Source organism: Lissotriton helveticus, chromosome 1_1, assembly GCF_964261635.1.
Source record: "Lissotriton helveticus chromosome 1_1, aLisHel1.1, whole genome shotgun sequence".
NCBI classification, from domain to species: domain Eukaryota; kingdom Metazoa; phylum Chordata; class Amphibia; order Caudata; family Salamandridae; genus Lissotriton; species Lissotriton helveticus.
The window spans coordinates 872711301-872999658 of record NC_136057.1 but is presented as its reverse complement, the minus strand read 5'-3'; positions in this window follow the sequence as shown (position 1 = coordinate 872999658).

Sequence of the window (288358 nt, the reverse complement as noted above, 5' to 3'; positions counted from 1 at the left end):
AATGCATCGCCATATGACTAGGTGGCATCCTAACAACTACAGTGCTGCACAGTTTCGGAACGACCTAGATAATCTCCCTATTATGGCCAGAAGATCTGTTGTACCGGAAGTAACGGGACCAGAGGGCAGGGAGATGGTGCCAAATATACAAATGAGATTTGGTGAAGTAAAACACATCTGCGTATTTTGCGATGGATTCATTTGCTACGGAGAAAGAAGCATCACTCTGATCAACAGAGCTATTGACATTCATATGCAAGTTTGTACGAAACGCCCAAAATAATAAATACTTTTTTTTTGTTTTGTTGCTCCTGTTGAGCCCTTTACAATGAATCGTTTTCATTGCCCCCTCCAAGAAAAACCCCAAAAAATATAAAACTGTTCAGAAAAATTCAAAAAAAGTAAAAAAATGTTCCGAAAAAAAATAAAAAAAATATAAAACAACAAAAACAATAAAAAAAAAAGTTCTTTTCAGAACTACCTCCCCGTTATTAAAAAATTGGTACAATATTTGGAACTGTGCCAACCTCTATTTCTCTTAGTTCGCTTCCCAGTTCGCTCGCCGGTACGCGAACCGGAAGCGAACCAAAAACAGTAAGTATAAGGGAAGGAAACAGACACTTATGTTAAAAGAAAGACAGCTATAGGGGAGTAAACTAGAGATACTATTAGCCGTAATCCACTGCTGATGATGTCACATATTACATCATTCATGACATGCTCAGTGACATCATCAGCAGAGGATTGCGGGTTTTTTGGCAACGTGCCTTATCCACGGTTTAATAACGCTGCCTTTTGCTTTATATAAGTTTTCAAATTGTATGAAATATATACCAATAGGTCGTTATGAACCTTTAGGTAGTGCTTTTCTTCATGAGGTCTGGTCGCTTCCATACACATACAGATGTTTCAAAGATGATCAAGAAGTTTATCTGAATGGAGAGGAATGCACTGAGACGCCAGATCATTCACTAATGTGTAGGCACATACAGTTACACGGTTCATGCAACAAACACCGACCAAATATGGCTTGCGTGTTGCAAGGCACGCCAGTTCCTGCTATCATCCCCACGTTCAAGTTGTTGGAAAGTGGTAGTTATTTGATGCTCAATAATGAAGATTGTTCTGGGTTAATTAAAAGTATTCCTTTTATCGTAACAGTAAGTGAACGGGTTATTTGCTGCAGAAATGTTCTATTTCCTCCCACACATGAACATAGGGAGTTTTCAATCTCGCCACAAATACCAACCTTGGGAGCAGATTTCAACGGCATGGCAAGAATAAGAGCTCTTTTGTCTCAGAGAGAGGTGGCCTTGAGTTCGGCCCGTGAAACTTTCGTGCTTCACATAGCGAACACCCGTACAGAGGTGCAGACCCTTTTCAATTCAGATTTGCCTTTCCATTTCAGCAAGATGGTTCGGACTATCTTTAACGCATCCTCCACAAAGGCACTGGCGCACTTTTTTAAAGTTGTTACCAGTGGTCTCGTGACTTCATTTGAGAAAATCTTTGGAGTCATCCCTGCTTTCTTTCATTCTATTTTTTCCACTCTGCTTCGTGGATTGCCATTTTTACTTGCATTACCAGCGGACGCTCTTGTGCTTTTTTACATTTTTAAATATGGATGTCCCTCCTATGCAACCTCCCGCCCTGCAGCTGCTGACACTGTTCCGCAATCGCATGCTAGAATATTATGGCACAATGCCGTTGGCGATATTAAGCACGGCATATGGATTATCTTTTCGATTCTCCTACTTCACCTGTGTCCAGCCTGTATTTCACTGCCTGACCTGTGATTTCGATTGGGCCATTGATTTGTGTCTCTGCGGACCGGTTTCTCCTGACGTCGACTTTAATCAGCTGATGACTCCTATCATTACTCACGAGTTGGTTTGTCCTGGCGAAAGGATTATGGCTGTGGCATTGATGCATGGACTAATTGGTCCCTGGAATTTACTGGCGGCAACACAGTCTTTCTTGGAACAGAGCTTTCTTGAAAACCCACCGAGCTGTCCTCTGATGGTGATAGAGGATCCGGTGCTGGGAGAGCACGTATGTTCTTTTCCGCTTTTAAATTGGATGGCTGAACTGTTTTCGGATGAAGACGGTGACTTCCTATTGGAGGCTGTTGCAGCTTATTTTGCATACACAGTTATGTCATAGACCTTTTTCATGTTTGATATGCTGAGTACTAGCATTTCATTGACAATTCATTGACTTATTTGTCAAGTTTTTATTATTTACCTTGCCTATTGGCTTAAGACTCGATAAAGTACTTGGCTGTTTTATTTTTCTTTAGCATTAAATTTTCCTAGTTTTTAATGCTTTACCTTGCGGACCGTCCACATATAAACTTGCAATCTGCTCTCATGAGATGGCACTTCTATTATCTTATTCAGTTCGTTTCCGGATCATGGGGAGGTGTCATCTAGGTCCTGGATATCTTTACACCGTGTTAAGTTAGCATGGGCTCATTACCGGTTTAAACGCCATTTTTCCTTTTTTGCAACTTCTGCACACGACACTTAGTTGTTGCTTTAGCTTTCAACCTAGTAGTTCATCGTGGTTTACATGAGAATAATATGTTATTGCTCTACTATCTGCTTTGCTTGTTAAACTATATCTGTACAGCGAGTGCTAAAGTTTCAAGAACAACACGATACAGAATTGTTATGAGGTCTGATCTCCACGACTTCATACTCATAACATAAGTGCAACTTCTGCCAATTCTGGGCATGAGGCGGGTTTTATATTGCTTTGCCGAACACACATACACAACACTTGATGCGGTTCACATGAAGAGAGAGCTGGTGTATGCTGATGTGATTCCTTCAAATCTAAGACACTAAAGTATGGGCACGCCCTAAACCAACACAAAGAGACCTTCTTAGCAAATAATATAATATGTGTATTAGGGAGGGTGAGATATAAGCAGCCGCGGGCCGTGGAGGGAGTTACGGTGAGGCAGGGAGGCGGGGAGGGGGAGAAGCAGGGTGGAGCCCTCTCCACCCTGCCCCTCCCCCTCCCCGCCTCCCTGCCCCACCGTAACTCCCTCCACGGCCCGCGGCTGCTTATAAGTGTTGCTAACTCTTATTCATTTACAGCATGTTAACATACTGTCACCATTCGCTTTTTATGTACTAGTAACTATGCTGGTAATTTTGCTACTGATAATATGTGTACTTGTATTATCTAAGATACTACGCCTGAGAAGACGGCATTAGTAAATAAACATTTCAAATACACATGTGTTCTTCTTAACTCCATGTTCTGGTTTCTAAGAAATATATAACGACCGACTGTTCATGAGTTCCACGTATCCTGAGGTACTATAAGTTCATATTCTGGATTGTCTAAACATTGAGAGTTTGTTATATCCAATGTGACACTGTACCTAGCTTGCTAAGGGGGTTTTGATTACTAAGGTGAGTTTTGGGACACCCTAATTCGCCGAGGTTCCAATCCTCTGTCCACAGTTCTGTGTGAGAACAGAAACCCTGCGACAGGGGCACCCCCGACCCTTGCTGGAGCTTCATCACACTTGCGATACAACTCCAGCAATGCGCCACCTTTACGACACAGATACATCACGCATCTGTGCTGTTTTTGCCCCATGATGCGCCGCATTGTAAATGCAGCACACCATAGGTGACGGAACAGCGGCACAGAATGACTAACACATCCCTGGTGATGCGCCAGTCATCATAAATCTATCCCTATGCTTCTTATCTTGTTAGAGATGAACCGCCATATGTATCATCAAAGTTTTTTGCATTTCCTACATAGCGAACTTTAAGGAATAAATAGCGATTCTTTACCATTCCTAGTTTGCGATGAGCTATTTGCTAATTACAAATTACCCATTCATTTCCTTCATTTCCATAGGGCGGTTGGACTCACTTTTAGCTCGAACGGCTGAATGGATTTCCACGAAACTTGGCAAAATTGTAGGGACTGGTAGCCCGATGTGCCTTTGCTATGTCTCAAGATATATGCTCCAGTGGTTTTTACGAAAATTAACTTTGAAAAATATATATTGGGCTACATTGGCCTATATATATGTTGGAGCCCAAATGTAGCCCAATGTAGCCCAATGAAGCCCAATGAAGCCCAATGTAGCCCAATGTAGCCCAAAGATGGCCGCCAGAGACGAAAAAAAACAAATGTAGCCCAAATATCAGCCAGATGTAGCCCAACTATAGCCCAGTGACAGAATGACCAATCAGCTTCGCAAACCTCCGTTACGCGAAGCGGAGCGCTGTTACAGATATATATCTTTTTTTGAACGTTAATTTCTCAAAATCCACTGGAGCACATATATTGAGACCTAGCAAAGGCACATCGGGCAACCAGTCCCTAATATTTTACCAAGTTTCGTGCAAATCCATTCAGCCGTTCGATTATTATTATTATTTTTTTTTTTGCCCCGGGGGGCCCTTTTAAAACCTCCACATCAAACCTAGGGGGTCAGCGAGGATCTACTATTCCCCCTTATGGTCATTTGCCCCTTCGCTTTCGCCTCCTCTTGTCTCTCGATCCTACCGAGAGACAAGATGGTGGCCGCTACGGACTGTTTGGAATGTTGACAGACGCCGGAGAACCAATCAGCTTCGCTTCACAAAGCTCCGTTGCGCGAAAAGTACGCGTCCTGGAGCGCTGCCCGGTCCGCTGTTACAGATATATATCTTTTTTTAAACGTTAATTTCTCAAAATCCACTGTAGCACATATATTGAGACCTACAAAAGGCACATCGGGCTACCAGTCCCTACAATTTTGCAAAGTTTCGTGCAAATCCATTCAGCCGTTCGGGCTTAAAGTGAGGCCAACCGCCCTATGGAAAACTCAATGTTAAAAACACGTTTTGGGACCCCCTTTTTTCTCGGCCCCTCCTTGACGAACCCCCCCCAAATTTTCAAGGGCTGCTCAGAAACAAAATGTGCCATTTTCCTGAAAATTTCAGCCAATTCCGTCCACAAACGCCAAAGTTATTAGACATAGAATTTTCAAAAATCCCATAGAGAAAAAATCCTAACTATATATACCTACTGGCGACCGCCAGTAGGTAATATATATATATATATATATATATATATATATATATAAATATATATATATATATATATATATATATATATCTATACTTAAACACAGGACTGCGAGTCACATTCTTCCAGCACAATGAATTAACCTAATGGCACCAGGAGAACAGCCCTGAAGCCCACTGGAGGGCTGTGAACATTTTATCAAATTGGGGAGAAAGTAGATTTTGGGCTAAATGACGGACCCTATAGGAAGGGAAGAATTGGACTTCAATTCCCAGCATGCCACTCACTGGTGAGGCCATGTTACGAAGGGTAAATACAATTGGAGTACTTACAGGACTTTACCAATCTTCCATCCTATTATTAAGGTGCATGCGCATCAAAAAGTGTTAGGGACAGGAACCAGTTGGGTCTGTGTTTGAGGTTCCAGGCAATAAAGATTTGTGAAAATCATTCCTTGCGGAGTAGCGGCTCTATGATCTGGGGCACTTGGTGTAATGGATGTACGCGGCAGGCTCCAAGCCATGGGAGATGCACCACCTGATAAAACACAGGACTGCAAGGCTGTGATTTCTCACAGTCTTTATAACACAGAAAAACGGGGGTCTAAAAAAGAAGCCGACTTAATAGGCTCAAAATGCTGAGACTCTCTACAGAATGAGTCAGGACGCCAGTTCCTCTACAGCCTATAGATCGGAAAACAACAGTGGAATCACAATGGAACTACATTGCGGGAGGACATAATCTGCCTTGATAAATTTATATTGAGTGAAAAACTACAAAAAACTGTGTGAACTATAGAGAACTACAGAAGACATAGACATGACGTCATTCTGTACTTTTTGATAGTTCAAGTATGTTATCAAGGTTGAAATTATGTATAAACTCTACGATTGGACATAGTTACATTCAACAAATCAATAGATCTCTATATATAAAGGATCTGTTGCATCTCATCATGTTGGTGAATTGGCGGGACCACGGATCACAATAGAACCACATTGCGAGAGGACATAATTTGCCTTGATAAAGCTATATTGAGTGAAAAAATACGTAAAACTATGGAAAACTACAGAAGACATAGATATGACGTCACTCTGTAGTTTTTGAGAGTTCAAGTATGCTATTGAGGCTGACATTACGTATAAACTATACGATTGGACATAGTTACATATAACAAATAAGTCACATCCTTTTATGTATAGCCACCCTTTTGGGAATCCTTGTGTGAATATGCAGCAGCGGGCACACGGACTTTAGAGACTACAATTTAGCTTCCACACACGTCATCTAGTGGTCCCTGACGCCCTCGCGAGATTGACAACGCGATCTTACTCGCGAGCAGCGTTTCAATCGGTTATGTGCCGATTAGATGTATCGATCTTTGTAGACAGTAGGATTGTTGATTTGGACATAGTTACATTCAACAAATCTATATATCTCTATATATATAGGCTCTGTTGCATCTCATCATGTTGGTGAAATGGCGGGACCGCGGATCACAATAGAACCACATTGCGAGAGGACATAATTTGCCTTGATAAAGCTATATTGAGTGAATAAATACGTAAAACTATGGAAAACTACAGAAGACCTAGATATGACGTCAGTCCATAGTTTTTTGAGAGTTCAAGTATGCTATTGAGGCTGACATTACGTATAAACTATACGATTGGACATAGTTACATATAACAAATAAGTCACATACTTTTACGTATAGCCACCCTTTTGGAATCCTTGTGTGAATATGCGGCAGCGGGCACACAGACTTTAGAGACTACAATTTAGCTTCCACACACGTCATCTAGTGGTCCCTGACGCCCTCGCGAGATTTACAACGCGATCTTACTCGCGAGCAGCGTTTCAATCGGTAATGTGCCGATTAGATGTATCGATCTTTGCAGACAGTAGGATTGTTGATTTGGTGAGTAGAAACCGTTGATCTAACCTCCTCTATTCCCGTACCAAGAGCTTGTAGTGTTGACTTTGTCGCAGTGAGGGCATGGAATAAAATAACATTCGTGGTCCTGCCCTAAGAATGATTCTTTAAATAACGCCCATCCTGTGCCGGACGTTGCCTCCCCCTTGACTTAGGTACTGCCAGAGGCAACGACGGACAGGTGGGTGAAGATTGGGTTATGATTTGGTGAACTCAGACCATAGTGTTCTTGCCTTTGTATGACCCATTAACATCAGTGACAGCCACTCTTATTTATTATTTAGATATATAAAAACAAGGGTCCTACTAGACTATTAATATGTGCATTCCTTTATGCTATGATGGGTAGGACAACAATGATTATGATTAATTATGACTCAGAAGGCCGAACTGTCGGTAGACAGGATCAGTAGTTATCTGTGAGAGAAGGAAATGCATAGGGGTCACAACAGCATGGATGAAAAGAAGGTGCAACAATGTCTCGCTCCTCATCTTGTGTACTCTACACCTTGCTTTCACATAGCAGGCCTCCTACTTCCTGAGCTTGGTCCAGGAGAGGTGAGGTCAAGTCTCTGGTCAAACTGGGTGAGTTAAAAGAATTTATCAAATTCAAATAAGTTCATATTTGATTGTGAAACACAGTTAAACTTTGACTCAGAATGCATTATGTTTGTTTTATAGATGTGAGACACACCATTTGATGCGGAGGAATATAAACATGGATTTATTTATCTATATCCTTTATTGAAATTGATTTTTTCACTGGTATTCTTTATTTGAACCTTTGTTATCACTTTAAGCAGTAGCAAGAATATTTAGAACAGAGGTCCTGAAGAAAGCCGGGGATCTCTTTCCCAGTCGGCTGAAAGATGTTGGCCCGTCTGCAGTTATTTGTTGAAACTGCTGTTTTGCACTGTTCTTGGTTTTAATTAGGGGAAGAGTCAATACCCAATAAAAATTCCTTTATTTGTCTCCTCACCCTATTTTACTCACCACTTATATTTTGTTGCACTGCACTTGTTCCCATACGATCTCAGTTCTTATGGTCAGAAAGTGATTGTGGGCTTGACCTATTTGTGTATCTATAACATTGGGTATGGAATGAGTCTCAATGATCAAGAGACATACCATCCCATTTTCTGGATGACCAAAGGAGATAATTGATCATTACAACTATTTGATGGGAATCCTTTGACTGGTTTATGAGTCTCACCTACAATCTCTTGTGTCTTTTCCTTTGTACACTGTTGTTTTCCGATCTATAGGCTCTAGAGGAACTGGTGTCCTGACTCATTCTGTAGAGAGTCTCAGCATTTTGAGCCTATTAAGTCGGCTTCTTTTTTAGACCCCCGGTTTTCTGTGTTATAAATATTGAATGTTAGGGAATTTAAACCTGGGCAGGTCTCTAAATAGCCCTTAGACCCCCTTGTCTCTGTGGTGTTTTTTAATTTCTCACAGTCTGCCAGCATGAGGAACGAACCTAATTGCACCAGGAGAACAGCCCTAAAGCCCACTGGAGGAATGTGAACATTTTATGAAATTGGGGAGAAAGAAGATTTTGGCATAAATGACTGATCCTATTGGAGGGGTAGAACTGGACTTCTATTTCCAGCATGCAACTAACTGGTGAGGGCATGTTATGAAGGGTAAATACAATTGGAGTACATACCGTACTTTGCCTATCCCCCACCCTATGACTAAGGTGCATTCGCACCAAAACATCTTATGGACAGGAACCAGTTGGGGCTATGTTTCTGGTTCCGCCATTGGAGTCACGCTATCCTGGCTGAAGACGGCTGATAGCCAGAAACCGGTCCTAGGGTGCTTAATTCCGGTCCAGGGAAGAGATGGCTTGGCAGTTCGGTCTGGACTGTTCCCATGCGGCACAGGGTCAAGACTGATTTGCATATGGCCATGTCTGAACTGGGGTGGCTTGGTGAGCAAAATAACGATGGATTAAACCCAGATCTGTGACTTGGGGTGAATGTTTTGCCATTGTTCAACATTCCATCCATCATCTTGTGTGTTTTGCTGTTCACCCTACGTGGGAAGGGTATGCCCAGACGAGGGTCCCTTGTTCACTACACCACTGGAGTAAAGCTATCCTGGCTGAAGGCGGCTGATAGCCACAAACCGGTCCTAGGATGCTTGATTCCGATCCAGGGAAGACATTGCTTGGCAGTTTGGTCTAGACTGTTCCCATGAGGCACAGGGTCAAGACTGATTTGCATATGGCCATGTCTGAACTGGGGTGGCTTGGTGAGCAAAATAATGGTGGATTAAACCCAGATCTGTGACTGGGGGTGAATGTTTTGCCATTGTGCAACATTCCGTCCATCATCTTGTGTGTTTTGCTGTTCACCCTTTGTGGGAAGGGTATGCCAGATGTGGGTCCCTTGCTCACTACGCCACTAAAGTCAAGCTATCCTGGCTGAAGACAGCGGATAGCCAGAAACCGGTCCTAGGATGCTTGATTCCAGACATGGCTTGGCAGTTCAGTCTGGGCTGTTCCCATGAGGCACAGGGTCAAGACTGATTTGCATATGGTCCTGTCTGAACTGGGGTGGCTTGGTGAGCAAAATAATGATGGATTAAACCCAGATCTGTGACTGGGGGTGAATGTTTTGCCATTGTGCAACATTCCGCCCATCATCTTGTGTGTTTTGCTGTTCACCATATGTGGAAAGGGTATGCCCAGACGTGGGTCCCTTGCCCACTATGCCACTGGAGTCAAGCTATCCTGGCTGAAGACGGCTGATAGCCAGAAACCGGTCTTAGGATGCTTGATTCCGGTCCAGGGAAGACATGGCTTGGCAGTTCGGGCTGGACTGTTCCCATGAGGCACACGGTCAAGACTGATTTGCATATGGCCATGTCTGAACTTAGGTGGCTTGGTGAGCAAAATAATGATGGATTAAACCAAGATGTGTGACTGGGGGTGTATGTTTTGCCATTGTGTAACATTCCACCCATCATCTTGTGTGTTTTGATGTTTGTGGTTCCCAGCAATAAAAATTTGTGAAAATCATTCCTCGTGGAGTATCGTCTCTATGATCTGGGGCACCTGGTGTTATATATATTTATATATGCAGGAAACTAAGACGTGCCAATTCTGCTTCTTTGAAGGAAAGCACTCACAAGGTGTCCGGTGTACAAAGTGATTGATTGATAACAAAGTTTATTTAAACAATAGTCTATAAACCATACATAGAACAATGGATCGCACGTAGTGATAAAATATTTAAAACCATAATTCATTTTACACATTTACAACACTTATAAAACTATAAGCATAAAATATTTAAAACCGCAATTAATTTTACACATTTACAACACTTATAAAACCATAACCTAAAATTGGGATACTCTACAATTTTAAACTCTCCCATTCTCCTTTATTGCCTCCATTACATATTCTCTTGTTGCTTTCAGAAATTTCCCCAACGCAATTATAATATCCGGAAATGACATTTCTGTAAGGAGGTCGATAGCATCAGCACGAGAGGTCACCTCATATTTAAAAAAAACTGGACGTAAAAAAGTTTTCCGGATTGCTAAAATACAAGTACAATCAAGCAGTATATGTAAAATCTCATTTCTTACTCCTAGACCACATTAACAAGTACCGTCCGGATGGATCAGGGCCACTCTTATTTTTCTTTCAATCTTCCATGGATTTAGGCCCACCCGAACCTTCAAGATTTCATGTCTTAGCCATCTACTAGGCAGTAAATCCAGGTATGGGAAACAGACCTCCTTTTCCCATTCATCCTTTACTCAATTCACCGATTTTTTTAGCCTCAGATAGTCCAAGTCTTTTGATCTAGAGTATTCAAGCCCTTGGTCTCCGAGCATTTTTTTAGTGCAGGCTATATTCATCAGTGGTGGGGAGAGGCTCAATTTCAAGTGCGCGGCTACCATCTGGAGGGTTTTCTTCACGTCTCGCGCCCAGCGTAAGCTGCTTACTCGAATTTCCTCTCTACACCAAATTTTACCACTCAGGAAAAGAACCTCTGCTCCATAAAGCACTTGTGGGGGGATCATAACTTCAAAAGCCTTCAAAAGCGGTCTGTGTGACATATCGCCATAATATTTATTACATTTTTTCAGACCACAGACCGAAGAGTAAACCTTTGCCGTTTGTGCCTCCATGTGGGTGATCCACTTTAATGCGCTATTAAACCAGAGGCCTAAGTATTTATATTCACATACTACGTCTAATTTATCCTGTCCTAAAAACCAATTAAAATTATTTACCCTCTTTCCAAAACATAGGATCTTTGTTTTTTCCATATTCACTGTTAAGAGCTTTTTATCACAGTACTTGTTGAACATGTTTAGTTTCCTTTGGAGGCCCATTTCAGTTTGATCCAAGATCACAAGGTCATCGGCGTATAAGAGACATGACACTTTGTTATTATTCATTCGCGAGCTCGCGCTTTTTCAACTTCCAAGGTCGCTGGAAGGTCTGCCAAGAAAATTGAGAAAAGCAAGGGTGCCAAAACGCACCCTTGTCGCAAACCGTTCTTTACTGGAATATTATGGGTTAGTGAGCCCTTTATATCTCTAATGAAGTGAGCCCAATTGCCACTATGTAATTCTTTTAAGATGTTCAATATACCCTGTGACATTCCATAGATTTCCAGTACTTCCCAAAGGCTATTTCGGTCTACTGTGTGAAACGCCGCTCGGAAATCGACGAAACAGCAAAATAGTTTGCCGTTTGGTTCCATCGATTTCCTGGCCAGAGCCCACAGTGCAAAACAATGATCTATCGTGGAGTGGCCTTCTTTGAAGCCCCCTTGTTCAACCGGAATTATAGATCTATGTTCCACCCAAGCTTTTAGCTTACTAAGGATTATTTTAGAGAAATCTTTTTCTCCTATATCCAATAGTTTGATTAGCCTATAATTCTTCAGGGCATGTACATCGCCTTTCTTGTGTAGAGGTCTTATTATGGCTCCCTTCCAGTTTGGGGGCATAGTCCCTTGGTCTAAAATTAAGGCAAACATTTTCGCGTAGAATTCCGCCCACCAAGTCTGGTTTAAATTTAGTATCAGGGCTGGTAGATTATCTGGGCCTGGAGCTCTAGTTAGGTTCAGTGTCTTTATTGTTCTAAGGACATTTGTTGCTAAACATTCTTGTTTTAGATTCTCTACTAGGCCTCGCCAGTCCCAGATGCCTCATTTCCAGTCCCACTCCTCGGGGCGTATAATTGCTGTATATACTCTGCCCACGCCCCCTCTTCCACTACGCAAATCATTGGAGCAACCGCAGGTCCCGTTGCTGACTGGATTAGCTTCCAGAACTGCCGAGTATTCTTGGCTTCGATTGCTTCCAATAATTTGCACCAACACGTTTCTTTATAGGTCCTTTTAGCATTACGGATTAGGGTGATATATTCCCTCTTTATTTTTATTAGGTTTTCTGCCCTGGTTTGCACAAATTTTTTCCGTAGGCTACGTTCTTCTCACCTAACTTCTCTTTTCTTTAGTAGGTATTCCTGATTAAACCAAGTTCCTCGCTTTGCTTGTGACCTTCCATTATTTTTATTGGCGCTCACATCGTTCCTTAATTCTATGCTTATGCTTTTCACTACTTGGGTTATTTTCTCAACATACCAAGGTAAATTTTGCCCGCACAAGTGACCTAGTTGCACTTTTTGTTGCAGACTAGTTAACCTCTCGATATATTTTTCAGTTAACCGAGTGGTTATCCGCTTTGGATAATCCATCTCTTGAGGGATAACTATATCACATGCTAAATGTTGGGCGATTACAAGCTCTAGTTTTAACATTTTATGATCACTACATTCCGCGGGGTCAATCCTAAAATCTTTTATCAACTCAAAATTCCAAGGCAACATAAAAATATAATCTATCGGGCAATTTTGAGTCCCATATTTAAAAGTTTTCTTTGCGGGACAATCCTGAGTTATCCTCCCATTTAGACAAAATAAACTTTTTGTCGCTAAGAAGTTGCCCAGGTTGGCCGCATCAGTCGTTATTTTAGTTTCCAGTAATTCTGCTTTTTCCACTACACAAGCCTCTAGAATTTCAATATACCACTGATCAGACAATTTTGGGTTTAGTTTGTGATTAAAATCTCCCAATAACAACATCAAATTGTACAAAAGGCTTTATTATGCAGACCCCCTCCCACTGACAGACGCGTTTTGCCTTGTGGCTTTGCCAATGTCAGGTTTGCTGTGCAACAATTTGACACTTCAAACCATGACATCTCACACCACAATAGTAAACAAAAATGATGGACTACAGTTTCTCAGATTCATCGCGGCCATCTTTAAACATGTTCAGTCGAATACAATTCATTGACATAAAGCTAAGAAAAGTGCCAGTGCAAATGTGACTTAAAAACATTTGGTTAAGAAAATGGACCAATATTCTTAGATAGGTGTATGTTTATCATTAAGAAGAAACATCTATATATATATATTTTTAAAACCTATATCTAAGATTCATTTCTTAATATTTAACTTGGTAAATCACATCAATATGGTCTCCCCTCCAAAAAAAAAAAAAATATATATATATATATATATATATATGTATATATATATATATATATATATATATATATATATATATATATATATATATATATATAAATGTATATATGTATATTTTTTTTTATATATTATTTATTTATTTATTTAAAGAGTTTTGTATAGCCCGAACAAGACCCGTGGGTATCAGAGCGCTTTACATATCATGTTGCGGAAATCCGCAACATTCTATTTGGAATAACTTTGGCGCAGGTCACCGAATCTTCGCAAAATTCTCCAAGAAAATGGCCTGCTCTGCTCCGCTCCTTCCCTGACAGTTTGGGGGTGATTTGTCAAGCGGGGGCTGAGAAAAAAGGGGGGTCCCAAAACATGTTTTCCCCAAGCAATTTTCCATAGGACCTTTAAGTGAGGCTACAGCCCGAACTGCTGAACGGAATTACACCAAATTTGGCAAAAAGATAGAATTCGGTTTGCAGATTAAGCTTTTTGTTAAATGGTGTAAATCCGTTCAGTAGTTCCTGAGAAAATCAAAAGTAAGATCATAGATATATCTATAGACGAATTTCCGTACGCGTACGGTAAGTGTTCCGTAAAACGTACGTTTACGAGCACGAGCTGCATGCTGATTGGCTGTCAACTGTCTGTTAATTTTTTTTTAAATCGCGGGATTCGCGTATGCTACACGTACGCGGTGAAAAAGAAAAAAAAACGAAGTCCACTTTATTCTTAATTTGCCCCAGGGGGGCCAAATTCGGGGGCAATTTCTTTTGACAATGGTGGGCCCTGAGGGGCTCCCGTGCCCCAGGGACCACCACCCCCTGGGTCTTCTTTTTATTTAAAAAAAAACCTGTGTGGGAGGCTCAAGCCCCCCCACACACCCCGGGTACCGCCACCTACCCGGGGATCTAATATTAAAAATAGGGGGGCCCGGGGACCACCACCCCCGGGGCTTTTGAATGTTGGGGGGGCCACGTGGCCCCCTTCCTTTAGCCTTTGATGGCCCTGGGGACCGCCACCCCCCAGGGCTGGCTCCTGCAGGAAACCTGCTATCTCTTTCAAGTCGGAAAACAGATTGCTTTTCGTCAGAGAGAGCAGCATGTAAGCTGCTCTCTCTGACGAAAAGCAATGCCGCCTCCCGAAGGACGCGGGGAGCCGGCTGGGACCGTGGGGGCATTAGGGCTCCCCCCTCGGTCCCCAGTGTTGTATCTGGGCCCCGGGGGATGTGGTTCCCGGGGATTATAAAGATTAGTGATAGAGGCAATTTTTTTTTTACGGTAGATTTAGCGTAGGCGTTCCATGCACGTGCGTACGACGTACGGTGCAAAGTTTGTAAGTCGTCCCGTAAGTGTACCTAAGCAAGAAAAATAAAAATATTTTTTAGATGTTCATGAAGTGTATGTGTTTACATGTTGGGTGGCTGTAAAAAGAGACCTTGTGTTAATAGGGAGATTTTAGTACCTACACAAGTAAGTACCGATGCAGAGTCTAAAGTTCATGATGAAGACTCTGTTCCCTTCATCTGTAAAATGTACACCATCTCCCCTATAGATGCCTTGCATATTGAAACACAGATTGTTGTTGTAAATGGACCCCATTCTATAGTCCCGGAGAAAAGCAGAAACAGATTTATTCACATGTTTCCTAGGTTTCTCAATTTGTGGACAAAATTGATTGGACCAGATCCGATTCTGCCTTTGGCATTGATTAGAATAGACAAAGGTAGTTTGGGGGGAAAGTGACATCAGTTCAGTAAAGGTGTCCTTCATAAACATTTCCAGACCTACCCCAGTCAAAGTGCCTACGTCATTGCCACCACAGTGCACAATTATGAGGTCAGGGTGTTGGAGATGCAAAAAGGATTTCACCAATGGCATCAATTGTGAGCATGGGCGTAAAATCCCTTTCGTTCACGGAATTTGCAGGTTTTCTGCAATTTTGCGGTCCGCGAATCTCGCGAAATTGCAGAAAAATCCGCCAAGTTTAAGCTAATTTCTTTGTAACCATTTACAAAATGGTTACAAAGAAATTAACTTCAACTTGGGCACCAACTGTAACCTTGTAAGTGCTTCCTGAGCGGCGCCTCCAGAGTTGTTGCCTACTTGCAATTATTCTCTGACCCTGCTCTGACCCTCGAAGCAGGGTCAGAGAGTAGTTACAAGTATGGCACAATGCTCCAGGATGTCAAAAAAATTAAACCACAACAGGAAGCACTTATATATAAGGAAGCAGGTGCCGGACTTGAAGCTCAAATTCAGTAACACATCAACCAGCCCCCGGTTGAGTCTGGGCAGGTGTGCTTTCTCCCCATAATCTACAGTGATGAACCAGAGGGTGCTGTAATGAACCCGAATGTGCAGTTGTGAACCAGAGGGTGCTGTGATGAACCAGAGGGTGGCAGTGGTGAACCAGAGGGTGCTGTGATGAACCAGAGGGTGGCAGTGATGAACCAGAGGGTGGCTGTGATGAACCAGAAGGTGACAGTGATGAACCAGAGGGTGTCAGTGATGAACCAGAAGGTGACAGTGATGAACCAGAGGGTGGCAGTGGTGAACCAGAGGGTGTCAGTGGTGAACCAGAGGGTGGCAGTGGTGAACCAGAGGGTGCTGTGATGAACCAGAGGGTGACAGTGATGAACCAGAGGGTGACAGTGATGAACCAGAGGGTGGCAGTGGTGAACCAGAGGGTGGCACTTTTGAACCAGAGGGTGGCAGTGGTGAACCAGAGGGTGACAGTGATGAACCAGAGGGTGGCAGTGATGAACCAGAGGGTGGCAGTGATGAACCAGAGGGTGGCAGTGATGAACCAGAGGGTGGCAGTGGTGAACCAGAGGGTGGCAGTGATGAACCAGAGGGTGGCAGTGATGAACCAGATGGTGGCAGGAGTAAACCAGAGGGTGGCGGTGGTGAACCAGAGGGTGGCAGTGGTGAACCAGAGGGTGGTAGTGATGAACCAGAGGGTGGCAATGATGAACCAGAGGGTGGCAGTGATGAACCAGAGGGTGGCAGGGGTGAACCAGAGGGTGGCAGTGGTGAACCAGAGGGTGGCAGTGATGAACCAGAGGGTGGCAGTGATGAATCAGAGGGTGACAGTGGTGAACCAGAGGGTGACAGTGGTGAACCAGAGGATGCTGTGATGAACCAGATGGTGGCAGGCGTGAACCAGAGCGTGCCAGTGTTGAACCAGAGGGTGGAAGTGATGAACCAGAGGGTGGCAGTGGTGAACCAGAGGGTGCTGTGATGAACCAGAGGATGGCAGTGATGAACCAGAGGGTGGCAGTGGTGAACCAGAGGGTGCTGTGATGAACCAGAGGATGGCAGTGATCAATCAGAGGGTGGCAGTGGTGAACCAGAGGGTGGCAGTGATGAGCCAGAGGGTGGCAATGATGAACCAGAGGGTGGCAGTGATGAACCAGAGGGTGGCAGGGGTGAACCAGAGGGTGGCAGTGGTGAACCAGAGGGTGGAAGTGATGAACCAGAGGGTGGCAGTGATGAATCAGAGGGTGACAGTGATGAACCAGAGGGTGACAGTGGTGAACCAGAGGGTGCTGTGATGAACCAGATGGTGGCAGGCGTGAATCAGAGTGTGCCAGTGGTGAACCAGAGGGTGCTGTGATGAACCAGAGGGTGGCAGTGATGAACCAGAGGGTGGCAGTGGTGAACCATAGGGAGCTGTGATGAACCAGAGGGTGGCAGTGATGAACTAGAGGGTGGCAGTGGTGAACCAGAGGGTGCTGTGATGAACCAGAGGGTGGCAGTGATGAATCAGAGGGTGACAGTGATGAACCAGAGGGTGACAGTGGTGAACCAGAGGGTGCTGTGATGAACCAGATGGTGGCAGGCTTGAATCAGAGTGTGCCAGTGGTGAACCAGAGGGTGCTGGGATGAACCAGAGGGTGGCAGTGATGAACCAGAGGGTGGCAGTGGTGAACCAGAGGGAGCTGTGATGAACCAGAGGGTGGCAGTGATGAACTAGAGGGTGGCAGTGGTGAACCAGAGGGTGCTGTGATGACCCAGAGGATGGCAGTGATCAATCAGAGGGTGGCAGTGGTGAACAAGAGGGTGGCAGTGATTAACCAGAGGGTGGCAGTGATGAACCAGAGGGTGGCAGGGGTGAACCAGAGGGTGCTGTGATGAACCAGAGGGTGGCAGTGATGAACCAGAGGGTGGCAGTGATGAACCAGAGGGTGACAGTGATGAACCAGAGGGTGGCAGTGGTGAACCAGAGGGTGGCAGTGATGTACCAGAGGGTGACAGTAGTGAACCAGAGGGTGGCAGTGATGAACCAGAGGGTGACAGTGATAAACCCGAGGGTGGCAGTGATGAACCAGAGGGTGGCAGTGGTGAACCAGAGGGTGCTGTGATGAACCAAAGGGTGGAAGCGATGAACCAGAGGGTGACAATGATGAACCAGAGGGTGGCAGTGGTGAACCAGAGGGTGCTGTGATGAACCAGAGGGTGACAGTGATGAACCAGAGGGTGACAGTGATGAACCAAAGGGTGACAGTGGTGAACCAGAGGGTGGCAGTGGTGAACCAGAGGGTGGCAGTGATGAACCAGAGGGTGGCAGTGGTGAACCAGAGGATGGCAGTGATGAACCAGAGGGTGGCAGTGATGAACCAGAGGGTGGCGCTGCTAAACTGCCTAGGAGCCCTGTGGGTGTGAGCCCCTGCGCTGCTGAGCTGCCCAGGGGTTGTGAGCCCATGCGCTACTGAACTGCCCCGGGTCCCAGTGGGTGTGAGGCCACTTGCTGCTGAACTGCCCCGGAGCCCTCTCAGTGTAAAAATCATTTGTGCTCAATTGCCTGGCAGCCCTCTGGGTGTGAGCACCCATTGTGCTAAGTCTCCCCCTGCCCCCAGTACATATATACCCGTACCTCTCAGCACCATTATGCTCTTGCACAATGAAGTCTGGTGCCTGAATGCTCCTGTCCCCCCTGGCACCGGTATGCACATGTACCAGGCATGGAGCACCCGCATGCCACTGCACCCTACTGCCCAGCGCCAGCATATGCCTGTACGGGGCGGTTTAGTATGAGATGGGACATTGTCCTGCAGCAGCAGCTGCATGCGCCTGAACCCACTGAGCAGGATCAGAATGGCTTTGTACCAACACGCGCAGCAGAGCTATCTTGAACATCTGAAGGATTCTGGGGTCCTGTGCCAAACATATTTTTGCATCCATGAGATTCCCGAGCGCCATCCCCGTGTAGCTCCTGTGACCAGGAGGCTGCTTTCTCCTCATCTGCTGCTCTGCTCGGTCTCTGACCCTTTATAAACAAGATGCATGTGAACTCGCATAGAAACCCCGCCCGTTTGGCCCCATCCACCACACACTAGCGGTATGAAACGTCTTCCCACCCGTCCCCACTATAATGGCCAGCTCACTCAAGGGACCTCAGCGCCTTTTGGCGCGCTGGCAAAGTTACAGGCACACGTGGTCACATATTTGTGCAATTGGCACAAAAATCCGCTGGTTCGTGGGAAAATTCGCAAACTCGCTGACTTTTTTTGCAATTTCGCACGAATTCGCGGACCGCAAATTCGCAAATTTCGCCCATACTTAATCAGTTGGTGCCACTTTAACCCTCTCTGTCCAATCCATTTAATGTCTACATTTGGTAAACCTTGGTCTTTGTGAATTCATTTCTGTTCTGCGTACCTTTGACTCCAGAAAATATAGCTGTGTCCCACAATCCACACTCTGAGCATCTTGAAGAGAGGTCCGGATGCACTCAGATGGTCTCTAAAACTGAAAGGGCAGTTCGAAGAATTTTTTTTCTAAAATGGTGGATAAGTGGAATTTTGAAAAAAGCAAAGAAGTGATTGGTTGTTTGAAAACTTTTTAGATAGAAAACTAGGGTGCAATTTTCAGTTTTTTAAAAGCCTGTTATTTATTGGTTAAGAAAAAGTGATAGAAAAGAACATTACTTAATATAAGCTGGTATATTGACAGGTCAAGCACACTTGCTGTTTTGATTTGCAACAATGTATGTTGAACTTTTCACCTGTGTGCTCAGTTAGGTGTTCCCTGAATTGTTTTTATGGTAACTGGCAGAATGTGGAATGGGAGAAGGGTTGAAAGGTTTGTTAGTTGGAAAGGGTACAAAAGTTCAAGCAATAGAAAAGTGTGTTTCGTTTTGATTTATGGTGGGAATAAATGTGATGTGTTATTTATTTGTATATGTGTGTAGATTGAGTGTGTAGATTGACAGGAAAAGTTTGCTATTTGCTATAGGACTTCCTGAACCCCTAGGGCTGTTTAGGGGGTTTTAAAATGATGCCCAAGGTCAAAATCTTTTATTTGTTCATGCTTAGGTACGCTTACTGGACGACTTACACATTTCGCACCATACGTCGTATGTACGTGCATGGTACGCGTATGCTAAATCTACTGTTAAAAAAAAATAGCCTCTATCACAAATTTTTATAATTCCCGGGGACCGCCACCCCAGGGGCCATGAGCTCCCCCGCAGCCCCAGGGACCGCCAACCCCCTGGGCTTCTTTTAAAAAAATATATATATAAAACACCTGTGTGGGGGGGCGTAAGCCCCCCTACATGCCCCAGGGACCGCCACCTCCCCGGGGCTCTAATATAGAAAATAGGGGGGTCCGTGACGAATCCCCAGCCCTGGGGACCATCACCCCCGGGGCTTTTGAATGTTGGGAGGGGGGCCGCGCGGCCCCCCTCCTGGAGCCTTTGATGGCCCTGGGGACAGCCACCCCCCAGGACTGGCTCCTGTAGTGTCCTGGGGTGCCTACCCCCGGGACACTGCTGTTTGCTATGGTAGGGCGGTCCACCCTACCATAGCAAACTGCTTTCCTGTTTGAAAGAGAGAGCAGGAAACCTGTTCTCTCTTTCAAGTAGGAAAGCAGATTGCTTTTCGTCAGAGAGAGCAGCATGTAAGCTGCTCTCTCTGACAAAATGCAATGCCGGCTCCTGAAGGACACGGGGAGCCGGCTGGGACTGTGGGGGCATTGGGGTTTCCACCACGGTCCCAAACGTTGTTTTTCAGCCCCAGGGGATGGGGTCCCCGGGGATTATAAAAAATTAGTAATAAAGGCTATTTTTTTTACGGTACATTTACCGTGCGCATACCATGCATTTCGTTGCATGCACTGCATCCCCAAATGCGATGCAGTGCATGCAACAAAATTATTTTTATTTATTTATATATTTACTTACCTGTAAAGCTCCGTAATCCCTAGATTACTACCCCCCACCCTGCCCCTCCCCCTCCACACGTCACCGCCCTGCAGGTACAACCACTACCGACCATGGCTGCCAACATGTGTGCAATCAATGGCACCAAAAACATTGGGGATATGACCAAGGGCATAAAAATCTCCCCTCACAGCCGCCAATTCCCCCCCTGGGGAAATGGGTATATCTGTCCTTGTAGTCCATCATAGCGGACAGGACATCAAGCAGCACCATGTTGAACATAGACTTTAACATGCCACCTGCGCTGGACACCGTGTGCTGGAGTGATCCAGTGGCAAAAAATGCAGGCCCGCCATCAACTTAGACGTGGGGGTGAAAGCAGTTCGATATGTCATGCGAGGCTTCAGGTGGGGCTCCAAAATAGCACATAGGTTTTGTAGAGTGGCTCTATCCAGACGGAATTTACGGATAACCTCCTCATTCTCCATGTCTGCCAGCACTGTGAAGGGACGATGCAGATTTGGTCTCCTCCTAGTTGAGATAAAAGTGGACACCTGTCAATGCAATACACCATGAGATGTATACAGCATCTTACATTTTGACTAACACAACGCCAACAATGACTGTTATCACATTTGAGTCACAGGTCAGCTTATATGTCGGGACACCTTCAGCTACACAACTCATACACTTGTCCTCTTTCACACAGCAAGTACCTCCGAAACAACATCTGAGTATCAGAATGCACAAAGGGATATGGCCACATCTAGCATAAGCAGGCCTGGGAGTATCTCATTCAACAAATGTGTGAAACTGCTACATCACTGTCTCATATCTAGCTGCTGTACATGCCACACATTCATGCATAAGTTTAACATGGCACAAATCAACAACACAATGACAACAGGCAGTGCATAAACAACAAGTGTGTGCATTAGCCAAGAAAGGTAGACCTTCAAATCTGCAAAATGTTCATTGAGACATACATTACTCAGATTTGTCAAGCACTTTCACACATTGACATGTGTACCCATTGGAGAGTCCATCACAACACTAGTATGTGCACATGCCCATCAATATCACAAGTGACATGTGAGGGAGTACATGTCAATGTCCCAAATCAAATACACAAACATGACATGTGTAGTCAGCCGTGGGGTAAATGTTAAATAGGCAATGTGTGCACAATGATGTGACATTAATCATGTGGCCAATGTGCACTGTTGATAACTGCCCATTGGCCATTGACACATCATGATGTGTCCATAGGTGCTGTCACAGTGCTCCACCACCCAAATCGTGCTCACTCATGTTAATGTATGGCACACAAATCGTGGTAGCTACCGCCTGCCACATGCAGTGTGTCACCACCAATCCCCAAACGCAAGTGCGGGAGTGATAGCCATATACACATGCCCAAACGGCGGTTAGCATGCTCCGCCACCCAAATCGCGGTCACTCATGTTAATGTATGGCACACAAATCACGGTAGCTACCGCCTGGCACCAGCGGTGTGTCACCACCAATCCCCAAAACGCAAGTATGGTAGTGATAGTCATATACACATGCCCAAACGGTGGTTGGCATGCTCCGCCACCCAAATCGTTGTCAGTCATGTTAATGTATGCCACACAAATCGCTGTAGCTACCACCTGGCACCAGCAGTGGAGCATGCCCTTACAGCCAATGGGAACCACAATCGCTATAGACTAATGCAATTTTGACCATCACGGTAGGCGTGTTCCACCACAGCAGAGCTGCTCATTGGATACATTTGAAAAAGGCTGACCTGGATCCCCAATTGCAGCAGCTTAGAACCACTGAAACAACCCCAGGGGTATTCATGTGTGGGAAAGAACCCCACATTTCCACAGCTCACAGTGCCTGCTGCCTGAGACCGCTTACCACCAACTGCAGGTGGTGCTCCTGTCTCCAGGGACTGCTGCATGAGACCCCACACCACCAACTGCAGCTGCTGATCCTGTCTCCAGTTACTGCTGCCTGATACCCCCTCACCACCAACTGCAGCTGCTGCTCCTGTCTCCAGGGACTGCTGCCTGATCCCGTCACCACCAACTGCAGCTGCTGCTCCTGTCTCCAGTGACTTCTGCCCGAGACCCCTCACTGCCAACTGCTGCTGCTACTGTCTCCTGTCCACAGTGATGCCGAGGACGGAGAAGATCCGTGCCAGTCCCTTCACCAGCAAGGAGCTGGAGGACCTAGTGGACGAGGTGCACACAGACTGACTCCTACTTGTACATCAGCTCCAGTACAGCACTATGCTCAGGACTTCCTAACCCAAGGGTAAAACTATTGGTGGGCATTCATCTATGACACAGCAGATTGCTGTACTATTTTGCGCAGCACCCTCCATCCCCACCAGCATGTGCACTGACTGGCATGTGTAGGCACTGTATTCACTCTAAATTTGTCCCTTCATGTGTCATTTCTGATGCCCCATGTTGGACCTCAGTGTGAACTCACCTGGCCTGCACAGTCACCGCCCAATCTGGAAAGGACACATCACTGAATGTACCTAGAGTTACATGTGAGTATTTGTCCCCATCAATGAGCCATCTCAGCCCTTTAGATTGCATACAACAACCCTTGTGAGGAGGGTTTGGGTTTGTAAGATCATGCCCCTCAATGAGACATCCATGACACAGTGAGCCATTCACAGGGATAAGACATTATTGGCTGAGCAGTGTTGGACACAGTGAGTCAACCCCCAACACATATTGACATGTGCTGTATGTCTTGCTCAACTTAGAAACGGACAGTAGATATGGGCAGCCTACACATTGCTATCTGTGCTGGCATCCTACATGTGTATGAGATGGGCAGGTACTCTGCCCACCCTCATACCTGCAGCAAATAGCTCCAAAAGCATCTTCCAGATCCTTGACACCCTTATCCACCCCGACTGTGCTAAGAAAACCATCCCCCCTCACAGGCCCTCTGCGATGATCTCGCACAGTTCTTCACGGACAAAATTGAGACCATCGTTCATAATCTGGCATCTCCCCCACTGCAAAATAACTCAAACCTCCCTGGAGTCGACACTACCAACCTCGACCCGCCGAGCCCAGGACACCTACCCAGGGAAGGTCTACAGGCTCTCCCCCCTATCCCCGAAGCAGATTTCGAGAGACTGGCACACGGAATCACTTCTGGGTCTCCCCTCGACCCACTGCCCCCAAAAACCTGGAAAGCGTGCGGAACCGAACTATTTCATATCCTCCGTAAAATCTGCAACCAATCACTGTGCTGTGGGTTTGTCCCCACCCCCTGGAAGCAAGCACTCATTACCCCGCTGCTGAAAAAACCCTCCTTGAACCCCGAGTGTCTATCCAATTTTCGACCTATATCGCTTCTACCCTTTCCAGCGAAAGTGGTGGAACGCTGGGTCAGCTCTTGTCTATCGACACATCTTGAGCAGAGCCACATTCTGGACGACTTCCAATTCGGATTTCGACCAGCTCATGGCACCGAAACAGCTGTGCTTACAGCCATGGAAGAACTTCGCATGCGTGCAGACAGGGGCCACGCAGTGGCCTTGATCCTATTGGACCTGTCTGCCGCATTCGATACGGTTAACCATGTGACTCTGCTGAAGAGGCTCAGAGAGGCAGGGGTTGACGGCACCGCCCTACTCAGGTTCCATTCATACCTGAGAGACAGAAAACAGGCTGTGTCCCTCTCCCCGTTTCAATCCGCTTTCTCCCCAGTACCTCACGGTGTACCCCAGGGCTCGTCCATTAGCCCGATCCTTTTTAACGTTTATTTAAAACCACTGGTTACCCTAATTAAATCCCACAAACTGAAAACTGTAAACTACGCGGACGACACCCAGCTCATAATCTCATGGGAGGGGGAAGATTCTATCCCCATGGAAGCATTCCATAACTGCTTAAGAGACAGAGCCGGCTGGCTGCACTTGAATTCCCTGCAATTCAACTCCTCTAAAACCGAGATCTTGTGCTGTCCTGGGAGCAGGATTCCTCGCCTACTTCCTGCGGAATTCTGGCCCCCGGAAAACCTAGAAAAACCACAGCCGGTTACCAGTGTCCGCAATCTGGGTGTTATGCTAAACAACAACCTCAGCATGGAAACGCAGGTAGCCAAAACAGTTTCCACCTGCTCAGCCCTCTTGCGTTCATTACGCAAAATCATGCCACTACTCCCTGCTCAGGCTCGAGCACTGATAGTCAGGTGCACTATTCTTAGTCGCCTTGACTATTGTAATGCTCTTTTGCTCGAGTCCCCAGCCATCCTACTGGACAGACTCCGAAGAGTCCAGTTGGCTGCAGCCACACTGGCCCTTGGTTGGACTAGGAGATCCTCGGCCACAGCAGCCTTAGCCGAGCTACACTGGCTCCCTTTGAAGCAACAAATAGCCTTTAAAGCACTCTGCCTGGTCTTTAAGGCACTACACGGAACAGGCCCCAGATCTTTACAAAAAATGTTCTCCTGGTATACCCCCACCAGATCGCTTCGATCCACCACAGCCTGCCTTGAGACGGTACCCAGATTTAACAAGGTAAGAACCGGGGGAAGATCCTTCAGAGTGGCCGCCGCCAAGCTTTGGAACAGTTTGCCGGTCGACATTTGCCAAATTCCACAACTCCTGCCATTCAGGAAGCGAATCAAAACTTGGCTCTTCCCTAACCATGTCGCGTCCAACCCCTAACAGCCTCCCTTCTCTTCCACCTTAGGAGTACGCTCTCAGCGCCAGGATACCTGCCAGGTGACAGTTGCGCTCTACAAGTGTTTTAAATAAATAAATAAATAAATAAATAATTTAAATGTGATTCTCCCATGGTCATGTACTATGTGAGATGCTGTATTGTCTCTGTTGGACATGCCTGTGAATTTGCGATGAGTTAGTATCATGCTCCTGTACAGAGAGATATTATTACATAACACTGTGCCACTGATTTTTCCCACTCTTGTCTCCCATGCCTGCAGCTCAAAGTCCACCAGCTTAAGGCCGTGTGGAGGGCCATTGCATGCAAGGTGTGGTCTCTGGATGTCTCCAGCCGATGTCGCACCCACTGTCACAAAAGGTGGGATAAAGTTTAAAGAGTTTTGTGAGGAGCACTCTGTTTTTAACTGAATATTCAATCTAATCCAATGGTGCTGCAACTAGTCGGGTGTGTCACGCCCGTAGTGAACAAATACTGGTTATGATGAGATAGATCTCATCTAGTTGCGCACAGTTCACCTGGTGTTTTCCTACACCTTAAACATTTAACAATTTCAACACAAAAATAATGCAATCAGTTATTTTAATTTCATATACTGATCTCTTTGTAATCAAGAAATGAAACATTACATACTCAGATGTAAACTCAATCCAATTTGACACATTTTCTTACAATACAGTATTTTCAATAATCAACATTTTGAAAATCATGTTATGGCCACTCATAATTCATATGCTATGCTTGTTATGTGTACTCATGCCCAATGCATTTCGGCACCAGATAGTGCCTTCATCAGGGGATGATCTGCAATAAAAATGAAACAACAGGATCTGTAAGTGTGCTGTTTTAAATATTTTTCATGGGGGTGTGTAATAAAGTGAACTTTCTTTCATACCTCTTGTGGTTGTTAATGTGTTGAGTCAGCTAAAGGATGAAACATAAAAAACCAGTGATAAATCATGCTATAAAAACGTATACTTTAGAGATTTACCACTGATGGCAAAAAAGAGAAAGATACTTAGGTGGCTTACCCTATGTTTTCAGGAACTTGATTACCTTAGTTGTGTGGATTATACCGATCTATAAACATATAATGAGGCGTTAGATGTTGTAGTGAAATTTCAAACGTTACGGTGTTATAACCAATTCCAGAACCACATACCTTAAGAGTGGTTTAATCGTCTCCTAAACTAGAAAGGAACGAAATATTTACTACTGTGAACGGACTCGAAAGAAATGACAGAGTGTCCATTATCATATTACGGGTATCGCTATGTAAAATACCTGATTGAAGCTTCGCCAGTGTTCCAAACAATATACTCCGACCGCGTCCTCCGTGTAAGTGCAAAATAAATGCGCCATTACTTATGTTGGACGTTACCGAAAACGCGTGGTGAACTGTGCGCAACTAGATGAGATCTATCTCATCATAACCAACAAAAGGTGGGATGACATCTGCTGGCTGAGCAAGAATGTGGCTGAGATGACGCTGGGGCTGCTCCCTCAGACTGGCAGGTTGGCGCCGCGGAGCATGACACCACTAATGGCCCACATCCTGGTCGTGACACAGCCTGAGCTAGATGCACGTTTGAAGGAGCATCAGCAGCAAGCTAGGTGTGAGTATTCTTGGAAGGGTGACTTTGGCTGTGTGTTTCTGCATGTGTTCACAGCCTGTGCCAGTTATTGGCAACATGATGTTGCTAGTGTGATGCAGGGTCTTGTAAGTAGCCTTTGTGTTGGGTGCAGCTGTCATACACTACCTGTACTTCCTAATGTTCTTTGAGTAATGGGCATTGACATTGCATTGAGAGTCGTGGGCTTCAGGTCTCGTCAGCATTTGGTCAGGGTGGGAAATCCCATGTAAGGGCACTGCAGTGTGCAAAATCTGAGTGTGCTTTCATCAATGTGTGCATTGCCTGGCTTCAATATGTTGATGTTTAGACATCTGACACCAATGTGCAACAGTAGTTGTGCCCCACAGTACAGCATAGTGTATGGCATACACTCATTGCAAGTGTGGACTTTTATGTTGCCTGTATCTGTGTTGTCTCCTTCTCCTCCACCCAGATATGGCAGTGGCAACATGTGGTGGGGTACATCTGTGCCCATTTCAGGGCCCTAGGTGTGCTCAGACCTATTTGTTTGTCTGGTTGGACGCAGCCATAGAAAGGATAGTGTGCTGTGTGGTCATCACATGGCTGACTTGTGCCCCGTTAGCTTGTTGACAGGCAAAGGATCAAGTCAAAAATTGAGGTTGCACGATGTTTTTGCATAGGGGGGTGTGTGACAGGGAAATTTCATCATCTTTAGTGATGCTTTGTTTGCATATGAATGTTCTGTTGCAGCCAATAAACTGACCCTACATCTCTCTCTCTCATGCAACATCTCCCGTGGGCACAGAAGGCCAAGGGACGGACACCAGCGGTAAGGCATCAAGCACAACTGCTGCACACGAGCACAGTGACACAGATGCGACCAATGCAAAACAACAGTTGATGGACAGAATGCAGAACAATGTCATACATTCACCCCAGTACAGAGATCTAGGCCTAAATCCATATTTTTTTGCCCTCCACACCACCCCAGTTCAGACATGGCCATTTGCAAATCAGCCGTGACCCTGTGCCTCATGGGAACAGTCCAGCCCGAACTGCCAAGCCATGTCTTTCCTGGACCGGAATCAAGCATCCTAGGACCGGTTTCTGGCTATCAGCCGTCTTCAGCCAGGATAGCTTGACTCCAGTGGTGTGGAGAGCATGGGACTCACGTCTGAGCACACCCATCCCACTCGGGGTGACAAATGCAAAACAGTTGATGGACAGAATGCAGAACAATGTCATACATTCGCCCCAGTACGGAGATCTGGGCCTAAATCCATCGTCTTTTTGCACTCCACACCACCCCAGTTCAGACATGGCCATATGCAAATCAGCCTTGACCCTGTGCCTCATGGGAACAGTCCAGCCCGAACTGCTAAGCTATGTCTTTCCTGGACCGGAATCAAGCATCCTAGGACCGGTTTCTGGCTATCAGCCGTCTTCAGCCAGGATAGCTTGACTCCAGTGGTGTGGAGAGCATGGGACTCACGTCTGAGCATACCCATCCCACTCGGGGTGACAAATGCAAAACAACAGTTGATGGACAGAATGCAGAACACTGTAATACATTCACCCTAGTACAGAGATCTGGGCCTAAATCCATCATTTTTTTGCACTCCACACCACCCCATTTGAGACATGGGACATGGCCATATGCAAATCAGCCTTGACCCTGTGCCTCACGGGAACAGTCCAGCCCGAACTGCCAAGCCCTGTCTTTCCTGGACCGGAATCAAGCATCCTAGGACCGGTTTCACCACCAGCTGATCCGCACCACCAAAAGGACAACATTCAAAGAACGGCTGGACAACAACACCCACAACAGCAAGGAACTCTTCAGCATTGTTAAAGAGCTCTCCAACCCCAGCACCTGCAACAACGACATCACACCCTCAAAAGACCTCTGCGACTCACTTGCCTCGTTCTTCCACCGCAAGATCGCCGACATACACAACAGCTTCGGCGTACAGACCACGCACCCAACCACCGAACCAGCGCCCCCCACCACCACCCTCTGCAACTGGACCCCGGTCAGCACCGAAGACACCACCCGCACGATGAACACCATCCACTCCGGCTCCCCAAGCAACCCCTGCCCTCACCACGTCTTCAACAAGGCCGACTCCATCATCGCACCCCAACTCTGGGACATCATCAACATCTCCTTCGCCACCGCCACCTTCCCGGACAGCTTGAAACATGCCGAGCTCCGCTCTCTCCTGAAGAAACCCACCGCGGACCCCACAGATCTCAAGAAATTCCGCCCCATCTCGCTCCTCCCTTTTCCTGCCAAAGTCATCGAGAAGACCGCCAATAAACAACTCGCCGCCTTCCTCGAGACAAACGGATCCCTCGACCCCTCACAGTCCGGTTTCCGAGCTACCGACGACATCAGATCCCTGCTTGACAAAGGGGAAACAGCTGCCCTCATCCTCCTGGATCTCTCAGCAGCATTCGACACAGTATGCCACCGCACACTAATACAGCGCCTCAGCAATACCGGAATCCAAGGGAAGGCACTGGAGTGGATCATCTCGTTCCTCGCCGGAAGAACGCAGAGAGTCCGCCTCCCCCCGTTCCATTCCACGGCCACTGAAGTCATCTGCGGCATACCTCAAAGATCCTCACTCAGCCCCACCCTCTTCAACATCTACATGAGCCCCCTCGCAGCCATTGCATGCCAACACAACCTAAACATCATTTCCTATGCTGACGACACCTAGCTGATCCTCTCCCTCACCAACGACCCCGCCACCACCAGAGCAAGCCTCCAGGTAGGAATGAAGGATGTTGCAGAGTGGATGAAGACCAGCCGCCTGAAGCTGAACTCAGACAAGACGGAGGTCCTCATCCTGAGATTATCCCCCTCTGCCTGGGATGACTTCTGGTGGCCCCCTGCCCTGGGCACCGCCCCCAAGCCAACGGACCACGCACGCAACCTGGGTTTCATCCTGGACTCCTCCCTCACGATGACCAAATAAGTCAACGTCGTCTCGTCATCCTATTTCAACACCCTGCACATGCTCCGAAAGATCTTCCGGTGATCACCACCGAAACCACAAAGACGGTCACCCAGGCCCTCGTCACCAGCCGACTGGACTACGGGAAACCCCTCTACGCTGGAACCACAGCCAAACTACAGAAAAGACTCCAGCGCATACAGAACGCCTCCGCGCGACTCATCCTGGACATCCCCCGCCGCAACCACATCTCTGCCCACCTGAGAGACCTGCACTGGCTCCCCATCAGCAAGAGAATCATGTTCAGACTCCTCACCCACGCACACAAGGCTCTCCACGACAGGGGCCCCGAGTACCTCAACAACCACCTCACATTCTACACACCCACCCGCCAGCTCCGCTCGACCAGCCTCGCCCTCGCCACCGTCCCACGAATTCACAGAGCCACCGTCGGAGGAAGATCATTCTCCTACCTGGCGGCCAAAACATGGAACTCCCTCCCCATCCACCTTCGGCTGACCCAGGACCATCTCTCCTTCAGGAAACAACTCAAGACCTGGCTATTCGAGCAGTAGCTGATCCCTCCCCTCCCAGCGCCTTGAGACCCTAGCGGGTGAGTAGCACGCTATACAAATATGACTGATTGATTGATTGAAGGCAGATTCACCCACAAAGCCCTGTGAAGCAGGGAAAGGAGGGCTCTGTAGGGGCTACACCTGGTAAATAGGGGATGGAGGTCCATAGGCAAGGCCAAGCCAAGCGTCCTGCTGGATCCAGCATGTCCCCAGATGGAGGGGCACTGACTGCACCTGATGCAGCTTTGGTGATATGTGTGCCTGTTGTGTCCACACCACTTTCCATTAATCCCAAGACAGGGAAGTTATTCTGAATCCCAAAACAGTGGAAAGGCACCCCGCTATAATCTCCCACTCACACTGTATCTCTCAGCAGCATGACTCCACCTCTACCTGCCACTATACCACCTGGTCCAAGCAGCCCTCTCGCTTCCCAGGCCACTGATGCCTCAGCCTCAGCTGGGACTATCTCTCCCCGGTACAGTCCTCTGACTTTCCCCGACACACAGCCACCTCCCAGTCAGACTGACAGCCAAGTCTGAGTGGAAGTCCCTCTCACACACCTGTCTCGCCCACTGCGTTGCCTGTACTGCCCATTGTTACCACCCTGACTGTGTTGCTGACCATGGCAGGGTACAGTCACACACATTCCCTGTGCAGGATCTCATGCAACTACTCTGAGCATTAGACTGGCCACTGGCCTTGATGTGTGCCCCTACCTGAGCAGCTTCTCATGGACATACTCTGCACTTTACCTTGGCACTGGCCTTGTTGTTCCCTGCTGTTTGCCACTTGCCTGTGTAGGAACTCATGTACCTCAACTGCACTTTTCCCTGGCTACTGGCCTTGTTGTTCCTTGCTGTTTGCACCTTGCCTTTGCAGAATCTCATATACCTTAACTGCACTGGTCTTGCTCTTGTCTAATTTTGCTGCCTATCTGTCTCATGTGAGAATAAAAAGACGTTACTCCATGTGTCTGCCTTGTTAGTGTCCTTGCCTTGCTAAATAAAATGTTATCTGTGTGGGTGTAGTTTACTATGACACATGCACTGTATGCCACTTCAGCATTTCCTATGGCTTGTTTCCTCTGATCCTGTTTTATCTACTTTGGGGTCCCATACTTGTGCATCTGTGGGTTAGCTGCATGTGTGTTTGCTGAAGGACTGCTTGACTTCCTGGGTATGATGTTGTCTGTGTGCTGTTTTGATTGTTGTTGTGTGTGTTCATGGTGTATCACTCATATCTGGGTGTGAACAGGTATGTTTGTTGTACACACACTGCCTGGTGTGCAAGCAGTGCTGTGAGTGCATGTTGCATTGTCCTTGCCTGGTGTGCATCCCCTGATGTGCTGCCGTGTTTGCTATGTGATTTTGTGGCATGTGCATCTGTTGTGTATCTAATTTGGCTGTGTGCAGTGTTTGTGCTGTGTTGTGTCTTCCAGTTGACAGGTGCTCTGTGTGTGGTGTTGTATTTGCATGCCGGTGTGTGTGTTTTATTAGTGTGTTTCATTCAGATGTGTTTTGCCAGTGTGTTGTGACTTACTTGTGTATCTGTCACATATACTTAGGTCCATTCTAGTTCCTGTGGTTGTGTTTGGTGCATCCTTGGTGTTTCCTCCACTCATATTTGAGCTGTCTCTTGTCATTCTTGTGCATGTGCATGCATGTGGTACACTTTGACACCATGTTGACTTGATGGGTAGTGTGGTATGTATATCTGTGTATTTGTAGGCCCATTGCTCCCACTTTGTATCCATGGTTGTTTTGTGTTGATGCACTTTTTGTCTGAGTTGTGGTATGTTGAATGTGCATTGTTCCTGACTGATGAGGTTTTGCACTCCTGTTGTGTCTGTGCTTCCATTGCCTTTCCACAGTTTTGCTGCACAGGTCATGTCTGGTCTTGTTGTGGTTCTGTGTGTGTTTCTATTGAGTTATGTGTTTGGCTGTTGTTTTTGTGGACACATTGGTTCAGGTTTTCCTGTATGTGTGTGATGTTTGTGAATCCCCCAGGATGTGTGATTGTTTGTCAGTGTATTGACAGGACATTATTGGCACCCTTCTGTGTGTTTGGCGCTGGTGTTGTGTCCTGTAGGTATGAGGGGGGTATGTGTGAAGATTAATACTTGTGTTTGATAGTCATGGTGTGTTGCAATGGGCCCTGTGTGTTGTGCTGCTGACATACTCCTGTCAAGTAGTTGGATACAGATGTGTGGCTGTTCTCTGTTTGACGTCATTCCCTTCCTTTCACCCCTGTGCCTATACATGGGTTGACTTGCTGTCACCCTGAGTTGTTGCACTCATGTGACTGTAGTTTATTTTCACTCTCTGTGCCAGACATGTGCTGAGGTTGTTGTTCCTTCTCTTGCTTGTGATGTACACATGCTAGGTGGTTGGCTCGTTGCCCTCCTTGGCCTTCCATTTGTTTGCACATCACTTTGGCTTTCCTATTTGCTGTCCTCCATTGCTGCTGGCAAGTGGTCTGTGCATGTTATGTTATGTTATGTTATGTTATCCGGATTTATTAAGCGCACAGATGCCCCAGCAAAGGGGCGTCCTGGCGCTAGTACAGAACGAAAGAAAATCGTACAAAGGTGAGAGACAAAACACAACACAGCAAAACTAAGGAGCTAAGGGGAAAAGAAAAGTTTTGACAGCCTTCCTAAAAGCAAGGAGCCCGTCGATGGCACGAATATGGACCGGCAGGGAATTCCATAGTTTGGCGGCAAGGACTCAAAAAGAGCGTCCGCCAATCCTGGATCTCTTAAAGCGAGGCACTATGGTCAGGTGGAGAACAGAGGACCTCAGAGAGCGAGCTGGAACGTAGGGGGAGATAAGATGCTCCAGAATCTGAGGAGATGACAATTTGAGGATTTTAAATGTCAGAGTCAATGATTTAAACATTATTCTCTGTGCCACCGGGAGCCAGTGGAGATTATGAATGGTTTTCCTAGCTGAACAGAATTTGGGTAAGCCAACCAGAGCCCTGGCGGCAGCGTTCTGGACGCGTTGGAGACGGGAGAGTTCAGCCTGATTGACTCCAAGAAAAAGAGAACTAGCATAATCTAATTTAGACAAGATCATGGCTTGCACAATGAGTTGTCGAGTGGGAGCGTCGAAGTATTTGAAAGTGGACCGAAGTTGACGCAAAATCCCAAAACATGCTGCGGCAATCTTTTTAGTATGGGTGGAAAAACTCAGTTGGGAGTCAAACCATACCCCAAGATTTTTAACTTCAGTGACAGGGGTAGGAGTAGGACCGAGCTCGTGCGGCCACCAGTTATCGCCCCACAGATGTGATTGTTTCCCCACAATAAGCACCTCGGTTTTCTTGGCGTTTAATTGCAGAAAATTGTCATTCATCCAGTGGGCCACAGATATAAGTCCCTCACGGAACTTGACTGCCTCAAGATCGGAAGCCCCACTAATAGCAACCGCCAGCTGAGTGTCGTCTGCGTAGGATACGATGGAAAGGTTCCCACGCATGGCGACGGAAGCTAGCGGTTGGACATAAAGATTAAATAAAGTGGGGCTAAGAGCCGATCCCTGAGGAACTCCCTGAGCAATCGCATGTGGTTTGGATTCGAAACGGGAGGTGGTGACCCTGAAGGAGCGATCAGATAAAAAAGATCTGAACCATTCAAGAGCCATAATATCCAACCAGACGTTGGAGTAAAATGTCATGGGAGACAGTGTCAAAGGCGGCACTTAGATCAAGGAGCACCAGTGCCGCCGTGTGACCTGAATCCACCAACATGCGAAGATGTTCAGCCATATACAGGAGCGCAGTCTCGGTGCTGTGACCGGGCCTAAAGCCATTCTGCGAGGGATCTAAAATATTCGCAGAATGGAGATGGTTAGCTAAGATGGTATTAACATGGGCCTCAGTTAATTTAGCAGCCCACGGGAGGAGAGAGATGGGACGATAGTTTTCCGCTTTTTTAGGGTCTAGAGCAGGTTTTTTTAGAATAGGGATTACCTGCGCCTGTTTCCAGGCACAGGGAACAGAACCTGAAGACAGGGACAGATTAATAAGCTTACAGAGCGGGGGAAGGCAAAAAGAGGAAGATTCTCTAGATTGAGAAGGCCGCAAAGGGTCTTTAGGGGAGCCTGACTTCACTCGAAAAACAAGTTTGTTGAACTCCTCCTTAGAAAGCTCCGGAAAATGGGATAGCGTGATGGAAGTTTTCGGAGTGGCTATGTTGCAATGCCGAGACCCTGTGGAGCTGGGGAAAGCTGAGATAAATATGATTCTACTACAACAACTATTAGAGTTCCTTGCACCAGATCCTTGAGAAACTAAATCATGGTTAGCAGGATAATAGAATGCACAAATGAGGAATAATATTTAACAACACAATAGACTCCATTTTTATAGTCTTGAATTTAAAAAGACTTTCTCCTGTCAAGGTCCCATTGTCTACAGATTTTCTAGCTTTAGTAATATATTAAAAAATCTAAAAACCAACCCTTTTAATATCTGTAGACCTCACAATTCCTGCCATGTCATTAACTCTTATCTTTTACTTGAAAGCCCTCCATCTCACTAACAGACCTTCCTTCATTTGGATTTTGATACTTATGTGATAGTAAATTATAGCAGCTTGTGTGTGCAGTTTAAGCTGCCATGTCAACCTGGCAAAATAAAACCATTTCCGAGGGCAAAACCTTACTGTTAAATACATAAAAGCCATCACTAAAGTAGGCCACAATTCTGCAAACAGCACTTTTAGAAATGTGCCATTTTCTTGTCATGGCTATTTGGTGCCTGCTGCCATTGGTTCTGGCTGAAAGCTCTAGTGGTCTTCCCTCTATTGTACCCATATGCTCCTGTGTGAAGTGTCTAAATATTGGTGCTGTTGACCTGTGAACAATGCCTGGCTCTGTCTGTTTAATGTGTCCACAACTATTGGGATATGTTTGTTTGTGTTACTGCTAATTAAACTCTGGGCCTTGTGTGTACTATGATACTTTCCATGATATGAACATCATTGTGCTTCTATGCCCCTTTGCAACCCTGCATTGATGACTATCTTCTGCTTCCAGTCATGTCCCATCACATTGGAATCATCTGGGGACTAAGTTGCTCAGACACCTGTTAGAAATGGGGTTTCTAATTGGCAAGGGAATGCACCTAAGCCAGGCAGAACCCACCACTCTAGTCAGGGTAAGGGAGTTATACACACAAGATAACCCTCTTTGCCCCCTTGGTAGCCTGTCAGAGAAGTCAGGCTTATCCCAGAGGCAATATGTAAAGTGATTGTGTAACACACACGCACACACCAGTAACACACTAGGCACACCACAAAAAGAGACTCCACTGTATTGTATATAAAACATTATAGACCATAATCACATAAATCACTTTGCCAACCAGGTGATTGTCATGACATCACTTATGTCATAAATCACTTTATCATAAGGCAATGGTCATAACTGCATAGGTAGTGCAATCAAGTAAACACTTTATAGATTGCACATGTTACAAAAATACCATCACTGCACATATGGTGAATCGTGAAGTATTGCCTGTTATACCGATAAATGCAAGGCATACACAACATAAAGCATCACATCATGGCATTAGTAAGAAGTAGTAGTTTGGAGGCAGGGCATAACTTACTCAACATTACCAGGCAATTGCAGGGTGCAGCTTCCCTATACTCCTACAACACGTTCTATGGTAATTCCTTTTATGCCCTTGGAGCTTCTGCGCTCCTTCTAGTTGCTTTATAGTAGAAATGGGGTGGTCCAAGTGATTCCCGGCATGAGGCCTTCAAATCATCCCCACCGCAGCAAGCAGTGCAGCAGGCTTGGGTCTGCCGCACAAAGCATAACGATGACAAAAGACCAGCACCCAGCTGCATAGACTGCATTACGGTCTAGTCGTTTGTAATTTGGCAGCGATTAGGTTAGCATAAGCACAAGCCATCCTGCATTTAAAGACTATCTTGTCCATTTTGTGGAATCCATTTTGTATTTCTGTCAGCCATTTTGTTTGCCATTTGCTACCGTGTGGTCGCCTTGTGCTCTGTCCTACCATTCTGTTAACTTCTCTTGAAATCTGCCTAGAGACAAACTATATTTAGCATCATCCACTTTCGCACATGCTCAGTTGAGCTTGCAGCTGTCCATGCAGCTGCTGTTAGTCTGTAACTGTCAGTATGTGTTCACCAGAATTTGAAACTGTTGGCTTCCCTCACTCTGTATGACCTTATATGTACCTAAAACCAGCATTTTGTACTTGTACCGCCTTCATTTGAGCCCTTGTGTGGGTATAAAAGGACCAAGCTCTTTCCATTCAGTGTACTACTTCATACATTACCGAAGGGTGTTGTGTCAATGTAGTTCCACCTCATGAGGTTTAGTAAACTCTGTATTTTCTAGTCCAGTTTCTGTGCCAACTTCTTCCTATTGGTCTGAGGACTCTGTGCAGAGAAAGGCGAATCCCTTGCACTCTTAGGCCTTGCTGAGGCTCACCGCCACAAATTGGCGCTTCCAACGTGGAGCTAATTGGCGACTCGGATGCCGGAAGGAGTGGTCGAGACAAAGGATTGGAATCTCGCTTTGGAAGCGATCGCTGCCTGAGGAGACCCGAGTCTTGGCACCCATGGCATTTTTCCTTTCTTTCTGATCTGACCATCCAAGTGGTGCCGGTCCTCGACTGAGATCTCTTCTGTTGATTCGCTGTGCAGTGACCATTTGGTCGATTTGAGAACTTGGCAGTTGGAACCTGGACACCATTTGATTGGTAAGAGTCATTCTGCGGCACTTACTGTTGGTTTTTGATGCCTTGGATTGGTAAGGTAGTTTAGTAACACTTACTGTGGCTTTTGATTTGAAGGATTGTCCAATATTAGTAATTGTTTGTAAGGTATATATGAATTGTAATTTATATAGGCAGGTAATGAGGAGATTTTTCTCTATTTGAATTTGTTTGAATGGCGCAAAGTACGAAGAGCACCTTAAGCGCTACTTTGATTATAATACTGCATATTTTGCAAAATTTTTGGCATGCATGTTTCCAGCACACTCCGTAGGATGTGTTGCTTTTGTAGAGGTACCAGTTTGAGACTCGATGAAGCACAACCGCCTCCCCCCCCCCCGGAGGGGGCACCTAATAGGGACATGTATATTAAGTATGGTATTTCTTCTATAATGTACAGCACGTTATGGAATAAATATACTCGTACGGATCCTGAGTTGCGTTGGCCTATGCATGGGTCATTTGATTTACGAAAGATTCAGTATGTGGAACAACGAATGTTTAAGCGAAAGGCTTGGCAAGATATGTTTAACTGTGTTCGAATGAGAAGTGCGTGAGCGAATGAAGCGTGAGCCAGCCTTGATTGAAAAAGAACAACGTAAGAGCATTCATACGAAAGCATTGGAAATGAAAAATAGGGAAATGAAAGCAATTAAAGAGAGGGAAGATAGGGAGCGTCATTTACAGGTAAATGGCCAATACGCTGGTCGTAGACCTCTTTATCCTATTCTTAATAAACCCCAAGATGATTCTCTCTTATTAGATCGTTGTCCACTTCCGTATACTCTTCCTTCTGCTCCGTATGAGTCAGATGAGGACTCTCCTACAGACCAGGACAAAGCTCGAAAAACATGCTCAATGTTATCTGCTGGGCGTGCGTCTGACATTAGATCTGCTGCGCGAAAAGCCGTTCGTAGTACTGCCACTGCTTCTGAACTTTTTGATAGTATAAAAGATTGGCAGGAAAGGGAGCAAATATATTTTACCGATACATTTGCCGCAGAGGTTATTGAACGGTTCAGGAAATATTTGGTAGAAATTGAGCCCGATGATGTAGCAAATGATTGTACACAACTACATGAAGGTCTTGTTGTCTTCTCCCAGTTGGCTGCACGATCAAATGCTTGGTTAAACTGCGTGTTGAAGCAGCCCGTTTGCGAGAGGAGAAAAAGGCAGCAGACACAGCTGCACAAACATCCCAGATCAGCATGGCACAAACTTCTTCTCCTGAAACAGATAAGAATGTTGTAATTAATGTGAAACCCATGCGGGAAGCCGCGCCTTTCTATATTCCTGCTAAAGGAATGGGTACAAGTGATGATAAGACTTCTACAGATGCAAAGGGTTATTTTATTTATAATTATGTTTACACTCCTTGGAATAGAGCATATGTCATGGTCCTTAAAACTGCATTACCTGATCCACGAAAGAATCCAGCTGCCTTTTATGAGGAAGTTGAGGGTGCTATTAGCTCTTGTACTATGACTTTGCCTGATATTGGTCTGTTTTTTGGACTAATATTACCATCTGATATGTGGAAAACTGTGCGTAAAGTTGATGATCGTGCGACATTTGGAGCATTATGGAAAGATTTAGAGCAGTTAGATGTAGACAGAGAACCTGCACAGAAACCGTGTCAGTTAATTTTAATTCTTCCGGCAGCTATATTAGTTAAGTTAAAGATGACTATTCCCCCTAAAAAGATAGATTGGACAGTGTTAGCATCTTGCAAGCAAAAAGAGGATGAATCAGTTTCTGACTTCTTTACACGCTTTGAAGAGGCATTCCACGATTTTAGTGGCCAGTCATTGACAGATGACACAGGTAGACATCTGTTTGTTGATAAATATGTCGCAAACCTTTTGCCAGGAATAGCTAGTTGCCTAAACGCCAGTGAAAGTTCATGGACTACCTCTTCTCCGGTTTCTCTTTTGACTATGGCTCAGTATTATGAATACCAGGAATTAGAAGCAAAGGGTAATGAGGATAAAAAGACTAGAGTTGAAAACAAAGGTTATGTTGGCTCAGGCTTATGTCTGCCTTCGAGAGCTAATGATAGAGGTGGATGTGGATCTTATGGTTCGTCCTTTCCTTCCTATACTCCTTCGAATATGTCTGTTGACCAGTGTGCATACTGCAAGAAATTTGGACATTGGCTTTCTGGTTGTCCAGTACTGCGTGCTCAGCAGAGTCCACGTGGTCGGGGACAACTAAGAAATCGTTCTGGATATCCAGGGCCTAGAAGAAGCACGAATGATTGTGCTAGGTTTGATGCTAATACACGTGGACAGGATGAGTTTAACACTTTTGATAGACGGGACCAATATCAAATGTCCGACTGTGCCGTCTGATTTTCAAGATTCTGCTTATGCATAGGATTGCCTAGGATAGGGTAAGGAATCAGTTGAAGTTCCAGTAGATCAGAGGGGTCCCTATGTTACAGCACATGTTTTGGGTTCTACTGATCAGTTTCTTTTTGATACAGGAGCTACTCGTAGCGCCTTGTCTAAACACTTGGTTCCTAGGGCTCCCCTGTCTGGCTTAACTATTACATCTATAGGTTTCGATGGAACACCTTCCCTTAGCCCACTGTCACAACCACATGCATTCCATGTTGATAAGTTTACTGCTCCATGTCCGTTTTTGCTCTCTCCAAACACACCAGATAATATTGTGGGTCTTGATATGCTCAAATATTTCAGGGCTACAACACAATGTTCTCCGGAAGGAGTACGGGTTATTTTGATTGACAACTACCCTGTGATTGAGAGATCCTGTATTGTTAAAGAGGACATTGCATTAGCTTCACTCCCTAGTACTTTGTGGGCTACTTCAGACACCGATGTAGAGCAAATGGTTATTCCGCCAGTGCATATTAGTGTCAAGGAGGGTGCTTCATTGCCAAGACTGCCTCAGTATAAAATTTCTCGAGAAGGAGAAGAAGCACTCACACGCATTGTACATGATTTGATTAACGTGGAGGTTGTGGAAGAAGTTCCTTTCAATGTTTGCAATAGTCCGATTCTTCCCATTTTGAAAAAAGATACTGACACTAGGATTTACAGATTCATCATTGATTTGAGAGAAGTTAACAAGATTGTAATACCGCAGTACCTTGTGGTTTCTGACATAACGACATTGCTTACCATGGTCCCTCCAAGAGCAACTACATTTTCTGTAATTGATTTGAAGAATGCTTTCTTCTCAATTCCTATTCATCCTGGTAGCCGATATTTGTTCGGTTTCACTTTGAATAATCAATCATACAGATTTTGTAGAGTTCCTCAAGGGTACACTGAGAGTCCTTGTATCTATAGCCAAGCACTGAAAAGACAACTTGATTATTTCGTCTTACCTAAAGGGGTGGTTCTCATACAATATGTCAACGACATCTTGTTGGCAGCCGATACGCCTGAGCAGTGTGAAGAATGTACTTTGTCTTTACTTTCTTTTCTTGCTACACACAACCATAAAGTATCACGGAAGAAATTGCAATATTGTAGACCGAAGTTAACCTACTTAGGTCACCTTCTGTCTAAGGAGGGCCGTGCACTGACACCAGATCACATTCAAGCAATTTTAGAGTCACCAGTACCTTCCCCACAGAAAGATGTCCGTGCATTCATTGGTTTGACTTTGTTTTGTAGGCAAGGAATATGTGGTTTTTCACACATTGTTAAACCCCTGCTAGCACTTTTTACTAAAAACACTCCGATCCCCCTTCCATGGACAGATGAATGCCAAAATGCTTTTCGTCAGTTAAGACAAGCTCTTTGCTCTGCACCAGTGTTAGGCACACCAGATTACACGAAGGTTTTTACACTCTATGTACATGAGAAAGATGGGTGTGCATTGTCAGTTTTAGTACAGACACACGGTGATAAGCAGCTCCTCTGTGCATTTTTTTCTGCAGTTCTTGATCCTTTTGCTCGTGCATTGCCTTGGTGCTTCCGTTCAGTTGCAGTGACAGCTGTGTCCATAAGTCAGAGTGAAGGAATAGTTTTGTCACACAAACTGTTGGTGCTAGTACCCCATACAGTAGATGCCCTTTTGAATCAGACTAAGACACAACACTTATCTAGTGCTCGCCCGACAGGATATGTATTGACACAGTTAGCACCACATATTACCTTGAACAGGTGTGCGACACTCAATCCAGCTACTTTTTTGCCATATCCTGTGACTGAATCTCAATCAAAAGAGCCTCATGGTATTATATTCCTTACTGAGGAACAGACAAAGGGTCGCATCGATTTGCAAGATACGTCCCTTTCAGATGTAGATGGGGAACTGTGGGTTGATGGGTCCTGTTTGAAGTTACCAGATGGCACGACCTCAGCTGCATATGCAATCACGACACTTGAGACAGTAGTGGAAACAGCTCGCATACCACAGAAGTTGGCTCAAGCAGCTGAACTAATAGCTTTGACACGAGTGTGTGAACTTAGCACTGACTTGTGTGTGAACATCTACACAGATAGCCGCTATGCTTTTGGAGTGGTTCATGATTTTGGCCTACTCTGGAAGGAAAGAGGCTTTCTTACATCCCACGGGATGCAGAAAATGCACGGAGAATTAGTGCATAATCTCTTGACTGCACTTACATACCCAAAGAGAATTGCTATTATGAAGTGTAGCGCGCACAAGAAAATCAGTGACAAAATTGGACAAGGCAATGCCCTTGCAGACCGCGTAGCCCGTGAGACTGCGATGCAGCGAAGCACTACATCCATGTACGTAGTGAAATCACAAGCTGAGCATTGGCATGATGCTTGAGAGGAAGTATTGGATACAAAGAGATCTGCCTCTGTGAAAGAACTTGAGCAATGGTCTAACGAAGGAATATTGGACGATGAGGGTTGTTGGAGCAACAAAGACATGGATAAATAGAAATTGCCAATCAACAAGAAACAACCTAGGCAATCATAGCTAAAGATACAAAAATGTTAAATGAAGAAGAGCTACCAAAGGATTCACATACTGATATTTATTAACATTTACATTCAAAAGGACATTAATTTCATATACGTAAAAAGATCCTAATCAATTCAATAAATCCCTATACATAAAAACCTAAATACAACACACATTTGTTAACTTAAAAAATAATTCATAAAATAAGAGTGGCACAGTTATTCTCGACGCGCGTTTCGGCGACCAGCGCCTTCTTCTGGAAGAGCCACGTGATTTTTAATAAATTAATTTCTAAAAGAATACAGAAAAAATACAACAAATTACATACAATTGTTAAAAATAATAATAATGTCTTGAAAGGCATCTATAACTACAAGGTAGCTTCACATGAATTTATTATTATCAAAAGATATCTTCAACGATATACATTTTATTTCAATTCCTTGTACATCACTTTGACTGAACCAATGAGGGACCCGGGGGAGGCAGAGGGGAGGAAATATTTTTATGTGGATCTGGGCGAGAAAGGGGTAACCAATTCATAATTCGTAGTGTAGTGACACCCGTCTTGGCCCGTGGAGAAGAAATCAACTGCTGCCTTGGGATAAGAGCTCCAACGATTGTTTTAACGAGTTTGTAGAAAGATCAATTATCACTGTTGCTAAAATGCATAACAAAAGAAACATTTGTGCTGTAGGGTTTGTTGTTGCTCTAGTGGTTATGGCAATAATCACCTGGTTAGTTGAGAAAATGGCTCCTGCTCGACAGCTTTTTGATGCCACTACTACAGCGCCAGTGGAACATCAATACTTCACGCTTCCATACCAAGAGCAGAAGCATCGACAATCCTACTTAAACAACACTCTTTTTCAAATGTTGCATCATACACATAATGCCACGAATACCACCAACTGTTGGGTGTGTGGGATGATACCTGCTCATCAAAAGAAAGGAGGAACGTTTTTTATTCCTCTGCTGTTTTCCCATAATGGTTCATGTCAAGCTTGTATGAACTTTTGTTTGCTTCCGGAAAGCCTTCAGTAGGTGGGATTAACTTCCGTCTGAATAAAGTATGCTATCAAGATACAGATGGTTATCCTCAAGCTAAAGGAACTAAATGGGAATGGGAATAGTATCAACCTGACAATATTTTGACACCATATGTCTTTACGAACATGAGAAATATTAAAAACAATGGACTTTTTGTGATTTCTGTTACTAGAGCTAAAGCAGATTTATGTATTAGTAGTGTTGGAAGAATTCCAGTAGGAAGGAGTGAGTGTATAATAGTTCTGACCATTGAAGGTGCCAATAACAGCAGTTTTACGTCTTCACATAATACTATCAACTACCTGTTGGGTGGTCAGGGATCTGCTATGTGTCCTTTCTATTGCCCCCTGTATTTTTGGCACCTGCGTCAAATCACCTCTACTTCAAATTGTACAATGACATGACATTCCCAAAAACAGAAATAAGAGGACAATAAGTACTGATAAAGTGGATCAAACTGACACTGCTCTACAAGAATATGTTGATTTTAACTAGTGATTGTTCTTCTTTGTGGGTGCTGCATTGAATAGCAGAAAGATAAGGTGATTGACTCGTGTTGTGGAAGCTGTCAGTAATCAAACAGCTATGGGAACATTACAGAGGAGCTGCAAGTTGCGAGGATTGTAGCACTCCAGAATCGCAATGTAGTAGAAGTGATTCTGGCTGATCGAGGTTGTGCATGCCGCATCATTGGCAGCAGCGGTTGTGTCTTCATTCCCGATCACTCGCCTTCAGTATATGATGCAATCTCTAAACTGCATAAGATTGCTGCAGATATTCACCCAGAAACCTGTACATGGACATTCTCGAACTGGATTTGGACACTCTTTATCACTTGGGGCTGGAAGCTACTGACTATCTTATGTATATTATTGATGATACTATTTATATGCCGTGTATGTATACAATGTGGTCCTATGCTTTGCTCCATATGCATCACTGCTTGTACACCTGCCAAAAGAAATATTGCAGAAACAAAAGCACAACAAATGTTAAATAAAGAGATCACTGAGATGATGAGCATCAATGTACAGGATGCATATCTAGATTACCCCAGATGAACGACTTTCTTCAGCTAATGTTAAAAGGGTTGTTTGTTGTAATTTGGCAGCGATTAGGTTAGCATTAGCAGAAGCCATCCTGCATTTAGAGACTATCTTGTCCGTTTTGTGGAATCCATTTTGTATTTCTGTCAGCCATTTTGTTTGCCATGTGCTATCATGTGCTCGCCATGTGCTCTGTCCTACCTTTCTGTTAACTGCTCTTGAAATTTGCCTAGAGATGGACTATATTTAGCATCTTCCACCTTCGCGCATGCTCAGTTGAGCTTGCAGCTGTCCATGCAGCTGCTGTTAGTCTGTAACTGTCAGGATGTGTTCACCAGAATTAGCAACTGTTGGCTCCTCCCACTTGTTGACTGTGCATTTTCTGTATGACCTTATATGTACCTAAAACCAGCATTTTGTACTTGTACCGCCTTCATTTGAGCCCCTGTGTGGGTATAAAAGGACCAAGCTTCTTCCATTCAGTGTGCTACTTCATACATTACCGAAGGGTGTTGTGTGAATGTAGTTCCACCTCATAAGGTTTAATAAACTCTGTATTTTCTATTCCAGTTTCTGTGCCAACTTCTTCCTATTGGTCTGAGGACTCTGTGCAGAGAAGGGTGAATCCCTTGCACTGGTAGGCCTTGCTGAGGCTCACCACCACAACCCAAAAGCCAAAGCAAGGCAGGGGAATCTAGCAGTCCATCTCACCATGGCACCCCCTTGGGACTGGTGTGCACTCGTGAGGTAATTGTCCAGAACCAACACACCCACACTGTTTAGTGTGTGTGAGTTACAGTGGTAGGCTTCCCCGCTATAAAGCCTACCACTGGAGGGCCGCGTGACTGAGGTTCTCTTCCCTGGTGCAGGAATACAGCGGGTTGGAGCCTGCATGGCTCTGACTCATTTTCTGGTAGGAGAGAACTGAATGGAGCCCCTGATGCGCCAGTTCCTTCTGGGTGCTACTGGGTAAGAATTCCTCACTGCTTGTGTGCTCTTTGGGAGTCCGGGCCCACATAGCAGAGCCCCAGCTGCAGATAAACAAGAAAAGATGGGGGAACACAACAGGGAGAGCGCTTCTTCTGCTGGAGCTCTCCCCTCCCATTTCTCAAACACCACAATGGAAGTGCAGTGCTGCCTGCACTGCAGGGCTACCAAAAGCACTTCTGTCTCATTTTATGCCTGTGTGAACCCACGCCTCAGGCACCAGCATTCAAAAGATCTCATCTCATGCTATTTTTGTAGAAGGAATAAAGTTTACACCAGGTACTAGAGTTTGGAGAGCACTGGGGCACACCTGCAAGGTGCAGACAGGCAGGCCAGAACAAGAGGTCCTCAGAGCAGAGCGGCAGTCCTAATCTCAGGGCAGCACATCAGTACTATAGAGTAATCCAGTCCCACAGCAGTTCCTCCTGGCAGTCCAGCAGCCTCCCGGTTACAAGTCCACGCAGTGTCTAAAATCATGGGGCACACCCCTGTACTTATACTCCAAAATGTTTTATTCTGGGGGCACTTCAAACAACTTTTAGAAGTGCACAACACCCTAATGCAATACCCAGCCCTGGCACCAGACACACTACAGGGGGGTGAAGACAGCATTGTGAAAGGCTGCCACAGCCCTATTCAGGTGCAGGTAACAACTCCTCCCACCACTTTTAATGCAGACCAGACCTATTCAAGTCAACTATGAGCCACCTAGGAAAGGCAGAACACACCTCAACCCCCTTTGTGACTTTCTGCAGTGAATGCACATCCCCTGCTCCTGTCAGTCTAAACCAGATGGTGAATACATAACCAGGTGGGGCACAAAGAGTAGTAAGCACACATTAATGCCCAATTCTAAAAGTGGCATTTCTAAAATAGCAATAGCAAATCCGATATCACCAATAAGTTTGATTTATCGCTACTAGTCAAAACATACCAAACATGACCACACTTCCCCTTTCATATCAGAAATGACCACTGAAGCACATATCAGGGAATTCTCAATGCAAACCTATGAGAAGAGCAGCCTCACTTAACTGCGAAACCAGATAGGCTGTTTATAACTACCAGGGCATGCCATACAACAATGGCACATGTCCTACCATTTACCTACACAGCCCCATGCTCATAGGGCTACTTAGGGTCTACCTTAGGAATTACCTATATGTAGTAAAATGGGAGATCCAGACGTGGTAAACCCTTTAAATACCACATCATTGTGGCAGTAAACTACGCATGCAAGCCCTACAGCAGCAGTGTTCAAAGACAGGTTTCAAAGGCTACTTTGTTAGGTGGCGCTAACAGCGCTGCAGGCTCACTAGTAGCATTTAAATTACAGGCCCTGGGTACATAGGATACCACCATACAAGGGACTTAAAGGTAAATTACAATGCCAAACAGGTGTAGACCAATATTACCTTGTCTACAAGAGAGAGCACATGCATTTTAGCACTGATCAGCAGTGGTAAAGTGTCCAGAGTCATAAGACCAAAACAAAACAGGTCAGAACAATATAGGAGGAAGGCAAAATGTTCGGAGATAACCTTGCAAATAGAGCCAGGTCCAACAACTACCAAGTGTGGTGGCTAGGGGCTAAGGTATAAAACAAGCCTGTTTAGCTCTGCATCTGAGTGGTCACACCTGGAGTTCCTGTTTGTCGCGTCAGCTCTTCGAGGGCATGGTCCAAGACAGTAGTCATTTCCGTTAAAAAATAAAGAAAGGGGGAACTTGTTCGTAGCAGACTTTATTTCAGAGCAATAAACAACAACAAAGGAGTGACTAAGTGGAAAACTAAAAAACCAAAAAGGATCAAAACAAATAAGTTGTGATGTCCACCTTACTACTCCATACGAGGCATATGACAGCGTGCTTCAAGATCATACACACCATCACACGTGCCTTTCTGAAGTATTTCCTAATTATCTCCCCGTGAAAACCCCTAGTCCCCCTTAATAGGAGGGCACCTCCTGTGGGAAATATTAACCCAAGAATATCAAAGGGGGGAAAGGGAAAAATCCCTTCTTTTATGAAGGACCCTCACTCACCACTAATTGGTGACATGCTTCATCATTGGGTCCCCGCTGGGGTGGCCGAACGCTCCACCAGCGTGCTACAACGCCTGATTACAGCGGAGCGGGATGTGGTGAGTGTAACAGTGCCCAAATTAGAAAGTGATAATAACTATGTGCAAGGTATTAAAAAATGCAATGGTTGTAACCTTTACAAAAATCTTTAATAATAGCCAACCTGCATCGGATTAAAAACAGAGTGAGCGGACTGGCAAGGTTCTAAGCTACGGAACCTGAGTCCTATTGAATATCAAAAAATGGTCGACATGTTTCTGCTGCTTGGAGTGCAATTTGCTCAGCATTCATCAGGACCTACCAAATAAGTCCTCCGGTGGTGTGCGCGCGCTAAGGCGTACCCTCCCGTGAGGCTCTATGTGTGAAAAATATATAAAATCTGGTATCCGTAGTTATTCACTGCGATTTGCAGGAATAAACAACAAACCTATGGGGAGAAAGAAGACAAACAATAACACATAAGAGGACCTAGAATAAGTCCTACAATGCAATCTATTATTTCTGAATAATTGCCTTACAAAATTCGAAGGATATCGAGAATAATTGGCCTCATCGTGTTGAATTTACAGTGGGAGGCCCTCCAACCAATGAGGAGTGCTTGCCATCATTCATGATTACCCCACCTTGGCCCGAATAATAATATCCGACCTGGGAGGTAAGGAAAGGCATCTAGCGCTAATATTCAGGCTAATCCTGCACAATTCGGCATAATTCAATGCGAGCCTATATATTATAAACTCGTCCTTTAGAGAAGAAACCACATCATGTTTGTAGATTCTCGTCATGCGTGGTGGCATACAGGAGTCAAAACAATGAAGGTAAAAGGGAGACCGCCCCTTAAACACAGGAATAGTGGTTGTAGTGTGGCAAAAGATCATAAAAGACTCACTTAGTGATTGGCGTCGACTCGCCCCTTCGGTGAAGACAGCGCGGGATTACTTCTCGCGGTGTCTCTCTAAAGAGGCAAAAGTTGCAAATAAAAACTCAAAGAGAAAACCACAGATTAAATCAGTGCCCGGGCTATCGATGGCTATTTGTAAAAACCAAACGCTTACTTCAGCACTCGCGGCTCCCCGCGATATACCTGCTCTCTCGGCTGCTGTCTCCCGGAAATGCCGAGAGAGGGGAGGAGTAGGCTTATATTGTGTGTTGTTTCGATTGGCCGAGGCCGGTCACGTGGGTGGCGTGATATCACCCCGCTGCCATCCGGCCTATGACCTTAAAGTGGTAGTACTACAAAAAAGGGGGGCCGGTACGGGGGTTCGAATCCCGGTAATGACATGGTCACAATTTCTTTTACACAGAAAATCAATTATAATAATAGTGAACAATGCGTTCGTATAACACTGCACACGGGGAGGTAGGAAATAAACTCCAGTGGTCAAACAGCGCCATCACCACCAGCCGCAACAAATAAAACGATAATAAAACGGGAATCTGACAAGTCTTTGGGGCAGGTCAGGGGGATAAGAGATGAGCTGTTTGCCGGCTGTTTCAGGCCTGCTAAACACCTCACGTTCAGTATAGCTTTCTCCAGCCCCAGCTGCTTTGTTGGGGCCGAAGAAAGAAGGCACATGCTCCCAGTCTACCTGAGAGCTCAAAGTTGAAGAGCTCAGATCAATCAAGACGCTGCTTTCCTGCAGTGTCATGATTGGTCCAGTACAGTCAAGGAGCCTGTCCCAGAATCAGTAGAAGCTGGACGACGCAGACTGCGGAGGCGGAGATCAGGTAAGTTTATTTCCTTTAATATTATTTTTTGTTGTTCCCCCGAGTCCCGCCCATGCCTTGGCCCCACCCCCAGGTCAATCCTCTAGTCTGCCCCGCCTCTTTGGCAGAAGATAGGCTGCGACTGCTTACAGATACATTGCTCAGTGACCAAATCAGTGAAAGATTATGGTATTTCATTAGGATCAGAACTACTGGCGCTCACCCTGCACCCTAACCTCCTCGCTCACTCCAGAATTCACTGGGATACGACAAGGAAACATAAGGAAGGGAGAAATAAGAGAGTGATCCACATTCTCCTGCATCTCAACTCACAGTCACACTCAAATTCTGTTGTCTCCTGGTGTGGCAGAATTTTAAACCAATGGAAATAAATGATTTGTTAGGAAGGGTTGAATGACACTAGTACATGAAGCTATAATACCACCTTCGCAACAGTCCCCATCACCTCCATCCACATTAAACTAGGGTGACCAACCGTCCGTAAATTTCACGGACCGTCCGTAATTGGGACCTCACGTCCGTTGTCCGTGAGGATCCCTTTTACGGACTCCTTTTGTCCATAATTTTGGCTTCACAGGGAGCAGCACTAATCCCTGTGAGAGGCCTCTTCCCCCTTGATGGGGCGCCTTGCGCTCCTCCTGGAGCACAAGAGCAGCCTCACCCGCCCATTGTCATTCTGTATGCCGGCTGATTGCCACATACAGAATGACAATGTGGCAGTCTGGGGGTGCTAAAGCATGTGGCGGCCTCCTCCTCCCTTAGTGTACAGCAGGGCAATCTGTTAAAAATAAGGTAAAATGCCCATGCTGCAACGTGAGAAAACTGTTTATTTAAAGAAGCCTAAAAAACAAGTTAAAAAGAAGGGGTTATCGTTCTTTTACTGTCCCATCATTTTAGAGTGAGGTATTTTCAATATTATATTCAACAAAGCCCTGGTTACTGCTTTTTTATTATAAGCAACTAACACCCATTGACAAAGCCAATAGTCCTGTCTTCTTGTTGGTGTAATTGTACTTGCTGTATTATACATCTGGATGCAGTGACAGAAACAACATAATACCAGTTGGGCGGAAGACTATGCTAAGCACAGATTTTTTGCCTAGGTGTTTTAAACCACGCCCTTAATTACATCGAACATACTCTTTGAAGAGACCACCACGTTTTTTACACCACTTAAAGCCTTGGAAACAACACCATGTCACAGTCACCTCACATCCTGGCACTGTGCATCATGCATGAGTCATGACTTCCACGTTTTCAGATTGCCAATGTGCAGGGGCATAGTGAACCCTCCCCCACCCCTTGCTTTAGGAACTACAGCAAGGTGAAGTTCTTGATGGGCCTCTTCTGTCTGCGACTCTGCAGACAAAGGCTCAGCTCATAATGTGAAAAGGTGGGAAAGTAAATAAGTAAAGGAATGTGCGAATGGCTGGATGGATTACTGAAAGGATGAATGGATGAATGGATAGATAATGAAAGAAAGGTTGGATGGATGAGTGAATGAGTGGAAGTATGGATGAGAGAAAAGGTAAATATATGGATGTATGGGTGGAAGGGTAGATGATGGGCAAGTGAATGGATGTATGGATGAGTAAGTGAATGGATAGCTGGATGGGTGAAAGGGTAACTGGCTGGATGGGTGAGTGAATAGATGGATGGGTGGAAGAGTGGATGGATGACTGTATGGATGGATGGGGTGAAAGGGTGGGTAGATGAATGATGGAAGAGTGAAAGGGTGGATGAAGGGATGGATGAGTGAAATGATGGATGGAAGGATATATGGTGGATAGGTTTGCAAATGGTTAAATATGTTTGGATGTAGATGGGCACACAGGTGGAAGGACAGAATTAATGGTGAAAGACTGAATGATGGATGAAAGAATGATTACACCTTGCAGCACCCATTATCTTAAGTAACATTTCCTATACAATGTCTTTCACGTTAATATGAGTCATTGTCTCTATATAATGTGTGTGTGATGTAACGTACTCCGACACCCTGCCCTACATACTTGGGATGAGTAACACTATAAAAGAAATTAAATACACATGAGAGGTGTTCTAAGTGAAGATGAGGGGCACGAATAGAGGGTGGTAGCAAGGCTGTACCGGGCATTGGGTGTTTCACTGGGAGGCGGAAAGGGGGGTAGGGCCGTTTTGTTACTGGGGGCTGGCACTGCAAAGCTCCTTGTATATCCAGTAGTTTTCAATCAAAAATAAAAGCGGGCTCACTTATATTCAGGTGTTGTTCACCATTGTCTGGTGACTTAAGTATCTGCTGGAGCGAGATGCAAATGTTGAATCGTCTAAGGTAGCAAGCTGCAGCCATACTAAAAAAATGTGCCCTGCACGGTTGTCTCAACCTAATGTAAACTTCTTTTGACTTGTACTTAGGTGGTTGTCTATTTACTTACTTATATACTATTGCGCTACCACCTCTGACGTGTCTGTAAAACGTAACTTTTGTCCCGAAGTTTTGTCCTGAATTTTGACCCTTTGTCCTGAATTTTTGTCCTGAATTTTGCCCCTTTGTCCTGAATTTTTACACTCACCGTCCTGAATTTGCACCTATGCCAGTTGGTCACCCTACATTAAACGTAGATCAGTAATTGAATCTTTTTACTAGACCTTCTTGTCTACTGGACGCATTCACTACGGCTGAGGTGCAAGCTGTTTTGTGCACTCTGGGTTATTCGCCCCTATTGTCAGATAGCAACTTTCTATTCTTTTCTGTGTTTTCACAGTACCTTTTTTATGTTCTGTCTTGTAAAACCCGTACTTGCACTAACCTTTGCCCTTCTTTATTTTGAGGTGTGCAATATCTCTTTGTAATAACCTACGTCCTTCTCTGTGTATGTCCATATACGTTTACAGAAACAGTACACTTTGCCAGTTCTCGCCAAAAATCTTCAATCTCTAATGTTTCTTCTAGCGCATGTTTTAATAGCGCTATTAAAGCAAAGCACATGGGGGATCTGTCAGGATCAAAGGCACTCACAAATGTACCTTTAGAAGCTTTTATAACTTTTAGAAAATTCATTCTTATGTGTGGTGCCTCTTGTGAATAGATGATGAAAGGGAACATCTTTGGCTTAATGATTAGTCTTTGATTGCATTGCATGCAGTAGAATTTATGACCACCGTGGATCCATTCAATTATGCTCGCTATAAAACTCCCTTGGTGCTTTTTTTAAACAATATTGCAAGTGTTGAAATTTGCATAACCATTTGCCTCGTCATTTTTAATGGGATCTCACGGCCTGCAGACCATGAAAGAATAAACACTGTGAGCCCTTTTAGCCGGCGTTCTGAAGTATTTCGCATTTAACCCCACAACTTATAAAATCTCCGCCACTCTTCAAGAACGTTCCCATAAAGCTGCCTTGGCCCCGTAACAAAATTGTAATTAAGAGAGCAGCCGTGTAAATTTTAGGTAGAGCTTCAACTGATAAATTCCAAAATGAGAGCAGTTGCTTTTAGAGCATTTCATGTACAGATGGATGGAGTTTGTTGAGGAAAGGATACGCCTTATTTTTGGTGTATTGATTTCAATTGGTCGGTACTGTCAAAAAGAGAAAAGAAGTGTTGAACTGGCATATAGGCCAGTCTCACTGTGCCGGATAGGCTGGTATGACAGGTCAGTGTGTGGGCTGTTTTTTGGTCTGCTTGTTGGCATGTTTTATGATGCACTTGGTCGGTTTTTACTGTTCATTTCCCTGACATTGAAATAACAAGCATTGGAAATGCAATGGGTATCTCATTTGTTGGAGTTGGAGCAATTGGCATTGGAAATGCCAATGTTTTTTACCTCCACCATAAGTCCCTGTAGAAAAGATGCATTTCGCTATGAAAGTAGTATGTACAAATATCTAAGGTCAGAAACATACCTATATGCTTACGTGCCAAATGCCAGCAAGGTATTTGGCTATTGTGGAAGATTACTGTGGGACTTTAGCATGGCTATGAAAAAAAATGTAAGAGTCAAATGTTAGTGTGGGGGATGTTGATTAAATAACATAATGTCACTGCCATAGCACAGTTCTGATAGACCCCAGTTTGGAATGGGAGCACAATGTCTCATGACACGTACCTGTGGTGAAGCGGCGTGGCGCACATGGAAAGTGCTAACGTAACTATAACAAGCATTGGCATAGCTAATAGGTCTCTCCTTTGAGACCTTAAAAGTGTTTAGCCATGCAACAATTGATGTTGTTGCACTGAGGATATTGTGCTGGATAACTAAACACTTATAAGGTCCTAAAGGCGAGACCTATTGACCATGCCAATGCTTGTTGAATTGCGCAGTGTTCTTTGTGCTCTCTTCCTGCCCGCCGTAAGCACGGTGCACCATGCACTAGAAACACAACCTTCTCATCAATGTGCAGGATTCCAAAGGATGGGGAAGGCCCAAAGGACTCCTCACTAACCCTGGGCGAAGCACTATGCTACGCTCGCGGAGTTTGCGAAGTTTTCGCAACTTCGCACTACGCGAGCTGCACGTAGCACGGTGCGAACATGCGTAGTGCAGCGTAGCGTAGTGCAGCGGTCATTTTTTGCTTGTTCGCGGTCCTGAACGTCATGTTCGCGACCGCGAGCAAGCAAAATGACATCCCGGCGAGATTCTCAACGCGAGGAGGTCAGGTTTCTCATTCTGAGTGGTTGCCCATGCTCGCGACCGCTCTCAATGAGAAACTACCTGTTCGCGTTGAGAAAGCTGCCGCTCGAGTAATAATCTACTCGAGCAGCAGAAAACTACAGCTCGCACTGTGCAAGATGCCGTTTTCAATGCTTGCACAGTGCTGGATGCTTGTCCGCACTGTGCAATCATTGAAAACGCATCTTGCACAGTGCAAACATGCTACTACGCAGCTCGCGTAGTGCTACGTGAAGTTCGCGTAGTGCGAAGTGCACTTCGCGTAGCTTCACGTAGCTTCGCGTAGCGCTACTTCGCGAACTACGCCCACCCTTACTCCTCACCCAGGAGCTGAGTAAAAATACGGCGTTTCCTGTGAATCACTGCGCACATCCCAAACGCGGGCCCTGCTGCCAAGCTCAGCCCTCCAGCTGCCGGACTGCACAGCCCGGGGGAGGAAGGCGCGGGCACCCTGGGCTGCGGGTATAGAAGGGCGCTCTGGAAGAAAACCTAATAAAGTGTCATTTATGTAACACCCAAAGCCAACACGCAGGCACTACAGCTGCTATTTTCAGTGGAAGCTCCTCTCGAGGAAAGATGGGTGCATCCAGCAGCCCCTCGCTCTAAAACACGGCAATGAAAATAGCTCTACATAGTAACAATGTAATTGTTAACAGGTCTGTGTATTATTAGTAATTTGACAGACAGTGAAGAACGTTGGATACTTAACTACAGTAGAACATAAAATTACGCCCGCACCTACAGTTCAATAGGCTGCCTAGTGAGTGAACGTGCATGCCCTCAGGGAACCCACTCACTCTTCAAATAAGCTTTACATTTATTCATGTTCCACTGAATGGACTCGCTGGAGTAGTGAAGGAAACACGACGACACTTGGGGAAACCTGTGTGCCTCGATTGTAACCACTTAGGGGCAGATTTATGATAACTGGCGCATCCCCAGGGATGCGCCAGTTATTTTGCGCTGCTGCTCCGCCACCCATGGTGCGTCGCATTTACAATGCGGCGCACCATGGGGCAAAAACGGCTCAGATGCGTGAAGCATCTGTGCCGTAAAGGTGGCGCATTGCTGGAGTTGCGTCGCAAGCGTGACGCAGCTCCAGCAAGGCTCGGGGGTGCCCCATCTTTACAGTGCTACGTCAAGACCTACGCCTGCTTCAAGCAGGCGCAGGATTTTGACGCAGCATTGGCCTGAAAGTGACTGAGTGAAATCTTATAGATTTCACTCAGCCACTTTTGCGAGGCGCACCTGCCCCGGAACGCCCACCCTGTGCCGGAACGCCCACAAGTGGCGCAGGGCTTTACAACATGACGCATCTGCCTAGATGCGTCACGTTGTAAATGGTCATAGGGATGCGTCACGTTTACGCCGCAGTTGCGTGACGCAAACGTGGCGCATTCCCAATATAAATCTGCCCCTTAGTGTATGCACTATTTCTGAGGCGAGGAGCTGGTGGGCTGTCAAAGGAATTAGCTGAAACGAGCAGGGGGAAACTTGGTCGAGTGGGAGCCCGTCCTACTCTGGTGAGCATATAAAACGTGGACTGTGGGCGTGGGGAAGAGGTGGTGCTAAGACTAAATGATGACTGTCAACGACTTGCTCGATAACTGGGTGGCTTTCAGAGAAGACCCAAAATGCTAATTTAATTACTGTAATAGCCTGCGCTTGGATTGAGACCTTAAATGTTCGACCGCACACCGGTGAATGCTGCAAGGTAATAGTGTTATTCTGCTCAGGTAATCCTCAGAGTAGAGCATAATGGGTTTGGCTCTGGCAGCCCTGATAAGTAAATCGAGGTGGCGCTATATGAAACAATAACTAAACTAAAACAAGGCAGATGCAGCTGAAAATGAACACACGCTAAGCTACTGACTCACTTACTTTACAAACTATGGGCGCACGATTCAGACTCTCAAGCTAAGCAGTACAGTGGTGTGCTCTGGGCTCAGCGGGTGCTGCAGTCCATAGGGTCTGGTCCTGTTGCGGTGATTGTTCTCATTCTTTTAGTCAAACGTTACTGTGGGGCGAGCAACGAGGGTCCTAAAGGAGATAGGGTGCCACCATGTGGCTAAGAAGGAGAAGCGCACGTTGGAAGTAAATGAGGTCAAACTTAAAATATATTTTAAAACATAGGATGGCAGAGTCTGTGCTAATCGACTTCTGCTTGTCATGTACTTGCCTACAAGGGAGTAGCTAGTCAGAAAAACAAGCATGCGCCTCGCCAACAGGGGAGGGGGCCAGCGTGATTTCCTAGCGGGAGCGTGCAACCATATGGCGTCACCATATGGCCCACACGCTCCCACTAAGAACTCTCCACACATGCACGCATTGCCATTGCAAGTAATGCAACGTGTGCACGTGTTTGCTGGGAAAGCTGTACCAATGGCATTAGGTCTCTCTCTATGCATGCCATGCGCGCTGCATAGAGCGAGACCTAAAGAGGGCATCTACAAGCCTTCATAAGCCTGTACTGAATGGAAACGCAGGGTGAAAAAATGTGTGCATTTAAGTGGGCAGAACAAGGTAATGATAAAACACAGAGCGTGGGCAGTTTATCTTTGGAAGTATAGCCGGTCTTTCCAAGAGCACTGCCGGAATAGAATAAAAAAAGCATTTATAGCAGGCTCGGTATTTGTGTTGTTTCACGTCGTCCAAAGATAAAACGGACTACCAACTGGCAGTGAGCTATGGAAGGGTGAAAGCAGTCTCCTTCTAAATACAGAGGCACTGTAATAGTCAAAATAAGTACATAGATCCATAATTAAATAACTGTCAAATGGTGCATAATTATTGGGGTGTTTGTGCATTGGTGGGCCGTTAGGCATGCCGAGGCAAAGAATGCAGGTCAGAGACGCTGTCCACATAGCATTGGCATATAGGAGTACAGGAGACTGGGCTGCATGTGCAGTGGTGTGCGGACAGGGCATGCACAGCAAATAATTAACACAATGCAATATGGTTGGTTCAACGCATTATGGTCAATAGTGGCATAAGCTATGGTGGGTAACGCTTTACTTGCAATCACTGTTAAGAGCGGTTTTAACGATGGACCTTCCAATTTTTTAGACAATGTGCAGAATGCAAATAGTAAAGCAGCTGCTCTTTGTGTCAAATAGTTTTTCTGCTCTTTTAAGGCAAGCTTGTCATCAATATAATAACCCAGGTATTTATAATAGGATACTCTTTCCAGATGATTTCTTTCAAACATGATATTATATTGTACAGATCGTCGATTAATGAGTAACATTGTTTTCGTTTTTGAAGAATTAAGAGCAAGATTATTTATAGCCAGAAAATGTGAAGTTACTGTTAGCAATCTGGACAATCCAATTTTTGTTAGACTCAGAAGCACAATATCGTCTGCGTATGCCAGGTGTGTAAGTTGTAATTTGCCTAATTTCGGTGAGTGAGCATTACAATTATCTAGTTTGCCGGAGAGATCAGAAATAAATAAGTTGAATAAATGTGGAGCAAGGGCACAACTCTGTTTTAGTCCAATTGTAGTATACACCTTTCTCGATAAACGGGATCCGTTCCCCAGTATTACTTACGTCCATGTGTCCAAGTAAAATAACAACAGGCCCATTAATATGCTCTCAGGTATCCCCCATGCTTTTAGCTTTGCCCACAACAGGTTCCGGTCCACACTGGCAAAGGCCGCTTGCAGGTCTATAAAGCACAGGTGCAGGTCCTGTTTTGTGCGCTGGTATTTTTCGGCTATCATTGTGACAGATAGAATGTTCGAGATTGTTCCGATTCCTTCTCTAAACCCAGTTTGGTTTATAGGGATTAGTTCTCTTTCTCCAGACCAATTTACCAGTTTTTTTAGAACTAGCGATGCGAAGTATTTGACTTCCACATCCTGTAGTGCAATTAAGCGGTAATCGAGTGGATTAGATCTATCCCCCTTTAGATATGGGCATAATTATGGAACCTTGCCAGCTAGCCGGAATTTGGTTGTTAAACTGCACGTCAGCAGACAGTTTCTCAAGGTGAAGACTCCAAAAGTCGGGTGCATATTTATAAGTGGCTTGCGGAATACCATTTGGTCCCTGTGCTCCATTACCTTTGCCCTTTAGAATTATTGCTATTATCTCGCCTGCGGAATAAGTACCATAATTTGCATCAGGTAATGATATGTTGATTGGAACCATTGTTGAAATTTGCCTGCAGCATTCTTCCTCAATTATTCTTTTGTTAGAATTTTTCAAAATGAGCTGTCTCCCTGGAAGTTTTGATGAATTTTCTTTGAATTTTGACGATAGAAAGGTAGCCTATTCTGATTCCTGCACGTTGGAAGTGAGAATATTTCGGGCCCTTGTTAATTGATTTATTATTTTCCAGAATGTTTTTGAATTTGGGTCCTTGCTACTAAAGAGCAGTTTAGACCATAAAACTCTCATTTTTCCTTTTCTTAAATTCCCAGACCTCCTTTTTATATGTTTTTCTTTGTAGTAGAAATAATTCCCATTGATGTCCATCATTATCATGCAACTGCAGCTTCTTTTGGATTTTACGCAAGTCCCTTTTTAAATCTAGCAATCTTTTCGGCAATTTACTATTAGGACCGAATCTCTTGGCCTTTGTGTCTGATAAATTCATTTTAGTCTTTAATTTCTCCAGGAAGAAGGACCATGCTTGTATCTTATTCATAGGAGCGTTCCCCAATTCATCCAACATATTCTCTATTATCGAGAACCACTCGATTTTATTTGAGGTTGACCAATTTATAAGTTTTTTATTAAATGTCCCTAATTGGCCCTCTAGTATGTAGGATGGCTGAAATCTATCCATAAAGAAATTGAATTTAATATGCTGCATCCCGTGATCACTCAAGGTAGTATATTCGATATGAAAACTCACTAGTATGGAGATTAATGGGAGATTCACTATGGTAAAGTCCAATGTTGATTGGGCATGCGGGCCGTATTAAGTTTTTCTAGGTGGTCAATCTTCCTCGGTCCTACCATTGAGCACTCGCATGCCCAAATACTCTAGGTCAGTTACTAATTGAATACCAGTTCGATCCTTGCGAGTCCTCGCCCCTCCTTGGAACTGTTGGGGAACACACCAGTACATGTTGTCTGCTGATAATATTTCATCTTCCTCTGGAGAAAATATCAAATTTAAATTAAAATCTCCAGTTACTATTATGTTCCAAGATGGCTCAGTGCTGCAAAGGTCCGTTATTATTTTGCATTATAAAGCGTTTTTTAACTTTTTAACTCGTTGTTTGGGTTGAGTATAGTAATTAATCAAAATTGTCATCCTGTTATTAATGGCTTTTTGATCTGAGAATTTAATTAGGACACCCCCATGCCACACGGCCCGCCAGCTGTAGGCGCCCCCTCGCTGCTGCTCGCTCTCCCTTCCGCCGCTGCCCCCATCTGTGCCTCACTGTATCTCGTTTGTATTTCCCCCATCTGTGCCTCATTGTTTTTCATTTGTATTTCTCCCATTTGTGCCTCTTTGTATTTCATTTGCATTTCCCCCTTCTGTGCCTTCATTGTTTTTCATTTGTATTTCCCCCATCTGTGCCTTACTGTATTTCACTTGTACCTCCCCCATCTGTGCCTCATTGTGTTTCGTTAGTATTTCTCCCATCTGTGCCTCTTTGTATTTCATTTGCATTTCCCACTTCTGTGCCTTCATTGTACTCCGTTTTTACCTCCCCCTTCTGTGCCTGCATCCCTGTTTCACAGTAGTGTTGGACCCGTAGTGCTCTCTGCGATTCTGCCGGTTTTTTTCTCTCCTGCTGTAACCACCCCTCCGCCCCCGCTTCCCGCCGCTGCTCCCTCACGGCCCCGCCCCCTTTCATCTCTGTGTCCCCGTTGGCCGCCCCGCTCCCGCCTCCCAGCTGCTCCTCCCTCCCACTTGGCCTTATATGGAGCCAGCGCGTACGCGCGCAGCGGGCGCGACGATTGTGCGCCGAAGGCGCGCCAAAGGCAAGCCCGTCTGCGCCCGTCCGCGCCTGGACCCCTGGTCCACATCATCGCCAACCCTCCCGACGGACCTACAACGCCGCCACCCTCCACTCACTCAACGCCGACCGGAACGCCGCCTGCTATCGTGCCACCCCGAAAAGCACCCACGGACCCTTCACCTGCCAAGCCTGCAAGTTCACCTGCCTCAGGACCTGCACCGCAACCGCCAAGCCGAGCACCAGCAACAACCACCTCAAGTGCATCTTGCTAAACACCCGCTCCGTCCACAGGCACGCCGTCGAACTCTGGAACCTGCTCGACACCACATCACCGGACGTCGCCTTCCTCACAGAAACCTGGATGAACGCTTCCTCAGCGCCTGACATCGCCATCGCCATCCAGGACGGGTACAAGATCACCAGGAGGGACCGCGTCAACCAGACCGGAGGAGGCATTGCCATCGTACACAAGAACACCATCCGCATCACGACCAACTCCGACGACACCCTCACCGCCGCCGAACACCTCCACTTCCAGATACGCACCGAACCGAAGACGACCCTCAGAGGCACCCTCATCTACAGTCCCCCGGGACCACGCACACGATTCAGCGAAGACATCGCTGACATCATCAGCCCGCACGCCCTCCCATCTGCTGACTACATCCTCCTAGGAGACTTCAACTTCCACCTGGAGAACAACAACGACAGCAACACTACTACCGTGCTGGCCAACCTCGCCAACCTCGGACTCAAGCAACTGGTGAACACCCCCACCCACTATGCCGGCCACAAGCTTGACCCCGTCTTCTCCTCCAGCAAGCACATCTCCTTCGGCCACTCCACCGGACTTCATTGGACGGACCACAGCTGCATCCACTTCAGCTTCAGAAAAACCACAACCCACCACCACCCGCAACAGACTCCTTGCAGGAACTGGAACAAGATCACCGCCGATCAGCTCACCGCCTCGCTCAGCCAGAACCCTCCCGCCAGCACAACAGACCCCAACGAAGCAGCCAGCAACCTCACACAGTGGATCACCATCTGCGCAGACAACCTCGCACCACTGAAGATCCCTCCCAGCAGACCCGGCAACAAGAAAGCCCCCTGGTTCACAGACGAACTCAAGAACTCTAAGAAGAACTGCCGTACCCTTGAGAAAGCCTGGAGCCACAACCAGACCACAGACAACATGACTGCCCTCAAGCACGCCACCCGCAAACACCACCAGCTTATCCGCACCACCAAGAAGACAGCATTCAAGGAACGACTGGACAACAACGCCCACAACAGCAAGGAACTCTTCAGCATCGTCAAAGAGCTCTCCAACCCCAGCGCTGGAAACAACAACATCACTCCCTCATAAGACCTCTGCGACTCACTCGCCTCGTTCTTTCACAGCAAGATCGCCGACATACACAAAAGCTTCGGCGCACAGACCATGCACCCAACCACCGAGACAACGCCCCCCCACCACCCTCCGCGCCTGGACCCCGGTCAGCACCGAAGACACCACCCGCGTGATGAACACCATCCACTCCGGATCACCAACCGACCCCTGCCCCCACCACGTCTTCAACAAAGCCGACTCCATCATCGCACCCCAACTCCGGGACCTCATCAACACCTCCTTCAACACAGCCACCTTCCCGGAGAGCTGGAAGCACGCTGAGCTCAGCGCCCTCCTGAAGAAACCAACAGCGGACCCCACCGACCTCAAGAACTACCGTCCCATCTCGCTCCTCCCTTTTCCTGCCTAGGTTATCGAGAAGACCGTCAACATACAGCTTGCCGCATTCCTGGAGACTAACGGATCCCTCGACCACTCGCAGTCCGGCTTCCGAGCCAATCACAGCACCGAGACCACCCTCATCGCAGCCACAGACGACATCAGATCCCTGCTCGACAATGGGGAAACAGCCGCCCTCATCCTCCTGGACCTCTCCGCAGCGTTCGACACGGTCTGCCACCGCACCTTAGTGCAACGCCTCAACAACATCGGAATCCAAGAGAAGGCACTGGAGTGGATCATCTCGTTCCTCACCGGAAGAACCCAGAGAGTCCGCCTCCCCCCGTTCAGATCCGAGGCCACTGAAGTCATCTGCGGCGTACCACAAGGATCATCACTCAGCCCCACCCTCTTCAATGTCTACATGAGCCCCCTTGCAGCCATCGCACGCCAACACAACCTCAACATCATCTCCTACGCCGACGACACCCAGCTGATCCTCTCCCTCACAAACGACCCCGCCGCCACCAGAACCACGAAGGGATGAAAGACGTCACCGAGTGGATGAAGAACAGCCGCCTGAAACTGAACTCAGACAAGACGGAAGTCCTCATCCTGGGATCATCGCCCTCCACCTGGGACGACTCCTGGTGGCCCCCTGCCCTGGGCACCGCCCCCAAGCCAACGGACCACGCACATAGCCTGGGCTTCATCCTGGACTCCTCCCTCTCAATGACCAGACAAGTCAACGCCATCTCGTCGTCGTGCTTCAACACCCTGCGTATGCTCCGAAAGATCTTCCGGTGGATCCCCACCGAAACCAGGAAGACGGTCACCCAGGCACTCATCACCAGCCGACTGGACTACGGAAACACCCTCTACGCCAGAACCGCAGCCAAACTTCAGAAAAGACTCCAATGCATCCAGAACGCCTCAGCACGACTCATCCTGGACATCCCCCGACACAGCCACATCTCCGGACACCTGAGAGACCTGCACTGGCTTCCCGTCGGCAAGAGGATCACGTTCAGACTCCTCACCCACGCACACAAGGCTCTCCACGACCGGGGCCCCAGGTACCTCAACAACCGCCTGACCTTCTACACTCCCACCCGCCAGCTACAATCCACCAGCCTCGCCCTCGCCGCAGTTCCACGCATCCGCAGAGCCACCACCGGAGGAAGATCCTTCTCCTACATGGCAGCCAAAACATGGAACTCCCTCCCCATCCACCTCCGGCTGACCCAGGACCATCTATCCTTCAGGAAGCAACTCAAGACCTGGCTCTTCGAGCAGTAGCAGACTCCTCCCCCCCTGCACCTTGAGACCCCTCTGGGTGAGTAGCGCGCTATACAAATGCTATGATTGATTGATTGATTGATTGATTATTTGAATACTTGAATCGGGAGATTTAAGCTGTTCAGAATTGATTTTTAAGGCTGCTGACACATAGACTGAGAGTCCACCTATGGCGCGGCCAAAGGTATTATTTATTTCTGCGGCAACGGTGAAGTGAATGAAGCAATCTAACTGAATGTCTTCCTGCATCCATGTTTCTTGCAGGGCGATTATATCACAATTAGCCCATTCTTCTAAGGCTAATCCGTCCTCTAACAATTTTTTGGCTCCTGCGATGTTCCATGATAAAACGTATAAACGACCATTTGCTGCGTACTCTGCTTTATCTCTAGTTGGTCAGATCTTCCACTTCTCATTTAGGAGGCTGGGCAGCCATTTCCACTGATCCAATGGTGATTGCGACTCTCCAACTCTATTTTGATACACTTCTTCCTGGATGGAGGCGATGTCGCTTCTGCCTTTTGCATTATGTAAAACCGAGTAGACTGACTTTTGAGGAGCAGGTTTGTTCAATTTCCTGGTAAGTGATTGTCTGATAGCTTTTTTTAGAGGAAACGAATAGCGAGGAATACTGGGCAGTGATAGTTGCATGCCCCATGCTAGAAATAGGTCCGATCTCCCTAATATTAGTTGCACTATACCTGGGGATTTCCAAGTTGTCAATGTTTGTTCATTTATTTCTTCCTTGTCTCCTCTTAGAAATTGAACTAATTCTAAATATGTGGTTTTAATATCACTTAAGTCCCCAATTTCAGCCCTAAGTGTCATAATATTGCTCCTGTTCAATATGTCATGACCACCCTGTGTCTTATACTTCGGTGTCCAAATAATTTGGAGATGATCTTCTCCCGACTTTGGAGAGCCTTTCCTTGTTTCGTTACCTTCCGCCCTGTTTGATTGCATAACTTCCTTATTTTTTATGCTAAAACTTAATTTACCCTGGTTCAAATTGGTCTGAGTTCCTAATGTTGACCCTAAAGAGTGACGTTGAGGTTTTTCTACAATATCGTTTGCTCCCGTATCTGTCACTATTTCTAAGGAAGGGACAGTCGATGCCTTTTCCACTGCTTCTCTGCAGTGTACCGAAGATAATTGACTGGTTCCGCAATCTGATACCCTGTCTATACCTACTGAGCTGTTTACAGCTTGCAAAATTTGAGGATTAAAAATAGTTATTTTCTCATTTGATTTTATGATGCCCTCTATGTTATGGCCGGAGGGTTGTCTTGAGATGGAGTGCTCTTCAGGATGATTTTTGGCTGCGTGGTCACTTTAAAACAAGGATCGATCTATTTTCCTGATCGATGGATTTATTAAGAATTTCATCAGGACCTATAGTTGATATATCATCGGCTCTTGCAAGCTCTTCCTGCTGATTTGTCGTCATATTTGAGTGTCATTTCGCGCTTTCAATTACTTGGGAGCTCTTGGGTACCTTTTTGAGCATCGATTCAGCATTGAGGGATTTATCAACTTTTCCTGTTATTTCCAGGCTATTTTCCATTCTGTTGTCCTCTTTTGTTATTCTTCCCAACTTGCCACCGAAAATTAACCTTTCTCCAATATTTACTAAAGCATTGTCTGTCGTAAAGCCAAGCACTGTTTACTCCACACGAGAATGTGGGCCCTGGGCACATGCTTACTTACATATGTGTCTTGATAAGTGGTGGGCGGTAAAATCTACTCCACTGGTGGATTTTGAAGAGTTTTGCCACTCTGGCAAAAGCGTGGAGTTTGACACAAACTCTTTCAGTGCCACGGAGCAGAGTTTACAGTCCACCATTTTTTTTAATATAGTACAGCAAAGGGTTTCCTACACCCAACATTGCTCATGCTGGGTTATGATCTCTCCTTTACAGCTGCCTTGTGGTAGGCTAGCTACCAGTGGCTGCATGAATGGGCACCTGTCATCTATAGCTGTTTGCCTTGGATGTTCTTTTAACTCATTAAATGGTGCGTCACCACCTTTTTAATCATCATGCCCGGCAGGAACATGCCGAAGATTGGCAGCTGCTGCACGTGCATTACCTGCTGCACGTGCATTAAGGTGTACGTTGGGAAGCTTGAGCATGGCCCTGGGGTAGAAGAGCCCAAGAATGTAGGCACTGCGCAGTCTCTCAACGACCCCAAGGAATACACGTCCATAGCATGTGCACGGGTGTGCATATAGAGGGTGGGGCAACTTTGTGAGTGCCATAACCCAGCCCTCTTCTTTAAGTACCTGCTCTGCAGCACTCAGTTGACCCCCACTGCCTTCCTTCTGTGGCTCACACAGAAAGCAGGACCTGATGCCCTTACAACCGCAGCTCTGAGGCATTTCAGCTGGGGTTAGTGTCGTTACCATGGGAGCTCTCATCACTTAGATGAGAAACAGACCTTTCCTTTCTAGAGTATCCATGCTTGTGTTGCTGTTATCTCCGCCACCTCTTAAATAAGCAGTCGCCAAGTCTGAAGACCTATACCCTCGCTCTAGCTACCACTTTGGATTTGTGTTGTTAGTCACTAAAGTACATAAAAAAAGACACTCATTCCCTGTAAGACGTCAAAAAGAACTACGCTGTTGTTCTTTTGATATCACGTGTCACTATTCATAGAAATACTAACACTCTACTTGATAAATATTTAACATTCCGAGCAGCGTTTCTGCATCACATGATAATTTATTTTCAGAAAACTTATAACATTCTGTAATTTTTTGCCAATTTTCATCTACTGGCAATGAAAATAACATTGCAAAATGGCAGTCATGTTTATCACATATACAGATAAATGAACAACAGAGACGAAGCACTAGCACTGTGCATGGACTGGAAAAAGCGTGCTAGTCATAATTTAGTACCGACTAAGTACAAAACCGCCGAGCTCTCTGGTCACACTGTCTACCAACAATAGCAGCAAGGTAAATGTGCCCAAAAATCTAAAGATTAAAAGAAAGCTGTGGTGTGTGGGCTTCAGCGGACCGGAATAACAAGCGGGGAGGCCAGATATAGTGAGCTATGGCTAGCTGGTTTTTATTGATGCCGAGTACAAGAGGTGATATGCAGTCTCTGGAATGGGGAGCTCTGTATCCACGTTGGTATCCGGATGGTCTAGTACGTCGCCCAGGTAAGTACAGGAGGTCGCTTCCCGCTTCTGGGCTGTGGTCGTCAGGGCGGTGTGCTCTCTCCCTCTGCTGGGCGGGGTCGTCTGGTCTTGTGGATTACACCGATGGGCCTCGGAGGTTTGGGAAGAGAGAAAGTGCAGGGCCGTTAGTCCTTGACTCTTGTGTATAACGTATACCGCCACCGGCACCGTGATGGGGGGGGGATATGGAAAATGCACTGGTGAGGAAGGGGCGGGCGGGGAGGTGGAAGAGACAGATGATAGAGGGAAGGGGTGAGTAGGGTGTTCGAGGGGTGATAGGGGAACTATTTATCTATATACAGTGCTAAAGTGCTCAGGGTTGTGAAGCATTATACAATATTTGCAACTATATCTACAAGGGACACACGGAGAAGGTTGACGGTTACTCACGTGGCCCGCCGCAACTCCCTGGTGAGTTGCCGCCGCTCTCCAGCCACCTCCTGAGGACTCCACCAGTCCTCAGACCACACGTCGCCGTCGCCGTCCTCCTCCTCTTCCTCAACTCGACTCTCCGACTCCTCGCTTCTCGCTCTCCGCTCCGGTTCCTTCCTTGCTGTCTCCTGCCACGAGTCCGCTGGTGGGAACCTCATTTCCTGTGGACCGTCTGCTTTTCTGTCTTCTGGGTCGCAGTTGGGGGTGGTACTTCCGGGGTCAGGGAGGACTGCTTCCGGTATCCCGTTTGTCGCGATGGGAACCTGTCGTACCTGCAGAGGAAGAGAGAGAGAAGACTTCCTGGGGAAAGGGAACAAGGTGCAGTCGGGGTTAGACACGTTGGACCCCGTGCGAGGATGCTTCCCCGCTGAGGTAGGGACCGTGACCTTTCCACAAAAGCATTTGTCTACTGCACTAATATATTGTAAAAGTGTTTATTTGTAAGTCTTGTTTAAGCATGGGCGGATTTTGCGAATTGGCAATCCGCGAAATTGCGTATTTACGGATTCGCAATCCGCAAAATCCGCGAACTCTCGCGAATTTGCGGATTTTTTTTTTTTTTTTTGTGTTCGCAAGGATTTCTGCCAGTTCGCGAGGATTTTGTACCAGTTCGCAAACGCGAACTTACTTTTCGGGTAGCAACGGTCGCGAACATGTTGTTTCTACATCTGGTTCATCACAGCACCCTCTGTTTCACCACTGCCACCCTCTGTTTCACCACTGCCACCCTCTGGCTCACCCATGCCACCCTCTGGCTCACCCATGCCACCCTCTAGTTCATCACTGTAGGTTATGGGTGGAAAAGCACACCTGCCCTGCCTCAACTGACATAAATGAATTAGGGGCTGATTAATGTGTTACTGAATTTGAACTTCCTGGCTGCAACCTGCTTCCTTATCTGAAAATTGCTTTCTCTGAGCCTGCTGTGAGGGTCAAAGCAGGGTCATAGAATAGTTGCAAGTAGGCAACTGAACTCTGAAGGAGCCCCTCAGGAAGCACTACAGGGAATGGTTACTAATGATAAGATTGAACTTTTGCACCTGCTGAGTGCTTTCAGTGTTGCAAAAATCCAAATATCCAGCATCACCCACAAAAAGTAATCCTTCCAGGCAGTACAGGGAATGGTTACTAATGATAAGATTGAACTTTTGCACTTGCTGAGTGCTTCCAGGTCAAGATCCAAATCAAAGTGACCAGCACATGAAGAAAGCACTGAGAGGAGCCTGCTGGACAGGAACAGGAAGTTGGAGACTGTGGGCCACTTCCTTCCTCCCCCACCAAAAGGGACTCCTTGCAAAAAAAAGTGCAGGCAAATGTCAACCTGAGGAGTTATTCTGATAAAAATCATAATTTTCAAGGTTTATGCTGCCTGCTGGTGGATTTCTTGTGCGAAATTGCAAATTTTGCAATCTCGCAATTGCGAGATTGTCGCTGCCCGCCGCATCTACGTTTTCGCAAGTGTTTACTCCCGCGAAATTGTATAGTATTCTAGTTGGCAAATGCGACCAAGCAAAAAAATCCGCTTTGCACGGATTTACGAATTTTCGGTAAGTTCGCGAGAGTTCGCGGATTGCGAATTTACCGAAAATCCGCAAAATCCGCGAGCGGAACGGATTTTACGCCCATGCTTAGTCTTGTTGTACTAAGGGAAATGGACAGAGTGAGTATGTCAGAGAGCACAGTGAAAAGATTTCACATGCACACCAGCCACCGGAGATTGCTGACAAAATAGTGGTGGGCAGAACTCTGCGGGATCTCATGGAGTTTTATGCAACTCTGCGGAATCCTGCAAAGTACAAATCCATGATTTCTGCTCAACCCAATCTTGTTAATGGTTATTGTAACAACAGCAAGTCATGTTTAGGGGCACAACATCCATTGGGCTGAGAGAATTTTAGCCCCACCGTCCGTGTCAGCTGCTGTTGGACTGGACTTGCTTGGGATGCTGTCCTAGAATTCAACCTTACACAAAGAATTCACTTGACCCTGGGAGGGCATTTACTGTTTGATGAGGCACTGTTTCTTTTGTGATTGCTATCCATTCCTGTGTCACCCAGAGAGCAATACAATTGTAAGGCAGAAACAACTTGAGAACGACTTTGCTTTTCAAAGTAAAACAAATATATTATAGGGCCTGTTCATGAAACTGATTGTAAAACTACAGGCAGAGATTTCTGCCACCGCTTGAACATATTGTAATGTTTATTGCTTTTTCCCAAACTTTGCCAATAGTATGACTGAAGGCTGCACCAGGTGCAGGTTTTTAGTCATGCTAGTGTCCTGGCAAGTGACTTTTCTCTCATGTTTTGTAAGAAATTGGGGGGCATATTTACAAGGAGCTTGCACAGCTGCTGAGTCATATTTATTGATGCAGCGGTGGTGCACTCCTTGCTCCGTATTTGCAAATTGACAAATACAGTCCAACACGTCATGTTTCTCAGGCCTGCATTGTTATTTTCCAGCCCCACAACCGGCTGTGCCAGTTTACAATAATCACCCATTATCAGCTCAAGAGGGACTCCATTGTACAGCTCCTGCACCAGATTGCACCAAGCCTGCAGACAAGGTGCACCAATATTCCGCTGCAGGCCACGCCGCTGGCAATACTACACATGCTGGTGTCTGTATCATTCCAACCCATCACAACCAAAGTGGCTGTAATATCCCAGCCATCCTTTTCAGCATACCTGCTCTCATTCCTGGATGCTATAATAAGCCTCACACCCCAGTCCCTCATGTTCCCCAACACACAGCAGAAACAAATGGAAAACAAACAAGACTTATATGCCATTGCTAGATTCCCACATGTGTTGGGGGCAATTGAATGCACACATGTGCAACTTGTACCTCCTGTGGCTACATCCTACCTGTATCGAAATAGGAAGCATACATATTCCATCAACATGCAGGGAATAGTGAACCATCTGGGGATGTGCACCAATGTGCTGGCAAGGTCACCTGGACGTACTCATGATGCATACATCTTCGGACATTCCATAATAAACAAGTGCTTCCAGAACAGGACATATGGGAATGGCCTACTGGATGGTAAGTACATGTCAAGCACATTACTAACCTCATTACAGTAATTTATGTAGGAAAATCTAGCCAAGGTTATGTTGGGTGAATAAGACAGTGCATACGTAGCAGATGTGGGCCTCATACTTGCACCATACTACAAGGCACATGTGCAATACAACCCTTCAAGTCACACACGAGGCCTGTGCTGTTGGAGCTTACATTTACATGATGCTCTGGTGGAGCATTTTGACCAATAATATCAAAGAGGCAATGAATGGTCATCCAGTGAGGCCTTGCATGGCCTCATAGATATGGACTCAGGCAAGGCAGTGCAAAGTGCTGTGTTGACTTGCTCTACATCAAGGATGAGTTCCATGAGTCTTACTGTGGGTTTCTCCATGCAACACCAATGGTGGCATATTTACAAAGATTTGATGTAGGGCAGCGCCGCCAGTCATTTTGCTGCGCTTGCCTATGGCAATTTGAAAGGACATAAATGAACAATATTTGCAAGATACTGTCCATACCAGCAAACAGAGAGCTAAAATTGCAGCTATGTGTCAAAGCAGGCACCCTTGCACCATGGTGCAAGGGTGTCTGTCTTGTTTAACTGTAGGCAAAGCACTACGCTAGCTTGCGAAATTTGCGCTACTTCGCACTACGCGGACTACACGTAGCACAGTGCAAACACGCGAAGCGTAGTAAAGTGCAGCGGTAATTTTTTGCTTGCTCGTGGTCCTCAATGTCAAGTTGGCGACCGCGAGCAAGCAAAATGACATCTCACCGAGACTTTTTCCTCGTTCGGGATCATTAACATCAAGTTAACGATCACGAGCGTGGAAAATAAACCTCCTGGCGAGATTCTCTTTTTTCTTTTTTTTAAATATTTTTTATTGAACAAGGCAGTAGGAAATCATGAAATCATTGGTACAGAATTAAAAACAAAGACATTATTCACATCTAGTTTTTTAACAGTCAGACACATTTTCAGACAATTTACAAGAGATAAAACTGGAATAAAAACAGGGGATTTGAAGGGAAGGAGACCGTTATTAAAACTTACAAAGTCCTTGTGCAAAAAAAACACAATTTTTAGTAAACAATATCACTGCATAAAAGTGCAAAAACTGCAATAAAGTGCAATTGCCAAAGGTGATATAATCCAATAAAGTGCAATTTTAAAGTGCTTAGTGCATTAAAGTGCAAAAACAGCTATTATAAAGCAGCAATATTACAAAGAAAGTGCAAAAAGTTCACATTCCCCTCTCCCTCCTTATCATCTTCCTTTCAACAATTCCAGATTCTCAAAATATTTCCAATTTCTTTCAAATATTGCAATGGCTCCCACCCTACCGGCATAAGCTCTTTCGAAATTACATGTTCTTCTCATTTTATTGAACCATTGTAACTGTGATGGAATCACCACGGATTTCCAATTTTGAAGGATTAAAGACCGTGCAACTACACAAGAAATAAAAATAAATACTTCTTCTGTTTTGTCAAATCTGCTCCTCTCTTTACTTATGCCAAACAGGGCCACCTCTGCTTTCGGCAAACATACTTTTCCAGTTGCCAACTCCATATCTGCCAATATCCCCTTCCAAAAAGATTCCAACTTCAGGCAGGAGAAGAAGATATGACACCATCCTCCCTGACCCATAGCTTTACATCTAAAACACTTATTCACAACTTCTGGGAACATTCTCTCCAGGGCCTCCGGGGTATAATACGCGAGCCAACATGATAAAAAAGACATTCTTTTGTAATTAGCCGCCCGAAGTGCTTTATTGCCCAGATGGCACAATAGCTCCCAATCCTTATCTGTAAGAACACACTGTGTCGAGAGGCTTATTTTCTCTAGATGTCTATTAATTACAGGAGAAGAACTAGCAAAGTAGAGCTTTTTATACCAAAATCATATACCTTTATTTTTATCCCCGTACAAAGCTGATATCAATGCAGTGGGAGAGGTGAACAGGCCTATCTCTTTTCTAGTAAAATAGACCATTTGTAAAGAATCTAAAAACATAAGGCGCCTGGAATTATTCATTCTGTCTAAAATCTCCTGCCAGCTAATTACCTTATTTTGTACAAACAGATGTCTTAATTCCATTAACCCGGAAAGTTCCCAATCTTTCAGATGATTCAAGGATATCTTAGACCCATTTTGGCACATTCAGGCAAGCTCAAATACATAGAGCCATCAGAGTCATGTTTTTTAAAAAGGAGCAGCAATCTCGCTGTATACACTTTTAGCGTCTTATATTTTGATTTTTTAGGGAGCTTAGCAGTTTTTAAAAAGATAGGAATTTGAGAACCTGCTTCTTGTATCATTTTTTCTAGAAAGAAATTATCTCTTGTCTGTCTAATCCTTAATAATCCTGCCACAATATCAAAAAAGGCTGCTTCATAATATGTCTTAAAATGGGGGTGAGCCAAACCACCTTGATCAACCGCCAGTTGGACCACCGAAAGCTTAACTCTTGAGGCCTTTTTGTTCCAGATAAAACCTCTCAACATGGATTCGAGTTCATTATAAAAAACAATATTAACTTTAATTGGAATATTGCTAAACAAAAATATAAGCAATTGTAATACAATCATTTTGACTAGTGACACTCTACCAATCAATGACAATGGGAGCAAACACCATTGATCTAGCAGATTCCTTACTTTATTCTTCATTTTAATATAGTTCAAGGCAAAGAGTTTTTCATACTCTCCGGTCACATAAATGCCTAAGTATCTAATCGGGTCCCTTTTTACTGCTTGGGGCTGAAGATAAATCGGAAGAAAATCTATACTTGTGTTTAATACAAGAACTTCCGTTTTTTTCATTAACCTTATACCCCCCTATCTTTTCATAATCCTTGAGCTCCTTCATAAGACGTATGATGTTTTCTTTTTCAGGAGCCAGATAGAGGATAATATCGTCGGCGAACAATTTTAACTTAGACATCCCGACGATGGGGGGTAAAATAGCAATATTATTCCTTATTCTTGTTACTAAAGGTTCAATAAAAAAAGTGAAAAGCAAGGGGGACAATGGGCAACCTTGCCTTATTCCCCGATTTATTTTAATCTTTCCAGCTTGTTTAGCATTAATAATTATCTGGGCTGATGCCCCTTCATAGATATTATTTATCATTTGTATAATTGAAACAGGGAATCCAAAATGACCTAGAGAGAAAAAAAGTGCTCACCAATTAACTAGATTGAATGCTTTTTCTGCATCAATCATTAAAATACACGCAGCTGTCAAATTTATATTAAAATAATCTAGAGCCTGTATCAGAAATTCTGTATTAGCTGCCATATACCGACCCGCAATAAAACCCGTCTGATCGTGATGGATTGCCTCCTGAGCTGCTAATACAAATCTTTGCGCCCAGATTTTCATCAGTAACTTGTAATCAGAGTTCAGAAGGCTGATCGGTCTATAAGAATTCACATCTTCTGGAATTTTATCTTTTTTAACAAAGCTAATAATTGTAGATTCTTTGAATTATGGAGGGACCTTTCCACCTAATCTAATGTGATTAAATACATTTTTAAGAGGTTCTTCAAGTTCCTTAGTAAACACCTTATAAAATTCGATAGGGAACCCATCCTGTCCGGAAGCCTTTGCTCACGATGTTGCCTTTATGCTGTCGTGGATTTTAATAGAGCTTATTTCACCCCCGATTTGATTACTTCGAGAATCGGAGATTTGGGGAATTTCTAGGTTAGCAAAATATTCCTGAATCATTGTATCCTCCACCTGGTATTCTGTGGAGTAAATTCTCTCATAATGATCCAGAAATATTTTAGCAATTCCTTCACTCTGAGTTTCTACTCCACCTTGAGGATCTCGAATTTTTAAAATGACGGATGACTCTTGTTTCTTTCTGATAGAATTTGCCAAAATCTTCCCTGCCAATTGACTCTCTTCGTAGATCCTTTGCTGAAAGGCCTTTGAACTATTTATCTCTTCCAAGGTAAAAAAATCCCTTATAAGAGCTTTAGCCTGATCCCATGTATTCGACTGTCGGTTAAGTTTTAGAAGCATATTCCCTCTCGGCAGCACTCCGAAGAGCGGATATTTTACGCTTACGATCATTTGCCTTGTTGCCGGAAAATGCAATGATCTGCCCCCGAGCAGCTGCTTTAAAAGCACCCCATACAGAAAAAGGTTCGGCTGAATCTTGATTCACTGAAAAAAATTCGATCACCCACTCTTTGAACCCTGAAACCCAATCCTTGTTCTGAAGAATGGTGCGATCCAGCTGCCACCTGGGGCGCTCCCCTTCCGTTCCTCCTATCATAAACTCAACTTCGACCCTCCCATAATCTGAAAATGGGTTACATCCTATCAAAGTTCTAGTGATTTGAAGTGATCTAGAAGTCAGAAAAAAATCTATTCGGGATGCTGATTGCAACCTGCCAGAAAAGCAAGTATATGCCCCCCTATCAATATTCCAGGAGCACCAAGAATCCCACAATTGGTATTCTGATAGAAGTGCTTCAAATATACATTTTGTCTTAGGTTTTAATTGCTTTTTGTTCTTGTTAGAATTGTCCTTCCTCAAATCCTGGCGAGATTCTCAAGGCAGGGAGGTCAGGTTTCTCATTGCGAGTGGTCGCGTATGCTCGCCACCGCTCGCGATGAGAAACTACCAGGCCAAGTGGAGAAAGCTGTCGCTCAAGTAAAAATCTACTTGAGCGGCAGAAATCTACAGCTCGCACTGTGCAAGATGACGTTTTCAATGATTGCACAGTGCCGGATGCTTGTCCACTCTGTGCAATCATTGAAAATGGCATCTTGCACAGTGCGAACAGGGTACTACGCAGTTCGCGTAGTGCTACGCGTAGCTCGCGTAGTGCGAAGTGCACTTTGCATAGCTTCGCGTAGCGCTACTTCGCAATCTATGCCCAGCCCTAGTTTTGTTGGCATGATTATTTTTGTGCAGAAAGGGGCAGCTTCATGCACAAAAACAATCACAAGAGGAGTTTTGCTCGTTCTATGTATGCTGCATAATGAAAGAGGAAAGAATGAGGAGAAATGTTAACATTTTTTCCACTTTACTCCATCTCTGGGGAAGCCTAAGGTTTTGGTGCGGTGCCAGATTCACACTTGTTTGTATCTCTGGGGCAGTGTCAAAATCCATGGGTGTTGTGTGGGAACACCCACAGCAACACCCATGGAACTCCTCCCTGCTGTAATGTAAGGCAACGTAGAAACTTAGGCTGCATGGCCTTACACCTCATCTACAAGACGTCAAAAGCCATGCAGGGTGACTTTGTGTGGCCTTGTAGGTAACCGGCCTGCACTGTGTGCCACCAGAGATTCAATAAAAGTGACGTTTTAGTGGTGCTAGGGGCCTGTACATATGCCCCCATGTGTTTTGACACATTCCCAGAGTTACAAAGTCCTGGAAACCATGAAATGTGTCAGAAATGTGTGTCTCGCCAGGGGACGTGTAGCAAGGAGAAATAACTTCATTGATTTTTACTATTACTTACTATTTACTCCTTCAATGTGTGCTGCATTTTGCAGCACACATACAAAGAGGGAATACAGCTCTATTGTCTGATATTTTGTGCAGGAAGGTGTGCCAAAATACATAAAAACAACTGAGCCTAGAATGCAGACACAGCTGCGCCATGGTGCAAGTGTGCATGTATTTGCCCTAGTCACCAATCAATGATCTTGTCCATGCAGAAGGAACACCAATACGCCACGTCATTAGTAAGGCACATTCCTGCCGTAATATTTTGATGCAGTGCAGCCCAACTAAATGACTCCCTGTGCAGGCCTGGTACAACCGCCTATAAATGAAGCCCTGTGTGTGTTTCAAAATGGTGGCAAGACCCTGAGCGATACAATGCTATGTAAAATACTATGCCACAAAAGCTTTAGAAGGCAGGACCTCCATTTCAGTTACTTGTGTGTCCACAGGTAACTCCCATGGTCCTGAGGTATGTCATGTATCCAATACTTGTGAAAAAGAAACATGTTTTAACAGATGACCATCTCCAGGTCATGATAACAATGCAAATTTACAATAGTGCCATACAATGTGTGCTCCATTGTGTGCCTCACAGACTTACTCAATCAGTCCTCCATGGGTACTGGCTGTGCAGCAAGTTAGGCCCTCATGCACAAAGTGCAGCTCACAGGACACGCAGCCACACATCCACCAAACATATAATGTGCCTCTCTTGTTCCAATGCTGCCCATTGTCTGCCAGTGCAGGCTGTAAAACCCAGGACACTGCATCCGGGTGAAAAATATGTCTTTCACTGTCCTCAATCACTTAGGTAGTGCAGTTCTGATAGTTTACCAGTTGCACTATACAGCACAAGACTTCAACATATGTCTCCCATTTTGTACTGTCAACACAGTGGACATACTGCACTGACATATGTAGAATATAATTTCTCACAATGGCATGCACTCACTAATCTCAACATGACATTATCCAATGAACAACAGTGACTGCTACTGTCACATCTAAATTTGTGAGAATGAATTAGACGGCATAATCTGTCCAGCCTAAATGTGGTACGGTCTAACGTGTATCAATTAAAAAATGCCAATAGTACGCCCAAAAAAACACAATAGAGGAGGGAGTGTGAGAGAAGTGTATCCTAATTGGCTAACAGACTACTACATACTAGGAAAGATCCAACACGTTCATGGCACTGATAAGCTCATGTGTCAGATGTGGTAAATTTATCACACAGACCAGTATACATGTATGTAAAGAACAGTGTGTTTTATACCAAAAATGAAAGTGCATGTTTGGCAAACATTGTCAGGAAACGTGGCATACTGCTAGTCAAGTGTATGAGTCATTTAGGACACAACATAATGTACATGAATGTGGTCACATCAACCATTATGACCATTGATTAAATGATCTCCTCCTCTCTTTTCAGCTGACCAAGGATATAGTCTACAACCATCTGTCTTGACTTCACATGCGCACCCCAGATGGGTGCCCAGCCGAGGTACAACCAAGCATTTAAAAGGACCCGGTCCATGGTCGAGCAGACCCTTAGAATGGCCACCGAGTAGGAGCTTCCGAAGGAGCTCCCGGTTTTGGGAACTACCAATTTGGTTATATACCCCGTTAAAACCACCGCATCGGCTCTCCACTCGCCTGCCCTACATCCGGATTGCATCTTTACTAGTGACCTACAGCCGAAGCGGAAATCAGCAACCAACTTACCTGTGGATCGACAGTTGCTGCTGCTCTGGGCTGCACTTTGGCTGACCGACCTTCTTCACTGTGCGGCTGCTCTCCTCGGCCAATGTGCTTTAGAGTCTGCTGCGATGAGCCCGTGGATCTGGCGTTGCCGGCTTCTCCGATCCTGTGCCTGCCTCAGAGGATCTTGATCCCCTGGCGTTGAGGGGTGTCCTGGCTTGTGGGCACCATCCACAGGATCCTTCCTTGGTCGGAGAGCTAGACTGAGACGGAGAGCTAGACTGCGAACCCCTGCCCCTGCCTGCTACAGTTGCCTTGCGGTCTGGAGGACCCAGCCAGAGCCTGGCTGCAAGCTCCCTGAAGGCGGATCCTTCTCCTCTGCCCCGGAGTGTTGTAATTGGCAGCAATCAGGGTTAGCATTTAGCTGAAGTCATCTTGTAGTTGGCAGCCATCTTGTCAGGATAGGGCACCGGAAACTCGTTCCATGTTGACCACTGAACGTGCGTCTGACCTTAGATCCGTTGCTCGCAAAGCCATTCTTAGTATTGCTCCTGCTTCTGAACTTATAGATAACATGAAAGGTTGGCAGGAAAGGGAGCAAATATATTTTACCGAGGTATTTGCCACAAATGTCATTGAGCGGTTTAGGAAATATTCAGATGAATTAGAACCTGATGATATAGCAGATAATTGGAAGCAAATGCGTGATGGCCTCTCTGTCTTCTCTCAGGTGGCTGATAAGACTATGATAGTTCATGTCCCTCCTAGAGGTATGGGAAAGAGTGATAATAGGGATTCCATTGATGCAAAGGGGTATTTTATTTACAATTGGGTCTACACCCCTTGGAATAGAGGAGATGTTATGGCTCTTAAAACTGCATTGCCTGATCGGCGGAAAAATCCAGCCGTTTTTTATGAGGAAGTTGAGGGTGCCATTAGTTCTTGTACTATGACTCTGTCTGACATTGATATGTTTATTGGATTGATATTACCCCCTGATATGTGAAGAACTGTTCGTAAAGTTGATGATGGTGCGACGTTTGGGGCAATTTGGAAAGATTTAGAACAAATGGATGTAGAAAGGGAACCCACACAGAAACCATGTCAGCTAATATTAGATCTTCCTGCAGCTATATTACTTAAGCTAAAAATGATTATTCCGCCTAACAAGATAGACTGGACTATATTAGCATCTTGCAAGCAAAAGACAGATGAATCGGTCTCTGACTTCTTTACACGCTTTGAGGAGGCATTCCACAATTTTAGTGGCCAGTAATTGACAGATGACACGGTCAGGCATATGTTTGTCGATAAATATGTCGCCAACCTGTTGCCAGGAATAGGTAGTCACCTAAAGGCCAGTGAGAGTACATGGACTACCTCTTCTTTGGTTTCTCTTCTGACTATGGCTCAGTATTATGAACGCCAGGAGTTAGAAGCGAAAGGCAATGAGGATAAAAAGACTAAAGGGTTAAAAACGAAGGTTATGTTAGCTTAGGCTTATGGTCCCCCTTCTAGAGGTAGTGATAGAAGTGGATGTGGGTCTTACCGTCCTTCTTTTCCTCCTTATGCTCGTCCGACATTGTCTTCTGACCAGTGTGCATACTGCAGGAAATTTGGACATTGGGCTGCCGATTAACTGGTATTGCGTGATCAGCAGTTCCCACGTGGACGGGGACAAATGAGAAGTTGTTTAGGATAATCAGGGCCTAGAGGAAGCACAGACGATCGACAGACGATCGTGCTAGGTTTGATACTATTACGCGTAGACAGAATGGTTTTAACACTTTCGATAGACGGAATCAATATCAAATGTCTGATCATTTGCCATCTGATTTGAAAGATTCTGCTTATGCATAGGACTGCCTAGGATGGGGTAAGGAATCAGTTAAAGTTTCAGTAGATCAGAAGGGTCCCTATGTTACAGCACATTTTTTGGGTTCTACTGATCAGTTTCTGGTTGATATAGGAGCTACTCGTAGCGCCTTATCTAAACTATTGGTTCTAAGGGCTCCCCTTTCTGATTTAACCATTACATCAATATGTTTCGATGGAACACCTTCCCTTAGCCCACTGTCACAACCACTTGCAATTCATGTTGACAAATGTACTGCTCCTTGTCCATTTTTGCTTTCCCCAAATACACCGGACAATATTGTGGGTCTTGATATGCACAAATATTTCAGGGCTTAGACACTCCAGATTACACAAAGGCTTTTACACTCTATGTACATGAGAAAGATGGGTGTGCATTGTCAGTCTTAGTACAGACACACGGTGACAAGCAGCGTCCCTGTGCATATTTTTCAGCTGTTCTCGATCCTGTTGCTCGTGAATTGCCTGGGTGTTTCCTTTCAGTTGCAGCAGCAGCTGTGTCCATACGTCAGAGTGAAGGGATAGTTTTGTCACATAAACTGTTGGTGCTAGTACCCCATGCGGTTGATGCCCTTTTGAATCAGACTAAGATACAACACTTGAATAGTCCTCCTTTGACAGGATACGAATTGACACTGCTGGCCCCTCACATTACCCTGAAGAGGTGTGCGACTCTGAACCCAGCTACTTTGTTACCATATCCAGTGACTCAAACTCAGTCACAGGAATCTCATGATTGTATATTTCTTACTGAGGAACAGACAAAGGGTTGCGTCGATTTGCAAGATGTGCCCCTTTCACATGTAGATGGAGAATTATGGGTTGATGGGTCTTGTCTGAAGTTACCAGATGGCACAACTTCAGCTGCATATACAATTACGACACTTCAGACAGTAGTGGAGACAGCTCGCATACCACAGAAGTCAGCTCAAGCAGCTGAGCTAATAGCTTTGACACAAGCGTGTGAACTTAGCACTGATTTGCGTGTGAACATCTATACAGATAGCCGCTATGCTTTTGGAGTGGCCTATGATTTTGGCATACTTTGGAAGGAAAGAGGCTTTCTTACATCCCACGGGATGCCGATAATGCACGAGAACTAGTGCATAATCTTCTCACTGCATTAACATATCCAAAGAAAATAGCTATTGTTAAGTGTAGCGCACACAAGAAAGTAACTGATAAGACAGGACAAGGCAATGCCTTTGCAGATCGCGTAGCCCGTGAGACTGCGATGCAACGAAGTACTACATCTATGTACGTCGTGAAGTCACAAGCTGAACGTTGGCATGATGCTAGCCAAGAAGTGCTAGACATATAGAGATCTGCCTCTGTGGAAGAACTTGAGCAATGGTCTAAAGCAGGAATGTTGGATGACGAGGGCTGTTGGCACAATAAAGAGATGAAAATGTGGAAACTGCCTGTAGCCTATTTACAGCCCATGGTTCAGATGGCACATGGGCCGGTACATGTTGGAGCTCTAGCAATAACGAAATTGCTTACACAGGTTTGGGAGCATCCATAAATTACCGGTACAGCTAAAAGGAAGGTACAGTCCTGTTTGATCTGTTGGCAGTACAATCCTGGTAAAGGGACACAGACTCCTACAGGAGGGTTTGCTACACCAACCGCACCTTTTGAAGTTTTGCAAATGGATTACATCTAACTTGAACGTTGCAATAACTTGAAGTATGTTCTAGTTGTGGTATGTGCCTTCAGTAAATGGATAGAGGCATACCCTGCAAAGGATAATACAGCTCTCACCACAGCAAAGGTGTTTTTAAAGGAATTCTTCCCTAGATGTGGTGTTTTGCAAACTTTTGTGGAGTGACAACGGACCTCATTTTATTGGGCAAGTTATTGAGTATGACCTGAAAGGATATGGGATCAAACAGAAGTTCCATGCAGTCTTCCACCCACAATCAGCAGAATTGGTGGAGAGGTATAACGCTACTTCGAAATTGAAATTAGAGAAAATACTGTCTTCCACGTCTTTAAAATGGCCTGATGTGTTACCCTTGGCATTGTTGTCCATTAGATCAGTGCCACATTCACGATCTGGGGTTACACCATATGAGGTGGTATTTGGGAGACCAATGAACATTTGGGGAGTCCCTAAGCCATGCCCCATGTGTTCTGATGAATGACTACTTAGCACAGTTGACTGACAGTTTGATCTCTATTCATCAACAGGTTCGAGAAGCTCTTCCTGACAGGTCCACAGGTGAGGCCCATGAACTCCGGCCCGGTGACTATGTGATGGTTTCGAGAGGCCGAACAGCTTGGAGCCCAGGTGGCGAGGACCGGAGCAGGTGCTCCTAGCAACGAGGACAGCAGTTTGAGTGATGAACAGGAAGAACTGGGTCCATTGCACTCACTGCAAGTGAGTGTCGCCTACCTTGGTGGAACCTACTGTGCTTACTGTCCATCGAGAGATTCTGGATATGAAGAGAGGCCACGCCATCTCACCTGACGAATCCGAGAAAGTCTTCCTGGACCACACGATCCCTTGAGTATCCCGATACCAACTGAGACCGAGGAAAGAATCTGCATTGTTGAAAAAGACTGGGTGAGCTACTGTCCTGGGTTTGTGAAATGGCGCTGATGTGGCAAGGGGGGGAGCAGTCCTACATAGTGACACCCGTCTTGACCCTCGGTGAAGAAACCAACGCCTGCCCAGGACTTTAGGGCTCCAACGATTGTTTCACCGACAAAGTGATCATGTCTACAGGGAGATCAACTGTTGCTAAGATCTGTAATAAAAAGATCATTTGTGCTGTAGGATTTGTTGTTGCTATGGTAGCTGTAGCAGGGACAACCTGGTTTGTTGAGAAAGTGGCTCCTGCTCAGCGACTAATGATTGCTACTATTCCAGTACCAGCTGAACATCATTACTTTACGCTTCTTTACCATGAGCAAAAGCATCGACAATCCTACTTGAACAACATGTTTATCCAGATGCTGCACAATGCCACAATTACTACTGACTGTTGGGTGTGTGGAATGATACCTGCTTACCAGAAGAAAGGAGGAACACCTTTTATTCCTCTTCCTTTCTCGCATAATGGGTCTTGCCAAGCCTGGTTTGCGTTTTTGTTTGCTTTTGCAAAAGCAAACATTTTGAGGATGACAGTAGGAAGGATTAATTATCATCTCAATAATGTGTGCTACCCAGATGAAGAAGGTTATCTTCAAGCTGAAGGGACTAAATAGGAATGGGAGGATTATCAACCTGAGAATATTTCTATGCCATATGTTTTCCAAAATATGAGAACTATTAGGAACAATGAACCATTTGTGATTTCTGTTACCAGAGCTAAAGCAGACTTGTGTATAGGTAGTGTTGGGAGAATTACAGTGGGGAGAAGTGAGTGTACTGTGGTTCTGACAATTAAAGGTGCCAATAACAGTAGTTTTATATCCTCACATAATACCTACTTTGTCTGTGGTAACAAGGGATATTACCAACTACCTGTTGGATGGTCTGGAGTATGTTATGTGTCCTTTCTGTTGCCCCCAGTGTTCCTGGCACCTGCATCATATCATAAGGATTTCAAATTATACAATGGTATCTCTAAGAACAAATATAAGAGGACAACAAGCACTGATGAGGTGGACCAGACTGACACCACCTTGCAACAATACGTTGATTTCAATTTGGGCTTGTTTTTCTTTGTGGGTGCGGCATTAAACATCAGAAAGATAAGCCGAATAACTTGTGTTGTGGAAGCTGTTACCAATCAAACAGCTACGGCACTTGGGAACATTACAGAAGAGCTGCAAGTTGCGAGGATTGTAGCACTCCACAATTGCATGGTTTTACATGTGGTTCTGGCTGATTGAGGTGGTGAATGTCGCATCATCGGTAGTAGTTGCTACGTTTACATTCCTGACCACACACCTTCAGTGTTTGATGCAATCTCTAAATTGCATAATCTTACTGCTGAAATTCACCCAGAGACTGGCACCTGGACTTTTGCCATTTGGTTTTGGACACTCTTTGCCACTTGGGGCTGGAGACTATTGACCCTCCTATGTGTAATACTAGTGATACTATTTACATGCTGTGTATGTATACAATGTGACAATGTGGTCCAATGCTTTGCTCCGTGTACATTACTGCCTGTACACCTGCCGAGCGAAATGTTGCAGAAATAATAGCCCAGCGCATGCTATATAAAGAGGTTACTGAAATGATGAACATAGATTTACAAGATGTGTATCTAGATTATCCCAAATGAACAAATGTCTTCAGCTAATGCTAAAAGGATCGTCTGTTGTAAATTGGCAGCAATCAGGGTTAGCAGTTAGCTGAAGCCATCTTGTATTTGGCAGCCATTTTGTCTGCCATGTGCTCACCATGTGATCTGTCCTTCCTTGCTGTCATTTACTCGTGTACTCTGCTTATATACAGACTATATTTAGGCTCTGCTACTCTGCACATGCACAGAAGAAACTGTAACTGTTCATACACCTGTTCTAGTCTGTAACTATCAGGGTATTCTTACCGGAATCAGCAAACTGCTAGCTCCTCTCAACTGTTGACTGTGCATTTCTGTATGACCTTTTATGTATGTAACCCTTCTCTTCTGTACTTGTACCACCTTCTTTTGAGCCCCTGTGTGGGTATAAAAGCAGCATGTTCCTTCTGTTCAGTGTGCTATTTCATACACTACCGAAGGGTGTTGAGTGAATGTAGTTCCACCTCTTGAGGTTAATAAAGTACTTTGTTTTATATTTCAGTTTCTGTGCCAACTTCTTCCTATTGGTCTGAGGACTTTGTGCAGAGAAGGGTGAACCCCTAGCACTGGTAGGCCTGGCTGAGGCTCACCACGACAGGAGGACCCCTCACTTGTGGAGGGGGTCTGTATCTACCTGCACCATTGGATCTCTGGCACCATTGTACAGTCTTTTGTCAGAGGAGCCAGACTGCGAGCCCCTGCCTGCTTCGGTCGCCTTGCATCTTGGAGGGCCCGACTGAGGCCTGGGGGCCAGCACCCGGAGGGCAGATCCTCTGCCCCAGAGGTCCATTGGCTAGTGGAGGGGGTCTGTGACTGCCGGCACCGTCTGATCTTCGGCACCATTTTGTAGCCTTTTTCTCCATTGCCCTCTGACTGGCCTGCAGCCCCGCCACCATGCAGGAGTTGCTGTTGTTGCATCTGTGCCGCTGTCGCTACTCTGTGAGGTCGAGCTGATGTGCAGTGTCCCACAATATCGGCTCGCTGTTTTTTGCTTCCTGATTTTTGCTCATTCTTGCGGCAGCCAAGGGACTGGCGTAGACCAGAGGCTTAGAAGTCGGCCCCGAATGCCACCCACCCCCAGGGGCTCTCACCGGCATTCGGGAGGCTCCCAGCAAGCACACAACGCCACAGGCTCCTGCCGCCCCCCTCGATGTGTCCTGCTGTGCTCCTGTTGCGGTCCCAGGTTTTCGTTGCTGCCTGGACTGGCACCATCCGCACCAACCATGCAGGCTCTGAGCTTCTGATATTTAATTTTGCCGCAGTCCTTTCCCGGCACCTGCTTGCCTTGGCGCCGGGCCTTTGATGCTGCTCCCCTGTCCCCTCCACACAGAGACAGAACTCAACTCAAGGTACCTGCCACACACTCTCATCTCAAAAGGCGCGCCAGGTAAGTCTATCCTCCTCACATAGAAATGTTTTAACTCCCTGATATTCTCAACCCCTTAGAAGGTCCTGAGCTAAAGCTCCCAAACTAAATTCGTGGCGTCCTGTAACTCACTTCAGGCCATTCCTCACCGCTCCTGCTCCTGAATGCTCCCCCCCAGTGAGGCAGCTCTACAGTAGCACTAATTTAAAGTGCATTACTGCCATCTGAATATGTTTTGATCTACTTGTACAGCATGTAAACTCTGCCTAAAAACCCATGACTGACTCCAAACAGGTGACCGCTCAAGACATCCTCAACATGCCTTGCAGTGACTGACCTTAAGATGGCGCTATTGCAAATCTCCCACCTTACACCACGGCTCCTTTACTGGGCCTGAAATCTCATCTATTTTTGTTAATTGGCAGGCTACAAACTCCATATCGTTCTTTTAACTACACTAATGTCTTCTACAGCAGTTGTTCTCAACTACTCTAGTGTCCATTGCTGTTCACCTTAAGAACTCCCCTAATATCCGGTGCCTGGATGACTACGCTCCTTGCCCAGTTGAACACCTGATGCGCGCCCTTGAAGCAGCCTCGCCCTGATGACCTAGGAGAAACAGTCCTGTGAGATTTGCCTCCTTCACACCTGTTTTACCTGGAGACCCAACCCCTCCATCGCCCTACTACCCTTTAACTTACATTAGTGCCCTACCCTAAATCAACATGTCACGTCCCACTCTGACGTGGACTGGGGAAAACTCCTATACCTTGGTCTACCCTCCCAACCTCTCCAAAACCGCTGCTAAATCTCTCAAGCATGCCACCCTAAAACGCCACCTTGAGATGCTGTTATCTGACCTGCGATTCAACGCGGACAGTGGCATTTGCATACATAACCTTATCTTCTATTCCAAAAGAATCGCCGCCTGGTGCAAAACCTTAAGACACCTTCCTAACGTTCTCTCAATGAGAAACATACCATATGGCACCAAACTCACAATTGCCCCCACTTCTACCCTCTGAGCGGACCTTACCATCACCCTCTACAAAAATGGCATCATTCTGATCCAAGCCTCAACCAATAACCTTAATAAATTTGCTGATCTTTTCACCCTTCTTAGAAACTGTGTGAATGATACGGATAAGGTAACCAACTACTGCACCAAAGGCCCCCCGTCCTAGCAGTCTACTGTGCCTAGCCACCCGCCTACCCCCACCCCTATGGCTTTCATCACAGATCATACTACCCCCCCCAGCATATGCACTGACCCTGGACATGGATTCTCCCCTACATATTTGATCCTCTCCCACCTAGCGCCCCCCACCAACCGGAAGGGTGGTTCTCTCCCAAAAACCCTGAACTCAGTTTGAACTAGCCCTTCCCCGGCCCCCAATATCGATCAACCTAACCATGACAGCTTGCCTCCCGACACCTCCAACAGAGTCGCCCCCAGACCTCTGCTCACCTCCTCGCCAGCCTTCTTCCATAACCGCAAGCTGGTTACGCCTCCAATGACACTAGAATCGGCTCAAGCTAACCTCTCTCCACTGCCACTTTCATTTGCCACCGGTCCTGAACCTTCGCACCCCTCCCCTCTAGCACCCCCAGTCTATACTGATCTCGAAATTCTACACTCCAGAGCAACTAATCTGACCCAGAGCATCCATAGCCTCATTCTGGATCTTATGAACCTCCTTTGCCTTGCTGAGCGCGCCCTTGCTAATCTCAAAACACCTCAATCCTCTGCCCCTAAGATCGCTGAGCCTCCCATGCACCCACCACCGCTACCTCTGAGACATCTTCGCCCGTGCAAGCAACCCTGCAACCTTTCAGAGGTGGAATCCCAAGCTCTTGCACTCACTTACAACTCCACCACTGCTACTTCCACTCCAATGGATCTCACGGGAGACGGAATCCTAGCTATCCTCCAAGACCACAACCCTGTCCAAGACATCCCTCGCCCTCTAGATATGAGTCCTGAATATCCCATCTGCACGGTCACCATCAACCCCAACAGGCCAGCTACCCTTCACAACAGAAGTGTGGTTAAAAGCAACCTTGCTACTGTACTCCTGTCTTTCCAGACCCCTGACACTCCCCCAGAACCCCAGCTATCTGGCCTCTTAATAAATTGCCTATCGGCAGTTAAACAGCCACGGACTTCGAACCACACGAGCGGTTAGCGCTCTAGCTCTCAGATAGGAAGGGCTATTTAGCCCTCTCGTCGCGATGAGCGCGCAGCCTAAGACAAGCCAAAGAGAAGCCCGTCTGTCTAACCATGAAGGGCACTCTTTGAAAGGGGTGAGTTATTCTTCTAGAGCACTTTTAGCTATACAGATAGCCCCTCTGGCTGGCTGTGTAAGAGAGGGGGGTTTTCCCCCAGAGGGACCATTCTCATGCCGCAACTGTAGGTTTTAAGCACAGTATAGACATGAAGGTGCAGACCCATATCGAAAAATGCCAACATGAATGGAATCCCATAGACAATTGGGGTGGAGAAACTTACTTTGTAATATAAGATCATTGCCCAAACATCATACCGAGGTCTGGGACCTTATTTCAATTTACCAACCGGATCTCTGTTTTCTTACACAAACGTGGCTCAAACCCCACTCAGTCCCTGCTATTACTCTTGGGATCCCTGCAGGATATAAAATAGCGAGATTAGATCGCCCCATTAAGGTAGGAGGTGGCATAGCCATAGTACACAGGAGTAGTATAACTCTTTCCAACTTAGATCAGTATTGTACTCCGGATCTAGAGATGATGATTTTTAAGATTGGTACCTCAGAAAAGAATAGCTGGAAAGGGGCTTTAGTATACTGCCCTCCTGGTCCTTGTACAAAAGTTTCGATCTCCCTGATAGAGGCATTGGCCCCTCACATCAGTACAGGTAGAGATTTTTGATTGTTAGGGGATTTTAATATTCATAGTGAATTCAAGGATAGTGTGGAAACCCAATCCCTTTTGACGGATCTCTCATTGATAGGTTTTATACAGCATAACATTGGACCTACTCATTAGGCTGGCCACACTTTAGACCTAGTTCTTTCTAATTCTCCTGCGATCGTATGCCATACACCGAAGCAGGTCAACTGGACTGATCATTTTATTTTAGAATTTACTATGCCTAATCCTTGTAAATCCTTCAATAACCCACTACCATTACCAGAGAAGAGGAGACAATGGCATAAGGTGTCTCACGAGAGACTTTTAAGGAGGCTTTTGTAGCACCAAATATCATGCCCACCGAGAATATCGAGGTAGCACTCTGAAAATATGAGTCAGCCATTTATGTAGCTGTGGAACATATTGACCCTATGAAATTTTATGAATCCCGACCAGTCCAAAAGCAGGAAGTCTGGTTTTAAAACCAGTTACGAGCCCTCAAACGTGCAGTCAGGACATTGGAAAGGGCCTGGAGATCCTCACACCAGAAAAACAGATAGAACATGCTACCAGGCAGCATTAAGCTCCTATCACAAAGCCATTAGAGCAGCCCGCAAGAATCACATTGCGTCTCAACTTTTGGCTGCTGGGAGTGCTTCTAAAGTATTATATCAGATTCTGGAGACCTTGGTCAAACCAGCTGCCTGTGAAAGCATAGACATGGCGTCTCAACAATTACGTGACGACAACTCATGCTTTTTTTACAGAGAAAATAGAGCGAATCTATGAAAAAATCACGGATTCTAATCTCTCTACCAGTCAGTCTAAGGTGCCACCCCATGCTATAGAAGGGGCCAGAATTGATATACTCTCTAGGTTCCCAGACATCTCTTTGAAGGAGGTGGAGGACCTGGTGAGCCAAATAAAAAGTGGATGTCCATCAGATCAGATTCCAGCCAGAATCATGCCGGTGGTTGGCAAGGTGCTCGGTCCTGAGATCCAGGGCCTTGTCAACCTCTCGCTTGCTGAGGGTTGTGTCCCGCGTGAGTGGAAAAAGGCAGTGGTGAAACCAATCCGGAAGAACACCTCCATCCCATGAACGGACCTATCCAATCTTATGCCCATATCTCTGCTCCCTTTCCCGAGTAAGATCATGGAGAAGCACGTGAACAAACACTTTCAAATTTTATTGAACAAACCGGAAGCCTGGACCACTCTCAATCTGGCTTTAGGCCAAATCACAGCACTGAATCGGCTTTTCTGTCGGTAATGGACGATCTCCGCATGTACCAGGACAAGGGTTTCTGGGGGGTCCTGGTACTATTAGATTTATCGGCAGCTTTTGATACGATATCGCACAACATCTTGACCAGATGTCTTGCAGAGATTGGACTAGAAGATAGGGCACTGGCCTGGCTGAAGAGCTTTCTGTCCGAGCGCACTCAATGTGTCAACATGGGTGAGTTTCGGTCAGCAGTGGTTAAAATCACCAAGGGGGTGCCACAAGGCTCGTGTCTGAGCCCAACTCTTTTTAATATCTGTGTTGCCCCCCTGGCAAAAATTAGGACAGCCTTCGGTTTCATCCCAGTGTCCTATGCTGATGACACCCAGCTCCTCTTCCCATTCAAATCTCTCACTTCGGAGGTTAAACAATCTTTATCCGAAGGTATGAAGGCGGTTTCCCAATGGATGTCACCGACCCTTCTTCAGTGCAACGTGGGCAAGACAGAGGTCATGCTGTTTGGCGATGCTAAACTACAATGGGCCCCAGATTGGTGGCCGTCACATCTTGGCCCAGTTCCTGAACCAAAACAGGTGGTGAAGAACCTGGGGGTCCGCTTAGATCATGAGCTATCCTTAAAACAGCACGGGAATAGTATAGTGGGATCCTGTTTCCATCTGATAGGACTCCTATGCAAAGTATTTCCACTACTTCCCGATTCCACACGAAAAACTCTGGTGCAGGCCTTAGTGCTTAGTCGGCTCGACTATTGTAACGGACTTTTGGCATCCGCAAAAGAAGAAGTTTTGGATAAACTTCAAGTGGTAAAAAATACCGCTGCCAGATTGGTCCTGAATGTCCCCCCCAGGTCTCCCTCTAAAGCGCTCCTGGAAAAGCAGCACTGGCTGTCAGTCTGTCAGAGAGTGAATTTCAAGACCTGTTGTGTAAAAGCTTCTATGGACTGGGACCTCTCTACTTGGCAGAGAAATTTGTTCCATATGCCCCTGCCCGCACCCTCAGGTCGAGCGATCAGCTGCTCCTGCGAGTTCCTAGGATTAGAAAGGCAAGGCAGGGTGGCAAAGCTCTATCAGTGGTTGGGCCTGTACTGTGGAACAAGCTCCCATTTCTGCTGAGGCAATGTCCAGATCATTTGATCTTTAGAAAAAAGTTGAAAACGTTTTTGTTTAAAATGTGACATGGCATTAAACCTTTCCACTAGCTTTCTTTTCTCATGACTGGCTATTCTTTCTCCCACTTTGTCACTGGCGTTTCTTTTTGGGCGCAGAGATACTCCTTCGGGAGTGGATTCTAGCGCGATACAAGCCCATTAATAAATAAATAAATAAATAAACATGTCTCTGATATTGTTGGTAACACTGAAGATGTTATAAATTCAGTCAGGCACTCTCCTTGCAGAACTGTAATCATCCAATCAGTACCCAAGTACTCATGGAGCAAAGTAGGCCTTAGGCTATGGACTGCTTTAAACCCCTATAGACTATGCATGCAGACTTCTATGCACCTGCAAACTTGTCTTTTATACCTTCGATTTCCCAGTCTGTATCCTTACACTTCCATTAAACACTTTGTCATAGCTGATTCAGTATTGTACTGAGCCATTCAGCAGAATGCCCTTATCTATGCACTGTGCTAAAACTGAAGCTCTTATAAATTCAGTCAGGCACTCTCCTTGCAGAACTGTTATTATCCAGTCAGTACCCAAGTTATCATGGATCAAAGGAGGCCTTAGGCCATGGACTGCTTTAAACCCCTATAGACTATGCTTGCAGTCTTCTATGCACCTGCAAACTTGTCTTTTATACCTTCAATTCCCCAGTCTGTATCCCTACACTTCCACCAAACACTCTGACACTGCTGTTTCAGTATTGTAGTGAGCCACTTAGCAATATGTGCTTATATATGTACTGTGGTAAAACTGAAGCTGTTATACATTCATTCAGGCACTTTCCTTGCAGAACTGTACTCATCCACTCAGTACCTAAGTACTCATGCATTAAAATAGACCTTAGGCTATACACTGCTTCAAACCGCTATAGACTATGCATGCAGTCTTTCATACGGTTGCAAACTTGTCTTTTACAGCTTCAAATCCCCAGTCTGTATACCTACACTTTCAGCAAACAGTCTGTCATTGCTGATTCAGTATTGCACTGAGCAATTCAGCAGAATGTCCTTATCTATGCACTGCACTGAAACTGAAGCTCTTCTAAATTTAGTCAGACACTCTCCTTGCAGAACTATAATCATCCAGTCAGTACCCAAGTACTCATGGAGCAAAGTAGACCTTATGCCATGGACTGCTTTAAACCCCTATAGACTATGCTTGAAGTCTTCTATAAACCTGCAAACTTGTGTTTTATATCTTCAATTCCCCAGTCTGTATCCTTACACTTTCACCAAACACTCTGACAGTGCTGTTTCAGTATTGTAGTGAGCCATTCAGCAGTATGTGCTAATCTATGTACTGTGGTAAAATTGAAGGTGTTTTAAATTCAGTCAGGCACTCTCCTTGCAGAATTGTAATCATCCAGTCAGTACCCAAGTATTCAAGGAGTAAAGTAGGCCTTAGGCCAAGGACTGCTTTAAACCCCTATAGACTATGCTTGTAGTCTTCTACACATCTGTAAACTTGTCTGTTATACCATCAATTCCCCAGTCTGTATCCTTACATTTCCAGCAAACACTCTTTCATTGCTGATTCAGTATTGTACTAAGCCATTCAGCAGAATGTCCTTATCTATGCACTATGGTAAAACTGAAGCTCTTATAAATTAAGTCGGGCACTCTCCTTGCAGAACTGTAATCATCCAGTCAGTACCCAAGTACTCATGGATCAAAGTAGGCCTTAGGCCATGAACTGCTTTAAACCCCTGTAGACTATGCTTGCAGCCTTCTATGCACCTGCAAACTTGTGTTTTATACCTTCAATTCCCCAGTCTGTATCCTTACACTTCCAGCAAACACTCTGTCATTGCTGATTCAGTATTGCAATGAGCCATTCAGCAGAATATTCTTATCTATGCACTGTGCTAAAACTGAAGCTCTTATAAATTTAGTCAGGCACTTTCCTTGCAGAACTGTAATCATCCAGTCAGTACCCAAGTACTCATGGAGCAAAGTACGCCTTAGGCCATGGACTGCTTCAAGCCCCTATAGACTATGCATGCAGTGTTCTATGCACCTGCTATCTTGTCTTTTATACCTTCAATTCCCCAGTCTGTATCCTTACACTTCCAGCAAACACTCTGTTATTGCTGATTCAGTATTGTACTGAGCCATTCAGCAGTATGTGCTTATCTATGTACTGTGGTAAAACTGAAGCTGCCTCAGCCGCGGGAAGAGCCCTGCTTCACCTGTTGTGAAGACCTGCTGCGGCACCACATGACGTGGCAGCTTAAGGAACGAGCACTCGGCTATTGATGGAGTGAGAAGGCGTTTGAAATTACGGAAGTGCTGTCAGCGACTCCACTTGGAGAAAATGTCTTCAAATTATCAGCAAGACACGACAACTCACTGGAGTAAGATTATCAACACTACGACTACTAGGAGGACACGCGGGTGGTTACGCACCCTTGGGGTGGGGTGTCAGGATATTTAAGAGGTGTTGATAGAAATTACAGTTGTTCTTACCTGAAAGCCCAAAAGCCCATGAGGAAGTGCTGGTGTCACGAAAGGCGTCGGGCTGGACTTTGTGAATGATGCGAGGCACCATGCTGTTTCTTTTGCTGTCCTTCAATAAAGACGTTTGCTGAAACGGACGTACTCATGTGGGCTCCCCTATCTGCAGGCAACACGAGTTTGGATATATATATATATATATATATATATATTACCTACTGGCGGTCGCCAGTAGGTATATATAGTTAGGATTTTTTCTCTATGGGATTTTTGAAAATTCTATGTCTAATAACTTTGGCGTTTGTGGACGGAATTGGCTGAAATTGTCGGGAAAATGGAACATTTTGTTTCTGAGCAGCCCCTGAAAATTTGGGGCAGGTTCGTCAAGGGGGGGCCGAGAAAAAAGGGGGGTCCCAAAACGCATTTTTCCCATGTTAATTTCCATAGGGCAGTTGGCCTCACTTTTAGCCCGAACGGCTGAATGGATTTGCACGAAACTTGGCAAAATTGTAGGGACTGTTAGCCCGATGTGCCTTTGCTAGGTCTCAATATATGTGCTCCAGTGGATTTTGAGAAATTAACGTTCAAAAAAAGATATATATCTGTGACAGCGTCCCGGGTAGCGCTCCGGTTCGCGTACTCGACGCGTAACAGAACTTCGCAAAGCGAAGCTGATTGGTTCTCCGGTGTCTGTCAACATTCTAAACAGTCCGGAGCGGCCGCCATCTTGTCTCTCGGTAGGATCGAGAGACAAGAGGAGGCCAAAACAAAGGGGGAAATGACCATAAGGGGGCATAGTGGATCCTACCTGACCCCCTAGGTTTGATGTGGAGGCTTTAAAAGGGCCCCGTGGGGCAAAAAAAAAAAAATTTTTTTGTTTTTTTTGCCTGGGGAGCGCCCGGTTCGCGAACCGGGAAGCGGCCCGGGGAGCGTACTATTAGGAAAAAAGAATGATAGACTTTTTAAATATTGTATGTTAATTGATTGTTTGTTTTGTTGATTTTTTTTTATTTATTTATTTTTTAAACAAATATTTATTATTGTCATTGTGTTTCAAAATTTAATAAAATGTCTACCATTTCACTGTCTGAAATGTCGTTATTTTCATTGAACATAGCTTGTAATGTTTGAGTGTGTAAAATGTCCTCATTTTCAAGGAGGACATCTACTGATTGCACACATTGCAGTAGTTCTTGGTCCCAAGTTTCATCCATAAATTCAATATCATTTGGATCAATGATTTCTTCGTTGGTCTCTGCAAGGACAATTTCAAATGATACTTTCTGTTCGCCTTCCATTTTGCCTGAAATTTGCATAAAAAAATATATATTAGTAGAGATAGGGCACTGTTGGGATTAATTTTAGATAGGCAGTTTTTAACAGTGAATTTATCTTTGGCCAGTGTATAGTATCAGAGTGGAAGTAGGAATATAAAAAAGTGTATGTGATTTAACGTAAGTAAATTCATAATTATAAAAGACAAGCCTAACTCCATCCATAACTATAACAGAGAAGTCTATCTAAATCTATAACTACTACAGAGGGATAGTATATAACTATCAGAAAAAGTTTACCATATTAACTTAAAGTGCAAAATATACTTCAGTTTTTAAAATAACAACTTACCTTTAAAAAGAAGTTGAAGGTATTAGTGAAAATCCTATTGAAATGTACACCAGGAAGTAGTAGTCAAAATGGCTATGTTTCCTTCTCTTCCTTCATATATATATTCAGGTACATAACCAATCAAATGTCAGGTAAAAAAAAATAGAAAATGAAAGTAACATTTTAATTGGTTGTCAATTCCAACACTTCAGATGTGTTTTGTGAAGTAATTTACCTCAGGGTATTTAGAGAGGTCTACAGGCTAAATGGCTAAATGGAATTCCAACCAAATTTGTGAAAATGGTAGGGATTGGTATGTAGTATGAGCAAATCTATATTTGGTGAAAGTGTCTCCAGGGTTTCTTCTGTAAATTACTTTCCCACCTTTTTTAATGGAGCGCTTCCCGGTGAGCGCCCCGCTACGCGAACCTGCAGCGTTACGGGAGTCCACCATTTTGTGTTTCGGTCGAATTAAAATACAAGATGGAGGGCAAATAATGTTCAGAATGGGTAGAAGGGGGCACGGTAGACGTATCTTGACCCCCTAGGTTTTCTGAGGGTGGCTGGGGAGGCCCATATGTGCGAAAAAAACCATTTTTTTTTTAAATTTCGCGCAAAAAAAACCAACATTTTTTTTTAAAAATTCGCGCGGTTAGCTTCCGGTTCGCGTACCGGGTAGCGCTCCAGGGAGCGTACTTTGTTGAAAATTAGTGAAAAAAGTTAGAGTAAAATATTAATTGTGAGTGATCAGATGTAGGGTAGCTCTGAGAAGAGCTTTTGGGTTTATGGTACATTTAGGTACTTATAAGTAGGTACCAATGCACAGTCTTAAATTGAGAATGAAAACTCTGTTCCCTTCATCTGAGAAGTGAACTCCATCTCCTCTGTAGATATCTTGCATGTAGTAACGCAAGTTATTGTTGTACATGGAGCCCATTCCATGGTCTCTCATGTAAGCTGAAACAGATTTGTTTACATGCTTCCTCGATTTCTCAATTTGTGGACAAAATTGGTTCGACCACCTCCATTTCTGTCTTTGGCATATATTTGAATATACCAAGGCAGTTTGAGGAAATAGTGCCATCAATTGCTCAAAGGTGTCCTTTAAAAGCATTTCCAGACCTACACCAGTCAAAGTGCCCAAGTCATTACCTCCACAGTGCAAAATTAACAGGTCAGGTTTAGGCAAATGCATAAAGGTTTTCACCAATGGTATCAATTGGTGACATTTTAATCCTCTGTGGCCAAACCACTTAATTTCCACATCTTGTAAATTGAGGTTAGGTAAATTTCTGTTATCAGCATACCTCTGAGCCCAATAGATGTAACTATGTCCAACAATCCAGACAGAAAACATGGTGAGAGAAGGTTCTGCTGCAGTCAGATGAAGTGTGGCAATGAAATGGCAGTTGGAAAAATAAGAGTTTAAAATGAAAAAAACTGTGGAGTGTCTGTGTTAAGGAAGCAGTAGCAGTGATTGGTGGATTTTGATTGCTGAAAACAGAAAGTTAGGGTGCATGGATGAGTTCTTTGAAAGATGTAATTTGAATGGTCAAGAAAAAATCATTTTATGAAAGATTGCACTGGATATGCAGGTGCACTGAGAGTTCAGAGTTCAATTGAAACATTGTTGTGTGAACTTGCAAACATCAGAGGTCTTTCAGGAGGTGGTTGCTATGCAAAAAAGGCAGAAAGGGCAGAGGGGGGAAGGGTGTTGATTTGAAAAAAGTCAGGGAAGAGTTTTGATTGGGTGACATGAGAGATATGTGTGAAGAATTACAGCATTTCTGTGCTTTTGATAGCTGCAGACTCTGGAGTGCATACCTTTTGCTCTGCTGAAGACAAATTGGTGTGTTTCTGAGACTGTTTTGAAATTCATAAAGTATTTGTTAAGGTGAGAAAAGATTCATTTAATTTAGATAGACAATAGTATGCTTTAGGGAGAAAATTATGAAGAAAGTTCTGTATTTAAAATGTTGCTTTGTGTCAAGTGTTTTACAAATAGATTTTGTTTCTTTGAGTTACATAGCCATGTTAAAAGTGACCCTTAAATAAACGCTTTCATGTGTCTTAGGGCATTGTAAGTCATTTCCCGATGAATGTAGGTATATAATTGATTTATATGATGTGTTTAAAATCGTTTTTTGAAAAATATTAGGTTTCTTGATATGTACTGCTAGAGCTTCATAGGTTGTTTGGGGCATATTTATAAGGCATTTGAGTCTCTCTGATGTTATTTTTCCCATTTTATTTTAAGACCTTTCCCCGTGGAGCAAGGTCCTTGTAAATATGCCCCCATCTGTGCTTGGCAAATTTAGATTTTAATTCTTTGACTAACATAGCCATGTTAAAAGCGACCCAGAAATGGTGCAAGGGCCTTAAAAAAACGCTTTCATGTGTCTTAGGCCATTTTAAGTCATTTCCCCTTGAATGTAGGTATATAATTGATTTATATGATGTGTTTAAAATCGTTTTTTTAAAAATATTAGGTTTCTTGATATGTACTGCTAGAGCTTCATAGGTTGCTTGGGGCATATTTATAAGGCATTTGAGTCTCTCTGATGTTATTTTTCCCATTTTAATTTAAGACCTTTCCCCGTGGAGCAAGGTCCTTGTAAATATGCCCCCATCTGTGCTTGGCAAATTTAGATTTTAATTCTTTGACTAACATAGCCATGTTAAAAGTGACCCAGAAATGGTGCAAGGGCCTTAAAAAAACGCTTTCATGTGTCTTAGGCCATTTTAAGTCATTTCCCCTTGAATGTAGGTATATAATTGATTTAGATGACGTGTTTAAAAACGATTTTTGAAATCAATTAGTTTACTTGATATGTAGTGCTAGAGTTTCATAGGTTGCTTGGGGTATATTTAAAAGTCATTTGAGTCTCTCTGATGTTATTTTTCTCATTTTAATTAAAGACCTTTCCCCGTGGTGCAAGGTCCTTGTAAATACGCCCCCATCTGTGCTTGGCAAATTTAGATTTTAATTCTTTGACTATCATAGCCATGTTAAAAGTGACCCAAAAATGGTGCAAGGACCTTAAAAAAACGCTTTCATGTGTCTTAGGCCATTTTAAGTCATTTCGCCTTGAATGTATTTGAATAACTGCTTTACTTGATGTGTTTAAAAACGTTTTTTGAAGTCATTTAAGTTTCTTGATATGTACTGCTAGAGTTTCATAGGTTGCTTGGGGTACATTTAAAAGGCATTTGAGTCCCTTTGATTTTATTTCTCCCTTTTTAATTAAAGACATTTCCTCGTGGTGGAAGGTCCTTGTAAATACACACCCATGTGTGCTTGGGAAATTTAGATTTTGATTATTTAACTTACATAGCCATGTATGCCTCTTTTGCATCAATGTGCGTCATTTTTGTGACGCAGCGGCGGTGCAAAAGATTTGCTATGTGGCGACATATTTACAACTTGATGCATCTAGGCAGATGTGTCATGCTGTAAAGTCCCGTGCCACATGAAACCGATGCAGCAGTGATGCAAAAGATGCACCATGTTGCAAGACAGGCCTCATTTGATCTGCAACAAGATAAGAAGCTGAATCTTTTGTAAATGTCAAAATTGTTGTATACACTGCTCAACTTATGTGTACTCTTTGATATGCTAGAGTCCATGTGCAGTATGAGATACCTAAGCAAAGGAAACACAGGTGATGTGATTGTGAAATGAGGAAAAGAAACTCCACATTTTTCAATTACATCACCTGTGTTTCCTAAGTTTACGAATGACATTGTGCAGATGAGGTTTAGGTCTGTCCACGGACACAGAAGAGGTCTGGCCTTTGTTCAAGAGTGAAGTAGACATGACTTACTTCATTGGTAGGTCTTCACATGTATTATCTCCTCTATACTCTTCAACAAGCGTAAATTTAATCTGCAACCCTGAGTAGGCCTTACCTTAAACAAACCTCTGGATAGGCCACACCTTAATGTCATCCTGAATCAATCATTTAACATGTTAGGGACTGATTTATGATAGGTGTATGACTCTTTTGCGTCACTGTGCGTCACTTTTGTGACGCAGCGGCGGTGCAAAAGATTTGCTATGTGGCGACATATTTAAAAATTGATGCATCTAGGCAGATGTGTCATGCTGTAAAGTCCCGTGCCACATGAAACCGATGCAGCAGTGATGGAAAAGATGCACCATGTTGCAAGACAGGCCTCATTTCATCTCCAACAAGATAAGAAGCTGAATCTTCTGTGAATGTCAAATTTGATGTATACACTGCTCAACTTATGTGTAGTCTTTGATATGCTAGAATCCATCTGCACTATGAGATACCTAAGCAAAGGAAACACAGGTGATGTGATTGTGGAATGAGCAAAAAAAATTACACGTTTTTCAATTACATTACCTGTGTTTCCTAAGTTTACGAATGACATTGTGCAGATGAAGTTTAGGTCTGTCCATGGACACAGAAAAGGTTTGGCCTTTGTTCAAGAGTGAAGTGGATATGACTTACTTTATTGGTAGGCCTTCACATGTATTATCTCTTCTGTACTCTTCAACAAGCGTAAATTTCATCTGCAACTCTGAATAGGCCTCACCTGAAACAAACCTCTGGATAGGCCACACTTTATCGTAATCTTGAATCAATCATTTAAAATGTTAGGGACAGATTTATGATAGGTGTATGTCTCTTTTGCGTCACTGTGCATCACTTTTGTGACGCAGCGGCGGTGCAAAAGATTTGCTATGTGGCGACATATTTACAACTTGATGCATCTAGGCAGATGTGTCATGTTGTAAAGTCCTGTGCCACATGAAACCTGTGTCAGTTTTTATATAAGTGTTTTGTTGCAAGGTATGCATTAATTTGCATGAAAGCCCTGTAAAACTAACACAGTGAAATTTAGAAGATTTCACTGAGTCAGCTTTATAGCATTGCTGAATCAAATCCTTACGCCTGTTTGAAACAGGCATAAGAAGTGAGGCACCATGCAATGGGAGGCTTCCTCCTGTGCATTGCAGTAGACATGTTGCGCTTATGACGTGATTCCTGGAATGTGCTGCTTTTGCGGCACAGATGCGTGACGCATCTGTGCTGTTTTTGCTCAATGGTGCTCCACATTGTAAATGTGGCACACTATGGGTGGCAGAGCAGCGGTGCACATTAACTGGTGCATCCGTGGGGATGCGCCACTTAGCATAAATCTTCCCCTGTACATTTAAGTATGAGCAGGGGACACAGAGTCGGTGAGGCTTATCCAAGGTTAAGAAGAGATGAGTCCTGTTCATTGAAAACTTGGACATAGGCCACACCTCCTCAGCATCGCTGCACATGGCTAAATAATAGCTGCAAAATGTTACTCTTGTTAAACAAATTTACTATTATAATCTCTGAGATTTGTCTCTTACTCTGCAACATCTCATTGTTGTTCTCTTTCTTTAAAGATAATGACAACATCAACATGAGTGACAATCAGCAATCAGTTGATCTCGACCTCATCATTGAAATTGTAATTGAAACGTCAGTGGAAGTAGATCCCTTGGATGATTTAAATCTTGAGGATGATGAAGAATATGATGAGGATACCGATTTGTCAGAATTGTATGAGATAGGGTGGGAAGCTGACCTGCTTGAGCCTATGGAACTATAAACATTTATTTTTAAAATTTACAATAAATGAAAAGTAAAAATGTAAACTGTTTAATTTTAAATTAAACACACCTTCAAAAACAGGTTATGTGTAGTGTCTTCAATAAAATATTAAAATATGCTCATAAAATTAGATCAGATTCACATATAAAACAGGACAGGTAAAATGAAGAAGAATTCCATTTCTTTTCTGCTATTTCTGTATTCTAAATTTGCCAAAGCACTAAAAAATATTATATGTAAAAATGTTAAGTAGTGTGTTAAGTTTTTGATGACTGTTATTGATTTACTGTTTGGTAATAGTGGTTAATAACATTTTTTATTATATTTTACCACAGATTCAACTGCGGATCATTTCAAATTTTGAGAATGCCAACTAAGGAGAGAATGAGAAAGGCTACAAAACGTCAAACATAGCAGGTCCATCATTTACTGCAGCAGTCCTCTACCATAAAAAATCGTCAAGTCACCAAGAAAGCACCGGGTAAGACCACGAAAACATTCATAAGAAACATTTCTAGAAAAAAAAGTAGTACTACAGAAAATGTTTTTGTCCAGAAAAAGAGAAGCAATTTAAACGGAAAGGAAAGGCCAATCAAAAATGTTACTGCTAGAGCAAGAGATAACTCTGTGCATGATAGTAGAAGGAAACAACAGTTTAGGGACATTCGTAAACGAATGTTCCGCAACAGGATAATTGGCAATTTGTTAAAAAATATTAAGAAAGGTCAACAGAAAGTGGTTTTTTATAAGAGAAAAAAAAATTGAAAAAGTTATTGATCAGGCATTTGAAATTAAACGAAAGTTATTTATTTTGATAATCAATAGAATTAGGAAGCTAAACAAGGAAATTTATGATTTCAAAAGAAATAGTAGATGGAAGAGAATAGTTAATCGCAGTAATTTTTGTGAAGTTTTTTCCGGAGAATGGATGCATAGTTCAAGTTGTGAGGCATTTTTCAATGAGGAGAGTTATTTCCAGGATAATGATTTGGTGCATGCAGTTGACACCAGCGGTCGAGCTTATGAGGTGAAAGATGGTTGTCCAGTTGAAAAAGAAAAACTTGCGACAACAGAGGCAGAAGAGATGTTAGGTAATGAGGTTTTAGGAAGACATCCTAAGGGACCTGTGTACACCTGGAAGTGTAGTAGTATTTGCAGTGTGCGACAGGATTCCATCAATTTGCTTTGTGATTTTGTACGGACATTTAATAAGAAAAGTTTGAAGCAGAAAATGAAGTTGTTGCAAGAATTAGATCCTTGCAGAGTGAGAGAAGTGACAGGTTTGCATGGTCATTCACTGGCTTGTCTTTCCAGGAGAGTATGCCAGAGTGTTTTTCATCGTTTCAGGATGCTAGCAGTGCATCATAATAAAGTGAGGAAATTTGTTAGAATGTTGTATTATGCTAAGAGTCCAGCAGTTATGCTTAAACAATTATGCGCTGCTCTTTTGCATGGTTCTGAAATAGATGTGAAGAATATGTGTGAAGAAATTGAGTTTTGTTACTTTGGAAGTAAAGAGGAGAATGTTGAAATTGACCCAGAAGAAGAGGGTAATGTGGAAGATAGTGTACAGGTTTCCAGTACAGATAATTGTCAGAAGGAAATTGCCACGTTTCAGGTGAAATCAAGTGAGAGGCCTAATTTCACTTGTGTGTGTTGTCGACGCACTTATTATAAGAATCAGACTAAGTTAGTGGATTTATATGCAAGAAGTGAAACGGAAAATAATAGTGAATGGAAGGATTTCGCTACATACTTGATGGTAGAAAATTGTTTTGATTTGGGATCGGATCAACGTGTGTGTACTTATTGTGGTAACAAATTAAATCAAAACCAGATGCCTGCTAGAGCGGTTCATAATAATCTGGAATTGGTTGAGATTCCTTCTGAATTGAAGGATTTAAATACTTATGAATCTATTTTGATTCAAAGTATCCATCCCTTTCAGGCTATTGTAAGAATGGAGCCAAAGACAGGGAAATTGCCTCCATCAGATTTACAGAGAGGATTAAAGGGAAGAGTTGTTTATTTGCCTCTAGATTTGAAGAGAAACATTAACACAATTGGAGTAGAAAAAGTGGAAGAGGAACCTCTGGTTATCTTAGTTAATGGGGTTCCGACAAAGAATAAAAAAATATGGCAAGATTTAGTGGATGTTAGGAAAGTCAAAAAGGCAACATTGTATTTGAAAAAAAATAATAAGTACTATAAGAATGTATATGTTGCAGAAGAGGAAGTAAGTGAGGAAGAGGATAGCGATTTGTGTGCTGGTCAAATTGAGAAAGTAGAACCCTCTAAAAGTGAAGAAATATATGAACTTTATAGTGTTCATCCTTTGCATTCTAAGGAAGTCATGGGGAATGCTATTGAGTTGTTTCAAATGAAACAAGCCAAAGGGAGTCCCATTAGTGTCTGGGAGGAAAGTTTGGAAGCTCGGTGTTTCCCACAGCTATTTCCAACAGGTCAAGGAGGAAGATATGATGAGCGACCTCATCAAATTCCTGCTTCTGAATACCGGACTTTACGATTGTATGCGGAAGATGCTAGGTTTCGACAATGCATTCCCTATTTGTTTCATCTCCTGTTTGAAAGCGATCTGTCTGGACTGTCATATGCAGTGAACCACATCTTGAAAAGTGGTATACAGATGCAAAACATCTCGGCAAGTGACTTTATGGATAAAGTCAATGTCCAAGACAGTATTTTGGATTGTCACCTGATTAATCTCATGGCGTGTCAGCGTGGTACTAATGAGTACTGGTACCGTCGTCATGGTGATTTAAAATGTATGCTGAGGAACTTAGGAACTCCCACATGGTTCCTCACTCTGAGCTGTGCCGAGTATGGCTGGGAAGACTTACTTGAATTTCTACGAGAGGCAAATGGAAACATCGAAAACATCGAATTCAAGACACCTGGAGAACTGTGCTCTTTGGATCCAGTCAATGTATGCAGGTACTTCAATCATAGATTTGAAGCTATGATGTCTTTCATCATGAATAAGAAGAATCCACCTCTTGGAGAGGTGTTGGATTTCTTCTGGAGAAAGGAGTACCAAGCAAGAGTTGCTCCTCATATACATATGCTGCTGTGGATCAAGGATGCACCTAAATTTGGAACGGATCCAGAAGACTTAGTGATGAGTTTCATAGAACAGTATTCTACATGTGCTGTTCCAAACGCAAAGGAGGACAAAAGCCTAAGAGAACAAGTTCTACGCTTCCAAAGCCATCGTTGCGGAAAGTACTGTCGTCGTAAATTCAGAAACAAGGACATGTTCTACACCAAATGTCGTTTCGCCTTTCCACGACCGGTGATTTCTAAAGGAAGAGTGAACAGTTTGATGTCTTCGCTGCGACATAATGTGATGAAGAAATCACCTAAAAACACATACAATTTGAAGAGGAACGAAGAGTCCAAGTACATCAACGACTACAACCCAGTGATTTTGTCCATGTGGAATGCTAACATGGATATACAGTTTGTGGCTGATAACTGTATGGCTGTGGCTCGGTATGTGACATCTTACATCACCAAAAAAGAAAAGACAGAATTGAAGGATATGTGGGAGGACATTTCCCATGAAAAGAGCCTCAGTAAGAAGTTGTACAGTTTCAGTCTGAAGATGTTGTCGCATCGAGAAATCGGAGCTTACGAATGTTCTGACCGGTTGTCTTCAGCAAGTCTCTATGCCAAATCTAGGAGTATCGTTTGGGCGAGTCTTGGTCTTGCTGCAACGCGTAATCGAGTTCTGAAACCTGTGCGGGAAATTGAGTATTTGGCGGAAAAGGAGCCAAACAGTACCGACATTTTGAAGACCAACATGTTGGATACATATTATCCAAATCGAAGCAGTCACCTCGAGAATGTTTGTCTGTATGAGGTTCTACAAAATTACATATTCAAGAGGAACATCAAAGAAGATATTGATAAAGGAGTGTATGCTGTAATTGGAAGTGAGGGATGTCTGGTCAAGCAAAGAAAATGCCACTTGGTAAACATCGAAAATTGAGTGGCGAATCTCCTGAAAAAAAGGAGTTTTTCTATTTAGCACTTTTGCAACTTTTCAAGCCTTGGCGTGCAGAAGAGGAACTGCTTGGAGATTTCCTCTGTTATGAAGACTCTTTCACTGCCGCCAAGGAGACCATAGAATGTCCTGCTTTTCCCAAATATGTACAAATGTTGAATGCGGAAATCGAGCAGGAAGCAACGATTGCAGCCGAGATTGCCAGGGACAGTTCTCAGGACAGTCAGAGTTCTGTTTCATTGAGTCAGGATCCACTAGGAGGACCTGTTATCGAAAATGAAGCTGCCACTGCCATGAATGAAGTGGAAAGAGCCATGGCACATGCTCAGGAGGATGCGGTTAACTTAGAAGACTTGGAAAGACAACTCAACGTTGAGCAGAGGAAAATATATGACGAAGTTACCAAGCAAATTGATCATGGATTAAGTCATGAGAAGAAAGAGTGCTCATGTACATCGTTGAAGCCTGTCCGACTGTACGTGAGTGGAGAAGCGGGAACTGGAAAGAGTTTCCTCATTAAAGCAATTTCATGTTATTTGAAGGAAAGGACTGAGTCATCGCTGTCTTGTGTTGTCACCGCTCCAACTGTACTGGCAGCACATAACATTAAAGGTATTACTTTGCATCGTCTACTGATGCTGCCAGTGGAGCATGATAACAAATTACAATACCACAAGTTATCTGGAGATGCTTGTTGTGAAGTTTCAAGAGTCTTGAGGAAAATGAAACTTCTTATCATTGACGAAGTAAGCATGGTTTCCAATGTCATGCTTGCCTTTGTGCATTTGAGAATGCAAGAAGTTCTTAAAACAGAGTATGATGTGTTATTTGGTGGCAAACACATCATTGTTTTCGGAGATCTTCTGCAGCTGACACCAGTGAAAGGACAACCTGTGTTCAAAATGCTCACGCATGAAGATACCAGGAAGTGCCTAGGGAGCATTGGCAACGTCAATATATGGTTAAACTTCAATTATGCTGAACTGCATGAAAATATGCGTCAGGCGAAGGATGAAGTTTACAAGAATATTCTACAAGATGTTAGAATTGGAAAAGTGACCGAGCATGGGAAACAAGCTTTACATGCACGATTACTGTCAAATTTATATCCAGAACAAGACGTTGTGCCTGAGAATATTTTTCAGAAAATTACTGAGAAGAAATCTGGAATATGTTTGATGCCAACTCTTGCAGAATGTGCCATCTTCAACAACAAAATGTTGTATTTAGAAAACCAAGAGATTGTGAAACTGGAAGCTATTGACAGAGTAGAGCATACGGGATCAACAATTATTTTGTCTGAGAATTTGAAAACAAAATTGGATTCATTAGAGAAGACTATATCTAAAACTGCAGGTTTTGAAAAGACTCTGAATGTGTGCTTAAATTGCCGTATAATTTTAAGAAGGAATTTACATGTTGAAAGAGGTCTGGTAAATGGATCAATGGGTAATGTTGTTGATTTTGTGAAATACAGAAATAGAGATGGGATTGAATTTTTAAAAATTAAATTTGATGGCATTGAGGAAGTACAGCTAATTGGTCATTGTTCTGCTAGATTTTTGCTTGTAAAAGACTTATATGTTCGCCGTAAGCAGTTTCCTGTTTGCTTGGCATATGCGGTGACAATCCATAAATCACAAGGTTTAAGTGTAGACAGTGCATTGGTGAATATTGGCAGTTCTGTGTTCAAGGAGGGTATGGCATATGTGGCATTGTCACGAGTTAGAACTTTATCGGGATTGTACTTGATTGAGTGTGATGTCACAAACATTTGTGCGGATCTAGATTGTGTTAAGGAATACAATAGGTTAAGAAGAGAGTATGCGCCACATTTGCCTCAATATCCTTTGTTTGAGAAACGTGTGGTAGGCCGGAAACGAAGAAATGTGACCAATACTAGGGAGGTTGTACCAAAAAGACGAAAAGTTGATGAACCTGAAATTATAAGCAGAAACAAAAAGGATTCTGTTGAAGATGTTGTTGGTTTTCAATTTGAAAACAGTTCTGGTGTCAACTGCTATGCTAATGTAGTGGTTAATGTTTTGTTTTCTCTAGAAAATGTAAAAGAAGAGATTGTGGTCAATTCGGATCATAGATTTTGCAGTTTGTTAAATTCTGTGTTAGAGAAATGTAGCACTGATAGAACAAAAATAGAAAGTGTGTCTGAAATTCGAAATCTGTTAGACAGATGTTCAGGTCAAACACAATTCTCTCAAAATATTCAGCAAGATTGTCAGGAGTTTTTAATGTATATGCTTGATGTATTGCATGCTGAAGGTGTAGATGTAGATCACCTGTTTGGGCTTTCTTATCAATGGCAGCATGACTGCGAGAACTGTAGGGTATCAAGTACTACTAGTGTAGACTCAGAAAGATTTATATATTTAACTTTGCCAGACAGTAAATCAGTGTCTTTTAATAAGCTAGTAAAAGCAGCTGATCACAACATGGAGTGTAGCCAATGTATATCTGAAATGATGTCAACATTAATTATACGAACATATGGCCAGTATGTCATTTTAATGTTCCAACGATGTAGGGCTGATGGAACAAAATTGACAACTTTAATTAAAAATTTTGTAGCTTCGCAGTTGTCAATATCAGGAAGGACTTTTGTAACTGCAGCAATTATATATCATGACGGTCCTTCAATAACATCAGGACATTACACAGCTTATTTAAAATCTAGAAACGGCTGGTCATTCTGCAACGATTCTGTTTTAACTTTCAAAAAAAAATTGCCGTATGACCTTAACAATTCTTACCTGGTGTTTTTAAAACCAACATTTTAGGGAAAGAATCTCGGGATGTGCTCTGAGGAATTTCAAGAGGTTCTAATGGCTCCTACACGATTTGGCCTTGAGGATAAGTGTAGTACAGAGACATAAGTTCTTACCATAACACTTGACGTCATGGAAAAATAACTGCACTTTGAATGAGTTCAGAAAAACTGTTTCTTTTTATAAGCTAATTCAAGCAGTCAATCAAAACATGGAGTAGAGGGAATGTAAGTCTGCAATGCTGTCTACTGTTTTATATTGCTTTGTGATTAAAAGTGATGTAGAGAATTAAATAATTGTAGTAGTCATAGAGGTAGTGTAAGTCTGCTTCATAGTAAGCAGTATCAGTGTCATATGAAATGTAGAACATGAGTGAGCAAGAAGGGTAAGATATTACTAGTCCAGGATTGTGAAAGTGATCTTGAACGTTTTCTTTCTGAAGGTTGCGGAAATACAAAATGATGGGATTTGCTTACAAGAATTCCAAGAGTTATAAATGGCTCTTACATGATTTGGCCTTGTGGAAACGTGTGGTAGAGAGCGAGAAGTCATTTATTGTATGTAACATATTTTTCAAAACGATGGAGGTTTTCTTTCAGAAAGTGGCGGGCTGAAAATAAAAACAGCACAACCGAGTGTAAGCTGTTCATAGGACATCCTTCGACGTCATGGAAAGTAAGTTACTTTTCAGGAGTTCTGATTTCTGATTGGTTATGTTATATGGGTTTTTTAAACACAATCATTTTGATTGTGTTTTTTTTTCCCCGCTGTTATATGATGAATACCTTCAAGTCACTGTTTTTAGTGAAATTTGATAAATTCTGAGAACAGCAAAAATAAACCATTTAACATGTATAATTAATTCTGTACTGTTTGTATTTATGATGTACATGTAGAACTGTGTAGGAGGCATGGAGAAGGTGAGGCTTCTGTAAGTGTCAAAGTTGTTGCATACAGTACTCACATTCTACGTAGTCTTTCATATGATAGACTACATTTCCACAATGAGATACCTAAGCAAAGGAAACACAGGTGATGTGATTGTGGAATGAGCAAAAAGAATTACACGTTTTTCAATTACATTACCTGTGTTTCCTAACATTACACATCACATTGTGTAGATGAGGTTTAAGCCTGTTCCAGGAGACAGAGGAGGTCTGACATTTGTTCAAGAGTGCAGTGGACATGACTCACTTCGTTAGTAGGCCTGCACATGTATTACATCCTCTATACTCTTCAACAATCCTAAATTTCATCTGCAACCCTGAGTAGGACTTACCTGAAACAAATCTGTGGATAGGTTACACCTTATCAGCATCTAGAAACAATTATTTAAAATGTTAAGGGCAGTTTTACGAAGGCTGTGTGCCTCTTTTACGCCGCTGTTCCGTCACTTTTGTGTAAAAGATGCACCATGTTGCAAGATAGGCCTCAGTTCATTTCCAGCAAGATACCGTCAGTTTAAAATGTATATAATTAGGACTGTGTAGGGGGTATGGAGAAGCTGAGGCTTCAGTAAGTGTCAAAGTTGTTGCATGCAGTGCGTACTCTTTCATATGCTGGACTACATCTGCACAATGAGATACCTAACCAAAGGAAACACAAGTGATGTGATTGTGAAATGAGCAAAAGAAATTGCACGTTTTTCAAATACATTACCTGTGTTTCCTAACATTACGAATCACATTGTGCAGATGAAGTTTAGGCCTGTCCAGGGAAACAGAGGAAGTCTGAACTTTACTGGTTGGCCTGCACATGTATTATCTCCTCTGTAATCTTCAACAAGTCTAAATTTGATCTGCAACCCTGAGTAGGCCTCACCTGAAACAAACGTCTGGATAGGACACACCTTATTGCCATCATGAAACAATCATTTAAAATGTTAGGAACAGTTTTATGATGATTGTGCACCTCTTTTGCGCTGCCATTGCGTCACTTTTGTGAGACAACAGCAGTGCAAAAGATGCACCATGTTCCAAGATAGGCCTCACTTCATCTGCCTCAAGATACTGTTAGTTTAAAATGTATATCTTTAGGACTGTGTAGGGGGCCTGGAGAAGCAGAAGCTTCTGTAAGTGTCAAAGTTGTTGAAAAACTGTTTATCCTTCAATCTTTTCTCTTCTCTTTTCTAATTTTTAAATACATGTTTTAATATTTTTCAAATGTTTGTTATCTCTTTCACAGATTGAAAGTATAAAAATAACAAGTGAGTAAGTTAACGACAATTATAAGGTAAATGTTTTGTACTCTTTTCGTTACATTTCTATCACATTCACCTACTATTAGTTCCACAGCTTCATTTCTTTAACCCTCAGTTTTGTGCCTTTGCTACTTCCCTCATTCCTTTCTCTATTACCTACTTACTCTACTCCTTCCACTCCTTTTCTCAGTCCCTCTCTTCTCATAGTTCCTCACTCTTGTTCACTCACTCCATCTCTATTACTCTTAGTGTCTTTGACTGATCACTCTTTCACTACTTGTTCATTATGCTTTTTCTGTGTAGTTGAAGCACACTAAGGGGCATATTATGAACACAGCCAATAAAATTATTGCTGTTTTTATCGGCAGAAAACTGTGGCAAAAGTGGTTTTAGCGGCAGTTTTCTGCCGATAAAAGCTGCAAAACTTTTATTGCCTATGTTGATAATATGGCCCTATGTTATTTACATTTCTTTGCTGTTTCAATTATTCTTTTTCTGTTACTTCTTCTTTTCTGCTTTCTGTTTTTTCTCTCTGTTATTCCACATGTTTTAATCTTATTTTGAACATTCACTCATATTCTCTAAGAAACTCTTCTTTGTTATTCTTCTACTCTCTTTTTTTCTTTCACTTCCTTATCTATTTTGTTTTTCACAATTATACCCTCTTCCATTTTTTCTTCGGTAAATAAATCTATTAAACAGTATCTCTGGTTTACTCCCTATAGCTGTCTTTCTTTTAACATTACTCTCTGTTTACTTCCCTTATACTTACTCTTCTTTTTCTTTTTTTAAAATTTTTTTGGTTCGCTCCCGGTTCGCGTACCGGGGAGCGAACGGGGAAGCGAACCAAAAGAAATAGAGGTTGCCAGAGTGCTAAACATTCTAGCAATTTTTTTATAAAGGGGAGGTAGTTCTGAAAAGAACTTTTTTTTAAATTTTTTGTTGTTTTATATTTTTTTTGTGTTTTTTTGGAGGGGGGGGAAACAAAAATGATTCAGTACAAAGGGCTCAACAGGAGCAACCAAAAAAAAAGAAAATTTAGTTTTGGGGACGTTTTGAACATTGATGATGTTCATATGCTGTATTTATTAGAGTAACACTCATCTGTCCACATGAAATTAATTTGCCACAATCTAAACATGTCATTTTAATTTTTCCAAAGTTCTTCTGAATATTTGGGACCGTTTCCCTTGCCTCTGATGCTGTCAGTGCCACTTCATTGGTGGATGTACTGGCAGGTCTGGGGTTGTCCACCAAATCTCTCATTTGTGCAGCACTATAATTAAGCGGGTGCCATCTCTCCATGTGTCGATGCATGGTATAATTACCATAACCTTATTTTTTTTCGGTCCAACTGGAGAGTTGTTCGTGGCAGATCAGGCAGGTAACGTATCTGGCATTTACTTTCTTTTCATGTGGAGGCAAAGAAAAAAATTGCCAAATAAAATTGACTTTAACATGGGACGTACTTGGCATTTCTTTCAAAAACCCCCTTGTCCCTTGCTCCTGTTCCTCGTCTTCCTCTTCTTCCTCCTCTTGTTGGAAGATGACCTGGCCAGTTCGACCTCTCTTCTTTGGTGGTGGTGGAGGTGGTGGGGAGCCATCAGCTGCAGCTACTACAGATGCCATGAGTAAGCACGCAAAAACAGGTCTTTCTCTCATAAAAATGAAAGTCGGAGTGAAGAAAAAAAGTGGGACTTTCATCATTTGGGAAAAAAAAATGTTATAAACCAATGAAAAGTGATAATTTTACGTCATATGATCAAACGTTCCATCATTAGGAAACTAAAAGTAAAATGAACCAATGAAAAGTTTTATGAACTAGTCACATGACCTGTTGTTACGCACTCTGCGCCGCGCCTCGGATCGTTTCCGGGGCTCTGCGTTTCGCGCCTTGGTTCGCGTTCCAGAGCGCTTCCGGGTGCGCTAACGAAGGGTGTCATAAGGCGCATTACGCAGTAACGCGATACATTGTGATTACGCGATGCGTCACGATGTGGCTTTCTAACGTGGTACTTGCACTAACGGGACGTTTACCGGTTCGCGTACCGGCTGGAAAAATAAAAAATTATTTAAATTATAATATAAATTAAATTAAAAAAAATATAATACAAAAATAAATAAAATATATTTTTCCTTTACAAGAAGAATACATTTTACAGCTTTTCATATTTGCTATTAAAAAAACATTGAAATTCACTGAAAAAACCATAGGTTAGAGACCATATATAGTTAGGAATTAGCATTTACAAAACCTTGAAAATTCACTGAAAAAACCATAGGTTATAGACCATATATAGTTAGGGATTAGCATTTAAAAAACCTTTTTTTACTCGCACAAAACCATTGAAATTCCATATATAGTTAGTTGCGCTAACTATATATCGCGCACCCGCAATCCACTGCTGATGATGTCACATATTACATCATTCATGACATGGTCAGTGACATCACTGATGACATCACTGATGACAACCCAAATGACATCACTGATGACATCACTGATGACATCAATCATGTGATAATACGATCAACCTCTTCCGACTCTAATATAACCTTAGATACATTCAGAGTAAACAGACACTCACAGATTATCACTCATCCATGGAGTTACTCACACACCTAGTCAGTCATGCACTGAATCAATCACACCTCCATTTCCTCAACTATACAGTTATATACACCTTACTTATTGAAACATATTCTAACACATATTTACTGTCTTATACAATCCCTGATACAAGTTCACAATGATCCATACAGCCACTCACACATTCAGTGGCTCTCATGCACAGTTATTTATATATGCCAACTCTCACATGTACTGTGTTTTACATATGTACTTACTATGACATGTAGCATTGAGATATCCATTCACTCATCAATACACTCATGCACACAGTCAACCGCCCATGTAGCTGTTTCCACATGCACTCTTGAACTCATACACCTACTGAATCAACTGCTCACACATCTATGCACAGAGTCACACACCTCCCAGCCACCCCCACACAAACTCAATCTCCCATACAAATACTTGGGCAACCAATCAATAACACATATAGCCTCTCGTATAGCTAATGATCAACACATGCAGCAGTTTACATCACAACAGACATACTGATGCACACATTCAGACAGTTTAGTCACTAACCCATGCATTTAGTACGACACATTTATTCACTCACTCATACAGTCAGTCACGCACCTACTAAATCCTTCATCCAGACACTTATACATCCACTCATTCTTCAATATATCAAACATATTTAAACTTTACAGAAACACACAGTCACTGGATGATGTCATCAGTGATGTCATCAGTGATGTCATCAGTGATGTCATTTGGGTTGTCATCAGTGATGTCATCAGTGATGTCACTGACCAGTCATGAATGATGTAATATGTGACATCATCAGCAGTGGATTGCGGGTGCGCGATATATAGTTAGCGCAACTAACTATATATGGAATTTCAATGGTTTTGTGCGAGTAAAAAAAGGTTTTTTAAATGCTAATCCCTAACTATATATGGTCTATAACCTATGGTTTTTTCAGTGAATTTTCAAGGTTTTGTAAATGCTAATTCCTAACTATATATGGTCTCTAACCTATGGTTTCTATGGTTTCTAACCTATGGTTTTTTCAGTGAATATATATATATATTCACTGAAAAAACCATAGGTTAGCGACCATATATAGTTAGGAATTAGCATTTCAAAAACCTTGAAAATTCACTGAAAAAACCATAGGTTATAGACCATATATAGTTAGGAATTAGCATTTAAAAAACCTTATTTTACTCACACAAAACCATTGAAATTCCATATATAGTTAGTTGCGCTAACTATATATCGCGCACCCGCAATCCACTGCTGATGATGTCACATATTACATCATTCATGACATGGTCAGTGACATCACTGATGACATCACTGATGACATCTCAAATGACATCACTGATGACATCACTGATGACAACATCCAGTGACTGTATGTTTCTGTAAAGTTAAAATATGTCTTACATATTGAAGAATGAGTAGATGTATAAGTGTCTGGACGAAGGATTTAGTAGGTGCATGACTGAATGTATGAGTGAGTGATTAAATGTGTCTCACTGAGTGCATGGGTTAGTGACTAAACTGTCTTAATTTGTGCATCATTATGTCTTTTGTTCTGTAAACTGCTGCATGTGTTGATCAGTAGCTATATGAGTAACTATATGGGTTATTGATGATTGCCCAAGTATTTGTATGGGAGACTGAGTGTGTGTGTGGCTGGCTGGGAGGTGTGTGACTCTGTGCAGATCAATGTGTACTTGTATCAATGATTGTATAAGAGAGTAAGTATGTGTTAGTATATGTTTGAAAATGTAAGGTGCTCTATGTTTAACTGTATAGATTAGAAAATGGAAGTGTGATTGATTCTTTACAGGACTGACTAGGTGTGTGAGTAACTCCATGGATGAGTGGCAGAGTGTGAGTGTCTGTATAGGTGTATGAGTGCATATGATAGTGTTGTAAAGATGAGTGATTGTATGTATGAATGATTGTATGGGTGAATGAGTGAGTGTTTGTGTAAACATAGGAATCAGTGAGTGCGTATGTAGTAACTAGTATTGGTGTGTCAATGGTTTAAAAAATTATACTCTGTATTTAACACTGGGTGTAACAGAGGTTATATGAAAGTGTGAGGAGATGCATTGTATTGTCACATGAATGATATCATCAGTGATGTGACCAATGATGTCAAATGAGATGTCATCAGTGATGTCATCAGTGATGTCATTTGAGATGTCATCAGTGATGTCATTTGAGATGTTATCAGTGATGTAATTTGAGATGTCATCAGTGATGTAATCAGTGATGTAATTTGAGATGTCATCAGTGATGTCATCAGTGATGTCATTTGAGATGTCATCAGTGATGTCATCAGTGATGTCACTGACCATGTCATGAATGATGTAATATGTGACATCATCAGCAGTGAATTGCGGGTGCGCGATATATAGTTAGTGCAACTAACTATATATGGAATTTCAATGGTTTTGTGTGAGTAAAATAAGGTTTTTTAAATGCTAATTCCTAACTATATATGGTCTATAACCTACGGTTTTTTCAGTGAATTTTCAAAGTTTTTTAAATGCTAATTCCTAACTATATATGGTCTATAACCTATGGTTTATTCAGTGAATTTCAATGGTTTTTTAATAGCAAATATCATAAGCTGTCGAATGTCAAGTACATGGTAAGTAAAAACATTTTCGTGTTTATGCACACTGATCTGCTTTGAATGCTGCCCCCCCTCCCCCTCATTTCTATTAGGAGTACTCTCTCTTTGCAGATAGTGAAGGGTAGTTAACGCAGGCCTTTGCCCCCGTTGTAATCCGTCGAGCCTGCTTCTCTCTCCATTTGATTGATTTTTATCCAAGCATTTACTGTTTTAGAATTGGTTCTCTTTGGTTCATTCTCTATTTACAAACAAGCACAGAGTCGCAATACTCTGTTTAGTCTTTGCAGATAGTGAAAAATCGTGTAAAAAAACAAAAGGAATCGAGCAAAATCAGTAGGCCTCTAATGGGATCTCTTTTTGACCTCGCTAAAATAGAAACATTAGGAACAACCCCTCATGAGAAATACGAAACTAGTGAGATGAACTGAGCTCCACACCATGATGGCTGCAAGACAGCTCGGCTCCGCCACCCACCCCGCCCAAAATAACGATAAACTCTATGCAAATATTACAAATATATACAACACACCAGCAAAGTAACAGCGTAAAACATTTTATTAAATAACTATTTACATAACTATTTTATACTTTTTGGTGCCCGATCCGGCTAGCTCAATCGATCGAGCATGAAACTCATGCACAGTGATAGTTCAAAGTTTTGAGGAGTGCTTGTAACACTGTCTGAAGCTTATTTGCACTTGCTACAGCTTCACTATTCTCAATGTAAGTGGGGGCTGTTTGAGGACGTGACTGCATTTGAAAACAATGTGATGCGGTGCCACCCTGAACCGCTTGACGGAGGCCCCCGAGGGACGGTGTGATGGCGCGGACTCGGAGGGGGCGCTTGGCTCCGGCCCCCTCCCCAAGTCGTGTTGCCCTGGTGTGGCCTGAGATCGCCCCCGACATAGGTGGCCGGCTCCCGGGGTCAAGCGGAACTTTTTGCCTTTTGGTGACTCTTCCATTCTTGACCTTGTCCCACAATAAGTTTCACCTAAAGACACGCTGTAGTGGGGCGCCCCTTTACCGTTTCAGTTGACATTCCGCCCGCTTTTGCTACACTGTGCCTCTTCCGCTATTCAGCTGCTTACCGCCCGCTCTTTCGACTACAGCGTCTCGCTCACCATCTAGTTGAGTTGCTCCCGCTCTTGCGGTGCAGCGATAGGTGGCTGCCACAGGACTCTCAAAATGGTGGCCGGCTCTTCAGATTTGGGCGGGGTCCACTAAAATGGCCCTGCGACACCTTGGAACTCGGACGCTTGTCTGCTAGGGCTTGGGCTCCATTCTCGAAAGCGTCCCCTCAGCCTTGAAGATTCTACAAAAGTCTTGGGGGCCCCCGACTCCCGCAGACTTCTGGTGGGGAGCGGCTGCCATGATTGCTCGTGGAATGGCCACGACGGAGCTACGAGATGGTGGTGCTCTCATGCTGACGCCAGCTTCAGTCTGAAACATCCAGAAACACTGTAGACTACCAATTCGATCAGTTCCGGTAGCGCCCCAACGTGACCCGGTAGAGAAGAACTTGCCCTCCCCTCTTTGACTGATGGTTCTTGTTGCCTGTCCCTTCTGTTGTCATTTAACAGAACTATTTAGCCTGCTGAAAGGGGTTGTGTTCCGACCGCTGGTTGGTGGAGACATTTTGACTATATTCTGGACCTGCGTTGTCGCGTAATGCGTCATATGACGCGCCGCGTTAGCGCATCCGGAAGTGCTCCGGTGCGCGAAGCGCAGCTTCCCGGAAGCGATCCGGGGCGCTGCGCGCAGCGCGTAACGTAAGCATAACAGGTCATGTGACTTGTTAATAAAACTTTTCACTGGTTCATTTACTTTTCTTATTCTAATGATGAAAGGCTTGGTCATATGACCTAAAAATTACGCTTTTTATTACTTTCGAACATTATTTTTTCTTAAACATATGTTATAATGTTCCAGGCTAATGTACTTTCCCGGAAAATTTACAACTGTTCTGCAAGTAAAATATATTCCTTTTTCGAGAAAAAGGGCGTTTCTTCGTCCCATGATGGAGCCGTTGAGCAAAAGAGGCTCGGCCTGCTGTCTTAGTCGCCGATACGCCTGAATATCAGATTCTTATCGATCACTTTATGTTGCAGGAGTAGAAAACACAACAGCCCTTGACCATTTATCTTTACTGCGTTCCTGCGTATTATACCTTTTACCCTTCATGTAATTGGACTGCTTTATTTCACTAGCCTTTTACTGATTCTAAAACAGTGACTATTATTAAAAACTTTACCAATGTAAATACTACTACCATGTTTTCTTTTAAAAACCTTTATTGTGAGAATGTCAGTATACAAATACGGGCCTATAACCACGTGGGCCGGCCACGGAGCAAACTGTAATCGTATATGATGAGTAGACATTTACACTGTAGAGGAACGTAACGGGCGGGCCATTAGGTTGCAAGAACTAAGGTGTCTAACAGTTGCGGAATCGGTGGACGTACATTTTATAATTAAAATACGACAGGGCCAGTTACAATAAAATTATCTAGATATACATTTGCGGGCAAGTACCATGGGTGACGTTAATTCGAACTTTCAATAGTACAGTAATCAATAACACATCAGAACTTAATATCAATAGGGATGTCGAAATATTCAATCAATTCTCGTCCCCGCCCGCCATGTGCTTCAAAACTGCATACGTATCTCGTGATATCAAGGTTGTGCAACCAGTACACAACAAGGAGTTACGAGTCCCATTTATTCCGGCGCCATTTTGGGCGAGGACGGGCAGGTCCAGGATATAGTCAAAATGTCTCCACCAACCATCGACTATGATGATGTTCATATGCTGTATTTATTAGAGTAACACTCATCTGTCCACATGAAATTAATTTGCCACAATCTAAACATGTCATTTTAATCTTTCCAAAGTTCTTCTAAATATTTGGGACCGTTTCCCTTGCCTCTGATGCTGTCAGTGCCACTTCTTTGGTGAATGTACTGGCAGATCGGGGGTTCTCCTCCAAATCTCGCTTTTGTGCAGCACTATAATTAATCGGTGCCACCTCTCCATATGACGATGCATGGTATAATTACCATAACTATATTTTTTTTCGGTTCCTCTGGAGAGTACATCGTGGCAGATGAGGCAGGTAACGTACCGGGCATTTACCTTTTTTGCATGTAGAGGAAAGGAAAATAAATTCGAGCGTCCGAGTTCTAAGGTGTCCCAGGGCCATTTTAGTGGACCAGGCCCAAATCCAAAGAACAGGCCGCCATTTTGAGAGTCCTGTTGCAGCCGCCTGTCGCTGTAGCATCAAGAGCGGCCGAAACTCAGCTGAATGGCAACTGAAACGGTAAAGGGGCGCCCCACTACAGCAGACGAGCCTCCACCTGGGGAGGCCCGTTCACGCCGCCTCCCCCCCCCTTCGGGCACCCCACGCCGTTATTCGGAGCAGCATTGTAGGATGGCCACACCAGTGCGGCAACTTGCTAGACACCACCTCGGTGCCAACCGAATCTCAGCGCCTTGTGGTGTCTTCCATTCCGAAAATATTGTTGTGCTGCCTTCGGCCTATTCGCCGCAAGTGCGCACGCAACTCAGCTGCATAGCGAGTGAAACACCAAAGGGCGCCCCACTGCAGCCGAGGAACCTTCATCTTGGGGGCGACGCACAGCATCACATTGCTTTCCAATGCAGTCAGATCCTCAAACAGCCCCCACTGACTGACGCCGCCTCACAGGCCAACGGGGCGCCCCACGCCGACTTTCGGCGCAGCATTGTAGGATGGCCACACCAGTGCAGCAACTTGCTGGACCCCACCTCGGTGCCATCCGGATCTTGGCGCGATGTGCTGCCTTCGGCCTATTCGCACATTGGTCCGCTACTGACGCGAACTCACAGGCCAACGGGGCGCCCCACGCCGACTTTCGGCGCAGCATTGTAGGATGGCCACACCAGTGCGGCAACTTGCTGGACCCCACCTCGGTGCCATCCGGATCTTGGCGCGTTGTGCTGCCTTCGGCCTATTCGCACATCGGTCCGCTACTGACGCCGCCTCACAGGCCAACGGGGCACCCCACGCCGACTTTCGGCGCAGCATTGTAGGATGGCCACGCCAGTGCGGCAACTTGGTGGACACCACCTCGGTGCCATCCGGATCTTGGCGCGTTTTGCTGCCTTCGGCCTATTCGCACATCGGTCCGCTACTGACGCCGCCTCACGTGCCAACGGATTTTCTACGCTTTTTATACCCTATGCCGCATAACAGGTCATGTGACTTGTTTATAAAACTTTTCATTGGTTCATTTTACTTTTGGTTTCCTAATGATGGAAGGCTTGATCATATGACCTAAAAATAACACTTTTCATTGGATGAAAACTTTTTTTTTTCCCAAACGATGAAAGCCCCACCTTGTTTCTGGATGTTTCAGACTGAAGCTGGCGTCAGCATGAAAGCACCACCATCTCGTGGCTTCGTCGTGGTCATTCCGCGAGCAATCATGGCAGCCGCTCCCCACCGGAAGCCTGCAGGAGTCGGGGGCCCCCAAGACTTTTGTAGAATCTTCAAGGCTGAGGGGACGCTTTCGAGAATGGGGTCCAAGACCTAGCAGACAAGCATCCGATTTCCAAGGTGTCCCAGGGCCATTTCAGTGGACCAGGCCCAAAAAGGAAAGAGCCTGCCGCCATTTTGAGAGTCCTGTGGCAGCCGCCTATCGCTGCACCGCAAGAATGGGCGCAACTCAGCTGAATGGCAGATTTTGGCACAGTGTACCAAAAGCGGGCGGAATGGCAACTGAAACGGTAAAGGGGCGCCCCACTACAGCAGACGAGCCTCCACCTGGGGAGGCCCGTTCACGCCGCCTCACCCCCCCCCCCGGGGCGCCCCACGCCGTTATTCGGAGCAGCATTGTAGGATACCAAAACCAGTGCGGCAACTTACTTGACATCACCTGGGTGCCATCCACATCTCAGCGCGTTCTGTTGCCTTGGGACTATTCGCACAACAGACCGCTACTGACGAGCCACCCCCCGGGACGCCCCACGCCGTTATTCGGAGCAGCATTGTAGGATACCAAAACCAGTGCGGCAACTTACTGGACATCACCTGGGTGCCATCCACATCTCAGCGCATTCTGCTGCCTTGGGACTATTCGCACAACAGACCGCTACTGACGAGGCCACCCCCCGGGACGCCCCACGCCATTTTTCGGAGCTGCATTGTAGGATACCCAAAACCAGTGCGGCACCCAGGCAACATCACCTGGGTGCCGTCCAGAACTCAGCACGTTGTGCTGCCTTGGGACTATTCGCACAAAACACAGCTACTGACCATTGTTGCTTCTTTTTTCCTAAAAATGTTTAAATGTTTTTACTGTTTTTGTTGCGTTGTATATATTTATAAGTTATTAAAGTTTTATAATCCTACTACTTTGTTGGAGTGCTATATATTTTTAATGTGACACATAATTGTAAAAACTTTGATGTACAAAGAGGCATCCCTCGAATCTTCCGCTTCAGGCTCGGTCCCCTCCCCAATCACAATACAGGATGGTTTTCAGATAGTAGGAACGCGTGTGGTGTGATGGATCTCATCGGGTGGGGGCCTTGATCTACTGTAACTCCTTTGAAGAGGGGTGATTCTTTACAGCTGGGGCCATAAACTACATCTGCAGGGCTAGGTGATAGCCTGGGACCGGCCTGGACAATCGGACACAGAGGAAGAGGAGTTTCAGAGGGTGCGGTAGTGAATAGGGCGAAAGGGAGGTGTCGGGCGGGCACAGGGTGTGATTCTCAGGGAAGAGCAGCGCAGATGGGGGGAGGTTTATTGCCCATGCATAAGACAGAGAGCGGGGTGACCAGTGCCTGGCGGAGATGCTTGCGAGGGTGGGGAGCCATGCTAAGGATCGACAGCGTGCAGAGAGTGGGTCTGGTCAAGGCATCTAAAATGGCTGCCGTGCACGACAAAAGTGTGGCATTTGAAAAAAGGCAAGATGGCGCAGACAATGTTTATCAACACTTCCTGATTTCCTTCGAATCGAACGTTAACAGACGTTATCTCTCCCACACTACCGGTCCCCCTCGGCTTAAACGCCGAGATGGTAGGGACTGCATCCCGTGGAGATAGGCCGAGACGTCACTCAGCAGAAAAAAAGAAAAAAAAAGTCTATAAACATACAATAAGTTAAAAGTCAATCATTCTTGTTTCCTTGTAGTACGCTCCCCAGTCCGCTTCCCGTTATGCGAACCGGGCGCACCCCACGAAAAAAAAAGATTTTTTTTTTTTTTTTGCCCCGCGGAGCCCTTTTAAAGCCTCCACATCAAACCTAGGGGGTCAGGGAGGATCTACTATGCCCACTTATGATCATTTGCCCCTTCGCTTTGGCCTCCTCTTGTCTCTCGATCCTACCGAGAGACAAAAATGGCGGCCGCTCCGTACTGTTTGGAATGTTTACAGACACCGGAGAGCCAATCAGCTTCGCTTCGCAAAGCTCCGTAACGCGAAAAGTACACGAAACGGAGCGCTACCCGGGACGCTGTCACAGATATATATCTTTTTTTAAACGTTAATTTCTCAAAATCCACTGGAGCACATATATTGAGACCCAGCAAAGGCACATCGGGCTACCGGTCCCTACAATTTTGCCAAGTTTCATGCAAATCCATTCAGCCGTTCGATTTTTTTTTGATTTTTTTTGCCCCGCGGGGCCCTTTTAAAACCTCCACATCAAACCTAGGGGGTCAGGGAGGATCTACTATGCCCCCTTATGGTCATTTGCCCCTTCGCTTTGGCCTCCTCTTGTCTCTCGATCCTACCGAGAGACAAGATGGCGGCCGCTACGGACTGTTTGGAATGTTTACAGACACCGGAGAGCCAATCAGCTTCGCTTCGCAAAGCTCCGTAACGCGAAAAGTACGCGAAACGGAGCGCTACCCGGGACGCTGTCACAGATATATATATTTTTTTGAACGTTAATTTCTCAAAATCCACTGGAGCACTTTTATTCAGACCTAGCAAAGGCACATCGGGCTACCAGTCCCTACAATTTTGCCAAGTTTCGTGCAAATCCATTCAGCCGTTCGGGCTAAAAGTGAGGCCAACCGCCCTATGGAAATTAACATGGGAAAAACGCGTTTTGGGACCCCCCTTTTTTCTCGGCCCCCCCTTGACGAACTCCCCCAAATTTTCAGGGGCTGCTCAGAAACAAACTGTTCCATTTTCCTGAAAATTTCAGCCAATTCCGTCCACAAACGCCAAAGTTATTAGACATAGAATTTTCAAAAATCCCATAGAGAAAAAATCCTAACTATATATACCTACTGGCGACCGCCAGTAGGTAATATATATAGATACATACATATATATATATATTTTTTTTCACCAGAAATCCTCCTTGCAGAGGAAAGTTCAGCCGCACATCACAACGAAGCTTGTATTCATTTATTGTGAGACCATTGGCAATCCTGGCATGTTTCGTTCTCCCTCGAACTTCTTCAAAGGTACGCCTCTCACATTGTATCAGGTGATTGTGAAACAACATAGATGTTTCTTTTTATAAAAAATTTCGCCCCCTAGTGGACGTCCTCAGTGGGTTGCAGTGTCTTCTGGTACTTGTTGTTCACATTCTGTTTTGTTCCTGTTTGATAACCCTCCATTGGGTAATTGTAAAATGTGATTATTTGCTGTTTTTTGGTGTCTGTGAATGCAAAGTCCGTTGCGCCCCAGGTTCAATCTATTTTCGAGGTTGACCGATTTATATATTCACTGAAAAACCCATAGGTTTAAGGGACGTTATAGTTAGTTGGACATTTGAATCATATAAAACCAGAGAAATTCACCAGTTATAGTTAGTTGAGCTAACTAGAACTTGTGCGCCTGCAATGCACTGCTGATGACGTCACATATTACATTACTCATGACATGGTAAGTGACATCACTGATGACATCTCAAATGACATCACTGATGACATCATACAGTGAATGTGTGTTTCTATAAACTTTACATATTTTTCATATATATCTATGCCAATGTGTATTGAAGAATGAGTGGATTTACAGGTACCTGAAAGGATTATTTAGTAGGTGCGCTACTAACTGTATAAATGATTGATTGAACGTGTCTTACTGAATGCATGGGTTAGTAACTAAACTGTGTGAAAGTCAGTATTAGTCTCTCAGTTGGTGTGTACGCAGCTGCATGGGTTGGTGAGCAGCTACATGAGTGTCTATATAGGTTATTGATTTGTTGTCTGAGTATTTGTATTGGTGCCTGAGTGTCTGGGTGGCTGGTTGGGTGTGTGTGCATAGATGTCTGAGTGGGTGATTCACTAGTTGTATAGATTCAAAAGTGCATCTGTAAGGGCTATATGGATCAGTTAGTGTGTGTATGGGTGTGTTGGTGAATGAATGAATGTCTCAGTGGAATATGTGCCAGTAACTACATATGTTTTAAGGCACTATATATGTCTTCTGTTGGAGTATATAAATAATTATTCATGAGAGTAAGCTATTTGAAGAGTGGGTGTATAAATGACTGTCTGCTTGTATCAGTGATTGTGTAAGACACTAAGTATAAGTTAGTATCTGCATAAGTAAGAGATGTGGTGTTTATATAAATAACACAGTTGGTGTGTATAACTATACATGAGTAAATGAGTATGTAATTCATTCTTTGCATGATAGTCTAGGTGTGTGAGTAACTTTATGGATGAGTGGTAGACTATGACTGTATGTATAGGTGTCTGAGTACATATGATAGTACTGTATTGATGAGTAACTGTATGTATAAGACACTGTCTGTGTGTATAGAGCTAGGAAATAGTTGGTTGTCTGTAGTATCTGGCATTGTTGTGTATATGGTTTCAAAATTATTAGTGTGTATTTTATAGTGGCTGTATCAAAGTCTATATTAGAGTATCAGTATGTGCATTAGATTATCACGTGGATGATGTCATCAATGATGTCATGAGTGATGTCACTGACCATGTCATGAGTGATGTAATTTGTGACGTCATCAGTGCGCTAGTTATAGTTAGCTCAACTAACTATAACTGGCAAATTTCTCTGGTTTTATATGAGTCAAATGTCCAACTAACTATAACGTCTCTTAAACCTATGTTTTTTTCAGTGAACATATATATTACTTACTGGTGGTCACCAGTAGGTAGTTATAGTTAGGACCAAGTTTCCATAGGAAGAGCATTTTTTGTTTTGCTTATAACCTTTGGCGTCGTTTGATGAATCTTCATGAAATTTTCAAAACTAGTTCTTTGTTTACATCAGCTCCTATGTTGGTGGTGCCAAGATAAAAGGGGGGTTCCAAAACGTTTTTTCTCCATGTTAATTTCCATAGGAAACTTTAGACAAGGCTACAGGTCAAACAGGTGAATGGAATGGAATTGCCCCAAATTTGGCAGGGAGAAGGGTCTTGGTCTAGACAGCACGCTTTTGTTTATGTGGTTTAAATCCGTTAAGTAGTTTTCGAGAAATTTCGAAATTTACAGATATCGATATTGGGAATTCTGCCATCTGATTGGCTGAGGCATTACGAGTACGAGCCTGGTGCTGATTGGCTGCGAGCGGTGCGATGAGTTACAACCAGTGTTGGCTGCCATTTTGAGATTCAGTTGAAGCGATTAAGGGGGAAAAGGGTGAAAAAAGTGGGAAAGAGGAGGGTAGGAGCACTGTAACTTCTGCAGGGTGTTTAGGGTGTGCTATAGAGGGTGTGCAAAGCGAAGTATTCACCCCTACCGGGGTGAAAGTGGTGGCCTATGGAAGTTACGTGAGGTATTGCCTAGAGTCTGATGTTGCTAAGGTGAGCTGGTGCGGGATTCGGGGATTAAAGCTGAGCCCAAATTGTGTGACTTATGCTGTGAAGTCATGTGATCTGGCCGCTGCACTACACTTGTGGAAGTAGTGTCAGCATGTGTTTATAACTACTAGGACAAACTACTGACCCGTACTAGTCTGAAAGTCCTGGGGTACAGAAAATATGTGAGGTACTGTCTAGAGTCTCATGCTGCTAAGCTGAGCTGTTGCCAGACTCGGGGATGAAAATGTGAGCCCAAACTGTGTGTCATATGCTATGAAGTAATGTGCTTTGGCTGCTGTGCTACATCTGTCCAAGTGGTGTTATAGCTACTCGGATGAACTTTTGATTCGAACATTGTAACTTGTGTATGATGCTTAGGGGGTATTATACAGGGAGTGAGAAGGTACATTTGAGCGTATCACATGATTTTGGTATTTGTGAAGTACAAAGTACTCACTTCTATGGGTGTGATGTCGCTGGGGGCGTAAGCTGAGCTGCTGAAGGAGTCTGGGTAAAGTCGCTGAACTACTCACCCCTACAGGTCTGAAAGTGCTGTGTACGGAAATTAAGTGAGCTATTGCCGAGAGTATCATGCTGGTAAATTGAGCAGCTGCTGGACTTGGGAATGAAACCGTGATCCCAAACTTTCTGTCCTATGCAGTGAAGTCATGTGTTCTGGCGCTCTATCACACCTGTCCAACTTGTATATGATGCTTCGGTGGTGTTGTATAGGGAGTGCGAAGGTAAATCAATACAGTATTTGTAAAGTGCAAACTACGGACCCCTATGTGTGAGTAGAGCTGGTGATCAAAGCAAGAGCTCTGTGCTGCAAAGTGAGATGGTGTGGTTGCTGCGCCACAGCTGTGTGGACAATACATTTTAGGGAGTTACTGTTACCTGGCCCTAAAATAGCGCACCTAAGTTGCAAGTTATAGGGTAGCTCTAAAAAGAGCACTTGTGTTCATCAGTTCAAGCTACATATAAGTGCGGATGCACAGCTTCAGGTTATTCAGGAAAACTCGATTTCCCTGATCTGTGAAGTGTACTCCATCACTTCTGTAGATATCAGCCATATAATGGCACATGTTGTTGCTGTAGATGGACCAAATTGTGTTGTCTCTGAGGTATGCAGACAGAGCTTTGTTGACTTTCTTCCTAGATTTTTCAATCTAAGAACAAAATTGCTTTGACCATTTCCACTTCTGTCATTGGCATATATTGGAATATACAAAGACAGTTTGAGGCAAAAGTAACATCAGTTGTCCAAAGGTATCCTACATAAGCATTTCCAAACCTACCCCAGTTAATGTGCCTAGGTCGTTTCAACCACAGTGGACAATCATGAGGTCAGGGTGTTGGAGATGCAAACAGGTTTTAACCAAAGGCAACAATTCGTGCCACTTCAGTCCTCTCTGTGGAAACCATTGTCCACATTTTGTAAACCTACGTTTAAGTCAATACGTCTCTGTTCTGCATACCTCTTTCACCAGAAAACATAGCTATGTCCAACGATCCACACTAGCATTTTGAAGGTATGGCTGAAAGGTATGGAAAGATATTTGTAGCTCACGCAGTTCCTTCGTCGAATAAAAGATATGTTTAAAGATGGTGAACTAGTTTTTTTTCCACATACAAAACGATACCTGATTGGGAGATGAAAAGCATTGTTTTTTTAAAGTAGGGTGCACATTTGTTTTGAGGAAAGCATGTTTTTGATTGGTTAAGAGAAAGCAGTTTGAACATGGAGTACATATTATAGGATAAAATTTGCTCAACTCAACCGCCACCTGCTACTTGCATTTGGGAGGCACTTTTTGAACTTTAAACAATTGTGAACTTTTAACCTGCACATGCCGATAAATGTTCAAGAAAATGTTGCAAAAAATATTGTTCATTAAAAAAAAAGTGTATTAACTTTTTACCTGCACGTGTTATAGAATGTTCTAGGAAGTGTGTTGATAGAATACGTTGCACTGCTGACTTTAATGTGTCGTTGAATATCAAAAAAAAAATTCTATTGAAACTTAAAAAGAAACTAGTGGAGAGAAGTTTTGAAACATAAAAGAATCAAGGAAGTATTCTAATTTGTTTGAGACTTGTATTTATGTGCGGAGGAACAAAATTATAGAAACAGGAAGAGGAATAAGCAGGGAGTGGGGGGGGGGCGGGGGAGATGGGCACAATGGCACACACGTACAATGGAGTACAGCAGAAGTATAGACAAAGAATGGCTAAAAGGAAACACACCAACAAGGAGCATAAGTCACACAATCTGGTAACATCACACCACTGAACGAATTTAGTAGTGAAAACCACGCTGCCTTCATACAGGATGTGTAGAAAGGCCGGTTGTAGGTCTTGTGGGATGTCTGCGACTGTGGTCATCATAGATGAGATGCCCAGCATGTGGCACATGGGCGGGTTCACTGTGTGTTACATTGCCAAACAGCTGCTCCTCCCTCCCGCGAGCCCCCACACTTTTGTGCAGTGTGCTGTTAAATCCCGTCGTGTCATATGCAGACGACACTCAGCTCATCCTCTCCCTATCCAACGAGCCCAACACCGCCAGATGCAACTTTCGAGAAGGCATGGAAGCCGTCGCCAAATGGATGAAAAACAGCTGCCTACAACTAAACACCAACAAAACAGAAGTACTCATCATGGGCCCAAACCCCGACGCCTGGAGTGACACCTGGTGGCCCACCGCCCTCGGAAACCCGCCAACCCCCACAGACCACGCACGCAACCTGGGAATCATCCTGGACTCCGAGCTCAAAATGGACCGCCAGATCAACTCTGTCTCATCTTCCTGCTTCCACACCCTCCGCCTCCTTCGTAAGACCTTCAAATGGATCCCCCTCGAACACCGAAAGACAGTCACTCACGCCCTGGTCACCAGCAGACTCGACTACGGCAACGCACTCTACGCCGGAATAAACAAAAACCTCATCCGCAAGCTACAGAACATCCAGAACGCCGCCGCAAGACTGGTCCTCAACCTGCCAAAACACTGCCACATCTCCCAGCACCTGCGCACACTCCACTGGCTCCCCGTCGAGGCGAGAATCACCTTTAAGATGCTCACCCACGCACACAAGGCCCTCCACGGCACCGGACCAGCATACCTGAACAGCCGACTCAAATTCCACGCACCCCAAAGGACCCTACGATCAGCCCAGCTTTCCTACGCTGTGGTCCCCCGCACCAGAAAGACCAGATCGGGAGGCCGCTCCTTCTCCTTCCTCGCGGCTAATGCATGGAACGCCCTTCCGCTCCACCTCAGACAGACAACATCGCTCCCCATCTTCGCAAGAAACCTCAAAACCTGGCTCTTCGACAGACCCCCTCCTTGATGGAATGGAACCTGCACCCCCCCAAATCCCCCCCCACCCCTAGCGCCTTGAGACCCTTACGTGTGAGTAGTCGCGCTTTAACAAACTCCTGATTGATTGATTGATCCCGTGCACTCGTACGGCACAGCATTGTAATGTCTATTCCGACATGTCCTGTGGTTTTCGAATTACACCATGAGAGTGCCATTTGGTGGTTGTGTATCCCACTTTACAACATCATCTGCTGTGGCCCTTGTGGCAGACCACACCAGAACACAGAGACACAGTTACCGTACTTCCTGCACACGGACATCTCCGAGACACCCCGTTTGCCTTGCTGATAGGCACACCCCTGCGCTGACCTGTGAACGCCGGACCAGCACACTTGTGTTGTGCTTGTAGGAGGATGCGAGCGTAGCAACATGTCCAGGGTCACTGCCAGCGTTGAGGTGACATGGTAAAGTCTGCTGAAGACAGCACACTGTGATATTGCAGGGCCCGTGCCTATCATGCTAACACAATGACCACACAGACACACTTGCTCAGATGCTGGTTTGGGGGGCGTTGGTGGTCCTAGTGTTCTTGCAATGAGTCTTGTACCCCTCATGGGTATCCCTGTATTGTGCTCATTGACTCTATGGTACCCGTGGGTGTTCTGGTGTGGCTCTTGGTTGTGTTTCCTTTCATGCTGCAGGTAGTCATCCTGCTTAACACCAGCAGAAAGCATTTATAAAATTCCTGGTGGTAAAGTGGGTTGTTGCGGGAATTAAGTTCACATTGCAGATGTGAAAGTTGTGATGTCATATTTTCGTGTGCAGAACAATATACGAACTGGGCAGTGTATTCCGTCAAGATGCAGCAACTGACGCGCTATTGCTACTCAATATAAATACAATGAGATTTCTTCACTGATTTTGTGTGTCCACTGTTAGTGGAGGCACTACCTATGTGCAATTCAATACAGGATTTTAGTGTTTTGAATAAATCGCACAGGTGCACCTCGTGTCTTTTTGCACGGGACGGCTATTCTGCATTTCATTATCAGCACTTTAATGCAACTAAAGTTGAGATAAATCTAACACAATATTCAGAAGTTGGTGCAAACTGCAGAGATCACCAGTATTCCCGTGATAAGTGCTCCAAAATTTAACACCATGGTGGATACCAGCAGATAACAGTAATAAGAATAAGAAAGAGTCACACACAGTTAAGAAAACGACCAAAAAGGTTAATATTTTTTTTTTGTCAAACTTTATTTTTTTATAAATATATAAACCATAAACTATTTTTAAATTGCATTTTTTATATATATGTATATATATATATATTCACTGAAAAAACCATAGGTTATAGACCATATATAGTTAGGAATTAGCATTTAAGAAACCTTTTTTTTACTCACACAAAACCATTGAAATTCCATATATAGTTAGTTGTACTAACTATATATTTCGCGCACCCGCAATCCACTGCTGATGATGTCACATATTACATCATTCATGACATGGTCAGTGACATCACTGATGACATCACTGATGACATCTCAAATGACATCACTGATGACATCACTGATGACATCTCATTTGATTGACTGATCACATCACTGATGACATCATTCATGTGATAATACGATGAACTTCTTCAGACTCTAATATAACCTTATATACACTCAGTGTAAACAGACACTCACAGAGTGTCACTCATCCATGGAGTTACTCACACACCTAGTCAGTCATGCAAAGAATCAATCACACCTCCATTTCCTCAACTATACAGTTATACACACCTTACTTATTCAAACAGATACTTACACATATTTACTCTCTTATACAATCCCTGATACAATTTCAGAATGATCCATACAGCCACTCACACATTCACTGGCTCTTATGCACAGTTATTTATATATGTCAACTCTCACATATACTGTGTTTTACATATGTTCTTACTTTGACATGTAGCACTGAGATATCCATTCACTCACCAATACACTCATGCACACAGTCAACCGCCCATACAGCTGTTTCCACATGCACTTTTGAACCCATACATCTAGTGAATCAACTGCTCACACATCTATGCACAGAGTCATACACCTCCCAACCACCCACACACACACTCAGTCTCCCATACAAATACGTGGGCAACCAATCAATAACCCATATAGTTACTCATATAGCTACTGATCAACACATGCAGCAGTTTACAAAACAACAGACATAATGATGCACAAATTAAGACAGTTTAGTCACTAACCCATGCACTCAGTGAGACACATGTAATCACTCACTCATACAGTCAGTCATGCACCTACTAAATCCTTCATCCAGACACTTATACATCCACTCATTCTTCAATATGTAAGACATATTTAAACTTTACAAAAACATACAAACACTGGATGTTGATATCAGTGATGTCATCAGTGATGTCATTTGAGATGTCATCAGTGATGTCATCAGTGATGTCACTGACCATGTCATGAATGATGTAATATGTGACATCATCAGCAGTGGATTGCGGGTGCGCGAAATATATAGTTAGTACAACTAACTATATATGGAATTTCAATGGTTTTGTGTGAGTAAAAAAAAGGTTTCTTAAATGCTAATTCCTAACTATATATGGTCTATAACCTATGGTTTTTTCAGTGAATTTTCAAGGTTTTGTAAATGCTAATTCCTAACTATATATGGTCTATAACCTTTGGTTTTTTCTGTGAATTTCAATGGTTTTTTAATAGCAAATATCAAAAGCTTTAAAATGTATTCTTCTTTAAATCAAAAAATATATTTTATATGTTTATTAATAAAAAAATGTATGTATTTTTTTTATTATTTTTTTTTGTTTCGCTCCCGGTCCACGAACCGGGTCGCTTCCCGTTAGCTCAAAATGGTGCCGCGACCCGGTCCGCGAACCGGTAAACGTTCCGTTTGCGCAACTGCCATGTTAGAAAACAACATCGTGACGCGTCGCGTCAGCGTGACGTATCGCGTTGTCGCGTGAAACGTCATATGATGCGCCGCGTTAGCGTACCCGGAAGTGAACCGGTACGCGAAGCGAGGCGCGAAGCACAGCTTCCCGGAAGCGATCGGGACGCGGCGCAAAGCGCGTAACGTAAACACAACAGGTCATGTGACTTGTTAATAACACTTTTCATTGGTTCATTTCACTTTTGGTTTCCTAATGATGTAAGACTAGGTCATGTGACCTAAAAGTAACACTTTTCATTGGTTTAGAACTATTGTTTTTCCCAAATGATGAAAACCCCTCCTTCTTTCCTCACTCTGACTTTCATCTTTGTGAGAGGAAGACCCTTTGTGATCACTGAGCAATGGCTTCATTAGTAGCTTCAGCTGGTGCTTCCCCACCACCTCCACCACCTCCAAGGAAGAGAGGACCACCTGCTGAAGTTATCATTCAGCAAGAGGAGGAAGAAGAGGAAGAAGAGGAACAGCAGGAAGAGAGGCATTTTTTGCCTGAGGAGCCCAGGAGGTCTCATCTGAAAGAAAACTTTATTTGGCAATTTTTTAAATATCCTCGGGGCCAAAAAAAAGTCAATGCACGGTACGTAACTTGCCTTATCTGTAAGAAGGATTTGTCCAGAGGGACAGATAAGAAGTACAGTTACGGGAATTATACTATGCATCGCCATATGGAGAGGTGGCACCCTATCAACTACAGTGCTGCACAGTTACGTGACCAGCAAGATAATCCCCCTATTGTGGCCAGAAGATCAGTTGTACAGGAAGTGTCGGGACCAGAGGCGAGGGAGATGGTCCCAAATATACAGATGAGGTTCGGGGAAGTGAAACAAGTGTGCGTGCGTTGTAATCAATTCATTTGCTACAGAGAAAGTAGCATCAATCTGATCAACAGAGCTATCGACAATCATGTTTGTCCGAAACGCCCCAGAGAATAATTTCTTTTTTTTTGTTGCTCCTGTTGAGCCCTTTACAATGAATCGTTTTCGTTTCCCCCCCAAAAAAACCAAAAAAAATATAAAACCGTTCAAAAAATACAAAAAAAGTAAAAAAATGTTTAGAAAAATAATAAAAAAATATAAAAAAACAAAAACAATTAAAAAAAAGTTCTTATCAGAACTACCTCCCCTTTATAAAAAAATTGGTAGAATATTTAGCACTCTGCCAACCTCTATTTCTTTTGGTTCGCTTCCCGGTTCGCTCGCCGGTACGCGAACCGGGAGCGAACCCAAAAATTTTTTTTTTTAAAAAAGAAGAGTAAGTATAAGGGAAGGAAACAGAGAGTAATGTTAAAAGAAAGACAGCTATAGGGACTAAACCAAAGATACTGTTTAATAGATCTATTTACCGAAGAAAAGATGGAAGAGGGTATAATTGTGAAAAACAAAATAGATAAGGAAGTGAAAGAAAAAAAGGAGAGTAGAAGAATAACAAACAAGAGTTTCTTAGAGAATGTGACTGAATGATCAAATTAAGATTAAAACATTGGAATAACAGAGAGAAAAAACACAATGCAGAAAAGAAGAAGTAACAGAAAAGGAATGATTGAAACAGCAAAGAAATGTAAATAACATAGGGGCATATTATCAACATAGGCGATAAAAGTTTTGCTGCTTTTATCGGCAGAAATCTGACGCTAAAGACACTTTTGCGGCAGTTTTCTGCCGATAATGACTGCTTTTATCGGCAGAAAACTGCTGCTAAAGCCGCTTTTGCGGAAGAAAACTGCCGCTAAAGCCACTTTTGCGGCAGTTTTCTGCCGATAAAAGCAGCGATAATTTTATTGCCTGTGTTGATAATATGCCCCTTAGTGTGCTTGAACTACAGAGAGAAAGCATAATGAACAAGTAGTGAAAGAGTGATCAGTCAGAGACAGTGAGAGTAATAGAGACGGAGTGAGTGAACAAGAGTGAGGAAGTATGAGAAGAGAGGGACTGAGAAAAATAGTGGAAGGAGTAGAGTAAGTAAGTAATAGATAAAGGAATGAGGGAAGTAGCAAAGGCAGGAAAGTGAGGGTTAAAGAAATGAAGTAGTGAAACTAATAGAAGTTAAATGTGATAGAAATGTAACGAAAAGAGTACAGAACATTTACCTTATAATTGTCGTTAACTTAGTCACTTGTTATTTTTATACTTTCAATCTGTGAAAGAGAGAACAAACATTTGAAAAACATTAAAACATGTATTTAAAAATTAGAAAAGACAAGGGAAAAGATTGAAGGACAAACAGTTTTTCAACAACTTTGACACTTACAGAAGCCTCTGCTTCTCCATGCCCCTACACAGTCCTAAAAATATACATTTTAAACTAACAGTATCTTGATGCAGATGAAGTGAGGCCTATCTTGCAACATGGTGCATCTTTTGTACTGCTGCTGTCTCACAAAAGTGATGCAACGGCAGCGCAAAAGAGGTGCACAGCCATCATAAAACTGTCCCTAACATTTTAAATGATTGTTTCAGGATGCCAATAAGGTGTGTCCTATCCAGAGGTTTGTTTGAGGTGAGGCCTACTCAGGGTTGCAGATGAAATTTACGCTTGTTGAAGAGTACAGAGGAGATAATACATATCCATGTCTACCAATGAAGTGAGTCATGTCCACTTCACTCTTGAATAAAGGCCAGACCTCCTCTGTTTCCTTGGACAGGCCTAAACTTGATTTGCACAATGTGATGTGTAATGTTAGGAAACACAGGTGATGTAATTGAAAAACGTGCAATTTCTTTTGCTCATTTCACAATCACATCAATTGTGTTTCCTTTGCTTAGGTATCTCATTGTGCAGATGTAGTCCAGCATATGAAAGAGTACCCAGAAGTGCAGCACTGCATGCAACAACTTTGACACTTACTGAAGCCTCAGCTTCTGCATGCCCCCTACACAGTCCTAATTATATACATTTTAAACTGATGGTATCTTGCTGGAGATGAACTGAGGCCTATCTTGCAACATGGTGCATCTTTTACACTGCTGCTGCGTCACAAAAGTGACGGAACAGCGACGCAAAAGAGGCGTATAGCCATCATAAATCTGCACTTAACATTTTAAATGATTGTTTCTAGATGCTGATAAGGTGTGGCCTATCCAGAGATTTGTTTCAGGTAAGTCCTACTCAGGGTTGCAGATGAAATTTAGGCTTGTTGAAGAGTATAGAAGAGATAATACATGTGCAGGCCTACCAACGGAGTGAGTCATGTCCACTGCACTCTTGAACAAATGTGAGACCTCCTCTGTCTCCTGGAACAGGCCTAAACCTCATCTACACAATGTGATGTGTAATGTTAGGAAACACAGGTAATTTAATTGAAAAACTTGCAATTTTTTTTGCTCATTCCACAGTCACATCACCTGTGTTTCCTTTGCTTAGGTATCTCATTGTTTAGATGTAGTCTATCATATGAAAGACTACGTAGAATGTGAGCACTGTATGCAACAACTTTGACACTTATAGAAGCCTCAGCTTTTCAATGCCTACTACACAGTTCTAAATGTATATCATAAATACAAAAAGTACAGAATTAATTATACATGTTAAATGGTTTATTTTTGCTGTTCACAGAATTTATCAAATTTCACTAAAAATAGTGACTTGAAGGTATTCATCATATAACAGCGGGGAAAAAAAAACACAATCAAAATGATTGTGTTTAAAAAACCCATATAACATAACCAAACAGAAATCAGAACTCCTGAAAAGTAACTTACTTTCCATGACGTCGAAGGATATCCTATGAACAGCTTACACTCTGTTGTGCTGCTATTATTTTCAGCCCGCCACTTTCTGAAAGAAAAGCTCCATCGTTTTGAAAAATATGTTACATACAATAAATGACTTCTCGCTCTCTACCGCACGTTTCCACAAGGCCAAATCGTGTAAGAGCCATTTATAACTCTTGGAATTCTTCTAAGCAAATCCCGTCATTTTGTATTTCCGCAACTTTCAGAAAGAAAACGTTCAAGATTACTTTCACAATCCTGGACTAGTAATATCTTACCCTTCTTGCTCACTCATGTTCTACATTTCCTATGACACTGATACTGCTTACTATGAAGCAGACTTACACTACCTCTATGACTACTACAATTATTTAATTCTCTACATCACTTTTAATCACAAAGCAATATAAAACAGTAGATAAAATTATATCAACCCCTAGAATCATTATACGCCAGTTACCTACCCTAAATTCTCTTTTCTGAAAACAGAAAGTAAGAATATTTTTAAATAAAAAGGCAACATTGTATCGTAGTCAAATGGGAATAATTTCCGAAACAGCAATTTTTTTTACATTTTCAATAAGCTGTGTAATAAGCGGATCTGTCAAATGACCATCATGCCATATAATAGCTGCAGTTACAAATGTTCTTCCTAAAATCAACGACTGTGTAGCCACAACATTTGTAATTAAAGTTGAAGACTTACTTTCATCAGGTTTATATAGTTGGATTTTCAAAATGACATTATAATCAAAAGTTTGGACCAATAATCTAGACAGCATTGCAGACTTACATTCCCTCTACTCCATGTTTTGATTGGCTGCTTGAATTAGCTTATAAAAAGAAAGTTTTTCTGAACTCATACAAAGTGCAGTTATTTTTCCATGACGTCAAGTGTTATGGTAAGAACACCGTTTGCTTTGGGAAATACTCTGTTGTCCTTCAACTAATCTCTGCCCACCACTTTCTGTAAGAAAATCTTCTTTTTTTCCAGGAACTATTTAAAACTCAAAAATAACTTTTGACTCTGTACTACACTTATCCTCAAGGCCAAATCGTGTAGGAGCCATTAGAACCTCTTGAAATTCCTCAGAGCAAATCCTGAGATTCCTTCCCTAAAATGTTGGTTTTAAAAACACCAGGTAAGAAATTTTAAAGGTCAAAAGGCATTTTTTTTTAAAGTTAAAACAGAATCATTGCAGAATGACCAGCCATTTCTAGACTTTAAATAAGCTGTGTAATGTCCTGATGTTATTGAAGGACCGTCATGATATATAATTGCTGCAGTTACAAAAGTCCTTCCTGATATTGACAACTGTGAAGCCACAAAATTTTTAATTAAAGTTGTCAATTTTGTTCCATCAGGCCTACATCGTTGGAACATTAAAATGACATACTGGCCATATGTTCGTATAAATAATGTTGACAACATTTCAGACTTACATTGGCTACACTCCATGTTGTGATCAGCTGCTTTTACTAGCTTATTAAAGGACACTGATTTACTGTCTGGCAAAGTTAAATATATAAATCTTTCTGAGTCTACACTAGTAGTACTTGATACCCTACAGTTCTCGCAGTCATGCTGCCATTGATAAGAAAGCCCAAACAGGTGATCTACATCTACACCTTCAGCATGCAATACATCAAGCATATACATTAAAAACTCCTGACAATCTTGCTGAATATTTTGAGAGAATTGTGTTTGACCTGAACATCTGTCTAACAGCTTTCGAATTTCAGACACACTTTCTATTTTTGTTCTATCAGTGCTACATTTCTCTAACACAGAATTTAACAAACTGCTAAATCTTTGATCAGAATTGACCACAATCTCTTCTTTTACATTTTCTAGAGAAAACAAAACATTAACCACTACATTAGCATAGCAGTTGACACCAGAACTGTTTTCAAATTGAAAACCAACAACATCTTCAACAGAATCCTTTTTCTTTCTGCTTATAATTTCAGGTTCATCAACTTTTCGTCTGTTTGCTACAACCTCCCTACTATTGGTCACATTTCTTCGTTTCCGGCCTACCACACGTTTCTCAAACAAAGGATATTGAGGCAAATGTGGCGCATACTCTCTTCTTAACCTATTGTATTCCTTAACACAATCTAGATCCGCACAAATGTTTGTGACATCACACTCAATCAAGTACAATCCCGATAAAGTTCTAACTCGTGACAATGCCACATATGCCATACCCTCCTTGAACACAGAACTGCCAATATTCACCAATGCACTGTCTACACTTAAACCTTACGATTTATGGATTGTCACCGCATATGCCAAGCAAACAGGAAACTGCTTACGGCGAACATATAAGTCTTTTACAAGCAAAAATCTAGCAGAACAACGACCAATTAGCTGTACTTCCTCAATGCCATCAAATTTAATTTTTAAAAATTCAATTCCATCTCTATTTCTGTATTTCACAAAATCAACAACATTACCCATTGATCCATTTACCAGACCTCTTTCAACATGTAAATTACTTCTTAAAATTATACGGCAGTTTAAGCACACATTCAGAGTCTTTTCAAAACCTGCAGTTTTAGATATAGTCTTCTCTAATGAATCCAATTTTGTTTTCAAATTCTCAGACAACATAATTGTTGATCCCATATGCTCTACTCTGTCAATAGTTTCCAGTTTCACAATCTCTTGGTTTTCTAAATGCAACATTTTGTTGTTGAAGATGGCACATTCTGCAAGAGTTGGCATCAAACATATTCCAGATTTCTTCTCAGTAATTTTCTGAAAAATATTCTCAGGCACAACGTCTTGTTCTGGATATAAATTTGACAGTAATCGTGCATGTAAAGCTTCTTTCCCATGCTCGGTCACTTTTCCAATTATAACATCTTGTAAAATATTCTTGTAATCTTCATCCTTCGCCTGACGCATATTTTCATGCAGTTCAGCATAATTGAAGTTTAACCATATATTGACGTTGCCAATGCTCCCTAGGCACTTCCTGGTATCTTCATGCGTGAGCATTTTTAACACAGGTTGTCCTTTCACTGGTGTCAGCTGCAGAAGATCTCCGAAAACAATGATGTGTTTGCCACCAAATAACACATCATACTCTGTTTTAAGAACTTCTTGCATTCTCAAATGCACAAAGGCAAGAATGACATTAGAAACCATGCTTACTTCGTCAATGATAAGAAGTTTCATTTTCCTCAAGACTCTTGAAACTTCACAACAAGCATCTCCAGATAACTTGTGGTATTGTAATTTGTTATCATGCTCCACTGGCAGCATCAGTAGACGATGCAAAGTAATACCTTTAATGTTATGTGCTGCCAGTCCAGTTGGAGCGGTGACAACACAAGACAGCGATGACTCAGTCCTTTCCTGCAAATAACATGAAATTGCTTTATTGAGGAAACTTTTTCCAGTTCCCGCTTCTCCACTCACGTACAGTCGGACAGGCTTCAACGACGTACATGAGCACTCTTTCTTCTCATGACTTAATCCATGATCAATTTGCTTGGTAACTTCGTCATATATTTTCCTCTGCTCAACGTTGAGTTGTCTTTCCAAGTCTTCTAAGTTAACCACATCCTCCTGAGCATGTGCCATGGCTCTTTCCACTTCATTCATGGCAGTGGCAGCTTTATTTTCGATAACAGGTCCTCCTAGTGGATCCTGACTCAAGGAAACAGAACTCTGACTGTCCTGAGAACTGTCTCTGGCAATCTCGGCTGCAATCGTTGCTTCCTGCTCGATTTCCGCATTCAACATTTCTAGATATTTTGGAAAAGCAGGACATTCTATGGTCTCCTTGGCGGCAGTGAAAGAGTCTTCGTAACAGAGGAAATCTCCAAGCAGTTCCTCTTCTGCACGCCAAGGCTTGAAAAGTTGCAAAAGTGCTAAATAAAAAAACTCCTTTTTTTCAGGAGATTCGCCACTCAATTTTCGATGGTTTACCAAGTGGCATTTTCTTTGCTTGACCAGACATCCCCCACTTCCAATTACAGCATACACTCCTTTATCAATATCTTCTTTGATGTTCCTCTTGAATATGTAATTTTGTAGAACCTCATACAGACAAACATTCTCGAGGTGACTGCTTCGATTTGGATAATATGTATCCAACATGTTGGTCTTCAAAATATCGGTACTGTTTGGCTCCTTTTCCGCCAAATACTCAATTTCCCGCAGAGGTTTCAGAACTCGATTACGCGTTGCAGCAAGACCAAGACTCGCCCAAACGATACTCCTAGATTTGGCATAGAGACTTGCTGAAGACAACCGGTCAGAACATTCGTAAGCTCCGATTTCTCGATGCGACAACATCTTCAGACTGAAACTGTACAACTTCTTACTGAGGCTCTTTTCATGGGAAATGTCCTCCCACATATCCTTCAATTCTGTCTTTTCTTTTTTGGTGATGTAAGATGTCACATACCGAGCCTCAGCCATACAGTTATCAGCCACAAACTGTATATCCATGTTAGCATTCCACATGGACAAAATCACTGGGTTGTAGTCGTTGATGTACTTGGACTCTTCGTTCCTTTTCAAATTGTATGTGTTTTTAGGTGATTTCTTCATCACATTATGTCGCAGCGAAGACATCAAACTGTTTACTCTTCCTTTAGAAATCACCGGTCGTGGAAAGCCGAAACGACATTTGGTGTAGAACTTGTCCTTGTTTCTGAATTTACGACGACAGTACTTTCCACAACGATGGCTTTGGAAACGTAGAACTTGTTCTCTTAGGCTTTTCTTCTCCTTTGCGTTTGGAACAGCACACGTAGAATACTGTTGTATGAAACTCATCACTAAGTCTTCTGGATCTGTTCCAAATTTAGGTGCATCCTTGATCCACAGCAGCATATGTATATGAGGAGCACCTCTTGCTTGGTACTCCTTTCTCCAGAAGAAATCCAACACCTCTCCAAGAGGTGGATTCTTCTTATTCATGATGAAAGACATCATAGCTTCAAATCTATGATTGAAGTACCTGCATACATTCACTGGATCCAAAGAGCACAGTTCTCCGGGTGTCTTGAATTCGATATTTTCAATGTTTCCATTTGCCTCTCGTAGAAATTCAAGTAAGTCTTCCCAGCCATACTCGGCACAGCTCAGAGTGAGGAACCATGTGGGAGTTCCTAAGTTCCTCAGCATACATTTTAAATCCCCATGACGACGGTACCAGTACTCATTAGTACCACGCTGACACGCCATGTGGTTCACTGCATATGACAGTCCAGACAGATCGCTTTCAAACAGTAGATGAAACAAATAGGGAATGCATTGTCGAAACCTAGCATCTTCTGCATACAATCGTAAAGTCCGGTATTCAGAAGCAGGAATTTGATGAGGTCGCTCATCATATCTTCCTCCTTGACCTGTTGGAAATAGCTGTGGGAAACACCGAGCTTCCAAACTTTCCTCCCAAACACTAATGGGACTCCCTTTGGCTTGTTTCATTTGAAACAACTCAATAGCATTCCCCATGACTTCCTTGGAATGCAAAGGATGAACACTATAATGTTCATATATTTCTTCACTTTTAGAGGGTTCTACTTTCTCAATTTGACCAGCACACAAATCGCTATCCTCTTCCTCACTTACTTCCTCTTCTGCAACATATACATTCTTATAGTACTTATTATTTTTTTTCAAATACAATGTTGCCTTTTTGACTTTCCTAACATCCACTAAATCTTGCCATATTTTCTTATTCTTTGTCGGAACCCCATTAACTAAGATAACCAGAGGTTCCTCTTCCACTTTTTCTACTCCAATTGTGTTAATGTTTTTCTTCAAATCTAAAGGCAAATAAACATCTCTTCCCTTTAATCCTCTCTGTAAATCTGATGGAGGCAACTTCCCTGTCTTTGGCTCCATTCTTACAATAGCCTGAAAGGGATGGATACTTTGAATCAAAATAGATTCATAAGTATTTAAATCCTTCAATTCAGAAGGAATCTCAACCAATTCCAGATTATTATGAACCGCTCTAGCAGGCATCTGGTTTTGATTTAATTTGTTACAACAATAAGTACACACACGTTGATCCGATCCCAAAACAAAACAATTTTCTACCATCAAGTATGTTGCGAAATCCTTCCATTCACTATTATTTTCCCTTTAACTTTTTGCATATAAATCCACTAACTTAGTCTGATTCTTATAATAAGTGCGTCGACAACACACACAAGTGAAATTAGGCCTCTCACTTGATTTCACCTGAAACGTGGCAATTTCCTTCTGAAAATTATCTGTACTGGAAACCTGTACACTATCTTCCACATTACCCTCTTCTTCTGGGTCAATTTCAACATTCTCCTCTTTACTTCCAAAGTAACAAAACTCAATTTCTTCACAAATATTTTTCACATCTATTTCAGAACCATGCAAAAGAGCAGCGCATAATTGTTTAAGCATAATTGCTGGACTCTTAGCATAATACAACATTCTAACTAATTTCCTCACTTTATTATGATGCACTGCTAGCATCCTGAAATGATGAAAAACACTCTGGCATACTCTCCTGGAAAGACAAGCCAGTGAATGACCATGCAAACCTGTCACTTCTCTCACTCTGCAAGGATCTAATTCTTGCAACAACATCATTTTCTGCTTCAAACTTTTCTTATTAAATGTCCGTACAAAATCACAAAGCAAATTGATGGAATCCTGTCGTACACTGCAAATACTACTACACTTCCAGGTGTACACAGGACCCTTAGGACGTCTTCCTAAAACCTCATTACCTAACACCTCTTCTGTCTCTGTTGTCACAAGTTTTTCTTTTTCAACTGGACAACCATCTTTCACCTCATAAGCTCGACCATTGGTGTCAACTGCATGCAGCAAATCATTATCCTGGAAATAACTCTCCTCATTAAAAAATGCCTCACAACTTGAACTATGCATCCATTCTCCGGAAAAAACTTCACAAAAATTACTACGATTAACTATTCTCTTCCATCTACTATTTCTTTTGAAATCATAAATTGCCTTGTTTAGCTTCCTAATTCTTTTGATTATCAAAATTAATAACTTTCGTTTAATTTCAAATGCCTGATCAATAACTTTCTCAACTTTTTTTTTCTCTTATAAAAAACCACTTTCTGTTGACCTTTCTTAATATTTTTTAACAAATTGCCAATTATCCTGTTGCGGAACATTCTTTTACGAATGTCCCTAAACTGTTGTTTCCTTCTACTATCATGCACAGAGTTATCTCTTGCTCTAGCAGTAACATTTTTGATTGGCCTTTCCTTTCCGTTTAAATTGCTTCTCTTTTTCTGGACTAAAACATTTTCTGTAGTACTACTTTTTTTTTTACAAATGTTTCTTATGAATGATTTCGTGGTCTTACCCGGTGCTTTCTTGGTGACTTGACGATTTTTTATTGTAGAGGACTGCTGCAACAATTGATGAACCTGCTGATTCTATCCTTAGACGGCATTCTCAAAATTTGAAATGATCTGCAGTTGAATCTGTGGTAAAATATAATAAAAAATGTTATTAACCACTATTACCAAACAGTAAATCAATAACAGTCCTCAAAAACTTAACACACTACTTGACATTTTTACATAGAATAATTTTTAGTGATTTGGCAAATTTAGAATACACAAATAGCAGAAAAGAAATGGAATGCTTCTACATTTTACCTGTGCTGTTTTATATGTGAATCTAATCTAATTTTATGAGCATATTTTAATATTTTATTGAAGACACTACACATAACCTGTTTTTGAAGGTGTGTTTAATTTTAAATGAAACGGTTTACATTTTTACTTTTCATTTATTGTAAATTTTAAAAATAAATGTTTATAGTTCCATAGGCTCAAGCAGGTCAGCTTCCCACCCTATGTCATACAATTCTGACAAATCGGCATCCTCATCATGTTCTTCATCATCCTCAGGATTTAAATCATCCAAGGGATCTACTTCCACTGACGTTTCAATTACAAGTTCAATGATAAGGTCGAGATCAACTGATTGCTCATTATCACTCATGGTTGATGTTGTCGTTATCTTTAAAGAAAGAGAACAACAATGAGATGTTGCAGAGTAAGAGACAAATCTCAGAGATTATAATAGTAAAATTGTTTAACAACAGTAACATTTTGCAGCTATTATTTAGCCATGTCCAGCTATGCTGAGGAGGTGAGGTCTATGTCCAAGTTTTCAGTGAACAGGACTCATCTCTTCTTAACCTTGGATAAGCCTCACCGACTCTGTGTCCCCTGCTCATACTTGAATGTAAAGGGGCAGATTTATGTTAACTGGCGCATCCCCACGGATGCACCAGTTAATGTGCACCGCTGCTGTGCCACCCATGGTGTGCCGCATTTACAATGTGGAGCACCATTGAGCAAAAACAGCACAGATGCGTCACGCATCTGTGCCGCAAAAGCAGCACATTGCAGGAATCACGTCGTAAGCGCGACATGTCTACGGCAATGCACAGTAGAAAGCCTCACATTGCATGGTGCATCACTTCTTATGCCTGTTTCAAACAGGCGTAAGGATTTGATTCAGCAATGCTATAAAGCTGACTCAGTGAAATCTTCTAAATTTCACTGTGTTAGTTTTACAGGGCTTTCATGCAAATAAATGCATACCCTGCAACAAAACACCTATATGAAAACTGACGCAGGTTTCATGTGGCACAGGACTTTACAGCATGACACATCTGCCTAGATGCATCAAGTTGTAAATATGTCGCCACATAGCAAATCTTTTGCACCGCCCCTGCGTCACAAAAGTGACGCACAGTGACGCAAAAGAGGCATACACCTATCATAAATCTATCCCTAACATTTTAAATGATTGATTCAAGATGACGATAAAGTGTGGCCTATCCAGAGGTTTGTTTGAGGTGAGGCCTACTCAGGGTTGCAGCTGAAATTTACGCTTGTTGAAGAGTACAGAGGAGATAATACATGTGAAGGCCTACCAATGAAGTAAGTCATATCCACTTCACTCTTGAACAAAGGCCAGACCTTTTCTGTGTCCGTGGACAGACCTAAACCTCATCTACACAATGTCATTCGTAAACTTAGGAAACACAGGTGATGTAATTGAAAAATGTGGAGTTTCTTTTCCTCATTTCACAATCACATCACCTGTGTTTCCTTTGCTTAGGTATCTCATAGTGCAGATGGACTCTAGCATATCAAAGAGTACACATAAGTTGAGCAGTGTATACAACAATTTTGACATTTACAGAAGATTCAGCTTCTTATCTTGTTGGAGATGAAATGAGGCCTGTCTTGCAACATGGTGCATCTTTTGCATCACTGCTGCATCGGTTTCATGTGGCACGGGACTTTACAGCATGACACATCTGCCTAGATGCATCAAGTTGTAAATATGTCGCCACATAGCAAATCTTTTGCACCGCCGCTGCGTCACAAAAGTGACGCACAGTGACGCAAAAGAGGCATACACCTATCATAAATCTGTCCCTAACATTTTAAATGATTGATTCAGGATGACGATAAGGTGTGGCCTATCCAGAGGTTTGTTTGAGGTGAGGCCTACTCAGGGTTGCAGATGAAATTTATGCTTGTTGAAGAGTACAGAGGAGATAATATATGTGAAGGCCTACCAATGAAGTAAGTCATGTCCACTTCACTCTTGAACAAAGGCCAGACCTCTTCTGTGTCCGTGGACAGACCTAAACCTCATCTGCACAATGTCATTCGTAAACTTAGGAAACACAGGTGATGTAATTGAAAAATGAGGAGTTTCTTTTCCTCATTTCACAATCACATCACCTATGTTTCCTTTGCTTAGGTATCTCACAGTGCAGATGGACTGTAGCATATCAAAGAGTACACATAAGTTGAGCAGTGTATACAACAATTTTGACATTTACAGAAGATTCAGCTTCTTATCTTGTTGGAGATGAAATGAGGCCTGTCTTGCAACATGGTGCATGTTTTGCATCACTGCTGCATCGGTTTCATGTGGCACGGGACTTTACAGCATGACACATCTGCCTAGATGCATCAAGTTGTAAATATGTCGCCACATAGCAAATCTTTTGCACCGCCGCTGCGTCACAAAAGTCACGCACAGTGACGCAAAAGAGGCATACACCTATCATAAATCTGTCCCTAACATTTTAAATGATTGATTCAGGATGACGATAAGGTGTGGCCTATCCAGAGGTTTGTTTGAGGTGAGGCCTACTCAGGGTTGCAGATGAAATGTATGCTTGTTGAAGAGTACAGAGGAGATAATATATGTGAAGGCCTACCAATGAAGTAAGTCATGTCCACTTCACTCTTGAACAAAGGCCAGACCTCTTCTGTGTCCGTGGACAGACCTAAACCTCATCTGCACAATGTCATTCGTAAACTTAGGAAACACAGGTGATGTAATTGAAAAATGTGGAGTTTCTTTTCCTCATTTCACAATCACATCACCTATGTTTCCTTTGCTTAGGTATCTCACAGTGCAGATGGACTCTAGCATATCAAAGAGTACACAGAAGTTGAGCAGTGTATACAACAATTTTGACATTTACAGAAGATTCAGCTTCTTATCTTGTTGGAGATGAAATGAGGCCTTTCTTGCAACATGGTGCATGTTTTGCATCACTGCTGCATCGGTTTCATGTGGCACGGGACTTTACAGCATGACACATCTGCCTAGATGCATGAAGTTGTAAATATGTCGCCACATAGCAAATCTTTTGCACCGCCGCTGCGTCACAAAAGTGACGCACAGTGACGCAAAAGAGGCATACACCTATCATAAATCTGTCCCTAACATTTTAAATGATTGATTCAGGATGACGATAAGGTGTGGCCTATCCAGAGGTTTGTTTAAGGTGAGGCCTACTCAGGGTTGCAGATGAAATTTACGCTTGTTGAAGAGTACAGAGGAGATAATACATGTGAAGGCCTACCAATGAAGTAAGTCATGTCCACTTCACTCTTGAACAAAGGCCAGACCTCTTCTGTGTCCGTGGACAGGCCTAAACCTCATCTGCACAATGTCATTCGTAAACTTAGGAAACACAGGTGATGTAATTGAAAAATGTGGAGTTTCTTTTCCTCATTTCACAATCACATCACCTGTGTTTCCTTTGCTTAGGTATCTCATAGTGCAGATGGACTCTAGCATATCAAAGAGTACACATAAGTTGAGCAGTGTATACAACAATTTTGACATTTACAGAAGATTCAGCTTCTTATCTTGTTGGAGATGAAATGAGGCCTGTCTTGCAACATGGTGCATCTTTTGCATCACTGCTGCATCGGTTTCATGCGGCATGGGACTTTACAGCATGACACATCTGCCTAGATGCATCAAGTTGTAAATATGTCGCCACATAGCAAATCTTTTGCACCGCCGCTGCGTCACAAAAGTGACGCACAGTGACGCAAAAGAGTCATACACCTATCATAAATCTGTCCCTAACATTTTAAATGATTGATTCAGGATGACGATAAGGTGTGGCCTATCCAGAGGTTTGTTTAAGGTGAGGCCTACTCAGGGTTGCAGATGAAATTTACGCTTGTTGAAGAGTACAGAGGAGATAATACATGTGAAAGCCTACCAATGAAGTAAGTCATGTCCACTTCACTCTTGAACAAAGGCCAGACCTCTTCTGTGTCCGTGGACAGACCTAAACCTCATCTGCACAATGTCATTCGTAAACTTAGAAAACACAGGTGATGTAATTGAAAAATGTGGAGTTTCTTTTCCTCATTTCACAATCACATCACCTGTGTTTCCTTTGCTTAGGTATCTCATAGTGCAGATGGAGTCTAGCATATCAAAGACTACGCAGAAGGTGAGAACTGTATGGAACATGGCTATGTAAGTCAAATAATCAAAATCTAAATTTGCCAAGCACACATGGGGGCGTATTTACAAGGACCTTGCACCACAGGGAAAGGTCTTAAATTAAAATGGGAAAAATAACATCAGAGAGACTCAAAGGCCTTATAAATATGCCCCAAGCAACCTATGAAGCTCTAGCATTACATATCAAGAAACCTAATTGATTTCAAAAATCGTTTTTAAACACATCATCTAAATCAATTATATACCTACATTCATCGGGAAGTGACTTAAAATGCCCTAAGACACATGAAAGCGTTTTTTTTAAGCCCTTGCTCCATTTTTAGATCACTTTTAACATGGCTATGTAAGTCAAATAATCAAGATCTAAATTTGCCAAACACAGATGGGGGCGTATTTACAAGGACCTTGCACCACAGGGAAAGGTCTTAAATTAAAATGGGAAAAATAACATCAGAGAGACACAAAGGCCTTATAAATATGCCCCAAGCAACCTATGAAGCTCTAGCATTACATATCAAGAAACCTAATTGATTTCAAAAATCGTTTTTAAACACATCATCTAAATCAATTATATACCTACATTCATCGGGAAGTGACTTAAAATGCCCTAAGACACATGAAAGCGTTTTTTCAAGCCCTTGCTCCATTTTTAGATCACTTTTAACATGGCTATGTAAGTCAAATATTCAAGATCTAAATTTGCCAAGCACAGATGGGGGCGTATTTACAAGGACCTTGCACCACAGGGAAAGGTCTTAAATTAAAATGGGAAAAATAACATCAGAGAGACTCAAAGGCCTTATAAATATGCCCCAAGCAACCTATGAATCTCTAGCAGTACATATCCAGAAACCTAATTGTTTTCTTAAATCGTTTCTAAACACAACATCTAAATCAATTATATACCTACATTCATGAGGAAGTGAGTTAAAATAGCCTAAGACACATGAAAGCATTTTTGTAAGACCCTTGCACTATTTTTGCGTCACTTTTAACATGGCTATGTAACACAAAGAAACAAAATCTATTTGTAAAACACTTGACACAAAGCAACATTTTAAATACACAACTTTCTTCATAATGTTCTCCCTAAACCATACTATTCTCTATCTAAATTTAATGAATCTTTTCTCACCTTAGCAAATACTTTATGAGTTTCAAAACAGTCTCAGAAACACACCAAATTGTCTTTAGCAGAGCAAAAGGTATGCACTCCAGAGTCTGCAGCTATAAAAATCACAGAAAAGCTGTAATTCATCACACATATCTCTCATGTCACCCAATCAAAACTCTTCCCTCACTTTTTTCAAATCAACACCCTTCCCCCCTCTGCCCTTTCTGCCTTTTTTGCATAGCAACCACCTCCTGAAAGACCTCTCATGTTTGCAAGTTCACACAACAATGTTTCAATTGAACTCTGAACTCTCAGTACACCTGCGTATCCAGTGCAATCTTTCATAAAATGATTTTTTCTTGACCATTCAAATTACATCTTTCAAAGAACTCATCCATGCACCCTAACTTTCTGTTTTCAGCAATCAAAATCCACCAATCACTGCTACTGCTGCATTAACACAGAAACTCCACAGTTTTTTTCATTTTAAACTCTTATTTTTTCAACTGCCATTTCATTGCCACACTTCATCTGACTGCAGCAGAACCTTCTCTCACCATGTTTTCTGTCTGGATTGTTGGACATAGTTACATCTACTGGGCTCAGAGGTATGCCGATAACAGAAATTTACCTAACCTCAATTTACAAGATGTGGAAATTAAGTGGTTTGGCCACAGAGGATTAAAATGTCACCAATTGATACCATTGGTGAAAACCTTTATGCATTTGCCTAAACCTGACCTGTTAATTGTGCACTGTGGAGGAAATGACTTGGGCACTTTGACTGGGGTAGGTCTGGAAATGCTTTTAAAGGACACCTTTGAGCAATTGATGGCACTTTTTCCTCAAACTGCCTTGGTATATTCAAATATATGCCAAAGACAGAAATGGAGGTGGTCGAACCAATTTTGTCCACAAATTGAGAAATCGAGGATGCATGTAAACAAATCTGTTTCAGCTTACATGAGAGACCATGGAATGGGCTCCATCTACAACAATAACTTACGTTACTACATGTAAGATATCTACAGAGGAGATGGAGTTCACTTCTCAGATGAAGGTAACAGAATTTTCATTCTGAATTTAAAACTGTGCATTGGTACCTACTTATAAGTACCTAAATGTACCATAAACCCAAAAGCTCTTCTCAGAGCTACCCCACTAATTTTCAACAAAGTACGCTCCCCGGTACGCGAACCGGAAACTAACCGCGCAAACTTTTTTTAAAAAATGATTTTTTTTTCACACATATGGGCCTCCTCAGCCACCCTCAGAAAACCTAGGGGGTCAAAATACGTCTACCGTGCCCCCTTCTACCAATTCTGAACATTATTTGCCCTCCATCTTGTATCTTAATTCGACCGAAACACAAATTGGTGGACTCCCGTAACGCTGCCGGTTCGCGTACCGGGGCGCTCACCGGGAAGCGCTCCATTAAAAAAGGTGGGAAAGTAATTTACAGAAGAAACCCTGGAGACACTTTCACCAAATATAGATTAGCTCATACTACATACCAATCCCTACCATTTTCACACATTTGGTTGGAATTCCATTTAGCCATTTAGCCTGTAGACCTCTCTAAATACCCTGAGGTAAATTACTTCACAAAACACATCTGAAGTGTTGGAATTGACAACCAATTAAAATGTTACTTTCATTTTCTACTTTTTTTACCTGACATTTGATTGGTTATGTACCTGAATATATATAAAAAAGAGAGAGAAACACAGCCATTTTGACTACTACTTCCTGAACTACATTGCAAGATCATTTTCACTCACAACTTAAACTTGTTTTTAAAAGGTAAGATATTATTTTATAAATTTGAAAACATTTTCAGATAGTTATATACTATCCCTCTATAAGAGTTAGACATTGAGAAAGGCTTGTTTATTATAATTATGGATTGATTTAGGTTTCTGTGGTATTATTATGAATTTACATAGGCTTTCTCACAGGCACTTTTTAATAGTACTACTTCATGCCTCAAAAGTACCTGTCTGAACTTAAACCCAACAGTGCCCTATCTCTACTGATATATTTATTTTTTATTCAAATTTCAGCACAAAAATGCAAGGAGAACAGAACGTTTCCTTTGAAATTGTCCTAGACATGAACAATGAGGAAATAATTGAACCCATTGACTTGGAATTCATGGATGAATCACGAGACCATGAACTTCTACAATGTGTAGAATCTGTGGATCATTTACTTCATTATGATGACGGTCAAATGTGGGAAGTTATGTTCACTCAACAAGAGGACATATCGGACAGTCAAATGTTAGACGTTCTATTAAATTTTGAAAAACAATCCGAAAAATAAAATTATATGTAATATTAAAAAATTGTTTGAGTCTTTAATCATTTTTATATGTAATTCATAAACTAGTACCAAATTGATTATAATGTAAAGTCAGACTTATAGTATACTGTGCACAATTCCAAAAATACATTTATATTTAATAATCATTAATACTGCTACTTAAATAAAAAAATTTAAAAAAACAACAAAAAGAACAATCAATAAACATACAATATTTCAAAATATCATAGTCTATCATTCTTTTTTCCTTATAGTACGCTCCCCGGACCGCTTCCCGGTGCGCGTACCGGGCGCTCCCCACGCAAAAAAAGCAAAAAAAAATTATTATTTTTTTGCCCTGCGGGGCCCTTTTAAAGCCTCCACATCAAACCTAGGGGGTCAGGAAGGATCTACTATGCCCCCTTATGGTCATTTGCCCCTTTGTTTTGGCCTCCTCTTGTCTCTCGATCCTACCGAGAGACAAGATGGCGGCCGCTCCGGACTGTTTAGAATGTTGACAGACACCGCAGAGCCAATCAGCTTCGCTTCGCGAAGTTCCGTTACGCGTCAGGTACACGAACCGGGCGCTGCCCGGAGCGCGCTTACAGATATATATATTTTTTTGAACGTTAATTTCTCAAAATCCACTGGAGCACGTATATTGAGACCTAGCAAAGGCACATCGGGCTACCAGTCCCTACAATTTTGCCAAGTTTCGTGCAAATCCATTCAGCCGTTCGGGCTAAAAGTGAGGCTAACCGCCCTATGGAAATTAACATGGGAAAAACGCGTTTTGGGACCCACCTTTTTTCTCGGCCCCCCCTTGACGAACCCCCCCCCAAATTTTCAGGGGCTGCTCAGAAGCAAAATGTTCCATTTTCCTGAAAATTTCAGCCAATTCCGTCCACAAACGCCAAAGTTATTAGACATAGAATTTTCAAAAATCCCATAGAGAAAAAATCCTAACTATATATACCTACTGGCGACCGCCAGTAGGTAATATATATATATATATATTCACTGAAAAAACCATAGGTTATAGACCATATATAGTTAGGGATTAGCATTTAAAAAACCTTATTTTACTCACACAAAACCATTGAAATTCCATATATAGTTAGTTGTACTAACTATATATCACGCACCCGCAATCCACTGCTGATGATGTCACATATTACATCATTCATGACATGGTCAGTGACATCACTGATGACATCACTGATGACATCTCAAATGACATCACTGATGACATCACTGATGACATCTCATTTGACATTACTGATCACATCACTGATGACATCATTCATGTGATGATACAATGAACCTCTTCAGACTCTAATATAACCTTAGATACACTCAGTGTAAACAGACACTCACAGACTGTCACTCATCCATGGAGTTACTCACACACCTAGTCAGTCTTGCAAAGAATCAATCACACCTCGATTTCCTCAACTATATAGTTATACACACCTTACTTATTGGAACATATAATAACACATATTTACTCTGTTATACAATCCCTGATACAAGTTCACAATAATCCATACAGCCACTCACACATTCACTGGCTCTTATGCACAGTTATTTATATATGTCAACTATCACATGTACTGTGTTTTACATATGTACTTACTTTGACATGTAGCACTGAGATATCCATTCACTCACCAATACACTCATGCACACAGTCAACCGCCCATACAGATGTTTCCACATGCACTTTTGAACCCATACATCTAGTGAATCAACTGCTCACACATCTATGCACAGAGTCATACACCTCCCAGACACCCACACACACACTCAGTCTCCCATACAAATACTTGGGCAACTAATCAATAACCCATATAGTTAGTCATATAGCTAATGATCAACACATGCATCAGATTACAAAACAACAGACACAATGATGCACAATTTAAAACAGTTTAGTCACTAACCCATGCACTCAGTGAGACACATTTAATCACTCACTTATACAGTCAGTCATGCACCTACTAAATCCTTCATCCAGACACTTATACATCCACTCATTCTTCAATATTTAAGACATATTTTAACTTTACAGAAGCATACAGTCACTGGATGTTGTCATCAGTGATGTCATCAGTGATGTCATTTGAGATGTCATCAGTGATGTCATCAGTGATGTCACTGACCATGTCATGAATGATGTAATATGTGACATCATCAGCAGTGGATTGCGGGTGCGTGATATATAGTTAGTACAACTAACTATATATGGAATTTCAATGGTTTTGTGTGAGTAAAATAAGGTTTTTTAAATGCTAATCCCTAACTATATATGGTCTATAACCTATGGTTTTTTCAGTGAATTTTTAAGGTTTTGTAAATGCTAATTCCTAACTATATATGGTCTATAACCTATGGTTTTTTCAGTGAATTTCATTGGTTTTTTAATAGCTAATATCAAAACCTTTACAATGTATTATTCTTTAAAAAGAAAAATATTTTTTACATGTTTTTATACAATTTTTTTTTTATTTTTTTTTGTTTCGCTCCCAGTACGCGTACCGGTTAGCTTCCCGTTAGCTCAATCCGGAGGCGCGACCCGGTACGCGAACTGGTAAACGTTCCTTTAGCGCACCTCTCGCGTTACAAAACAACATCGCGACGCTTCGCGTCAGCATGACGTTTCGCGTTCTCTCGTAATACGTCATATTACGTGCTACGTTCGCGTACCCGGAAGCGCAGCGGTACGCGAACCGGAAGCGATCCGCGGCGCGGCGCCGACCGCGTAATGTAAACATAGCAGGTCATGTGACTCGATAATAACACTTTTCATTGGTTCATTTCACTTTTGGTTTCCTAATGATGTAATACAAGGTCATGTGATCTAAAATGGACACTTTTCATTGGTTTAGAACTTTTGTTTTTCCCAAATGATGAAAACCCCTCCTTCTTTCATCACTCTGACTTTCATCTTGGTGAGAGAAAGACCCTTTATTGAGACTTTGTGATGGCTTCATTAGTAGCTTCAGCTGGTGCTAGCCCACCACCTCCACCAAATCCAAGAAAGAGAGGACCACCTGCAGAAGTAATTCTGCAAGAAGAGGAAGAACAGGAAGAGGAGGAAGAGGAGGAAGAGCATGAGTTTTTGCCAGAGGAGCCCAGGAGGTACAATCGACAGGAGAATTATATCTGGCAATTCTACAGAATTCCTGAGGGGCAAAAGAAAGTGAATGCTCGTTACGTGTTTTGCCGCATATGCGGTGACAGATTGTCAAGGGGCACCGATAAAAAATATAGTTATGGGAATCATACTATGCATCGGCATATGAGTAGGTGGCACCCAAATAACTATAGTGCTGCCCAGCTACGTGACCAACAACAACATCCCCTCCAAATGGCAAGAAGATCGGTGGTTCCAGAGGTGTCGGGACCAGAGGCGAGGGAGGTGATTGCAAACATCCAAATGTTGTTTGGGCACGTAAAACAAGTGTGCGTGGAATGTGGCGCTTTCATCTGCTACAGAGAAAGTAGCATCACTTTGATTTTGCGAGCAATTCAAAATCATATTAATGTTTGCACAAAACGCACCAAAAAATAAATTCTTTTTTTTTTTTTGCTCCTGTTGAGCCCTTTATAATGGATCGTTTTTGTTTCCCCCCCCCCCCAAAAAAACCAAAAAAATTTTAAAAACGTTCAGAAAATACAAAAAAAGTAAAAAAATGTTCAAAAAATACTAAAAAAATATAAAACAACAAAAACATAAAAAAAAAGTTCTTTTCAGAACTAACTCCCCATTATAAAAAAATTGGTAGAATATTTGGAACTCTGCCAACCTGTATTTCTCTTAGTTCGCTCCCGGAGCGCTACCCGGTACGCGTACCGGAAGCTAACCAAAAAAATATTTTTTTAAAAAGAACAGTAACTATAAGGGAAGGAAATACACAGTTATGTTAAAAGAAAGACAGCTCTAGGGAGTAAAATAAGGATACTGTTACCTACAATACGCTCCCCAGTACGCTTCCCGGTTCGCGTACCGGGCGCTAACCACGAAAAAAAACAAAAAAAAATTTTTTTTTTTTGCTTAGCGGGGCCCCTTTAAAGCCTCCACATCAAACCTAGGGGGTCAGGGAGTATCTACTATGCCCCCTTAAGGTCATTTGCCCCTTCGCTTTTGACCTCCTCTTGTCTCTCGATCCTACCGAGAGACAAGATGGCGGCCGCTCCGGACTGTTTAGAATGTTGACAGACACCACAGAGCCAATCAACTTCGCTACGCGAAGTTCCGTTACGCGTCAAGTAGGCGTACCGGGGCGCTGCCTGGTCCGCGCTTACAGATATATATCTTTTTTTGAACGTTATTTTCTCAAAATCCACTGCAGCACATATATTAAGACCTACAAAAGGCACATCGGGCTACCAGTCCCTACAATTTTGCCAAGTTTCGTGCAAATCCATTCAGCCGTTCGGGCTAAAAGTGAGGCTAACCGCCCTATGGAAAACTCAATGTTAAAAACACGTTTTGGGACCCCCCTTTTTTCTCGGCCCCCCCTGGACCAACTCCCCCCAAATTTCCAGTGGCTGCTCAGAAACAAAATGTTCCATTTTCCAGAAAATTTCAGCCAATTCCGTCCACAAACGCCAAAGTTATTAGACATAGAATTTTCAAAAATCCCATAGGGAAAAAATCCTAACTATATATACCTACTGGCGACCGCCAGTAGGTAATATATTCACAGAAAAAACCATAGGTTATAGACCATATATAGTTAGGAATTAGCATTTACAAAACCTTGAAAATTCACTGAAAAAACCACAGGTTATAGACCATATATAGTTAGGAATTAGCATTTAGAAAACCTTATTTTACTCACACAAAACCATTGAAATTCCATATATAGTTAGTTGCACTAACTATATATCGTGCACCCGCAATCCACTGCTGATGATGTCACATATTACATCATTCATGACATGGTCAGTGACATCACTGATGACATCACTGATGACATCTCAAATGACATCACTGATGACATCACTGATAACAACATCCAGTGATTTTTTGTTTCTATAAAGTTTAAATATGTCTTACATATTGAAGAATGAGTGGATGTGTAAGTGTCTGGACGAAGGATTTAGTAGGTGCATGACTGACTGTATGAGTGAGTGATTAAATGTGTCTCACTGACTGCATGGGTTAGTGACTAAACTGTCTTAATTTGTGCATCATTATGTCTGTTGTTCTGTAAACTGCTGCATGTGTTGATCAGTAGCTATATGAGTAACTATATGGGTTATTGATTGATTGCCCAAGTATTTGTATGGGAGACTGAGTGTGTGTGTGGCTAGCTGGGAGGTGTGTGACTCTGTGCAGATCAATCTGTACTTGTATCAATGATTGTATAAGAAGGTAAGTATGTGTTAGTATATGTTTGAAAATGTAAGGTGCTCTATGTTTAACTGTATAGACAAGAAAATGGAAGTGTCATTGATTCTTTACAGGACTGACTAGGTGTGTGAGTAACTCCATGGATGAGTGGCAGACTGTGAGTGTCTGTATAGGTGTATGAGTGCATATGATAGTGTTGTAAAGATGAGTGATTGTATGTATGAATGATTGTATGGGTGAATGAGTGAAGGTGTGTGTAGACGTAGCAATCAGTGAGTGCGTATGTAGTAACTAGTATTGGTGTGTCAATGGTTTCAAAAATTATACTCTCTTTTTAACACTGGGTGAAACAGAGGTTATATTAAAATGTGAGGAGATGCATTGTATTGTCACATGAATGATATCATCAGTGATGTGGTCATTGATGTCAAATGAGATGTCATCAGTGATGTCATCAGTGATGTCATTTGAGATGTCATCAGTGATGTCATCAGTGATGTCACTGACCATGTCATGAATGATGTAATATGTGACATCATCAGCAGTGGATTGCGGGTGCACGATATATAGTTAGTGCAACTAACTATATATGGAATTTCAATGGTTTTGTGTGAGTAAAATAAGGTTTTCTAAATGCTAATTCCTAACTATATATGGTCTATAACCTGTGGTTTTTTCAGTGAATTTTCAAGGTTTTGTAAATGCTAATTCCTAACTATATATGGTCTATAACCTATGGTTTTTTCTGTGAATTTCATTGGTTTTTTAACAGCTAATATCTGTAGCTGTAAAATGTATTCTTCTTTAAATCCAAAAATATATTTTATATGTTTATGAATAATTTTTTTTTTTAATATTTTTTTTTCTTCGTTCCCGCTTCGCGAATCGGGAAGCTTCCCGTTAGCTGACCTTGATGCCGCGAAATAGACCGCGAGCCGGTAAACGTTTCTTTACCGCAAGTGCCGCGTTAGAAAACAACATCGTGACGCCTCCCGTCCGCATGACGTTTCACGTTGTCGCGTGATACGTCATATGACGTGCTACGTTAGCGAACTGGTACGCGAAGCGAGTCGCAAAGCGCAGGTTTCTGGAAGCAAACCGGGAGGCCCTGCAAAGCGCTTAACGTAAACACAGCAAGTCATGTGACTTGGTAATAACACTTTTCATTGGTTCATTTCACTTTTGGTTTCCTAATGATGTAAGACTAGGTCATATAATCTAAAATGAACACTTTTGATTGGTTGAGAACTCTTGTTTTTCCCAAATGATGAAAATCCCTCCTTCTTTCCTCACTCTGACTTTCATCATTGTGAGAGAAAGACCCTTTGTGATCACTGAGCAATGGCTTCTTTAGTAGCTTCAGCTGGTGCTTCCCCACCACCTCCACCACATCCAAGGAAGAGTGGACCACCTGCTCAAGTTATAATTCAACAAGAAGAAGAAGAAGAGGAACAGGACGACGAGCACGAAGAGAGGCAGTTTTTGCCTGAGCAGCCCAGGACGTCTCACCGGAAAGAAAACTTCATTTGGCAATTTTTTTAAATTCCCAAAGGTCAGAAAAAAGTAAATGCAAGATACGTAACTTGCCTTATATGTCAAGATAGACTGTCCAGAGGAACCGAGAAAAAATACAGTTTCGGAAACTACACAATGCATCGCCATATGACTAGGTGGCTTCCTAACAACTACAGTGCTGCACAGTTTCGGAACGACCTAGATAATCTCCCTATTATGGCCAGAAGATCTGTTGTACCGGAAGTAACGGGACCAGAGGGCAGGGAGATGGTGCCAAATATACAAATGAAATTTGGTGAAGTAAAACACACCTGCGTATTTTGCGATGGATTCATTTCCTACGGAGAAAAAAGCATCACTCTGATCAACAGAGCTATTGACTATCATATGCAAGTTTGTACGAAACGCCCAAAATAATAAATACTTCTTTTTTTGTTTTGTTGCTCCTGTTGAGCCCTTTACAATGAATCGTTTTCATTGCCCCCTCCAAGAAAAACCCCAAAAAATATAAAACTTCAGAAAAATTCAAAAAAAGTAAAAAAATGTTCCGAAAAATAATAAAAAAAATATAAAACAACAAAAACAATAAAAAAAAAAGTTCTTTTCAGAACTACCTCCCCGTTATTAAAAAATTGGTACAATATTTGGAACTGTGCCAACCTCTATTTCTCTTAGTTCGCTTCCCAGTTCGCTCGCCGGTACGCGAACTAGAAGCGAACCAAAAACAGTAAGTATAAGGGAAGGAAACAGACACTTATGTTAAAAGAAAGACAGCTATAGGGGAGTAAACTAGAGATACTATTACCCGTAATCCACTGCTGATGATGTCACATATTACATCATTCATGACATGCTCAGTGACATCATCAGCAGAGGATTGCGGGTTTTTTGGCAACGTGCCTTATCCACGGTTTAATAACGCTGCCTTTTGCTTTATATAAGTTTTCAAATTGTATGAAATATATACCAATAGGTCGTTATGAACCTTTAGGTAGTGCTTTTCTTCATGAGGTCTGGTCGCTTCCATACACATACAGATGTTTCAAAGATGATCAAGAAGTTTATCTGAATGGAGAGGAATGCACTGAGACGCCAGATCATTCACTAATGTGTAGGCACATACAGTTACACGGTTCATGCAACAAACACCGACCAAATATGGCTTGCGTGTTGCAAGGCACGCCAGTTCCTGCTATCATCCCCACGTTCAAGTTGTTGGAAAATGGTAGTTATTTGATGCTCAATAATGAAGATTGTTCTGAGTTAATTGAAAAGGGTCTGCACCTCTGTACGGGTGTTCGCTATGTGAAGCACGAAAGTTTCACGGGCCGAACTCAAGGCCACCTCTCTCTGAGACAAAAGAGCTCTTATTCTTGCCATGCCGTTGAAATCTGTCCCAAGGTTGGTATTTGTGGCCAGATTGAAAACTCCCTATGTTCATGTGTGGGAGGAAATAGAACATTTCTGCAGCAAATAACCCGTTCACTTACTGTTACGATAAAAGGAATACTTTTAATTCAGATTTGCCTTTCAATTTCAGCAAGATGGTTCCGACTATCTTTAACGCATCCTCCACAAAGACCCTGGCGCACTTTTTTAAAGTTGTTACCAGTGGTCTCGTGACTTCATTTGAGAAAATCTTTGGAGTCATCCCTGCTTCCTTTCATTCCATTTTCTCCACTCCGGTTCGTGGATTGGCATTTTTACTTGCATTACCAGCGGACGCTCTTGTGCTTTTTTACATTTTTAAATATGGATGTCCCTCCTATGCAACCTCCCACCCTGCAGCTGCTGACACTGTTCCGCAATCGCATGCTAGAATATTATGGCACAATGCCGTTGGCGATATTAAGCACGGCATATGGATTATCTTTTCGATTCTCCTACTTCACCTGTGTCCAGCCTGTATTTCACTGCCTGACCTGTGATTTCGATTGGGCCATTGATTTGTGTCTCTGCGGACCGGTTTCTCCTGACGTCGACTTTAATCAGCTGATGACTCCTATCATTACTCACGAGTTGGTTTGTCCTGGCGAAAGGATTATGGCTGTGGCATTGATGCATGGACTACTTGGTCCCTGGAATTTACTGGCGGCAGCACAGTCTTTCTTGGAACAGAGCTTTCTTGAAAACCCACCGAGCTGTCCTCTGATGGTGATAGAGGATCCGGTGCTGGGAGAGCACGTATGTTCTTTTCCGCTTTTAAATTGGATGGCTGAACTGTTTTCGGATGAAGACGGTGACTTCCTATTGGAGGCTGTTGCAGCTTATTTTGCATACACAGTTATGTCATAGACCTTTTTCATGTTTGATATGCTGAGTACTAGCATTTCATTGACAATTCATTGACTTATTTGTCAAGTTTTTATTATTTACCTTGCCTATTGGCTTAAGACTCGATAAAGTACTTGGCTGTTTTATTTTTCTTTAGCATTAAATTTTCCTAGTTTTTAATGCTTTACCTTGCGGACCGTCCACATATAAACTTGCAATCTGCTCTCATGAGATGGCACTTCTATTATCTTATTCAATTCGTTTCCGGATCATGGGGAGGTGTCATCTAGGTCCTGGATATCTTTACACCGTGTTAAGTTAGCATGGGCTCATTACCGGTTTAAACACCATTTTTCCTTTTTTGCAACTTCTGCACACGACACTTAGTTGTTGCTTTAGCTTTCCACCTAGTAGTTCATTGTGGTTTACATGAGAATAATATGTTATTGCTCTACTATCTGCTTTGCTTGTTAAACTATATCTGTACAGCGAGTGCTAAAGTTTCAAGAACAACACGATACAGAATTGTTATGAGGTCTGATCTCCACGACTTCATACTCATAACATAAGTGCAACTTCTGCCAATTCTGGGCATGAGGCGAGTTTTATATTGCTTTGCCGAACACACATACACAACAGTTGATGCGGTTCACATGAAGAGAGAGCTGGTGTATGCTGATGTGATTCCTTCAAATCTAAGACACTAAAGTATGGGCACGCCCTAAACCAACACAAAGAGACCTTCTTAGCAAATAATATAATATGTGTATTAGGGAGGGTGAGATATAAGCAGCCGCGGGCCGTGGAGGGAGTTACGGTGAGGCAGGGAGGCGGGGAGGGGGAGAAGCAGGGTGGAGCCCTCTCTACCTTGCCCCTCCCCCTCCCCGCCTCCCTGCCCCACCGTAACTCCCTCCACGGCCCGCGGCTGCTTATAAGTGTTGCTAACTCTTATTCATTTACAGCATGTTAACATACTGTCACCATTCGCTTGTTATGTACTAGTAACTATGCTGGTAATTTTGCTACTGATAATATGTGTACTTCTATTATCTAAGATACTACGCCTGAGAAGACGGCATTAGTAAATAAACATTTCAAATACACATGTGTTCTTCTTAACTCCATGTTCTGGTTTCTAAGAAATATATAACGACCGACTGTTCATGAGTTCCACGTATCCTGAGGTACTATAAGTTCATATTCTGGATTGTCTAAACATTGAGAGTTTGTTATATCCAATGTGACACTGTACCTAGCTTGCTAAGGAGTTTTTGATTACTAACGTGAGTTTTGGGACACCCTAATTCGCCGAGGTTCCAATCCTCTGTCCACAGTTCTGTGTGAGAACAGAAACCCTGCGACAGGGGCACCCCCGACCCTTGCTGGAGCTTCATCACACTTGCGATACAACTCCAGCAATGCGCCACCTTTACGGCACAGATACATCACGCATCTGTGCTGTTTTTGCCCCATGATGCGCCGCATTGTAAATGCAGCACACCATAGGTGACGGAACAGCGGCACAGAATGACTAACACATCCCTGGTGATGCGCCAGTCATCATAAATGTATCCCTATGCTTCTTATCTTGTTAGAGATGAACCGCCATATGTATCATCAAAGTTTTTTGCATTTCCTAAATAGCGAACTTTAAGGAATAAATAGCGATTCTTTACCATTCCTAGTTTGCGATTAGCTATTTGCTAATTACAAATTACCCATTCATTTCCTTCATTTCCATAGGGTGGTTGGACTCACTTTTAGCTCGAACGGCTGAATGGATTTCCACGAAACTTGGCAAAATTGTAGGGACTGGTAGCCCGATGTGCCTTTGCTATGTCTCAAGATATATGCTCCAGTGGTTTTTACGAAAATTAACTTTGAAAAATATATATTGGGCTACATTGGCCTATATATATGTTGGAGCCCAAATGTAGCCCAATGTAGCCCAATGAAGCCCAATGTAGCCCAATGTAGCCCAAAGATGGCCATCAGACACACAAAAAAACAAATGTAGCCCAAATATCAGCCAGATGTAGCCCAACTATAGCCCAGTGACAGAATGACCAATCAGCTTCGCAAACCTCCGTTACGCGAAGCGGAGCGCTGTTACAGATATATATCTTTTTTTGAACGTTAATTTCTCAAAATCCACTGGAGCACATATATTGAGACCTAGCAAAGGCACATCGGGCTACCAGTCCCTAATATTTTGCCAAGTTTCGTGCAAATCCATTCAGCCGTTCGATTATTATTATTATTATTTTTTTTTGCCCCGCGGGGCCCTTTTAAAACCCCCACATCAAACCTAGGGGGTCAGCGAGGATCTACTATGCCCCCTTATAGTTATTTCCCCCTTTGTTTTGACCTCCTCTTGTCTCTCGATCCTACCGAGAGACAAGATGGCGGCCGCTACGGACTTTTTGGAATGTTGACAGACGCCGGAGAACCAATCAGCTTCGCTTCACAAAGCTCCGTTGCGCGTAAAGTACGCGAACCGGAGCGCTGCCTGGTCCGCTGTTACAGATATATATCTTTTTTTAAACGTTAATTTCTCAAAATCCACTGGAGCACATATATTGAGACCTACAAAAGGCACATCGGGCTACCAGTCCCTACAATTTTGCCAAGTTTTGTGCAAATCCATTCAGCCGTTCGGGCTAAAAGTGAGGCCAACCGCCCTATGGAAAACTCAATGTTAAAAACACGTTTTGGGACCCCCCTTTTTTCTCGGCCCCCCCTTGACGAACCCCCCCCAAATTTTCAAGGGCTGCTCAGAAACAAAATGTGCCATTTTCCTGAAAATTTCAGCCAATTCCGTCCACAAACGCCAAAGTTATTAGACATAGAATTTTCAAAAAACCCATAGAGAAAAAATCCTAACTATATATACCTACTGGCGACCGCCAGTAGGTAATATATATATATATATATATATATATATATATATATATATATATATATATATATATATATATATTACCTACTGGCGGTCGCCAGTAGGTAGTTATAGTTAAGACCTAGCTACCATAGGAAATCTGCAACATTCTATTGGGAATGACTCTGGCGCCGGTTGAGGAATTTGCGTGTAATTTTCCAAAATTTTGGCCAGCTCCGCTCCGCTCCTTCCCTGAAAGTTTCGGGGGGATTTGTGAAGTGGGGGCTGAGAAAAAAGGGGGGTCCCAAAACGTGTTTTCCCTATGTTAATTTCCATAGGACGTTCTGACACGGCTACAGCCCGAACCGCTGAACGGAATTACGCCAAACTTTGCAAAATTGTAGGGACTGGTACGCAGATGTGCCTTTGTTATATGTGGTGAAAATTGCTCCAGTGTTTTTTTTGAAAATTAACATCAAAAACACATATATATCTATAAGCGCGCACCGTGCACGCACCTTGCCGTGCACGAGCTTCATGCTGATTGGCTGCCACTGTCTGTCAACACTCCAAAACAGAAGTTGATGGCAGCCATCTTGTACCTCAGTAGACCGAGGCACAAAACAGCAGAAAAAAAGTGTAGAACTCAAACTGCCCCCTTGTTGAGTTCTAAAACTTCTCGAGCACGAGCTGCATGCTCATTGGTTTTCAACACTTCAAACCAGGAAGTGTTGGCAGCCATCTTGTGCTCGGTAGACCAAGGCACAAGAAAGCAGAAAACAAACATGTAAAACACAAAAAAGGGGGTTGGGTAGAAGCACCCTGACCCCCTAGGCCTGCTCATGGGGTCCCACAAGGACCCTCAAGGCCAAAAATGTTTTTTTTTTAAAAACCCGGTATGTTTATTTAATAATTACCCCCCAGGGGGACCAAATTGTGGGGGCATAGAGATAAAGAAGTGTGGGGGGGTGCCCAATCCCCCCCCCACACTGCCCCGGGGACCGCCGCCCTCCGGGGCAAAGCAACGCAGCCCCCTGGCGCATACTGGAGGCTCCTGGTGAGCTAGTTGCCTCCCAGGGACCCCCAGTATGCAAGGGGAATTAGTTCCCCCTCTCCAAACACGCCCGGGGAGTGCGTTGCAGAGTGGTGTAAAAAGGGGCATAGCCTCATTACACCTCTCTGCAAGGCAGCCCCTGGCGCATACTGGAGGTTCCAGTTGGGCTAGTTGGCCCCCAGGGACCCCCAGTATGCAAGGGGAATTAGTTCTCCCTCTGCAAACGCACCAGGGGGCTGCGTTGCAGAGAGGTGTAAAAAGGGGCATAGCCTCATTACACCTCTCTGCAATGCAGCCCCCTGGCCTATACTGAAGGTACCAGGTGGGCTAGTTGGCCCCCAGGGACAACCAATATAAAAGGGGAATTAGTTCCCCCTCTGCAAACGCGCCCGTGGGCTGCGCTGCAGAGAGGTGTAAAAAAGGGTGTGGCCTCATTACACCTCTCTGCAATGCAGCCCCCTGGGGAATACTGGAGGTTCCTGGTGGGCTAGTTGGCCCCCAGGGACCCCCAGTATGCAAGTGGAATTAGTTCCCCCTCTGCAAAAGCGTCAGGGGGCTGCGTTGCAGAGAGGTGTACAAACATTTTTTATCAATTTATATTAAAAATATGTAATGTAATTTAAAAAAATAATATATCTAAAAATAAAAAATGTATAATAATGTAGTAAATCAGTATAAAAAAGATAACAATTATTACATTAAAAAATTTTCATTTACAAAACCATTGAAATTCACTGAAAAAACCATAGTTTACAGCCACGTTATAGTTAGGAATTAGCATTTAAAAAACCTTTGAAATTCACTGAAAAAAACATAGGTTTTACACACTTTATAGTTAGGAATTAGCATTTTCAAAACCTCTGAAATTCACTGAAAAAACCATAGGTTTCACAGCAGTTATAGTTAGCTGGTCATTTTACTCATACAAAACCTTTGAAATTCCCCTGTTATAGTTAGTTCAGCTAACTATAACTCGCGCGCCCGCAATGCACTGCTGATGATGTCACATATTACATCACTCATGACATAGTCAGTGACATCACTCATGACATCACTGATGACATCTCAAATGACATTCCTGATGACATCACTGATGACATCATCCTTGCGGCAGACCTCCTCTCCTCTGATACACACGATCAATAATAGAAAGTAACATTTTCAAAAAACTGGAGATACCAATTCCAGTTAAAACAACCTATCCAGTATTTCAAAAATATACATACATATCCAGTCATTCACTAACAGTTCTATATAGGCACTCATACATGTACCCACTCATCATATGTACTCATACACCTATACATCTTATTACACACCGACACTCATCTATAGAGTTACTCACACATGCAAATAAACTATCAAACATCCATTTACTTGCATATACAGCTATACACCTACCACTACACTAATTTCTACAGAATCGTACACATACTTACTCTCTAAAACAATCAATTATAGAAACACATACTTATTTAAACAGGAACTCTTACAATCTTTCGCTTTCACATATACTCATTTATATACATCAATACTCACTATACTAGTTTAAAACATATGTAGTTACTCATAGTTACCTTTAGTAGGTAGGCTGCTCGTTCTGTGTGTCTTCATTAGCCATGGGACATCGTTCCTTTAGAGCGGAGTTCGTCTCCTCCCCAGACTTTCAACTAAAGGTTATTAAATTGCTTTTAATACGCAGTAACATGGAAGCCTACTACAGGTGGAACACTGATACTTACCTGAATGTAACTGCAAGCACCAGCATGCACATGTGGCCAACAATGCTAGCCACGCCCGTTGTGGGAATTGGTTGTTAATAAAAACAAACTACAATCACAGGTGAGCCTTTCCTTGTTGCTGCAAGCAGTCCATGATTAAGAGGCGGGGTCCTCGAAACGCGTCGGACATGGCAATCATTGCAGGCTGTGAGAATGAGTGTCACCTCGAGGAAAACAATGCAGGGGCACTGAGAGTGCACGCCTGAGCGCAAGGGCGTTTTGTGATACAAAAATTGTACGCGGCTGCCCGAACCGCGGTAACAGGCACGAGCACCATTTCCGAGGTGAAAGTCTGGGGAGGAGACGAACTGCGCTCTAAAGGAACGATGTCCCATGGCTAATGAAGACACACAGAACGAGCAGCCTACCTACTAAAGGTTATTAAATTGCTTTTAATACACAGTAACATGGAAGCCTACTACAGGTGGAACACTGATACTTACCTGAATATAACTGCAAGTACCAGCATGTACATGTGGCTAACAATGCTAGCCACGCCCATTGTGGGAATTGGTTGTTAATAAAAACGAACTAGAATCACAGGTGAGCCTTTCCTTGTTGCTGCAAGCAGTCCATGATTAAGAGGCGGGGTCCTCGAAACGCGTCGGACATGGCAATCATTGCAGGCTGTGAGAATGAGTGTCGCCTCGAGGAAAACAATGCAGGGGCACTGGGAGTGCACGCCTGAGCGCAAGGGCATTTTGTGATACATATATATATATATATATTCACTGAAAAAACCATAGGTTATAGACCATATATAGTTAGGAATTAGCATTTAAAAAACCTTATTTTACTCACACAAAACCATTGAAATTCCATATATAGTTAGTTGCACTAACTATATATCGTGCACCCGCAATCCACTGCTGATCATGTCACATATTACATCATTCATGACATGGTCAGTGACATCACTGATGACATCACTGATGACATCTCAAATGACATCACTGATGACAACATCCAGTGACTGTATTTTTCTGTAAAGTTAAAATATGTCTTGAGTGGATGTATAAGTGTCTGGATGAAGGATTTAGTAGGTGCATGACTGACTGTATGAGTGAGTGATTAAATGTGTCTCACTGAATGCATGGGTTAGTGACTAAACTGTCTTAATTTGTGCATCATTATGTCTGTTGTTCTGTAAACTGCTGCATGTGTTGATCATTAGCTATACGAGAGGCTATATGTGTTATTAATTGGTTGCCCAAGTATTTCTATGGGAGATTGAGTTTGAGTGGGGGTGGCTGGAAGGTGTGAGACTCTATGCATAGATGTGTGAGCAGTTTATTCACTAGGTGTATGAGTTCAAGAGTGCATGTGGAAACAGCTACATGGGCAGTTGACTGTGTGCATGAGTGTATTGATGAGTGAATGGATATCTCAATGCTACATGTCATAGTAAGTACATATGTAAAACACAGTACATGTGAGAGTTGGCATATATAAATAACTGTGCATGAGAGCCACTGAATGAGTGAGTGGTTGTATCGATCATTGTGAACTTGTATCAGGGATTCTATAAGAGAGTAAATATGTGTTAGTATATGTTTCAATAAGTAAGGTGTGTTTAACTGTATAGTTGAAGAAATGGAGGTGAGATTGTTTCTTTGCATGACTGACTGGGTGTGTGAGTAACTCCATGGATGAGTGGCAGTGTGTGAGTGTCTGTATACACTGAGTGTATCTAAGGTTATATTAGAGTCTGAAGAGGTTTATCGTATTAGCACAAGAATGATGTCAAATGAGATGTCATCAGTGATGTCATCAGTGATGTCATTTGAGATGTCATCAGTGATGTCATCAGTGATGTCACTGACCATGTCATGAATGATGTAATATGTGACATGATCAGCAGTGGATTGCGGGTGCACGATATATAGTTAGTGCAACTAACTATATATGGAATTTCAATGGTTTTGTGTGAGTAAAATAAGGTTTTTTAAATGCTAATTCCTAACTATATATGGTCTATAACCTATGGTTTTTTCAGTGAATTTTCAAGGTTTTGTAAATGCTAATTCCTAACTATATATGGTCTATAACCTATGGTTTTTTCAGTGAATTTTCAAGGTTTTGTAAATGCTAATTCCTAACTATATATGGTCCATAACCTATGGTTTTTTCTGTGAATTTCATTGGTTTTTTAACAGCTAATATCTGTAGCTGTAAAATGTATTCTTCTTTAAATCCAAAAATATATTTTATATGTTTATGAATAATTTTTTTTTTAAATATTTTTTTTTCTTCGTTCCCGCTTCGCAAATCGGGAAGCTTCCCGTTAGCTGACCTTGATGCCGCGAAATAGACCGCGAGCCGGTAAACGTTTCTTTACCGCAAGTGCCGCGTTACAAAACAACATCGTGACGCCTCCCGTCCGCATGACGTTTCACGTTGTCGCGTGATACGTCATATGACGTACTACGTTAGCGAACTGGTACGCGAAGCGAGTCGCAAAGCGCAGGTTTCTGGAAGGAAACCGGGAGGCCCTGCAAAGCGCTTAACGTAAACACAGCAAGTCATGTGACTTGGTAATAACACTTTTCATTGGTTCATTTCACTTTTGGTTTCCTAATGATGTAAGACTAGGTCATATAATCTAAAATGAACACTTTTGATTGGTTGAGAACTCTTGTTTTTCCCAAATGATGAAAATCCCTCCTTCTTTCCTCACTCTGACTTTCATCATTGTGAGAGAAAGACCCTTTGTGATCACTGAGCAATGGCTTCTTTAGTAGCTTCAGCTGGTGCTTCCCCACCACCTCCACCACATCCAAGGAAGAGTGGACCACCTGCTCAAGTTATAATTCAACAAGAAGAAGAAGAAGAGGAACAGGAGGACGAGCACGAAGAGAGGCAGTTTTTGCCTGAGCAGCCCAGGACGTCTCACCGGAAAGAAAACTTCATTTGGCAATTTTTTAAAATTCCCAAAGGTCAGAAAAAAGTAAATGCAAGATACGTAACTTGCCTTATATGTCAAGATAGACTGTCCAGAGGGACCGACAAAAAATACAGTTTCGGAAACTACACAATGCATCGCCATATGACTAGGTGGCATCCTAACAACTACAGTGCTGCACAGTTTCGGAACGACCTAGATAATCTCCCTATTATGGCCAGAAGATCTGTTGTACCGGAAGTAACGGGACCAGAGGGCAGGGAGATGGTGCCAAATATACAAATGAGATTTGGTGAAGTAAAACACACCTGCGTATTTTGCGATGGATTCATTTCCTACGGAGAAAGAAGCATCACTCTGATCAACAGAGCTATTGACTATCATATGCAAGTTTGTCCGAAACGCCCAAAATAATAAATACTTCTTTTTTTTGTTTTGTTGCTCCTGTTCAGCCCTTTACAATGAATCGTTTTCATTGCCCCCTCCAAGAAAAACCCCAAAAAATATAAAACTGTTCCGAAAAATTCAAAAACAGTAAAAAAATGTTCAGAAAAAAAAAAAAAAAAAGTTCTTTTCAGAACTACCTCCCCGTTATTAAAAAATTGGTACAATATTTGGAACTGTGCCAACCTCTATTTCTCTTAGTTCGCTTCCTAGTTCGCTCGCCGGTACGCGAACTGGAAGCGAACCAAAAACAGTAAGTATAAGGGAGGGAAACACACACTTATGTTAAAATAAAGACAGCTATAGGGGAGTAAACTAGAGATACTATTACCCGTAATCCACTGCTGATGATGTCACATATTACATCATTCATGACATGCTCAGTGACATCATCAGCAGAGGATTGCGGGTTTTATGACAACATGCCTTATCCACGGTTTAATAACGCTGCCTTTTGCTTTATATAAGTTTTCAAATTGTATGAAATATATACCAATAGGTCGTTATGAACCTTTAGGTAGTGCTTTTCTTCATGAGGTCTGGTCGCTTCCATACACATACAGATGTTTCAAAGATGATCAAGAAGTTTATCTGAATGGAGAGGAATGCACTGAGACGCCAGATCATTCACTAATGTGTAGGCACATACAGTTACACGGTTCATGCAACAAACACCGACCAAATATGGCTTGCGTGTTGCAAGGCACGCCAGTTCCTGCTATCATCCCCACGTTCAAGTTGTTGGAAAATGGTAGTTATTTGATGCTCAATAATGAAGATTGTTCTGAGTTAATTAAAAGTATTCCTTTTATCGTAACAGTAAGTGAACAGGTTATTTGCTGCAGAAATGTTCTATTTCCTCCCACACATGAACATAGGGAGTTTTCAATCTGGCCACAAATACCAACCTTGGGACACGTTTCAACGGCATGGCAAGAATAAGAGCTCTTTTGTCTCAGAGAGAGGTGGCCTTGAGTTCGGCCCGTGAAACTTTCGTACTTCACATAGCGAACACCCGTACAGAGGTGCACACCCTTTTCAATTAAGATTTGCCTTTCAATTTCAGCAACATGTTTCCGACTATCTTTAACGCATCCTCCACAAAGTCCCTGACACACTTTTTTAAAGTTGTTACCAGTGGCCTCGTGACTTCATTTGAGAAAATCTTTGGAGTCATCCCTGCTTCCTTTCATTGTATTTTCTGCACTCTGGTTCGTGGATTGGCATTTTTACTTGCATTACCAGCGGACGCTCTTGTGCTTTTTTACATTTTTAAATATGGATGTCCCTCCTATGCAACCTCCGACCCTGCAGCTGCTGACACTGTTCCGCAATCGCATGCTAGAATATTATGGCACAATGCCGTTGGCGATATTAAGCACGGCATATGGATTATCTTTTCGGTTCTCCTACTTCACCTGTATCCAGCCTGTATTTCACTGCCTGACCTGTGATTTCGATTGGGCCATTGATTTGTGTCTCTGCGGACCGGTTTCTCCTGACGTCGACTTTAATCAGCTGATGACTCCTATCATTACTCACGAGTTGGTTTGTCCTGGCGAAAGGATTATGGCTGTGGCATTGATGCATGGACTACTTGGTCCCTGGAATTTACTGGCGGCAGCACAGTCTTTCTTGGAACAGAGCTTTCTTGAAAACCCACCGAGCTGTCCTCTGATGGTGATAGAGGATCCGGTGCTGGGAGAGCACGTATGTTCTTTTCCGCTTTTAAATTGGATGGCTGAACTGTTTTCGGATGAAGACGGTGACTTCCTATTGGAGGCTGTTGCAGCTTATTTTGCATACACAGTTATGTCATAGACCTTTTTCATGTTTGATATGCTGAGTACTAGCATTTCATTGACAATTCATTAACTTATTTGTCAAGTTTTTATTATTTACCTTGCCTATTGGCTTAAGACTCGATAAAGTACTTGGCTGTTTTATTTTTCTTTAGCATTAAATTTTCCTAGTTTTTAATGCTTTACCTTGCGGACCGTCCACATATAAACTTGCAATCTGCTCTCATGAGATGGCACTTCTATTATCTTATTCAGTTCGTTTCCGGATCATGAGGAGGTGTCATCTAGGTCCTGGATATCTTTACACCGTGTTAAGTTAGCATGGGCTCATTACCGGTTTAAACGCCATTTTTCCTTTTTTGCAACTTCTGCACACGACACTTAGTTGTTGCTTTAGCTTTCCACCTAGTAGTTCATCGTGGTTTTCATGAGAATAATATGTTATTGGTCTACTATCTGCTTTACTTGTTAAACTATATCTGTACAGCGAGTGCTAAAGTTTCAAGAACAACACGATACAGAATTGTTATGAGGTCTGATCTCCACGACTTCATACTCATAACATAAGTGCAACTTCTGCCAATTCTGGGCATGAGGCGGGTTTTATATTGCTTTGCCGAACACACATACACAACAGTTGATGCGGTTCACATGAAGAGAGAGCTGGTGTATGCTGATGTGATTCCTTCAAATCTAAGACACTAAAGTATGGGCACGCCCTAAACCAACACAAAGAGACCTTCTTAGCAAATAATATAATATGTGTATTAGGGAGGGTGAGATATAAGCAGCCGCGGGCCGTGGAGGGAGTTACGGTGAGGCAGGGAGGCGGGGAGGGGGAGAAGCAGGGTGGAGCCCTCTCTACCTTGCCCCTCCCCCTCCCCGCCTCCCTGCCCCACCGTAACTCCCTCCACGGCCCGCGGCTGCTTATAAGTGTTGCTAACTCTTATTCATTTACAGCATGTTAACATACTGTCACCATTCGCTTTTTATGTACTAGTAACTATGCTGGTAATTTTGCTACTGATAATATGTGTACTTGTATTCTCCACCCTGCTTCTCCCCCTCCCCGCCTCCCTGCCTCACCGTAACTCCCTCCACGGCCCGCGGCTGCTTATAAGTGTTGCTAACTCTTATTCATTTACAGCATGTTAACATACTATCACCATTCACTTTTTATGTACTAGTAACTATGCTGGTAATTTTGCTACTGATAATATGTGTACTTTTATTATCTAAGGTACTACGCCTGAGAAGACGGCATTAGTAAATAAACATTTCAAATACACATCTGTTCTTCTTAACTCCATTTTCTGGTTTCTAAGAAATCTATAACGACCGACTGTTCATGAGTTCCACGTATCCTGAGGTACTATAAGTTCATATTCTGGATTGTCTAAACATTGAGAGTTTGTTATATCCAATGTGACACTGTACCTAGCTTGCTAAGGAGTTTTTGATTACTAACGTGAGTTTTGGGACACCCTAATTCGCCGAGGTTCCAATCCTCTGTCCACAGTTCTGTGTGAGAACAGAAACCCTGCGACAGGGGCACCCCCGACCCTTGCTGGAGCTTCATCACACTTGCGATACAACTCCAGCAATGCATTCGCCGAGGTTCCAATCCTCTGTCCACAGTTCTGTGTGAGAACAGAAACCCTGCGACAGGGGCACCCCCGACCCTTGCTGGAGCTTCATCACACTTGCGATACAACTCCAGCAATGCGCCACCTTTACGGCACAGATACATCACGCATCTGTGCTGTTTTTGCCCCATGATGCGCCGCATTGTAAATGCAGCACACCATAGGTGACGGAACAGCGGCACAGAATGACTAACACATCCCTGGTGATGCGCCAGTCATCATAAATGTATCCCTATGCTTCTTATCTTGTTAGAGATGAACCGCCATATATATCATCAAAGTTTTTTGCATTTCCTAAATAGCGAACTTTAAGGAATAAATAGCGATTCTTTACCATTCCTAGTTTGCGATGAGCTATTTGCTAATTAGCCGAATGTAGCCCAATGAAGCCCAATGTAGCCCAATGTAGCCCAAAGATGGCCGCCAGACACACAAAAAAACAAATGTAGCCCAAATATCAGCCAGATGTAGCCCAACTATAGCCCAGTGACAGAATGACCAATCAGCTTCGCAAACCTCCGTTACGCGAAGCGGAGCGCTGTTACAGATATATATCTTTTTTTGAACGTTAATTTCTCAAAATCCACTGGAGCACATATATTGAGACCTAGCAAAGGCACATCGGGCTACCAGTCCCTACAATTTTGCCAAGTTTCGTGCAAATCCATTCAGCCGTTCGATTATTATTATTATTTTTTTTTTTTGCCCCGCGGGGCCCTTTTAAAACCTCCACATCAAACCTAGGGGGTCAGCGAGGATCTACTATTCCCCCTTATGGTCATTTGCCCCTTCGCTTTGGCCTCCTCTTGTCTCTCGATCCTACCGAGAGACAAGATGGCGGCCGCTACGGACTGTTTGGAATGTTGACAGACGCCAGAGAACCAATCAGCTTCGCTTCACAAAGCTCCGTTGCGCGAAAAGTACGCGTCCTGGGCCGCTGCCCGGTCCGCTGTTACAGATATATATCTTTTTTTAAACGTTAATTTCTCAAAATCCACTGGAGCACATATATTGAGACCTACAAAAGGCACATCGGGCTACCAGTCCCTACAATTTTGCCAAGTTTCGTGCAAATCCATTCAGCCGTTCGGGCTAAAAGTGAGGCCAACCGCCCTATGGAAAACTCAATGTTAAAAACACGTTTTGGGACCCCCCTTTTTTCTCGGCCCCCACTGGACGAACCCCCCCCAAACTTTCAAGGGCTGCTCAGAAACAAAATGTGCCATTTTCCTGAAAATTTCAGCCAATTCCGTCCACAAACGCCAAAGTTATTAGACATAGAATTTTCAAAAAACCCATAGAGAAAAAATCCTAACTATATATACCTACTGGCGACCGCCAGTAGGTAATATATAGAAATCCACAATCCTGGAACGCCGAACAGCAACAGCAACGGACACAGCCAGGTACAGACCACAAGCCAAGAATTTCATAGAAAAATGAAGTGCTTTATTCCATCAATGGGGATGGCGGCATGACGCGTTTCGTCCGGGAAACCCGGACTTGATCACATGACAAGACCCAGAGACATGGGTGGTTAAATACTAGTAATAACACGAAACTCCTCCCACAAATATAATAGACATAAAAGAGTAATCGTTCAATAAAGAATTATTCCATCCACATATAATGTACAGAGTAACTGAATGCTAAATGCAAGAAAACCACTAAATTCATGTACATTTTGCAAAGTCTTAAACTGTAATCAAAAATTCTTTTTGATAAACATAGAGGGCTAGTGCCCAGTGGATAATCATAATACCTTATTTTTATATATTATGATAGAACGAAAAAGTTAATGTCAGTTGGGGAATAATGTGAAACCAGTATTACAGTTATATATATATATATATATATTACCTAATGGAAGTCGCCAGTAGGTATATATAGTTAGGATTTTTTTGAATAGGGATTTCTGAAAATTCTATGTTGAATAACTTTGGCGTTGATGGACGGAATTGGCTGAAATTTTCAGGAAAATGGCACATTTTGTTTCTGAGCGTCCCCTGAAAGTTTGGGGGGGTTTCGTCAAGCGGGGGCCGAGAAAAAAGGGGGTCCCAAAACGTGTTTTTAACATTGAGTTTTCCATAGGGCGGTTGGACTCACTTTTAGCTCGAACGGCTAAATGGATTTCCACAAAACTTGGCAAAATTGTAGGGACTGGTAGCCCGATGTGCCTTTGCTATGTCTCAAGATATATGCTCCAGTGGTTTTTACGAAAATTAACTTTGAAAAATATATATTGGGCTACATTGGGCTATATATATGTTAGAGCCCAAATTTAACCCAATGTAGCCCAATGTAGCCCAATGTAGCCCAAAGATGGCCACCAGAGACAAAAAAAAACAAATGTAGCCCAAATATTAGCCAGATGTAGCCCAACTATAGCCCAGTGACAGAATGTCCCAGAGTGTTCTAAAGAACAACTAGAGCGCTAACAGTCTTACTTATGACAAAAGTATGGCACACCTGAAGTCATCTTGATTGGAATAAAGTGTTAACACTTAAAACATTTATTTGCAAAGGAACAAAATGAGGGAGTTCATTTTGCCATAGAAATTATGATTAGTGCTGAAGAAAGAAAAATTAGGGCACATTTTGAGTGAGTTCTCAAATCCTCTTATATTTCATTAAAAAAATTCTGATATGCAGTCTCCCAAGATGGCCACCAGAGACAAAAGAGCCCAAATGTAGCCCAAATATCAGCCAGATGTAGCCCAACTATAGCCCAATGACAGAATGTCCCAGAGTGTTCTAAAGAACAACTAGAACGCTAACAGTCTTACTTATGACAAAAGTATGGCACACCTGAAGTCATCTTGATTGGAATAAAGTGGTAACACTTAATACATTTAATTTGAAAAGGAACAAAATGAGGGGTTTCATTTTGCCATAGAAATGTTATATATATATATATATTCACTGAAAAAACCATAGGTTATAGATCATATATAGTTAGGAATTAGCATTTACAAAACCTTGAAAATTCACTGAAAAACCATAGGTTATAGACCATATATAGTTAGGAATTACCATTTACAAAACCTTATTTTACTCACACAAAACCATTGAAATTCGCATATATAGTTAGTTGCACTAACTATATATCGCGCACCCGCAATCCACTGCTGATCATGTCACATATTACATCATTCATGACATGGTCAGTGACATCACTGATGACATCACTGATGACATCTCAAATGACATCACTGATGACATCACTGATGACATCTCAAATGGCATCACTGATGACATCACTGATGACATCTCAAATGACATCACTGATGACATCACTGATGAAATCACTGATGACATCACTGATGACATCTCAAATGACATCACTGATGACATCTCAAATGACATCACTGATGACACCTCAAATGACATCACTGATGACATCACTGATGACATCTCATTTGACTTTACTGATCACATCACTGATGACATCATTCATGTGATAATACGATGAACCTCTTCAGACTCTAATATAACCTTAGATACACTCAGTGTAAACAGACACTCACAGACTGTCACTCATCCATGGAGTTACTCACACACCTAGTCAGTCATGCAAAGAATCAATCACACCTCCATTTCCTCAACTATACAGTTATACACACCTTACTTATTCAAACATATACTAACACATATTTACTCTCTTATACAATCCCTGATACAAGTTCACAATGATCCATACAGCCACTCACACATTCACTGGCTCTTATGCACAGTTATTTATATATGTCAACTCTCACATGTACTGTGTTTTACATATATACTTACTTTGACATGTAGCACTGAGATATCCATTCACTCACCAATACACTCATGCACACAGTCAACCGCCCATACAGCTGTTTCCACATGCACTTTTGAACCCATACATCTAGTGAATCAACTGCTCACACATCTATGCACGGAGTCATACACCTCCCAGCCACCCACACACATGCTCAGTCTCCCATTCAAATACTTGGGCAACCAATCAATAACCCATATAGTTACTCATATAGCTACTGATCAACACATGCAGCAGTTTACAGAACAACAGACATAATGATGCACAAATTAAGACAGTTTAGTCACTAACCCATGCACTCAGTGAGACACATTTAATCACTCACTCATACAGTCAGTCATGCACCTACTAAATCCTTCATCCAGACACTTATACATCCACTCATTCTTCAATATGTAAGACATATTTTAACTTTACAGAAACATACAGTCACTGGATGTTGTCATCAGTGATGTCATCAGTGATGTCATTTGAGATGTCATCAGTGATGTCATCAGTGATGTCACTGACCATGTCATGAATGATGTAATATGTGACATGATCAGCAGTGGATTGCGGGTGCGCGATATATAGTTAGTGCAACTAACTATATATGCGAATTTCAATGGTTTTGTGTGAGTAAAATAAGGTTTTGTAAATGCTAATTCCTAACTATATATGGTCTATAACCTATGGTTTTTTCAGTGAATATATATATATATATATATATAAAAATAAACCAATAAAGAAAATTTAACAAACATAATAGAAAAGAACAAGGTGCTGTGGGGACCATGGATGTTGATGACAGAGCATGGAAAATAAAGCACAAAATAAGGATGTGTGTAATGCGCATATCAAAGGACTGAGAGAGAGAAACAGAGAAGGAAAAACAAGCAGAGAGAAAAAGAGAGGGAAGGAAAGAAAGGGAGTGAAAAAGGGAGAAGGGAGAGAGAGATAGAAGGAAAGGAATGAAGAGAGTAAGAGAGAGAGAGAAGAGAGGTAAGTATAAGAGAGAGAGCGAGAGAGAGAGAGAGAGAGAGAGAGAGAGAGAGAGAGAGAGAGAGATTGTCACCTCTGCGAATCCATGAGCAAATAATTACTTGGTGCCAGTGGGGTGTGCAGCAGTGTGTGGACTCCACATGCCCATCAAAACCCCGCCGATCTCTGATGTGTTGCGGGGTCCTGAGTCCTGAATGGCGGAAACCACATCAAATACTCCGCCTATCTCAGATGTGTTTCTGAGTACTGAGTCATGAATGGTGGAGACCACATCAGATTCTGCGCAGAACTTACAGATGTCGCTGAGTCCTGAATGGCGGAGACCACATCAGCTTTTTTGTGAATCTCTCAGATTCCTGAATGGTGGAGACCACTACAGCTTCTCCACGGCCCAGCAGCTCTCACACATGTCCCTGCATCCTAAGTCGTCAATGGTGGAGACCACCTCTGGGTTTGGTGCCGCTAAGCCTGTTGAACTCATGTTTATGCCACGTGGTGGTAGGCTCCTAATGGCCACATGAGTTTGGAGTGGCACTAAACCTATGCATATGAAGTCCGCGCCAAGGGGATGGTAGGCCGCTGATGGCCATACATCTGAAGGTGCGACTAACCTTCTGTGCAAGTTTTCATGGACTCTTTATGGTTGAGACCCGTGGAGGGTTCACCAGCTAGTCAGTAATGACAATAAAGAATGTGACGTTGTCGATCCATTATATTTGCGTGGTCACATGGCCTGTGCCGCATGTGCCGGATGGGTGTGGTGTGTGTGCAAACCTGCCCTCAGGGTGTGGCCGTTAGATGTTGAGAAGTAGACCACTGATCTGCACACCAACAGCGAGTATGCCTGGGACAGGTAGCTATGTGGGGCCACCGTCAGAACGTAATCGGAGTGGCGTGGCGTGGAGTGGCGTAGACAGAACAGGGCAGGGATAGAGACAATGATGGGGACGGCTCGTAGTACTGCTTCTGGGAGTCAAGCGGAGGGGCCGCAGCTGTCCTTCTGCGAGCCTGGGTCCGAACTGTTCATAACTCACACTAGATAAGTATTAAAAAAACATTTTGTGATTCAGTCTGTCAGCTGGCATCTGCCTGAGGCATTTGTGATAACATGTCAGAGTTATTTCTGTGAGTGATACCCCTTTGACGCTCCCTCTCCCCACATTAGCAGGTAACGTACCCTCTTACCACATTATCAACATACCCCCAATACCCTTCTTGGGCCCAGAAGTGTCCCGGTGCCGATGGAGAAAGAAGAATCTTAGTCATGTATAGAATTACATATAAAAAAAGTTATTTAAAGAAAAGAACAACAAATAAGACTGAAGGGAGTCTGGTGCTGTGGTCACTGCCACGAAGTTGGTTTCACTGCCGTTCAGGACTCAGGACACAGTTACACATGTGGGATTGGTTTGTGTTAAAAAGGGGTACCATTAGCATGGTTGATGTGGACGGGTCACACTGGGAGCAATGTGTCTTGCCTATTGGACTGCGTCATGTGGAATCGGGACTGTATCTGAGTTGTTAGGACTGCTGACCGTAGTGTAGGCCAGAGGTAGCGATGAGGAAGGGCCCACAGACATGTGCATACGTTGGTGACCCCACCGGCCTGCGTAGTGCTTGTTCACTGGCACCACTTGTCGGCAGACTTCAAACTGTAAACACTCCTCACTAATCGATGGGAGTGAGGTACTGTGGTCGCTGCCACGAAGTTGGGGTCGCTGTAATTTAGGACTCAGGACACAGATATACATGTAGGATCAGCTAGTGTTAAACAAAGTTAGTGGCACCACGAGTTGCCACCTTTGCATATCGGAATATGTCTCACTGATTGAAGGGAGTGTAGTGCTGTGGTCGCTGCCACAATTACAATTCTCTGTGCAATTAATAAATCAAGGCTGCATTCAAATTGTGAACCCTGCCATCCGCAGTGTAGATTGAAGGAAGTAGTCGGTACAGACTAACATGGTTGCGTCCACTGTGCACTACAGTACAAGTATCAATAGTATATCTCAATATATATAGTATATCTCCACAAGGAGAGGTTTGTGGTTTGCAGAGTGAGGTCTGAGCAGCACATCAGCATTACATTTGGCATTGTGTGCATTAATATTGATGGGTGACTTGCCTTCTTCATATATAGTTGGTTGCCACATCTCTCAACATACAGCTATTGTGCGGCTGAGGGGCCATGGTATTTTGGGAAGGACCGTTGTCCTGCTTTGCGCTGCCTCAGTGGTAGTAGCAGGAAGGTGGATCGTGGGTTAGGTTCTGGTGGTGGTGGCGCTGGTTGTTGTGGCCTCGTTGGGTGTCGGAGCTGCATGATCAGTAGCTCTATCACGAGTTGGTCTTTAGATGTGGCTGTGAGGGGGTCTAATTCACGCAGTAGATAGTCAACCTCCTTACACCAGTTAAAGGTTGATGTTAATTTGTTACTGGTAAGTCGGCTTATCGTCTGCTTTATTGATCGCATTGCAGATTTGGCTGGTTGTTGAAAATATGGGGAAGTGGTGTTATTCACTTTTTTTAGCACGGGAATGCCTACTTTGCATGTAATTAGCATTAGTTGTGCCTCTCTTTTGCGGCAATTTTGTTGGCAGAAGGTATCGATGGAAGAGTGGTGTGATCTTCAGTTTTCACCAGTTTGAGAATGGGATGATAATTAAAAAATACAGAAAAAAAGATATGTTTAATGGACATTATAATTAGAAATTAGCATAAAAAAACTTTGAAATTCACTGAAAAAAACATAGGTTTTACAGACATTATAGTTAGGAATTAGCATTTAAAAAACTTTAGAAATTCACAGAAAATACCATAGATTTCAGGGACATTATAGTTAGTTGGACATTTCACTAAAACAAAAATATGGAAATTCAGCTGTTATAGTTAGTTGAGCTACCTATAAATCACGCCCCCGCAATGCTCTACTGATGATGTCACATATTACATCATTCATGACATGGTCAGTGACATCACTGATGACATCACTGATGACCAGTGGTGATTTTTGTTCAATGGCGCTGGGGCTCCGCCCCTTTACCTAAATCTGCTTCTTTAAGAAAACACTTTAAATAAAAAACGGACACACGTTTCATGCTTGGGGCCGATGCTGCTGCACAGTGTCACTCACCTGCTTGTTTGTTTTTTGCACTGATGAGTCGAGTGACACACTGCCTTCAACGCCCAAAGTCAACAGCATTTGTCATGCTGACGATCTCACAGCCCTGAGGCCTGTGAGGTCATCAGCTCGGCAAAAACATTGCCTCCAGGACCATACTCCACCCCCTGAAGGCATGGGGGTAAAGAAAGCCCTGCGTGCTGCAGGGTGCAGCGTGCAGTGACAGGGTCTTCATGTCAATCATGGTGTGGCGAATATGGTCACCCCACCATTTTCCAACTCATCACAGAGTTGGGTGTGTCCCACCCTGTGATGAGCTGGGGAAGGGTGGGGTAGAGCATGCAGATGGGAAGCTGAGAAATCGAGTCTGCGCAGTATGTCATCAGTACTTTTGAAAACACTCTGCGCAGATTTGAGGTGTCTGTTTCCTGCGTTGCAGGACCGTGGGGGCCATTTGAGCTCCAGCTTGTGTAGTTTCACTGTCAGCGGGAGCTGAGGAGCAGACATTGTAGTGCTCATTAGAGGTGTGTGCATCTGTTAAAGCTTCCATCCAGTCACAACAGTGCCCCACAGCCCCCAAACCTGTGAATTGATCAGCACCAGGCATGGTAGGTAAAGGGAAAAATGTATTAACTGGCCTCGCTAAACCCCAATATGTTGAAGACAATAATCCAGGTGACCAGGTCAATATAAATGTATTAGTCCACCTGGAAGAGTGGACTGAAATGCACATTTCTTTTGTAATTGAATAAGAATAAATTAATCTGGTCCTGCATACTGGATGGCTAAATGTTTATTACCGTCATAACAAACAGCAGTTTTCAGCAAATCCCCATCACTCCCTACACATGATTCAGAGCGTGAACATTTGCAATCTGTTATGCCTATTATATTCTTTTCAAGTTTTCATCAGGGCTCACTGGATTGCTGCTCTCTGCATCCCTGTGCCTTTATCTTTTGCACCTCTCTGTTGTTGAGCCTCGCAGTCCATTAATCACTCAAAGTTGGCCAGCTTGGCAACAGCTTCGGGCGAATGTAAATGTCTGCATTGAGGATGTACACAGATTGTGGAGCAAAGGGTTTGTAAACGCACTACCCAGACAGACACACAAGGCCTGGGATCGGGTCTATTTAGGTGGATTTGAAGGCATGGCTGATCTGTTGGGAGCAGTTTGGGGGCAGCAGTGTCTCTAAATCAAACGTATCAATATTGCCAGTGATTATCCTAAATATCTGACATGCATTTTATTTAGCCATCTTGCATCTACGTTGGGCAGCCCTGTTCTGGAGTAGCTGCAAAAACACAGTAACAAAGAGCAAAATACACTATTTTCATAAATTGCTAGTTATTTTTGTGTTCAAGATGCTGAAGTGTGAGTAATAGAGGTGTGCATGCGGGCTCCAGCCTGCCTGGGTGGGTTGGCTTTCTGGGCAGTTGGCAGAGTAACATCAAAGTGCAAGGAAACAGAATCTTGTAGCATGGCTGAGAGAGGCCTCAGCAAGAAAGTATGTGTGTCCTTAGCTAGAGACGTGATCTTTCAGGAATTGTAAGTCCAGGCCAGCACCGTAGCTTTGCAATTGAATGAGCGGAGGAAGTGATGACTGACCTCACAAAAAATGATGTGCACCGCTAACATGAACCCCTGATAATCCCGCAATTCCCCCCTAACTAACCTCCACCAACATCCCACCCCAGTTCCACCACTCTTAAACTTCATCAGCCGCCACTTCTGATGACATCTAAAATTACATCACTGATGACATCATCCACATGACAATCTGATGCACCTCATCAGACCTTAATGTAACACTTGATACACCCACTATAAAATACAGACTACATTTTTTGAAACCATGAACACACCAATACCAGTTAGTACATATCTACTGACTAATTCCTAGGTCTACAAACACATCAATTCATTCACCCATACAGTCACTCATACATACAGTCAGCCATAAGTGTAGCATTATCATATCCATTCACATATCTATACAGACGCTCTGACACCGCCTCTCATTCATAGAGGTAATCACACACATAGTCAGTAATGGAAATAATGAATTACACTTTTATTTACTCACCTGTACAGTTATACACATACCGCCTCACTTATTTAAACATATACTAACACATACTTTCACTCTAATACAATAACTAATACAAGCACTCACTGATCCGTACAGGCAGTCTCACAATCACTCACTCTCACATATAGTCGTTTATAAAGTCCAACACTCACATATACTGCCTTTCACATATGCAGTTATTCACACATGTACCACTGAGGCATCCATTCACTCCCCAACACACCCATACACAAACTCACCCAGACATACAGCCCTTCACAGATACAGACTTGAACACATATAGACAGTGAATTATCCACTCACATATTGTAATGACCGGATTTCCTGACCAAGTTATCAGCTCACCCAAACACCACAAACCCAGTCATCACGTAACTTCATCCCTTCCCAGACCCTATTTACAACAGTACCTGGGGTACTTACCTGGGAATGGGGAACCCAGAAAATATACAAGCTTACACAGCTAATATACCACTAAATTCTAGAGAAGCTACGGAATTCCATCCTATATCCTATGATCTCACCTTATAGCCCCACGACAATCTGGCCCGAGCTAACCTACTCTCTCTCGTGTCGGAGAGCAGCTCTTTATCGTGTTCCCACTTGTAATCCCACGGCAATCCGACCCGGACTACTCTACCCCCTCTCTCTCTTCAGGGAGCAGCACCAGTATATAACGCCCTATCCTGAGCGATCTCTCTTTATAGTGTCCTCACTTGTAGTCCCACGGCAATCCAACCCGGACTACTCTACCCCCTCTCTCTTCGGGGAGCAGCTCTAGTATATAACGCCCTATCCTGAGCGATCTCTCTTTATAGTGTCCCCACTGTCCCATTAACACCGCCTGCTCTCTATTGGGAATTTCCTAAGTACCTAATATCTACTGGAAGTATCTTTTATCTCATATGAATTATTATTATCCCTTATGTAATGGATAGAAGATCCGATCCTCTCACACAAGAACTGCCAAATTATTACATTCAAGAATTATTCCCTGACATGAAACTCACATCACTCTCCGTCATCAGTTACCTGTAGGAAGGGAATAGCCCATCCTTCCATACGACAGTACCTGGCTAAAGAGAAAGGTTAGCTCTATCATGGAAACAATACTCAGATGCATTTATTAAGAACTGGGGTCCCTTTATTAAACAATAAAAAAAACCATTGCATTCATAGTAGCACCTAGCAACCTAAGCATAGCCTGAAAAGTAAAGGAAAGAGTTAATATATTTGCGCACTATAATAGCAGGACAGACTTCACCTTATAATTACGTAGTCTGGTTCTGGCTGTCGCCTGGGTCCCTCTCTCATCTGTACCTCGGCTCATCTCAGACTCTGCTCTGCACCCACGGATACATGTCTGCACCGCTTTGCTCCTTTACCTCCGTCACCCCTCCAAAGCACTGGAACCCTTCTCTGGTCTTCGTTTCTGTCTCTCAGCTCTGCACCATCCAATCTGCACTGACTTCTCCTCTCCCACGAAATGTCTTCACTTCCAAGCTTCAATCTAATGATATAGTTTCCACTACTCTGAGAACCATCCGTTCAACTAACTTCTTCACTCTAATTATTCCAATTCTGGCTACAAACTAAGTCCAACTGCTCTAATAGACCAATTGACGTTGTGGCTTTGTTCTCTTCACAGGATCGTCCGCCGCCTGTACCAAGAATCATCTGATACCTGTACCTCTCTGCATTTCGATAATATAGAGAGCTCTTCGTTCGTGGAAATTTCCAGACAGTAACCTGCCGCCCACCAGACTTCTGTACCAGGCCCCGGGCTCTCGACGCTCCCACAGTGGCCACCTGTTGTTGCGTCTTAAACCCGAGCTCCGTTTACATTCCTCCGATAAGGGCCAGCTCTGACCGGTTCCTCTCCAGCGAACAACAGCTCATAACTAAAATATTACTCTTGACCTACAAGCGCCTCGGGCAGCCGAGGCAGAAAAGAAAATGGAGTCTCTCTCGTTTGGGCCTTGCAGGCCCGAAAAGGATGAAAGAGACGCACAGCTCTGTCAAAGTACATATCACTCTTGCGTACCCGCCATACGGGATTATTCCAGGCAGAAGTAACTGGGGTTATAACTCCTGCATCCAGTAAATCCTGAATTGTGGCACTAATCTCTTCATGCCCGCCTGGAATGCGATACTGTTTCTGAAAAACTACTTTTGTATCTTGAGGAATTTTCACAGGGGGAATTCTCAAACGTCCAACTCTGACAGACTTTGATGATAGAATGTTCCTGTCTCCAAATCGATAAAATCCATCATCTAAATATAATGTCATGCCTTTCAAAATATCAATTCCAATTATGTATTCACAAAGGGGGACTACAAATACAGTATATTCTTTTCGGGGAATTCTACCTATTTTCATCTCAACGTCAGTTTGTACTGCAGGGGTTTCTTTACCACCTAGGCCAGTAATTGTGAAAATTGTCCTTTAAATTTCTTCGGATTCCCATAAATTAAGGTGGCCTCCTCTCCTGTATCAACTAATGCTTGGACCCTCTGTATGTTACGATGTCCCCAAAAAAAATTCAATATCTACATAGGGTCTGTTATCTCTGTGAGCCCATTTGCGTACCGGAGCTTGACCTATTTCATAGTCATTTTTATAGCGTTCTGATGCCCAAGACAAATCAGGGTAAAGACTCTCATATTTATTAGGTAATGTCACCTCATGTTCATACTTGTTTCCCTCACGAAATGGAGTTTTGTCATCCACAAAATATTGTGAATTCCGCTCAGAAAACCTGTGTTGTCTATCTTTCATTCTGAATTCAGGAGATTCATCCATCTCCTCTCTGTGTCTGCTTTCAAAATGCTCATCTCTCCCCCTCTCTCTCTCCCCTTCTCTCACTCTCTCTCATGCATGACGGGGAGACACATCCCGCTCATTCTGACCTCTATCATTCCTGTCATAACTGTGTCTATATCTGTCATCTTCACTGTCGCTAGAATGATTATGAGTACGATCTTGTTTACTCACTCGCCTAGCACCTTCCTTTTTATCCAAACCACATTTGCGGAATAAAGCCCACAATTTATTATTCAGCTCACCATCAATGTCCTCTTTTTTCACACCATCAGCCAATAAGGCGAGATACATGTCACGTCTAGTAAATTGATAATTACCACCAGTACGACCCTCAGGTCTAGATTGCCTTTCCGGTTTAAGCCATTCACCCAATTCACCAAGTTGACGCACAGCTTCAAGCACTTCAGACAAAGGAGCACCAGTTTGAATAATCAACAATGTCATCATAACTTGCTTGTAAACAACAGGGGTGGAACGAATATTCCTATTCCGCACTGAAGAGGTCAACAAACCATTCATCAATGTGTCCGACGTATTTAGAAAAATCGCAGTTTTCATCACTTCTTCTTTCAATCTCTGCGAGGCATCTCGAAGTATACCACGGCTTGTCATTCAAGGGCCAGTCAGATTCAGTAGGGTACTTGTGATTACAACCTTCCGTTGCCAATTGAAGTAAACTAACCTGACCAGCATTAGCATAAGTCCGAAAATGATCTTGTACAGTAGAATCGGTACTCAAAGGACAAAACTTCAGCGAGTCTCCCGTATCCAACATGATGCCAGCAGCACCCAATTCAAAAAGACGCACCATCCATGTAAGTAAGGCCTCACCAGGCCTCTGTCGAAATCGTTCCAAAATGTCACTAACTTCCTGTTGCTTAAAGTCTTCCAAACTATCCTATTGGGATTGCCAGGAGCTTGCTGTAATTTCCTCCGAAAGACAGGATGTGCAGAAACCTCCACACGACCTGCACATTCACACCGATCGTCAGACTTACACCGATCCTCAGATGTACAAGAAGCACTAGATTTACAGTCACGTCCAGTACGAGAACATTCATGATTCCCAGTCTCCTCAGCCGAGGAGCCAGATTCATTTGAGTCCCAGATATTACCATCCCACTCATCAGGGTTCCAATCGAGCCCTGCTTTCGCCACAACCAAACGCACTTTCCTTTTACTGACTTGACCACGTCGATGTTTGTGTTTGTATCTGGCAATTCGAACTGCAGCCCTTTCCGCAATAGTCTGATATGTATCCAATTTGTCTGCAAGCAACTTATTTTGACATCTCAAAAGTGTATAAGCATTCTGCACTTCAACAAACTGATCTTCAGATTCCTTGCACCGACGCTTCAATTTCACATGTTTTTCATGTACAAGCCTGTACGCATATAACAAAATCCAACCTCTCCTTCCTAATATAGGAAGTTCTTCACCCTTCACAATCGGCGCTTTCTGTAAGCAAGCAATCACCTGAGCGGGATCCGCCGATTCCAAACAAGAAACCCAGTTTTCACTCAAACCAGTACAATTAGCCCATTCATGAGCTAGCGCCTCATAAGGCGTCGATTCCCACCCTGGAATCTCAATAGGCAATTGAAAAGTAGATTTCGACCTTCTCAAAAACATTGTATCAAAAGCAAAAGTATATACACATATAAACAGAATATATATACAAAAAGAGCTTCCGCACAGGCCGAGCGCAAACAAACAAGACAACAAGAAAACGCGCTACAAGGCTTTCGAAAACTGTTCGTGACGCCAAATGTAATGACCGGATATCCTGACCAAGTTATCAGCTCACCCAAACACCACAAACCCGGTCTTTACATAACTTCATCCCTTCCCAGACCCTATTTACAACAGTACCTGGGGTACTTACCAGGGAATGGGGAACCCACGATATATACAAGCCTACACAGCTAATATACCACTAAATCCTAGAGAAGCTACGTAATTCCATCCTATATCCTATGATCTCACCTTATAGCCCCACGACAATCTGGCCCGAGCTAACCTACTCTCTCTCGTGTCGGACAGCAGCTCTTTATAGTGTTCCCACTTGTAATCCCAAGGCAATCCGACCCGGACTACTCTACCCCCTCTCTCTCTTTGGGGAGCAGCAGCAGTATATAACGCCCTATCCTGAGCGATCTCTCTTTATAGTGTCCCCACTTGTAGTCCCACGGCAATCTGACCCGGACTACTCTACCCCCTCTCTCTTCGGGGAGCAGCTCTAGTATATAACGCCCTATCCTGAGCGATCTCTCTTTATAGTGTCCCCACTGTCCTATTAATACCTCCTGCTCTCTATTGGGAATTTCCTAAGTACCTAATATCTACTGGAAGTATCTTTTATCTCATATGAATTATTATTATCCCTTATGTCCTCATTTGCCATCCCTTGTTCCAGAGAAAGAATGTAAAGCACCGATCACCTTCTGTGTCCTTTAGGTTCTGGGTAGGGATCTTCCCCTTGCCCAGCTCAGGACAAATGTACCAGATTGGCGGAGGATGTTATCAAGGGATTTTTGCTCCATTTTAGGCATATATCAGCCTGCCGGACCAAGTTTGTTATCAAACTACTTGAGCCCTGCCACCACCGTGTCCATGGAGTATTTAGGCATAATCATCGGACACGGGGAAAAAGAAAAAAAAAAACCCGGGCTAATCTGGTGATCATACTATCTCCACTGAACCAGCAGATTCCAGAAGGTAAGATTACCTTTACTGCAGGTCCTGGCCATGTCCACTTTAGATGTTTCATATAGGGACATTAACCAGCCAGCATGGGATGGTGCCTTGGAGTCGAACCAGCATTTACAGATCTGTCTTCTTGCTAGCAGAATTGCATAAAATAGAAAAGTTCCTGCTGGGCCCGTTAGATTGTCATCCAACCCAAATATTATTAATGGCAAGGTGATAGAGATTGGTGTTTTAAGAATTGAGTCCAGGGTGACCTTTACTTCATCCCAGAACACGGTTAAGTGCGTACATTCCAGGAACATATGTATGTTGGAGGCTGCGGGGAGGAGGCACTTATTACAACACTTTCCTGGCTGGAATTTGGAAAGCCTTAGAGGGGAAAGATAAGCGCAATGTGTTGTATACAGATGGTTTCGCCTCAGCCACACTGGCTTTACCACTTTATAAAGAAGGGAGAAAGATATAATCCAAAGGTCACCCTGCACATTCATGTCCATCCCCCACAACTCCTCAGGGAGAGAGAGCTCCCCATCCACCTCCTCCAATATTGTCCAGTACCAAAGTGCCACCTCTTTTCTTCCCCCTTGCCTCTCTGCCAATTGTTTTTCCAAGAGGCAGTTCTTCCCTAATTGAACCTTTTTCCTGGACATCTCCCGAGCCCAACTAGCCAGTTGCATATATTTAAATTTCGTTAAACCGGGGCCAACCCTGTTGTATAACTTTTCCCATTCCACCAGTGTTCCTCCTGCTAATAGTTCACCCCATCTAAGGATCTCGGCTTCCTTAACCGGGACAGCAAGGCTATCTTTCAAGCATGGGGGAAGCCCCGGGGAATCCCAAATCGGGGCAAAGTTTGAAAAATAGGCTAGCCCTAGAGTTGTTTTTATTTGCACCCAGTCTTTTACCAGGGATTGTAGAGTCTTTAATCTTACTTTTTTTTTTAAATCTCTGATCACCAAACTTAAATAAAAATCCATCTAGTGGCAGATTAGACCTGGCTAGCATGGCTTTAAACATTTTCCCATTTGAGGTATCTGTTGGGACTTTTAATAGCATCCTTGAGTGGGTTAGTTGGAAACCCAGGCATAGTACTGTAGGTCTGGTAGTGCCAACCCTCCCTTTTCCCTCCTCCTCCTTAGTTTCTTCCATGCCAGTCTAGTTGCTTTATATCTCCAAATAAAAGAGTTGATTTCCTGCTGGCACTTTTGAAGTTGTTTTTTATCAAAGGCTAAGGGGATAGTATTGAATATAAATGTGAATTAAGGGAGGATGGACATTTTTACTAGGCTAGTCCTCCCAAAAATTGCCAGAGAGAGGAAGGACCAAGATTTTAATGGTGCCCTGCATTCTCGGAAAACCCGTACGAAGTTAGTCTGAGCTAATTTCCTAATGTCCTGAGTGATCCTTATACCCAGATATCGCATGGAGGGAGTCACTGTCAGGTTTCAGTTGTCTAGATTCCAGGTCATGATGTCCGTCTTTCCCACATTAATTTCATATCCGGAGATCTGCCCGAATTCCTTTGCCCTTTTCACAACTGTGGGAAAAGCTTCAACCGGGTTTTCTGTACTGAGAGAGGGTCCCGGTCTTTTGCGGCTGTTCGTGCTTTTGCCTCGTGGGTTGAGAATCCCTACCTGCTGTTGCCATCCCTACTCCTTGCGGCCCCCGCTTCGCGGGTGCCGCTCGAGAGCATTGACATTTGGGACACACCCCCGGGAGAGGAGCTGCTGGAGATGCCTACCACCCTTGCGGGACTGCGAGGACCAGCGGGCGCTGTGTTCGCCGCAGCTGGTCCTCTTCCCGCCCCCTCCCGCCTGGATTTAAAAAGAACTGCGGGCAGGGACATCGGCGCTTCCTGTGCTGAGAGAGGGTCCCGGTCTTTTGCGGCTGTTCGTGCTTTTGCCTCGTGGGTTGAGAATCCCTACATGCTGTTGCCATCCCTACTCCTCGCGGCCCCCGCTTCGCGGGAGCCGCTCGAGAGCATTGACATTTGGGACACACCCCCGGGAGAGGAGCTGCTGGAGACGCCTACCACCCTTTCGGGACTGCGAGGACCAGCGGGCGCTGTGTTCTTGACTCGCCGCACCTGGTCCTCTTCCCGCCCCCTCCCGCCATAACTAGGTAGTACAATCCGCGTACGCGGGAGCACGCGGGAGCGCGCCGGGAGAAGCCCGGGACAAGGGCGGGACCGTCTGTGGCCGTCAGGGGCCGAGGGAGGCCGGGCCATCCCTCTGTCAACAGCTCTAACGGAACGGAACACTTTGCAGCAGGGAAGGGCTTGTCAGATAAGTGCCAGACAACAAGGTTGGTGAACAGGCTGGAGCCTATAAGGATGTCTACATCTCCTACCAGTACCATCCCGATGACTCTACCAGTCGATCCAGGGTATGCAGTCATTGGTCCGTTAGATAAATATTTTAACCGGCCCATCTCAGAAATTGACAAAGAGATTACGCTTGCTGAGAGGCGTGCTGAGCGTAGATTGTCCATCGAACTTCTTAAAATCCCTGTAGACAAGCGCCCAGCACAAATCTATCCTGCACTGGCCACACCCTTATCATCGTTTAATTTACCTGTTTTGCTGAATTAGGTTCTAATGTCTGCACTAATGAAGTAAACCAGGGGACTGCGGTAGAAATAATAGCTTCGGGTTCAAGTCATAACGACCCCACAATAAGTATTACAGAGGTAGGAGCCCCGGTTTCCCTGCCCCAACATAAACTAGGCTCAAAAAGAAAAAGGTGTACAGTACCCAAAAAATGTCATGTAACAAAACCTCCACAGAAACTCAGGAAAGTAGGTAGAAACACGCGTTCTAGTAAGGCTGATATTGAAGTCAATCACAGTGGGAAGGGCACACAAGAAGGAGAGGTTGTTTTACTTGACAGTTCAGATTCCGGTGCAGTTATCAATCCCCCGGAAATTGACCTTTCAACGGCCGCCAAACTACCATCTCCTCCCAACTGGTTTCCTGACCTAGAAAAGTTGTTACGGTCAATGTTGCTCCCAATAGAGAAGCAACTTAGTAAGTTATCTGACCGTCTAGACCACTTTGAGCAGGTCACATTAGATAACTTCTTCTCAACAAAGGCTCTTGTAAAAACCCAATCAAGGTTGGTGGAAAATAATAAGCCCCAAAATAACACCCAATGTATAATGCAGGAAAAGGGACGAAGGATACAAACCAACTCCCCACTGATTTCTAAGGCGGGAAGTGCGGTTGGGAAGAGCACACCCAAGCCTCACGATTTAGTCCCACCGGGTATCATCGATAATTGTCCCAATAGTGTAATAACTTCCCAGAATGCGGCGCAACTTAGGCCACTTAGCCTCAATCCCCCGTGCGTAGAGGGAGCCGGGGGTAATGCATTTCTCGATACAGGCACTATTCCACCTACCATCCCTTCCACAAGTAATCACCCAGTAGCAAGTAAATCTGTACCCTGTCCAGCTTCTATAGTCCAAAAAATGTCTTTTCCATCACTGATAAAACCACCCCAAAAGAAACCCCCAATGAACCTTACGCCGGATTCCTTCCCCTATGTAGCCGTTCTCACTAATGTCCCCCCACTCTTAATGGGGCAGAGAGAAACCTTTCAGACACTCAAAAACAAGGTCATGCATTGGCTAAGGGTGAACTGGCCTCTACCAGGGGAGGTGGATGGATTAATATTGGGGGTGAGGAGAATAGAATGGATAGGTTGTACTCCCAAAACTTTGGGGGGGGACTGCATTGTGGTCAATTTCCAATATTCAAGGGTGGCAGCATGGATAACAAGATTGGGCTGGGACATAAACAATGGAGGGATCAACATTGTCGATCTTACCTTCTTTTATCCACGCCCCATTAGTATCATGACTGGATTGAACAATGAGCAGTTTCGTCTTCCCAATACACCTTGGCCAAGGATCCCCCAACCTGCTTCACTGATACCACGCCAAATCCACCTCACTGGCCAGACCTCTAACCTTTTGGTTGGACGGCAAGATCCAGTATGGGGATGTTGACCACCCTTTGAGCATTGGAATATGGGTGGGGGAGGAAACAACATAAACTATCACGGTGTTTGTAATGAACCTGATTCAAATGTTGGAATAGAGCTAATCGATTCAACCAACGGCGACAACATCGAGAATGAAGGGGGAGGGCCTGGAGAAGCAAGGGTTGATGACGGAAAGGAGGAGTTACCTTTACTAACTGCACATGCTGCTAATGACAAGGACACGCCAAATCAAACTATGGCGTTGATTGAGAACCATGCCCCCCAAATAATTAAAATACTCTCTTGGAATCTGGCAGGTATGGCCAACAAAATAGATTCAGACTCATGGGCTGAACTAATAAACCTGCAAAGTATTTGTCTCTTTCAAGAGACATGGGCAAGGGAAGAGATTACATATAGGGGCTTCCAGATATTTTCGAAACAGGCTAGCTGGGGTGGAAGAGGTCGACCATCAGGAGGGCTGGCAACCTGGATAGCTTCTGACCTGGGTTGTTCAGCTTCATGCCATACTGTGGAATCGGAGGATATATTGGCAGTTCTACTTGAATGGCCAGGACTTTATAAATTGTTCGTTATAAACATTTACTCCAGACCACTTCCAATAGCTGCCTCTTCTAAAACCATTGAGGCACTCTCCCGTCTTTTAGAAACTATCCCAGAGGATATACCATACTTAATAGGAGGGGATTTTAATTCACACTTCGAACTGCTACCTGGACTACTTGATGGACCCTCCCTAGAGAAGGATTCAAGTTGGCAGGTGCCCTCTACGGAGGCCCCACCTCCTAGAGCTTGGACACCCCTGGCCGTTCAAATAAATACATTAAATCTCAACTACGGTTTGAGAGCTTGTAACGGCCGCACAAGGTCCGATATCCCAAGCCAATGCACGTTTAACAAAGCCGGGAGACAATCCAGATTGGACTACATCCTCGTACAATTGCATACTTGGAAAAGGGTGATGGATTTTAGAATTATCCCAAGACAGGATAGTGACCCTAACGCACTAATGCTAGATTTTGCCATCCCTTGTTTGGAGGAAAATGTGTTATGTAGGCACGAGCCAAGATCGGGACACCTCTTGGAAAACAATAGGAGGATGATTAAATGGGGAAAACTTGTATGCAGTGAAGATAAAGTAGCCTCCCTATATGCCGGAATAATCCCAACCCTTGAGGAGGCCTTCTATTTATGGAATCTGGATTCCACTGGGGAAACTACTAAGGATCTTGTACAGGTACATGATCGCTTAATTAGGAACCTTCAAGTACATCTTTTTAGCACTAGATTACCTAAAATTCAGAGACAGAATAATGGCACTTGGTTCAACACGGCCTGTCGAGCCGCAAAATATGACCTCTTATCTATTATAAAAGTAGGTGGCACGAGGGAAGAGATCTCGGTAAGGAGGAAGGCTTACAAATTACTGATAGCAAATGCCAAAATAGAGTGGGATACACAGCATTGGGAGAATCTATCAGAGTCCTTAGCTGCAAGGGACTCCCGTAGATTCTGGAGAATAGTTAATCATGGAAGTGGGGATCTCCCCACGGCTATTGAACCCAATATTGCTGCAAATACTTGGCAAAAACATTTTGAGCAGCTATACTCCCTAGAGAATGGGGGGTAGAAGCAGTACTGCCGTCTATCCAGCCCGGGCAGACTGCTGAACCCTTTACTATTAAAGATATTAGGATGGCGATTGCTGGGCTATCCTCAGGGAAGGCACCGGGCCTGGACGGGTTGCCGGGTGACCTTTTCAGACATGAACCGGGAATCTGGGCACCCTATCTCATGATTTTATTCAATGCAGTGCTGGGGGGAATGAACATACCAGATACTTGGCTGGGTGCGGAGGTGGTCCCGATATACAAAAAGGGGCCGCCCCTGCACCCAGCCAACTATCGCCCAATCAGCCTCATTGATGTGTCCCAAAAGTTGTTTGGAAGACTAATTCTTAATAGGTTATTGAGTTGGATGGAGGAGACTCATATTTTAAGCCCCTTGCAGGCAAGATTTAGAAAGGGAGTCTCAACAGTTGACCAAATACTTAGATTGAGTGTCATATATTGGAAGACAGTGTACTTAGAAGCGGGGACACTGTACGCGGTATTTGTGGACCTCCGCGCCGCTTTCGATTTAGTCCCTAGGGCTAGACTATGGGAGGTGCTGTCTGACTTGGGCGTCCCGAAAGATATCCTTCACATCCTAGTCAGGCTGCATTCAAACAACTATGCCCGAGTCAGATATGGAAAGGGAGGTAAGCTGACTGATAGATTCCCAGTTCTCAGAGGGGTGAGGCAGGGCTGTGTACTGGCCCCGACCCTGTTTTGCTTATTTGTGAACGGGGTGATAGAGCACCTGAACAGGATCAGTAACACCGATGCTCCAAAATTGAATGGCAGCAGGGTGCCAGCAATTATGTTTGCAGATGACACCCTGCTGCTGTCAAAAACATCAATGGGGCTTCAAAGGGTCCTGAACGGGTTCTTGGGGTTTTGCAATGAGAGAGGTCTAGAAATAAACCCAACTAAGACCAAATTCATGATCCTCAGCCCTAAACCCAAAAGTTGCCCAAACCCTCGTCTGGGATCTACAACTCTAGAGAGAGTCCAATCAATAGAATACCTTGGTATAACACTCAACCAGTATATGACCTGGTTGCCACACAAAATTAAAGCAACATCTAAACTGGTCCAGCGGGCAGGTGCCATTACAAGAATTGCAAAAAAATCATCTTTACGTCCATTGACACCTGCCATCCATATCTATAAAACACAAGCCAGGGGGGGAATTATCTATGGGGGTGAGTTATGGGGACATACATCTTTACACACGGTCCAGGTTGCAGAAAACAATTTTATTAGACAATTGGCTGCTCTCCCACCGAGTACCCCACTACTCCCCCTAAGAATGGATCTGGCTCTACGACCTATTTCGGAGAAATTGGGCTTAAAACCTCTGGCCTATTGGAGGCGTCTGTGGAGCAGTGAGGACCTGGTACACTATAAAAATGAACTGCAGGAACTACTTAGATCAACCTATGCCACTAAAATTCCGTGGCTAAAGTACATCAGGGATATGTGCTTCCATCTTGGAGTCCCAGAACTATGGTCCAACCCGGAAGCAGCGTCTGTAAGGGTTTCTAGGAAAGAACTCTCAAATTTATTCTACAGCGCTATGCTCCAGAAAACTATGACCTCACTCCGGGAAGGATCATTATCTGACTCATTTATTAAAATAAAAGACTCTTACAGCCCTGAATATGTACAGGACAGTATGACACCTGTGTCTGTCCGGAAGATTTATATGCAATGGAGGTACGGTTGTCTCCCACTTAGATCCCTTACTAAATCTTGGGAAGGTAATTTGGAATCAGGGGCATGTCCTGCGTGCAATTACAAACTGGAAAGTGACCTTCATGTGGCCTTGTTCTGCAGAGCCTACAACAGAATTAGGAGGTACTGGTTGGTCCCTTACCTAAGGAATTTGGGCTTTAGAACTTTTGCCCCCGCCTATAGAGTCTTTAAGACAGATCTAGCACCCCCTACTGTGTTTGTAATGGCAAAATTCTTGACGGCAATGTGGCGAACATGTGCATTGATTATTAGGAATACTAAAGCTGTATGAAATATTTCTATTTTCCCTCTCTTTCCCCTTCTTGTATTATAAATGTTTTTTAGTAATTAGTTTTAATCATGAGCCTTTCTGTATAAGCCCAAATGTTTTTATGATGGAAATTACTTGTATATTTGTATATCTTTTATGGTCTTTTATGACCGAAATAAAGATTACTGAATTGAATTGAATTGTATAAATAAGAATGGCATCGGCATAGAGTCCTACCCGCTTCACCCACCTTCCAAATTCAAATGGGAGAATGTTAGGCTCTTCTCTGAGAACTTGCACAAAGGTTCTATATATATATTGAAAAGGAAGGGGTAGAGCGGGCAGCCCTGCCTAGTGCCCCCCTTAATTTGAAAGGGCTCAGTATAAGCACCATTGATCATACGCCTGGCCCTTGGGTCCCTGTGTAACAGGCTGATGACTCGTGAGAACCTTTCCCCAAACCAAAACTTTTTCATTACAGCAGTCAAATAGGGCCAATTGTGCCGATCAGATCGTAAGTAAGATCTGCCAGCTGACGCCCTTGTATAAATCCCTTCTGATCGTCGTGTATTACTGAACCGATCTCGCTCCCCAGCCGTGTTGATAAAACGGAGGCGAAAATCTTGTAGTCGTTGTTTAGGAGCGAGATCAGCCGATAAGACCCACAATCAGTCGGGTCCTTTCCTGGTTTGGGTATCAGGACGATGGTCGCCTCCCTCCATGACTCAGGGGGTGCTACGCCTTCCATAAAGATGTCATTAAAGAGGGCCGTTAATGTTGGAATGATAGCCGAACCCAAGACACGGTACAACTCCCCTGGTAGGCCGTTGGGTCCGGCTGCCTTCCCCCGTTTGATTCGATTAATAGCATTACAGACTTCTGTCTCCGATATTTCTTTGTCCAGACGGTCCCTTTGTTCTAATGAAAGGGAGGGCAGTTTGATCTTATCAAACCATGCTTCCTGGGCCATCACGTCTTCCGTGATCTCCTCCTTGTAGATGTTCCGGAAGAAATCCTGGAAGGCACTTCCAATTCCTAGGTTTGAGGTTCTAGATGTCGTTTCTCCCCCCACCCTTATTTCCCTAATATATTTTTTGGCTTGGTCTGATTTAATTTTCCAGGCCAAAACCTTGCCTGTAGCCTCTCCATATTCGAAGTGTTGGAGCTTGCTAGCCTCCCACCTCTTAGCCACTCTGCTTTGAAGTAGATTTTCTAAGTTTTTCTTTAACTCCTCCCACCTCTTTTGATCAGTAGAGGATCGGATGGTGGATCCACTCTTCTGATCTATAGTTGCTAATTCTTGCTCTAAGTTTGTGATTGCTTCTCTATATTTCTTCCCTCTATAAGAGGCTCGGTTGGTTATACACCCCCTTAAGTAAGCTTTAAGTGTTTCCCAAACCATAGCAATCGTGGCAGAATTTAGATTGAGGTCCAAGAATGAGGTGGACTCTGCAATAAGAAAGCTAGTCTCTTCATCTTCTAACAGAATCGTCCGGTCAAAAGACCAGGTAGTGTGTCTAACTTGCTGAGAAAGGGTTAAAGTGAAGAGGATAGCTGAGTGGTCTGATAGGTGCGAGGGTAGATAAACCAGGTCCTTTAAAGCATCTTTGAGGATGTAACTGAAAAGAGTTTAATCGATTCTGGATTTATGATTATATTTACGGTTCTGAAAAGAAACCCCCAGGATGTTGCCTGCTCTCTCCCTCCATACATCCGCAAGTCCCAAAGTTGTCATAATTGCTAAAAGGGTTTGCCTGGATTTGGCGTGCGTCAGAGCTCTTGAGTTAGGGGACTTATCTAATAAGGGATTTAGAACAAGATTAAAATCTCCTACCCATATCACCGGGTCTTGAGAGGAAATCAGGTAGCTCTGAATTTTGTTCAGGTTTGAAGGATCGTCTAAGTTTGGGCCGTAATACCCCACCAGGGTGAATGGTCTGCCATCCAACCGTATTTTAGATATAAGCCATCTCCCGCTTTGATCCTCCTGGGACTCTATAATCTGAACTTTAGCCTGTTTTTTAAAAATAATAAGGATCCCACGTGTGTTTGTGTTGTGATTTGTGCATAAGAACTATCTACCCACTTAAGCCTTTTAAGCATTTCGTTCACCTCATGTTTAAGTAAATGGGTCTCCTGCATGACGATGACCTGTGCGGGGGAGTCTCTCAAATATTGTATAATTCTATGTCTCCTACTCCTCACACGCAGGCCATTGACATTCCAGGTTAAAAATTGTAACCCAATCATGACTTTATCCTATGCCATCTCCTCTCTTCGCCTATGGGGCTTATGGGGCCTAGAAGACCACCGATTCCCAAAGACTGAAACACATCACATTTGGAAGGATAAAATATCGGATCAAGTGAAACAGGAATTAGCATACAAGGACTTTTTTCTCCCCCCCACCCCCACCACTCCCTTGGAAAACCCACCCTTACTTACTCTGGCTTGATGAATAGCCAGATTAGCGTTGTCAGGTCCCCCACTCAATCGTTTTCGATCCGAAAGAATCTCCAACCTTACCAGAAGGCAATGGTGATTGCTGTGTTGTCCAGGCTGTGCAAACAGCCTGGGGTTCGGAATCGAATCCAACATGGCGGCATGGAATCCCATAAGAGCAAACAGGTCAGCGCTCTAGTCAAAACGGCAGCATTGAGTGATGCAGGCGAAGCGCGCGGTAAACTGCGCACTTCACCTGAGCCGTGAGCGGAGCAAGAGGTGTATCCTGGCGTCGCGTTAGTTTAGGGACAAGAAGCAACGCGTCGCGAGTTTTACAGAGAAAATACAGAGTTCGTGAATTCCCAGACACCAGTAAGACTGTTCCTTATCTTCCTTGACGAAAAGTATTTTGAAATTCTGAACTGCGCATGCTCGGTCTCCGAGCCTTTTCTTTAGCGAGTGCGCAGTGTTACCGAAGTCCGCCTCTGAAGATATAGAGTCAGCACAAGCGATAATATTCTGGTTATTTTTCATGAGGAAAATTCTGAGAGTTTATGTTGAGTATTTCCAAAAGATAAATGTCCAAGTTCTGAGTATAATTAAAAGAAATTCATAGCGTCTGAGTTGTAGAGCCTTGATAAAAGAAACACATTCATTTCAGTGAAGTAACTGTAGAGATATTAGTGTTCAGCTCCTGTAAATACACAACAACAGTGAAGAAACTGTTAATAGCGAGAAGGTATCAGGTGAAGCAGATGAGTAATACTTACCAAGACTTCAGTCTTCTATTCAGTAAGTGATACCAGAAGAGAGAGAAGATAAAATTAGGATTAGAGAGAGAACACATAATAATATCTATTCATTGCATTATAGAGTATCAGATAAGAGTAGAAGAATACTGAAGTTTAAAGAAGAGAAAGTAAAAGCACACAACTACTGAGTAAGTGTAGAAGACAAACAGAAGAATAGTACAAGTAGGAGGAAAAGAGTAAAAGGTGATATACATGTATTTTATTTTTCAGCGCAGTAAAAGTCAGTAGTGCAGAAGAAAAAGAAGAATTTTCTGAAGAAGAAGAAAAGAAGGAGACTTGTGTGCATTCTCTTCTCTGTCCAATTCCCCTTTCCCCGTTGGGGCTCTACTGGCTACGCATTTATATATTGTGTGAGGCTGGGGAGTCCTGAGGTGGAATTGGGAGCTTGCGTCGTTCTGCTCCTGTGTCACAGGCCAGCAAGAAGAAAGAAGAGCTGGTTCTGACAGAGTGAAGTGCCCACGAATTATTGGCACCTGAGCAGAATGGCGGAAGGTTTGGATGTTAAGAGGTTAGGGAACATTCTAGATGAAATACAAAGAGAATTAATTACAGTTAGAGAAGAAAATAGAGAACTTAGGAAGGACACCACAGAATTAGCGCAAAGAATTGGGTCCCTAGTTTCGAGTGAAGGGTTTAAGATATCTTCTCCAGTTTTAGGTTCTTTTGGGGATTCAGCTTCATCTCAGTCTAAAGTAAACACACAAGTGATACATTCTTTATCCCCAGTGATTCCCTTAGCACCTCCAGAACGATTTAGTGGGGACCCACAGAAGGCTCAAATCTTTTTAACACAATGTTCATTGCACTTTATGTGCAGACCAGCATTATTTCCTGATGCACAGTCTCGTGTGGCATTTATCCTATCTTACTTAAGTGGGGATGCTGCAGCTTGGTCAATGCCTTTGGTCACCAGAAACGACCCTGTACTCTTTAATTTAGATGACTTCAAGAAAGAATTCATGCGAATTTTTGATCGTCGGAAGGTGTCTCAAGCTACGGATAATGAACTTTTAGAGATCCGACAAGGGAATAGAGAGTTAGTGGCATATTTGGCACAATTCAATAAGTTGGTGTTAGAGACGGAATGGACTGAAAACAAACGAGCCGCGGTGTTCTATCGGGGGCTAAAAGATTAACTAAAAGACGCTTTAGCACAAGTCCCCAATCGCCCAACTGAAATCTCCGCTTTAGTGGATCTAGTGTTGGAGATAGATTTTCGCCAGAGTGAGCGAAGGGGTGAGAAAAAACGAGATTATCGACCAATTGTACCACGCTTTGATAGAGCCAGATATGAACCACCTAAGGAATCGGATGTCAATCGTGGAGTTGAGCCCATGCAAATTGGAACAATCCGTGGACCTCTTACGAAAGAGGAAAAAGAAAAAAGACGAAATAATAAATTGTGTCTTTATTGTGGAGGAAGCGGGCATTTTGTTCGGGATTGCCCCAAGAAGCCTAAGTCACAGCCGGCGGAAAACGCCCAGCGCCGCCAGTAGATGGAGTTGGACTGGTGGGTGCAGAAACAAATTCAGCTCCCAAGAATCATGCTTTGGCCAATACCTTACAATCAGCCGCCCCTCATTTAGTGATAACTGTAACCTTGAGTTATCGTGAAAGTCGATGGGAACAGATTGCGGTAATGATAGACTCTGGAGCAACGGGAAATTTCTGCGATTTGCGGTTTGCTGAGAAAATAGGATTACGGGCCATACGGAAGGAGAAGAGTGAACCAGTTAGAGCCGTTGATGGTACCAATCTGTCATCGGGCCCCATCGTGAGTCATACGGAGCCAGTGCAATTAGAAACTACCGAGGGGCATAGTGAAATCTTACAATTCAATCTAATTGATGCCCCTCAATTTCAATTGATTTTAGGGTTACCCTGGCTCACAGAGCATAACCCCACCATTGATTGGGCAGCGAGAACGATCACCCTGAACTCAAAATACTGTGAGGAAAATTGTCTCCAAAACAAAAGGAAAGGAGTCGATAAATCACCAGCATATCATTTGAGTGAAAATGAAAATTCAGTCTGTGTAATAAATACAGTGATCTTGCCTGAAAAGTATCAAGAATACCAAGATGTCTTTAATGAGGTTGAAGCAAAGAAGTTACCTCCACATAGGGAATATGATTGTAAAATTGATTTGGAACCAGGAGAGAATCTTCCCTGCAGCAGAATATACGCTTTGACCGAACAGGAAGACAAACATCTGAAGAAGTATCTGGCAGAATATCTAGAGAATGGGTTCATTCGGCCTTCTCAGTCTCCTGTCTCTTCTCCCTTGTTTTTTATTCCCAAAAAGAGTGGCGAATTGCGCACGTGCATAGACTACAGGGCAATAAACCGGATAACAATCAAGAACCGTTATCCATTACCTCTAATTTCCACTCTGTTGGACCAGGTGAAGGAAGCTAAGATTTATACAAAACTAGATTTGCGAGGAGCGTACCATCTGGTCCGCATCAGAGAAGGAGATGAGTGGAAAACAGCTTTTAGAACTAAGCAAGGTTTATTTGAATATCAAGTGATGCCGTATGGATTATGTAATGCACCAGCAGCGTTCCAACATTTTATAAATGATGTACTGAAGGATTGCATCGATCAGATAGCAATTGTATATATCGATGATATATTGATTTATTCCTCTGAAGTAGAAACACATGAAGAACATGTCAAAAAGGTACTACAAAGACTTCGCGAAAATGGTTTATTTGTCAAACTGGAGAAATGCGCTTTTGATGTAACTACAGTCGAGTTTTTGGGATTTGTACTAGCTCCAGGAGGTATCACCATGGATGAAAACAAGATAAAGGCAGTGGTTGAATGGAAATCTCCTACATCAGTAAAAGAAATCCAAAGTTTCATCGGATTTGCCAACTTTTATAGAAGGTTTATTCAGAATTTCTCAAAGAAGTTAATTCCAATAACACGTTTATTGAAGAAAGGAGTTCCTTTTCAGTGGAATGCGGAGGCAGAGGCAGCATTCGCACAGTTAAAAAAAGATTTCACCACAGCACCCATTTTGCTGCATCCAGATCCCGCAGAACCATTCTTCGTAGAAACAGATGCTTCAAATCTGGCCTTGGGAGGTGTGTTATCACAGAGACACAAAACGACGGGTCAACTTCATCCAGTGGCCTTCCGCTCTCGCAAACTAACACCCCCAGAAGTAAATTATACCATCACGGAAAAAGAGTTACTAGCCATCAAAGATGCTTTTAAGGAATGGAGACACTATTTAATGGGAGCTCAGCATATAGTAACAGTGTATACTGATCATCGAAATTTGAAATTTTTAAAATCAGCCAGAACCTTGACCCCTCGACAGCTACGCTGGTCTTTGTATTTCTCTGAATATGACTTTGTCATCACTTATCGACCTGGAGCTCAGAATGGAAAAGCTGATGCCTTATCCAGATTAGAAACAGATGGAGTAAAAGAAGAGATTCAAGAACAAGCCATCATACCAGCAGAGAAAGTGATCAATGCAGTATTACAAGAAACAGTGGAGGCCAGAGAGAAATCGGACATCTTGAGTAGTAACGAAATAACAAGTTGGTTAAAAGAAGATTCTAGGAGAGAAATTCGAGAAGGTCTACCTTACCACAATGGAGCATTATATTTGCCTACACCAGAGATGCAATTGAAAGCTTTAAAAGAATGTCATGATCATATTTTAGCAGGACACAAGGGCATCAACAAGACTAAGGAATTGGTGCGCAGACGGTTCTGGTGGCCAAACATGATCAAGGACATAAACCAATATGTAGCAACATGTGAGACTTGTGCAAGAGGAAAATCAGAAAGGAAACGCCCGCAAGGTTTGTTACACCCATTACCCACCCCTCCTTTCCCTTGGCACACAGTGACCTTAGATCTAGTGGTAGACTTGCCCTCTAGTCATGGATATGATACCATTCTGGTTTGTGTGGATGCTTTTACTAAAATGGCACATTTTGTGCCCTTAAAGGGAGTACCCACTGCCAAAGTGTTAGCGGAAGCTTTTAGTCAGCATGTAGTTCGGGCACATGGCATACCAAAAGTTCTAGTGTCAGATAGGGGCTCTCAGTTTCTGTCTCATTTTTGGAAGGCATTTACTAGGCGTTTGAACATCGAGAACAGATACTCAACAAGTTTCCACCCAGAGTCTGATGGTCAAACAGAGCGCACCAATCAAGAACTAGAACAGTACTTAAGAATGTGTCTATTAGAGCAGGAAGGAGATTGGCCAGATTATCTTTGGGCAGCGGAGTTTGCACACAATAATGCTATAAATGTTTCCACCGGTTACACACCGTTCTTTTTGAATGCAGGCAGACACCCGCAACATTCTCTAAATTTTCAGGAAGTAGAAGTTCCCGCAGTTTCAGATTTGGTAGAACACATGACACAAGTTCATAGTAAAGCCATCCAAAACTTAACTGTAGCAAAAGCCAACTACAAACACTTCGCAGACAGAAAAAGAAGAAAAGAACCAGAAATGGTAGAGGGAGACAAGGTTTGGTTAAGCACAAAGAATCTCAGACTAAAAGGGGTTAGAAAATTCCAACCACGATACATTGGTCCTTATCCAATTGAGAAGAAATTAAGCACCTTAAATTACCAGTTAAAATTACCCAAGAAGTTACGAATACACCCAGTCTTCCATGTTTCTTTACTAAAGAAGGTAGAGCCTGAAGTCAGGTTGAGTAAGATCCCAAAACCAATTCAAACTGAGAAAGGAGAAGAATTTGAGGTTCAACAGATTCTAGATTCAAAACTGCAGAAAGGGAAGCTGTATTATCTGATAGATTGGAAAGGTTATGGTCCTGAGGAGAGATCTTGGGAGCCAGAATTTGAAGTAAATGCTCCTCGCTTAATAGCAGAATTTCACAAAAGATTCCCAAACAAGATCCAGAGGAAAGGAAGACCTTTGAGGGGGGGTACTGTCAGGTCCCCCACTCAATCGTTTTCGATCCGAAAGAATCTCCAACCTTACCAGAAGGCAATGGTGATTGCTGTGTTGTCCAGGCTGTGCAAACAGCCTGGGGTTCGGAATCGAATCCAACATGGCGGCATGGAATCCCATAAGAGCAAACAGGTCAGCGCTCTAGTCAAAACGGCAGCATTGAGTGATGCAGGCGAAGCGCGCGGTAAACTGCGCACTTCACCTGAGCCGTGAGCGGAGCAAGAGGTGTATCCTGGCGTCGCGTTAGTTTAGGGACAAGAAGCAACGCGTCGCGAGTTTTACAGAGAAAATACAGAGTTCGTGAATTCCCAGACACCAGTAAGACTGTTCCTTATCTTCCTTGACGAAAAGTATTTTGAAATTCTGAACTGCGCATGCTCGGTCTCCGAGCCTTTTCTTTAGCGAGTGCGCAGTGTTACCGAAGTCCGCCTCTGAAGATATAGAGTCAGCACAAGCGATAATATTCTGGTTATTTTTCATGAGGAAAATTCTGAGAGTTTATGTTGAGTATTTCCAAAAGATAAATGTCCAAGTTCTGAGTATAATTAAAAGAAATTCATAGCGTCTGAGTTGTAGAGCCTTGATAAAAGAAACACATTCATTTCAGTGAAGTAACTGTAGAGATATTAGTGTTCAGCTCCTGTAAATACACAACAACAGTGAAGAAACTGTTAATAGCGAGAAGGTATCAGGTGAAGCAGATGAGTAATACTTACCAAGACTTCAGTCTTCTATTCAGTAAGTGATACCAGAAGAGAGAGAAGATAAAATTAGGATTAGAGAGAGAACACATAATAATATCTATTCATTGCATTATAGAGTATCAGATAAGAGTAGAAGAATACTGAAGTTTAAAGAAGAGAAAGTAAAAGCACACAACTACTGAGTAAGTGTAGAAGACAAACAGAAGAATAGTACAAGTAGGAGGAAAAGAGTAAAAGGTGATATACATGTATTTTATTTTTCAGCGCAGTAAAAGTCAGTAGTGCAGAAGAAAAAGAAGAATTTTCTGAAGAAGAAGAAAAGAAGGAGACTTGTGTGCATTCTCTTCTCTGTCCAATTCCCCTTTCCCCGTTGGGGCTCTACTGGCTACGCATTTATATATTGTGTGAGGCTGGGGAGTCCTGAGGTGGAATTGGGAGCTTGCGTCGTTCTGCTCCTGTGTCACAGGCCAGCAAGAAGAAAGAAGAGCTGGTTCTGACAAGCGTCCTCAAATGGACCTTCTACCCCTGCCCTATTGTCTAACATAGGAGTGATACTAGTGCTTGCCGGCTATATAAACTCATTCAAGGTAGCAAAGGCCTGGTTAACACAAAGTATATAGGAATAGACAGCCAGGCGTGAAGACCCACCTCCCCCATTATACTGTGACTTCAATACAGAAGTTTATATATATTTTTTTGTCAAGTTTTACTGCTAAATTTACCTGTTTATTACTTGTTTTATCTTTTAATACTCTTTTTGGTGCATTTTGGCAAATGTCTCTTTTTTGTTTGCTTTCTATCAATTTTGGTAACCTCCTGTTACTTGAATTTTGCGAGTACGAAGTAGATATGGGACCTATCTGTATTGTTGAGCTATCGATCTAGGAGGCAATATTAAAAGCGGAAAAAAGGAGGGCCCTAGTGCCTAATTTGTGTGTGGTCGCTAATAGAGGCTAATAATTCATCTGCCTCAAGAGGGGTACGGATGTTATGCATCTTGTTGTTGTACATTACCCTCAGGAATGCAGGAAACCTCATCTGCACGGTTGCCCCCATAGCCCTAAACCTCTCCATTCTCTGGCCGAGTTCCCACTGCCTATCTAAGGTGGTTTTTGACAGGTCAGATTGGACTTCGAAGGAGAAATCCTGAGCCTTTAGAGATTTTGTTTTAAGTGCGAGATTCAAAATGTTTTCCTTTATGCTGTATGTGAGGAAATTCACTAGGATTTTCATTGGTTTCTCTCTCCCGGGGTTGAGGCGAAAAGGGTCTCTGTGAATCCTCTGTATATCCTTTTCTAAGTCCTCTGTTGTCTCTTCCAAATTGAGGGCGTTCTTTAATAGGGACACAACGTAGGCCTTAATATCGCCACCCTCCTTCCCTTCGGGGACCTTCAGGAGTCTAAGATTATTTCTCCTAGAGTAATTCTCCAGGGACTCGACCCTTTCTTTCATTGCGTCTCCATCCCTCCGAAGACACTGAATCTTACTCTCTGCGGACTCGAGGTTGGCCTTTAACTCCCCCACTGTACCTTCCAGGCTTTCTGTTCTTTCATAGAGGCCATCCACTTTTTTTTCAAGTGTCTCACATACTGCCCTAATCTTGTTTTGATTACTCTTGGATTCAGCAAATCCTATCTTAGGGCGAAATGTATGAAAGTACAGAATTGCGATTCTGAATCTGCAAATTTTACCGAATCGCACATTCAGAATCGCAAATCGAAATGTATGAAAGAAATCGCTAATAAATAGCGATTTCTCAAGAATCGCTATTTATTAGCGATTTCCCCATATGCAATTCCTTAACATGTAGGAATCGCATAATATTCGAATTCGCATTGGAAAATCGCAATTTTAGCAAAAAATCGCAAAAAAGAACGAAAAATCGCAATTTTGCGATTTTCTAGAATGTTCCAATCAGGAACTCTGGTGCAGCATGATGACATTACAACTAGGAAGTGATTGACTACCCATGCTGCACCTGACTACCTGATTCAGAGGCAGAGTGAAGGTGTGTTTGGAACAGTGCAGTCACCTGGAGAACCATGGCTGAGAGTGGAGCCACGCCCAGGCAGGAATCCCAGCAGCAGGAGAGTGAAAGCTCAAGAAAAAGAAAACAAAAGTTTTCTGAGGCTGAATTGGAGGCTCTGATCCATGAAATGGTGACAAACAACAAATTACTTTTTAGGAAGGAAATCCAGGAAGGTGCCAGAGAGTCGCAAGAGGAGGATCTGGGAAGACATACAGCACAAGGTGAATGCAGTGGGTGTGACACCCCGGAGTGTTGAGGACCTCCGAAGGCGATGGTACGACCTGCGGGTGCGCTCCAAGGAAAAACTAGCTGCCCGGCTGGAGCAGTCCAGGCTAACAGGTGGTGGGACATCATCTGTTTCTGATTCCACACCCCTGGAGGAACTGGTGGAGGGGACACTGCAACCAGAGAGTGTGGGAGGAGTGGCTGATTTGGACAGCTCTGACCAGCCAGCATCTGCAAAAGGTAAGAACCATGCCCTCACACCCTTAACACCCCCCAACACCCCCCAGCAGTGAGCCAGGGTCAAGATACAAGATAGGTAGTCCAGAGCAGGCACACAGGCAGACCCAAAAATGCATCATGGGACATGTAGTCACATGTAAATCAAAGTTTAAAAATTTCCAGCTAAAATAGTCAAACATGTATTCTGCCAGGCTTGAGAGTGAAACAAGACACCAATGTACTTGTAAGAGGTGTGAAAATTGTATTAATACAGTGCAAGTCAGTGAAGTTAATTAATGTGTGCTGTTCTGTCCACAGCACCATCTTCGACACAGCCCTCAGCCAGTGTGACAGTTACTGAGTCAGGAGAAGCAGGCCAAGATGTCGACACAGAAGGGGAGTACAGCCCTGTGACCAGTCACAGACGAAGAAGGAGACACATAGTCAGACCTCTAGCGCCAATTCAGGATGACGCAGAAGAAAGTGGAAAAATGTACCAAATGTGGACACACAGCCAGAGCAACAGGGACAGCAACACAACAGCATGTCCCACGGAGTGCAGTCAGGCGCAGACGACGCACGGCCAACCTTTTTGATGAGCGAGGTGATGAATCAATTTATGCAGGACTGGAACTCAACATGTTGCAGGTGCCGTGCCTGCATGCAAAAAACATAAAACTCTTACAAAGGGAGGTGAGGGAGGGCTTCCGTGCACTAAGGAATGACATGAAGGATGGCCTACAGGCTGTATGTGAAGAATTGCGTTCTGAGGGTAGTGCTAGGCGCAGAGGTTGGCAACGCCAAGACAGGTACACCCGGGCCATCAACCGCCTGGCGGCTAAATGTAGCATCCAGGCCAGGCGCAGCATTGAGATGCAGCGTCAATTCAGCCATGCTGCACAAGACATAGCAAATGCGCTCACGCAAGTGACCACTGCTGTGGATGAGTTGCGCCAAGTACGCACAACTGGGTCGGGAGTACTTTTTCCAAGCGAAGAAGACAATCAGTCAGTTAGGAGCAGCACCACCCCACCGCCAACCTTAGAGAGATGCCGTAGTGGCAGAACCAAAAGGGCTACACCTTCCACTGAACATTAGCCTGTGCATCATCCAACTTGTGAGGCACACCTTTACTGTGTTGAGCACTGTGAATGTAACATGTGCTAAATATTTCTTGTTTGACTACTGTACGTTTAGAGTTGATACATATCCTGCTATTAAGGATTAAAAACTACATTCACACTTACATGACTTGGCATTGTGTCGTTTGTCCTTACCTAGAAATAGTTGCGCGTAATCTCATCACGCCTCTGGCGCCCAGCCGCTGCAACAGCTCTACCAGCTACCATACGTCCAGGTCCCGGCCCCTCCACATCAGAGGACCCTGAGTCACTCAGCTCCACTGGTGTCCCTTTTCTCGCTGCAATATTATGGAGCATGGCACAAGCCACCACTATTTTACAGCACGTATTAGGGCTGTATTGGAGTGCACCTCCACTTTTATGGAGGCACCGGAATCTGCTTTTCAGGATCCCAAATGTCCGTTCGATGGTGCCTCTGGTAGCAATGTGTGCCCTGTTGTACTTGCGTTCACTTGCATTGTTGGGATTGAGGTAGGGAGTCAAGATGAAATCCCATACTGCATAAGCACTGTCACCTGTGGATTAGATAAAAATATGTTAGCCTGTGACATGCACATGGTAGTTGGTATTAATGATCCCTATGTCTGAAGGTATTTACCGAGTAGGTATCCCTCGCCAAACTCCCCTCTTGAGAGTCTACGATATATCCCACTGTGTCGGAAGAGGAATGCATCATGTGTGCTGCCAGGGTACTTTGCTACGATGTCTGTGATGATGTGGTGTGCATCACACACCACCTGAATGTTCAGTGAGTGGTAGCATTTACTGTTTCTGAAGATGTATTCATTGCTTGAGGGGGGGAATATAGCAACATGTGTCCCATCTATGCATCCTATCACGTGTGGGAAATGTGAGATTTGATAAAAGTCCTGCTTTGTCTGTGCTATTGCCTGTGGTGTGCTGGGGAAGTAAATGTGATGTGGCATCCTCTGAACCATGGCATCTAGGAAGGCATGGAAGAATCGCGATAGGGCACTTTGTGACACCCCTCCTGCTGAGGCAATCACCCCCTTAAAACTTCCAGATGCCAACAAGTGTAATGAACACAGGACCTGTATTTCTGTGGAGATGGCATTTGTCCTGCGTGTGGGGTGTTCAAGATAGGGTCTGAGTTCTGCTATTAAATCATTTATGCTGTCTTCCTCAAGCCTGTAATGTGTGTAGAGCTCCTCCTCAAGGCGCTGGGAGATGGTCACGCGCAAACGGAATATCCTCTCCTGCCTTAGCCTCCTCTGTGCAGCAGCTCTCAAACGCATCCTCCTTGCTATGATGTAAAGGCCCGCCATTGTGGTAAACAGTTTTTTTAAATCTGTTGCTGCTTAAATAGTTTGCACCTGGTTACCACCTGCTCCTACTTGGTGGTAATTGCGATTCTGTATTTTGTGAATTTCCAAAAATCGCTATTTGCGAATTTTTGATACATCTCATTGCGATTTTTTTATGTGAGAATTGCTAATCTGCGATTTGTCTGCGATTTCCAATATTTGCGATTTTGCTTTTGCAATTTTTGCAAAATTGGAATTCGCAAATCTGCAATATTGCTATTTATTTGCAGAATGGCACTTCTCGCAAACGGTGGAATCGCATTTTTTGCGATTCCTTAATTTCAATGCGTTTTGCATTCATACATGCCAATGAGCATTTTCGCATTCGCAAAGACAGAAATTCTGCGAATTTCGGCCTTTACGAATGCGAAAATGCTTGATACATATCGCCCTTAATCTCTTCCCTCATTGTTCAAAGGAGTACCTCTAAGCGGTCGTCCCCAGTAGTTTCTACCAGGGTTTGGACACCAGATGTTGTCGTTCCATCGACCAGGTTGGGACCCCCGTGGTTTTCCGCTGATACTGACTTAACAGCCAAAATCTCTGATTCAGTCACTTCGCTTCCCTTGTTGGTTTTGGCATTGCTCATACTATTTTCACCCGGCTCACTAGCCATCCCTGCCTTTTGGTGGATATCGAGAACTTGGGGAAGAACCTTAAAAATGGAGCGGAGTGATGTGGTAATTCTTACCGCACTTTTTGATCCCCCCTTAGTTCTTCTACTGTTCCCCACCCGAGTATTGGGACTAACACTGCTGCTGGGTAGAGGGTAAACCCCCGTCTCTAGTAATGAGCTCCTGGGGATCCTGGAGGTCCTTGGCGGAGTCTAAACCGGGAACTTCCTCTGCAGTGACCTCCACTTCTCCCTCTGCCCCCACTCCGCAGTCCTCTGTTAAGTTTAGGTCTCGTGTAGTGCCTAAAGGTGCTTTCTTGCCTCTTCCAGATTTATTATTGATAGAAGTGCTCTTTGCCCCCCTTCCCCTCCTCCTGCCTTTGGCTCTCTTGCCAGGGGTAACAATGGGCTGGGTTATGGGCTTGGAGCCTTTTCCTCCTCCACTCTCCCCCGCTCCCCCTCCTTACTGACAGTGGCCGATTTTCTTAATGGAGATCTGCAGACCGCCAATGTTTGTCCACAGGCGCCGCTCCTTTCAGCCGCTGCCTCCAAGACTGCACACTCGGTGAAGAAAGGTTGTGTCGCTGCCTTCCTCTCTTCTGTTTTCCCTTAGCAGCCTCTTAGGAGACCGCGGGCTGCCACAGTGCGGCCGCGCCTTAGCTCCACCGCTGCCTCTTTCCACCTCAGGAGAAGGGAGGGGGGCGGAACCAGGCGCACGCACATCGAGCCCGCGCCGCTACCGGGGCAGCCAGTGCACACGGCGAGGGAAACCTCAATCAGCTCCTCTCCTCACCTCGGGACCCCTCTTCGTTGATACCCGGCCGAGAGACAAGTACGTGGCCGATCACTAGGTCATGATTGCAGGGGCTGGGGAGAGATCCGTCCTAGACGCGCGCACCGCCTAACCAGCGGCCACCATGTTTTCTGCGCATTCGCATAGGCTATTGATGCATTGTCTGAGTATCTGTATGGGTGCCTCAGTGTCTGTGTGGGTGGGTGGGGGGTGTGACTCTGTGTCTAAATATGTGTAGTGACCGGATAATTTGTTCTATTTTCTGAGTGGTGGTGACTGTGGTCTACTACCATCTTAGTATAGTGGATAGATCCTTATTCTTAGCCTATTCTTAGAGTTTGTCTTCTGACTTTGACATAATTATGTGCCCTTTTCATCGTTTTCGGGTCTGAAGGCTTATATTAGGAGGTAGATTACCTATTAGTAGGGCTTGCCTATGTACTTTGACAAAGCTGTGCTTCTCTTTCATCCTTTTCGGGCCTGCAAGGCCCAAACAAGAGAGACTCCATTTTCCTTTCTGCCTCGGCTGCCCGAGGCGCTTGTAGGTCAAGAGTAATATTTTAGTTATGAGCTGTTGTTCGCTGGAGAGGAACCGGTCAGAGCTGGCCCTTATCGGAGGAATGTAAACGGAGCTCGGGTTTAAGACGCAACAACAGGTGGCCACTGTGGGAGCGTCGAGAGCCCGGGGCCTGGTACAGAAGTCTGGTGGGCGGCAGGTTACTGTCTGGAAATTTCCACGAACGAAGAGCTCTCTATATTATCGAAATGCAGAGAGGTACAGGTATCAGATGATTCTTGGTAGAGGCGGCGGACGATCCTTTGAAGAGACCAAAGCCACATCGTCAATTGGTCTATTAGAGCAGTTGGAGTTAGTTTGTGGCCAGAATTGGAATAATTAGAGTGAAGAAGTTAGTTGAACGGATGGTTCTCAGAGTAGTGGAAACTATATCATTAGATTGAAGCTTGGAAGTGAAGACATTTCGTGGGAGAGGAGAAGTCAGTGCAGATTGGATGGTGCAGAGCTGAGAGACAGAAACGAAGACCAGAGAAGGGTTCCAGTGCTTTGGAGGGGTGACGGAGGTAAAGGAGCAAAGCGGTGCAGACATGTATCCGTGGGTGCAGAGCAGAGTCTGAGATGAGCCGAGGTACAGATGAGAGAGGGACCCAGGCGACAGCCAGAACCAGACTACGTAATTATAAGGTGAAGTCTGTCCTGCTATTATAGTGCGCAAATATATTAACTCTTTCCTTTACTTTTCAGGCTATGCTTAGGTTGCTAGGTGCTACTATGAATGCAATGTTTTTTTTTATTGTTTAATAAAGGGACCCCAGTTCTTAATAAATGCATCTGAGTATTGTTTCCATGATAGAGCTAACCTTTCTCTTTAGCCAGGTACTGTCGTATGGAAGGATGGGCTATTCCCTTCCTACAGGTAACTGATGACGGAGAGTGATGTGAGTTTCATGTCAGGGAATAATTCTTGAATGTAATAATTTGGCAGTTCTTGTGTGAGAGGATCGGATCTCCTATCCATTACATAAGGAATTAGCATTTAAAAAACCTTGCAAATTCACTGAAAAAACCATAGGTTTCATGCATTATATAGTTAGGAATTAGCATTTAAAAAAACCTTGCAAATTCACAGATAAAAAACATAGGTTTCAGGCCTTATATAGTTAGGAATTAGCATTTAAAAAACCTTTGAAATTCACTGAAAAAACCATAGGTTTCAGGCCTTATATAGTTAGGAATTAGCTTTTAAAAAACCTTTGAAATGCACTCAAAAAACTATAAGACATTATTAATTGGTCAAGTAAACAGTCAATTACACTGCTACTAAATCCTCCATCCAAATATTTATTTATATATATCCACTCATTCTTCAATGCAAATTGCTATATATATATAATGCATATTTAAACAACAAAGCAAACCACATTCACTGGATGGTGTCATCAGTGATGTCATCAGTGATGTCATTTGAGATGTCATCAGTGATGACACTTACCATGTCATGAATGATCTAATATGTGACATCATCAGCAGTGGATTGCGGGTGCGCGAAATATAGTTAGCACAACTAACTATATAGGAGCAATTTCAATGGTTTTGAATGAGTGAAATGTCCAGCTAACTATAACACCCCTAAAACTTATACTTTTTTGAGTGAATTTCAAAGGTTTTTTAAAAGCTAATTCCTAACTATATAAGGCCTGAAACCTATGGTTTTTACAGTGAATTTCAAAGGTTTTTTAAAAGCTAATTTCTAACCATATAAGGCCTGAAACCTATGGTTTTTTCAGTGAATTTCAAAGGTTTTTTTAATGCTAATTCCTAACTATATAATGCCTGAAACCTATGTTTTTGTCAGTGAATTTGCAAGGTTTTTTAAATGCTAATTCCTAACTATATAAGGCCTGAAACCTATGTTTTTTTCAGTGAATTTGCAAGGTTTTTTTAAATGCTAATTCCTAACTATATAAGGTCTGAAACCTATGGTTTTTTAAGTGAATTCGCAAGGTTTTTTAAATGCTAATTCCTAACTATATAAGGCCTGAAACCTATGTTTTTTTCATTGAATTTCGAAGGTTTTTTAAATGACAATTTTTAAATGTATTAATTGTTATTTTTTTATACTGATTTAGTACATTTTTGCAGGCAGGTGTTCAGAGGGCATGCCCCCTTTTTACAACGTTCTGCAGCGCAACCCCTGGCGCGTTTGCAGAGGAGGAACTAATTCCCCTTGCATATTGGGGGTCCCTGGGGGGCAACTAGCCCACCAGGAGCCTCCAGTATAAGCCAGGGAGCTGCATTACAGAGAGGTGTAATGAGACCACACCCTTTTTTACATCTTTCTGCAACGCAGCCCTCAGGCGTGTTTGCAGAGGGGGAACTAATTCCCCTTGCATACTGCGGGTTCCTGCGGGCCAACTAGCCCACCTGGAACCTGCAGTATGCGCCAGGGGGCTGCATTGCAGAGAGGTGTAATGAGGCCACACCCTTTTTTACACCTCTCTTTAGCGCAACACCTGGCGTGTTTGCAGAATAGGAACTAATTCCCCTTGCATACTGGGGGTCCCTGGGGGCCAAGTAGCTCACCAGGAGCCTCCAGTATGCGCCAAGGTGCTGCGTTGCTTTGCCGCGGGGGCGGCTGTCCCAGGGGCAGTGTGGGGGGATTGTGGACCCGCCACACTTCTTTATCACTAATGCCGCCACGATTTGGTCCCCGCGGGTGGGTAGTTTTTAAAAAAACAGACCGGCTTTTTTTTTTTAAATGTGGGCCTTTTTTGTCCTTGTGGGACCACCTGGGCAAGCCTAGGGGGTCAGGGTGTATCTACCCTGCCCCCTTTTTGTGTTCTTCACGTTTGTTTTTCTGTTTTCTTGTGCCTCAGTCTATCTACACACACACATATACACATATATATATATGCATATATATGCATTTATATATATGTATGTGTATATATATATATATATACATATTCACTGAAAAAACCATAGGTTATAGACCATATATAGTTAGGAATTAGCATTTACAAAACCTTGAAAATTCACTGAAAAAACCATAGGTTATAGACCATATATAGTTAGGAATTAACATTTAAAAAACCTTATTTTACTCACACAAAACCATTGAAATTCCATATATAGTTAGTTGCACTAACTATATATCGCGCACCCGCAATCCACTGCTGATCATGTCACATATTACATCATTCATGACATGGTCAGTGACATCACTGATGACATCACTGATGACATCTCAAATGACATCACTGATGACATCAATGATGACATCTCATTTGACATCATTCTTGTGCTAATACGATAAACCTCTTCAGACTCTAATATAACCTTAGATACACTCAGTGTATACAGACACTCACACACTGTCACTCATCCATGGAGTTACTCACACACCCAAATAATCACTTTCATTTATCGTTTTTAGTAATACATAATATAAAACTAACTTTATCAAGTATTTAGTATAACAGAAGGACTGTAAATAAATAACAGAAAACATTTTTCAAATTATCTTCAAGTGTACAACATAGTTCCCCTTACAAATTAACAACTCACCTTTTTAAAAGTAGGAGAAGTGTTAGTACTGTGTAAATCAAACACCAGCAATTGACCACCAAAAACTCCTCACAAATGTACCTCAGACAGTAGTATCACAAAATGGCTGTGGTTTCCTCTCATTTTAGATATATACATAACCAATTAACTTTCATCACACACAAATACAAAACCAAAGTAACATTTTAATTGGTTCTAAATTTCAACACTTTCAAATGTGTTTTCCCCATGCAATTTTCCATAGGACATTTAGATACGTCTACAGCCTGAATGGCTGAACGGAATTACACCTAACTTGGCAAAATGGTACATCAAACCTAAGAGGTCAGGGAGGATCTACTATGCCCCCTTATGGTCATTTGCCCCTTCGCTTTGGCCTCCTCTTGTCTCTCGATCCTACCGAGAGACAAGATGGCGGCCGCTACGGACTGTTTGGAATGTTTACAGACGCCGGAGAACCAATCAGCTTCGCAAAGCTCCGTAACGCGAAAAGTACGCGAAGCGGAGCGCTGTTACAGATATATATCTTTTTTTGAACGTTAATTTCTCAAAATCCACTGGAGCACATATATTGAGACCTAGCAAAGGCACATCGGGCTACCAGTCCCTACAATTTTGCCAAGTTTTGTGCAAATCCATTTAGCCGTTCGATTATGATTATTTTTTATTTTTTTTGCCCCGCGGGTCCCTTTTAAAACCTCCACAACAAACCTAGGGGGTCAGGGAGGATCTACTATGCCCCCTTATGGTCATTTGCCCCTTCGCTTTGGCCTCCTCTTGTCTCTCGATCCTACCGAGAGACAAGATGGCGGCCACTACGGACTGTTTGGAATGTTTACAGACGCCGGAGAACCAATCAGCTTCGCTTCACAAAGCTCTGTAACGCGAAAAGTACGCGAACTGGAGCGCTGCCTGGTCCGCTGTTACAGATATATATCTTTTTTTGAACGTTAATTTCTCAAAATCCACTGGAGCACATATATTGAGACCTAGCAAAGGCACATCGGGCTACCAGTCCCTACAATTTTGCCAAGTTTCGTGCAAATCCATTCAACCGTTCGGGCTAAAAGTGAGGCCAACCGCCCTATGGAAAACTCAATGTTAAAAACATGTTTTGGGACCCCCCTTTTTTCTCGGCCCCCCCTTGACGAACCCCCCCAAATTTTCAGGGGCTGCTCAGAAACAAAATGTTCCATTTTCCTGAACATTCCAGCCAATTCCGTCCACAAGTGCCAAAGTTATTAGACATAGAATTTTCAAAAATCCCATAGAGAAAAAATCCTAACTATATATACCTACTGGCGACCGCCAGTAGGTAATATAACCATATATAATCGGCATATCTAAATAAATACAAATATAAATGCATGCATACAGATACATATATGCATACATATGCATGTTATATACATGAAAGTTTGAAAAACACTATTAAAAGCAAAGCTAAAAAGCCACCTCATTACAATCAGAATGGCTTTAACTTAAACGAGGGCGAGATCTATTGCATTTGCGATGCTTGTTTACTTTGGTTCCATCAAGAAGGCATTCAGATGTGTCACACATTTGCCATAAATTCGGAATGTTAGCACTCTAGTTGCTCATTATATCACTGAAGTAAAGTTACTGCTCACCAGGGAAGTCTGCTGCTGGTATTCAAAGTGCATGTTTCAGTCTGCATGTCAGAATTTTTTGGATGAAATAGAAGAGGATTTGAGAAGTCACTCAAAATGTGCCCTAATTTTTATTTCTGAAGCACTAATCATACTTTCTATGGCAAAATGAATCCCCTCATGTTGTTCCTTTTTAAATTAAATGTTTTCAGACTTACCACTTCATTCCAATCAAGATGGCTTCTGGTGTGCCATACTTTTGTCATAAGTAAAACTGTTAGCGCTCTAGTTGTTCTTTAGAACACTCTGGGACATTCTGTCATTGGGCTATACTTGGGCTACATCTGGGTGCTATTTGGGCTACATTTGGGCTCTTTTGTCTCTGGTGGCCATCTTGGGAGACTGCATGTCAGAATTTTTAAATGAAATAGAAGAGGATTTGAGAAGTCACTCAAAATGTGCCCTCATTTTTCTTTCTGAAGAACTAATCATACTTTCTATGGCAAAATGAACCCCCTCATTTTGTTCCTTTTTAAATTAAATGTTTTCAGACGCTCTAGTTGTTCTTTAGAACACTCTGGGACATTCTGTCATTGGGCTATACTTTGGCTACATCTGGGTGATATTTGGGCTACATTTGGGCTCTTTTGTCTCTGGTGGCCATCTTGGGAGACTGCATGTCAGAATGTTTTAATGAAATAGAAGAGGATTTGAGAAGTCACTCAAAATGTGCCCTAATTTTTCTTTCTGCAGCACTAATCATACTTTCTATGGCAAAATATACCCCCTCATGTTGTTCCTTTTTAAATTAAATGTTTTAAGAGTTACCACTTCATTCCAATCAAGATGACTTCTGGTGTGCCATACTTTTGTCATAAGTAAGACTGTTATCACTCTAGTTGTTCTTTAGTACACTCTGGGACATTCTGTCATTGGGCTATACTTGGGGTACATCTGGTTGATATTTGGGCTAAATTTGGGCTCTTTTGTCTCTGGTGGCCATCTTGGGAGACTGCATGTCAGAATTTTTTTATGAAATAGAAGAGGATTCGAGAAGTCACTCAAAATGTGCCCCAATTTTTCTTTCTGCAGCACTAATCATACTTTCTGTGGCAAAATATACCCCCTCATTTTGTTCCTTTTTAAATTAAATGTTTTAAGAGTTACCACTTTATTCCAATCAAGGTGGCTTCAGGTGTGCCATTCCTTTGTAATAAGTAGGAATGTTAGCGCTCTAGTTGTTCTTTAGCACACTCTGGGAAGCTGCAGTAGAACACAAAGGAATCAACTGACAGTCTCTGTCCTTGTTGGATGTACATGTTTTACTGAGAATGTCAGACTTCATTCTCACATGTCTGAGAAAGATAATGTGAATTTACAGAAAATACGCTTTTATTTTAGCTTATAGATCCCCTTCCAAACCACTGTGGGAAAAGCATGAGATACTAGTTTTCTTTCAAACATGATTCATGATATCCCAGCAGAAGGCTTTTTCACATGGTAAAATCACCTTAGAACACACCACAATTCCTAAAATGAGTATGGTACCATCAACAAATAATTTATAATGTAACTAAAGTCCTAAAACCTTCAATTAACTGCAATGCTTTTTAATGAGGTGCTATCATGTATATTGGTTCCAAGGTGGCTGCCAACACTTCTTGGATGAAGATTTTTAATTTAGATATTTTTTTTTTTTTTTGCCTTGGGGGTCCTTGTGGGACCCCCTGAGCAGGCCTAGGGGGTCAGGTTGCTTCTACCCTGTCCCCTTTTTGAGTTCTACACGCTTATTTTTCAGCTTTCCTGTGCCTCAGTCTACCGAGGTACAAGATGGCTGCCAATAATTTCTGTTTTGGAGTATTGACAGACATTGGCAGCCAATCAGAATGAAGCTCGTACTTGGGAAGGTACAGAGTACAGTAAGCTTACAGTAAGCTTACAGTAAGCTTATTACCTACTGGCGGTCGCCAGTAGGTATATATAGTTAGGATTTTTTCTCTATGGGTTTTTTGAAAATTCTATGTCTAATAACTTTGGCGTTTGTGGAGGGAATTGGCTGAAATTTTCAGGAAAATGGCACATTTTGTTTCTGAGCAGCCCCTGAAAATTTTGGGGGGGTTTGTCAAGGGGGGGCCGAGAAAAAAGGGGGGTCCCAAAACGCGTTTTTCCCATGTTAATTTCCATAGGGCGGTTGGCCTCACTTTTAGCCCGAACGGCTGAATGGATTTGCACGAAACGTGGCAAAATTGTAGGGACTGGTAGCCCGATGTGCCTTTGCTAGGTCTCAATATATGTGCTCCAGTGGATTTTGAGAAATTAACGTTTAAAAAAAGATATATATCTGTAACAGCGGACCGGGCAGCGCTCTGGTTCGCGGACTTTTCGCGCAACGGAGCTTTGTGAAGCGAAGCTGATTGGTTCTCCGGCGTCTGTCAACATTCCAAACAGTCCGTAGCGGCCGCCATCTTGTCTCTCGGTAGGATCGAGAGACAAGAGGAGGTCAAAACAAAGGGGGAAATAACTATAAGGGGGCATAGTAGATCCTCGCTGACCCCCTAGGTTTGATGTGGAGGTTTTAAAAGGGCCCCGCGGGGCAAAAAATAATAATAATAATAATAATCGAACGGCTGAATGGATTTGCACGAAACTTGGCAAAATATTAGGGACTGGTAGCCCGATGTGCCTTTGCTAGGTCTCAATATATGTGCTCCAGTGGATTTTGAGAAATTAACGTTCAAAAAAAGATATATATCTGTAACAGCGCTCCGCTTCGCGTAACGGAGGTTTGCGAAGCTGATTGGTCATTCTGTCACTGGGCTATAGTTGGGCTACATCTGGCTGATATTTGGGCTACATTTGTTTTTTTGTGTGTCTGGCGGCCATCTTTGGGCTACATTGGGCTACATTGGGCTTCATTGGGCTACATTCGGCTAATTAGCATATAGCTCATCGCAAACTAGGAATGGTAAAGAATCGCTATTTATTCCTTAAAGTTCGCTATTTAGGAAATGCAAAAAACTTTGATGATACATATGGCGGTTCATCTCTAACAAGATAAGAAGCATAGGGATACATTTATGATGACTGGCGCATCACCAGGGATGTGTTAGTCATTCTGTGCCGCTGTTCCGTCACCTATGGTGTGCTGCATTTACAATGCGGCGCATCATGGGGCAAAAATAGCGCTGATATTTGGGCTACATTTGTTTTTTTGTGTGTCTGGCGGCCATCTTTGGGCTACATTGGGCTACATTGGGCTTCATTGGGCTACATTCGGCTAATTAGCAAATAGCTCATCGCAAACTAGGAATGGTAAAGAATCGCTATTTATTCCTTAAAGTTCGCTATTTAGGAAATGCAAAAAACTTTGATGATACATATGGCGGTTCATCTCTAACAAGATAAGAAGCATAGGGATACATTTATGATGACTGGCGCATCACCAGGGATGTGTTAGTCATTCTGTGCCGCTGTTCCGTCACCTATGGTGTGCTGCATTTACAATGCGGCGCATCATGGGGCAAAAACAGCACAGATGCGTGATGTATCTGTGCCGTAAAGGTGGCGTATTGCTGGAGTTGTATCGCAAGTGTGATGAAGCTCCAGCAAGGGTCGGGGGTGCCCCTGTCGCAGGGTTTCTGTTCTCACACAGAACTGTGGACAGAGGATTGGAACCTCGGCGAATGCATTGCTGGAGTTGTATCGCAAGTGTGATGAAGCTCCAGCAAGGGTCGGGGGTGCCCCTGTCGCAGGGTTTCTGTTCTCACACAGAACTGTGGACAGAGGATTGGAACCTCGGCGAATTAGGGTGTCCCAAAACTCACGTTAGTAATCAAAAACTCCTTAGCAAGCTAGGTACAGTGTCACATTGGATATAACAAACTCTCAATGTTTAGACAATCCAGAATATGAACTTATAGTACCTCAGGATACGTGGAACTCATGAACAGTCGGTCGTTATAGATTTCTTAGAAACCAGAACATGGAGTTAAGAAGAACAGATGTGTATTTGAAATGTTTATTTACTAATGCCGTCTTCTCAGGCGTAGTACCTTAGATAATAAAAGTACACATATTATCAGTAGCAAAATTACCAGCATAGTTACTAGTACATAAAAAGTGAATGGTGATAGTATGTTAACATGCTGTAAATGAATAAGAGTTAGCAACACTTATAAGCAGCCGCGGGCCGTGGAGGGAGTTACGGTGAGGCAGGGAGGCGGGGAGGGGGAGAAGCAGGGTGGAGAATACAAGTACACATATTATCAGTAGCAAAATTACCAGCATAGTTACTAGTACATAAAAAGCGAATGGTGACAGTATGTTAACATGCTGTAAATGAATAAGAGTTAGCAACACTTATAAGCAGCCGCGGGCCGTGGAGGGAGTTACGGTGGGGCAGGGAGGCGGGGAGGGGGAGGGGCAAGGTAGAGAGGGCTCCATCCTGCTTCTCCCCCTCCCCGCCTCCCTGCCCCATCGTAACTCCCTCCACGGCCCGCGGCTGCTTATATCTCACCCTCCCTAATACACATATTATATTATTTGCTAAGAAGGTCTCTTTGTGTTGGTTTAGGGCGTGCCCATACTTTAGTGTCTTAGATTTGAAGGAATCACATCAGCATACACCAGCTCTCTCTTCATGTGAACCGCATCAACTGTTGTGTATGTGTGTTCGGCAAAGCAATATAAAACCCGCCTCATGCCCAGAATTGGCAGAAGTTGCACTTATGTTATGAGTATGAAGTCGTGGAGATCAGACCTCATAACAATTCTGTATCGTGTTGTTCTTGAAACTTTAGCACTCGCTGTACAGATATAGTTTAACAAGTAAAGCAGATAGTAGACCAATAACATATTATTCTCATGTAAACCACGATGAACTACTAGGTGGAAAGCTAAAGCAACAACTAAGTGTCGTGTGCAGAAGTTGCAAAAAAGGAAAAATGGCGTTTAAACCGGTAATGAGCCCATGCTAACTTAACACGGTGTAAAGATATCCAGGACCTAGATGACACCTCCTCATGATCCGGAAACGAACTGAATAAGATAATAGAAGTGCCATCTCATGAGAGCAGATTGCAAGTTTATATGTGGACGGTCCGCAAGGTAAAGCATTAAAAACTAGGAAAATTTAATGCTAAAGAAAAATAAAACAGCCAAGTACTTTATCGAGTCTTAAGCCAATAGGCAAGGTAAATAATAAAAACTTGACAAATAAGTCAATGAATTGTCAATGAAATGCTAGTACTCTGCATATCAAACATGAAAAAGGTCTATGACATAACTGTGTATGCAAAATAAGCTGCAACAGCCTCCAATAGGAAGTCACCGTCTTCATCCGAAAACAGTTCAGCCATCCAATTTAAAAGCGGAAAAGAACATACGTGCTCTCCCAGCACCGGATCCTCTATCACCATCAGAGGACAGCTCGGTGGGTTTTCAAGAAAGCTCTGTTCCAAGAAAGACTGTGCTGCCGCCAGTAAATTCCAGGGACCAAGTAGTCCATGCATCAATGCCACAGCCATAATCCTTTCGCCAGGACAAACCAACTCATGAGTAATGATAGGAGTCATCAGCTGATTAAAGTCGACGTCAGGAGAAACCGGTCCGCAGAGACACAAATCAATGGCCCAATCGAAATCACAGGTCAGGCAGTGAAATACAGGCTGGACACAGGTGAAGTAGGAGAATCGAAAAGATAATCCATATGCCGTGCTTAATATCGCCAACGGCATTGTGCCATAATATTCTAGCATGCGATTGCGGAACAGTGTCAGCAGCTGCAGGGTGGGAGGTTGCATAGGAGTGACATCCATATTTAAAAATGTAAAAAAGCACAAGAGCGTCCGCTGGTAATGCAAGTAAAAATGCCAATCCACGAACCAGAGTGCAGAAAATAGAATGAAAGGAAGCAGGGATGACTCCAAAGATTTTCTCAAATGAAGTCACAAGACCACTGGTAACAACTTTAAAAAAGTGCGCCAGGGACTTTGTGGAGGATGCGTTAAAGATAGTCGGAAACATGTTGCTGAAATTGAAAGGCAAATCTTAATTTAAAAGGGTGTGCACCTCTGTACGGGTGTTCGCTATGTGAAGTACGAAAGTTTCACGGGCCGAACTCAAGGCCACCTCTCTCTGAGACAAAAGAGCTCTTATTCTTGCCATGCCGTTGAAACGTGTCCCAAGGTTGGTATTTGTGGCCAGATTGAAAACTCCCTATGTTCATGTGTGGGAGGAAATAGAACATTTCTGCAGCAAATAACCCGTTCACTTACTGTTACGATAAAAGGAATACTTTTAATTAACTCAGAACAATCTTCATTATTGAGCATCAAATAACTACCATTTTCCAACAACTTGAACGTGGGGATGATAGCAGGAACTGGCGTGCCTTGCAACACGCAAGCCATATTTGGTCGGTGTTTGTTGCATGAACCGTGTAACTGTATGTGCCTACACATTAGTGAATGATCTGGCGTCTCAGTGCATTCCTCTCCATTCAGATAAACTTCTTGATCATCTTTGAAACATCTGTATGTGTATGGAAGCGACCAGACCTCATGAAGAAAAGCACTACCTAAAGGTTCATAACGACCTATTGGTATATATTTCATACAATTTGAAAACTTATATAAAGCAAAAGGCAGCGTTATTAAACCGTGGATAAGGCATGTTGCCAAAAAACCTGCAATCCTCTGCTGATGATGTCACTGAGCATGTCATGAATGATGTAATATGTGACATCATCAGCAGTGGATTACGGGTAATAGTATCTCTAGTTTACTCCCCTATAGCTGTCTTTCTTTTAACATAAGTGTCTGTTTCCTTCCCTTATACTTACTGTTTTTGGTTCGCTTCCGGTTCGCGTACCGGCGAGCGAACTGGGAAGCGAACTAAGAGAAATAGAGGTTGGCACAGTTCCAAATATTGTACCAATTTTTTAATAACGGGGAGGTAGTTCTGAAAAGAACTTTTTTTTTTATTTTTCTGAACATTTTTTTACTGTTTTTGAATTTTTCGGAACAGTTTTATATTTTTTTGGGTTTTTCTTGGAGGGGGCAATGAAAACGATTCATTGTAAAGGGCTCAACAGGAGCAACAAAACAAAAAAAAGAAGTATTTATTATTTTGGGCGTTTCGGACAAACTTGCATATGATAGTCAATAGCTCTGTTGATCAGAGTGATGCTTTTTTGTCCGTAGGAAATGAATCCATCGCAAAATGCGCAGATGTGTTTTACATCACCAAATCTCATTTGTATATTTGGCACCATCTCCCTGCCCTCTGGTCCCGTTACTTCCGGTACAACAGATCTTCTGGCCATAATAGGGAGATTATCTAGGTCGTTCCGAAACTGTGCAGCACTGTAGTTGTTAGGATGCCACCTAGTCATATGGCGATGCATTGTGTAGTTTCCGAAACTGTATTTTTTGTCGGTCCCTCTGGACAGTCTATCTTGACATATAAGGCAAGTTACGTATCTTGCATTTACTTTTTTCTGACCTTTGGGAATTTTAAAAAATTGCCAAATGAAGTTTTCTTTCCGGTGAGACGTCCTGGGCTGCTCAGGCAAAAACTACCTCTCTTCGTGCTCGTCCTCCTGTTCCTCTTCTTCTTCTTCTTGTTGAATTATAACTTGAGCAGGTGGTCCACTCTTCCTTGGATGTGGTGGAGGTGGTGGGGAAGCACCAGCTGAAGCTACTAAAGAAGCCATTGCTCAGTGATCACAAAGGGTCTTTCTCTCACAATGATGAAAGTCAGAGTGAGGAAAGAAGGAGGGATTTTCATCATTTGGGAAAAACAAGAGTTCTCAACCAATCAAAAGTGTTCATTTTAGATTATATGACCTAGTCTTACATCATTAGGAAACCAAAAGTGAAATGAACCAATGAAAAGTGTTATTACCAAGTCACATGACTTGCTGTGTTTACGTTAGGCGCTTTGCAGGGCCTCCCGGTTTGCTTCCAGAAACCTGCGCTTTGCGACTCGCTTCGCGTACCAGTTCGCTAACGTAGTACGTCATATGACGTATCACGCGACAACGTGAAACGTCATGCGGACGGGAGGCGTCACGATGTTGTTTTGTAACGCGGCACTTGCGGTAAAGAAACGTTTACCGGCTCGCGGTCTATTTCGCGGCATCAAGGTCAGCTAACGGGAAGCTTCCCGATTTGCGAAGCGGGAACGAAGAAAAAAAAATGTTTAAAAAAAAAATTATTCATAAACATATAAAATATATTTTTGGATTTAAAGAAGAATACATTTTACAGCTACAGATATTAGCTGTTAAAAAACCAATGAAATTCACAGAAAAAACCATAGGTTATGGACCATATATAGTTAGGAATTAGCATTTACAAAACCTTGAAAATTCACTGAAAAAACCATAGGTTATAGACCATATATAGTTAGGAATTAGCATTTACAAAACCTTGAAAATTCACTGAAAAAACCATAGGTTATAGACCATATATAGTTAGGAATTAGCATTTAAAAAACCTTATTTTACTCACACAAAACCATTGAAATTCCATATATAGTTAGTTGCACTAACTATATATCGCGCACCCGCAATCCACTGCTGATCATGTCACATATTACATCATTCATGACATGGTCAGTGACATCACTGATGACATCACTGATGACATCTCAAATGACATCACTGATGACATCACTGATGACATCTCATTTGACATCATTCTTGTGCTAATACGATAAACCTCTTCAGACTCTAATATAACCTTAGATACACTCAGTGTATACAGACACTCACACACTGCCACTCATCCATGGAGTTACTCACACACCCAGTCAGTCATGCAAGGAAACAATCTCACCTCCATTTCTTCAACTATACAGTTAAACACACCTTACTTATTGAAACATATACTAACACATATTTACTCTCTTATACAATCCCTGATACAAGTTCACAATGATCGATACAACCACTCACTCATTCAGTGGCTCTCATGCACAGTTATTTATATATGCCAACTCTCACATGTACTGTGTTTTACATATGTACTTACTATGACATGTAGCATTGAGATATCCATTCACTCATCAATACACTCATGCACACAGTCAACTGCCCATGTAGCTGTTTCCACATGCACTCTTGAACTCATACACCTAGTGAATAAACTGCTCACATATCTATGCATAGAGTCACACACCTTCCAGCCACCCCCACACAAACTCAATCTCCCATAGAAATACTTGGGCAACCAATTAATAACACATATAGCCTCTCGTATAGCTAATGATCAACACATGCAGCAGTTTACAGAACAACAGACATAATGATGCACAAATTAAGACAGTTTAGTCACTAACCCATGCATTCAGTGAGACACATTTAATCACTCACTCATACAGTCAGTCATGCACCTACTAAATCCTTCATCCAGACACTTATACATCCACTCAAGACATATTTTAACTTTACAGAAAAATACAGTCACTGGATGTTGTCATCAGTGATGTCATCAGTGATGTCACTGACCATGTCATGAATGATGTAATATGTGACATGATCAGCAGTGGATTGCGGGTGCGCGATATATAGTTAGTGCAACTAACTATATATGGAATTTCAATGGTTTTGTGTGAGTAAAATAAGGTTTTTTAAATGCTAATTCCTAACTATATATGGTCTATAACCTATGGTTTTTTCAGTGAATTTTCAAGGTTTTGTAAATGCTAATTCCTAACTATATATGGTCTATAACCTATGGTTTTTTCAGTGAATATAGATATATATGTGTTTTTGAAGTTCATTTTCATAAAACCCACTGGAGCAATTTTCACCAAATATAAAAAAAGGCACTTCTGCGTACCAGTCCCAACAATTTTGCAAAGTTTGGTGTAATTCCATTCAGCGGTTCGGGCTGTAGCCTTGTCTATTCGTCCTATGGAAATTAACATGGGGAAAACACGTTTTGGGACCCCCCTTTTTTCTCGGCCCCCGCATGACGAATCCCCCCGAAACTTCCATAGAAGAAGCGGAGCGGAGCCAGCCTAAATTTTTGAAAATTAAACGCAAATTCCTCATCCGGCGCCAAAGTTATTCCCAATAGAATGTTGCGGATTTCCTATGGTAGCTACGTCCTAACTATATATACCTACTGGCTATTGCCAGTAGGTAATTAATATGTACATATATATGTAAAATCCCTGTAACCTTTGCTTTTATATATGATATATATTACCTACTGGCGGTCGCCAGTAGGTAGTTATAGTTAGGACCTAGTTTCCATAGGAAATCCGCAACATTCTATTGAGAATAACTTTGGCGCCGGTGAACGAATCTTTGCGAATTTCTCAAAGAAGATGGCTCGGTCCTCTGTGCTCCTTCTGTGAAAGTTTTGGGGGGATTCGTCAAGTGGGGGCTGAGATAAAAGGGGGGTCCCAAAACGTGTTTTTCCCATGTTATTTTCCATAGGTCGTTTAGACACGGCTACAGCTCGAACGACTGAATGGATTTATAAGAAATTTGGTAGAAAGGTAGAGTCCGGCTCGCAGATCACGCTTTTGTTTAAATGGTGTAAATCCATCCAGTAGTTGCTGAGAAAATTAAAGTTGAAATCAATTATATATCTGTAAGCGCGCACGGGTGCGCGCACTAGTGCGGCTGTGCGCGAGCGGAATTCTGATTTGATGTTTAACGTCTGTCAACATTTGATTCGGAGGAAATCAGGAAGTGTTGACCGCCATTTTGTTAGTGTGAGTGAATATTTTGTACAGAAGAAAGGGTTAGAACTTGGAAAGGGGAGAAGGTAGAGTTTGTCTGGCCGGGTAGGTTTTCTCAGGGGGTGCAGTAAGGACCCTGAACGCGAAAAGAATTTTTTTTTCTTGTGAAAAAAAGTTGCGGGGTGCGCGCACTCGCTCGCGCATCCCTATTCACAAGACTGTGAAAAACTATAGTGGAGAGCATGGAAAGGGAGTAGGGTGGAGACTGTTTGATTTCGTAGGTTTCCTCAGGGGTTTATTAAGGACGCCGAAAGTCTAAAAGTAGCATTTTTTTTGCAAAAAAGTTGCGGGGTGCGCGCACCCGGTCGCGCACGGCGATCAAAAAAATAAAGAAAGATGGAGATATATTACAAGTTTGAGTGTTTAGATGTAAGATGGCTCTTAAAAGAGCCTTTGTGTTAATTGAGTATTTTCTGCACTTATAAGTAAGTACCGATGCAGAGTCTCATGTTACAGAGGAAGATTCTATTTCCCTCATTCGTGAAATGAACAACATCTCTCCTATAGATGCCTTGCATGTTGTAACGCAAGTTGTTGTTGTATATAGAACCCATGCTATAATCTCTGAGGAAAGCAGAAACAGATTTATTTACATGTTTCCTTGCTTTCTCAATCTGTGGACAACGTTGATTGGACCAATTCCATTTCTGTCTTTGGCATATATTTGAATATACCAAGACAGTTCGAGGAAAAAGTGACATCAATTGACGAAAGGTGTCTTTTAGAAGCATTTCCAGACCTACCCCTGTTAATGTGCCTAGATCATTCCCACCACAGTGCACAATTATAAGGTTAGGTTCAGGGAGATGCATAAACGTTTTCACCAATGGTATCAATTGGTGACATCTCAATCCTCTTTGGCCAATCCACGTAATGTGCACATTTGGTAAGTCAAGGTTAGAAATTCGTCTGTTTGCAGCATATTTTTCACTCCAGTGAATATCGCTGTGTCCTAAAAGCCAAACCTTCATTTTCAAGGCAGATGCAGTAGTACTCCGATGGGTTCTGGAAGTGGAATGGCAGTTAGAAGGTGAAAGTGAGGATAAAAAAGTGGATGAGGTTTGGTGTTGATGAAAAACTAAAAATGATTGGTTGATTCTTATACCTCAAGATTGAAGACTACGTTGTATGTTACAGTTTTTTTTAAACGAAAACTTCTATTGGTCATGAAAAAAAATGAAATGTAAAAAAATAGTGGATAGGCAGGTGTGTTTGGAGGGAAATGAGCCTTGTTGCTTTGATTTAGAATGTTGAGATATGAACTTTTGACCTGTGCCTTCAGCCAGGTGCAGAATGAGCTGTTACCATGGTAACATCCAGAGAAGGCAGAGGGTTACTTTGAAAATATTGAAAGGGATAACCAACTGAAATGTTAATTTGATTATGAAATTGTGCGGGAACAAATATGATTGATTGAAGAGAAATATATGAGTGTGTATTGACAGGAAATCTGTGCCATTAATTTTTGGTTGCAGTGATAGAAGCATTATTGAGAGTTCCGTCAAACGACTATCTGTTTTGTGACTATCATTGTTCTACATCTTATAAAGCATTGGTAAAGGTGAGTCTCTAACTGTTTCTATTGTGATGTACCGTAAAATGTGGTTTGGTCACTACAATTGTTTATTTCCCTCACAGTCTCTGAGTAACCGCATTTTTGACTTTGGCACTGTTTTCTATTTCTTCAACTACTGTTCCATTTAATTTAATCACTCTTTATATACATTATTTATTTGCAATTAATAGTTTTAAATTACGAATAATAAATTTGATTAAGCTCAGTGGACTTCAGTCATGTTCTTATGTTATCCCCTACTGTTAGTTCTTTTAATGCAATGTCAGTCAGAGACGGAACTGCAACGAAATTTCGGGGGGGGGAAACATTTTTTTTTTGTTAAGGGGACATGAATGTTTAATCAGTAGGTAGAGTAAAGCTGGAGGGGCTCTTAGAATGGGTAAAACAAGTGCAAGGCCTAAAAAACATTCAAATGGTTCTTTATAGAGATGTGAAACGTTCAGGTGCGGCTCTGTGTGTCACTGGGATGTATGTTATCTTGGGCTTCCACAGCAGACGGGAGGGGGGGAGGGGGCTGAAGTCCTGTGAAGTTAATGGGGGTTGCGCGCCGTTTTTTCACTTTCTTTCAAGTGTGAATTATAGTTTTGGAAATATTTTTGGTATACTGAATAAATGGTATATAAAATATGTTAAAATAGACAGTAATTATTTGACTGATTTGGGAGCGTTTTCATATAATCTGTATAGTTGGTTGAAGATCAAAAAATGGAATTAGCAGAGACACAGATAATGCAGGTAGAGCGAGAAATGGTAGATTATATGTCATATCTTCGTCCAAAAGTGCTAATGCTTAAGGTATTTATAAACTTTATGTTGGAGGATAAAATTACAGTGTGGTTTGTGGCCGAGGGCTGCACTGGTGGGGGTGGGGTGAGAAGGGGAGGGGGTCGAGTAAAATAAAATGAAAACTTGTGACCATGAGGTTGTACACAGGTTCGTGGAGTACATGCCTTCATACATTGAGCTAGCAGACCGAGTACACATAGAGCTCTCTCCCTCCTGCCGTCTGAATCCATTTTCATCTCCCTCCTGCTTTCTGTATCCGTTGCTCTGTGTTATCTTAATGTGTGTGTGTCTGTCTGTGTCTGCGTTCAGTCTGGGCTGAGGAAGTTTGTTCTGCTGGCAGACATAGATAGTCGAATCAAAGTACTTGGCAGGTTTTCAAAATACTATTTATATAATTGAGATGCTTTTTGGAAGCGCTAGTCAGTGACTGACTACTTTCAGAATTACCGCTCGGTCGGCCCCATAGAGCAAAGGGTTTGTCGTATTTCACTTCTTAGTCCGTTTGGTTTTCCACTTTGTTCTCTGGTGGCTGGCGAAGAAGTGTTTATTATAGTGGAGATGAAAGGGTGATAAGTAGTGAAATACGACATAGTGTGTGGACTGTAGAAGCGGGGGAGCAGTGATTATGAGTCTGAGTGAAGCGCAACTGCGGCGGTGCTTGGTAACAGTAGTAAATTATTTTTTTCCCAAGGGTACGATCGTTTGCATGGTCCGCGACCCGCTAAGAAAGGCTTGACGGGCCGTCACAGGCCAGCGGGTTGCAGTATGTGTAACTCAGGTCGACAAAAGAAAACATGAACTTAGTATAGCTGAGATTACGTCGAACACATGAATACACTTTTAGTATACAATAATATCAGTTCTGAATATGGATTAAAAGAGGGAACGTATATATTTGAAATGTTTATTCACTAATGCACTGCTTTGTAGCGAAATTTATTATCTAATACGAGTAAAGATATTATAAGAAACAAAGTAATCGGCATAATTACTAGTCCATAGAACACAAATAGTAGAAGCATAGTATGATGCAAAATGAATAAGGTTTAACAAAACATATTCTACAGCCTCCTAAGCAAAAATATTAAATTATATTAAATCTAAGAAGGTGTCTTTTGATTTTAAGTTCAGTAATCATATATGAAAATGCTAGTGGTTAGACATCATCTCATTAACAATTAGTTGTGTGCATACGAAGCACTATCAAGTTTGTGTTATGGTAATGTGTAAGGAAATACAAAACGCGCCAAAAGCGAGAACTTGGCTGGAGGTGCATGCATGTTATCTGTAGGGATGTCGAAAATCAGTGTTCAAAACAACTACTATATTGAGATATCATTTGAAAGGTTTCAGTACTCGATGTCAGATGCAGCTCGATGAGCAAGGGTAATATCAGTGTAACCACATATTTTTCTGTTATGAATCGAACATATTTCACTAGGCAGAAAAGAAAAGCAGCACATGTGTGTGAGGCGGAAATAAGGAGCAGAAAGGGAAAATGGCGTTTAAACATATAAAAAGTAATTGTAGCTTTACACATTTATCAGGGTACATTTAACAATATTTTACCCAGCCTTGCTTCGAGAACGTTTCAAATAAGATAAGATCAGATAAGCAAGTGATTTGTTGAAATTAGACTACAATGAAATGTTTTGAATGAAATCGAGTAGGTGAGGAAAAAAATATTAACTGCACATAAAACACAAAAATCTCACCAGTACGAAACTGTAATGTCCACTGTTAGTAAAGCCAATAGGTCTGTTTATATAAAAAAATAAAGTCCAAAAAACATGAGAAAGATAGGGAGGGAAAAGAAACTTAAGACGTCAATGGCTTGCATAAGAGTCATCCTACAACTGAGTAGGCGAAGTAAGCAGCAACTGCTTCTAAAAGGAAGTCAGTGATATCATCCAAAAACAAGCCAGCCATCCAATTGAAAAGAGGAAATGAACATACATGTTCTTTAATTACCGGAGCCTCTAGTACCATCAGAGGACAACTCGGTGACTTTTCTATGTAGCTGTGTGCCAAGAAATCTTGCGCCGCTGCGAATATATTCCAATGACCCAGAACTCCATGTATCGCTGCAAAGGCCATAATCCCTCCGTCGGAACAAAGCTGTTCATGATCAATTAACGGATTCATGAGATGATTGTAATTCACTTCAGGAGATACCGAGTTGCAGAGACATGAGTCCAGGGCCCACATGAAATCACAGCTCAGGCAATAAAATACAGGCTGCACACAGGTGAAATAGGAAAATTGAAATGATAATCCATATGATGCAATCAAAGTCGCGAGTGGCAGGATGCCATAGTACTCAAGCATCCTGTGGCAAAACAGTTCTAAGTGCTCCAGCTCGTTTGCGAAGACAGGACGGACATCCATTTTGTAAAGAAGAAAATAGGAACAGAAAAGTAGCAGCTACTGGTAGTAGATCAGCAAGATCACAAAAATAGGTCAGAGAATATGGAGTGAGGAGTAGCAGAATGACTTTAAATAATTTGGGGAAAGAAATCACAAAACCATTGGTTAGTAGTTGCAAAAAAAAAAGGCCAGCTGTGAAGTGGAGGATGCGTTAAAGATTATGGGAGTCACCTCAGGAAATTGTAAAGGAAGGTCACTATTTAATAAGTTATGCAGTTCTCTGCGAGTGTTAGCTAAGTGAAGGAGATATGTTTGTGAACAGATGCTAGGGTAACTTGATTTTGTGACAATAAGGCTGTTGTTCATGTCTTGGGATGGAACTTTGAATTCAAGGCCGGAATTCGCAGCGAGATGGAAACATCAAGGTTCCCATGCGGGGGTGGATAAACTACATTCTTACAGAGAAACATATGCAGAGTGACTATTACAGAGTGAGGTTTGTCGTTTAATAAGTCATAGCAATTCTCATTGCTTGACCACTGCGACTTCGACGAAGCCTGGTCACCCCTCCTGCCTCCCACGCCTGCCGCTGTCTCCTGCCTGCCTCCTGCCTGCTGAAAGCGCGACCCAGCCACCGCTGGGCCGCCCGGATCACCCCCCTGCTGCCACGCTCGGAGTGCCCGCCGCCCAGGGTTCCCGCCGCTGCCCCCTGCGGACCCGCCCACCACCAGCCCATTCGCCGCCCAGCTGACCCGCCCTCCCAGGCTCCTTACTTAAGGGGCCCACGGGGGAGACACAGGAGTGACCACTGCGCCTTCGACGAGGCCTGGTCACCCCTCCTGCCTCCCACGCCTGCCGCTGTCTCCTGCCTGCCTCCTGCCTGCTGAAAGCGCGACCCAGCTGCCGCTGGGCCGCCCGGATCACCCCCCTGCTGCCACGCTCATAGTGCCCGCCGCCCAGGGTTCCCGCCGCTGCCCCCTGCGGACCTGCCTACCACCAGCCCATTCGCCGCCCAGCTGACCCGCCCTCCCAGGCTCCTTACTTATGACGCCCCCAGAGCGACCGCGCAGCGGACGCGCGCAGCGGACGCGCGCAGCGGGAGCACCAAGTGAGCGCCGAAGGCGCGTGAAAGGTAGCCCGTCTGCGCCCGTCCACGCCTAGACCGCGCCCAGTGCCAGGACCCCTGGCTCCCGCAGACACCAGCCCACCCGCCGGACCTACGACGCCACCGAACTCTACGCACTCAACGCCGGCCGAATCCCGGGATGTTATCGAGCCACCCCGAGACGCACTCACGGACCCTTCTGCTGCCACTCCTGCAAGTACACCTGCATCCGGACCTGCACTACTCCCGCACCGACTAAGACCAAGACGGGCAACAGCAGCAACCACCTGAAGTGCATCCTGCTCAACACCCGCTCCGTCCACAGACACGCCGTCGAGCTCTGGAACCTGCTCGACACCACAGCCCCAGACGTCGCCTTCCTCACGGAAACCTGGATGAACGCCTACTCAGCGCCCGACATCGCCATCGCCATCCCAGACGGCTACAAGATCATCCGGAGGGACGGCATCAACCAGACTGGAGGAGGCATCGCCATCATCCACAAGAACACCATCCGCATCACGACCAACACCCTCGCACCCGCCGAGCACCTGCACTTCCAGGTCCACATCAACCCCAAGACCACCCTCAGAGGCACCCTCATCTACAGACCCCCGGGACCACGCACACAATTCAGCGAAGACATCGCCGACTTCATCAGCCCGCACGCCCTCCCCTCCGCTGACTACATCCTCCTCGGGGACCTCAACTTCCACCTGGAGAACAACAATGACCGCAACACCACCACCCTGCTGGACAACCTTGCAAATCTCGGACTCAAGCAGCTGGTGACCACCCCCACCTACTACGCCGGACACACACTCGACCCCGTCTTCTCATCCAGCAAGGACATCGCCTTCAGCCACGCCACCGGACTCCACTGGACGGACCACAGCTGCGTCCACTTCAGCTTCAGAAGGACCACGACTCACCACCACCAACAACAGGTTGCACGCAGAAGCTGGAACAAGATCACAACCGACCAGCTCGCGACCTCCCTGAGCAAGAACCCACCCACCAGAGCAACGAACCCCAGCCAAGCGGCCACCAACCTCACGAAGTGGATCAGCGACTGCGCAGATGACCTCGCCCCCCTGAGGACCCCGCCCAGCAAACCCTGCAGCAAGAGAGCCCCATGGTTCACCGACGAACTCAAGAGCTCCAAGAAGAACTGCCGAGCCCTCAAAAAACCCTCGCGCAGAGACCCAACACCAGACAACATGACTGCCCTCAAGCTTGCCACCCGAAAACACCACCAACTGATCCACGCCACCAAGAAAACTGCATTCAAGGAACGACTGGACAACAACGCACACAACAGTAAGGAACTCTTCAACATCATTAAAGAGCTCTCCAACCCCAACGCCGGAAACAACGACATCACCCCTTCGCAAGACCTCTGCAACTCCCTCGCCGCCCACTTCCACAACAAGATCGCGGACATACACAACAGCTTCAACACTCAACCGACGCACGCCACGACCGAACCACCGCCCCCCACCACCATCCTCCGCGCCTGGACCCCGATCAGCACCGAAGACACCGTCCGCACGATGAACTCAGTCCACTCCGGATCTCCGACCGACCCCTGCCCTCACCACGTCTTCAACAAGGCCGACGCTGTCATCGCACCCCACCTGCGGGACATCATCAACACCTCCTTCGCCACCGCCACCTTCCCGGAGAGCTGGAAGCACGCCGAACTCAGCGCTCTACTAAAGAAGCCTTCAGCCGACCCCACCGACCTCAAGAACTACCGCCCCATCTCGCTGCTCCCGTTCCCTGCAAAAGTCATCGAGAAGACCATCAGTTACGTTACATGAGGACGGACACACATTCATTTTTAGGCACGGGGAGATTAAGTGATTTGCCCAGAATCACAGGAGGTTTTTGGTGTCGTTACCGAGACTCGAACCCAGATCCCCAGGTCCGAGGTCCAGCGCCCTAGCCGTTAGGCCAGACGAACGGATCCCTCGACCTCTCGCAGTCTGGCTTCCGGGCCAACCACAGCACCAAAACCGCCCTGATCGCAGCCACCGATGACATCCGAGCCCTGCTTCACAACGGAGAAACGGCGGCCCTCATCCTCCTGGACCTCTCCGCGGCCTTCAACACTGTCTGCCACCGTACACTAGTGCAGCGCCTCAGCAACGTCGGAATCCAGGAGAAGGCACTAGAGTGGATCACCTCCTTCCTCGCCGGAAGGACACAGAGAGTCCGCCTCCCCCGTTCAGTTCAGAAGCCACCGAAGTCATCTGTGGCGTCCCTCAAGGCTCATCGCTCAGTCCAACCCTCTTCAACGTCTACATGAGCCCCCTCGCTAACATCGCACGCCAGCACAACCTCAACATCATCTCCTACGCCGACGACACCCAGCTGATCCTCTCCCTCACCAACGACCCCACCACCGCCAGAGCCAACCTTCACGAAGGGATGAAAGTGGTAGCCGAATGGATGAAGAACAGCCGCCTGAAGCTGAACTCGGACAAGACGGAAGTCCTCATCCTGGGATCCTCACCCTCCGCCTGGGATGACTCCTGGTGGCCCCCCGCCCTAGGCAGCGCACCCAAACCAACAGACCACGCACGCAACCTGGGCTTCATCCTGGACTCCTCCCTCTCCATGACCAGACAAGTCAACGCCGTCTCCTCGTCGTGCTTCAACATCCTGCACATGCTACGTAAGATCTTCCGGTGGATCCCCACGAAGATGGTCACCCAGGCCCTCGTCACCAGCCGTCTGGACTACAGCAACTCCCTCTACGCCGGAACCACCGCCAAACTCCAGAAAAGACTCCAGCGGATCCAGAACACCTCAGCACGACTCATCCTGGACATCCCCCGTCGCAGCCACATCTCCGGACACCTGAGAGACCTGCACTGGCTCCCGGTCAACAAGAGAATCACCTTCCGTCTCCTCACCCACGCACACAAAGCCCTACACAACCAAGGCCCAGGATACCTCAACAGCCGCCTCAACTTCTACGCTCCCAAACGCCAGCTTCGATCGACCAGCCATGCCCTCGCCGCCGTCCCCCGCATCCGAAGAGCCACCACAGGGGGACGGTCCTTCTCCTACCTCGCCGCCAAGACTTGGAACTCCCTCGCGACCCACCTCCGCCTGACCCAGGACCACCTCGCCTTCAGGAAGCAACTCAAGACCTGGCTGTTCGAACAGTAGCGGACCCCCCTCCCCTAGCGCCTTGAGACCCTCTGAGTGAGTAGTGCGCTATAGAAATGCTATGATTGATTGATAAATATTCACTGTTGAGTATTAAGGTAAAAGTCGGCTTCATAGGAGGCACCGGTGTACCTTTGAAAAAAAACGCAACATTACAGCGGTTCTAGTTAAATAAGTCATGCAATTGGAAGTGCCTGGATGTGAACGATGAATCCCTTGTTTCAGTACGCTCATCTCTATACAAATATCATTTTTTGCCGTCTCTGAGGGATTTGTAAGTAAAAGGGAGGGACTTGGATTCATTTTACTAAGAGGTACTGAGCCGGTGGTATGTATTTTTGTGAAAAAAATCTGTGGAATTTAAACATTGAAAAAGCGCGAAAGATAGAGTAATTAATTTGTGGATTAGGCATGTTGCAGCTGCGGCTTCAAACTAAAAAGGGTAAAGTGTCTAGGCGTTGAATGTGTAACACCGAAAAAGAATCGTGGGTGATGGAAAGGAAACGTGGTTTGAAAATTAAATTTAAAGGTGCTAAGGGAGAGGAGACATTAAGATAGTTTCAGGGCTTTAAGTGTGCCGGATCTTTTCGGGTCTCATTACAGGCAGTTTCTTAAAGCTAGGCTGGGTGTGTATCGGGGTGCACTTTTGAGCTCTGGCATAGGTAGGCAGTTTTTTTTGCCGGCCTATCGTGACAGCATGCTGTTGCAGTACTTCAAGAAAAAGTGGCAGAGCAAAAAAGAGAGTGCAGAACAGACACGTTCAGAAACTGCAGGTAGATTATGTGTGGTATTGATATTAATGCTTATTTAACTTGTGCAGCTATGAATGTGTGTCAAAGGCAATAGTCCACAGTTGCTGTAGGTATCATGTTATCTAGTGTACCATACCCTCATGCTTTGATATGTAGGGCAAAATTTACAGTGTGGTTTGTGGTTCTGGTGGGTGAGAGGTCAGAGGGGAAAGGGGTGGGGTTAAAGGGAAACAAAGAGTTTTGACTATGACGTTATACAGAAGTTCCTGCAGCAGATGTCTTCATGCACTAAGTTACTGTGGAGTTAGCAAACATATATCTGTCTTCTTCTTTCCCTTTTCTCAATATCTCTATCTTTGTGCTGGTTCCTTCATATATTTCAGTGTGTCCGGCTAGTTCTCTGTATCTCTGTCTATTGTGCAGTTTTACTTTATGTTGTGTACTCTCTGAATTCTACCCTCCTTGTCCCTCATGTATTTTCTCTCTATCCTGTTTTTGTTCTCCCTCACTGTTTGTTGTATTCTTTCTGTTTCTCTTGTTGTCCCTCTCTTTGTTGTCCTTTTTACTATTCTTTTTTTCCCATCTGTGCTTCTTTTACTTTGTGGCCTGAATTATGCCCTTGCTTTCCCTCTCCCTTGTGATCTCTCACTGCTTTCTATGGTCGTTTTGTATCTTTCTCTATCTCCTGCTTTCAGTCTTTGTCCTGCATTATCTCTATGGTGGAGTATCTCTCTCTCTCTCTTCTATTCAGCCTCCTTCTCTCCATCTCTCTCCATCTTGTCCATCTCTGCGTTTATTATGCTCTCTTTCTCCCTATTGTGCTGTTTGCCTTGTGTCCTCTATTTCCATGTGCCTCCTGGCGTTTGTTTCTTTTGTGCCCTGTCTGTTGTTTCTACTCTGTCACACCCTCTCTATGTTCATCTTTTTGTTTTTTGTAACTTCCCTCTTTTTGTTTACTATTCTCTGCTTTCTGTTATTTTTCTTTTTCTCTATTTGTGCTTTCAAAGCTGGTCTCTCTCTGCATGTTCGTGTCCCAGGTACTGTGTGTCTGTCTCCTGTGGTCTGTGTCCCTTCTATTCTGTGTCTCTTTCGTATTGTACATCTCTCTGTATCTCTGTCATTAGTTTTGTGCAACTAGTGATTATAAAAATGTAGGAAGGAAAACGAATCAGTATAATTACCAGAATTCAAATATAAAACTCAAAAGCAAATTATTCACCCAAAATTATGTAAAAAGAAGCTTTATTCACAGTGTGATGTTGATGTTCCATGCTGATATATTTTGCCAAGTAAGATGGGTAACAGATATACTAAGTAAGATTGTGTAGCAGTGCATATCATAAATATTGCATGTAGTATCCTGGCAATGTGTGGGAGATTACACTGTAAATGAAGTTTGATTTTTAAAAAATCTGGGTGAAAAATGTGGTTATTGGATGTGTTTAAAAAACAAATATTAAACTTAGTTAGGCTTTAGGATATATAATGGAGAGAAAATTAGGGAATGTATCTGTTAGGCTTGTTATTTGGCACAATGGGTGTATGTTGTGTAATAAATATGTCTGTAATATGTTAACTAAATATCAGTTGTTAATTTTTTTTAGAGTCTTTGGTGCTGAAAAGCAACAACCTGTAGTCAACGTGATAGACTTTACAACGATCAAATTCTTTTTTCCAGGTGAGTTGGTATTTTTTAAAGGCAATTTATGTTTGTGCAGATTAAAATAATAAGTAAGATTTTTTAGAATATTTGCACTGCTTCTCTTTTGCTGGAGGATTTTATGTTCTATTTTTACCATGTCTGTACCTGCTTGCACTATATATGTATTTTGAGATAGGTTTCCACTGTCTGTTGGCACTATCTTTTTATGGGCCGGGTCCATGAGTTATTTTCTATGCAGTTCTGATTCATCTATTCTTTGATTGCAAGAGTTTGCTCTTTACGTGGATTAATTTTTGCTAAGTTATCATTATCTCTGTAACTCATGCTGTATCGTTTGTGTACAGTCGTTTTTCTTGATTTATAGAGGTGTATTATGATACGGCTGTTGGCATGATGGGCATTTTTTGTGCATATCTGTGACTGTACTATCTATTTGCACCCTATTATATACATTTGCAGAGGTCTATTATGATGTGGTTCCTCATGGTTAGCATGAAATGTTCTACATTCGATGAAATTCACATGTTGAGTATGCTGTTGAAAGGTAAAAGCAACTGTCTCTGTGGGAAGTAGTAATCTGTTTAGTGAATGTTTTAATTGGTATATTGTGCGTCCCCCCTTCAGTCTGCATACAGTTTGAAACGTAGTTTGTAGTGGTGAACTCAGAAAATACATCCCTAAAAATAAATTAGAAAGTCTATCAACAGTTCTACAGTCCAGAAATCCTAAAAACAAATTTCACAGTAAGATGTGTTTTTACAGCACAATTTACTTAAAAACATTGAAAGGGATAGTGTTAATGTCTAGGATCATAGTGTCAGTTTCTTTCAAAACAAGAGGAAGGTGCTATCTTAATATATGTAGTTAGTGTGTTAAAAAGTATGAAAATGTATGTAGTTTAAAAATTAGTAAAGGTAATTTTTAGTTATCTATTCATGAAAAAAATATAATTTAGTCTTTATAATTTATTTAAAAGGACACAGAAGACAGAAAATGAATACTAAAATGGAAAATGATTTCGAAAACATACATTTACATTTTGAAATTGCAAATGAATTTATAGACGAAATACTAGATGGAGTATTTGAGGAGGAAAATGACACAGAAAATGTGGACTTTATTGACCGCACATTTGACAGTGCTTATTTAGAAATGGTGGAAGGGGAAGAAGAGAATTTGGAAGAAGAAAATTATAATAATGAAGAAGTTCCTGATGATATTATGCTACAAGGGATTTTACAATATGAATTATTAAATGAATAAAATTATTTATATTAAAAAAAAAACTTGAAGGCAATTTTCTTGTATTATTCATCGTTGATCTGCTTTATGAGAATGAGAATAAAAGTTTTCATGAACTGTATAAGAGATTAAAGTTAAACAAATTTAAAAGCACGAGGAACACCTACAGTGCTTGAAAATTAGTATAGTGTTCATATGCCTGAAAAATTAGAATCATAAAATATATCTATAATGGTGACACAGCTATGGACTGTTATAAATTTAGAACCAATATTCACTACAGGATTTCCCACTCTGTTCAGAGACTGTTTCTTTGTCTTTAATCTAGTTATAAAATAAAGCAGTGGTTATAATTTGTATGTTATATGGTAGTAGAGGTCTATAATATTTTTTAACTTTTTTCCAAACAGATTGTCATTTTTAACACAAACATCAATCAGTATGCCGACCAGAAATGAAAAAAGAAATCTGTATAAACGGACATACCATTTGAAGGGGAGAGAAGGACAAGAATTACATAATCAACAAAGGACGGAGAAAAACAAGAGTGCTCCTGGTAAGAGCAGCAAGGATTTTATAAAAAAGTTGTGTCAAAGGAATTGGATAATGTTCAAAAGGAAAAGCAGTTGTCAGTATCTACAAGGAGAAATACAAGAAAAAAGAAAAATGTGTCTGAAATCAGCGGTGAGGAAAATATGTACAGTAAAAGACGTACTAATCAGTTTGCGGAAATCAGGAAGCATATGTTTCATAAGAGAGTAGTTTCGAATTTATTAAAAAAGGAAAACGTTTCTAAAAGGAAATCTGCTTTTTATAAGAAGAAAAAATATATAGAGGATGTTGTTGAGCACGCGTTTAAGAATTTTTTTTACATTTATTTTAGTACTTAATAGAATAAATACACTAAATAAGGCAATCAGAGTTTTAAAAGCTAAGAGTAAAGGGAAGAGACACATAAATAGAACTAATTTTTGTAAAGTCTTTTCTGGGAAATGGATGCATACTTCAAATTCTGAGCCATTTTTTAATGAAGAGAGTTACTTTCAAAGTAACGATTTGTTGCATGCAGTTGATACCAGTGGTCGAGCGTATGAGGTGAAGGATGGCTGCCCTATTGAGAATGAGAAAATTGAGGTTAGAAATCCAGAAGGGGCAATAGGTGGAGAAGTTTTAGAGGGACGTGTTCATGCTCCTGTTTATAGTTGGAATTGTAGCAGTATTTGAAGTGTACGACAGGATTCAATTGATTTCTTTCGCAATTCCTTACGTAAGTACACTAAGGAAAGTCTAAAAAAATGTTTTTAATTTTGCAAGAATTAGATCGTTGCAGAGTGAGAGAAAAAACAGGTTTGCAAGGGCATTCTCTGGCTTGTCTTTCTAAAAAAATATGCCAGAGTGTTTTTCATCACTTCAGGATGTTAGCAGTGCATCATACCAAAATGAGAAAATTAGTGAGAAAGTTGTATTATGCAAAAAGTCCAGCACTTAGACTTAAACAGTTAAATAGTGCTCTTTTGCATGGATGTGCATTAGATGTGAAGAACATTTGTGCAGAAATTGAGGTAAGTTATTTTGCTTGAGAAGAAGACCATGCAGAAACTGATATAGTTATAGAAGGAAATGTGTTAGAAAATGTTGGACATTTTAATACTGAAGATTTTGAACAGGAAATAACAAAGTTTAAGGTCATTGCAGGTGAAAAACCAAATTTTACTTGTGTGTGTTGTCGGCGCATTCATTACAAAAGTCAAACTAGGTTAGTTGATTTATATTTAAAAAGTGAAGATGAAGATAATACTCAGTGGAGAGAGTTTGCGACTTGTTTGTTAGTAGAAAACTATTTTGATTTGGGTTTTGAGCAACGTATTTGTAAATATTGTTATAATAAATTAAATGAAAATAGAATGCCTGCTAGAGCTGTATATAATAATCTTGAGTTGATAAATATTCCATCGGAACTGAAGGATTTAAATACTTATGAGACTATTCTGATTCAATGTGTACATCCTTTTCAGGCTATTGTTCGTATGGAGCCTAAGACTGGGAAATTAAATCCTTCAGATTTACAAAGAGGATTAAAGGGTAGAGTTGTATATTTGCCACTTGATTTAAAAAAAAATATGGAGACAATTGGTATTGATAATGTAGAAGAGGATTTAGTGGATGTTAGGAAAGTCAAAAAGGCAACGTTGTATTTAGTCAAAAATAATAAATACTATAAAAATGTGTACGTAGAAGAAGAGGATGTAAGTGAAGAAGAGGATAATGATTTGTCTATTGGACAAATTGAAAAAGTCGACTTGTCCAGAAGGGAAGAAATTTATGAACATTACAGTGTTCATCCACTGCATTCGAAAGAAGCAATGGGGAATGCTATTGAGTTATTTCAGATGAAAAAAAGCAGAAGGAAGTCCTATTAGTGTATGGGAAGAAAGTTTGGAAGGTTGTTGTTTCCCACAGTTATTCCCAACAGGTGAAGGTGCGCGATATGATGATCGACCTATGCAGATTCCTGCATCTGAGTACCGGACAACAAGATTATATTCAGAAGATCCGAGATTTCGTCAATGTATTCCATATTTGTTTCATCTTCTGTTTGAGAGTGACTTATCTGGTCTTTCTTATGCAGTAAACCATATCTTAAAAAGTGGAGAGCATCTGCAAAATGTTTCAGCAAAGGAATTTATGGATAAAGTGCAACAGAAAGACAGTGTTTTGGATTCTCACCTAATTAATTTAATGGCATGTCAGCGTGGTACTAATGAGTATTAGTACCGTCGTCATGGAGATTTAAAATGCATGCTAAGAAACTTAGGAGCACCTACATGGTTTTTAACTCTAAGCTGTGCAGAGTATGCTTGGGAAGATTTACTTGAATTTCTTCGAGAGGCGAATGCAAATATTGAAAATATAAACTACAAGACACCTGGAGAATTGTGTTAGTTGGATCCAGTTAATGTTTGCAGATATTTTAATCATAGATTTGAAGCTATGATGTATTTTATTACAAACAAGAAAAATACACAGCTTGGTGAAGTTCTGGATTTCTTCTGGAGAAAATAGTATCAAGCAAGAAGTGCTCCTCATATTCATATGCTATTATGGATCAAGGATGCTCCCAAATTTGGAACAGACTCGGATGACACTGTACTGTCTTTTATTGAACAATATGCCACTTGTGACATACCTAACAGTACAACTGATAAGGACTTAAGAGGACAAGTGTTACGCTTTCAAAGACATCGTTGTGGAAAATATTGTCTGCGAAAATTCAAATCAAAGGATAAATTCTATACTAAATGTCGTTTTGGATTTGCACGACCGGTGCTTTCAAAAGGAAGAGTCAACAATTTGATGTCATCTTTGCGACATAATATCACAAGAAGATCACCCAAAAATACCTACAATTTAAGAAGAGGTGAAGAGTCCAAATATATAAAGGACTATAACCCAGTCATTTTGTCCATGTGGAATGCTAACATGGATATACAATATGTTGCGGACAATTCAATTGCTGTGGCTCGATATGTAACGTCTTACATCACGAAATCTGAAAAGACGGAACTGAAGGAGATGTGGGAAGATATTTCTCATGAAAAGAGCCTAAGCCAGAAATTGTATACGTACAGTTTGAAGATGTTATGTCATCGAGAAATTGGAGCATATGAATGTTGTGATCGATTATCATCAGCAAGTCTTTATGCGAAATCTAGAAGTATCCTGTGGGTGAGTTCAGGTCTTGCAGGAACACGAAACCGTGTTTTGAAAACTGTGCAAGAAATTGAATATTTAGCACAGAAAGAACCAAACAGTACAGACATTCTGAAAACAAATATGTTGGATACATACTATCCAAATAGAAGAACTCTGCTTGAAAACATTTGTCTGTATGAAGTACTTGAAAAATAAATTTTTAAAAGGAATATTAGAGAGAATATTGAAAAAGGTGTATAACTGTAATTGGACAGGAAGGATGTCTGGTCAAACAAAGAAAAGGACACTTGATTAATCACCGAAAACTGAGTTGCAAAAGTCCTGACAAAAGAGAATTTTACTATTTAGCTCTTTTGCAACTCTTTAAACCATGGCGTACAGAAGAGGAACTACTTGGTGACTTTCATAGTTATGAAGATTCATTTAACACATCTAAAAGTAGTATAGAATGTCCTGTTTTTAGTAATTATCTCAAAATGTTGAACGACGAAATAGAGAAAGAAGCAACAAGTGCAGCTGAGATTGCTAGAGAAAGTTCTCAAGAAACTCAAAGTTCTGCATCGTTGAGTCAGGATCCACTGGGACAACCAATTATCCGAAATGAAGCAGCCACTGCCATGGATGAGGTGGAAAGAGCAATGCAGCAAGCTCAAGAGGATATAATAAACTTAGAAGAATTGGAGAAGGAACTTAATCTTGAGCGAAGACAGATATATGATGAAGTGACAGAGCACATTGAGCATGGTTTTCATCATGACAAAAAAGAATGCTCATGTATGTCATTTGAACCTATTCGACTATATGTAAGTGGAGAAGCTGGTACTGGTATAAGTTTTCTAATTAAAGGAATTACTACATTTCTACAGCAAAGAACTGCGTCACCACTGTCTTGTGTGGTTACTGCTCCAACTGGATTGGCAGCACATAATATTAAAGGTATTACTTTACATCGTTTACTGATGCTGCCAGTTGAACATGAAAATAAATTACAATATCACAAGCTATCTGGAGACGCTTGTTATGAAGTTTCTAGAGTCCTTAAAGAAATGAAACTTCTCATTATTGATGAGGTAAGCATGGTATCCAATTTAATGCTCGCTTTTGTGCATTTTAGAATGCAACAGATACTTAAAACAGACTATGATGTGTTATTTGGAGGCAAACATGTCATAGTTTTTGGAGATCTACTGCAACTAACTCCTGTGAAAGGAGAACCTGTATTTCAAACTGTTACACATGAAGACACCAGAAAGTGCCTGGGCAGTATTGGAAATGTTAATATATGGTCACATTTCAAATATACTGAACTGATTCAAAATATGCGACAGGCAAAGGATACTAAATATGGAAATATTCTTCAAGATATAAGGATTGGAAAACTAACTGAAGATGCGAAAGAAACTCTACGAACACGATTACTTTCTAAGTTGTTTACCAATGAAGAAAATGTACCTGAGACAATATATAGTAAAGAGGTAGAAGAGAAGTCAGTCATATGCTTGATGCCAACTCTAAAAGAATGCTCTGTTTTCAATGAAAAAATGTTGAAGTTGGAAAATCAAGAAATTAAGAAACTGGAAGCTAAAGATAAAATAGAGAATGAAGGAAGTACTATTGTTTTGTCTGAAAAATTGAAGTTAAAATTGGATTCTCTTCAGAAATCTATATCTAAAACTGCTGGCTTAGAAAAGAATATGTATGTATGTTTAAATTGTCGGATTATTTTACGGAGAAATTTACATGTAGAAAGAGGTTTGGTGAATGGAGCAATGGGTAATATTGTTGGTTTTGTAAATTACCCAAATAGAGATGAGATTGAATTATTAAGAATAAAATTTGATGGAATTGAGGAAGTTCAACAATTCAGTCGCTGTTCAACTCGTTTTTTGCTTGTGAAAGACTTATATGTCCGTCGGAAGCAATTTCCAATTTGGTTGGCATATGCAGTGACTATTCACAAATCTCAAGGTTTAAGTGTAGATTGTGCTTTGGTAAATATTGGAAGCACTGTATTCAAAGAGGGTATGGCATATGTTGCTTTATCTCGAGTTAGAACTTTATCTGGACTTTATCTAATTGATTTTGATGAGACAAAGATTAGTGCAGATTTAAAATGTGTGAAGGAGTATAATAGGTTAAGAAGAGAATATGCTCCAAGTTTACCTCAATATCCTTTAATTAAAAAGAGTACGGTTGGTCAGAAAAGGAGAAATGAGGAAAAATGTAGTGAAGTAGTAGAGAAACGAAGAAAAAAAGATGAGGCTGTCATTGGTAGCAGTAAGAAAAAGGTTAGTATTGAAGAGATTGTTGGATTTAAATTTGAAAACAGGTCTGGTGTCAACTGCTATGCAAATGTAGTGGTTAATGTTGTTTTTTTCTACAAAATTTACAGCAACAGATTGTACAAAATCAGGAGCAAACATTTTGTTGTTCCTTAAATTCTGTCTTTGAAAAATGTAGTAGTGGTCATAGTGAAGTAGCAAGTGTTTCAGAAGTAAGGAATGTTTTAGACATATGTGCAGGACTAAATCAATTTTCTCAGAATATTCAGCAAGATTGTCAGGAATTTATTATGTATATGCTTACAGTTTTGGAAGAAGAAGGTGTAGATATTGATAGTCTTTTTGGCCTTTCTTATAAATGGCAACAATATTTGCAATAATTGTTCATTTTCAAGTAGTACTGACATACACACAGAAAGATTTATATATTTAACATTACCAGATTGTAAAACAGTGTCCTTTAATAAACTAGTTAAAGATGCGTATCAGAACATGGTCTGCTCTCAATGTAACTCAGAAATGTTATCAACATTATTTATCCACAGATATGGCAGTATGTAATTTTAATGCTTTAACGATGCAGAGCTGATGGAAGTAAATTGTCAACTTTAATTAAAAATTTTGTGGCGGCTCAAATATCTATTTCTAGAAGAACATTTGTAACTGTAGCAATTATTTTTCATGAAGGGCCATCATTATCATCAGGACATTACATAGCATATTTGAAGTCTCCAACAGGTTGGACGCTCTGCAAAGATAGTCAGTTGAGTTTTAAGAAACGTTTGCCTTTTGACTTAACAAATTCTTATCTGATATTTTTGCAACCTAAATTTCAGTAAAATTACTTGGTGTAGTAAGATTAATACTGTAAAAATATGAAACAGTGTTGTTTAGAAATATGATGTGATTGAGGGTGTTCAGATCTAGAAATGAAACTTTTATGTGGCATAGTGATGGTATCAGGTAAGGTTTCCTTAATGTTTAATGGTACAGAACACGTTGGAATTAACTCATACTATTTGGCCACGCGGAAAAGAATGAGATATCAAAATGTGGACTTGAGATAAATATTTTTAGAACATACTTGCTCGGAAGTTTGTTGAGAGGTACTCAAAAAATAACGAATTAACTCATACTATTTGGCCACGCGGAAAAGAATGAGATATCAAAATGTGGACTTGAGATAAATGTTTTTAGAACATAGTTGCACGGATATTTGTTGAGAGGTATTTAAAAATAAGTGGTATAGTTTAATTAGTTTATGTGTAACTGTGGAGTATGTGCTGTGCTTACTCAAGAAATTGCGAATTAGATAAAAACATTTAAGACATGTTTTTTTCAGGTATTTATATTATGTATAGAGATCTTGTATGGGTTTTTTAAACACAATAATTTTGATTGTGTTTTTTTTCCCCGCTGTTACATGATGATTACTATTGAAATCACTGTTTATAGTGAAAATCAATTTATCTGAGGACAGCAAAAATAAACCATTTAATATGTTGTCTAAGTTATTTTGTTACATTGGATTTAGAAATATGTATTATAACAGATTTCTTTATTGTCTTCCACAGATATTACATTTATAAGGTAAGTACAACTAATCATATCTGAGAGTTTCGTGTACCTCAATCTTATCCTTATTTCTTTCATTCTCTTCCTTTGTTAGTGGTGTTTAGTCATGGTTATTCCCTTTAACTCATGCACATTTTGCATTTTTTAATTTTCCATCCTGTTTCTCTTACATCTTTTCTGTTAGTATTCTATTCAGTCTATCTAACTCTTCAGTTTGTTACTTACGTTGTTTTATACTGAGTCACCTTTATTGACCCTGTATCACCTTTGTTTCCTGAATCTTAATTTCTTTGTCTTACTGTACCTTACAATTTGTTCCCTTACTCTGCTTTCATTAATTATGCTCAATTTCCAAACTTAAATCTATAGTTAAGTTCTCTTACCCTACTTCATTTCTCTTTATCTCTCTCTCTTACACTCCTTGTCTGTTTCTATTCCATTCATCTTCTGTTACTCATCTTTTTTCACTCTGTTTCTCTTAGTGTTGTTCCTTTATTTTATCTATCTCTTTAAGACATTTCGGTACTCTTAGTCTGTTTATTTTACAGACTGTTTGTTTTGTGTATTATCACTGATCATACTCTCATTTTGTCTCTCACTTTCCTTTCCTTTAGACAGTCATTCTTTGAGTGCTATTATTTCTTTCAATTAATTCTTTTATTTATTGATGTATATACTACATATTCCGTCTCGGGTCTCTTTCTGTCCCTCAGTCTTCTTTTCTTTCACTTTCTGTTTCAATCACTTCTACTTTGTTTTGTTTTATGAAATGACATTATAACCTTATTTTTACTTTTCTTCCACAGATACCATGTTTTTAAAGATTTTAAGTTTTTCTTTATTACTATTTCTTAGGTAAGTATAACAAATAAAAATACTTTTTCATCACTGTGTCATTTCTTTGAGTATCCTGGTCATACCAGTGTCGTGTTTTATGTGAGCACTTCCACTGAGGATTGGCTGCACTGTCACAAGGAGCCTCTTAATAATTAATTTAAGAAATCAGCAACATTTCACTGAGTCAGTTCACTAATGCTGATGTGTCAAAACATTGCAGGTAAATGATGTGTGTTAAAGAACTTTGGGGCATATTATCAAGGGGGTTTTACTCTGCTTTTTTGGCTTTAAAAGCCAAGAAAGCGGAGATAAAATTATCTCTCTAGTACGTAGCTGATGCTAACACCAGTTAGCGACATCTAATAGCAGATAACGACCATCTTGTGACCCGCTTTGTTTGTCTGTGAAATTTATCACTATTGACATGCAAAGTTAGCATTGCAAGATGTTAGTGACTTGAAACAGTTCCTAACATTGCTATCTCCTTTTACCCACTTTTGAACATATTTGTGCTAAGGTCGAAAATGTCCAAAACCTAATAGCTGACCCTGAGCAGTTCTTAGCTATGTCATGTAATGGTAGGTAGATAACATGACTAAGACCAATAGCTCGGTAATGCATGAATATTGCTGACTTCACAACAATATTTTTGTATTTGGACCGATTTTTATCAGTTAGGACAGTGGTTCGCAAACTTTGTTGACCTGTGGTTTCCTTGACCTACTTAGCAGTTTATAGTGGCTCCCCACCCTTTTTTTTAACGGTGGGTAGGTGGTATGTACGTCCTGATATCTTCCTTAAAGTAATTGGGACACATTCTTTCACTCATCCAATCATCCGTTCACTGATCCAGCCATCCACTCTCTTATCTATCCACCCTTTTACTTCACTGATGTATCCATGCTTTTGTCCATCTACCCCCTTTCACTTACTAATTAATCTTTATAATCACCCTTTCACTTATCCATTCTTTTACCATTTCACTTATCAATTTATCCATCCACGCATTCACTTGCCCATCATCTACCCTTTCATTTATTCATCTATCTATCCTTTCACACATCCATCCACTAAATCACTGATCTATCAGGTGCTCTTTTACTCATGCATCCATCCTTTAACACATCTATCCATCCTTTTAGCCATTTATCCACCCTTCCAGCCATACCTCCATCTATTTATCTTTTCTCTCATCTATACTTCCACTCATTCATTTATTCATCCACCTTTTCTTTGATTATCTAACCATTCTCTTTTCATTCATCCATTCATCCTTTCAGTAATCGATCCAGCCATTTAGACATTCCATACTTATTTACTCACCCAGCTTTGTACTTTATGACGTGAGTCTTTGTCTGCAGAGTTGTAGGGAGAAGAGGCCTGTGAAGAACAAACTACAGCAAGGGGTGGGGTGCGGTGGGGGAGAGTTCACAATGCCTCCGTACATAGGCAGACTGAAAACATAGAAGTTATCAGTCACACATGATATACAGTAACAGGATGTGAGGTTACTGTAAAATGGTGTTGTTTCCAGGGCTTTAAGCAGTGTTAATAAAAATGGAGGGGTCTCTTGAAAGGGGGTGTTGGATGTAATTCCGTGGGCAGTTTAAAACACCTAAGCTACAAATATGCGTTTAGCATAGTGTTGTGGTCGACTGGTGCTATGTTGTATCTGTCATTGCATGCAGATATATAAAACAGCAAGTATGTTTACACCATCAACAAGCAAGGACTATTGGCTTTGTCAATGGTTGCTAGTTCCTTTAAGTACAAAAGCAGTAACCATGGCATTGTTGAATATAATATTGAAAATTCTTCTGTTCAAAAATGATAAGAGAATGAAAGAACGTTAATCTGTTTTTTTAAACTTATTTCATAGCCTTCTTTAAAGGAAGTGTTTTCTAACATTCCAGCGTGGGTGTTTTACTTTTTTTTATCTAACAGAATCCCTTCTGTACGTTGAGGCAGGAGGAGCGCTATGTGCTTGAACAACCTTGACTGCCATATTCTCATTCAGTAAGTGGCAATGACGTCCATAGAGAATTTCAATGGGCGGGAGGGGCTGCTCCTGTGCTCCTGGAGGAGTGCGAGGCCGATCCAGCAGCGGGGGTGAGGCCTCTCGCAGGGGAGCAGCGCTGCTCGCTGTGATGGCTGATAACAGGGTAGGGACGTCCGTGGAATTAACGGACGGTTGGTTGGCCTAGTGTGCGCCGCGCCCTTGGCACCTCATTACGGCGAACTGGGGAGCCGCGGTGCACAGCTTGTGAATCACAGGCTTAGGAAATAAACCTTGATAATAGCAAGACTCCTAAGTGGAAAAAAACGCCGCAGCTCGACGAAAAAAAATCGCAACTAAACCAACATAGTGATAATTATCGCTAGTTGTTTAGGGTAACCAGATTTTTAAAGACAAAAACCAGGACATTTCAGAAAAATAGAAGAAGGACTACAATTTTACTTCAAGCGATGAGAGTGCTCGTTAGCAGAGAATTACAGAAGAGGTAGTAAGAACATAAATAAAATGTAATTTTTAAACCGTGTACCTTGCCTGTCAATTACTTTGCATTGTAGAAACAACAGGTAACGTTAACTGCTTTGTAAAACATAAAATAGATTTCTCCCCGTTTTCAGTCGACCCTCTCTAAAAACGGGGACATGAGCAATATTTCTTGGAATTTGCTGGGATAGCTGGTTAAAAACGGGGACCGTCCTGGCAAAACGGGGACGCTTGGTGAACCTATAGTTGTTGTTAATATGCCCCGAACATCGTACATTTGACTTTTGCCAGCTATCGCCAGAATTTTCCGCAGTGTAACTGCGTTATTATCAATTCGAATACATATGTGATAGTAAATCGTGTAACAGCCGGCGGCAGTTAACATTACCGCGTGAAAACAAGCGTTGTTTTCACGCACTAATGTGTGCCTTGTAATTAGGAGAGGGGGTTGATTTCGTTTTATTTTCCACACCCCCATGTTAACGCTGCCAAATGCTTGATCAGAGCAGGCCGTGGTAGTCATACGATAAACAAGTTTATTCCAACTGTTTTTCTCGTAGCGGCTGTGTTCGTGATAGTATTTTCCCCTCCAACCACATGTTGCTTGTGGTTTGACGTACGCCTAGTATGCATGTCATTAATTTTCTGTGTGGCAGACATGGAAAGTGCTATTACGGCAGGCGCTGTCATGACGTTTTCACAAAGGTTCTGAGGAATATTTACAAGGATAGGCAAAACATTATCGCCGCTCTTAACGGCAGGAAACTGCCGATATAGGGGCGAAAACGGCCATCATAATATGCTCTATGAATTGCAATCGAACGTAATGATAGATATAAAGACATCTAACATACGTTTCAATTGCAATTTATAGAACATATTATGAAGGCGATTATCGTCGCTTTATTAGCAGTGTCCTGCCGATTAAAGCTACGATAACGTATCACATCTTCTTCATAATATGCCCCAAGTATCGCCGCTTTTTTGAAAAATTGTGCTGAAAAAGCGGCGAAACTTCAGTTTATGAATAGAGCTATTTTTGGTACAATGAGTTAGTTCTGAAAAGAACTTTTTTTGGGGGTTTTTTAGTTTTTTTATTCATTTTTTATTTTTGAGAAGTTTTATATTGTTTTTGATTTTTTAAACTGGAGCCTAAATTTTGAACTGTGAAACTGTGAAACAGGAACAAAAGAAATTGTTAAAAAATTATCTTCTGTCGGAGCATTGATGTTCATTAATTCTTCTTTCTATAAGAGTGGGGCTCTGCTCTCCGTACACAATTATTCCAAAACACTTGTTGCATTTCATATCCACTGACAACAAATATGGTCTCAAGTCCAACTGTGCAGTAGATGGAGATGCAGGACGTCTTCTAGATGAAGTACTGGCCACAGCTGGTGGTAGTTGTGTTGCCAGAGCTCTTGTAGATGCCTGTGCAAATTGCACAGGATGAACTTGGCTCACATGCCTCTTCATCGTATGTATCGAAAACGAATATTTTTTCGAAGGATTTCCTCTTGAAAGCACTGCGTCACAAATTGTGCAAGTAACTTTCGGGGCATTTACTTTTTTTTGATCCTGAGGATAATTAAAAAATTGCCAGATGGTTTAGAGGAGGTTTACTACTCTTTCACAAGGATGATGTAATCAGTTATGTCATGAGTGATGTCAATGACCATTTCATGAGTGATGTAATATGTGACTTCATCAGCAGTGGATTGCGGGCACGCAAGTTAAAGTTAGCTGAACTAACTATAGCGGGGAATTTCAATGGTTTTGTATTAGTGAAATGTCTAGCTAACTATAACATGTGTGAAACCTATGGTTTTTTCAGTGAATTTCTAAGGTTTTTTAAATGCTAATTCCTAACTGTAATCTCACTGAAACCTATGGTTTTTCCAGTGAATTTGTAAGATTTTTTAAATGCTAATTCCTAACTATAATGTGCCTAAAACCTATGGTTTTGTCTGTGAATTTCATAGGTTTTGTAAATGCAAATTTTTAAATGTATTAATTGTTATATTTATTTTTTTGATACTGATTTACTTAATTTTGTATAATAATTAATTTTAGATATTTTATTTTTTAAATTACATTACATATTTTTAATGTAAAATAATAATAAAAAATCTATAAATATATATTTTATTTTATATATTTTCTTAATACATTAAAAGTAATTTCTATATATTTTTGGGCATTTTTTTGTGGTAAACGTAGGGTACACGTACCGTCCTCGCACCCTCCTGCGCATCTCTACTCATACTGTATGCGTACTCGCGCATACGTTGGAAATACATTCCGCGTGACATCATGTATGTTTGTACGGCGCACGGCACGCGTACCCCATGAATTTTTTTTAATGTTTAAAAAGATATGTATATGTATTTAATGTAAATATTAAGGCAAGACATTATCTGAGGTAATCATGAAAATAGTATTTATTTAGTTTTAATAAGCGTATATTACTTTTAAAAGCAATTACGTGAATCGCTGGGTACATCGTACGTACGCGCATCATAAGAGCAACCTATGCGTACCCCATGTGGCTTCAAAATAACAGATTTGATTGGTTCATAATACTTCCTATTCTAACTGTTGAAGGACCCCACCAATTTTAATCATTCTTCTTTGACTTTCACTGAAGAAACATCTTTTTGTGAAGGAGCTCTTCCTTCAATACATCTTCATTATGGCTACACAGCAGGGTGAAGATATGTCAGAACACGCTTCTGAAGAAGAATTTGTGGCAGAAGACCCAGCCCCAAAGAGGAAGGAGGCACTGATTTGGAATTTTTTTTCATTTCCGGAAGGAGAAAAAAAGTTAACGCATCTAAAGTTACCTGCAAGGTGTGTTCAGCAGTGCTGTCTCGAGGGAATCCTAATAAACACTACTCTTTTGGAACTGCCAGCATGGTGAAGCACGTGAAAACTCTCCATCCACGGAACTATGTTTGTGCTGCATGCTGCAGACTTCGAGAGGAGACTCCAGCACCTCAACCAATCACATCTGTAGGACCATCAATTCCTCATCCGGACATCCGTCCAGATTTTGCCGACCTCATCCTTTTATACAAATTTTGAGAAGGAAACACTGTGTTATGGAGAACAATCCATAGGTTTAATTTGCAGGTGCAAACAAGACCACAGAGTGTTTGGTGGAAGTGTAAGGATACAGAGTTGAGAATTGAAGATGTGAAAGACAAGTGTGTACGTGGATAGAAGACTGCACGCATAGAGCATACAGGTTTGAAGCAGTCCTCGTCCTAAAGCCTACTTCGCTATATGAGTACTTGGGTACTGAGTGAATGATTACAGTACTGTAAGGAGAGTGTCTGAGTGAATCTATAAGTGTTTGAGTTTTAGCACACTGAATCATTAGTCCATACCGCTGTAGGGGTCACTTCAACAGTACAAGGGCTATGACAGAGTGTTTGCTATAAGTGTAAAGATACAGACTGGGGAATGGAAGTTGCGAAAGAGAAGTATGGCGGTGGATAGAACACTGTATGCATAGTGTATAGGGGTTTGAAGCAGTCCATGTTCTAAGGCCTACTTTGCTGTAGGAGTACTTGGGTACTGACTGAATGATTACAGTTCTGCAAGCACAGCGTCTGAGTGAATTTATAAGTGCTTGAGTTTTACCGCAGTGACTGCATTAGCAAATACTGCTGAATAGGTCACTACAATAGTGCAACAGCAGTGACAGAGTGTTTGGTGGAAGTGTAAGGATACAGAGTGGAGAATTGAAGATGTGAAAGACAAGTGTGCAGGGGCATAGAAGACTGCTTGTATAGTGCATAGGAGTTTGAAGCAGTCCATGTCCTAAGGCCTACTTCACTGCATGAGTACTGGGTACTGACTGAATCATTACAGTACTGTAAGGAGAGTGTCTGAGTGAATCTATAAGTGTTTGAGTTTTAGCGCACAGAATGATCAGTGCATACTGCTGAATGGATCACTACAACAGTGCAAGGGCAATGACAGACTGTTTTCTGAAAATGTAGGGATACAGACTGGGGAATTGAAGATGTGAAAGAGAAGTGTGGAGGTGGATAGAAGACTGCATGCATTGTGCATAAGGGTTTTAACCAGTCCATGTTCTAAGGCCTACTTTGCTGTATGAGTACTTGGGTACTGACTGAATAATTACAGTTCTGCAATGACAGTGCCTGACTGAATTTATAAGTGCTTGAGTTTTAGCACAGTGAATGGATAAGCAAATACTGCTGAATGGGTCACTACAACAGTGCAAAAGCAGTGACAGAGTGTTTGGTGAAAGTGTAAGAATACAGACTGAGGAATTAAAGATGTGAAAGACAAATGTCCAGGTGGATAGAAGACTACATGTATAGTGCATAGGTGTTTGAAGCAGTCCATGTCCTAAGGCCTACTGCGCGGCAAGAGTACTTGAGTACTGACTGAATGATTACAGTTCTGCAAGGAGAGTGCATGACTGAATTTATAACTGCTTCAGTTTTAGCACAGTGAATTAATTAGAATATACTGCTGAATGGGTCACTACAACAGTGCAACAGCAGTGACAAAGTGTTTGGTGCAAGTGTAAGGATACAGACTGGAGAATTGAAGATGTGAAAAACAACCAAATCATTCTCTCTCAATTTTCTCAAATAAAAACTGAGTCACAGTTTGATTCTAGACAAATAACAGTATTTCTTATAAATGGAGTGCATAGATACTGACTGGGGAAATGTAGGCCTGAAACAAAAGTGTGAATTTGGTTACACTATTATTTGCATACTACATAGGCGTTTCAAGCACTGCATGCCCTAAACACAGACTCAATGCAACAGTACATCTACTTATATGTCTGTAAATACATCATCCAACCAAATCATTCTCTCTCAATTTTCACGAATGGACACTGACTCACAGTGTGATTCTAGACAAATAACAGTATTTTTTTTATAAATTGAGTGTATAGATACTGACTGGGGAAATGTAGGCCTGAAACACAAGTATGAATTTGGTAACACTACTACTTGCATACTGCATAGGAGTTTCAATCACTGCATTCCCTGCAGCCTGGCTCACTGCAACAGTACATGTACTTATATGTCTGCAAACACATCAACCAACCAAATAATTCTCTCTCAATTTTTCCCAATGAACACTGACTCACAGTGTGATTCTAGACAAATAACAGTATTTCTTATAAATTGAGTGTATAAATACTGACTGGGGAAATATAGCCCTGAAACACAAGTGTGAAGATGGTTACACTACTACTTGCATAGTGCATAGGAGTTTCAAACACTGTATGCCCTAAAGCCTGGCTCACTGCAACAGTACATGTACTTATATGTCTGCAACCACATCAACCAAACAAATCATTCTCTTTCAATTTTCTCAAATGGAAACTAACTCACAGTTTGATTCTAGACAAATAAGAGTATTTCTTATAAATAGAGTGTATGCATACTGACTGGGAAAATGTAGGCCTGAAACATAAGCGTGAATTTGGTTACACTACTACTTGCATACTGCATAGGAGTTTCAAGCACTGCATGCCCTAAAGACTGGCTCACTGCAACAGTACATGTACTTATATGTCTGCAACCACATCAAACAACCAAATCATTTTCTTTCAATTTATCCACATGGACACTGACTCACAGTTTGATTCTAGACAAATAACAGTATTTTGTATAAATGGAGTGTATAGATACTGACTGGAGAAATGTAGCCCTGAAACACAAGTGTGAAGATGGTTACACTACTACTTGCATAGTGCACAGGAGTTTCAAACACTGTATGCCCTAAAGCCTGAATCACTGCAACAGTACATATATTTATATGTCTGCAACCACATCAACCAGCCAAATCATTCTCTCTCAATTTTGTCAAATGAACACTGACTCACAGTTTGATTCTAGACAAATAACAATATTTCTTATAAATGGAGTGTATAGATACTGACTGGGGAAATGTAGGCCTGAAACACAAGTGTGAAGATGCTTAGAATACTACTTGCATAGTGCATAGGAGTTTCAAGCACTGCATGCCCTAAAGACTGGCTCACTGCAACACTACTTGTACTTATATGTCTGCAAACACAGCAACCAACCAAATCATTCTCTCTCAATTTTCTCAAATGGAAACTGACTCACCGTGTAATTTTAGACAAATAACAGTATTTCTTATAAATAGAGTGTATAGATAGTGACTAGGGAAATGTAGGCCAGAAACACAAGTGTGAAGATGGTCACACTACTATTTGCATAGTGCATAGGAGTTTCAAACACTGCATGCCCTAAAGCCTGGCTCACTGCAGCAGTACATATATTTATATGTCCGCAAACACATCAACCAACCAAATCATTCTCTCTCAATGTTCCCAAATAGACACTAATTCATAGTGTAATTCTAGATAAATAACATTATTTCTTATAAATGGGGTGTATAGATACTGACTGGGGAAATGTAGGCCTGAAACACAAATGTGAAGATGGTTACACTACTACTTGCATAGTGCATAAGTGTTTCAAGAACTGCATGCCCTAAAGACTGGCTCACTGCAACAGTACATGTACTTATATATATGCAAACACATCAACCAACCAAATCACTCTCTCTCAATTTTCTCAAATAGACACTGACTCACACTGTGATTATAGACAAATAACAGTGTTTCTTATAAATGGACTGCATAGATACTTACTGGGGAAATGTAGGCCTGAATCACAAGTGTGAATTTGGTTACACTACTACATGCATATTGCAAAAATGCTCCTCTCAGAATGATTCCTAAATGCACACAGACTCACAATGTGATTCTAGACAAAAAATATTAAACCTTGCATTTTCCAAAAACACATTTACTAGTCTAGAAACGGTTAGGTGACTAAACACATTCTATATATATGACAGTTTCATTTTACTATACAATCCTGATTCATTTTCAAAACACATAATCAATTCTCTACATTATTTGTGCCAACATTACATCAAAAAAGTGACGCAATAGAACAACAAAGAGGCGCAAGGAGCTTGTAAATCTGTAAACCAGAGTGTATGCTGCACTGTATGTATACTGACTGGGAAATTGTAGATTTGAAACACAAGTATGATTCTAGACAAGCAACACTATTAATTACTTTTGATGGGCTAATATGACTGTACACATTCCAGAAATATAAATACTGCATTTTAGTGTACAACCATGAGTCATTTTGCAAATGTAAAAGCAATAGGTTTTTAAGCAGGTTTTTAAGCAGGTAGGTATCTGCAAACACAAAAATGTACAAACATGCTTCTCTCAGAATGATTCCTAAATGCACAGACTCACAGTGTGATTCTAGACAAAAAATATTAGATCTTGCATTTTACCGAAACACATTTACTAGTCTAGAAACTGTAAAGTGACTGCACACATTCCATGTATATAACTACTCCATTTCAGTGCACAACCCTGACTCATTTTGAAAATACATAAGCAATTTGCATCATTATTTGTGTCAACATTGCGTCAAAAAAGTGACGCAATGGCAACACTAACAGGCGCAAGGGGCTTGTAAATCTGCCCCAGAGAGTTTACAGTAGTGTATGTATACTGACTGGGAAATTGTACATTTGAAACACAAGTCTAATTCTAAAAAAGCAACATTATTAACTACTCTACAACTGGAAAAGTGACTGCACACATTCTACATTTTTTAGTACTGTGCAAAGCTGACTCACCAAACACATTAAGATACCAAATTCTTTTATCACAGTGGTTATTCAAATGCAGACAAACTCAGAATATCATTCTACACAGCTAAACTACTCCTTGCACTTTAGCAGGATAAACACATTACTCTTATTAAAAACCAAATCCACCACATACATCCCCTTACAAGTTAACAACTCACCTTTCAAATTGATTTGTAGATTAAGAAGAATGTCACTCACACACCAGATTTTCTTATACAGAATCTCTGTACTTCACTGTTCTTAGCAAAACCCAAAAATGGCACACTTTCCCTCTCAATCTACACATATATAATGTAAATAACAAATCAAATTGCTTCCCACATTAATTCAAAAGCACACATTTCTATTGGTTGAACATTCGAACAATTTCCAACTGACATAACTTTAAACCCTACCCCCAATTTGCTTTCTGCTGTTACCATAGTAACAGATCATGCAAAACTCAACTGACCACAAAGGTCAAAAGTTCAGCACACTGTAAAACACTTCTCCTCAACAAGTTTAGACTCTACATAGCTGCTTACTTATAAGTACCAATAAAGAGAAAGGCTCTTGTTAGAAACAACCAACATCTAAACACATAAGCTTGATAGATATCTCAAAAATATATATATATTTTTTTTTTTTTTTTTTGCTTAGGTATGTGTACCCGACGCCTTAGAAATTTTGCAGCATTCGTGGTGCGATACGCGTACCCAACGTGTGCACACCAGAGGTCGCGCTGAGCGCCGCGCTGGGTACGTGCATTCTAATTTTACCGTAAAAAAAAACAATAATCTGCCCTAAATTAAAATATTTAAGGGCAGATTTACAAGCCCCTTGTGCCAATTTTGCGTCCTTTTTAAACATGGGAAAAAAATAGAAAATTGGCGCAAGGGGCTTGTAAATCTGACCCTTAGTGCCCCGGGGAGGTGGCGGACCCTGGGGCTTGGGGGGGCCTTTCAGCCCCCCAAATATTTACATATGCTGCGGGGGGGCGTGTGTCCCCCGCATATATTCAACCAAAGCCCCAGGGGTGGCGATCCCCGGGGCTGCGGGGGGGGGGCCCGTGAGCCCCCAATATATATTTTTTTGGTGGCAGTCCCCGGGGCTTGGGGGGTCTTTCAGCTCCCCCACACATTCACATATGCTATGGGGGGCCTTGAGCCCCTCCACACATATACAACTAAAGCCCCAGGGGTGGTGGTCCCCGGGGCTGCGGGGGTGCCAGTGAGCCCCCCACATATATTAAAAAAAAAGCCCCAGGGGATGCGGTCCCTGGGCTGGGGGGCTCTCTGGGCCCCCCATTATAATAAACCACATTGCCCCGGGATTTGGCCCCCCCGGGGCCTAATTAGCACTTAAGCGACCTTCAGGTTTTTTTTAAATTCATGCGATACGCGTATCCTACGCGCATCCTGCCATGTTAAAAAATTTTTTTTTTAAATGTTGGGGCGTGATCAGGCCTAGGGGGTCAGGAAGTCCTATGGCAAATACCAAACTTTCCCTCTCAATCTACACACTCATTCTACACACATATACATGTAAAAACAAATCAAATTTCGTCCCACTTTAATTCAAAACCAAACACACATTTCTATTGCTTGAACTTTTAAACCCTTTCCAACTGACATAACTTTCAACTCTACCCCCATTCTGCATTCTGCCTCTTACCATAGAAACACCTCATGAAACACTTAACTGAGCACACAGATCAAAAGTTCATCACACAATGCTGCTAATCAAAACAGCAAGTGTGCTTGACTTTTCAACATATCAGCTTATCTTATGTAACGTACCTTTCAATCAGCTTTTGTTAACCAATAAGAATCATGCTTTTAAAAACAGAAACATGCACCCTAGTTTTCAGTGTAGAATGTTGTCAAAGAACCAATTATTTCTTTACTTTTTTCAAAACTGCATCTTATCAACCATTTTAGAAAAATCTTACTTTTCAAACTGCCATTTAATTTACAGAGACCATCTGAGTGCATCCAGATCTCCTTTCAAGATGCCTAGAGTTTGGATTTTGGGACACAGCCATATTTTCTGGAGCCAAAGGTATACAGAACAGAAAGGAATTCACAAAGACTGAGGTTTACCAAACATAGTCATTTAATGGATTGGACAGAGAGTGTTAAAGTGGCACCAATTGATTCCATTGGTTAAATCTTTTTTGCATCTCCAACACCCTGACCTCATAATTGTGCACTGTGGTGGGAATGACCAAGGCACTTTGACTGGGGTAGATCTGGAAATGCTTATGAAGGACAGCTTTAGAGAACTGATGTCACTTTACCATTTCTGCTTTTCTCAGAGACTATGGAATGGGGTCCATATACCACAACAACTCTGCATCGGTACTTACTTGTAGGTACTAAAATCGCTCAATAAACACAAGGGCACTTTTTAGAGCCACCCAACATCGAAACACATAAGCCTGATATATATCTCCAAAATATTTTTCTTTATCTGGCTTGGATGCGCGTACCGGACGCCTTAAAAATCGGGCAGCATACGTGGTACGATACGCGTACCCAACGCGTGCACACCAGAGGTCGCGATGAGCGTCGCGCTTGATACGCGCATCTTAATTTTACCGTAAAAAAAATCTGCCCTTAATTTAAATATTTAGTGCCCCAGGGCTTCCCCCCATTTTTTTTATATATGGAGGGGAGCTGAGTGGACCTCCTCCTAAGGCTTCTTTTAGCCCCGGGGACCCCACCCCCCTGGGGCTCTGCCACTTTTTTTAAAATTTTGTTGAGGAGGTGGGCGTGTGCCCAAGACGGCAGGGGGCCTTCCGAACCCCGGCTATGAATGGAATGTCCAGCACCGACGCAGAATTCTCGCTGCAGCCAAGGTGTTAATCTACAGTGGTGAACCAGAGGGTGCTGTGATGAACCAGAAGGTGCAGTTGTGAACCAGAGGGTGCTGTGATGAACCAGAAGGTGGCAGTGGTGAACCAGAGGGTGCTTTGATGAACCAGAGGGTGGCAGTGATGATCCAGAGGGTGACAGTGATAACCCAGAGGGTGTCAGTGGTGAACCAGAGGGTGTCAGTGCTGAACCAGAGGGTGTCCATGATGAACCAGAGGGTTTTACTGGTGAACCAGAGGGAGTCAGTGGTGAACCAGAGGGTGTCAGTGGTGAACCAGAGGGTGCTGTGAGGAACAAGAGGGTGGCAGTGATGAACCAGAGGGTGACAGTGATGAACCAGAGGGTGGCAGTGGTGAACCAGAGGGTGGCAGTGATGAACCAGAGGGTGACAGTGATGAACCAGAGGGTGGCAGTGATGAACCAGAGGGTGGCAGTGATGAACCAGAGGGTGACAGTGTTGAATCAGAGGGTGACAGTGATGAACCAGAGGGCGGCAGTGATGAACCAGAGGCTGGCAGTGGTGAACCAGAGGGTGGCAGTGATGAACCAGAGGGTGGAAGTGATGAACCAGTTGCAGGGGTGAACCAGAGGGTGGCAGTGGTGAACCAGAGGGTGCTGTGATGAACCAGAGGGTGGCAGTGGTGAACCAGAGGGTGGCAGTGATGAACCAGAGGGTGGCAGTGATGAACCAGAGGGTGGCACGGGTGAACCAGAGGGTGGCAGTGGTGAACCAGAGGGTGGCAGTGATGAACCAGGATGTGGCAGTGATGAACCAGAGGGTGACAGTGGTGAACCAGGGGGTGGCAGTGGTGAACCAGAGGGTGTTGTGATGAACCAGAGGTTGGCAGGGGTGAACCAGAGGGTGGCAGTGGTGAACCAGAGGGTGGCAGTGGTGAACCAGAGGGTGGCAGTGATGAACCAGAGGGTGGCAGTGGTGAATCAGAGGGTGACAGTGATGAACCAGAGGGTGACAGTGGTGAACCAGAGGGTGGCAGTGGTGAACCAGAGGGTGGCAGTGGTGAACCAGAGAGTGGCAGTGATGAACCAGTGGGTGGCAGTGGTGAACCAGAGGGTGGCAGTGGTGAACCATAGGGTGGAAGTGATGAACCAGAGGGTGCTGTGATGAACCAGTGGGTGGCAGTGGTGAACCAGAGGGTGGCAGTGGTGAACCATAGGGTGGAAGTGATGAACCAGAAGGTGCTGTGATGAACCAGAGGGTGGCTGTGGTGAACCAGAGGGAGCTGTGATAAACCAAAGGGTGGCAGTGATGAACCAGAGGGTGGCAGTGGTGAACCAGAGGGTGCTGTGATGAACCAGAGAATGGCAGTGATGAACCAGAGGGTGGCAGGGGTGAACCAGAGGGTGGCAGTGGTGAACCAGAGGGTGGCAGTGGTGAACCAGAAGGTGCTGTGATGAACCAGAGGGTGGCAGTCATCAACCAGAGGGTGGCAGTTGTGAGCCAGAGGGTGGCAGTGACGAACCAGAGGGTGGCAGTGATGAACCAGAGGGTGGCAGTGATGAACCAGAGGGTGGCAGTGGTGAACGAGAGGGTACTGTGATGAACTAGAGGGTGGCAGTGATGAACCAGAGGGTGACAGTGATGAACCAGAGGGTGGCAGTGGTGAACCAGAGGGTGGCAGTGATGAACCAGAGGGTGGCAGTGGTGAATCAGAGGGTGGCAGTGATGAACCAGAGGGTGACAGTGGTGAACCAGAGGGTGGCAGTGGTGAACCAGAGGGTGGCAGTGGTGAACCAGAGAGTGGCAGTGATGAACCAGTGGGTGGCAGTGGTGAACCAGAGGGTGGCAGTGGTGAACCATAGGGTGGAAGTGATGAACCAGAGGGTGGTGCTGCTAAACTGCCCGGGAGCCCTGTGGGTGTGAGCCCCGCGATGCTGAGCTGTCCAGGGGTTGTGAGCCCACGCGCTACTAAACTGCCCCGGGGCCCAGTGGGTGTGAGCCCCTGTGCTGCTGAACTGCCCCGGAGCCCTCTCAGTGTGAAAATCATTTGTGCTCAATTGCCTGGGAGCCCTCAGGGTGTGATCACACATTGTGCTAAGTGCCCCTCTGCCCCCAGTACATATATACCCGTACCGCACAGCACCATTATGCTCTTGCATCATGTAGTCTGGTGCCTGGATGCTCCTGATCCGTGTAGGTGGTACCACGTCTGGTGCAGTCAAAATGTAAAGTCATAACTTGCTACACAGCACCAATAAACATGTGTGCCCCCTGGCACCGGTGTGCGCATGTACCAGGTGTGGAGCACCCGCATGCCACTGCACCCTACTGCCCAGCGCCAGCATATGTCTGTACGGGGCAATTTAGTATGAGATGGGACATTGTCCAGCAGCAGCAGCTGCATGCGCCTGAACCCACTGAGCAGGATCAGAATGGCTTTGTACCAACACGCGCAACAGAGCTATCTTGGACATCTGAAGGATTCTGGGGTCCTGTGCCAAACGTATTTTTGCATCCATGAGTTTCCCGAGCGCCATCCCTGTGTAGCTCTTGTTACCAGGAGGCTGCTTTCTCCTCATCTGCTGCTCTGCTCGGTCTCTGACCCTTTATAAACAAGATGCATGTGAACTCGCATAGAAGCCCCGTCCTTTTGGCCATATCCACCACACACTAGTGGTATGAAACGTCTTCCCGCCCGTCCCCACTATAATGGCTAGCTCCCTCAAGGGACCTTCGCGCCTTTTGGCGCGCTGGCAAAGTTACAGGCACACGTGGTCACATATTTGTGAAAATGGCACAAAAATCTGTGAGTTCGTGGGAAAATTCTCGAACGCGTGGATTTTTTTGCCATTTCGCACCAATTCGCGGACCGCCAATTCGCTAATTTCGCCCATACTTAGTCTCCAGGCCTTATATAGCTGGGGATGCGAGGGGTGTCCTCACGGCCCCCACATTGTTTTATAGTTAAGCCCCCAGAGAGGTGTCAGTCCTCTATATTGAGGGCGTCTGAGATGATCGTATCTAAAAAAAAGCAAACCCGGAGAGGTGGTGGGGCCTGGGGCAGTGGGAGAGGCCATACTGGCCTCCATCCCATTTTTCAAAAATTAAGCCCGGGAGGTGGCAGTCCCCAGAGCTCCTTATAAGATGCATTGAGGGGGGCCTGTTAGCCCCCTTCTATTCCGATACACATACCTCAATCCCCGCAGGGCCTGACCCACCTTGGGGCCAAATAAAGTAAAAAGTTGCAGATCTGCTCACTAACCCCTGCATTCAGTAAGATGAGCTTAATCAGTCACTTATACAATCAGTCACGCAGCTACTAAATCATCCATTAAGACACTTATACAACCATTCATTCTTCAATACACCTTGACATAAATATATATAAAACATATTTAAACTTTAAAGAAACTCACGTTCACTGGATGATGTCATCAGTGATGTAATTTGAGATGTCATCAGTGATGTCATGAGTGATGTAATATGGAACATCATCAGCAGTGCATTACGGGGGCACGAGTTATAGTTAACTCTTCTAACTATAACGGACAAATTTCTCTGGTTTTGTACGAGTGAAATGTCCAACTAACTATAACTTCCCTGAAACCTATGTTTTTTACAATGAATTTCCAAGGTTTTATAAATGCTAATTTCTAACTATAAGATCCCTGAAACCTACATTTTTTCAGTGAATTTCTAAGTTTTTTTATATGCTAATTTCAAACTATAACGTCCCTGAAACCTATGTTTTGTTCTAATTATAATGTTCCCTAAACCTATGGTTTTTTGTGAAATTTTGAAACTTTAATATCCTAAAAATAGAGTCGCGTACCTATCTCGGTGGGTGCTCGGATTCAAACTGCCATGTTGGTGAAGTCGTGAAGGATGAGTGTTTCAGTCAGCCCACTCAGTTTACGCTTACACTGAAGGAACGACAACGCCACATGTCCCAGGTCTTCCCTGTAGTGATCTGCTGATCACAGGTCTGATTGTCAGCATTAACCCTGGGCATAATACTACGCTACGCTAATGGAGCATGCAAAGTTTGTACTAATTCGCACTTCACAAATTGCATGTAGTACAGTACCAACACTGTGCTTAATCACGTAGCGTAGCAGCTAAATCAACAACATCCTCAGATGCTTTGAAAAAGCAATTTTACACGCTTAAAACCATATAACCAATTCACAAAAGTGAACTTTTACAATGAAAACATTAGGCAATGAAAGAGCTGATGATTTTGGGGTCCCCCCTAACCTAGGGGGAGTACTAAGCAGATGACTTGAACACAAAGAGCATAAACACAAAGCACATTTTGTTGAACTTCAGTGGTGTTCCCATCCTCTTAGGACCCCCCCAAGCACAGTTATTGCCAAAAAACAATCCCAACGAAAGGCCCTGCAAAGCAGTATGGGACAAGATTAGCAGTGTGCAGTGAATATTATAGTATCCAATATCAAAATAATTCTACAAAGAGCTGCAGTTCACCTAGTCGTTACTAGATGTCCCTCACGAGTCAAATGCAAAGCATTGAAATTATTCTTACATCAAGCTGCAGTTCCACCAGTCGTTACTAGATGTCCCTCAGGAGTCAAATGCAAAACCATTGAAACCCTTTCATCAAGCATTTGCATTTGACTAATAAGACAAAAGGCATTGTTACCAGTACAGCCCACACAGACCACACATCATCGCAGGCTGTGCTCACGCTGAATGCTTCAGGAGTCACTGACTCTGTGAAGCTCAGGTCAATGCCACGTGGCTGTGGAGCCTTGCTGACCGCTGTCTCTGGCCTACACTGCGGACAGCAGGGCTCACAATTCAGATCGAGTCATGAGGCAGTCCAGTAGGCTACAGACATTGGTACTAGTGCAGCCCACCCGTACCACGTATCACCTCAGGTGGCACTAACTAAGTGCACAACAAGTCATCGCCACGTAGCCTTATTTAGGCTGAATTCATTAGGCAAAAGCCATCACTACCAGTGCGGCCCGCCCGGACCTCGCTTTTTTGCAAGCTGCGCACACGCTCAGAGCTTCATGGGCCACTAACTCAGTGCAAAACAGGTCATCGCCACGTACCCTTATTAAGGCACAATTCATTAGGCAAAAGACATTGCTACCAGTGTTGCCCACACCAACAACGCATCATCGCAGGCTGCGCACATGCTGAGTGCTTCAGGTGCAACTAACTCAGTGCACAACAAGTCATCACCACATAGCCGTATTAAGGGAGAATTCATTAGACAAAAGACATTGCTACCAGTGCGACCCACCCGGACCACACATCATCGCAGGCTGTGCACACGCTGAATGCTTCATGTGCCACTAACTCTGTGCAGCTCAACTCAACACCACGTGGCTGTGGGCCCTTGCTGACCGCTGCCTCCAGCCTAAACTGCGGACAACAGTGCAAAATATTCAGATCGAGCCGCGATTGCAGACAACGCAGTCCAGTAGACAACAGACATTGATACCAGTGCAGCCCGCCCGGACCACGCATACTCACGGGCTGCATACATGCTTAGTGCTTCAGGTGGCACTAACTCAGTGCACCACAAGTCATCAACACAAATCGTTATTAAGGCAGAATTCATTAGGCAAAAGACATTGCTACCAGTGCCGCCTGCCCTGACCACGCATCATCGCAGGCTGCACACACTCTGAATGCTTCTGAAGCCACTAACTGTGCATCTCAACTCAATGCCATGTGGCTCTGGGCCCTTGCTGACCGCTGCCTCTGTCCTACACTGCGGATAGCAGGGCTCACAATTCAGATCGATTCACGATTGCAGATGATGCAATCCATTAGGCAACAGACATTGCTCCAAGTGCGGCCCGCCCGGACCACGTATCATCGCAGGCTGCGCACACGCTCAGTGCTTCAGGTGTTACTAACTCAGTGCACCACCTGTCATCACCTTGTAACCTAATTAAGGCAGAATTCATTAGACAAAAGACATTGCTACCAGTGCGGTGCACCCAGACCACGCATCATCACAGGCTGAGCACACGCTGAATGCTTCAGGTGCCACTAACTTTGTGCAGCCCGCCCGGACCACGCATCATCACAGGCTGCGCACACGCTCTGTGCTTCAGGTGCCACTAACTTAGTGCACCACAAGTCATTGCCACGTAGCCTTATTAAGGCAGAAGTCATTAGACAAAAGACATTGCTACCATTGCAGCCCGCCCGGACCACAGATGATTGCAGGCTGCACACACGCTGAATGCTTCTGGTGCCACTAACTGTGCAGCGCAACTCAAAGCCAGGTGGCTGTGTGACCGCTGCCTCCGGCCTACACTGCGGACAGCAAGGCTCACAATTCAGATTGCGTCACGATTGCAGATGACGCAGTCCAGTTGGCAACAGACATTGCTCTCAATGTGGCCTGCCCTGACCACGCATCATCGCAGGCTGGGCACACACTCAGTGCTTTGCAGGCCACTAACTCAGTGCACCACAAGTCATCGCCAAGTAGCCTTATTAAGGCAGAATTCATTAGGCAAAAGACATTGCTACCAGTGCTGGCCGCCTGGACCCCGCTGAATGCTTTTTATGCCCCTAACTCAGTGCATCACTACTCATAGACCCGTTATGATAGAATCGTTTGTGTATGATTTCAGATCTGCTGCCCCTTCCCAGTTCACCACAAGTCATGGACCCTTTACAATAGAATCTTTTGTGTGTTATTTCACGTCTGGTGCCCCTACCTTAGTGCAGCACAAGTCATGGACCCTTTATGATTGAATCTCTGTGTGTGATTCGATGATAACTGTTGCACTTGTTGCCAGCACCAACCATTCATTGAGGGCTGGCTTACACTCACCCCACACGCATCCAGCACAGACGTTACTGGAAATGTGACCTTGGTAATAAAAAGAGGCAGAGCGCACCTTCCCGTACCCAGTTCCACTATCTATCTGTGTCCGTGTGTTCATTATGTATGCATGATGCCCATGGGCCCTACCACATTACATTGTGCTGTGCGCAGCACATGCAACCATGTTGCCTCTGGCAGTGGGGAAGACTTTGGTTATGTAACTTTGTCTGAGTCATTATATAAGTCCATGAGTAGAGACTGGATTATTACAGTACTGCAAGGAGAGTGTATAGTGAATTTATAAGTGCATAGTGAATTTATAAGTGCTTGGGGGATTGGCGGAGTGATTGGATAAGAACATATGTTGGCAAGCCTAACCCCGAACACAAGCTTGGCTCTAATTGTCTGCCCTCCATGTGCCAAAAACTGAAATTTGGCCTTTGCATGACCTTGTATTCCTACAGCTGTAACACTCCACTGAATGTGCAGTAAACATTCATATCCACACAGATGTGTCATGTCCACGATCTTCCATGTGTGGAAGTATGGATGAATGTACGGCCAGTGATTCCCCATTCCTTCCATGTTGGCCATCTTGTGGGACTTGGGTTACAGGGTGGCACATTGGAGCTTGCAGCCCAGGTGGCGTCAGCACTACAACAGGGACAGCCGCATCAGTTGATTCTACATACAGCCCAGAACGGAACCACGCCCAAAGCTCCGGAATCATTGTTCACAGTCTCACGCAGGACTGGCATATGCCAGGCCAGCCCACTCTGCTTACACTTACAGGGAGGGACAACAACACTACATGGCCCAGGTTTTCATTGTATTGATCTACTGGTCACAGGTCTGCCTGTCAGTATGCCTCAGCCACTCCCTCATGGCAGGTTTACACCCACACCTCACCCATCAAGCACAGGTGTCAGGACACGTAACCCTGCCAATAAAAAGGGCAAGAGGCATGTGCTCAACTCCATTTACATCCTCTCTCGGGTGTATCCGTATGTTGTGCGTGTGGGCATGGGGGCCGAGGGGCCTGCGATATCACAGTCTGCCAGCCTGGAGGTGACACAATGGCATCCGCATAAAGGGTCCATGACTTTTGGGGCACAGACTTGGTGGCACTGGCGGTTCGGACAGCTCAGATTTTGTGTGCCCTGCTGCACCGCAGTGTAGGTCTGAGCCATCGGACAGTGGGGGCCTACCGCCACATTCCATGGCCTAGTGGGTCACAGAGTTAGTGGCACCGCAAGTGTTGAGCGGGAGTGCAGTGTGCGATGATGCCGGGTGCACTGGTATGTCCTCTGCCAATGGCGAAATCAAGATCTAGCACCAAATGTGAGACCTGGTGGCCTGAGGAGCGGGGCTTCATGATGTGAAGGTAACCTGTCCCTAGGCCCGGGACTTGGGTCTTGTAGCGGCATGTGGTGGGCCCTCTTTTCTACTTGCAGGTGGAGCATGGTGAGCAGTGAGGCCTGGGTGCGCAGGGACAGGCAGACAACTCTGGGCAGTGGGAGTGGATGGGGTGCAGCAGCCTGGGTACCCAGGGGCAGGCAGATACCTCTGGGTGGCGGGAGTGGATGGGGTGCAGCAGCCTGAGTGTGCCAGGGCAGGCAGACACCTCTGGGTGGCAGGAATAGATGGGGTGCAGCAGCCTGGGTCCATAGGGGCAGGCAGTCACCTCTGGGCAGCGGGAGTGGATGGAGTGCGCAGGAGCAGGAGAGCAATGAAGGTATGTACTTTGCCATTAATGATTCTATACTGTGTTTCAGATGAATGAACTTGAGGGCTGCAGTATGTCCCGGCAAGTGGTTGGAGACAAACCGGTGGTGGAAAGATGAGCAGTGAGGCCTGGGTGGGCGGGGGTGGACAGACACCTCTGGGTAGCTGGAGTGGTGGCGGGGGGTGTCGGGGCACTCTTGGGTATCTGAGCTGCATTATCGTTGGCTCCATGGCATCTATTATCACTCAGGTGTGGCTGCGGGCTGGGCTCCGTTTCATGTTGCAGGTTGTAGTCTGACTTTACACCAGGTCAGAGCAGGTGTAAATTTCCGGCTGCTAATGCACCTTATTGCCTGTTTAGTGTTCTCTTCGCTGATCTTGCAGGTCATTGAGTATGTTGTGAAGTGGTGTGTTTGCTGCTTTTTGCACAGGACTGCCTACTCTGAATCTAATTAGTGATATTTGCCGGGGTCATCCGTGCCAATGTTTTTTGAGGCTGCTATTGATGGTAAACTGGTGATATGGGCTGTTTGCACCAGCTTGTGAATGGAGCGCTAAATTTGTCACCATCTTGGCTACGATAAAGTACTGTTAACTCCTTGAAAATATGCCCCTCGGTGTTTTAAACACCTGAAAAGTACTCGAATGCTTCGCTGAGAGCCGCGCACCCTTCGGATTCACACTAAGGGGGCTGCGCTGAGAGATGCACACCCTTTGTGTTCTTACTAGGGCACTGCACTGAAAGCTGCACTAGGGTCACAACTCCAAACTTTTTTGAAAAAACAAAAAAACAGTTCACTTTCATTAATTTACATTCGCCTCGGTGCCCCCATTTCCAGAGGCATGCCCATATCTACATTTTTTTTTAAGGGGAACGGGGCCATGAAACTTCTGAGCCCGGGTACCCCAATCCCTAAGCCTGGCCTCTCTGTTGGGGACTGTGGGGGGAGCCCCAATGCCCCCATGGTCCCGCCAGCTCCCCGCCTCCTGCGGGAGCAGGCATTGTTTTGGGCAACAGGAGCTGCTAACATGCAGCTTCCCTTGCCCACAAGCAATTCTCCTTTCCTTTATTGAAGCGAGAGGAGGTTTTCCTCCTTTCGCTTCAACAAAGCAAGCCAGGGTTTACTATCACAGGGTGGAAACCATGCCCCCGCCCTGTCACAGAAAACAGCATTGTCCCGGTGTGGATACCCCAGGACATTGCAGAAGCTAGCCCCAGGGGATTGGCGGTCCCCAGGGACATCAAGCTCTCCAGGAGGAGGGCCGTGCTGCCCCCTTCCTCTATTTTCAAAGCCTCGAGGTGGTGGTGGTCCCCGAGAATGCAGGAGGGCTGTGTGCCTTCCTACACCTGATTTACATATCTCCAAGGAGGTGGCAGTATAATTATACGATTGTTCCCGGGAGCTGGCCCGCTTAGGGGCTCATTTAAAAGAAGTGGGGGAGCCCCCGCTTAATTTTATTTTAATGTTTTCATCTTGATTCGCGCACCAGTGCGCATTTGGACATTTAAAAAAAATAATAATAATATTTGCGGTGTCCTTGTGGGACCTCCTGAGCAGGCCTAGGGGGTCAGGATGTTTCTACCCTGCACCCTTTTCTTCACTTTTAACTATGTTTTACTGTTTTCTTGTGACTTGGTTCTGCCATCACAGTTAAGCTCGTGGTCAGGAGGGTTCGCAAATGCATCGCGTCTCTAGATACCGAAACTGTTAATTTTTTTAATTTCTCAGGAACTACTGAATTGATTTACATCATTAACCAAAAATGACTCTTTCTGAACCATGCAGTTCATTTTTGCCAAATTTGGTGTAATTCCGTTCAGTATTTCTTGCCGTAGCCTTGGCTAAACAGTTTGGGCTGTAGCCGTGTCTAAAGTTTCCTATGAAAAATTACTTGGGGAAAAACCGTTTTGGGTCCCACCTTTTTCTCGGCCCCCACTTGGCGAAGAACCCCGAAACTTTCAAGACAGGAGCTGACCTGAGCTGATCACAAGTGTTGAAAAGTTCCTGAAGATTCGTCAACGGGCGCCAAAGTTTTTGGGAAAAAACAAAAAGCGCTTTTCCTATGGAAACTAGGTCCTAATTATAACTACCTACTGGCGACCGCCAGTAGGATATATATATATATATATGGTACTAAACCCAGAGCCATATATAGAGAGACAAAACGGTTTATTATGCCGATTTATAAAATGTTAATTATTTTGTAACATTTTAATTATTTGAATAATCACACACCACCCCAAAAAAGAGAAAATATAACAAATTGGGAAGTAATCTGATATAAGCTAACAATGATTACACGCATGCTATCCGTTGATAAAGTTATATCTGAAATGAATTGAGAAAAAAGAAAAAAGAAAAATTTGCTGATTTACCTTAAAAAATACAAAGACCAGAATGCTTTGCTCTGGGTTTTAATAAACACTATAAAGGTTGAAAGTAAAGTAGGACTCACGATACAGTGAAAAAGAACATCTCTTGTTCGAAACGTTGGTGGGTGATGGTGGCGGTTTCTATTATGCTGAAATAAATAAGCTTCAAGAGAAAGTTCCTGTGTTCAGGAGTGCACTTTATACAAATTTGTTTGTCAAGAATTCACGAGGCTTGGTCTGACCTTGCAAGTTGCACCCGCTATATTGTTAGCACACCAGTTACAGACTGTTTGTTGAAAGGATATATAAATATATATATATATATACATATATATATATATATATATATATATATATATATATATATATATATATATATATATATATATATATATATTGCCGCTCTCAAATCTAAAGTAGATTATCATCCACAGGAAACAAGCACTCGCGGGGGCCGTTTGAATCAGTTTATTGCGAAACAAACACAGCAACCAGCAAACAGACGCGTTTCGGTCGTAACCTTTTTCAATGTTTACCGAAGCGTCACACAGACCATCATTTTAACCAGTGTGCTTGGAAATCAACAAAGGGCAATCAGTTACTCTAATGGAGGGGAAAGCATGAGCGCCATCTTAACATGCCTATTACATCATACTATTGTATATACAGAAGTAGAATATCGTGTTATGCTCAATAAATAAAAAACATACACAAGTCCTTCGATGTAAATTTATGTAAATCAATCGCTCGTGATATAACCAATCAAGCCCACAGATGGGCATAACCACAAGAACAAAAATGTTCTAAACTTCCAAATGCACAATCCTGGCAATAAAACAAAATTCATCAAAGCGGTCCAAACATATACATCATTAATATCTTCTATTCAATTTCAAACTCATCAAAACTTTTTTCAAGCTATATCTAGGGAAGGAAATATACAGAAACAGGTACTTCTAATGAATACATCCAATGACATAGTCATCATAGTTAGTTCTCACTTCATTGTTTAAAGGATGCTATGGATAATAAAAATGAACAGGATACAAATCCATAAATAGAGTTACGTTCTATTGCAGACAAAAGTTATTCACCTAAATGAACTGCAAGTTCTTCAGGTATGTTTAATCCCCCGGGCACCTTAGTTTGTAAGTCAATGATGTACCTTGACTCTAATCTGCGGAGCCTCGTAAGTCTGTCTCCCCCTCTGGGATTGTTGGGGACATGATCCAGGCCAAAATAACCCAGAATATCCCTGTTGCGATGGTGTACTTGGTCAAAATGATGTGCAACAGGATATGTCTCATCAAATTTTGCGATAGCTCGCATATGTTCCAGTATCCTTATTTTCATGGGGTGAACAGTACTCCCTACATATCGAAGGCCGCAGGGACAGTAGAGACAATAGACACTGTAAGGTGTGGTACAAGTAAGAAACTTGTTGATCTTCCTGCGCAGTCCCACCCATGGAATATCATAGGTAAGAACCCTCTTACTGGATTTGCAGGCCTTACATTTCCCGCAGGGGAAAAAACCCTGCATGGCACCAAATGGGGATTTAGAAATGTCTGTCAAATGGCTCTGAACCAACACGTTTTTTATGGATCTGGCCTTCCTGAACGTTATTAATGGGTTGGAAGGAAGATCTGCAGCCAACAACTCATCAGTCTGTAGGATATGCCAGCTTTTCCTTAAAGCTTTTTTGAGAAAAGAGGCATTTCTGGAATAGGTGGTGATGAGACGAAACCTGTTACTAGAACTCTTGTTGGTTTTCTTGTCCTTCTTCTTAAACAAGTTCTCACGTTTGATGGTATTAGCTCTTTCATAGGCATTTGCAAGAATGCCTGAGCTGTACCCCCTAACTTTAAAGCGTTCGATGCTTTGTTTGGCTGCAATTTGTGAATTCCTCATCGTCAGTGCAATTCTGTTTAATCCTAAGGAGCTCCCCGTAGGGGATACTCCGAATAGGATTAAAGGGATGACTGCTGTTGGCTACTAGTACAGAATTGCCAGCAGTCACCTTACGGAATAACCTGATTTTTAGTTCTCCAGACTCAATGTAGATATTCACATCTAAATAATTAACAGATGTCTCACTCACTTCACTTGAGAATTCAAGGTTAACCTCATTTTGATTTAATACCTTGATATATTCCCTGGCTGATTCGGGGGTGCCATTCCAGATGATGAATAAATCATCGATAAAACAATGCCAACTTATCACTTTCTCAGACCAGGAAGCATTAATAGCCCCCCAGGCTACCTGCTCCTCCCACCAGCCAACGAACAAGTTCGCATAGCTGGGGGCGAAGCAGGTGCCCATTGCTGTGCCCGACAATTGTTTGTATAATTGGGACTGAAAGAGAAAGATGTTATTTGATAAACAGAAATGAGCAAATTCCAGTACCATAGCACTGTGTAAAGCAAATTTCAAAGACCGTTGGTCCAAAAAGTATTTCATGGCTTCCAAGCCATCAACATGTTTTATCGATGTGTAAAGACTTGTAATGTCTAATACCATCATCGTATAGCCCTCTTTCCATTTCAAGAATGACAATTTCTCCAAAAAGTCTGTAGTGTCCCGTATATAGGACTTCAATGTTGGTACAAAAGGCAACAGAAAAAAGTCAACATAAATCGACAAATGTTCAGTTAGACTTCCTTGTGATGCCACAATTGGTCTTCCCGGTGGTGATTCTTTATTTTTATGCACCTTGGGTAGGTGATAAAAAGTGGGGATGGTCGGATTTAAACGTCTGAGAAACAAGAACTCATCCATCTCCAGTAAACCTTTAGTATGCCATTTGGTTATCATCAGATGATATACCTCAATGCTTGATGAATACTCTTGTTGGTAATGGGTAGATAAGTGTCTATTTTAGTCAATTGGCGAAGAGCTTCCTGGTTGTAACTTTGTTTGCTCTGTAGGACGATATTCCCGCCCTTATCTGCAGGCTTAAAAATGATCCCTTTATCTTGGCTCAGGTTCTTGAGTGCGAGCTGTTGTTCTTTAGAGAAGTTATTACTCTCCACTTTAGTATGTTTTTGTTTCCCTCTGAAATGTGTCAGATCCTTTATCACGGCTTCGGAGAAAACATCTATTGCATCATTGGCTAGTTGTGGATTGAATTGTGAAACGGGTTTGAACAGTGTTTGCCCTCCAATTTGTTCAATTCCCGTAATAGCCAATTGTTGAGACCTGTTAATAGAGGTTAAAGCGATGCCTTGATCATCATTTCTCAGATCTTCCAACACCATAATTGCATTCAGATCTTTACCGACCAAAGAATCGGTTTCGGAAGTCATTGTATTTTTCTTTCTCTGTACGCCCGATTGCACCTTGGTCTTAAAAAATGTATGAAGTTTAAGTTTACGGACAAATCTATACAGATCAATCCGTGTTTGCGTAAATTCCAAATCATGTTGTGGAGAAAAGTTGAGTCCCAATTTAACCACCGATTCCTCAGTCTCAGTTAAATTTTTTATCCGTCAGATTGATAATGGTGAGGTTTTCTTCCATCACTGCCGTTTCTTGTTGTAGTTTCTCTTGCTTCTTGTAATAGGTGGCGAAGTGTTGGCTCCCGTGGCTCCTCTGCCCCCTCCTTGTTTCCTCGTGCGGACTTCTCGGGTGGCTTGCCCGCCCCCCGCTTTGCCGGGACTGGCGGATCAGTTTGAACTCCTCGTGAAAAGGAGTAAGGACACGACCCGACCATAGGCGCCCTCTACTTTCATCTCCAGACGATTCATTCTCAGTAACTTCTGACTCTGAGGTTACCGGTGTCTCAGCCACTTCCACTTGTGCACCTGTTGTTTTCTTTTTGAGCAGTTCTTTCCGAGGTGCATCGTATTTTTTAGCGAAGGTTAGAATCCTTCTTTGGGCGTAATCTTCCTTGTCCCGATCAAGTTTACTTTGTTTATGTGCCTTAATTTTCTCTTCATATATTTTCAAACATTTTTTCATAAGATCTTTAAATTCTATGATCTTCGCCTGATCCTCTTCCTTCAATAACTCTTCTTCCAGTGACTTAATGTCCTGAAGTGCCTTTTCACGATCACTCCATGCAAATTTCGTGAGGAGCCGTAGACTTCCTTGACATGCAGATGCCGTGTGTTCTGCCCACGCATCTAATTGCAAGGGGTCAGGTGATTCATAGGCTGGTACAGTGTAAATCCGTAATCCTCTGGGGACTCTGTTCACCTCTATGTAGTTCTGAAGCGAGGTGCCCTCCCACCATTTCCTGATTACGCGCTCGTTCAGCCGTTCGAGCGCATTACATTTGGTGGTTACCCTGTTTTTACTCAAGCCTCCTGACGGCTGTTGCACAACATCTCTTTTGTCCTTCCCTTTGAAAATGTTCGTAGCCGCTTCGTGACGCTCCGTTTCACAGAACATGCTATTTTTCCAAAATTATTGCTGCCAGTGACCAATAAATAATGTCTTCGCCCCCTCGCCTTGCCCCGATGTTAGAGTCACTTCGATGAATAAGTAAACACGCCAGCCGGCGTTTTACCGGGACTTGCCGTCGTGTTGTATACTGCGGCTCTTCGTGTTTTCCAACACCGATAGTCCCTCGATCAGACTGCTGTACGTCGGGGCGGTGCCAGGCCAAAATCAATTGCCGCTCACCACACACCAGTGCGCGGCACTCCCAGGCGGGTGCTAACAATGCAAGGGTGCACTCGCATATCAATTGGCGCATGAGCGCCATCTTAACACGCCTATTACATCATACTACTGTATATACAGAAGTAGAATATCGTGTTATGCTCAATACATAAAAAAACATACACAAGTCCATCGATGTAAATCGATGTAAATCAATCGCTCGTGATATAACCAATGTTAGGCATGTTAAGATGGCGCTCATGCTTTTCACTCCATTAGAGTAAATGATTGTCCTTTGTTGATTTCCAAGCACACTGGTTAAAATTATGGTCTGTGTGACGCTTCGGTAAACATAGAAAAAGGTTACGACCGAAACGCGTCTGTTTGCTGGCTGCTGTCTTTGTTTCGCAATAAACTGATTCAAACGGCCCCCGCGAGTGCTTGCTTCCTGTGGATGATAATCTACTTTGGATTTGAGAGCGGCAATTGAAAGACGAGTGCACCCTCGCATTGTTAGCACCCGCCTGGGAGTGCTGCGCATTTGTGGTGAGCGGCAATATATATATATATATATATATATATATAATCTTTAAAAAAAACACAGGTTATGAGAGAGGGACAATCTAGTTAGTTTTAAGATTTCACTTGTACAAAACCATTGAAATGCAGCAATTTTTGTTATCTGAGCTAAACTATAGCTATCACTACCACAATGCACTGCTCATGACCTCACATTTTACATCACTCATGACATGGTCAATGATATCACTGATCAAAAAAGTGTGTTTCCCATAATAATTCTGAAGGACTCTTTAGATGCACCTGCAGCCTGAACCGCTAGATGGAATTAAACCAAATTTGACAGAAAACTAGCTTCTGGTCCACAGAGTGTTCTTCTTACTATTTGGTGTAAATCTATTCAGTAGTATGTGAGATATTAAAAGAAATCCAAATTTGCAGATCTGTGGCCGTAAATAATTTGTGACAATTTTGCAATGAATCGCAAATGCATGCAACAAAAGGAATGCTGTGATTGGCTGGCCACCACCTTAGCAGAGAGTTCCAGCCACCATTTTAGCTCTTTGGAACAGTCCCTTGGGCTCAAACGTAATCACAGAAAGTCTTATAAGGGGTCAGGTTGGATGTGCCCTGAACCTATGGCTGGAATATAGGGGTCTTTGAGATACCCCCTGATGTGTATAATATGTTGAAAACTGTTTTTTTACCACATGGTATATACATGACTTTGTCGTGACTGTCAGCGAAGCATCCTCTGTGTAATGTCACAACAATTTCACAAAAATTAGCAAAAACATATTTAAAAAAAACATTCAGGGACTCCTTCAGACAGTAATGCATTCACTCATAGATGCTCTCAGAGACTCATGCGCCCATTCCATACCCACTCAGGCACTCACACAACCACTCAGAGAATCATGCACCCACTCACATACCTACTCAGACAGTCATGCAGGCACTCACAGTCCCACTCAGAGAAGCACCCACACACTCACTCACAGACACACTCAGAGACTAATGCACCCTCTCACAGTCCTACTCCGAGACACACACACTGACTCACAGATGCAATCAGAGACTCAAGCAACCACTCACAGACCCACTGATGCATCCACTCACAGATGCACTCAGACAGTGATGCACCTACTCATAGACCTACTCAGACAGTGCCGTACCCACTCACAGACCTATTATCAGACTTATGCACCCACTCAGGCCCACTCAGACAGTCATATAGCCATGCACAATCCCACTCAGAGACCCACGCATCCCCTCACAGGCACACTCTGAGACTCATACCCACTTCTACTCAGAGACACATGTACCTACTCACAGACCCACTCAGACACTTATGCACACACTCACAGATCCACTCAGACACACATCTACTCAACATCCCACTCAGAGATCCATGCACCTACTTACGGACCCACTCAGAGAATCACACACCGACTGAAACATGCCTTGAGGGGTGCATGCACCAACTCATAGATCCACTCAGAGAGCCGGTCAGACACTGATTGACTCACTCAAAAATTCACTCAAATATTCATGCCCCCAGTCACTGACCCCCCTCAGATACTTATATGCCCACTCACAGACCCACTCAGTAACTGAACTACACACTCACAATCTCACTCAGAGAGTCATGCACTAACTCACAGACTCACTCAGAGACTCGTGCACCCACTCACAGGCCCATTCAGAGACTCACATAGCCACTCTCAGACCCACTCACAGTCCCCTACCCCCCACATCCTTACACACAGACTCATGCACCCACTCACAGGCCCACTCAGAGACTGATGCGCCCATTCACAGACCCCTTCACACACTCACAGAGGCACTCACAGACTCTTTCATCTACTCACAGACTCATGCTCCCACTTACAGACCCACTCAGAGACTTATGAGCCCACTCATAGTCCCACTAAAAGACCCACACACTGACTCATTGATGCTACTAGAGAATTATACATCAACTCACAGACCCACTCAGACACTCACACAACTACTCACAGACCCACTCAGATAGTCACACAGCCACTAACAGTCCCACTCAGAGACCCACACACTCCTTCACACAATCAGGGACTCGCACCCACTCCTACATCTACTCAGAGACCCATGCACCTACTCACGCACAAACTCATACACTTACACACCCACTCAGTCTCACTCAGTGACCCATGCAGCCACTCACAAACCCACTCAGTCATGTAGCCACTCACAGCCCTAATCAGGGACCCATACACTCACTCATAGACCCACACACACCCACAATTAGTCACAGTCCCACGCATCATCGCAGGCTGTGCACACGTTGAGTGCTTCTGGTGCCACTAACTGTACAGCTCCACTCAACACCACGTGGCTGTGGGCCCTTGCTGACTGCTGCCTCCAGCCTACACTGCGGATAGCAGGGCTCGCAATTCAGATTGAGTCACGATTGCAGATAACGCAGTCCAGTAGGCAACATACAATTCCCCCAGTGCGGCCCTCCCGGACCACGCATCATCGCAGGGTGCGCACACGCTGAGTGCTTTACGTACCACTAACTCAGTGCACCACAAGTCATCACCACATACCCTTATTAAGGTAGAATTAATAGGGCAAAAGACATTGCTATCAGTGCGGCCCACCCAGACCACGTATCATTGCAGGCTACGCACACGCTGAGTGCTTCAGGTGCCACTAACTCAGTGCATCACAAGAAATTGCCATGTACCCTTATTACGGCAGAATTCATTAGGCAAAAGACATTGCTACCAGTGCGGCCCACCAGGATCATGCGTCATTGCAGGCTGCGCACATGCTGAGTGCTTTTGGTGCCACTAACTGCACAGCTCAACTCAAGGCCACATGGCTGTGGACCCTTGCTGATCGTTGCCTCCGGCCAACACGGCGGACAGCGGGGCTCTCAATTCAGATTGAGTCGCGATTGCACATAACGCAGTCCAGTAGTCAACATACATTGCTACCAGTGCACCCCTCCTGGACCAGACATCATCGCTGGCCGTGCACAAGCTAAGTCCTTCAGGTGCCACTAACTCAGTCCACCACAAGTCACTGCCACTTAGCCTTATTGAGGCAGAATTCATTAGGCAAAAGACCTTGCTCCCAGTGCGGCCCGCCCGGACTATGCATCATCCCTGGCTGCTCACACACTGAGTGCATCCGGTGCCACTAACTCTGTGCAGCTCAAGTCAACAGCATGTGGTTGTTTGCCTTTGCTGACCTCTGCCTCTGGCCTACACTGCAGTCAGCAGGGCTCACAATTCAAAATCAGTCTTGATTCATTATTTTCAGAGTCCAGTGGGCAACCAACTATAATGTCCCTGAAGCCTACATATTATGATAATGTGTTCCAGAGATATTTCATCTTTTGTTCTATATGCCTACACTGTGGTCAGCAGGGCTTACAATTCAAATTCATTGCAGAGTGATGTGTACTCGAATTTTGTAAAGAGGAAATGACAAAAAGCATTCCTTGATGTCTATGCTGACTACTGCCTTCAATCTACACTGCAGACAGCAGGGTTCTTAATTCAGATCGAGTCACAATTGCAGATAAAGCAGTCAAGTAGGCAACAGACATTTCTACCAGTGTGACCTCATCGCAGGCTGTGCACAAGCTGAGTGTTTCAGGTGCCACTAACTCAGTGCACTACTTATTATCGCTGACTGCGCACACGCTGAATTGCCACTAATTGTGCAGCTCAACTCAATGACATGGGGCAGTGGGCCCTTGCTGACCACTGCCTGCGGCCTACACTGCTGAAAAGAGGGCTCACAATTCAAATCGAGTCGCGATTGCAGAAGACGCAGTTCAGTAGGCAACAGACATTGCTACCAGTGTGGCCCTCCCTGACCACGCATCATCACAAGCTGTGCACATGCTCAGTGCTTCACTTGCATCTAACTCAGTGCACTGCAAGCCATCACCACGTACCCTTATTAAGGCAGAATTCATTAGACAAAAGACATTGCTACCAGTGCATCCCGCCCGGACCATGCATCATCGCAGGCTGCAAACACGCTGAGTGCTTCAGGTACCACTAACTGTGCAGCTCAAGTCAACGTCATGTGGCTATGGGCCGTTCATGACAGCGGCCTACACTGTGGTAGCAGGGATCACAATTCAAATGCAATCTTGATTCATTCATTTTACAGTCCAGTTATCAACTTACTATAACATAATCCATGTACAAAAGGGAAGGTGCACCAACATCAAAGTCAATGTCCTCCAAGTGTGTCCAAACAATATATTTTTAGCACCCTTGCTTTAAGAACTGGTTTTATATTATTTATGGCTTTAGTACGATGACCAAATTCATCTTGCAAGTCCAAAGGAACACTGAATGGCAGTCTACAGTGTGGACAGCAGAGCTTACAGTTCGAATTGAGTTTTGATTTATTAATTGCAGAGTTAACTGTACCCTCTGTCCTTGGATTTTGTCAAAAGGAAGTGATAAAAACCATTCCTTGATGTCTGTTCTGACTACTGTATTCGATCTACTCTGCGGACAGCAGGACTTATAATTCAGATTGATTCACGATTGCAGATGATGCAGTCCAGTAGGAAGTATGGATGAAGGTACCGTCAGTGATTCCCCCTAACTTCCATGTTGGCCATGTTGTGGGACTTGGGTCGCAGGGTGACACATTGGCATTTGCGGCCCGGGTGGCGGCAGCACTACAACAGGGACACCCACAATAGTTGATTTTTCATACAGCCCAGGGCGGAACCACGCCCAGAGCTCCTGAGTCATTCTTCACAGCCTCACACAGAACAGGTATATGCCAGGCCAGCCCACTCTGCTTACGCTTAGAGGGAGGGACGACAATGCTACAGGGCAAAGGTTTTCATTGTAGTGATCTGCAGGTCACAGGTCTAGTTGTCAGTATGCCACAGCCACTCCCTCATGACTGGTTTACACCCACACATCACCCATCAAGCACAGGTATCACAGGACATGAGACACTGCCAATAAAAAGAGCCAGGCACACATGCTCAACGCCATTTCCGACCTCTCTCGGGTGTATCCGTGTGGTGTGCATGTGGTGTGCATGTGGGCATGGGATCCAGGGGCCTGTGATATCACATTCCGCCAGCCTGGAGGTGACAAGATGGCATCCACACCACGTTACCCAATCATAGAGGGTCCATGACTTTTGGGGCACAAACTTGGTGGCGCCAGATGCACTGCCGCTGGCACAGGAACACTGCCACTGGACGGTGACTTCTGGTGCTGTGAGTTAAGGGCGCCGTAAGTGCTGAGCAGGTATGCAGCCTGCGATGATGCCCCATCCCGTCGGTCCGGAGTGCTCAGATTTTGTGTGCCCTGCTGGACCACAGTGTAGGCCTGAGTCATCGGACAGTGGGGGCCTACCACCACGTTGCGTGGCCTAGCGGGTCACAGAGTTAGTGGAATCGCAAGTGCTGAGCAGGTGTGCAGCCTGTGAGGATGCCAGGTGCACTGGTATGTCCCCTGCCATGGCTAATCCAGACCCAGCACCAAATGTGAGACCTGTTGCTCTGAGGAACGGGCCTGCATGATATGGAGGATCTCCTGTCCATGGGCCCGGACTTGGGTCTTGCAACGGCATGTGGTGGGCTCTTTTTTCTACACACAGGTTACAGAAGGTGATCAGTGAGGCCTGGGTGTGCAGGGGCGGGCAGACACACACTGGGCGGTGGGAGTAGATGATGTGCAGGGGCAGGACAGCAAAGAAGGCATGTGCAGTTGTATATACTCTGCCATTACTTGTTCTATACCATGTTTCAGATAAGTGAGCTTGAGGTCTGCAGTATGTCCCGGCACATGGTTGGAGAGACACCAGTGGCGGAAAGGAGAGCAGTAAGGCCTGGGTGTGCAGGGGCGGACAGTCACATCTGGGCATTGGGAGTGGATGGTGTGCAGAAGCCTGGGTGCCCAGGGGCAGGCAGTCTCCTCTGGGCAGTGGGAGTGGATGGTGTGCAGCTGCCTGGGTGTGCAGGGGTAGGCAGACACCTCTGGGCGGTGGGAGTGAATGGGGTGCAGCAGCCTGGGTGCGCAGGGGCAGGCCGATACCTCTGGGTGGCAGGAGTGGATGGGGTGCAGCAGCCTAGGTGCGCAGGGGCGGCACAGCGATGAAGGCGTGTGCAGTTGTATGTACTCTGCCATTACTGATTCTATACTATGTTTCAGATGAGTGAGCTTGAGGGCTGCAGTATGTCCCGGCACGTGGTTGGAGACACACCGGCGGTGGAAAGGTGAACTGTGAGTGTTTTGTCCACAGTGTCGGCACTCACTCTCCCTCTCCATCTCTTCCTTTCTCTCTTTCACACTCTTTCTCTCTCTCTTCCTCTCTCTTTCTCTCTTTCTCTCGCTCTCTCCTTTGATGGGCGCATGACACACAATCTTATCTTGCTTTTTGTCTTGAAGGCTGTGATTCACAGATTGTCGAGGGATGACACACCATTGCTGTACCTACTTTTATTTTGTTGTTTTGTGTAAATAAAATGTTTTATATGTAAATCCTTGGATGACTGTGATTCTCATTTGTCAAACCTCACATGCATCTTCATTGTTATAATTGTGAACCATCAGCCGATTGTTGCATTTCAGATTTTGGAAGGTTGCTGTCACATTTCTTTGTCGGGGTTGGGGTATGGCAGACAAGGGGGTGGTGGCAGGAGGTGTCGGGGCACTCTTGGGTGTCCGAGCTGCATGATCATTGGCTCCATGGCATCTGTTATCGTTCAGGTGTGGCTGTAGGCTGGACTTCCTTTCATGTTGTAGGTTGTAGTCTGACTTTACACCTGTTCAGAGCAGGTGTAAACTTCCTGCTGCTAACGCACCTTATCGCCTGTTTAGTGTTCTCTTCGCTGATCTTGTTGGTCATTGAGAATGTTGTGAAGTGGTGTATTTGCTGCTTTTTGCACAGGAATGTCTACTCTGCATCTCATTAGCGATATTTGCTGGGGTCATCCGTGACGATCTTTTTTGAGGCTGCTATAGGGGGTAAACTGGTGATATGGGCTGTTTGCACCAGCTTGCGAATGGTGCATTACATTTATCACCATTTCACCTGCAATAAAGTGCTGTTAACTCAGCGTTGTGTCCTTGAGAATATGCCCCTCAGTGTTTTAAACACCGGAGAAGTACTTGAGTGCCATGCTGAGAGCCACGCACCCTTTGTATTCACACTAAGGGGGCCGCGCACACTGCATGTTCACATTAGGACGCTGCGCTGAAAGCCGTACTAGGGTCACAACTCCAAACTCTTTCGAAAAAACAAACAAACCATTCTCTTTGATTAATTTACATTCGCCTTGGGACCCCATCCACTGAGGCATGCCCTAATCTACATAATTTTTTTATGGGAAGGGGGGCCATGTGCCCTCCTCCCAGACCACTTCTGAGCCCAGGGGCCCCATCCCCCGGGGCCTGGCCTCTCTGTTGGGGGACCGTGGTGGGAGCCCCAGTGCCCCCACGGTCCTGCCGGCTTCTCGCTTCCTGCAGGAGCCGGCATTGCTTTTGAGCAATGGGAGCTGCTAACATGCAGCTTTCCTTGCCCAAAAGCAATTCTCCTTTGCTTTATTGAAGCGAGAGACGGTTTTCCTCCTATCGCTTCTACAAAGCAAACTAGGGTTTGCTATCACAGGGTGGAAACCATGATCCTGCCCTGTCACAACAAACAGCAATGTCCCGGGGTCCATTTTGCCAAATTTGGTGTAATTACGTTCAGCAGCTCGGGCTGTAGCCTTGGCTAAAATTTCCTATTGGAAATTGATTTACCAACTTTTATTTTGGGAATTTCTCAGGAACTACTGAACTGATTTACACCATTTAACAAAATGGACTCTTTCTGAACTAAGGGCTACTTTTTCGTCAATTTTTATGTAATTCCGTTCAGCATTTTGGGCTGTAGCCAAGTCTAAAGTTTCCAATAGAAAATAATATAGGAAAACAAGTTTGGGATCCCCCTTTTTTCTCAACCCCTGCTTGGTGAATCACCCCCAAACTTTCAAGACAGGAGCTGACGTGAGCTGATCACAAATTTGAAAAAGTTCGTGAAGATTCGTCAGCCGGTGGCAAAGTTATTGGGAAAGCAAAAAATGCTTTTCCTATGGAAATTAGGTCCTAACTATAACAGTCACCAGTAGGTAGTTATAGTTAGGACCTAGTTTTCATAGGAAATCCGCAACATTCTATTTGGAATAACTTTGGCGGCGGTCGACGAATCTTCGCAAAATTCTCCAAGAAAATGGCCTGCTCCACCTCCTTCCATGGGGGCAATTTGTGAAGCGGGGGCCGAGAAAAAAGGGGGGTCCCAAAATGTGTTTTCCCCAAGCAATTTTCCATAGGGACCTTTAAGACGGGCTACAGCCCAAACTGCTGAACGGAATTACACCAAATTTGGCAAAAAGGTAGAGTTTGGTTCGCGGATCACGCTTTTTGTTAAATGGTGTAAATCCGTGCAGTAGTTCTTCAGAAAATCAAAAGAAAAATAATAGATATATCTATGGATGAAGTACCGTTCGAGGATTATTCGCGTACCCTTACGAGCACGAGCTGCATGCTAATTGGCTGTCAACTGTCTGTCAACACTCCAAACCAGGAAGTGTTGGCAGCAATCTTTTGTCTCAGTAGAACCGAGGCACAAGAAAACCGAAAAACAAGTCCGCAAAAGACGCAAAGGGGGCAGGCTAGAAACACCCTGACCTCCTAGGCCTGCTCAGGGGGTCTCACAAGGACCCCCAATGCCCCAAAAAATGTATTTTTTTTAAAAATCTCGGGATGCATGTATGATATGCGTATCGTGTGGAAAAAACAAACCAAAGCCTGCTTTAGTGCGAAGTCCCGGGGAAAATGTAGTTTATTATAATGGGGGGCCCAGAGGGGCCCCCAGCCCCGGGGACCGCCACCACCAGCGTTTTTTAATAAAATATATGTGCGGGGGGCTCACGGCCCCCCACAGTAAATGTAAATGTATATGTGGGGGGCTCGTAGGGGACCACTACCCCCGGGCTTTAAAACATTAAATGAGGAGGGGCTCTGAGGCCCCTTCAGCCCCGGGGATAACTACCCCCCAGGGTTTTAAAATATTAATTGAGGGGAGTCTGAGGCCCCCAACCCCAGGAACTGTCACCCCGGGGCTTTAAAATATTAATTGAGGGTGGCTCTGAGGCTCCCCCAGCCCCGGGGACCGCCACCCCCGGGGCTTCTTGAAAGTGTAGGAGAGGGGCTGCGTGGCCCTCCTCCTGGAGCCCAAGATGGCCCTGGGGACCGCCACCCCCCAGGGTCGGCTCCTGCAGTGTCCCGGGGTGCACACCCCTAGGACAGGGGGTGGCAGGGTGGGAGCATCGCGGCTCCCACCCTGTCATTGCAAACGGCTTTCCTATTAGGAAGAGCGAGCAGGTTAAACTGCTCTCTCTTCCAAATAGGGAAGCAGATTGCTTTTCCTCAGGGGGAGCAGCATGTTAGCTGTTGTCGCTGAGAAAAAGCAATGCCTGCTCCCGAAGGACGCGGGGAGCCGGCTGCGACCATGGGGGCATTGGGGCTACCTCTACGGTCCCCAACATTTCATGTAAGCCCCGGGTGATGGGGTCCCCGGGGATAATAAAAATTAGTTATAGGGGCTATTTTTTTTTTTACGGTAAAATGGTACACTCTCCAAAGCTCCGGGTACCACCACTGCCCCAGGCTTTATGTATTATGGGAGGGCCGTATTTTGCAGTGTCCCGGGGTGCCCATTCCGTCCTCCCATAACAAGGAAATATGTTTTCTCTTCCACTAAATCAGATTACTTTTCCACATGGGGAGCTGCATGTTAGTAGTTCCTGCTGTAGAAAAGTAATGCCAGCTCCCAAACATGTGGAAGTTGTGCACCAAAGGTGCTGGAATCGCGCAGCCTACAGATTATGAGTCGTGCATCCAGGGCGTGCACAACAGGGGACCGTACTGAGCTGGGTGCTCATCTTTGACCTTTTCCGTTAAAAAATAGCCCCTTTCGGAACTTTCTAATATTCCTGGGGATCGTATCCCCCGGGTCGTATAAAAAATGTTGGGGACCCTGAGGGGAGCCACTATGCCCCCATGATCCGGCCGGCTTCCCGCGTTCTTCGGGAGCCGGCATTGCTTTTACACATGGGGGAGATGCTAACTTGCATGTGGAAATGCAATCTTCTTTGGATTTTGAAAGTGAGAACAGATCTCACTGCTCTGTCTTTCAAAAAACAAACTAAGTTTGGGAGGGCGGGAGCCGCAAGACTTCCGCCTTCTCATAGCAAAGAGCAGTGTCCCGGGGGTAGGTACCATGGGACACTGCAGGAACCGGCTCTGGGCGTGGCGGTCTCCACGGCTCTCGAGGGCACCAGGCGGAGGGCCACGCAGCCCCCCTCATACAATACAGAAATCTCCGGGGGGTGGTTGTTCCCGGGGTTTGAGGGGTGTCATTGAGGCCCACACACTTTTAAATTTGTAGGGGGGGGGCCTTGGACACGAAAGTGGGTTGTAATCTGGTACACAGTGTTTTGTTTTACTTCAATTTCCTTTCTGTCTTGTAGAGGATCCAGGGTAAATATAACGTTTTTTGTACAGCTAGTACCTTTCAACTCTACCCCCAAATGGCTTTCTGCCTGTTACCATAGTAACAGTTCATGGAACACTTACGTCAGCACAGAGGTTAGAAGTTCACAACACTATGTTGCTAATGGCGTTGTGCTTTTAAAACTTTTGAATTGGAACTGTTAGTTGTAGCTATAGACTCTGGTACAGATCTGGTAAAGAGTTAGTCTCAGAATTATACTTCAAATTATAAATGTAATTTCTATTGGGGACCGCTACCCTTCCCCCCAAAAAAAGCCGTATATATTTTTTTTAAATTAACTTTTATTAAAACAACAATAAATAACTGGAAATGTAACTTATAGATAACAATACAATAAAGAACTAGAAACATAACTTTAATACAACAATATAATAAACAAAATGTGATGTGGAGTCCAATAGACATATGGTAGGTAATCTCCAAAACAAAAAAGAAAATTAGATTGATGTGACTAAATGAGGTCAAATATTACAAGTCAAGGTAAAACTTGACAATATATTTTTTACGTGTGCAGAGTGCCTGGTACATTTCACTTGTGTAATAGGCCCGCGTTCAAGCGGTGTCTGTATGGAAGTGCCTACTGCATCAGGTTTACATTACAGATCAACAGGTCTTTAAAACGATTCAGAGATAATACAGAATTAGGTGAGGGATTAAGTCATTATGCATGACAATACGCTTTAGGGCTTATTTACAAGTCTTTTGCAACAGTTTAGTGTTACTTTTCCCATGTTGAAAGTGACGCAAAAGTGGCGCAAGACTTCCGCCTTCTCATAGCAAAGAGCAGTGTCCCGGGGGTAGGTACCATGGGACACTGCAGGAACCGGCTCTGGGCGTGGCGGTCTCCACGGCTCTCGAGGGCACCAGGCGGAGGGCCACGCAGCCCCCCTCATACAATACAGAAATCTCCGGGGGGTGGTTGTTCCCGGGGTTTGAGGGGTGTCCTTGAGGCCCACACACTTTTAAATTTGTAGGGGGGGGGCCTTGGACACGAAAGTGGGTTGTAATCTGGTACACAGTGTTTTGTTTTACTTCGCTTTCCTTTCTGTCTTGTAGAGGATCCAGGGTAAATATAACGGTTTTTGTACAGCTAGTACCTTTCAACTCTACCCCCAAACGGCTTTCTGCCTGTTACCATAGTAACAGTTCATGGAACACTTACGTTAGACCAGAAGTTAGAAGTTCACAACACTATGTTGCTAATGGCGTTGTGCTTTTAAAACTTTTGAATTGGAACTGTTAGTTGTAGCTATAGACTCTGGTACAGATCTTGTAAAGATTTAGTCTCAGAATTATATTTCAAATTATAAATGTAATTTCTATTGGGGACCGCTACCCTTCCCCCCAAAAAAAGACGTATATATTTTTTTTTAATTAACTTTTATTAAAACAACAATAAATAACTTGAAATGTAACTTATAGATAACAATACAATAAAGAACTAGAAACATAACTTTAATACAACAATATAATAAACAAAATGTGATGTGGAGTCCAATAGACATATGGTAGGTAATCTCCAAAACAAAAAAGAAAATTAGATTGATGTGACTAAATGAGGTCAAAAATTACAAGTCAAGGTAAAACTTGACAATATATTTTTTACGTGTGCAGTGTGCCTGGTACATTTCACTTGTGTAATAGGCCCGCGTTCAAGCGGTGTCTGTATGGAAGTGCCTACTGCATCAGGTTTACATTACAGATCAACAGGTCTTTAAAACGATTCAGAGATAATACAGAATTAGGTGAGGGATTAAGTCATTATGCATGACAATACGCTTTAGGGCTTATTTACAAGTCTTTTGCAACAGTTTAGTGTTACTTTTCCCATGTTGAAAGTGACGCAAAAGTGGCGCAAGGAGTTTGTAAATAAGCTCTTATTTCTAATGCATTTAATTGGAGGCATTGTATATCTAGGTCGCACTGCTTACCTTGTGTAAACACTGTGACCAGCAGAATTTACTACTTAGATTCAGCTTTGGTTCTACACGGCAGAGTGGACAGCAGCGTCCATTATTTTAAAAGAGAAAGATGTGAGAGAGAGTGAGAAAGAGAAAGAGAGAAAAAACAACATTAAAACGTGGGAGAGAGAAAGTTATAGATGGAGCAGTTAATACTTGGTAAAATACTCGTAGCTCACCTTTTGCCTCCGTTGTGTGTCCAAGCACGTGCTGGTTCATAGTGCACCCTCCAGTTTAGTGATCTGAAAGATAGTATATAGAGTTAGTAATAGCATAGTACATACAACTGCTTGTATATGCTTTATTTATTTGGACACTCAGGATAATGTATTTCTTCAAGTTCCACTGTAAGGAGGTGTCTGTGCGCCATTTTTCTTCCAAAGTAGTGTATCCCATCCACTCCCACTGCATAGTGGTGAGTTCTCAATATTGCGTACCTAGACTGTTGCACCCCATTGACTCGCAGAGTCTGGAGGTGAGTGTTTTTCTTGAGAAGTCAGAGGCAGATTTACAAGCTCCTTGTGTCACTTTTCCCATGTTAAAAGTGACACAAAAGTGTTGCAAGGAGCTTGTAGACCTATTCCTTAGACTGTTGGAACCTATCTATTCTCACTGCTAGGAGGTAATTGTATATTTCTACGCAGTGAAGCTGCTGCAAACAAAGTGGGCAACTAGAGCCAAATTTGGGGGAGGGGGGCTGAAAAATATTTTGGGGGGGTTAATTCTTCCAACCATAGACAGAGTGGCTGTAAGAAGGGGTGAACACACAACAAAAGCCTCATTTACAAGTAAATAGTCTTTTAAAGATCTGTTAAGCACTCGAGTGCGGCTGCAATTAGATGCTTGCCAGCCCGCGAAGCTGTTTCCGCTCGGGCTGTCACACAAGACGGGG